At 46.0% G+C, this 288358-nt stretch overlaps 1 protein-coding gene across 4 annotated transcripts; it reads right to left on the reverse strand.

The window, feature by feature from the left end:
• Positions 1 to 19470: 19470 nt before the first annotated feature.
• HELZ2 (helicase with zinc finger 2) lies at positions 19471 to 220008 on the reverse strand. 4 transcript variants are annotated; one of them, XM_063959139.1, is made up of 21 exons: positions 219738 to 220008; positions 196335 to 197289; positions 183616 to 183796; positions 183053 to 183160; positions 172439 to 172971; positions 170653 to 171285; positions 168591 to 169368; positions 154543 to 154618; positions 120696 to 124095; positions 97054 to 97139; positions 95767 to 95895; positions 95525 to 95680; positions 77651 to 77792; positions 70491 to 70607; positions 60855 to 60986; positions 54931 to 55123; positions 42030 to 42164; positions 37321 to 37539; positions 23324 to 23477; positions 23060 to 23227; positions 19471 to 20781 (listed from the first exon to the last, which is right to left on the reverse strand). In XM_063959139.1, the coding sequence occupies exons 2-21, from the start codon at positions 197279 to 197281 to the stop codon at positions 20663 to 20665; spliced, it is 8406 nt and encodes a 2801-aa protein (XP_063815209.1). In that variant the 5' UTR covers positions 197282 to 197289; positions 219738 to 220008; the 3' UTR covers positions 19471 to 20662. The 4 variants fall into 4 exon arrangements, with proteins under 4 accessions (XP_063815209.1, XP_063815212.1, XP_063815211.1 ...); XM_063959140.1 differs by having other exon boundaries at positions 20706 to 20781; positions 23031 to 23227; XM_063959142.1 differs by lacking the exon at positions 196335 to 197289 and having other exon boundaries at positions 219738 to 220007.
• Between the last annotated feature and the right edge of the window lie 68350 nt (positions 220009 to 288358).

Consider the following 288358-nt stretch of genomic DNA (forward strand, 5'->3'; position numbering starts at 1 on the left):
AAGGGTATACCGCCAATAATTTTCTATCGGGGGAAACCCACGCATCATCACACACTTCATTTAATTTATCTGATTCAGGAAAAACTACAGGTAGTTTTTTCACACCCCACATAATACCCTTCTTGTGGTACTTGTAGTATCAGAAATATGTAACACCTCCTTCATTGCCCTTAACATGTAACGTGTGGCCCTAAAGGAAAATACGTTTGTTTCTTCACCGTCGACACTGGAGTCAGTGTCCGTGTCTGTGTCTGTGTCGACCGACTGAGGTAAATGAGCGTTTTACAGCCCCTGACGGTGTTTGAGACGCCTGGACAGGTACTAATTTGTTTGCCGGCCGTCTCATGTCGTCAACCGACCTTGCAGCGTGTTGACATTATCACGTAATTCCTTAAATAAGCCATCCATTCCGGTGTCGACTCCCTAGAGAGTGACATCACCATTTCAGGCAATTGCTCCGCCTCCTCACCAACATCGTCCTCATACATGTCGACACACGCGTACCGACACACAGCACACACACAGGGAATGCTCTGATAGAGGACAGGACCCCACTAGCCCTTTGGGGAGACAGAGGGAGAGTTTGCCAGCACACACCAAAAACGCTATAATTATACAGGGACAACCTTTATATAAGTGTTTTTCCCTTATAGCATTTTAATATATATATACATATCGCCAAATAAGTGCCCCCCCTCTCTGTTTTAACCCTGTTTCTGTAGTGCAGTGCAGGGGAGAGCCTGGGAGCCTTCCCACCAGCATTTCTGTGAGGGAAAATGGTGCTGTGTGCTGAGGAGAATAGGCCCCGCCCCCTTTTCGGCGGGCTTCTTCTCCCGTTTTTCTGAGACCTGGCAGGGGTTAAATACATCCATATAGCCCCCAGGGGCTATATGTGATGTATTTTTAGCCAGAATAAGGTACTATCATTGCTGCCCAGGGCGCCCCCCCCCCAGCGCCCTGCACCCTCAGTGACCGCTGCTATGAAGTGTGCTGACAACAATGGCGCACAGCTGCAGTGCTGTGCGCTACCTTATGAAGACTGAAGAGTCTTCTGCCGCCGTTTCTGGACCTTCACTTTTCGGCATCTGCAAGGGGGGTCGGCGGCGCGGCTCCGGGACGAACCCCAGGGTGAGACCTGTGTTCCGACTCCCTCTGGAGCTAATGGTGTCCAGTAGCCTAAGAAGCCAATCCATCCTGCATGCAGGTGAGTTCACTTCTCTCCCCTAAGTCCCTCGTAGCAGTGAGCCTGTTGCCAGCAGGACTCACTGAAAATAAAAAACCTAACAAACTTTTACTCTAAGCAGCTCTTTAGGAGAGCCACCTAGATTGCACCCTTCTCGGCCGGGCACAAAAATCTAACTGAGGCTTGGAGGAGGGTCATAGGGGGAGGAGCCAGTGCACACCACCTGATCCTAAAGCTTTTACTTTTGTGCCCTGTCTCCTGCGGAGCCGCTAATCCCCCTATGGTCCTGACGGAGTCCCCAGCATCCACTTAGGACGTCAGAGAAACAATGTTTAGGGAATGATAGGAATGTATACCATGAAAATTTTATATGTCACTTTCACGATTTGTTTGTGTTTTCTCCCTCTACCCAGCAGAACCTCAATCGAATCCGAACATCAGTGTACAAAGACGTAGGTACATGTATGTGTGAAATGTTCGTCCAAATCAGACATTATAGGCCAAAGCACTGTCCCAGCATACTCTATAAGTTGAATGTTGTCCCACACCCAACCAGTGGTCCCATGACCGTCGAGTGCATATAGAGGATGTCTCCTCCTCCTCCCTGTCTTCCCCAAATATAGTCAAATGTCTGATTTGCGAAATGAATACATACGTGTGTCTAGGTCACCGATTATTGTTTGAAATATTCTTCTTATGGTAATAATTTATGGCAGTTATTGTTTACTGCCAAAGGGCGGACTGTCGAAGTCAAAAATATTACATAGAGAGAACATACAGACTCCACACATTATGAGTCGCTATACTTGCGAATACGCACAGCGTGCACCGCAATATATGGTAACATACGCATTTACACAGACATGCCAAAGATATATTCAACACATATTTCATACAGCACATAAATTGAACATACCAAGCACCAGACATCATAAGGTTTTAAATTATATAATGGAGTAACGTCATGTATGTGTATTATTGGAACGGAGCAAGATGGACATGTCGTGCTTGGTATCAAAGTAACCAGATGTATCAATTTGTGTGTGTATCAATTTGATGCCTGTTATTAAGTTGTAGCTCAATTGCAACAAGTAGATATGATTAAATGTAGGAATATGAAGCCACTTTTACTAGAACAAAAGATATGTTCAAAAGAGCATGTGATGGACAGGAAACCAGTGACTAGCAACCTTGAACAAAAGCCCTCACACTGACCAATGACTCATCATGAATGAGAAAGTTCCCTCCCCTAGACCAATAGCAAGAGATCTGTATACCCCCAACGGTCTCAGAGATATAGCTGATGCCACATAGAAGAGCTTCCTGTTTGTCCCAGATGATGATGGAGATGCTGTCTGTCCAGTGGCTGCATGATTTTACTGAGAGAGTGATATGGAGTGTAGTGAGCATTTGAGCAAAAATAAGAATTTACTTACCGATAATTCTATTTCTCGTAGTCCGTAGTGGATGCTGGGGACTCCGTCAGGACCATGGGGAATAGCGGCTCCGCAGGAGACAGGGCACAAAAGTAAAAGCTTTAGGATCAGGTGGTGTGCACTGGCTCCTCCCCCTATGACCCTCCTCCAAGCCTCAGTTAGGATACTGTGCCCGGACGAGCGTACACAATAAGGAAGGATTTTGAATCCCGGGTAAGACTCATACCAGCCACACCAATCACACTGTACAACCTGTGATCTGAACCCAGTTAACAGCATGATAACAGCGGAGCATCTGAAAAGATGGCTCACAACAATAATAACCCGATTTTTGTAACAATAACTATGTACAAGTATTGCAGACAATCCGCACTTGGGATGGGCGCCCAGCATCCACTACGGACTACGAGAAATAGAATTATCGGTAAGTAAATTCTTATTTTCTCTGACGTCCTAAGTGGATGCTGGGGACTCCGTCAGGACCATGGGGATTATACCAAAGCTCCCAAACGGGCGGGAGAGTGCGGATGACTCTGCAGCACCGAATGAGAGAACTCCAGGTCCTCCTCAGCCAGGGTATCAAATTTGTAGAATTTTTCAACGTGTTTGCCCCTGACCAAGTAGCAGCTCGGCAAAGTTGTAAAGCCGAGACCCCTCGGGCAGCCGCCCAAGATGAGCCCACCTTCCTTGTGGAATGGGCATTTACATATTTTGGCTGTGGCAGGCCTGCCACAGAATGTGCAAGCTGAATTGTACTACACATCCAACTAGCAATCGTCTGCTTAGAAGCAAGAGCACCCAGTTTGTTGGGTGCATACAGGATAACAGCAAGTCAGTTTTCCTGACTCCAGCCGTCCTGGAAACCTATATTTTCAGGGCCCTGACAACATCTAGCAACTTGGAGTCCTCCAAGTCCCTAGTAGCCGCAGGTACCACAATAAGCTGGTTCAGGTGAAACGCTGACACCACCTTAGGGAGAAACTGGGGACGAGTCCGCAGCTCTGCCCTGTCCAAATGGACAATCAGATATGGGCTTTTGTGAGACAAAGGCGCCAATTCTGACACTCGCCTGGCCAAGGCCAGGGCCAACAGCATGGTCACTTTCCATGTGAGATCACCTCCTTCCTGGCTTTGACCAGGGTAGGAATGACCTCTTCCGGAATGCCTTTTTCCCTTAGGATCCGGCGTTCCACCGCCATGTCGTCAAACGCAGCCGCGGTAAGTCTTGGAAACAGACATGGTACTTGCTGAAGCAAGTCCCTTCTTAGCGGCAGAGGCCATGAGTCCTCTGTGAACATTTCTTGAAGTTCCGGGTACCAAGTCCTTCTTGGCCAATCCGGAGCCACGAGTATAGTTCTTACTCCTCTACGTCTTATAATTCTCAGTACCTTGGGTATGAGAAGCAGAGGAGGGAACACATACACCGACTGGTACACCCACGGTGTTACCAGAACGTCCACAGCTATTGCCTGAGGGTCTCTTGACCTGGCGCAATACCTGTCCAGTTTTTTGTTCAGGCGGGACGCCATCATGTCCACCTTTGGTCTTTCCCAACGGTTCACAATCATGTGGAAGACTTCCCGATGAAGTCCCCACTTTCCCGGGTGGAGGTCGTGCCTGCTGAGGAAGTTTGCTTCCCAGTTGTCCACTCCCGGAATGAACACTGCTGACAGTGCTATCACATGATTTTCCGCCCAGCGAAGAATCCTTGCAGTTTCTGCCATTGCCCTCCTGCTTCTTGTGCCGCCCTGTCTGTTTACGTGGGCGACTGCCGTGATGTTGTCCCACTGGATCAATACCGGCTGACCTTGAAGCAGAGGTCTTGCTAAGCTTAGAGCATTGTAAATTGTCCTTAGCTCCAGTATATTTATGTAGAGAGAAGTCTCCAGACTTGATCACACTCCCTGGAAATTTTTTCCCTGTGTGACCGCTCCCCAGCCTCTCAGGCTGGCATCCGTGGTTACCAGGACCCAGTCCTGAATGCCGAATCTGCGGCCCTTTAGTAGATGAGCACTCTGCAGCCACCGCAGAAGAAACACCCTTGTCCTTGGAGACAGGGTTATCCGCTGATGCATCTGAAGATGCGATCCGGACCATTTTTCCAGCAGATCCCACTGAAAAGTTCTTGCGTGAAATCTGCCGAATGGAATCGCTTCGTAAGAAGCCACCATTTTTCCCAGGACCCTTGTGCAATGATGCACTGACACTTTTCCTGGTTTTAGGAGGTTCCTGACTAGCTCGGATAACTCCCTGGCTTTCTTCTCCGGGAGAAACACCCTTTTCTGGACTGTGTCCAGAATCATCCCTAGGAACAGTAGACGTGTCGTCGGAAACAGCTGCGATTTTGGAATATTTAGAATCCACCCGTGCTGTCGTAGAACTACTTGAGATAGTGCTACTCCGACCTCCAACTGTTCTCTGGACCTTGCCCTTATCAGGCGATCGTCCATTTTCTTTGAAGAAGAATCATCATTTCGGCCATTACCTTGGTAAAGACCCGGGGTGCCGTGGACAATCCAAACGGCAGCGTCTGAAACTGATAGTGACAGTTCTGTACCACGAACCTGAGGTACCCTTGGTGAGAAGGGCAAATTGGGACATGGAGGTAAGCATCCCTGATGTCCAGGGACACCATATAGTCCCCTTCTTCCTGGTTCGCTATCACTGCTCTGAGTGACTCCATCTTGATTTGAACCTTTGTATGTAAGTGTTCAAATATTTCAGATTTAGAATAGGTCTCACCGAGCCATCTGGCTTCAGTACCACAATATAGTGTGGAATAATACCCCTTTCCTTGTTGTAGGAGGGGTACTTTGATTATCACCTGCTGGGAATACAGCTTGTGAATTGTTTCCAATACTGCCTCCCTGTCGGAGGGAGACGTTGGTAAAGCAAACTTCAGGAACCTGCGAGGGAGAGACGTCTCGAATTTCCAATCTGTACCCCTGGGATACTACTTGTAGGATCCAGGGGTCCACTTGCGAGTGAGCCCACTGCTTGCTGAAACTCTTGAGACGACCCCCCACCGCACCTGTTTGTACGGCCCCAGCGTCATGCTGAGGACTTGGCAGAAGCGGTGTAGGGCTTCTGTTCCTGGGAATGGGCTGCCTGCTGCAGTCTTCTTCCCTTTCCTCTATCCCTGGGCAGATATGACTGGCCTTCAGATATGGACATCGCACTTACTCTTGATGCCAGAGTGCAAATATCCCTCTGTGCATCTCGCATATATAGAAATGCATCCTTTAAATGCTCTATAGTCAATAAAATACTGTCCCTGTCAAGGGTATCAATATTTTCAGTCAGGGAATCCGACCAAGCCACCCCAGCGCTGCCCATCCAGGCTGAGGTGATCGCTGGTCGCAGTATAACACCAGTATGTGTGTATATACTGTTTAGGATATTTTCCAGCCTCCTAACAGTTGGCTCTTTGAGGGCGGCCGTATCTGGAGACGGTAACGCCACTTGTTTTGATAAGCGTGTGAGCGCCTTATCCACTCTAAGGGATGTTTCCCAACGCGCCATAACTTCTGGCGGGAAAGGGCATACCGCCAATAATTTTCTATCGGGGGAAACCCACGCATCATCACACACTTCATTTAATTTATCTGATTCAGGAAAAACTACAGGTAGTTTTTTTTCACACCCCACATAATACCCTTTTTTGTGGTACTTGTAGTATCAGAAATATGTAACACCTCCTTCATTGCCCTTAACATGTAACGTGTGGCCCTAAAGGAAAATACGTTTGTTTCTTCACCGTCGACACTGGAGTCAGTGTCCCTGTCTGTGTCTGTGTCGACCGACTGAGGACAGTGTTTGAGACGCCTGGACAGGTACTAATTTGTTTGCCGGCCGTCTCATGTCGTCAACCGACCTTGCAGCGTGTTGACATTATCACGTAATTCCCTAAATACGCCATCCATTCCGGTGTCGACTCCCTAGAGAGTGACATCACCATTACAGGCAATTGCTCCGCCTCCTCACCAACATCGTCCTCATACATGTCGACACACACGTACCGACACCCAGCACACACACAGGGAATGCTCTGATAGAGGACAGGACCCCACTAGCCCTTTGGGGAGACAGAGGGAGAGTTTGCCAGCACACACCAAAACGCTATAATTATACAGGGACAACCTTTATATAAGTGTTTTCCCCTTATAGCATCTTAATATATAATCATATCGCCAAATAAGTGCCCCCCCCTCTCTGTTTTAACCCTGTTTCTGTAGTGCAGTGCAGGGGAGAGCCTGGGAGCCTTCCCACCAGCAGTTCTGTGAGGGAAAATGGCGCTGTGTGCTGAGGAGAATAGGCCCCGCCCCCTTTTCGGCGGGCTTCTTCTCCCGTTTTTCTGACAACCTGGCAGGGGTTAAATACGTCCATATAGCCCCAGAGGCTATATGTGATGTATTTTTAGCCAGTATAGGTATTTTCATTGCTGCCCAGGGCGCCCCCCCCAGCGCCCTGCACCCTCAGTGACCGTTGGTGTGAAGTGCGCTGAGAGCAATGGCGCACAGCTGCAGTGCTGTGCGCTACCTCATGAAGACTGAGAAGTCTTCAGCCGCCGATTTCTGGACCTCTTCTTTCTTCAGCATCTGCTAGGGGGTCGGCGGCGCGGCTCCGGTGACCCATCCAGGCTGTACCTGTGATCGTCCCTCTGGAGCTAGTGTCCAGTAGCCTAAGAAGCCAATCCATCCTGCACGCAGGTGAGTTCACTTCTTCTCCCCTAAGTCCCTCGTTGCAGTGAGCCTGTTGCCAGCAGGACTCACTGAAAATAAAAAACCTAATAAAACTTTTACTCTAAGCAGCTCTTTAGGAGAGCCACCTAGATTGCACCCTTCTCGGCCGGGCACAAAAACCTAACTGAGGCTTGGAGGAGGGTCATAGGGGGAGGAGCCAGTGCACACCACCTGATCCTAAAGCTTTTACTTTTGTGCCCTGTCTCCTGCGGAGCCGCTATTCCCCATGGTCCTGACGGAGTCCCCAGCATCCACTTAGGACGTCAGAGAAATATGGTGATGTATTACTGGCCGTGTCTGTATTTGAATTAGTTTGTAATAACTGCTTACTGTATAAATTGTAACCATGTAACTATATATATACTGTACATTGTGATATATTGAATAGATATCCTTTTAATAAACAATTATATACATCAATGAGCTTTGGAACTCAGATGTGTGGGTGTATTATTTACTCTTATGGGATGTAGTGTTTTTGCGATGTATAGCGCACATTCATAGCACATGGTAATAAGATGCACAGGCATCCACAGTATATATTAGAGCTGGCATTTTAAATATTTGTTAGCAAGTAATTTGACTTTTACAGGGCAAATCCATGTGCACTGCAGGGGGGAGCAGACATAACGTGTAAAGAGAGTTAGATTTGGGTGGGGTGTGTTCAAACTGAAATCTAAATTGCAGTGTAAAAATAAAGCAGCCAGTATTTACCCTGCACAGAAAATAAGATTTTACTCACCGGTAAATCTATTTCTCGTAGTCCGTAGTGGATGCTGGGAACTCCGTAAGGACCATGGGGAATAGACGGGCTCCGCAGGAGACTGGGCACTCTAAAAGAAAGATTAGGTACTATCTGGTGTGCACTGGCTCCTCTCACTATGACCCTCCTCCAGACCTCAGTTAGGATACTGTGCCCGGAAGAGCTGAAACAATAAGGAAGGATTTTGAATCCCGGGTAAGACTCATACCAGCCACACCAATCACACCGTATAACTCGTGATACTACACCCAGTTAACAGTATGAAATATAACTGAGCCTCTCAACAGATGGCTCAACAATAACCCTTAGTTAGGCAATAACTACATACAAGTATTGCAGACAATCCGCACTTGGGATGGGCGCCCAGCATCCACTACGGACTACGAGAAATAGATTTACCGGTGAGTAAAATCTTATTTTCTCTGACGTCCTAGTGGATGCTGGGAACTCCGTAAGGACCATGGGGATTATACCAAAGCTCCCAAACGGGCGGGAGAGTGCGGATGACTCTGCAGCACCGAATGAGAGAACTCAAGGTCCTCCTCAGCCAGGGTATCAATTTTGTAGAATTTAGCAAACGTGTTTGCCCCTGACCAAGTTGCAGCTCGGCAAAATTGTAAAGCCGAGACCCCTTGGGCAGCCGCCCAAGATGAGCCCACTTTCCTCGTGGAATGGGCTTTTACTGATTTAGGATGCGGCAATCCAGCCACAGAATGCTCCAGCTGAATTGTGCTACAAATTCAGCGAGCAATAGTCTGCTTAGAAGCAGGAGCACCTATTTTGTTGGGTGCCTACAGGATAAAAAGCGAGTCAGTTTTCCTGACTCCAGCCGTCCTGGAAATATAAATTTTTAAGGCCCTGACTACGTCCAGTAACTTGGAATCTTCCAAGTCCCTAGTAGCCGCAGGCACTACAATAGGTTGGTTCAAGTGAAAAGCTGATACCACCTTAGGGAGAAACTGGGGACGAGTCCTCAATTCTGCCCTATCCATATGGAAAATCAGATAAGGGCTTTTACATGACAAAGCCGCCAATTCTGACACACGCCTGGCCGAAGCCAAGGCCAATAACATGACCACTTTCCACGTGAGATATTTCAAATCCACAGTTTTAAGTGGCTCAAACCAATGTGATTTTAAGAAACTCAACACCACGTTGAGATCCCAAGGTGCCACAGGAGGCACAAAAGGGGGCTGAATATGTAGCACTCCCTTTACAAATGTCTGAACTCCAGGCAGTGAAGCCAGTTCTTTCTGGAAGAAAATCGACAGAGCCGAAATCTGGACCTTAATGGAACCCAATTTTAGGCCCATAGTCACCCCTGACTGTAGGAAGTGCAGAAAACGACCCAGCTGAAATTCCTCTGTTGGGGCCTTCCTGGCCTCACACCACGCAACATATTTTCGCCAAATACGGTGATAATGGTTTGCGGTTACTTCTTTCCTGGCTTTTATCAGCGTAGGAATGACTTCTTCCGGAATGCCCTTTTCCTTTAGGATCCGGAATTCAACCGCCATGCCGTCAAACGCAGCCACGGTAAGTCTTGGAACAGACAGGGCCCCTGCTGTAGCAGATCCTGTCTGAGCGGTAGAGGCCATGGGTCCTCTGATATCATTTCTTGAAGTTCTGGGTACCAAGCTCTTCTTGTCCCATCCGGAACCACGAGTATCGTTCTTACTCCTCGTTTTCTTATTATTCTCAGTACCATTGGTATGAGAGGCAGAGGAGGGAATACATAAACCGACTGGTACACCCACGGTGTCACTAGAGAGTCCACAGCTATTGCCTGAGGGTCCCTTGAACTGGCGCAATATCTAGTTTTTTTTTTAGGCGGGACGCCATCATGTCCACCTGTGGCCTTTCCCAACGGTTTACCAACAGTTGGAAGACTTCTGGATGAAGTCCCCACTCTCCCGGGTGTAGGTCGTGTCTGCTGAGGAAGTCTGCTTCCCAGTTGTCCACTCCCGGAATGAATACTGCTGACAGTGCTAAGACGCGATTTTCCGCCCATCGGAGAATCCTTGTGGCTTCTGCCATCGCCATCCTGCTTCTTGTGCCGCCCTGTCGTTTTACATGGGCGACTGCCGTGATGTTGTCTGATTGGATCAGTACCGGCTGGTTTTGAAGCAGAGGCCTTGCCAGACTTAGGGCATTGTAAATGGCCCTCAGTTCCAGAAAATTTATGTGTAGGGACGACTCCTGACTTGACCAAAGTCCTTGGAAATTTCTTCCCTGTGTGACTGCCCCCCAGCCTCGAAGGCTGGCATCCGTGGTTACCAGGACCCAGTCCTGTATGCCGAATCTGCGGCCCTCTTCAAGATGAGCACTCTGCAGCCACCACAGTAGAGATACCCTGGTCCTTGGAGACAGGGTTATCAGCCGATGCATCTGAAGATGCGATCCCGACCACTTGTCCAAGAGGTCCCACTGAAAGGTTCTTGCATGGAACCTGCCGAATGGAATTTTGGTTCGTAAGAAGCTACCATTTTTCCCAGGACTCGTGTGCAGTGATGCACCGATACCTGTTTTGGTTTCAGGAGGTCTCTGACTAGAGATGACAGCTCCTTGGCTTTCTCCTCCGGGAGAAACACTTTTTTCTGTTCTGTGTCCAGAACCATCCCCAGGAACAGTAGGCGTGTGGTAGGAACCAGCTGTGACTTTGGAATGTATAGAATCCATCCGTGCTGTTGTAGCACTTCCCGAGATAGTGCTACTCCGACCAACAACTGCTCCTTGGACCTCGCCTTTATAAGGAGATCGTCCAAGTACGGGATAATTAAAACTCCCTTTTTTCGAAGGAGTATCATCATTTCTGCCATTACCTTGGTAAAGACCCTCGGTGCCGTGGACAGTCCAAACGGCAGTGTTTGGAATTGGTAATGGCAATCCTGTACCACAAATCTGAGGTACTCCTGGTGAGGATGGTAAATGGGGACATGTAGGTAAGCATCCTTGATGTCCAGGGATACCATGTAATCCCCCTCCTCCAGGCTTGCAATAACCGCCCTGAGCGATTCCATCTTGAATTTGAATTTTTTTATGTATGTGTTCAAGGATTTCAAATTTAAAATGGGTCTCACCGAACCGTCCGGTTTCGGTACCACAAACAGTGTGGAATAGTAACCCCGTCCTTGTTGAAGTAGGGGCACCTTGACTATCACCTGCTGGGAATACAGCTTGTGAATTGCCTCTAGCACAGCCTCCCTGCCTGAGGGAGTTGTCGGCAAGACAGATTTGAGGAAACGGCGGGGGGGGAGACGCCTCGAATTCCAGCTTGTACCCCTGAGATACTACTTGAAGGATCCAGGGATCCACCTGTGAGCGAGCCCACTGATCGCTGAAATTTTTGAGGCGTCCCCCCACCGTACCTGGCTACGCCTGTGGAGCCCCCGCGTCATGCGGTGGACTCAGAGGAAGCGGGGGAAGAATTTTGATTCTGGGAACTGGCTGACTGGTGCAGCTTTTTCCCTCTTCCCTCGTCTCTGTGCAGAAAGGAAGCGCCTTTGACCCGCTTGCTTTTCTGAAGCCGAAAGGACTGTACCTGATAATACAGTGCTTTCTTAGGCCGTGAGGAAACCTGAGGTAAAAAAATTTCTTCCCAGCTGTTGCTGTGGATACGAGGTCCCAGAGACCATCCCCAAACAATTCCTCACCCTTATAAGGCTCTATGTGCCTTTTAAAGTCAGCATCACCTGTCCAGTGTCGGGTCTCTAATACCCTCCTGACAGAATGGACATTGCATTAATTCTGGATGCCAGCCAGCAAAATATCCCTCTGTGCATCCCTCATATATAAGACGACGTCTTATGTTCGCAAAATAGTATCCCTGTTTGACAGGGTTACAGACCACGCTGCAGCAGCACTATCTGCAGGTCTCAGTCTAGTACCTGAGTGTGTAAATACAGACTTCAGGATAGCCTCCTGCTTTTTATCAGCAGGTACCTTCAAAGTGGCCGTATCCTAAGACGGCAGTGCCACCTTTTTTGACAAACGTGTGAGCGCCTTATCCACCCTAGAGGATATCTCCCAGCGTAACTTATCCTCTGGCGGGAAAGGGTACGCCATCAGTAACTTTTTAGAAATTACCAGTTTCTTATCGGGGGAACCCACGCTTTTTCACACTTCATTCACTCATTTGATGGGGGAACAAAACACTGCCTGCTTTTTCTCCCCAAACATAAAACCCTTTTTTAGTGGTGCTTGGGTTAATGTCAGAAATGGGTAACACATTTTTTATTGCCGGGATCATGTAACGGATGTTCCTAGTGGATTGTGTATATGTCTCAACCTCGTTGATACTGGAGTCAGACTCCGTGTCGACATCTGTGTCTGCCATCTGAGGGAGCGGGCGTTTTTGAGCCCCTGATGGCCTTTGAGACGCCTGGGCAGGCGCGGGCTGAGAAGCCGGCTGTCCCATAGCTGTTACGTCATCCAGCCTTTTATGTAAGGAGTTGACACTGTCGGTTTATACCTTCCACCTATCCATCCACTCTGGTGTCGGCCCCACAGGTGGCGACATCACATTTATCGGCATCTGCTCTGCCATCACATAAGCCTCCTCATCAAACGTGTCGACACAGCCGTACCGACACACCGCACACACACACAGGGAATGCTCTGACTGAGGACAGGACCCCACACAGCCCTTTGGGGAGACAGAGAGAGAGTATGCCAGCACACACCAGAGCGCTATATAATTTTGGGATTAACACTATATTGAGTGAATTTTTCCCAATAGCTGCTTGTATATACAATATTGCGCCTAAATTTTGTGCCCCCCCTCTCTTTTTAACCCTTTGAGCCTGAAAACTACAGGGGAGAGCCTGGGGAGCTGTCTTCCAGCTGCACTGTGAAGAGAAAATGGCGCCAGTGTGCTGAGGGAGAAGCCCCGCCCCTTTTTCAACTGACTTTCTCCCGCTTTTTCTGGAATACTGGCAGGGGTAATTTTACATCTATATAGCCTCTAGGACTATATATGATGTAGATTTGCCAGCCAAGGTGTCATATATTGCCCTCAGGGCGCCCCCCCCCCCGCGCCCTGCACCCTCAGTGACCGGAGTGTGAAGTGTGCATGAGGAGCAATGGCGCACAGCTGCAGTGCTGTGCGCTACCTTGGTGAAGACCGAAGTCTTCTGCCGCCGATTTTCCGGACCTCTTCTTGCTTCTGGCTCTGTAAGGGGGACGGCGGCGCGGCTCCGGGAACGAACACCAAGGCCAGTTCCATGCGGTCGATCCCTCTGGAGCTAATGGTGTCCAGTAGCCTAAGAAGCCCAAGCTAGCTGCACGCAGGTAGGTTCGCTTCTTCTCCCCTTAGTCCCTCGATGCAGTGAGCCTGTTGCCAGCAGGTCTCACTGTAAAATAAGAATTTACTTACCGATAATTCTATTTCTCGGAGTCCGTAGTGGATGCTGGGGTTCCTGAAAGGACCATGGGGAATAGAGGCTCCGCAGGAGACAGGGCACAAAAGTAAAGCTTTCCGATCAGGTGGTGTGCACTGGCTCCTCCCCCTATGACCCTCCTCCAAGCCAGTTAGGTACTGTGCCCGGACGAGCGTACACAATAAGGGAGGAATTTTGAATCCCGGGTAAGACTCATACCAGCCACACCAATCACACCGTACAACTTGTGATCTAAACCCAGTTAACAGTATGATAACAGCGGAGCCTCTGAAAAGATGGCTCACAACAATAATAACCCGATTTTTGTAACTATGTACAAGTATTGCAGATAATCCGCACTTGGGATGGGCGCCCAGCATCCACTACGGACTCCGAGAAATAGAATTATCGGTAAGTAAATTCTTATTTTCTCTATCGTCCTAGTGGATGCTGGGGTTCCTGAAAGGACCATGGGGATTATACCAAAGCTCCCAAACGGGCGGGAGAGTGCGGATGACTCTGCAGCACCGAATGAGAGAACTCCAGGTCCTCCTTAGCCAGGGTATCAAATTTGTAGAATTTAGCAAACGTGTTTGCCCCTGACCAAGTAGCTGCTCGGCAAAGTTGTAAAGCCGAGACCCCTCGGGCAGCCGCCCAAGATGAGCCCACCTTCCTTGTGGAATGGGCATTTACATATTTTGGCTGTGGCAGGCCTGCCACAGAATGTGCAAGCTGAATTGTATTACACATCCAACTAGCAATAGTCTGCTTAGAAGCAAGAGCACCCAGTTTGTTGGGTGCATACAGGATAACAGCAAGTCAGTTTTCCTGACTCCAGCCGTCCTGGAACATATTTTCAGGGCCCTGACAACATCTAGCAACTTGGAGTCCTCCAAGTCCCTAGTAGGTGCAAGGCACCACAATAAGCTGGTTCAGGTGAAACACTGACACCACCTTAGGGAGAGAACTGGGGACGAGTCCGCAGCTCTGCCCTGTCCGAATGGACAAACAGATATGGGCTTTTTTGAGAAAAAACCACCAATTTGACACTCGCCTGGTCCAGGCCAGGGCCAAGAGCATGGTCACTTTTCATGTGAGATGCTTCAAATCCACAGATTTGACTGGTTTTAAACCAATGTGATTTGAGGAATCCCAGAACTACGTTGAGATCCCACAGTGCCACTGGAGGCACAAAAGGGGGTTGTATATGCAATACTCCCTTGACAAACTTCTGGACTTCAGGAACTGAAGCCAATTCTTTCTGGAAGAAAATCGACAGGGCCGAAATTTGAACCTTAATGGACCCCAATTTGAGGCCCATAGACACTCCTGTTTGCAGGAAATGCAGGAAACGACCGAGTTGAAATTTCTTTGTGGGGCCTTCCTGGCCTCACACCACGCAACATATTTTCGCCACATGTGGTGATAATGTTGTGCGGTCACCTCCTTTCTGGCTTTGACCAGGGTAGGAATGACCTCTTCCGGAATGCCTTTTTCCCTTAGGATCCGGCTTTCCACCGCCATGCCGACAAACGCAGCTGCGGTAAGTCTTGGAACAGACATGGTACTTGCTGAAGCAAGTCCCTTCTTAGCGGCAGAGGCCATAAGACCTCTGTAAGTATCTCTTGAAGTTCCGGGTACCAAGTCCTTCTTGGCCAATCCGGAGCCATGAGTATAGTTCTTACTCCTCTACGTCTTATAATTCTCAGCACCTTGGGTATGAGAAGCAGAGGAGGGAACACATACACCGACTGGTACACCCACGGTGTTACCAGAACGTCCACAGCTATTGCCTGAGGGTCTCTTGACCTGGCGCAATACCTGTCCCGTTTTTTGTTCAGACGGGACGCCATCATGTCCACCTTTGGTATTTCCCAACGGTTTACAATCATGTGGAAAAAACTTCCCGATGAAGTTTCCACTCTCCCGGGTGGAGGTCGTGCCTGCTGAGGAAGTCTGCTTCCCAGTTTCCATTCCCGGGATGAAACACTGCTGACAGTGCTATCACATGATTTTCCGCCCAGCGAAAAGTCCTTGCAGTTTTTGCCATTGCCCTCCTGCTTCTTGTGTCGCCCTGTCTGTTTACGTGGGCGACTGCCGTGATGTTTTTCCCACTGGATCAATACCGGCTGACCTTGAAGCAGAGGTCTTGCTAAGCTTAGAGCATTATAAATTTACCCTTAGCTCCAGTATATTTATGTGGAGAAAAGTCTCCAGACTTGATCACACTCCCTGGAAATTTTTTCCTTGTGTGACTGCTCCCCAGCCTCTCGGGCTGGGCTCCGTGGTCACCAGCATCCAATCCTGAATGCCGAATCTGCGGCCCTCTAGAAGATGAGCACTCTATAACCACCACAGGAGAGACACCCTTGTCCTTGGATATAGGGTTATCCGCTGATGCATCTGAAGATGCGATCCGGACCATTTGTCCAGCAGATCCCACTGAAAAGTTCTTGCGTGAAATCTGCCGAATGGAATTGCTTCGTAGGAAGCCACCATTTTTATCAGGACCCTTGTGCAATGATGCACTGTTTTTAGGAGGTTCCTGACTAGCTCGGATAACTCCCTGGCTTTCTCTTCCGGGAGAAACACCTTTTTCTGGACTGTGTCCAGAATCATCCCTAGGCACAGCAGACGTGTCGTCGGGATCAGCTGCGATTTTGGAATATTTAGAATCCACCCGTGCTGTTGTAGCAGTATCCGAGATAGTGCTACTCCGACCTCCAACTGTTCCCTGGACTATGCCCTTATCAGGAGATCGTCCAAGTAAGGGATAATTAAGACGCCTTTTCTTCGAAGAAGAATCATCATTTCGGCCATTACCTTGGTAAAGACCCGGGGTGCCGTGGACAATCCAAACGGCAGCGTCTGAAACTGATAGTGACAGTTCTGCACCACGAACCTGAGGTACCCTTAGTGAGAAGGGCAAATTTGGGACATAGAGGTAAGCATCCCTGATGTCCCGGGACACTATATAGTCCCCTTCTTCCTGGTTCGTTATCACTGCTCTGAGTGACTCCATCTTGATTTGAACCTTTGTAAGTGTTCAAAAAATTTTTTAGAATAAGTCTCACCTAGCCTTCTGGCTTCAGTACCACAATATAGTGTGGAATAATACCCCTTTTCTTGTAGTAGGAGGGGTAATTTAATTATCACCTGCTGGGAATACAGCTTGTGAATTTTTTCCCATACTGCCTCCTTGTCGGAGGGAGACCTTGGTAAAGCAGACTTCAGGAGCCTGCGAAGGGGAAACGTCTCGACATTCCAATCTGTACCCCTGGGATACTACTTGTAGGATCCAGGGGTCCTGTACGGTCTCAGCGCCATGCTGAGAACTTGTCAGAAGCGGTGGAACGCTTCTGTTCCTGGGAATGGGCTGCCTGCTGCAGTCTTCTTCCCTTTCCTCTATCCCTGGGCAGATATGATCTTATAGGGACGAAAGGACTGAGGCTGAAAAGACGGTGTCTTTTTCTGCAGAGATGTGACTTAGGGTAAAAACGGCGGATTTTCCAGCAGTTGCCGTGGCCACCAGGTCCGATGGACCGACCCCAAATAACTCCTCTTCCTTTATACGGCAATACACCTTTGTGCCGTTTGGAATCTGCATCACCTGACCACTGTCGTGTCCATAACATCTTCTGGCAGATATGGACATCGCATTTACTCTTGATGCCAGAGTGCAAATATCCCTCTGTGCATCTCGCATATATAGAAATGCATCCTTTAATGCTCTATAGTCAATAAAATACTGTCCCTGTCAAGGGTATCAATATTTTTAGTCAGGGAATCCGACCAAGCCACCCCAGCTCTGCACATCCAGGCTGAGGCGATCGCTGGTCGCAGTATAACACCAGTATGTGTGTATATACTTTTTATGATATTTTCCAGCCTCCTGTCAGCTGGTCCTTGAGGACGGCCCTATCTAAAGACGGTACCGCCACTTGTTTTGATAAGCGTGTGAGCGCCTTATCCACCCTAAGGGGTGTTTCCCAACGCGCCCTAACTTCTGGCGGGAAAGGGTATACCGCCCATAATTTTCTATCGGGGGGAACCCACGCATCATCACACACTTTATTTAATTTATCTGATTCAGGAAAAACTACGGTAGTTTTTTCACATCCCACATAATACCCTCTTTTGTGGTACTTGTAGTATCAGAAATATGTAACACCTCCTTCATTGCCTTTAACGTGTGGCCCTAATAAGGAATACGTTTGTTTATTCACCGTCGACACTGGGTTCAGTGTCCCTGTCTGTGTCTGTGTCGACCGACTAAAGTAAACGGGCGTTTTAAAACCCCTGACGGTGTTTTTGAGACGTCTGGACCGGTACTAATTGTTTGTCGGCCGTCTCATGTCGTCAACCGACCTTGCAGCGTGTTGACATTATCACGTAATTCCCTAAATAAGCCATCCATTCCGGTGTCGACTCCCTAGAGAGTGACATCACCATTACAGGCAATTGCTCCGCCTCCTCACCAACATCGTCCTCATACATGTCGACACACACGTACCGACACACAGCACACACACAGGGAATGCTCTGATAGAGGACAGGACCCACTAGCCCTTTGGAGAGACAGAGGGAGAGTTTACCAGCACACACCAAAAACGCTATAATTATATAGGGACAACCTTATATAAGTGTTTTCCCTTATAGCATCTTTTTTATATATTTCTAACGCCAAATTAGTGCCCCCCCTCTCTGTTTTAACCCTGTTTCTGTAGTGCAGTGCAGGGGAGAGCCTGGGAGCCTTCCCTCCAGCCTTTCTGTGAGGGAAAATGGCGCTGTGTGCTGAGGAGATAGGCCCCGCCCCTTTTTCGGCGGCCTCGTCTCCCGCTCTTAACGGATTCTGGCAGGGGTTAAATATCTCCATATAGCCTCCGGAGGCTATATGTGAGGTATTTTTAGCCAAAATAGGTATTCATTTGCCTCCCAGGGCGCCCCCCTCCCAGCGCCCTGCACCCTCAGTGACTGCCGTGTGAAGTGTGCTGAGAGGAAAATGGCGCACAGCTGCAGTGCTGTGCGCTACCTTTAGAAGACTGAGGAGTCTTCTGCCGCCGATTCTGGACCTCTTCTTACTTCAGCATCTGCAAGGGGGCCGGCGGCAAGGCTCCGGTGACCATCCAGGCTGTACCTGTGATCGTCCCTCTGGAGCTGATGTCCAGTAGCCAAGAAGCCAATCCATCCTGCACGCAGGTGAGTTCACTTCTTCTCCCCTAAGTCCCTCGTTGCAGTGATCCTGTTGCCAGCAGGACTCACTGTAAAATAAAAAACCTAAGCTAAACTTTTCTAAGCAGCTCTTTAGGAGAGCCACCTAGATTGCACCCTTCTCGGCCGGGCACAAAAATCTAACTGGCTTGGAGGAGGGTCATAGGGGGAGGAGCCAGTGCACACCACCTGATCGGAAAGCTTTACTTTTGTGCCCTGTCTCCTGCGGAGCCTCTATTCCCCATGGTCCTTTCAGGAACCCCAGCATCCACTAGGACGATAGAGAAAATAAAAAACCTAAAATAAACTTTCTTTCTAGGAGCTCAGGAGAGCCCCTAGTGTGCATCCAGCTCGGCCGGGCACAGAAATCTAACTGAGGTCTGGAGGAGGGTCATAGTGGGAGGAGCCAGTGCACACCAGATAGTACCTAATCTTTCTTTTAGAGTGCCCAGTCTCCTGCGGAGCCCGTCTATTCCCCATGGTCCTTACGGAGTTCCCAGCATCCACTAGGATGTCAGAGAAACAATATAACTCACCCAAATCCTACTCTCTCTGTACATGTTATATCTGCCCCAACTGCAGTGCACATGGTTTTGCCCATTAGGGGAAAATTTTATTTTGCAATCAACCTTGAATTAGGCCCTTCATGGTGTACATTTACTTCTGTTTTCTGCCCTTCCATATGTACAGTACGTTTCTAACTAAAATTTAGATAAGTTTTCTTAACAATATGATAAACATTGACCCATACAACAGATTCACCATATGGGGAAATTTATTTCAAATGCAAGACACTAAAAATCTACAGTAGATTAGATAGAAATTGAATGTTTACAAAATAGATACTGGTCCATCTTACAGCAGTATGAAATACATATAAAATGTTTACAGAATTTCCCTGATTGTGTCCCTGTAAGGAATAAAAACATTAAAATGCAACCTGAGACTTACTAAAGTTTGCCACACACAGGGCAATGGCATCATGTAATCAGGTCTAAGCTCTCTGAGGGTTGTGGTTCCACTGGCCACCAACCATAGCTGGTGCACAGGCATCTGCTGACTGCACTATTGCAGCCACATGGGATCCAGCATTTTGTCCAGCGGCAGAATACCAGAATCAGTCCAATTTGGTCACTCACATGTATAAACAAATCTGGAAACACATGCAGGCATTGTGCGAACCAGCTGGGAATTGTTTAGCGTTGAACATTGGACATGGACATTAAAATCTTTTTTTAACCAAGACAGAATCTAAATTATCTGCCATGCATTAATAATAATAAAAAAATAAAAAAAAATAATTACAACACTAATGTTATTTATATAGAGCGCTTTTCCCTTAACAGGACCCTTAAAGCACAACATACAAAACAGGCTTAACAAGGGACATAGGTGAAATGCTTGGTGAACAGGGAAGTCTTGAGCATGTTTTTGAAGTATTCTACAGTGGAGGCTTCTCGAACTGTGCTGGGGAGAGGGTTCCATAGAGTCGGAGCCACAAAGCTAAAGGCTCAACCCTCAGATGATATCAGAGAGATTCTTGGCACTGCTAATAGTCCTTCATCTACAGATACAGTAATCAAGTGTGACAGTAATACAGCGTTAAAGATGGCTTTACAAGGAAGTTTATATTGGTAAATGGTCGACACTCTTTACTTGATAGAAGAAACCCAGTAAAATATTGCTCTAATGTGACATACATAATATGATGGTACCCTGATTCGTATATCTACAGAGGTATAGAATAATGGAATGTTCAATTACACAGCTACAGTGACAGCTGTATATTGTGGAAACTGGCGAGCAGCAAAATACATGAGGTGCTGCAACCTGCAGCAAATAAATCAGGAGATAACTGTCAGGTGCTGGTAAAATCTGCAACCACTCATTAAATGATACTTAGTGCGGAAAAACATGGATGGTTAAATCCTTTGTCCTTCATAATGCTCTTAGCGGCGACGTGGTGCTGATACCCCAATCAGAGTAGAATGGACAATGGCCCCCTTCTGGCTATAGTGCTGTAGAAGTCGTTTCCAGAGAGAACAGCACTTTAGCAGGTTAGCGTTTCCTGTAATAAATAATAAGTATGAATATGTTATGACCAGACGTCACTGCTGCATTGGGAGCCGATTCCTAGGATGGTGTCAGCTGCAACATGTGATACTGTATCATTACAATGTGCCTGGTGTCTTCCATAAGGCTCGTTTTACTATTATGCTAGGGGTGGAAGATACATGGTGTACATTAACGCTGTGGACAGGACAAGCTTGACGCAGTAGTTATGCTATTTACAGCATGCTAATCGTGTTGGCATTTTAACTTTAAACATGATGCTTTAACAGGTGTGGTATGGCTGACCGATGGTCTCCTAACCGCCGGTCAGCACACCGATGCCGGGATCCCGATGGGGAGGGGCGAGTGCAGCAAGCTGACCGCCGGTCACATGAATACCACCCGCTTTAACATGCTAACAGTTAACATGCTGTAAACATTTCTACAGCATCAAGATTGTCTCATCAACGTTAGGCTGTTGACATCTGCTTTAATGTTAACAAAACTGCAATCTATTATAGTCATTCCAATTTCTGAGGATACTTTACCATTAAGAGACTTTTTTAAATTCAGTAATATTCAGCAGACGAGTATTAAAACAGCAGCTGAATAAGACTGTATTTAACAACATAAAAGTGCCACTGTGATTTCAGTTTTAGGAAAATTTTATGTGTGTATGCACTAGTTAATCTTATGATAAATAAGGCTTTTATAATAAAATACCAAACCACTAGTAACACAGTGATATCAGGCTAGTAGACAGAATTGAGTACTGGTTGTAGAATCTGTTACTGTGTTTCTCCGATCCCTGCCTAGCACCCACAGACATTCCCTGATACTCACTCAGCACAACCATACCTCTCCAAATCTTACCTATCATATACAGACACTCTTTGTTCCTCCCCTAGCACACACAGACCCTCCCCAATATTCACCAGACATACGCAGACCTCCCCCATACTCACATAGGCCCTCATTCCGAGTTGATCACTCGCTAGCTGCTTTTAGCAGCAGTGCAAACGCTAGGCCGCCGCCCTCTGGGAGTGTATCTTAGCTTAGCAGAAGTGCGAACGAAAGGTTAGCAGAACTGCTCGTAAAAATTTTCATGCAGTTTCTGAGCAGCTCCAAACCTACTCCTACCTTGCGATCACTTCAGTCAGTTTAGTTCCTACTTTGACATCACAAACATGACCTGCGTTCGGCCAGCCACTCCCCCGTTTCCCCAGGCACGCCTTCGTTTTTTAGCACACTCCCGGAAAACGCTGAGTTACCACCCAGAAACACCCACTTCCTGTCAATCACTCACCGATCAACAGAGCGACAGAAAAGCGTCGCTCACCCTTGTGTAAAACTGCATAGTTTTCTGTGAAAGTACTTCGCGCGTGTGTACTGCGGCCCGTAAGCATGCGCAGAAATGCCGATTTTTAGCCTGATCGCTGTGCTGCTAACAACGGCAGCTAGCGATCAATTCGGAATAAGGGCCTAGTACACTTAGTACACTTAGGGGTATATTCAATACCTGTCGGATCCTTTCCAACGGAAAGGATCCGACAGGTCAGTATTCAGTGCCGCGGCTAAACCCCACAGGTTTGGCCCGTTCCCGATACTGCCAATCCGACTTTTTTTAAAGTCGGATTGACATTGTCGGAAACGGGGCTAAAACCTGTCAGGTTTGGCCTCACTTACTACAATACACGCGGCTCAGCGGCTGAAGCCGCCGATCCGCGTGTATTCCGACAGGCTTCTCACAAGTCAGATTGTCTGCCTTGTCGGAAAAAACGGGGCCCTAATGAATAGGTCGGAACCCCTTCCAACCTAAATCTGTCGGAAGCTGCCGTCTTTTCAACAAGGCGGCAGCTTCCGACACTTATTGAATACACCCCATAAACCTTCTTTATTTCTCCTATAGCACACACAGAACCTCTACAGTCCTCATCTAGCACTAACACAACCGTTGGGTAAAATGTAATAGTCTGCGAGGTGCAGGTTGTGTGGGAATTCAAGAAAGTTTGCTCGTATTTTTAAAGCAATCATTTACATGGCAAAACCAACCTGGTTGTGCCATGTAAATTTTTGACGCTTTAAAAATCCAGGCAGACTCGCATGAAGTCCCACACAACCTGCACCTCGCATGCCATTACATTTTACCCTTAATGTCTTACCTAGCATACATCTAGCACACAGATCTTCCTCTATCCTCTCACATCACTCATAAACGCTCTTTGTTTTTTCATTTGGTTCAAAAAGACATGTGTTGTTCCTTGCCTGTTACACACAGCCACCTCCTTCCTCACCTAGCACACACAGACCCTCCTTCGCCCTAGTAAGTGCAACATTAATCTGATTTGGGTCTCCAAGAAACCCAAGGCGCAGCCGTAGCCAACTGTACGTAGGATGACTGTCCAGTTCCTGCAAAGAAGCCGTGCGCACTGTGGAAAAGATGACATACTGCCACTCGCTTCCTACAGAGGGAGACAAAGAAAACATATTTTGTCGGTTATTCTGCCAGGTGAAAGAAAGGCTGGCATTGGATCATACTGGTGGAATAACATTGTGACCTTGGCTCTTCATTATTGTGCAGACGGTAACATCGCTTAGCCTCTCAGCATGAAGTATTTTAGTAACCTCTGCTACCTGTGCATTGTAGGGGGTCAGGATAGCAATTTTGTTTGGTGAAATAGAATTACGAACAAGAAGTTTTGCCAGACGCACCTGGAAAAGGAAGAAAAATTATTTGGCATGTAATGGATCCAGTACAAATAAAGAACAGGCTGATCAAGTATATACAAGTTAGCTGTGATTAGTATATATGAAATCTGAAATAAAATAAAAGAGAAAGTGCTGTATCCTAGAACACAATGGGGCTGATATATTAACGTTCCATAAAATACGCATTTTGAGCTGTTATTGGCCCTCATTCCGAGTTGTTCGCTCGCAAGCTGCTTTTAGCAGCTTTGCACACGCTAAGCCGCCGCCTACTGGGAGTGAATCTTAGCTTATCAAAATTGCGAACGAAAGATTAGCAAAATTGCGAATAGACACTTCTTAGCAGTTTCTGAGTAGCTCCACACTTACTCGGCAACTGCGATCAGTTCAGTCAGTTTCGTTCCTGGTTTGACGTCACAAACACTCCCAGGGTTCGGCCAGACACTCCTCCGTTTCTCCAGCCACTCCCGCGTTTTTCCCAGAAACGGTAGCGTTTTTTCGCACACACCCATAAAACGGCCAGTTTCCGCCCAGAAACACCCACTTCCTGTCAATCACATTACGATCACCAGAACGAAGAAAAAACCTCGTAATGCCGTGAGTAAAATACCTAACTGCATAGCAAATTTACTTGGCGCAGTCGCACTGCGGACATTGCGCATGCGCATTAGCGACTAATCGCTCCGTTGCGAGAAAAATATAACGAGCGAACAACTTGGAATGACCCCCATTGTACATTGTGGACCTTATCAGAGAATTGGATGTAATTTGCATCTAAGCGCAAACGTAAACGTGGCCATGTAAAGAAATCACATTAGATACCTATGCCATGTTGGCCGAAAACTCTGTATTGACTGCAAATGCGCCTCCATGCCCCAGCGTGGTACTCAATTCATACATATTACAGTCAGTGACCCGGAAAGTGTAAATAATAAGTACACAAATCGTATGAAGCCTGTTAAGAGCAAATCGAGCCTGAAAATTTCTACTTCTACTAATAAATATGGCAGCAGCTTTCCCACTGGGATCCTGCGTTTAAGGGATCCCTATCTATGTCTGCAAAACCTTTTAATAACTAACAAACGTATAAGGATGGTTCCTCTATCTAGAAACCAGGATTATAGACGGAGGAATATTTGTGTACTATTCCAGTGGATGCGGTCTGTATACACTGATATCACCTATTTACCTGCTAGCTGCTGGAGCAGGCTTCACCTGAACCTGTGGCACCACCCACATTATCATTTTGCTTGGATGGACTTTCTCATTGTCTCGGGTTGAGTGCTGAATTCCAAAAGCTGAGCACTGTGCACTCACCTGTATTATATCTGCAAACACTGGCATAGTGGTTGCCATCCACACAGGGATATCCTGAGTGACTGTTACAAACTGACGGGACTTAATAAGGTCCGGTAAGTTTAGTGCTTAGTACATACTGTATGGAGTTATTGAACACTAGTTATAACAAACTACATTCATCCTAAAAAACGAGTTTTATGGTAAGAACTTACCCTTGTTAAAACTCTTTCTGCGAGGTACACTGGGCTCCACAAGTCTGGACAATGGGGTGTAGAGTAGGATCTTGATCCGAGGCACCAACAGGCTCAAAGCTTTGACTGTTCCCAGAATGCACAGCGCCGCCTCCTCTATAACCCCGCCTCCCAGCACAGGAGCTCAGTTTAGTTAACCAGCCCAATGCAGTAGCAGGAAAAGATACAACGGTTAGTAGCCACATACACCACACTCTCACGACAAGAGAAGTGTCAGCGGCTAATGCCATATCAACCCAAAAAAGCTAAGTGCGTCAGGGTGGGCGCCTTGTGGAGCCCAGTGTACCTCGCAGAAAGAGTTTTAACAAGGGTAAGTTCTTACCATAAAACTCGTTTTCTGCTGCGGGGTACACTGGGCTCCACAAGTCTGGACAATGGGAATGTCCTAAAGCAGTTCCTTATGGGAGGGGACGCACTGTAGCGGGCACAAGAACCCGGCGTCCAAAGGAAGCATCCTGGGAAGCGGCAGTATCGAAGGCATAGAACCTTATGAACGTGTTCCCGGAGGACCACGTAGCCGCCTTGCACAATTGGTCAAGGGTCGCATTACGTTGGGCCGCCCAAGAAGGTCCAACAAACCGAGTAGAATGGGCCGTAATGTAAACAGGAGCAGACAGACCAGCCTTCACATAAGCATGCGCAATCACCATTCTAATCCACCTGGCCAGAGTCTGCTTGTGAGTAGGCCAGCCACGTTTGTGAAATCCAAACAAAACAAAGAGAGAATCAGACTTTCGAATAGAAGCAGTTCTCTTCACATAGATACGGAGAGCCCATACCACATCCAAAGACCGCTCTTTGGGAGACAAATCAGGAGAAACAAAAGCTGGAACCACAATCTCCTGATTAAGGTGGAATGAAGAAACCACCTTAGGTAAATATCCGGGACGAGTCCTAAGAACCGCCCGGTCACGGTGGAAAATCAGATATGGGGAACTACAAGACAAGGCACCCAAATCCGACACTCTTCTAGCAGAGGCAATAGCCAGCAAGAACACCACCTTAAGGGAAAGCCACTTAAGGTCAGCTTGAACCAAGAGGTTCAAATGGAGGCTCCTGCAACGCCTCCAAAACCACCGACAAGTCCCAAGGAGCCACAGGTGGGACATAGGGAGGTTGGATACGCAACACACCCCGAGTGAAAGTATGAACATCAGGTAAAGTCGCAATTTTTCTCTGAAACCACACCGACAAGGCAGAAATAGGAACCTTGAGGGAGGCCAGACGCAGGCCTAAATCTAGGCCCTGCTGTAGAAAAGCCAAAAGTTTGGCTGCACTAAACTTGGAAGCATCATAATGGTTAGATGCGCACCAAACAAAGTAGGAATGCCAGACCCGGTGGTAAATCCGAGCAGAGGCCGGTTCCGGGCCCGCAACATAGTTTTAATGACCTCTTCAGAAAAACCCTTAGTTCTTAAGACGGAAGCTTCAAGAGCCACGCCGTCAAAGACAGCCAGGCTAGGTCCTCGTAGACACAGGGGCCCTGAACGAGGAGGTCTGGGCGTTGTGGAAGTAGAAGTGGACGCTCTGACGATAGGCCTTGCAGGTCTGAGAACCAGTGCCGTCTGGGCCACGCCGGAGCTATGAGAAGCAGATTTCCTTTTTCTTGCTTGAACTTCCGAATTACCCTGGGCAGGAGTGACACCGGAGGGAACACATACGGCAGCCGAAACCTCCATGGCACTGCCAGCGCATCCACGAATGCTGCTTGAGGATCCCTTGTCCTTGCTCCGAAGACCGGAACCTTGTGATTGTGTCTAGACTTCATTAGATCCACATCTGGAAGACCCCACCTTTCCACGAGGAGTTGAAACACTTCTGGATGGAGGCCTCACTCGCCGGCATGCACGTCCTGACGACTGAGAAAGTCCGCTTCCCAATTCAGGACTCCCGGAATGAATATTGCAGATATTGCTGGTAGATGGCGTTCTGCCCAACGTAGAATCCGTGAGGCTTCCTTCATTGTCAAATGGCTTTGAGTGCCGCCTTGATGATTTATGTAAGCCACTGTGGTGGCGTTGTCTGACTGTACTTGAACAGGACGGTTCTGAATCAAATGCTGGGCTAGGTTCAACGCATTGAAGACCGCCCGCAATTCCAGAATGTTGATCGAGAGGAGAGATTCCTCCTTGGTCCACCGACCCTGCAAGGAGTGCTGCTCCAGCACCGCGCCCCAACCTCTTAGACTGGCATCTGTCGTCAACAGGACCCAGTTGGATATCCAGAAGGGACGGCCTCTGCACAATTGTCGGTCCAGGAGCCACCAGAGCAGTGACAGACTGACCTCCGGAGTCAAAGAGATCATGTGAGACCTGATCCGGTGAGGCAGGCCGTCCCACTTGGCTAGAATCAGCTTCTGGAGGGGGTGAGTATGGAATTGAGCATACTCCACCATGTCGAATGCTGACACCATGAGGCCCAGCACCTGCATTGCCGAATGTATCGACACTTGCGGACGAGAAAGGAAGCAACGATTCCTGTCCTGAAGTTTCAGGACTTTCTCCTGAGACAAGAACAACCTCTGGCTGTGAGTGTCCAACAGCGCTCCCAGATGCACCATGCTCTGAGCAGGGACCAGGGAGGATTTCTTCCAGTTGATGAGCCACCCGTGGGCTTGTATAAACCGGACCGTCATATCCAGATGACGCAGGAGAAGATCTGGGTAATTTGCCAGGATTAACAAGTCGTCCAGATACGGCAGTATCCTGACCCCTTGACGGCGGAGTACCACCGTCATCACCGCCAAAACTTTGGTGAAGACTCGCGGAGCCGTTGTTAAACCAAAAGGTAACGACCGAAACTGGTAATGGAGGTTGCCAATAGTGAACCTCAGGTATTGTTGATGTGACACTGCTATAGGAATATGCAGGTAAGCATCCTGTATGTCCAGGGAGACCATGTAGTCCCCAGGTTCCAAGGCCAGAACTATAGAGCGTAGGGTTTCCATACAGAACTTGGAAACCTTCACAAATTTGTTCAGTGCATTGAGGTTGAGAATGGGCCGGGAGGACCCATTCGGTTTCGGGACTAGAAACAGCTGAGAATAGTACCCCCTGCCCCTCTGAGCAAGAGGCACCTGTACTACGACTCCTGTATCCAGGAGCGTCTGTACTACCGAATGCAGAGTGTTTGCCTTTGTCTGGTCCGACGGGACGTCTGTCTGGCAAAATCGATGAGGGGGTCGGTTTTTGAAGGCTATGGCGTAATCTCGAGTGACGACTTCCCGTACCCAGGCATCTGAAGTGGTCTTCAACCATTCCTGGGTATACCCTAGAAGCCGGCCCCCCACCCTGGGATCCCCCTGGGGGAGGCCCGCCCCGTCATGCGGCAGGCTTATCGGTCTTGGCTGCTGGCTGACGGGCAGCCCAGGCTCTTTTGGGCTTCGGCTTACCAGGTTTGGAAGTGCGGGCCTGCTTATGGTACGCCTGACCTTTTGCTTTACCTGAAAGACGAAAGGGGCAAAAGGACGTGCCTTTGGCCTTCGACACAGAAGGAGCTGTATTAGGCAGACAGGCAGTTTTGGCAGTAGCCAAGTCAGCCACTATCTTATTTAAGTCCTCCCCAAACAGAATATCTCCCTTGAAAGGGAGTACCTCCAGGGTTTTTCTAGAGTCCAGATCCACAGACCAGGATCTCAGCCACAATATCCTGCGAGCCAGGACTGACGTAGTAGAGGCCTTGGCTGCTAGGATACCGGCATCAGAAGCCGCCTCTTTAATATAGCGAGAAGCTGTGACAATATATGACAAGCATTGTCTAGTATGGTCAGAGGAGATTTCAGCCTCTAACTCCAAGGCCCATGCTTCAATAGCCTCTGCCGCCCATGTAGCTGCAATAGTGGGCCTTTGTGCAGCACCCGTGAGGGTGTAAATCGCTTTTAGACAACCCTCGACACATTTATCCGTAGGCTCTTTTAGAGACGTGACGGTAGTGACAGGTAGAGCTGAGGAAACCACCATCCTAGTCACATGTGAGTCTACTGGAGGAGGCGTTTCCCAATTCTTAGACAGCTCTGACGCGAGGGGATAGTGAGCCAGCATCTTCTTTTGAGGCACAAACTTGGTACCCGGGCTTCCCAGGGTTCCTGACGTATATCCACTAGGTGGTCAGAGGGAGGTAAAACCTGTTTAATCACCTTCTGACGCTTGAACCTATCTGGTTTCTTAGGAGGAACGGATGGCTCGGGATCATCCGTAATCTGTAGAATTAACTTAATAGCCTCAAAAGATCAGGAACATCCACATGTGAACTACCTTCCCCATCAGCCGTATCTGAGTCAGAACCTGTGGGGTCAGTGTATGTGCTGTTTTCATCTGACGAGGTGTCAGTGACAGCAGTGGATTGTGAGGAGACGAGCGCTCGCTTAGAGGACCTCTTGGACTTAGGCGAGCATTGGTCAGACTTTTTAGTAGTCAGGGACTGGTTCAACTTCTTTAATTGAGCAGATAAATCGTCCGCCCACGGCGGGTTAGCTGCAGGGACCACATACGGTTGTACAGGTATTGGGGGTCCCATAGAGGGTGTTAGTTTATGAACTAGCGTATGCAGAAGCGTGGAAAAAGCGGCCCACAGAGGGTCAGTATGTGCCTCCGTTGCCACAGTCCCACTGGGGGGAAAGGAGCCCCCAGAACCAGAGCCCACAGCTGCTATATTCTCCCCATATATGCCTGTGGCTTCAGCAACACCAGCAGTGTGTTCCGCCCCAGAACCGTTACCCTCAGAAGCAGACATGATATAACTTGCAGTATGAGGTAACACAGTACAATTATTAGCAGCACTATGTCCCTAAACCCAAACCCCTGCGCAGTGTAGTCAGCACCAGCAGAGATAAAGGAGAGATATGGTGACTAAATCACAGAGAAAAAATAAGAATTTACTCACCGGTAATTCTATTTCTCGTAGTCCGTAGTGGATGCTGGGTACTCCATAAGGACCATGGGGTATAGACGGGCTCCGCAGGAGACTGGGCACTCTTAAAAGAAAGATTAGGTACTATATCTGGTGTGCACTGGCTCCTCCCTCTATGCCCCTCCTCCAGACCTCAGTTAGGGAAACTGTGCCCGGAAGAGCTGACATTACTAGGAAAGGATTTAAAATCCAGGGTAAGACTCATACCAGCCACACCAATCACACCGTACAACTCGTGATAACTATACCCAGTTAACAGTATGAACAATAACTGAGCCTCTCTCAACAGATGGCTCATACAATAACCCTTTAGTTAAGCAATAACTATATACATGTATTGCAGAGAGTCCGCACTTGGGACGGGCTCCCAGCATCCACTACGGACTACTAGAAATAGAATTACCGGTGAGTAAATTCTTATTTTCTCTGACGTCCTAGTGGATGCTGGGTACTCCGTAAGGACCATGGGGATTATACCAAAGCTCCCAAACGGGCTGGAGAGTGCGGATGACTCTGCAGCACCGAATGAGCAACTCAAGGTCCTCCTCAGCAAGGGTATCAAACTTGTAGAATTTTGCAAAAGTGTTTGAACCCGACCAAGTAGCAGCTCGGCAAAGTTGTAAAGCCGAGACCCCTCGGGCAGCCGCCCAAGAAGAGCCCACCTTCCTCGTGGAATGGGCTTTTACTGATTTAGGATGCGGCAGTCCAGCCGCAGAATGTGCAAGCTGAATCGTGCTACAGATCCAGCGAGCAATAGTCTGCTTTGAAGCAGGAGCACCCAGCTTGTTGGGTGCATGCAGGATAAATAGCGAGTCAGTTTTTTTGACTCTAGCCGTCCTGGAAACATAAAGTTTCAGGGCCCGGACTACGTCCAGCAACTTAGAATCCTCCAAGTCCCTAGTAGCCGCAGGCACCACAATAGGTTGGTTCAAATGAAACGATGATACCACCTTAGGGAGAAATTGGGGACGAGTCCTCCATTCTGCCCTTTCCATATGGAAGATCAGATATGGGCTTTTACATGACAAAGCCGCCAATTCTGACACACGCCTAGTCCAAGCCAAGGCCAAAAGCATGACCACTTTCCACGTGAGATATTTTAGCTCCACGGTCTTAAGTGGCTCAAACCAGTGGGATTTTAGGAATCCAACACACGTTAAGATCCCAAGGTGCCACTGGAGGCACAAAAGGGGCTAAATATGCAGCACCCCTGTAACAACGTCCGAACTTCAGGCAGTGAAACCAGTTCTTTTTGAGAGAAAAAGGGATAGGGCCGAAATCTTGGCCTTTATGGATCCTAATTTTAGGCCCATAGTCACTCCTGACTGTAGGAAGTGCAGGAATCGACCCGCCTGGAATTCCTCTGTAGGGCCTTCCCGGCCACACACCAAGCAACCTATTTTCGCCATATACAGTGAAAAAGTCTTGCTGTCACGGCTTTCCTAGCCTTTATCAGCGTAGGAATAACTGCATCCAGAATGCCCTTTTCCGCTAGGATCCGGCGTTCAACCGCCATGCCGTCCAACGCAGCCGCGGTAAGTCTTGGATCAGACAGGGTCCATGTTGCAACATGTCCTGACTGAGAGGCAGAGGCCATGGGTCCTCTGAGAGCATTTCTTGCAGTTCCGGGTACCGAGTCCTTCTTGGCCAATCCGGAGCAAAGAATATTGTTCACACTCCTCCGTTTATTACAATTCTCAGCCCTTGGGTCTGAGAGGAAGAGGAGGGAATATATAGACCGACTGGAACACCCACGGTGTTACTAGTGCGACCACAGCTATCGCCTGAGAGTCCCTTGACCCAGCGTAAAACCTTTTTTATCTTTTTATTGAGGTGGGACGCCATGTAGTCCACCTGAGGCAGTTTCCATCAATTTGCAAAACTGCGTGAAGACTTCCTGATGAAGTCACCACTTTCCCGGGTGGAGGTCGTGTCCACTCCCGGAATGAACACTGCTGACAGTGCGCTTACTTGATTCTCCGCCCAGCGAAGAATTCTGGTGGCTTCTACCCTCGCCACCCTGCTCCTTGTGCCGCCCTGGCGGTTTACATGAGCCCAAGCGGTCTGACTGGATCAGAACCGGTTGGTCGCGAAGCAGGAACTCCGCTTGACTTAGGGCGTTGTATATGGCCCTTAGTTCCAGGATATTGATGTGAAGGCAAGTCTGTTGGCTTGACCACAAACCTTGGAATTTTCTTCCCTGTGTAACTGCCCCCCACCCTCGGAGGCTTGCATCCGTGGTCACCAGGACCCAGTCCTGAATGCCGAATCTGCGGCCCTCGAGAAGGTGAGCACTCCGCAGCCACCACAGGAGAGACACCCTGGCCCTGGGGGGATATGGTGATTAACCGATGCATCTGAAGATGTGATCCGGACCACTTGTCCAGTAAGTTCCATTGTCCTTGCATGGAACCAGCCGAAGGGGATGGCCTCGTATGATGCCATCATCCTTCCCAGGACTCGAGTGCAGTGATGCACTGACACCTGTTTTGGTTTTCAATAGATTCCTGACCAGTGTCATGAGCTCCTGAGCTCTCTCTATCGGGAGATAAACCCTCTTCTGGTCTGTGTCTAGGATCATGCCTAGGCGAGGGAGATGAGCTGTAGGAACCAACTGCGACTTCGGAATATATAGAATCCAGTCGTGTTGCCGTTTCACTTCCAGAGAAGGTGATACGCTGTCCAGCAACTGCTCTCTTGATCTCGCTTTTATGAGGGGATCATCCAAGTATGTGATAATAGTGACACCTTGCTTCCGCAGGAGCACCATCATATCCGCCATTACCTTGGTGAAATTGGTAATGACAATCCCGTACCGCAATTCGGAGGTACGCCTGATGAGGTGGATAAATGGGGACACGAAGGTATGCATCCCTTATGTCCCGATTCATTTCAGGCTTGCAATGACCGCTCTTAGCGATTCCATCTTGAACCTGAACCTTTTCAGGTATATGTTCAGGGATTTTAATTCAATATGGGTCTAACCGAACAGTCTGGTTTCGGGATTATAACATGGTCGAATAATAACACCCTCTTGTTGAAGGAGGGGACCCTTGACCACCACCTGTTAAAGATACAATTTACGAATTGCAGTTAACACTGGCTCCCTCTCTTGGGGGGAAGCCCGCCGGGTCCTCGGTGAAGGGGCATCTTCTCACAGTCCAGCCTGTATCCCTGCGATACAATTTCTATTGCCCAGGGATCTAACAGGGAGTGAACCCACTTGTGGCTGAACTTACGAAGGCGTGTCCCCACCGGGCCTAGCTCCGCCTGTGGAGCCCCAGCGACATGCGGTGGATTTTTGTAGAGGCCGGGGAGGACTTCTGTTCCTGGGGACTAGGTGTGTTGTACAGCTTCTTTCCTCTGCCCCCGGCTCTGACAAGAAAGGACGCACCTCAGACTTTCTTGTTTCTTTATTTGAAAAGCTGCATTTAATAATGTCGTGCTTTCCTAGGCTGTGCAGGAATATAAGGCAAAATATCAGAATTACCAGCTATAGCTGTGGAGACCAGGCCCGAGAACCTTTCTCCACACAATCCTCAGCCTTCCATATGCCTCTTAAGTCGGCATCATCTGTCCAATGTATATTCTACAGGACACGTCAAGCAGAAATCGACATAGCTTTTGTCTCTAGGACCCAGTATACTCATGTCCCTTTGGGCATGCTTTATAATTATATATCTATCACTTAAGACAGCATCTTAAAATATTTATATGCATACTAGGGTCTCAATCTCTGCTGATAAGGTACCTGTCCACGCTGCCACAGCGCTATAAACCCATGCCGACACAATCGCCGGTCTGGGTAGTATACTAGAATGTGCACACTATCTGCAGGATCCCTGAGAATAGCTAGTGCAAACAGGACACCCAAGGGGAAAATTCTCAACACATCCTGGCCCTAGTGGGGAAAGGATACAGCCTGAGAATTCTCTTGTGGGAAGCTGCCGTCTCTTGTCTGGAGATTCCCGCTCTTTTTCCTCATGAGAGGAGGGAAATTTACCTCAGCATTCTTCCCCTTAACATGTGTACTCTCGTGTCAGGGACAGATGAGTCATCAGTGATATGCAAATCATCTTTTATTCCAATAATCATATATTGAATATCTTTTAGCCCTCTTGGCTGTAACTTTGCATTATCGTAGTCGACAGTGGAGTTGTACTCCGTGTCGATACTTTGTTATTTTGGATAGTGAGCATAGAGAGACTCTGAAGGACTCTGTGACATAGGGATAGACCAGGGTAGATTTCCTTTCTGTTCCCTAACCTTTTGTGCAATAATTTTACCTCAGCACTTACACATATCCAAACAGGTGTCGGCGTTGTTGACGGAGACACCCTCCCACACACTTATCCGCTCTATCACCTCCTTAGAGGAGCCTTTTTCCTCAGACATGTCGACACACGCGTACCGACACACCACACACACAGGGGATGCTCTATTTGAAGACAGTTCCCCCACCAGGCCCTTTGGAGAGACAGAGAGAGAGTATGCCAGCACACACCACAGCTCTATATAATACAGGGATGTACACTATACTGAGTGATTTTTCCCCTATAGCAGCTTATATACACAATTTTGCGCCTAAATTTATGTGCCCCCCCCTCTCTTTTTTACCCTTTGTGTACCAGGATACTGCAGGGGAGAGCCTGGGGAGCTTCCTTCCATCTGAGCTGTGAAGAGAAAATGGCGCCGGTGTGCTGAGGAAGAAGGCCCGGCCCCCTCAGCGGCGGGCTTCTGTCCTTTTATGTACTTTAATGGCGGGGGTTAATGCACATATATAGTTTATCAGACTGTATTATGTGCTTTTCGCCAAGTAAGGTAATCTAATTGCTGCCCAGGGCGCCCCCCCCCCCCCCCCCCCCAGCGCCCTGCAGCCATCAGTGACCGGAGTGTGTGGTGTGCTAAGGGAGCAATGGCGCACAGCTGCAGTGCTGTGTGCTACCTTAATGAAGACCGGAGTCTTCAGCCGCCGATTTTCAACTTCTCTTCGTTCTTCTGGCTCTGCAAGGGGGACGGCGGCGCGGCTCCGGGACCGGACGACCGAGGACTGGGCCTGTGATCGATCCCTCTGGAGCTAATGGTGTCCAGTAGCCTTAGAAGCCCAAGCTAGCTGCAAGCAGGTAGGTTCGCTTCTCTCCCCTCAGTCCCACGTAGCAGTGAGTCTGTTGCCAGCAGATCTCACTGAAAATAAAAAACCTAACAAATACTTTCTTTTCTAGGAAGCTCAGGAGAGCCCCTAGGGTGCATCCAGCTCTGGCCGGGCACAGATACTAACTGAAGTCTGGAGGAGGGGCATAGAGGTAGGAGCCAGTGCACACCAGATATAGTACCTAATCTTTCTTTTAAGAGTGCCCAGTCTCCTGCGGAGCCCGTCTATACCCCATGGTCCTTACGGAGTACCCAGCATCCACTAGGACGTCAGAGAAATACGTAATACAGTATATCTTTGTGAAAATCCTATATTAAATAACACCTGACACACCAAGCCCCCTCAGGTTATAGAATATAGGGATAGCAAGTTGTCACAGTTTGTACAATGCAGAGGTTATTACAGACAATAATACTGCACTGGACTAGCTTACACAGCTATATAGTCAATAGATATAACACTACACAGTAAGAAACTGGATGTATATCACAGGGTAATTGTACTATAAACCCCTGACTAAATGCACTCTTTCTTACTAACACTGACTAAAAAGGCAGGTAGAATACTTAAGTGTCATGTAAAGTCACAGCACTTGACAACCAGGCGGCTTTACATAGGAGGATTTGCCCAAGCAGTCCCAGGAACAGTGAGCTGAGGAGTAATGGCGCCGCAGACACTGACAGGGAGTGAGGAAAGACAGAGATGCAGCTCCAGGACGGGAACACTTGCTGGAAATGGTGCCCTGGGGCTGGGGTTTCAGGTCTAAGCCTTATCCCCCTTGCTGGCAAAACCACCGGGTACTGTGGGCGATATTAAAATCGGTTTTAAGAGAAAACCTGACCTGCGCCCATGCCCTGGTGATCTAGTGGGATCGCCTGTATCCACAGTGTCCACCGCCAGCGCGCGCAGCCCGCCTCCCACTGACGGCGCCGGATCGCGATAAAGACCAGATCCCGCGAGTGGGACCCACTTACCACCTCCCAAGCGCGGTCACGCGATCCTGGAGAGCCCCAGCCGTGTGTGCCTAACGTGAAGTAAACCGGAGCCTCCACTGTAGGTACCCGGCAACCAGGGCTCGGGAGTGTACAGCACCGCTGGGGAGAGCTGGAGCTGCAGCAGTGAATGCTACCCTTGAAGTCTTCACTTTTTACCTCATAAAAAGCTTTTCTTAGGGCTGCCTGGAGCAGCCCCTCTGTTAAGTGCCTGCTTACTGCAGCACCAACTGACAAACTGAGCTCCTGTGCTGGGAGGCGGGGTTATAGAGGCGGTGCTGTTCATTCTGGGACCAGTCAAAGCTTTGAGCCTGTTGGTGCCTCGGATCAAGATCCTACTCTACACCCCATTGTCCAGACTTGTGGAGCCCAGTGTACCCAGCAGCAGAAAGTTTATTTATTAAAAGGCTTTGCGATTATAAATTAGTAGTGAACGTGCATCAACCTGGGATTTCTGCATGTGTAAATGGACACAACCTGGGACTTAGTCTCAGGTCCACGACCCTGCTCCCGACCGGGAATTTGGCGGCTGCTAGACCCGCCAAATTCCCGGGTTACATTTCTGAAAGGGGCTTTAGAAAGAGTATATTAAGAGTGTTTTATTAACAATACATTAAATGCATTCTAAATATTCTATGCTGAATGCTATACTAATACATGTCTACATTTTATACAGCATTTGCTTGTTATGTGTTGTATAATTTGTTCTTTAAAAAGTGACAAAAGTGCAAGTTATCGTTGTTTTTCTACCTTTATCTTTACAGAAAGCTTGGTTCTCTAATATCTTGCGCTCGTTTTTGCTCTGCATTAGATATTTTTGGGGTTTTAATGTTATAATTTTATTTGTGGAATACACAGGGCTCTACTCAAAAGTGATATGATCACCTGGGAAGCTGTTTTTTCTTTTCAGCCCTGTTATCTGTAGTGAAATAGCCTGGTATTCTATATGGTAACATGGCATGCAGAATAGGTAACTGGTGCAGAAGATTTAATTTCTGCTGTCAAATTAAATTTTTACACATCACCACTCCCCCATTTCAGAAACATTAGTTGCTGAGGACTGCCTACATAATCTGTCAGCATTCTATGTTAAATTATCACGTTGAAGAGGTGTGATATCGTAAACAGAGATTTAGTAAAGTATTGTGCAAAATGCCAGAGCATCACAGTATGTGGGGCATATATATATATATATATTTATTTAAGGCATATACTGTGTTGGTTATTTAGGACCTGTATAGACTCACTGCCTGTTTGGCCTCTTCTTTGTTTGCCTTTGAGTTAAAGTTTCCTTCTTCACTGGTCACAACCAGGCTCTCCTCTACCCCATCTACCTCTCCAAACAACAGGGGGCAGCAGTTTCTACGTTGGTGGTTAAATAGGCTTGGTTGGAGGTTGAGCTGTGGACTGGTGTGCAAGCGTCCATCGTAAAACTCAGCAGAAGGAAACTCACAGATATCAGAATGCTGGAGACAGAGAGGAAACAGAGCATGTTAGTCTCTATTCATTACTAGAACAATTTATAGTATGTGAACAAGTACATGTGGGTAGTAATGGAAAGCTCTGAAAGTGGACACTGTGCTCCTCCCTCAGTGCCTGTGCTGTCTGTGAATGGATTCGCTGGTGAAGGTGGCAGCATCTGTCAGAATGTTAAGCCATAGAATATTTGAACAGACTTTAAGGACTACTTCTATAAAAAAAATTCTATCACAGGTTGGTAATAATAGATCTTGAAAGGAATATAGAAAAAGCAAACATAGAGCAGGCTGTTTTTATATGTAAAATATCTACCGCAGTGAATGATGATTTTGTGGAGGTGTTTAAGAAGCCCTTTGATAAACTTAACAAAATCACCAGGGTCATCCTCTCAGTTGTATGTTTACTTTGCTTTTTCAGGCATATAGCATAACTACTCCGAATGATAAATACTGTTTCTTTAAACTGGAATCATATTGCATATGGAACAGAGTTTGAAAATATACATGTATAAAGTGTAACTCCATTTTTAATCAACACATAAACGCTCACAATAAAAATGTATATTTCATCACATAAAAACACATCTTTTATATGCAAACAACCCTCCTACCTTCCTATATTGTGTCATAATGTAATTCAAAATCATGTTACATGCATCTAAAAAACATATCCAAAAATACGACCATACCCATACACAAAACACTGCTAAAACTGTAATCCATGCTCTCATTATCTCCCGCATTGATTATTGCAATAGTCTCCTAACTGGTCTTCCCAAAACGAGACTCTCACCATTACAATCCATTCTGAATGCAGCTGCGAGGCTAATCTTTCTCGCTAGACGTTCATCGTCTGCAGATCCGCTCTGTCAGTCCCTCCATTGGTTACCTGTATTCTACCGTATTCAATATAAAATACTTTTACTCACACACAAGCTCATTAACCAAACTACGCTTATCTCAAAATATCTCCCATCCCAACCACTTCGCTCTTCACAAGATCTGCGTCTCTCATCCACACTCATTACTCGCTCCCACTCATGATTGCAGGACTTTCAACGGGCTGCACCCACTCTGTGGAATGCCCAACCACGTACAATAAGACTCTCCTCTAGTCTCCAAACCTTCAAGTGTTCCGTGAAAACTCACCTCTTCAGGCAAGCGTATCAAATTCCAGAACCACCCACATAACTTTCACAAACTGTCCTATCAAATTGCATCCACTCTGCACAGTCCACACATATCCTCACATGTCTTCTCATCCTTCCTCTCGACCCCGGTTCATCATTGCTGTATGACCATATCATACAGCCCACCAAGAACCTTTGCAATCTGGTGGACAACTATGCAATAGATAGCACCTATCCTTGTGTATCCATGCCTATTTCCCTATAGATTGTAAGCTTGCGAGCAGGGCCTTCCTGCCTCTATGACTGTTTGTTATTACCAAGTTTTGTAATATCATTGTTATTTCCAATTGTAAAGCGCAACGGAATTTGCTGCGCTCTATAAGAAACTGTCAATAAATAATAATAATAGTCCTGTGCACAGAGGAGATATGCTTTTACAGGTATAAAGGAGTTGCATAGGAGGAAAGGAGGAAGGGGAGTTGGCAGAGGAAGGTGCTGTCGCAACTCACAGATAGATGAGGAATCCAGACCCGTACTTTAAGTTTGCTGAGACCAACAACAGAGGGGTGTAGTCTAACATGCCAGTGGTTTACACCAGGGACCCCCTGCAAGGAGGTTTGGGCTTCGCTCTGCCCGACACATAGGTTGCAGCCCTCTGTCTTGGTTCCTAAGCACAGGGCTGGTATGCACTGGAGCAGGAACTGATCATTTACTGTGAGCAGTATAGACACGTAGTCATCAGACTAGGTCGGGACTGGATAGCAAACCCGGATTCAGGACCAGGCAGGGATCGGAACACAGGAGAACTAGGAATCAGGTAACATAAATCACCCAGCGAAAGCAGCAGGAAGTACAAGGCTAGACGCTGGAGCAAGGTATTAGAGCCTGTGGGGTACATTTACGAAAGGACAATTTTGATCGATTCTGATTGATTTCAGATCAATTAAAATCGATCTTAATTGATGTTGGGCTTCCAGGTCTAAAACATACATTTACTAGCATTTAAAAATGAATATAAAAAAATCATCTGTTAGTAAATGTGTGTTTCAGACCTGGAAGCCCAACATCTATAAACATCGATTTTAATCAATCTGAAATCAATCCCCAAAAAATTATTAAAATCGACCTTTAGTAAATATACTCCTATGGTTTACTTTGGTGCATTTAAAATTGACACCAAATGTGACGCCACATTTGGAGTGCATTCACCTTTAAAGCAAAGAAAGAGCGTGCGCGCGTCACAATGCGAGCCACGGACGGCTGTAAATTGCCAGGGATTGCACTGCCGCAGTTAGCTGGCCAGAAGATCTCACTGCAGCGGGTGATGACGACCGCCCACCCACGGCAGCCGGTCTCCTGCGAACTGTGACATGGGTGCGTCTTAATGTAACATGGGGATGCAGGGAATAATGTCTGCCTAGAAAAGGATTGGAATTTGAGGTGTCATGAGCTCAGGGTAATAAAAGTCCAGGGGCATTGTTTAAGACACACACACACATGACAATAAGAAAACCTGACAGCCATGACTAATTTAAGCCCTAAATTAGGCAGAACTGATCAGTATCTGACAAAAGGCGTTTAATTTTGGGGACTGTTCTAAACAGCAGGATGTAGGACAGTATGTAGGTTTTTGTTGAGGAGAGACCTTTGTACGGATTATAAAGATTTGAGTGCTTGCATGTTATGCCTTTCTGTAAATGACTTTTAATATGTATATAAATGTGTCAAATAAGAGACAGGGCAGCATATCCTCAGACGGGATCACACTGGCATTCCATCCATCATAATCCCGACAGTCCCTCAGTAAGCCCCCTAACCCTCTCTTTCCCTACCCTAATCATCCCTTGTGGGTGTCTAACCCTAACCCTCCCTGCTTGTTGCCTAACCCTACCCTTCCCAACCCCACTGCCTAAACCTAACCCTCCCCGCTTGATACCTAACCCTAACCTCCCCTTCTATGTGCCTAACCCTCCCTCCTCTGTCCCTAACCCTAACCTTCCCCTGCGCTTCTCCATAACCCCCCTTCTTCTGCCTAAACCTTCTATGTGCCTAACCATCCCTCCTCGGTCCCTAACCCTAACCTTCCCCTGCGCTTCTCCATAACCCCCCTTCTTCTGGCTAAACCCCCCCCCCCCCCAGCACAGGACACCAGCACGTCTCACTGTCAGGATGTTCAGGATGCCGGCTGTCAGTATTGTGACCCCAGCATCCCGTTCTGCATCGGTATGTTGACGCCGGGATAATGTCCTTAAACAGGAATAGTATATATTTATTTGACAAACATTTATTTGACAAACATTTTCATAAAAACCGTACATTTGGTTGGTACAATAAACAGTAAAAAGTAAAACAAAGTACAAAAGACTACAATGTTCATATGATCAAATCTCCTCCTTCTGTTTCTTAATTAGGAAGTTCTAGGAGTCACAATTCACAATTAAAAACCAACGCGTTTCGTCTCTCGACGAGACTTCATTAGGGATAGCTCTTATAAGAGATTATGATCAAAGCCTCAATTGAACCGATGTCACTAGTGAACATTCATTGGACCGGTTAAGGTAATAAATTAATCCATTTTAACATAACCTGGCTCTTCAATAGATATAATATGGAATAATCAGATAATTGGTCAATCGGGCTCAGTAGACAACTCCAAACAGTGAATTCTGCCCACACCAGCAATGCTGCTAACCTACTAGCTGTGTCCAACAATGTATAAAAAATATATATATATACCCAGGCTCGAGCTTGTCTGGGGAGCTAAGCAAGGGGCCACTGAGAAGGAGTATTTTAATTTTTAACGAGCAGACATGGTCATGCCCCACTAGCAATCCCCTGGACTGCTATATGTTCATCAGCCCAGACTATAGGTATTTAAATTATTCTCTTTAAATCCATATGGTAGAAGCCAAGATGACAAAGAGTTTCTCTATTGTAGCATGACTGCCAAGATGGAGATTGAAGGGTGGTCTTCAGTATGCCGACTGCCGGGATCCCGGCACACAGTATACCGGTGCCGGAATCCCGACAGCCAGCATACCGACACTTTTTCTCCCTCGTGGGGGTCCACGAACCCCCTGGAGGGAGAATAAAATGGCGCCGTGCCCGCAGCGTGGCGAGCGCAGCAAGCCCGCAAGGGGCTCATTTGCGCTCGCCACGCTGTCGGTATGCCGGCGGTTGGCTTCCTGGCGCCGGTGTGCTGGTCGCCAGGTGCCCGGCCGCCGGCATACCATACTACACCCAGACTGAAGACTGTTTTCATGGCAATAAGTTTAGTAAGAATACTCTCAGAAAGAAACCCTTTAGCATCTCTTCCTTTTCTTATAAAAAGAAGGATAGACCTCTTACCATACGATATTGTGTATCCAGCAGCAATGCTCTCTCTTCGTACCTCTCAAATAATGAACGATCCATTTTAAGTATGCGGCATAAATCATTTTTTATTACTGGGCGCAACTGACGGTGGTCCCCAAGCAAAACAATCTGTGAAATAAAAGGATCTTGAGTATACTCACAACATTCCCAAGAAAATAAAGACATTTTGTAGTCAGGAAAACGCCATCCGTAGCCTTTGTACAGATAATGCAGCAGTGTCCACCAAAAGATTTTGGAAATGTATTACATGTAAATGGGTAAAAAGTGGATTTTGGTACTTACCAGATAAATCCTTTTCTTTGAATCCATAGGGGCCACTGCAGTACTCTTGGGATATGGCACATTTAAATATTTAAATGAGTAACCCTCTCCCCCCTCCATACTCCCAAGATGCTTCAGTGTTTTTTACTGAGCCGAACAGGAGCGAAAGAGAGGATGAACAATGGAGAATTACAATTAACATTTATAAGATAACGAACAACTAAAAAGTTGAAACAACAATAGATAACAATCACCTTAACATTCAAACAAGCCAGCAATAATGTGTTACCATAAGATATACTGAACTTACCACAAGACAGGTGAAACTGCTCTGGGCGGGCGTCCAGTGACCCCTATGGATTCAAAGAAAAGTATTCAACTGGTAAGCATTAAAATACACTTTTCTTCTTCATCCACTAGGGGTCACTGGAGTACTCTTGGGACGTACCAAAGTTTCCTCCTTGGGCGGGAGAGCTGGTTGGCACCTGTAACACTAGACCTTCATCCACTAGGGGTCACTGGAGTACTCTTGGGACGTACCAAAGTTTCCTCCTTGGGCGGGAGAGCTGGTTGGCACCTGTAACACTAGACGGCCAAAGCTAGATGCTGATGTCACAAAAGTATCAAACTTGTAAAAGCGCACAAATGTGTGCATTGATGACCAAGTAGCTGCACGGCAAAGTTGCGTCGTGGAAGCCCCACGACCTGCTGCCCATGAACTTCCCACAGAACGCGTGGAATGTGCTGAAATAGATGCAGGTGGTTGTAGACTAGAATGAAAATAAGCCTGATGAATGGTCAGCTTAATCCATCCAGCCAAGGTCTGTTTGGAAGCTGGCCAACGTACATTGACTGCATCATAGAGAACAAACAATGTATCTGTTTTACGTACTGTTGATGTTCGAGCTACATGAATGTGAAGTGCGCGAACCACATCCAAAGATGTTGGAGTTCCTGTCCCTTCTGAAAACACAGGAACTACGATTGGTTAATGTAGATGAAAAAAAGATACCATCTTTGGTAGAAAAGCGGGATTCGTCCGAAGTTCCGCTCTGTCATCATGAAACACCCGATACGGTGCTTGCATGACAACACACCTTTTTCAGAAACACGCCTTTCCAAAGCTAAGGCTAGAAGAAAAACTGTTTCCCAAGTGAGAAACTTAACATCCACTTGTTGTAAGGGTTCAGAAATTGAGGACTGCAAAAAGTTTAAAACTAGATTCAAGTCCCATGGAGCTGTAGGTGGTACAAACGGAGGTTGAACTCTAAAGACACCTTGCAGAAACGTATGCACTTTTGGCAAAAAAGCCAAACAGCGTTGAAAGAAAATTGACAAAGCAGAAACCTGCACCTTTAGTGTCGCTAAACGTTGTCCTCCATCTAACCCCGTCTGGAACACTTCTGGATGTAAGACAATCTGCTCCCAGTTGTCCACTCCCGGAATGAACACTGCTGATAATATCACTTGGTGATGCTCTGCCCAATTCAGGATTAGAGCAACTTCTCGCATGGCCAAGCGACTTCGAGTCCTTCCTTGTTTGCTGATGTATGCGACTGCTGTCGCGTTGTCTGACTGCACCTGAACAGTCTGAGACAGGAGAATGTGAACTGCCTGTTGCAGAGCATTGTAAATTGCCCTTAGTTCCAGGACATTTATTGACAGTAATCTTTCTTGGTATGACCATAGACCCTGAAGTTGACAATGTAGGACCACTGGTTCTCAACCTCTGAGACTTGCATCCGTCGGCAGAATTATCCAATTCCAGACACAGAACCTTTTTTCCCTTGTGAGATTTTTGTTTTGGAGCCACCAGAGTAGTGAAACTCTGGCCCTTGGCGACAAACGCACCAGTTAATGAATTTGTAGATGAAATCCTGAACACTGCGAGAAGCTCTAGCTGAAAAAGACATGAGTGAAATCTTCCGAACTGGAGTGCTTTGAAAGATGCCACCATCTTTCCTAACAGTTGAATGCACAAGTGCATCGAGACTGTCCGTGGATTGAGCACTAACTGTACCAGATGACGAATACTTTGTGCTTTCTCTTCTGTCATGTAAATTCGTTGATCTACCGTATCTAGAAACATTCCTAGAAATTAAAAAACTGTTGAGACGGGACCAGGCTTGATTCTTTGAAGTTGACAATCCAACTGTACCGAATTAAGACATTTTGAAGGAGTGTTGGTTGAGACGAAGCCTTGATGAGAAGGTCGTCTAAGTACGGAACTATTTTTACTTCTAAGATGAGCGATCCGCACAGACATCACTTTTGTGAATACCCGAGGCGCTGCTGAGAGGACAAACGGTAGTGCCTGAAATTGATAATGGGTTTGTTGTACTGCAAACCTTAAGTGCGCCTGATGCAGTGGCCAAATTGGAATGTGTAAGTACGCATACTTTGGATCCAGCAAAATCATAAATTACAGTAGTTCTAAACCTGCAATCAGTGACCGCAGGGATTCCATCTTGAATTAGTAGTAAGTGATGTACTGATTGAACTCCTTTAGGTTCAATATCGGTGTGACCGAGCCGTCTGGCTTTGGTACTACAAAAAGATTGGAATAATAACCGTGACCCTGTTGGTGAACTGGTACCTGAATCAAACTACTGAATCAACTAGAAACGGAATAGCGGTCTGCAGAACTGCCTTCATGTTTCCTGACACAGGCAAGCCTGTCTTGAAAAACCGCATTGGTGGTAGACAATCAAACTTTATTCTCCTTGCACACTAAAATGCTGATCCACCCATCTGTGGACGTCTTAAACCACGCCTAGTGAAATGCTTGAAGGCGTGCTCCCACAACTGAAGATCGGAGATGGGCTGGAAGGCCGTCATGCCACTGGTTTGTCAGCTGGCTTTATTTGTTGACAGCAGTTGAGGGTTTGTTGAAAACCACGTCCTCTACCACGTCTACTGTGTACGGTTGTTTCTCAAGCATGGCCTCGAAAACACTGAGGTCTAAAAGATCTGAACGCTGGTCGAGAGTACTTCCTTTTAGATACTTGTGTGGGCAATGGGAGGAACACAGATTTTCCTCCAGTAGTCTCCACTTGTCCAATTCAGGGACAAATAACATATCGCCAGTAGAAGGCAACGCCTCTATTCCTCGTTTCGACTAAGCTTCAGCCTGCCAAGATCGCAACCAAAGTGTCCGATGGGCTACAGTATTATAGGCTGAAATCCGAGAACTGACTTGTCCAACATCCATAGTTGCCATAGCCAAATACTCAGCCGATTCGCAAATGTGATCGGTTAGAATTAGAAGCTGGTTGGAGGACTACCTTGAGTTGTTTCGCCCAAGCAACTACAGCCTTGTTAACCCAAACACCAACTAAAGCAGGTTTAAGCAACACTCCTGCAGCTGTATAAATGGCTTAAGCATGGCCTCCATCTTACACTCCGATGGTTATTTAAGCGTTGTTGCAGCTGGGACTGTTATCGCCTTTGGGAAAGTGTAGTTAGACAGAAATCGCTTTTGGCACAGAAAGTCGTTTATCTGGATTTGCCATGCTTCCGTCAACTGCTTATAAAGAGAATCAGAAAAAGGAAAACACACAATCACCCTTTGTTTGACAGAGGCTCCTCTGTCTCAGTGAAATCTAGCACCTGGCATATCGCAAAGATGAGATCAGCAATGCCCAGGCCATCAGTGACCTCACTATCTGACCCTGTTCTTTCTTCCTGAGACATTAGTATGGCATTGAATTGTCAGAATGTAACAAAGAGGAAACCGGTAAATTATAAAACAAAGATGACTACTTTAGGATCAGAACCATGCAAAGTTCTAGAAATATCCAGAGCCCACTCTGACTGCTCAGACAGCATTAACCTTGAATAAGACTTAGCCGCCAGACGTTCTGACTTCAAATCAGCCATCACACCTCGTCGTTCACATAACACACTATCACAGTTATCGCCGACAAGCTGCTTTTTTGATTTTGAGTCTGCATCCAGTCATCATGCACACAGACAGACAGCAATACAGTTTTACAAGCGTCCTTACGACTCAGCAAAAAATAACTGAAGTGTGTATAAGCCCTAGTGCACCGCACCCTGGTACACTTCTTTTAAGTGTGTGCTGCATTGACAAAACCTACTAACAACCCTGCCCCCTCCAGAGGCAGGGGTGTTAGTAGGTTTGTTGTGTGTTGTAGGACCAACACCAAATTCCTGCAGGAAGAAGCAGGAAGTCATTACAAAATGGTGTCCACCATGAGCTTTTTTTTTTTTAAACAGCACTTTTTTCATATACATTGAGCATAGCCTTACATTGAGCATAAGCTTATATACATATACATTAAGCATAGGCTTGTATACATATACATTGTGAATAGTCTGTTTTCTGTAATACAACAGGTCTACATTAACCACATTGTCCCCTTATGTGAGGCTCTGGACTGGGGCCTCCATTATACCTCCTCCTGCCTCTCATAGCACTGGCTGTGGGTGCCGCGGCTGTCCTACTAAGCGCAGGACACCCTGGCTAGTTGCATTAGGAAGGAAGCCAGTGATTAGGGGGCGACTACCACACCAAGCGGCGGCGACAGCGGGTTCCACAGCAGGAAGCTCCACTAGTGAACCAGGAAAAAATAAGAATTTACTTACCGATAATTCTATTTCTCGGAGTCCGTAGTGGATGCTGGGGTTCCTGAAAGGACCATGGGGAATAGCGGCTCCGCAGGAGACAGGGCACAAAAAGTAAAGCTTTAGGATCAGGTGGTGTGCACTGGCTCCTCCCCCTATGACCCTCCTCCAAGCCTCAGTTAGGTACTGTGCCCGGACGAGCGTACACAATAAGGAAGGATTTATGAATCCCGGGTAAGACTCATACCAGCCACACCAATCACACTGTACAACCTGTGATCTGAACCCAGTTAACAGTATGATAACAGCGGAGCCTCTGAAAAGATGGCTCACAACAATAATAACCCGATTTTTGTAACTATGTACAAGTAATGCAGATAATCCGCACTTGGGATGGGCGCCCAGCATCCACTACGGACTCCGAGAAATAGAATTATCGGTAAGTAAATTCTTATTTTCTCTATCGTCCTAGTGGATGCTGGGGTTCCTGAAAGGACCATGGGGATTATACCAAAGCTCCCAAACGGGCGGGAGAGTGCGGATGACTCTGCAGCACCGAATGAGAGAACTCCAGGTCCTCCTTAGCCAGGGTATCAAATTTGTAGGATTTTACAAACGTGTTTGCCCCTGACTAAATAGCCGCTCGGCAAAGTTGTAAAGCCGAGACCCCTCGGGCAGCCGCCCAAGATGAGCCCACCTTCCTTGTGGAATGGGCATTTACATATTTTGGCTGTGGCAGGCCTGCCACAGAATGTGCAAGCTGAATTGTATTACACATCCAACTAGCAAAAGTCTGCTTAAAAGCAAGAGCACCCAGTTTGTTGGGTGCATACAGGATAACAGCAAGTCAGTTTTCCTGACTCCAGCCGTCCTGGAACCTATATTTTCAGGGCCCTGACCACATCTAGCAACTTGGAGTCCTCCAAGTCCCTAGTAGGCGCAAGACACCACAATAAGCTGGTTCAGGTGAAACACTGACACCACCTTAGGGAGAGAACTGGGGACGAGTCCGCAGCTCTGCCCTGTCCGAATGGACAAACAGATATGGGCTTTTTTGAGAAAAAAACCACCAATTTGACACTCGCCTGGTCCAGGCCAGGTCCAAGAGCATGTTCACTTTTCATGTGAGATGCTTCAAATCCACAGATTTGACTGGTTTTAAACCAATGTGTTTTGAGGAATCCCAAAACTACGTTGAGATCCCACAGTGCCACTGGAGGCACAAAAGGGGGTTGTATATGCAATACTCCCTTGACAAACTTCTGGACTTCAGGAACTGAAGCCAATTCTTTCTGGAAGAAAAATCGACAGGGCCGAAATTTGAACCTTAATGGACCCCAATTTGAGGCCCATAGACACTCCTGTTTGCAAGAAATGCAGGAATCGACCGAGTTGAAATTTCTTCGTGGGGCCTTCCTGGCCTCACACCACGCAACATATTTTCGCCACATGTGGTGATAATGTTGTGCGGTCACCTCCTTTCTGGCTTTGACCAGGGTAGGAATGACCTCTTCCTGAATGCCTTTTCCCTTAGGATCCGGCGTTCCACCGCCATGCCGTCAAACGCAGCTGCGGTAAGTCTTGGAACAGACATGGTACTTGCTGAAACAAGTCCCTTCTTAGCGGCAGAGGCCATAAGTCCTCTGTGAGCATCTCTTGAAGTTCCGGGTACCAAGTCCTTCTTGGCCAATCCGGAGCCATGAGTATAGTTCTTACTCCTCTACGTCTTATAATTCTCAGTACCTTAGGTATGAAAAGCAGAGGATGGAACACATACACCGACTGGTACACCCACGGTGTTACCAGAACGTCCACAGCTATTGCCTGAGGGTCTCTTAACCTGGCGCAATACCTGTCCCGTTTTTTGTTCAGACGGGACGCCATCATGTCCACCTTTGGTAATTCCCAACGGTTTACAATTATGTGGAAAACTTCCCCATGAAGTTCCCACTCTGCCGGGTGGAGGTCGTGCCTACTGAGGAAGTCTGCTTCCCAGTTTCCATTCCCGGAATGAAACACTGCTGACAGTGCTATCACATGATTTTCCGCCCAGCGAAAAGTCCTTGCAGTTTTTGCCACTGTCCTCCTGCTTCTTGTGCCGCCCTGTCTATTTACGTGGGCGACTGCCGTGATGTTGTATCCCACTGGATCAATACCGGCTGACCTTGAAGCAGAGGTCTTGCTAAGGTTAGAGCATTATAAATTTACCCTTAGCTATATTTATGTGGAGAAAAATCTCCAGACTTGATCACACTCCCTGGAAATTTTTTCCTTGTGTGACTGCTCCCCAGCCTCTCGGGCTGGCCTCCGTGGTCACCAACATCCAAAACTGAATGCCGAATCTGCGGCCCTCTAGAAGATGAGCACTCTGTAACCACCACAGGAGAGACACCCTTGTCCTTGGATATAGGGTTATCCGCTGATGCATCTGAAGATGCGATCCGGACCATTTGTCCAGCAGATCCCACTGAAAAGTTCTTGCATGAAATCTGCCGACTGGAATTGCTTCGAAGGAAGTCACCATTTTTTTACCATGGCCCTTGTGCAATGATGCACTGATTTTAGGAGGTTCCTGACTAGCTCGGATAACTCCCTGGCTTTCTCTTCCGGGAGAAACACCTTTTTCTGGACTGTGTCCAGAATCATCCCTAAGCACAGGAGACTTGTTGTCGGGATCAGCTGCGATTTTGGAATATTTAGAATCCACCCCTGCTGTTGTAACAGTATCCGAGATAGTGCTACTCCGACCTCCAACTGTTCCCTGGACTTTGCCCTTATCAGGAGATCGTCCAAGTAAGGGATAATTAAGACGCCTTTTCTTCGAAGAAGAACCATCATTTCGGCCATTACCTTGGTAAAGACCCGGGGTGCCGTAGACAATCCAAACGGCAGCGTCTGAAACTGATAGTGACAGTTCTGTACCACGAACCTGAGGTACCCTTAGTGATAAGGGCAAATTTGGGACATGGAGGTAAGCATCCCTGATGTCTCGGGACACCAGATAGTCCCCTTCTTCCCGGTTCGTTATCACTGCTCTGAGTGACTCCATCTTGATTTGAACCTTTGTAAGTGTTCAAATTTTTTTAGATTTAGAATAGGTCTCACCTAGCCTTCTGGCTTCAGTACCACAATATAGTGTGGAATAATACCCCCTTTTCTTGTTGTAGGAGGGGTAATTTAATTATCACCTGCTGGGAATACAGCTCGTGAATTTTTTCCCATACTGCCTCCTTGTCGGAGGGAGACCTTGGTAAAGCAGACTTCAGGAGCCTGCGCAGGGGAAACGTCTCGACATTCCAAACTGTACCCCTGGGATACTACTTGTAGGATCCAGGGGTCCTGTACGGTCTCAGCGTCATGCTGAGAGCTTGTCAGAAGCGGTGGAACGCTTCTGTTCCTGGGAATGGGCTGCCTGCTGCAGTCTTCTTCCCTTTCCTCTATCCCTGGGCAGATATGACTCTTATAGGGACGAAAGGACTGAAGCTGAAAAGACGGTGTCTTTTTCTGCAGAGATGTGACTTAGGGTAAAAACGGTAGATTTTCCAGCAGTTGCCGTGGCCACCAGGTTCGATGGACCGACCCCAAATAACTCCTCTTCCTTTATACGGCAATACACCTTTGTGCCGTTTGGAATCTGCATCACCTGACCACTGTCGTGTCCATAAACATCTTCTGGCAGATATGGACATCGCACTTACTCTTGATGCCAGAGTGCAAATATCCCTCTGTGCATCTCGCATATATAGAAATACATCCTTTAAATGCTCTATAGTCAATAAAATACTGTCCCTGTCAAGGGTATCAATATTTTTAGTCAGGGAATCCGACCAAGCCACCCCAGCTCTGCACATCCAGGCTGAGGCGATCGCTGGTCGCAGTATAACACCAGTATGTGTGTATATACTTTTTATGATATTTTTCCAGCCTCCTGTCAGCTGGCTCCTTGAGGACGGCCCTATCTATAGACGGTACCGCCACTTGTTCTGATAAGCGTGTGAGCGCCTTATCCACCCTAAGGGGTGTTTCCCAACGCGCCCTAACTTCTGGCGGGAAAGGGTATACCGCCCATATTTTCTATCGGGGGGAACCCACGCATCATCACACACTTCATTTAATTTATCTGATTCAGGAAAAACTACGGTAGTTTTTTCACATCCCACATAATACCCTCTTTTGTGGTACTTGTAGTATCAGAAATATGTAACACCTCCTTCATTGCCCTTAACGTGTGGCCCTAATAAGGAATACGTTTGTTTATTCACCGTCGACACTGGATTCAGTGTCCCTGTCTGTGTCTGTGTCGACCGACTAAAGTAAACGGGCGTTTTAAAACCCCTGACGGTGTTTTTGAGACGTCTGGACCGGTACTAATTGTTTGTCGGCCGTCTCATGTCGTCAACCGACCTTGGCGCGTGTTGACATTATCACGTAATTCCCTAAATAAGCCATCCATTCCGGTGTCGACTCCCTAGAGAGTGACATCACCATTACAGGCAATTGCTCCGCCTCCTCACCAACATCGTCCTCATACATGTCGACACACACGTACCGACACACAGCACACACACAGGGAATGCTCTGATAGAGGACAGGACCTACTAGCCCTTTGGAGAGACAGAGGGAGAGTTTGCCAGCACACACCAAAAACGCTATAATTATATAGGGACAACCTTATATAAGTGTTTTCCCTTATAGCATCTTTTTTATATATTTCTAACGCCAAATTAGTGCCCCCCCTCTCTGTTTTAACCCTGTTTCTGTAGTGCAGTGCAGGGGAGAGCCTGGGAGCCTTCCCTCCAGCCTTTCTGTGAGGGAAAATGGCGCTGTGTGCTGAGGAGATAGGCCCCGCCCCTTTTTCGGCGGCCTCGTCTCCCGCTCTTAACGGATTCTGGCAGGGGTTAAATATCTCCATATAGCCCCCGGAGGCTATATGTGAGGTATTTTTAGCCAAAAAAGGTTTTCATTTGCCTCCCAGGGCGCCCCCCTCCCAGCGCCCTGCACCCTCAGTGACTGCCGTGTGAAGTGTGCTGAGAGGAAAATGGCGCACAGCTGCAGTGCTGTGCGCTACCTTAAGAAGACTGAGGAGTCTTCTGCCGCCGATTCTGGACCTCTTCTCGTTTCAGCATCTGCAAGGGGGCCGGCGGCGAGGCTCCGGTGACCATCCAGGCTGTACCTGTGATCGTCCCTCTGGAGCTAATGTCCAGTAGCCAAGAAGCCAATCCATCCTGCACGCAGGTGAGTTCACTTCTTCTCCCCTAAGTCCCTCGTTGCAGTGATCCTGTTGCCAGCAGGACTCACTGTAAAATAAAAAACCTAAGCTAAACTTTTCTAAGCAGCTCTTTAGGAGAGCCACCTAGATTGCACCCTTCTCGGCCGGGCACAAAAATCTAACTGAGGCTTGGAGGAGGGTCATAGGGGGAGGAGCCAGTGCACACCACCTGATCCTAAAGCTTTACTTTTTGTGCCCTGTCTCCTGCGGAGCCGCTATTCCCCATGGTCCTTTCAGGAACCCCAGCATCCACTAGGACGATAGAGAAAGAAAGGTGGGCGAGCGCTGGCCGATGGTTTAAGCAGTAGGCGTGTCCTACATAGCTGGGGAGAAGGAAGCCAGTGCTGGTCAGGGTACTGATCCGCGGCTAGTGGTGTCAGGCAGCCCAGCATGAACTCCTCCCCCCTCGCAGTTACATACAACCCATAGACAGAGCGGTGGCAGCGGGAGCTGTCCGCTGCAACAGATACTGCAGCGTCTGGGGAAAGTGAGATGGGTGCAGCCCCTGTCACCTCCCACATGCACACGGAACAGCGGCAGCAGGGGCTGACTGCCGTGTACATATACAGTTCTGGGGATAGACCGCTGGTACACATAGTAATAGTAAAAAATGGTACACACGGAGTGGCTGCAGCGTAAGCGGTCCTGCACCACACTGCCGGGGTCTGGAAGCACTGACGGAGCTTCTTCCCAAACTCTGTCCTGCTCCCTGCAGCCAAGGCTGAGTCAGCTAACACTGATGAAAGTCTATTGCAGGGCTTCTCTGTTTAAGCGCAGACGAGCTCTCTGCTGCTGTAACAGCACACACAGTCCCTGGACCCAAGCTTCTTAGGAAGCTGGGAAGGCGTGTGATGAAAAAAATGAAACATTTTTGAAAAATAAAAGTAAAGTCTGGAGATCGCTCCAAATGTGCCTTCCCCTTGTGAGGCACAAAAAACACTGAAGCCTCTTGGGAGTATGGAGGGGGAGGAGGGTTACTAACTTAAATATTTAAATGTGCCTATCCCTGCTGATGTCCCGTCCATATCCAAAGAGTACTCCAGTGACCCCTAGTAAATGAAGAAAAAAATAATAATTTTGCTGCAGCTGTATTGCTAAAAGAGCAGTTTTCAATTAACAAGGCCTGTGAGATGAATAGGATACCAAAATATGGCAGCAAAATGTGAGCAACTTATACATGATTTCTGAATTAACATTACTGTTCTGATATTCAAAGAAAGAAAAAACAGTACAAGTCACTGAATTTATTTACTGCAATATAGTAGCCTTTTTACTATCTAGCCATTGCTTTAGGTATCATTTTCCAGGAGTACAATATGCTTTACCTGACCAACTGTTTTTAATGCATTGAGCCAATAATGTCTTAATACATCTCTTAAGATCTATTGTAAAAGGGATGGGAAGGTCTGCGCACTGAGTTATGTTGCTAATATGAATGGGGTGTGCTGTCCACTCCCCTTTTCAAATGATTAGAATAAGGTAGGTTTGGTAACCTAACTGCACTAGCACCCCTCAATGTCTAATACCTGTAGTCTGGCTTGTTAAAACATTTGTTGTGTAGTGATTGTTATCTAACAATGAAATGTAACAACCTTATACGGTTCTGATACCTTTACTTATAATAAATTCGTATGGAGTATGCATATACATAAACAGGGCATTCATGCATGAATGGATATTGCATAAATCAGATCTGTAAAATACTAGGTGCAAAAATTACTCCAATTCAATTGAAAGTTCTGTGTGCTCAGCATAAAAGGCAAAGATGATATGAGCTGTCCAATAATCAATAATGGGATATTTAAAAATCACTATCAGTGGTAGAGACCGGCGTCCCATATCTCAACAGTGGCTAAAAGTCTGTATGGTCTTGAGCGCTACCATTGCAGCCGTTCATCTTAGATGGTGGGACTTGGGCAGCGTTCATGATAAACAGAGGGGCTCCGGGCTGACTCCGCTCTGGGTGCTTGCTTCCTTGGTTGGTCTTGTTCCAGACTTCCCCGGGCGCTTGCGACCTGCACCTGGCTCGTTGTTGCCTGGGGTGGGAATGTGAAGGCTCTGGCTCTGCAGAATCTTTTACCGGCACACCCACTCACTTGCAGAGACTCACCTTTTGTCCTCTTTAGTGTGCCACCCGTCCATTCTTTCCGCTTGCGATGTTTCTTGCTGTGCTGGTTATGTCTTTCTTTGTAGACCCGACGCCGGGGCTTCTACTCGTTTAGGCTCACTGTCCTTCCTCTGGGAGTCTGTGTGATTTCAAAATCACACAGACTCCCAGAGGAAGGCCAGCGAGCCAAAACACGTTGGAGACACAGACACAGAGCTACCCAGGAGAACGGACACTAAGGACATTGATATTTCTAAGAAGCCCCGTGCAGAGAGATTTAGATTTGGGTGGGTTATATTGTGTCTGTGCAGGGTAAATACTGGCTGCTTTATTTTTACATTGCAATTTAGATTTCAGTTTCGACACACCCCACCCACATCTAACTCTCTCTGTTACATCTTCCCAACCTGCAGTGCACATGGTTCTGCCCATTATAGGAAGATTTTGCTTTTGCGATCATCCTTGAATTAGGCACTATGAATGTTATCAAATGGATAATGAATTTTAATAGTCTAAGAATACGAATGTCTAAAGTGAGTGGTACCATGATGGCCAAGCAATGGAAGACACTAGCATCACATAGATGTCATCTCAGTTGACAACTGAAGATCAAACAGAACATAGTGGGTGTTGTACGCAATTTCACTCACCGATTGCGCGCTTTTGTGGCAGATAATTGGGACAAGAGTTTCTGACTCTGTGCACATTGCACACTCGTCAATGATGATCTGTGACACTTGCAATTTACTCAGAAACGCACTGGAAGAGCAAATACAGGTACACAGAATGATGTCATGGCGGTCAAGTTCAAATTTTCGAGCGTCATTTCGGAGCTTCTTATATCTAAACCAGAATAAATGAGAAATATGGAAAGGTGAGTACATCAATTATGACATACATAGACAGGTGAGAACAGAGATGAGATGATATTTACAGAGGGGAGAGCACAGAGGAAAAGATAAATACAACAGATACTGTATGAAGACAGGAAAGAACAGAGGAGACAAGGGGGGGTCATTTCGAGTTGTTCGCTAGCAGATTTCAGTCGCTGCGCAGAGATCAGGCAAAAAATCAGCACTTTTGCGCATGCGTATGCGGCGCAATGCGCACATGTGTCGTACTATTACAACGAACGATGTAGTTTCACACAAGGACTAGCGAAGCTTTTCAGTCGCACTGCTGGCCGCAGAGTGATTGACAGGAAGAGGGTGTTTCTGGGTGTCAACTGACCGTTTTAAGGGAGTGTTCTAAAAAACGTAGGCATGCCAGGAAAAACGCAGGCGTGGCTGGGCAAACGCATGGCGTGTTTGTGAAGTCAAAACAGGAACTGAATAGTCTGAAGTGATCGCAAACGCTGAGTAGATCTGGAGCTACTCTGAAACTGCACAAAAAATTTTTGTAGCTGCTCTGCGATCCTTTCGTTCGCACTTCTGCTAAGCTAAAATACACTCCCAGTGGGAGGCAGCATAGCGTTTGCACGGCTGCTAAAAACTCCTAGCGAGCGAACAACTCGGAATGATCCCCAAGATACGTAGGCAGGAGGAAACAGAGATGAGATACGCAGACTGCAGAGAACAGAGGAGATGAAATATGTAAACAGGAGGGCACAGAAGTGATGACATACGCAGATAGGAGAGCACAGTGGAGACGAGATACTGTGTACAGGCAGTAGAGAACGGAGTTGAGATATGCAGACAGGAGAGCACAGAGGAGATGAGATACTGTATACAGGCGGTAGAGAACAGAGGAGATGAGATACGCAGAGGGTAGAGAAAATAGGAATTTATGCCCTTCCTACCATACTCAGTCTAGGAAAACTGTGCCTGAGGAGACGGACATAATATGAGAGAAGAAACAATACAACAGCGGTGAGGCAACAAACCAACACACAACCATAAACAAAAGGAGGGAGGCGATAACCAGAACAGAGGATAACAACACCAACCTAACCAGGATAGCACAGCTATCCCAACAACATAATGAGACCGCAACGCTGGTTCAATCAAATACTTACACAGGTAAGCAGGAACGAAGCACTGAGGCGGGCGCCCAGTATCCACTACGAACTAGGAGAAAAGGAATTACCGGTAGGTATTAAATTCCTATTTTCTCTTACGTCCTAGTGGATACTGGGGTCTTGTACTTTAGTACCGTGTGGAAGTCCCAAAGCTCCCAAATGGTTGGGAGAGTGTAGAGATCCCTGTAAAACCACCTGACCAAACTGAAGGTCATCCTTGGCCAAGGTATCGAACATATAGAATTTAACAAACATGTTCGACCAGACCAAGTAGCAGCTCGGCACAACTGTAGGGCCGATACTCTCCGGGCAGCCGCCCAGGAAGATCCCACCGACCTCGTCGAGTGGGCCTGAATAGACGTCGGCAAGCACAGAGCCGCCGAAGTATATGCCTGTTTAATGGTCAACCTGAGCTGGCGAGCAATAGATTGCTTAGAAGCCAGGCAACCAATCTTGGAGGCATCATAAAGGACAAACAGCAAATCAGATTTCCGATGACGGGCCATCCTTTTGATATAAATCTGCAAGACCCTGACCACATCCAAGGACTCAGGACCAATGGAAGCGTCAGAAAACACTGGAACCACAATAGGTTGATTCACATGAAAGGATGACACCACTTTAGGCAAAAACTGAGGACGGGTCCTAAGTTCCACTCTGTCATCATGAAAATTCAAATAAGGGCTCTTACAGGATAAGGCCCCCAATTCATACACACGTCTGGCAGACGCCAATGCTAATAACATCACCGTCTTCCAGGTGAGAATTTTTAACTCCACGCTATATAAGGGTTCAAACCAGTCCCATTGGAGAAAGGACAGAACCACATTGAAGTTCCACGGAGCCGTGGGAGGTACAAAAGGTGGTTGCAAATAAAGAACTCCCTTCAGGAAACTTTGTACTTCAGGCAACATGGCAAGTTGTTTCTGGAAGAAAACAGAGAGCGCAGAAATCTGAACTTTGATGGAGCCTAACCTTAGGCCCATATCCACTCCCGCTTGCAGGAAAAGTAGAAAACAACCAATTCTAAATTCCACGGGAGAAACCTTTCTACCATCACACCAGGAAACATGCTTTTTCCAGATACGATGGTAATGTTTCAACGTAACCATCTTCCTGGCCTGGACCATGGTGGAAATTACCCTGAAGGGAAGACCCTTCCTAGCTAGAATTTCCCTCTCATCTTCCAAGCCGTCAAACGTAGCCACTGTAAGTCTGGATAGACGAATGGACCTTGTTGAAGAAGATCTTGGAGTGGTAGAGGCCAGGGATCCTGCAGAGCCACGGTTAGGAGGTCCAAGTGCCACGCCCGTCTAGGCCAATCCGGGGCAATTAGAATTGCCTGGGCGCTTTCCCTTTTTAGCCTTTTGAGATCCCTTGGGTTTAGCGGTAGAGGAGGGAACAGGTATACAAACTGGTAAATCCACGGTGTCGTCAGAGCGTCCCCTGCAACAGCCTGCGGATCCCTCGTTCTGGAACAGTAACGGCATAGCTTCTTGTTGAGTCGAGAAGCCATCAGATCTAGCTGCGGACAGCCCCACCGGTGAATTAACCGTTGAAACACCTGGGGATGTAGGCCGTGTTCCCCCGGATGGAGGTCTGCTTCCCCCGAATGGAGGTGCCTGCTGAGGAAGTCTGCTTCCCAGTTGTCCACTCCTGGAATGAATATGGCTGAGATGACCCTCACATTTGGCCTCCGCCCAGAGGAGGATTTTTGACACCTCTCGCATAGTCGCTCTACTTCTTGTTCCCCCTTGTCGGTTTATGTACGCCACTGCCATGGCGTTGTCCGACTGAACCTGGATCGCCTGATCCTTCAGGAGATGAGAAGCCTGCAGAAGAGCATTGTAAATTGCCCTGAGTTCCAGGATGTTTATCGGCAGAGCAGATTCCTGTCTCGACCATATCCCGTGGAACTGGGCCCCTCTGGCCACAACACCCCAACCCCGGAGGCTGGCATCCGTTGTCAGTAGAATCTACGAGTGGATATTGAAATACCTGCCCTCTACCAGGTGAGGAACCTGTAGCCACCATAATAGAGAAATCCACACTTTCGGAGATAAGGTCACTTCCTGATGCATGTGAAGGTGAGACCCCGACCATTTGTCCAGCAGATCCAGCTGAAATAGACGGGCATGAAATCTGCCGTATTGGATTGCCTCATAAGTAGCCACCATCTTGCCCAGTAATCGGATGCAAAGATGTATGGATACCTTTGCGAGGACTCAGCACCAAGCAAACCATAGCCTGGATAGTCAAGGCCTTGTCCATCGAGAGAAACACCCTTTGAGAAACTGTATCCAGAAGCATTCCCAGGAATTGAAGATGTTGGGTCGGTTCCAGGTAAGATTTCTGAAAATTCAGGATCCACCCATGATCCGCAAGCAGCCGAGTCGTCAGATCGATGCTGTGCAACAGACGCTCCCTGGACACAACCTTTATTAGGAGATTGTCCAAGTAGGGGACTATGTTTACTCCCATCATGCGCAGTTGACGCATCATCTCCGCCATGACTTTGGTGAAGACCCTCGGAGCTGTGGATAATCCAAAGCCTGAAACTGGAAATGGTTGTCCAATATGGCGAACCTGAGGTAAGCCTGATGAGGGGGCCACATGGGAACGTGTAGGTAAGCATCCTTGACATCCAATGACACCAGGAACTCCCCCTCCTCCAGGTCGGACACCCTGCCCGCAGGGATTCCATCTTGAATTTGAACACCCGCAGATACAGGTTTAGAGACATCAGGTTCAAGATGGGGCGCACCGAACCGTCTGGTTTGGGAACGACAAAAAGACTGGAGTAAAAACCCCTGTTGTGTAGCGGAGGAGGTACTGGAACCACCACCCCTGTCTGCAAAAGTTTTTGAATAGCCTCTTGCAAGGTAACTTTTGCTGTGGGTAAAGCTGATAAGCCCGACTTGAATAATCTGTGAGGAGGGAGTGCTTGAAATTCCAGCCGGTGTCCTTGGGAAATGAGGTCCCTCACCCAAGGATCCCAGCAGAATTCCGCCCACATGTGGGCAAAGTGCTGAAGGCGAGCACCTACCTGAAAGTCGCCTTGCTGCTGGGGCCAACTGTCAAGCGGAAGGCTTAGCGGCAGAGGATCTGGTGGTCTGGTCCAGGGAGACAGCAGCTGCAGGTTTACGGGATTTACCACGAGATCCTCTGGGAGTGGTGGAGAACCCTCGTCCCCTTCCTCTGAACCTTACCACACGAAAGGACTGCAAGCAGGGTCTGGTGTAAGAACGTCTAGCAGGTGGCGTAGCCGACCGCAGATAGGTAGACTTACCCACCATTGCTTGGGAGATCCATTTATTTAATTTATCTCCAAACAAAGCATCACCTGTAAAGGGAAGATTTTCTACACCCTTTTTGGAATCGGCATCTGACGACCGCTGACGTATCCACAGAGCTCTGTGCGCCAAAACAGCCATAGCAGTGGTGCGGCCATTTATCTTACAACTCTTTTATAGCCTCGCTCATAAAAATTTGCAGCATCCTGTATATGTTGGAGCAGAGTAATGACCTCATCCCGGGGCAGAGAGTCTAAATCATCAAGAACATAATCAGACCACTTGACTAACGCCCTGGAAATCCACCGACAAACTATTGTGGGACGTTGTGCTGCACCTGCTGCCGTATAATTTGAGAGTAGTCTCAATTTTACGGACAGCTGGCTTTTTCAGGAAAATAGCCCCTGGCATTGGCAGTACCAATTTCTTAGACAGTCTGGATACCGACATATCAACTGACAGGGGGTTTCCCATACCTTCCTGTCCTCAGCTGGGAGGGGAAAAGTACTTAATAACCTCTGAGGAATTTTACATTTTTTATGAGGGTTTAACCAAGCCTCCCTGGCCAGGAAGTTCAATTCCTTAAGACACAGGAAAAGTTGCTGAGAACTTGGGTCTAACATTAAAGTATAACTCCTCATCTGGTTCTGCCTCCTGATTCGGTATGTGAAGGACCTCTCTTACAGCAAAAAGGAGAGCCTCCACCCCACGGGGAAGAGAGCTGCCCTCATCCATATCATCATCATCCACATCAGGCAGATCAGAATCAGAATCAGACTGGAGAACCTGTGGCAGTGAGCGTTTATGTGAAACCACTAGAGGGGGCTGAGAAGCCTTCTTGGTATCTGTTGCTTTAGCCACACAATCAATAGCGTGTTTTAACACTGGTCTCTCTCTTTTAGCTGCAGCTAATTCTGAATTTACATTCTGAATCATGCTTTTAAAGCTATCTAGCCAGTCAGGTGTCTGTGAGCTGGGTCCCTGTGGAGATAAGGAGCTCACACATGAGTTACCCCTCTGAAGACGGGGTAGAGTTACAAGTAGCACACATAACCATGTCAAAAGACATCTTACACAATAGTAATACAGTGCAGCCCACTAACCAACACCTCCACACAGACCCTAGAGAGCCCCTGGAGTGACACTGAGAAGAGGACACCAGCACACAGAACACAGCAGCACAATGTGTTGACCTGATATTAGTGCAGTGGCGCTACCACTGGCGTGCTCCCCCCTTTCTATGACCCCCTGGTACCAGTTTTACAGTTTGTAGCAGCGTGGGTCCTGGAGGAGCAGCGTGCATGCAGCCTTGAAGATCCACAGCAGCAGGAAATGGCGCCTTCCTGCCGCTGGTCTCGGTCTGGGAAGCCCCGCCCCTTGTAGTGGCACGCAGCCCCTATAGGAGGAGGAGAGCAAAGAGGAGATGAGATATCAAACAGGAGAGCACGGAGCAGGTGAGATATTCAGGAGAGCACAGAGGAGATGAGATACGCAGGCAGGAGAGCACAGAGGAGGTGAGATACGCAGACAGGAGAGCACAGAGGAGATGAAATATACAAACACGAGAGAACAGAGGAGATGAGATATACAGACAGGAGAGCACAGAGGTGGTGAGATATGCAGAAAGGAGAGCACAGAGGAGGTGAGATACGCAGACAGCAGAGTACGGAGTAGGTGAGATACTCAGACAGGAGAGCACAGAGAAGGTGAGATACATAGACAGGTGAGCACAGGGGAGGTGAGATACGCAGACAGGAGAGTACAGAGGAGGTGAGATACGCAGACAGGAGAGCACAGAGGAGATGAAATATACAAACACGAGAGAACAGAGGAGATGAGATATACAGACAGGAGAGCACAGAGGTGGTGAGATATGCAGAAAGGAGAGCACAGAGGAGGTGAGATACGCAGACAGGAGAGTACAGAGGAGGTGAGAAATGCAGACAGGAGAGCACAGAGTAGGTGAGATACACAGACATAAGAGAACAGAGGAGATGAGATATGCATATAGGAGAGCACAGTGGAGGTGAGATACGCAGACAGGAGAGCACAGAGGAGATGAGATACGCAGACTGGAGGGCACAGAGGAGGTGAGATATGCAGACAGGAGAGCACAGAGGAGATGAGATACGCAGACAGGAGAGCACAGAGGAGATGTTAAACACAGACACAAGAGAACAGAGGAGATGAGATATAGACAGGAGAGCACAGAGGAGGTGAGTATTGCACACAGGAGAGCTCAGAGGTGGTGAGAAATGCAGAAAGGAGAGCACAGCGGAGATCAGATATCAGACAGGAGAGCACAGAGGAGGGGAGATACGCAGAAAGGAGTGCACAGAGGAGGTGAGATATGCAGACAGGAGAGCACAGAGCAGGTGAGATATTCAGACAGAAGAGCACAGAGAAGGTGAGCTACGTGGACAGGAGAGCACAGAGGAGGAGATATATGCAGACAGGAGAGCACAGAGGAGGTGAGATATGCAGACAGAAGAGCACAGAGGAGGTGAGATACATAGACAGGAGAGCACAGAGGAGGTGAGATACACAGACAGGAGAGCACAGAGGAGGTGAGATACACAGACAGGAGAGCACAGAGGAGGTGAGATACACAGACAGGAGAGCACAGAGGAGGTGACATACGCAGACAGGAGAACACAGCAGATGAGATGAGATATACAGACAGGAGAGCACAGAGGAGGTGAGATATGCAGACAGGAGATCACAGAGGAGGTGAGATACGCAGACAGGAGAGCACAGAGGAGGTGAGATACACAGACAGGAGACCAGAGGAGATGAGATATACAGACAGGAGAGCAGAGGAGGTGAGATATGCAGGCAGGAGATCACAGAGGAGGTGAGATATGCAGGCAGGAGATCACAGAGGAGGTGAGATACGCAGACAGGAGAGCACAGAGGAGGTGAGATACGCAGACAGGAGAGCACAGAGGAGGCGAGATACGTAGACAGGCGAGCACAGGGGAGGTGAGATACGCAGACAGGAGAACACAGAGAAGATGTTAAACACAGACACAAGAGAACAGAGGAGATGAGATATAGACAGGAGAGCACAGAGGAGGTGAGATACGCAGACAGGAGAGCACAGAGGAGGCGAGATATGTAGACAGGCGAGCACAGGGGAGGTGAGATACGCAGACAGGAGAACACAGAGGAGATGTTAAACACAGACACAAGAGAACAGAGGAGATAAGATATAGACAGGAGAGCACAGGGTAGGTGAGATCCGCAGACAGGAGAACACAGAGGAGGTGAGATACGCAGACAGGAGAGCACAGAGGAGGTGAGATACGCAGACAGGAGAGCACAGAGGAGATGAGATATGCAGACACAAAATAACAGAGGAGATGAGATGATATATACAGAGCGACAGGAGAGCACAGAGGTGAGATATGCAGATAGGACAGTACAGAGGAGGTGAGATATGCTGATATAAGAGAACAGAGTAGATGAGATGACATACGCATACAGGAGAGCACAGTGGAGGTGAGATACGCAGACAGGAGAGCACAGAGGAGGTGAGACAAGCAGACAGGAGAGCACAGAGGAGGTGAGATACGCAGACAGGAGAGCACAGAGGAGATGAGATATGCAGACACAAAATAACAGAGGAGATGAGATGATATATACAGAGCGACAGGAGAGCACAGAGGTGAGATATGCAGATAGGACAGTACAGAGGAGGTGAGATATGCAGACATAAGAGAACAGAGTAGATGAGATGACATACGCATACAGGAGAGCACAGTGGAGGTGAGATACGCAGACAGGAGAGCACAGAGGAGGTGAGACAAGCAGACAGGAGAGCACAGAGGAGGTGAGATACGCAGACAGGAGAGCACAGAGGAGGTGAGACAAGCAGACAGGAGAGCACAGAGGAGGTGAGATACGCAGACAGGAGAGCACAGAGGAGGTGAGATAAGCAGACAGGAGAGCACAGAGGAGGTGAGATACGCAGACAGGAGAGCACAAAGGAGGTGAGATACGCAGACATTAAGAGAACAGAGGCGATGAGATGAGTTATGCAGACCGGAGAGCATAGAGATGATATACACAGACAAGAAAACACAGAGGGCTCAAACCAATTAGGTGCAGGTGTGCAAATACGAGCTTGTTTCATGAAACAAATGTGGAGACCTTTTTTGGACCCCCAAAAAAGTAACAATTTCATTAGCAGAATCATATTGAAGGCTGTTAGTGGGCATAAGGAAAGTACTGAATGCTTTTCTATGCATTGTGTGTGTGTTTTCTGTCCATCATTTAATATTCTTCTTGGTATTTTACTTTTTGCTATAGTCCTGCCACCCTTGTATCCCTATTTCCACTCATCCGCTTTACCTGTGTGCTCTACCTTATTTGATTTACAGTATGTATAGTGTTTATTGTTGTATTCATTCTACCTATGAAAAATGACTCACCTGTGTTGCTCCCTATACTGGATTTGTTATTCTGTCTATTTCTGCGAGTTCATTACATAAAGGTGTCAAATGACTGATTTGTACATTTCTTTTCAAAAGTAAATTTTTTTTTTTTTTAAACTTACAAATGTAATTTAATTACAAAGGAATTAAATGAAAAATGCAAGAAAAAGTAGAAAATGTGCTTTTGGGGTCATTTGAGGTGAATAAATGTAAAAATTTCTTATCAAAAGCAATTATTTTTTGTTGAAATAAATAATTTCAATTTGGGGTGCACAATCTAACAATCTAAGTCCATTTATTTTTTATAACCCCAAAAATGACATATAATTATTGGCCCAGTTGAGCTAACTTCAAAATGCCTAATTAGTTATTAGGGCACGGAGTTCTGAAGCAAATCCCAACATTTTTACCTTAAAATATTTTCTCTACCTTTTCATACTCTCAGCAGGTGAGCACAAAAAAAGGAGAGTTATGGTAGACTTACCATGGTTAACTCTCTTTCTGCGAGATACACTGGGTTCCACAGGGAAAACATCAGGGTGTAGAGCGGGATCTTGATACAGAGGCACCATCAGGTAAAGCTTTGACTGTCCCAGGATGTATTGGGGACTCCTCTATAACCCCGCCTCCAGACACTGAGAGCTCAGTTTCGTTAACCAGTCTAATGCAGAAGCAGGTAAGAGCAGAGGCGTAACTAGGGTTTTCGGAGCCCAGGGCAAGATGGAAAATGGCGCCCCCCCAAAAAAAAAACCTATAAATGGGCGTGGCCACACTCCAGAAGGGGTGTTGCCACTGAAAATGGCCCACAGTGCCAGTTACATTGCCCCACAGTGCTGGATACTATGCCCCACAGTGCCAGATACATGCCCCACAGTGCCAGATACATGCCCCACAGTGCCAGATACATGCCCCACAGTGCCAGAAACATGCCCCACAGTGCCAGATACACGCCCCACAGTGCCAGATACACTCCCCACTGTGCCAGATACACACCCCACTGTGCCAGTTACACGCCCCACTGTGCCAGTTACACGCCCCACTGTGCCAGTTACACGCCCCACTGTGCCAGATACATGCCCCACTATGCCAGTTACATGCCCCACTGTGCTCCCCCCCCCCGGTCACTCACCGCTTGTGGCTCTGGCTCGCCTCTGATATGTGAGGGGAGGAGAGCGCAGCGCAGCGCCTCTCCTTCCCCTCACCGCTCCAGGTCTCCGGCGGCTGTGTGGCGCCAGTTCGCTAGCCAATCAGAGCTCGCGGACCGGCAGCCAATAAGGAGCCGGTCCGCAAGCTCTGATTGGCTAACGCCGCCAGGGACCGGACACAGCAGCGCTGCTGGCAGCGGCGGTGAGGGGAGGGAGAGATGCTGCGCTCTCCTCCCCTCACATTTCGGCGTGACGGGGGCGAGTGGGCCTGCCAGGGCGCCCAGGGCACGTGCCCCACTCGCCCTACCCTAGTTACGCCTCTGGGTAAGAGAGAAGGCAGATGTTAGTCACACAGAACCACAATCTTACGACAGGAGAGGGTACCAGCGGTTAATGCCATACAACCCAAAGAAGTTAAGTGCGTCAGGGTGGGCGCCCTGTGGAACCCAGTGTACCTAGCAGAAAGAGAGTTAACCATGGTAAGTCTACCATAACTCTTCTTTTCTGCAGTGGGGTACACTGTATTCCACAGGGAAAACATCGGGGATGTCCTAAAGCAGTTCCTCAAGGGAGGGGACACGCCTTAGCGGATGTTAGAATCCGGTGTCCAAAGGAAGCATCCTGAGAGGCGATGGTATCAAAGGCATAGAACCTAAGAAACATGTTCACTGAGGACCACGTAGCCACCTTGCACAATTGTTCTGGGGAAGCGCCACAGCGGGCCGCCCAAGAAGGTCCAACACACCGAGTAGAATGGGCTTTAACTTCAGCAGGAGCTGGGAGTCCAGCCTGTGCATAAGCCTGTGCAATCACCATTCTAATCCATCTGGCCAAGGTTTGCTTATTCGCAGGCCAGCCACGTTTGTGAAAACCAAACAGTACAAAAAGGGAATCTGACCTACTGATGGAGGCAGTCCTCTCCACATAGACCCGGAGAGCCCTAACCACATCCGAGACAAATCCGAAGAGACAAAGGCCAGAACCACAATCTCTTGGTTAAGGTGAAAAGATGACACCACCTTAGGAAAATTACCAGGGTGAGTTCGTAGAACCGCTTGGACCCGATGTAATATGAGATAGGGTGGACAACAGGACAAAGCGCCTAAGTCCAACACCCGTCTTACAGAGGCAATGGCCAGCAAGAACAGGACCTTGGATGTGAGCCATTTAAGGTCCACCGATTCAAGAGGTTCAAATGGAGACTCTTGCAGAGCTTTCAGTACAACATACAAATCCCACGGAGCCATAGGAGGGACATAGGGAGGCTGAAGCCGAATAGCGCCCTGAATGAATGTCAGAACATCAGGTATAGAGACAATTTTTCTCTGAAACCAAACCGACAAGGCAGATATATGAACCTTGAGGGAGGCCAGATGAAGACCTAAGTCCAGGCCTCTTTGAATGAAAGCCAGTATTCTGGAAGTTTTAAATTCATGGACATCATAATTCTTCTCAGCACACCAGATGAAGTAAGAATTCCAAACCCTGTAATAAATCCGGGCAGAGGCCGGTTTGCGGGCTTTCAACATCGTTTGAATAACCGCCTCCGAAAATCCTTTGGCTCTCAAGGAGTGATGCTTTAAGAGCCACGCCGTCAAAGCCAGTCTGGCCAGGTCTGTGTAGAGACAAGGGCCCTGTATGAGGAGGTCTGATCATTGAGGAAGTAGAAGGGGACGCCCCGTCGACAGACCCTGCAGGTCTGAGAACCAATGCCTTCTGGACCACGCTGGAGTGACCTGAAGCAGCATTCCTCCTTCCTGTTTGAACTTCCGTAGAACTCTGGACAGGAGTGACACTGGAGGGAACACGTAAGGCAGCCGAAAGTTTCATGGAATCACCAGTGCGTCCACGAATGCTGCTTGAGGATCCCTTGTCCTTGATCCGAAGACCTTGTGATTGTGTCGAGACTTCTGGATGAAGACTCCACTCTCCGGTGTGTATGTCCTGGCGACTGAGGTAGTCTGCTTCTCAGTTCAGGACACTGGGAATGAACACTGCCGATATACTTGGCAGATGGTGTTCTGCCCAACAAAGGATTTTTGACACTTCCTTCATAGCCATGCGGCTTCGAGTACCATCTCGATAGTTTATGTATGCCACTGTTGTGGCATTGTCTGACCGTACTTGAACAGGCCTGTTCTGTACCAGAGGCAGGGCAAGTGATCAGGCATTGAACACTGCCCTCAGCTCTTGGACGTTCATTGGAAGGAGTTTCTTCCTTGGTCCACCAACCCTGAAAAGAGTGTTGCTCCAACACCACACCCCATCCCCTCAGACTGGCATCCGTAGTAGATCCAGAAGGGACAGCCCCTGCTCAATTGCTGTTCCTGGAGTCACCAGGTCAGCGACAAATGAACCTCCGGAGTCAACAAGATCATTTGGGATCTGATCCGATGAGGCATGCCGTCCCACTTGGCAAGAATTAATCGTTGCAGAGGGCAGGAATGAAACTGAGCGTACTCCACCATGGTGAACGTCGACACCATCAGGCCAAGTACTTGCATCGCTGAGTGAATCGACACTCTGGGGTGACGGATTTAGTGTCTTATCCTGTCCTGGATTTTCAGGACCTTGCCTGGAGACAGTGACAGTCTCTGACCGTGTGTGTCCAGAAGCGCCCTTAGGTGCACCATGCTCTGAACTGGGACCAGCGAGGACTTCTTCCAATTGATCAGCCATCTGTGGGCTTGTAAGCAACTCAAAGTCAACTGTAGAGGACATCGTGGGAACTTGCCAGAATCAGCAGGTCATCCAAGTACGGCAGGATACTGACTCCCTGGTGATGGAGGTGCGCCGTCAACATGGCCATAACCTTGGTGAAGATCCGAGGAGCCGTGGCCAGTCCAAACGGCAGAGCTTGGAATTGGTAGTGACTGTCGCCAATAGCAAACCACAGGAACTGCTGATGCGACATGGCAATAGGAAAATGCAGATAAGCATCCTGTATATCCAGGGATACCATGTAAGCATCCTGTATATCCAGGGTTCCATCGCCAGCACAATAGAGCGCAACGTTTCCATACGAAACTTGGCTACCCTCACATATTTGTTCAGTGACTTGAGGTTGAGTATAGGCTGAAAAGAGCCATTGGGTTTCTGCACCAGAAACAGGGTCGAATAATAGCCTCTGCCACGCTGGGACTGAGGTACCGGCACAACCACTCCTGTACTCAGGGGGAAACCTACCACCATTTGTAAAGCCTGCGCCTTCAACGGGTCCGAAGGGAGTACCGTAGTGCAGAACTGTTGAGGGGGACGTCTCTTGAAGGAGACAGCGTACCCGTGAGAGACAACTTCCAGTACCCAAGCATCTGAAGTAGTATTTAACCAGACTGTAGAAGTCGGCCTCCCACCCTGGGGTCCCCCAGGCCCGCCCGGTCATGCAGCAGGCTTGTCTTGTTTTGAAGCAGGCTGACGGGCTGCCCAGGACTGTTTCGTCTTGGGCTTGGTGGTCTTGGGCGCACGAGATTGTCTGGGGTAAGACTGACCCTTGGCTTTCCCTTGAAGTTGAAAGGAACAAAAAGTGGTAGACTTCGCCTTCTGAGTAGAAGGATTAGTAGGAGGAAGAAAATCAGTCTTAGCAGCTGCTAAGTCAGACACTATTTTATTCAGGTCTTCTCCAAACAAAATGTCCCCAGTAAAGGGGAGTACCTTCAAGCTCTTCTTGGAGTCTAATCCACTTTCCATGATCTTAAACACAGTATGCTGCGAGCCAGGACAGACGTGAATGACGCTTTGGCTGCCAGTACCCCTGCCTCAGAGGACGGCTCCTGAATGTAATAGGCGGCGGAGCATATGTGAGAAAGGTATTGTCTGGCTTTGTCAGAAATATTCTCAGGCAGATCATCCTCTAACGCCTGAACCCACACCTCAATACATTTTGCGGCCCAAAAGGCAGCTATGGTGGGCCTATGAATAGCCCCTGCGAGGGAATATATAGATTTCAGGCATCCCTCCACACGCTTATCTGTCAGTTCCTTCAGGGAGGTGACCGTGGTTACAGGCAGAGTAGACAACACCACGAGACAGGTGACGTGAGAATCCACCGGCAGCGGATTTTCCCACTTGCTACATAACTCTGCAGGGAGAGGATAGCGACAAAAAGCCCATTTAGGGAGCGGGAATTTCTTACCTGGGGTAGACCAGGGTTCCTTCCTGATGTCCACAAGATGATCAGAATTGGGTAATACAGTTTTAAACACCTTCTGTTGTTTAACATATCAGTTTTCTTGGCCACTGTAGTGGAATCCTCATCTTCAGTGATTTGTAGGATCTGCTTAATAGCATCCACCAGGGCAGGGACATCAACCTATAAGGTAGAATCCTCATCAGTAACACATGATTCAGAGTCTGACAGGACCATATGCTCTCCCTACTCATCAGATGAAACATCAGAGAGGTTAGTGGATTGTGAGGAGGAAGCAGCCTGCTTAGAGGACCCAGGGACACGGGAGTGACCTGGAGTAGATTTCTGTCTAACTAAAGACTGATTCAACTGCTGCAGCTGAGTAGACAAATTTTCCGCCCAAGGCGGATTCACTATAGGGACAACTTGTGGCGACAGTGACACCGGAGGTCCCATAGGAGGGGCTAAATGATCCACCAGAGTCCCCAGGAGGGTAGTGAACATAGCCCAGGGTGGCTCCATTGTAGTTACAGGAGCTGCAGGCTGACTGGGAGGTGTTTGACATTTAGAACATTTAGAACACAGACCATCACACAATACTTCCCCCCCAGGTAAACCTATGGAGCATACCTTGCATGTTTTCCCTGTGGAACACAGTGTACCCCGCTACAGAAAACTTGAATTTCCTCTGAAAAAGCAACATAAGGTTTGGAGTTGGATTGCAAATGCGAATGTAATGTGAATACGGCTCACACAAGCCACATAGCACATAACTGGATTCATTCCAGAGAATAATACATACACAGACATATGGGTAGAGATGAGATTGAGTTACATAGACTGGAGTACATGGAGGAAATGAAATGCACATACATGTAAGTAGTATAGAGGACATACACAGTAAGGTGATCACAGAAGAGATGAGACACATGAGACAGGAAAGCACAGTTACGATAACATGAAGGGTAAGCACAGAGCAGATGGGATACATCAACATGAGCTCACAGAATAGATACACAGATAGATGAAGTATAAAATATACAGACAGATGAGCACAGTGGAGATGATATACACAAACAGGTGAATAAAGAAGTAGAAAACATACATCAGCAGGGAAGCACAAAAAACATGTGAAACAGAGACAGTCAAGTAAAGTGAAGAGAAGATATACTGGTTATAGAAAAGCTCCTTACAATTCCACATCTTCAAGTGAAATTTCCTCTCCACTCTGGATTCGTCTGTCCATCTCTCGAATTTTGTTGGAATACGGGTTGCTAGGCTCCCGGATTAAATAATGCAAAGTGATAGATCTGTGGGCAACAAACCAACCATTACTATGGGCAAAATCTTAGCACTTCCCCTACTGAATACACACAAAACACACTGCCTTCTAAAATCCTGTATCTTCTAACTTCCTGCAGAAAACTTGCCTAATTACCGTTAATAAAGTATATACCAGGGACGTGCAGCCAGGGGAGGCAGTGCCTCCCCTGTCATTAATGATTAAAATAATACAAAGAAGATACTTATGACACATATTCTGTTTCATAAGTATTTCCTTTATATTATTTTAATAATTTTTGCAGGAAATTTGGGATTGGGAGGCACCGATAGTGGTGCCTCCCGTTGTCAAAGGGAAAGGGGCCAAAACAGTGGGCGGGGCCATGCCGCGGGGTGTAAAAGCCCATTGAAAATATACTGGAAAGCGGCACTTCTAGAAGTGCACTGGGTGGGTAGCGGGCGTCAGCGACGGGAATGCGGCGGAGGTGCGGGTGTCAGCGGCCGTGGGACTCGGTAGAGGTGCGGATGTCAGATGCAGCATGATGCAGCGGAGGTGCTGGCGTCAGCAGCAGATAGGGATCCGTAATCCCTGCCTGTCAGACTGCAGAGTTTGGTAGCAGTACCAATTTAAAAAATGGCGCCTCAGTGTTATTTTTTATATTCAAGATGGCCACTGTGAGCCAATCACGGCTCACCGGGTCATCGCCCCGCCACCTCTGGCTAACTTATATGAGACAGTGCAAAGGAGCAGTTGTCCGATGGTGGAGGAGGAGCAACGAAGAGCTCCTGAACAGAGAAGACGCTGTGGATGTCCTGAATTCCTGAAAAGAGAAGACGCCGTGGAAGTCCTGAATGGGCGGCGGCCATGAATAAGAGCTTAAAGGCCGCCGCCCACCAGGTGAAGACACTGGGAGCCCTGGGGAGGTGGCAGCCATGAAAAAAAGCTTAAAGGCCGCTGTGTTTTGTATTTATTTTAATATTTTCTTTACAAGGGGGAATTATACACATCCTAATAGATATGAACCTCTAGCAGAATATGAGGATAGGACATTCCAGTCACCCTCTAATTATTCAAGTAAAAGGGACAGACACCTATTTACTAGAGAGAAAAGATCTAACTATAATGATGCATTTGATCATCATGAAAAGAGGGGGGATTTTTTAGGGGCACGCCCCAAGACCTCTCAGTGGCGATCAGATTTCAGGAATCCAAGAGAAACACCCAAAAGAAGAAGAGATTCCAGTTTAGAGGAGTTAGAGGAGGCAGAAACCGAAAGAAAAAATCCCAGAAGACAATAGATTCTGTTAATAAGAAAATTTCACCAAGCAATAGAAAATCAAGTGTATTCAACCTTTCTAGCAAAACTCTCACCAGTTCGTAGTTATCACTATTGGAGAAAGGTCTAAAATTCTCCCCTACTAACGACCCCAATCTTTTTGAGCTATATGTTGACCTCAATAGATTTGTACGCACTTTATGTCGTAAGAGGTATTTTGCCAGAAAAAGTTTAAGTGCTAAAAACGATGAGTCTATACCCATTGTTCTTAACAGTACAGATGATATTATGTTATCAATGCTAGAACAGTTATGGGAAGAAAATAACACCTCACATGGAACACCTCCTACGACAGAAAAAATCTTTGACATTAAGAGGGAATCCAACTCACTTAAATGTAGATCTGAGTTCTTTCCCATATCAGCTAAGAGCAGTAGCATAGAGGCATTTTATAGGATCACGTTAGACGACTTTAAAGAAATGGTAGAACGCAATCAGAATAAGTATAAAACACCTTCCAATCTAACCAAACAAGAACACAGGGCACTTCGTAGATTAACACAAGATAATTCCTTAATATTTAAAGAAGCAGACAAGGGCGGAGGTCTTGTTATTATGGATCGTACCTACTATGTTAAGGAGGCTATCAGTCAATTAGGAGATAAAAATTTCTACAAAACTCTTGATGCCAACCCTACATCCACCTTTCTAATGGAATTAAAACACCTCCTTGATTCTGCGTTAGAATCAGGAGTCTTATCCAAGGAGGAACACCGTTTCCTACTATCACACCACCCCATCACTCCCACTTTTTATTTCTTACCCAAAATTCACAGATCCCTCACTTCACCCCCCCAGTCGACCTATTGTTTCGGGTATTGATTCCCTCACATCTAATTTGTCCTATTATGTTGACACATTTCTTCAACCACGAGTTTCCACACTGAGATCACACCTCAAGGACACAACCGATTTCCTTACCAAAATACAACATATAAAATGGCAGGATTCTTTTGCTTTCCTGACTCTTGATGTTAAATCACTATATACCCATATTCCTCACATAATGGGTTGTGAGGCTATCTCCAAACGTTTGGATCTGGATGGTGATCTCAGTGTGGACCATAGATTGTTTCTTTTACAGTGTATCACTTTTATTTTCACTCATAATTATTTCACGTTTTTAGATCATTATTATTTACAGGTGATGGGAACGGCCATGGGGACCAGGTTCGCCCCCAGTTATGCAAATTTATATATGGGCGAATTTGAGGAACAACTTGTTTGGAATGGCCCATGGGGGACGAGCCTGGTCTTCTATGGCCGTTATATCGACGATTTATTTATTATTTGGGATGGGGACGAGTTATCTGCTAATCACTTTGTTTCCACTCTTAACACTAATTCATTTAATTTATCCTTCACCTCCACGTATAGTAGGATCCGTGTGGACTTCCTTGATTTGGTACTAGAAATAATTAATAACAAGATTGTTACATCCAATTATACGAAACCTGTAAAGACCCATTCATATTTACATTATACCAGTTCACATTATAGACCCTGGAAAAATAACATTCCTAAAGGTCAATTTATGAGGCTACGTCGTAATTGTTCTAATATTGAGACATTTGCCCTACAAGCTAAGGAACTAATAGATTCTTTAGGACTAGAGACTATCCCGCGATACTGTTACAACAGGCCTACCTAGAGGTTTATAATATGGATAGACAACAACTTCTTCATCAGAAAACATCCATATATAAAGCAGAAAAACAGGCAAATAGGGACTTCTCCTTTGTCTGCAAATATAACCGATGTGCCCGAGAAATCAAGTCTATAGTGTCACGAAATTACAAAATATTAAAACAAGACCACATACTCAGCTCCATTCTGCCTATCCAACCACAAATTACTTATAGGAAAAACAGGTCGTTAAAAACCATCTTGGCCCCTAGTCATCTAAAGAATATAAAAGAACCCAGTACTCAGAGAGGTGTAGAATGGCTCAGCACAAAACCACTGGGTTTTCACAAGTGTGGCATGACAAGATGTACGATGTGTTCACACATACAACGCAAAACCAATTCAATCAATATTACATATTTTAATGAGACCTATGAGTTAAAAACCTTTATGAATTGTGAGTCTACCTTTGTAATATTTTTGCTAACTTGCAGCTGTGGACTTAATTATATAGGACGTACAACGAGAAAATTACGGATCCGTTTTATGGAACATAGAAGGAACATCATTAACAAATGTTTAACTCATACTAGGGTATTCAATTATCCGCAAATTCGCGGCAATTTTTCGCCCGAAATTTTTTCGCGGCAATCGGCCGAAAATTGCAGCGAAAACGCTCCGTTTTTCAATTTTTCGCAAATTCGCGGCATTTTTTCGCCCGAAAATTTTTCGCGCCAATCGGCCGAAAATTGCCGCGAAAACGCTCCATTTTTCGACCTATTCAATTCCGACCGGGTTTCACGTGAAAATTCTTGCAGTGAAAAGTGCAGGTGAAAATGGGGAAATCAGCCTGTACCCCAAAAAATGCTAAACTAACATAGGAAAACAGAAGAGAAGTGTGTTAGAGATCACATTAGAGAGTTTTTGGGGACTTAAATTGTGTGAAATGGCGGTTATATGCATTTTTTTTTAAATGCAAAAAAATGATAGAAAGCAAGTTTTTTTGAGCAAAATAAATGCTCTCATTAAATTTGGGGTACATGAAAATGGGTATAAGTATATATTTGGGTCATTTTAGGGTACTTTAAAAAAAAAGTGGAAACAGACCGATTACTCCCATCTGCAAGCCTAAAAAACACCTGTCCCACTCATAAAGCACCCCAATATACCTGTCCCATACCTTGAACCCCAATTTCCATCACTTTTTACTTTTTCACCCCAAAAATGACATGTCATTATTGGCCAATTAAAAATAATTAAAAACTTCAACGTGCCTAATTAGTCATAAAGGGGGGTGTCCCAGGAGTTCTGTACCATATCCAAACATTTTTACCTTAAAATAGTGACTTTTCCCAACTTTTCACCTGCTTCAGAGAAGGTGAAGTGAAATTAGTGAAAACATGATCACCGATAAATTTTCCAGGATTATTGAATAGGCTGTAATTGCATTTCACGTGAAAAGTCCGGTTTTTCACCCGAAAACCGGACTTTTCACGTGAAAAGTCCGTTATCACTGCTAATTGAATATGGCCCATAGTGTCTCATGACACTATTCTGTAAAACATATGTCTAATCCATCCTGTTTATCAGTTATATGTCTTGAACAGATCGCCCCAACTCCCAGGGGGGGCGATAGATTCAAGAGACTCTGTAGCCGTGAGGTCTATTGGATGCTGAAGTTTAATTCTCTGTACCCTGTCGGTCTAAATGAAACTATGGAATTAAATTCTGTCATTTAGCTAAATGTTTCAGTTTGTTTTGAATTTTCGCTACATAATTTAAGGAACTCTATATTAATAAATCTGATTTCTCTCTATCATTATTCACTTCTTCCCTTTTAGGATGAATTACTTTTAGATCAGTATACTAATCTTTGTATCAAATATCATATGGTCTTATGAAAATGTCATGATGAGTTATCATTCATTCCTTGTTGTCTCTATTCCTCCTGTTATGAATATTCATATCTGTTTCGCTAAAACTCCTCGACTGGCTAACGGGTTGCTATGGGAACTAGAATATCCAATCAGGGCATTCCCCATGTAAACATCTTCTCGGTCTTCCTCGGTCATGTGATCCATACAGGAGGCCGGGTATGTCATGTGGTTAGGCGTCATTTGCGGCGCCGAGATTGCCAGATACGTCAAACATGGGGACGTATGTCCGGTCACGTGACATCGTATGTCACGAACCGGACATAGTCCCATACAGATCCGTCACCTAGCAACCCATTTCTGTTTAGGTTATGTCTCCTCACATGACATAGATTATATCTCTCCATTGGATGGGGCGCCGATCACGTGACCGTAACAGTCACGTGACCGGGACTCTAAGTATTCATGTATCATTTTGAAAGTATGTATCTCCTCGTTATAAAATCGTTTTGATTATCTGATACAGTTTTTGGTGTGTGCGACCAATAAGTATTTTAAGAGATCTAATATTATATGAATTTCCAAAAGGCTTATATGTTTTAATGTTATGTAATCCACTCATGTGTAATTAATTATTGCCACTTATATCAGGTATAAAAGGGCTTTACCCCAGCCACTATTTCACTTGCTCCTGAGGAAGCTGGATCATCCAAACCAGCGAAATAAATAACCGATTAATGATGGACATCTCCAGTGACTCTGGTCCCTTTGAGTGTTACTAATTGCCAATGTGGACATACAAATAATTCAGGCATTTTGTGGCATTATTATTTTATTCATTTATTATTTATTAACCTTCACGGTTTTATACATGTGCAATAAATGTGGTATTTTTTATATTAAGCATTTTGGATTATAGACTGTATTTTTACACATGATCAGCCAGCGCTGGTAGTTGTTTCTTTTTTACTTCTAGAAGTGCACTGGGTGGGTAGCGGGCGTCAGCGACGGAAACGCGGCGGAGGTGCGGGTGTCAGCGGCCGTGGGACGCGGTAGAGGTGCGGGTGTCAGAGGCACCATGATGCAGCGAAGGTGCTGGCGTCAGCAGCAGACAGGGATCCGTAATCCCTGCCTGTAAGACTGCAAAGTTTGGAAGCAGTACCAATTTAAAAAATGGCGCCTCAGTGTTATTTTTTATATTCAAGATGGCCGCTGTGAGCCAATCACGGCTCACCGCGTCATCGCCCCGCCACCTCTGGCTAACTTATATGAGACAGTGCAAAGGAGCAGTTGTCCGATGGTGGAGGAGGAGCAACGAAGAGCTCCTGAACAGGGAAGACGCTGTGGATATCCTGAATTCCTGAACAGAGAAGACGCCGTGGAAGTCCTGAATGGGCGGCGGCCATGAAAAAGAGCTTAAAGGCCGCCGCCCACCAGGTGAAGATGCTGGGGAGGTGGCAGCCATGAAAAAAAGCTTAAAGGCCGCCGTTCGCCAAGTGAAGACGGCAGAAGCCCTGGAGAGGCGGCGGCCATGAAAAAGAGCTTAAAGGCCGCTGTGTTTTGTATTTATTTTAATATTTTCTTTACAAGAGGACTACAGGTGCCAGCGGGCCCGTAATGTCCGGGCATGCTGGCACTTGTGTTTCTTCAAGTGGCGGCATGGTGGGGCAGGCTTGCTGGGACCTGTAGGCTGCCTGTAAAGAACAATATTATCATACCATGAACCCTGCACCCACCTCCACCAGGGGTGCAGGCGTAGCACTGGGCTTTCAGCCCATTGCCGGTTGTTGCTCGGGAGGGGGGACCCCATTTTTTATTTTTTTAGTGGTCCCCACTCTCTGAGGAATTCCAGTCCTGGGCTGACTGGTTTGGGGGGTGTTTAATGTGATGGCAGGGGTCCCACGCTGAGTGTCTTCCCTGCTATGACATTATACCCCTGGCTGATTCAGCTTGGTGAGGGTTTTAGTGCTATAAGGGGGACTATATGGGTTTTATTTTCGGTGTGCGGGGGCGGGGTTTAGCAGCCAGTGCCTCCCCAGCCACTGGTCTCACTGCATATCACTGGTATACACTAAACTGATTCCTCAATTACACAGTAGCTCACAGACTATACTAATTTTCAGATATATAAGACACTTTTACTATTTACAATTAGTGTTAATTTTATAATTTATTTCTAGAAAACCGACATAAAACACTGTACAATCAAGGAATCTGTACCTCTAGACATTTTACCTGAGTCCTGGGTGGGATTTTCCTTCCCTGAGGTATCCGGAAACCTTGAGGTTGCTCCCAGGATATGGAAACTCGGAAAGCTCAATCTGTTCACTGTATACACGCAATAGGGGGAGCTTCCTTTTGAGTGAAAGTAGCATTACTGCAGAGGAGGAATGGTAACATTATTACTAATAAATAAAAAAAATAAATGAAAACATAAAATAATCAATAATATTCTCTCTAGTAAATGTGGGTTAGCTCAAAGAGCAACAAAAATATTGCAATTTGTTAAATTTGTATTAACAGGAAGAGCCACTTTCTACTTGGGTCAATGAGGAAATGGAGAGATGACCAGGGCAAGTAGTGGACAGTTTGAAACTGTCTCTGAACAGATTTGCTATCTCTGGTGGAGAATATCTGTGAGGGCCATCACCATCTATGTGGGGCTCACTGGGACTAGACTTTCAGCCTCAGCATTCTCAACTCACTATGTCCTTTAGTTTAGGATTAGGGAAGCAGATGTAGAATCAAATTGCTTTAGAGTCTCTGGGGATGTCCATGACCATGAAGGAAAGTTTTCTTCCTGTTAATGCCTACAGAATGAAGGGCACCAGCTTTTACTCTTTTCAGGAAAGAGGGAAGTCAGGTATTCTGTGGACATTTTTCTGCTCCTCGTGGAGGTCAGCAGAGAGGAAAACAGGCTTGGCTGGTTTCCAAGCATGCAAACAACCAGTTAGCATGGTGAGCAGGCCTCAAGCCTGGTATCTCCTGTAATGGGGACCATCTGCTTCTCTTTCGGGACTTCATCACCTTCTTCCTGGGGACAAAACAAAATATTTTGCCCTAACATAAACCATTCAGTCCTTGATTTCTTCAGGGGTTGTTATACCAATCCTGGAGGATTATAAATGATTCAGTTTATACAGTAGCCTGTTTTTGGTACAAATTCATTCCAGTCCATTCAACTGATGATGGACAAATTTATGAGTCCTTGAGGCCAGATATCAAAAGTGTGGAGTACGTGTATCTGCATGATCCAATCTGAAAGGAACACCAATGCCTCCTCAGATTTGCCATTCAGTCCCATTAACTACAGTGTGGGCTCTACTGTTTGGCCTGTTCCTGAGCTTCTTACGATGCATTCAACACTTTTGCAGCCGTAGGAGTAGATTTACTAAAGCTTCTGAAAATGAAAGGAGTGGTGTTGCCCATTAGCAACCAATCAGATTTTACCTATCATTTCTCTTTTGCATCCTAGAAAATGATAGAATATGATTGATTGTTATGGGTAAAATCACCACTTTTAAGTTTTAGAAATTTTAGTAAATCTGCCCCAAAGAGTTAGTTTTGAATACCTGAATGCTCCATCCTGCAGGACAGCTACGGGGCTTCCCCTCTACTCCAGTGTCCTCCATGGAGGAATACTTACATTAAATACATTTTTAGTCACTGCCACGTTATCAGTATACAGAGCGGCAGTACTAGGTGTTTGCTGATTCACAGGCTAATTTAATTATCTGAATTTTCTAGTCTGATCCACATAAGTGCTTAGTGTACCAGCCAGTTGTATTCCCCCTTATAAGTTTTCTTGTTTTGCTCATGTGTTTATGTACTTTGTTAGGCGATACTGAACTCTTGTAGCAACTATATGAATAAAGGATAATGATAATAAGTGGATTATTTGAATTTATATTTTATATTATACTAGCGGAATACCCGTGCTTCGCTACGGAATTTAAAGAATAATGCCAATCTCTGTCAGGCTTCCCCAGATTGATGCTGTCAAAATGCTGGTGCTGAGGAGAATAATCTGCCTCCTTCTCTGCCGCCTCTGATGCTGCCCTGCTCAGTGCTGTAAATGCTGGGACCACAGGCCAAGCTCCGCCCGCTGTATGTCAGGTTTGCAGGCTGACTCTATGTCAAAGGTCCTTTATGCCTCTGCCCACACCTGTGTGTGCCTCTGCCCCTACTCGTGTGTGCATCTGCCCTTACCCGTAGGTGTCTCTGCTCCTACCCGTATGCCTATGCCCCTACCTGTGTGTGCCTCTGCCCCTACCCGTGTGTGCCTCTATCCTTACCTTTGGGTGCCTCTATCCTTACCTGTGCATGCCTCTGCCCCTACCTGTTTGTGCCTCTATCCTTGCCTGTGGGTGCCTCTGCCCCTACCTATGTGTGCCGCTGCCTCTACCCGTGGGTGCTTCTGTCCTTACATGTGGGTGCCTCTGCCCCTACCCATGTGTGCCTCTGTGTAAACTGCTTTAGGCATTCCAGAGTTATGCCGAAAACTATGGATTTTTACATGTCACCCCCTTCCCACCCCCACTCCTAAGGGTGCTAGGGGTGTCTTACCCCCACAGTATTTTTTCCCAGATTGTAAGTCATATTATGTGTACCAAGCTTGGTGGAAATTGCTCCAGGATTTCCAGAGTTATGTCAAAAACTATGGATTTTTACATGTCACCCCCTTCCCACCCCCAACCCTAGGGGTGTCTTACCCCCACAGTTTTTTTCCCCAGTTTGTAAGTCATATTATGTGTACCAAGCCTGGTGGAAATTGCTCCAGGCATTCCAGAGTTATGCTTGAACATACATACATGCACACACCTAGATCCATTTATATACATGTATATATATAATTTTATATTACAGTTGTACACAGAGGGCTAGATGTATTATACCCGCACAATCGCTTCCTGCTTTACCTCTTTACCAAGGCGAAGCTGGAAGCAGTAGTGACAAAATGTATAAACATCTTTGATGCTGGAGCGAGGGAGTGAAAACTCCCCTTCTGGAGATCGCTGCCAGACCCCCAAACAGCATATTAGGTGACGCGCTGTGTCTCTCATCTCAGACAGCTCACTGGGCTGCGAGATCTCACGTGCAGCCTGGAGCCGTCAGCCGCTGCAGGAATAAGCCACCTATTACTATAACAAGCATCCAGTTCTGGTACTTTTTTAATGATCCACTTAAATCATCAACAGTTTGTTGTAGTGATTTGATTTAAAAATAATCTGTATATTATTTTTTTGAGTTACTAGATCAGTGATATTCAACCTTTTTTTACTCCCGGCACACCGAACAATATTTTAAAATTCCCAAGGCACACCATCAGTTCCCCACATAAAAAAACAAAAAGCACACATTGGCCCTCACAGTAAAAAAAAAATCCACACATACATTGGCCTACACAGAAAACACAATCACATTGCTCCCTACATAAATCATGTTGCGTCTACATAAATCAATCACATTGCTCCCCACATTATTTATTCACATTGTTCCTACCATAAGTCCATATAAGTCCTTATTCTCTCCACATAAATCCTATTGAAATCCTATTGTTCCCCACAGGAGAAATAAAATAACAAATATTATTATCAGCTGTCCTCCTCCCTGTCCCTCAGTGGCGGGGGCTGTTTATAGTGGAGTACTGCGAATACTGAACAGCGGGCGGTAGGGCAGGTGTGGATGTGGGTGGGCAAGGAAAGCTGTGTATGCAGGCAGGAACTGGAAGATGTGTATGCAGGCGGGTGGGCTGGCTGGGTGGTGAGACGCAGCGGCCGTGACTTATGATATCACATCGGCGCGTCTTCAAGGCATAGGTCACGGCCGGAGCTGCTCTGGCTCCGCGGCACACCTTGTAACTGGTCACGGCACACTAGTGTGCCACGGCACACTGGTTGAAAAAGCCTGCACTAGATGAAGTAACTTTTCCCCAAATAGGAATTATATTAGTTGTACACTATAGAACAATACACATTATTAATTAAGCAAAAGGTGGGTATCCAAACGTCTGATCAAATTATCAATGGATATTTATTTTATATTCCTTATTTCCTTGCTGCTGCAAACATGGGGGATACTCAGCCCCAAAAACTCGTGGAAAAAGTGAAAAACTGTTACAGCGCACAAGAAATTAAGTTAAAAACACAATTATAGCTATTATTCACAGATCAGCATTAATTTTAGTTGGTCCACACAGGTGTGTTGGATAATGAAGCCGGGATGTGGATAAAAAGCCAAGCACTGCCGTACACGTCACTGACTGATGAAGCTGCCGATGTGCTGAATTGCTTTAAGGCAGGGAAACGCGTCTCATATCGACTGTGACCCGAGACCCGTACTGGTATTGTCTTTCTGCACCGCGTGAATCCTCTTCTGTTTCTGGGACCGTCCGCAACTCCGGATAAGGCTTGTTACAAGGTCGTGGAGCACCAGAGCCGGGAGTGGATAGGAGCCCGTTTACCAGAGGGAGGACGCGGTAAAACTATTTGCTATATAACAGCATGGCCATGCCTAACAGCGATTACTAATTCTAACCCTGCAATACAGCCTAATTATGCATGCATATTAATTTCACCTGCTTGGCAAACTAACAACTAGCCATTGGAACATTTGCTACATTATCTGGAGACAATCTCTTTAATTTGTAACCATTTGTGTTACAGGAACTAATACTGCAACAGTTATCCATTTAAGGACTATTCATCTACTTTGTTGCCAATTGGTATTTCTAAACATCTTGTTGTATAGAGTATATTAACACCTGCTGCATATATTGGTAAACATTTTTTTCTGTTAAAAATTGCATTGAATAGTGTTGTGAGTGGTGGTAATTATTGCCTGCTAATAGTAAAATATGACAGGGATTTATTAGGATTCACTGTTCGGTCTTTTTTCAATGTAGCCAGTAAAAGTGGTTTAGGGACAGTCTTTTTATGTATTATATATCTATATTTTAATAAAATTAATTGAATTTTAGTTATTGTTCAGTCTGTCAGCGCTTTTCTAGCTTTTCCTTTTTGTATTGTCTTTTAAAGGGCCTAAACTCTCCTTCTTTAATCTCTTTAATCTCTTGCTACTCTCCTTCTTTAATCTCTTGCTATATATATTGTCGAAATCGAAAAATATTGCAGTACACACATCACGTACAAACTACACACAGATGGCCTCCGTGCGCGTACTTGCTCTGCCGTGCGTGCACATATTTGCAATTTGCGTATGGTCGCTCCTGCGGTCCTGCGTATTAGCGCGTGGTATGGGTAATTACGGTAGTGTTTGTAATCGCATGGAAAAGCCATAAAAACACATTACATATTTAATCCAAATAGTGCACAATGGGGGTCATTCCGAGTTGTTCGCTTGTTGCCGATTTTCGCAACAGAGCGATTAAGGCAAAAATGCGCATGCGCATGGTTCGCAGTGCGCATGTGGTTAGTATTTTAACACAAAACTTAGTAGATTTACTCATGCCCGAACGAAGATTTTTCCTTGTTGAAGTTATCGTAGTGTGATTGACAGGAAGTGGGTTTTTCTGGGCGGAAACTGGACGTTTTCTGGGAGTGTGCGGAAAAACGCAGGCGTGCCAGGGAAAAACGCGGGAGTGTCTGGAGAAACGGGGGAGTGGCTGGCCGGACGCTGGGCGTGTGTGTGACGTCAAACCAGGAACGAAACTGACTGAACTGATCGCTATTTGTGAGTAAGTCTCGAGCTACCCAGAAACTGCTAAGAAATTTATTTTCGCTAATCTGTGAATCTTTCGTTCGCAATTCTGCTAAGCTAAGATACATTCCCATAGGGCGGCGACTTAGCGTGTGCAATGCTGCTAAAAGCAGCTAGCGAGCGAACAACTCAGAATCACCCCCAATGTACACATAGTCTCCCTGCACCACATCAGCAAATTACACTAGTTGAAATGGTATAAGAACAAAAGGATTCACCTTTACAGGACAGGAGGGGACAGAACTAGGTTATAAGGTGGTGTTTGGTATCCAGCTGCAGTTTATATTAAGGGCAATATTCCGGTGTTGGTTTGCAGAAGATCGCACGCTCCTGCGAATAGTTATATGCAGGAGCAGAATATAAATATTAACTGTATTTACTGTACACTTGGTATGCAGCGGGAACCCAGAGGAGACCATCTGCAAGTGCACCTGGAACAGACATCGCCCACCTATTCAAACTGACCTATGACCTCTCCTGTACTGTAAATGACCATCCCTGTGTCCAATGGACAAAGAGATTACAGTTTCCATTGTGTTAGGTTTTGGACTATTGTATAAAAAGCCAGCTGCATGCCCGGTCACACACAGTCTCTGAAGGTCATCTCCCTTGATGACTGAGGACTGGCCGGGAAGTGCAGGCGAAACCAAAAACGTATGTACCATTGACTGTAGCCATTTTTCTATGGTATTGTATTATATTGTTATTGTAACCCCCTTTCAGTAATTATATGTTGGTGTGTCGGAACCCGGCATTTTAAATACAATGTGGTGTCGTGTCTCTTTTCCTTGCTAAGGTTATAAGTGTATTTCAGTCACACGTGAGGTTGCTAAGTGCTCACGGAGTGTCTTTGGGTGTATACGCACTGCATGTACTTTGTACGGACCAGCGCAGCGTTTGTATGCAAAGTACGTACACGGTACGGGGCTTTGTACGCTAACTGTGTAAAAAGTACGTAGGCCAAGGATTGATTACAGCAGCCGCAGCGGCTCCATCTAAAGTGTATTGAATGTCTTTTTAAAGTGTTGCTTTTAGTCCTGTATGTAAATCGACGTTTACACTAGTAATTCTGTTTTTGATCAGGACAATTTGTTTTGGTGAGGGTCCCAGAGAGGTCGAGCGGGGATCTGGAATGGGTACTGATGGCGAGTACGAATTTGTAGGATCTCAGGAGCAGCACATCACTCGAGCAAAGGCTGGTATCAGTAAGCGCTCTGGTAGTCATGGAGCTCGGAGGCAACGTGAAGGGTTATTGTCTGATGAATATTGTATCTGTAGGAATTGTGAGAACATAGTTGAAGGTGGGTGCATCCAGAGATGTCAGTCCAACATTAATATCGACATGGACCGACATCCGTTGAGTGATTACCACTCACTAGTGGGTAAGGTCTTAAACCAGACAGAATGTTGGGTGTGCTCACAGGTACCTCAAGGACAGAGTAAGTCAGGATTAGTACCATACCCTTTAGCAATAGATGAGGTACTTGAATTATGGGGTGGGAGACCGGTGGACAAGAAATTCAATATCTCTAGGCTCCCAAGCTTGAAGCTCCAGCAGTACAACGTAGATAGGTCCCTGTTGTGTTTCAATATTTCCAATTACCGAAAACCCGGAAATTGGGAAGTGACTTGGAATAACCATACAATGACTTTTTCACACAGAGCTGATAGGATTCCTATTGACTTTGAACTTGTACGCCAGATAGCCAACACTGGGAGGTATTTTCGGTATAGGTATACTCGTGGAAGCAAGACCATGTGGGTTGGAAAAGTATCGTCAGGGTATTGTGCCCATATCATCCAGCCCGATACTTGTACTGAGAAAATGAGAGAACTAGGGATTGGTTTCTGTACATGGAAAGTTTGCAACATGGTGATGTTACATTTTGTCCCCTATGTTCTCCCAGATGATGCCTATTTCATATGTGGGAGGAAAGCGTACAAGTGGCTTGCTCCGAGCTCTGAGGGATTGTGTTACATTGGAAGGGTACTACTGGAGGTCATGACCATAACCCACGATAAAATGAAAGACGTTCACCGCAGTGCTCAGAATCCTTATACTCATACCCACTATGAACACATCATAAAGAGACACCTCATAGATAGGGCAGAGCACGCAGCCTCTGATTTGATCCATGAATCCACCGGGATTCAGTTCCTTCTCGCATTAAATATCACCCGTACTGCCAGAGGAACTATAAATTATAGGTACATCCATGCGCTAGCGAACTTGATAGACAATATCACCGAGATGTATGATGACACCTTCAGGTATACAGGAAGGGAGTTACAAGCCTACAAGAAGGAACTGATCCAGCACAGGATGGTCCTTAATTATGTTACAGCCGTGACAGGTGGGTACTGTGTTACTCTGGCAACTCAATATGGTGTGAAGTGCTGTACATATATTACGAACAGCACTGACGACCCCACAGAGATCATCGATCAGAAGATGGACGAGATCTTACAGTTGAAGTGGGAGTTCAGGAGGAAGCACAACCTTACCTTAGCGAATGTGGGTAATGAACTGACCAGCTGGGTCTCATGGTTGAACCCACGCAAATGGTTCTCAGGGTTAGGAGAGTGGGCACAGAATGTCATTATGAGTGTGGGGAAGTTTCTCCTTTGTATCCTGGGAGTCATCATAATTATTGGTCTGATATTCAGGTGTGTTCAAATTCTAACGCGGCGCAAGCGCAGCACAAATTTGATGAGTCTAAGGAGCGAGGGCGCTGTTACAGCAGCAGATTTAATTTATGACCCCTCAATAGAAACTGTGATATGATAAGGATTGTAAAAATTAATTTCATGGCCTGTTTCTTTCACCTGTTTTTCTCTGTCTCCCCCTCTGCCCAGATACATCCAACCGGAAAATACATCAACCCTACCCAAAATGTTTATGTGAATGTATTTTTTATATATGTGTCTTCTATTCATCTCTGCAACCTCCAGTTAATGGCACACATAGTCGACAGGTGTTATACACATATAGTAGCATTCACATATGTTCCCCCTCCATGTATCATCAACTAAATGTGCTCCCCATTTGTTGGAATAAGAAGCCGAAAAGAGCTCGGTAGTGTTTGTTTGCCCATTTATAGACCCTTGAGAGGGATTTAATGTATACTTCGCAATACCTTGAAGCTTATTTAGAACATATACGGCACGATGATACATGCCCCTCAGACATTGAGTCATACATACATGCTTTTACTATCCCACTAGGTCATACATTTCCCACCTACAACTCTCCCCCGATCATCTTCTGTATATATTGTATAGGTAATATTTTTCTGTTTATTGATTAGTCAGTGGCAGTTATTGATGACTGCCAAAGGGTGGACTGTCGAAGTCGAAAAATATTGCAGTACACACACCATGTACAAACTACACACATATGGCCTCCATGTGCGTGCTTGTTCTGCCGTGCGTGTGCATATTCGCAATTTGCGTATGGTCGCTCCCGCGGTCCTGCGTATCAGCGCGTGGTATGAGTAATTACGGTAGTGTTTGTAATCGCATGGAAAAGCCATAAAAACACATTACATATTTAATCCAAATAGTGCACAATGTACACATAGTCTCCCTGCACCACACCAGTGAGTTACACATGTTTAAATGGTATAAGAACAAAGGGATTCACCTTTACACGACAGGAGGGGACAGAAATAGGTTATAAGGAGGTGTTTGGTATCCAGCTGTAGGGTATTTTAAGAGCAATATTCCGGTGTTGGTTTGCAGAAGATTGCACGCTCCTGTGAATAGTTATGCGCAGGAGCAGAATATAAATATTAACTGTAATTACTGTACACTTGATATGCGGCGGGAACCCAGAGGAGACCATCTGCAAGTGCACCTGGAACAGACATCGCCCACCTATTAAAACTGACCTATGACCTCTCCTGTACTGTAAATGACCATCCCTGTGTCCAATAAATAAAGAGATTACAGTTCCCATTGTGTTAGGTTTTGGACAAATGTATAAATAGCCAGCTGCAGGCCAGGTCACTCTCTCAATCTCTGAAGATCATCAACCTTGATGATTGAGGACCGGACCGGGAAGCGCAGGCGAAACCAAAACGTATGTACCATTGACTGTAGCCATTTTTCTTATTGTATTGTATTGTTGTTATTGTAACCCCCTGCAAGTAAAGAACCGTTGGTGGGTCAGATCCCAACATAGTCTTTGAAATACAAATTGGTGTCGTGTCTCTTTCCCTGCTAGTGTTATATAAGTGTAATATAGTCACACGTGTAGCTGCAAAGTGCTCACGGCGTGTCTTTGTGTGTGTACGTACTGCGTGTACTTTGTACGACCATTGGGGCGTTTGTACGCAAAGTGCGTACACGGTACGGGGCTTTGTACGCAAACTGGGTAAAAAGTATGTAAGATAAGGATTAATTACAGCGGCCGCAGCGGCTCCATTTAAAGTGTATTGAATGTCTTTTTAAAGTGTTGCTTTTAGTCCTGTAAGTAAATCAACATTTACAATATATATAGACCATAATTAAAATAAAGTAAACTTTTATTAAGCACTTACAGGTGCCACCAGGAAGACAGCAGGCTGCAGAGGACGCCAGACAGCCATTAATAAGATTCATCTCTGGAGTCTTGGATAGTGGAGGGACGGAGGTGGAGATCAGGGGGAACCACAGCTAGTAGACAAATAGCAGCCAGGAAGAATCTGCTGCACAACCCGCGATCCGTGGGTCTTTAAAGGGACGGGGACTAATGGCAGGAGGGGAGGGGCTTAAATTGTGGTCCGTAAAAAGCAACAAAAAAATATTTTTTTTGTCAGGGGGGGGTTCTGGGTGCTCAGAAACCCACCCTGCGTGCACCACTGGATTAGATCGCACATTTGTCCTCAGCTTGGTAACTAATTAGAGCATATTAAAATGAGATTTATGGTAAGAACTTACCTTTGTTAAATTTCCTTCTGCGAGGTACACTGGTCTCCACAAGGATTGGACCATGGGGTGTAGAGTAGGATCTTGATCCGAGGCACCACCAGGCTCAACGCTTTGACTGTTCCCAGAATGCACAGCGCCGCCTCCTCTATAACCCCGCCTCCCTGCACAGGAGCTCAATTTTTAGTTAACCAGCCCAATGCAGTAGCAGGAAAAGAGACGACAACAGTTAGTAGCCACACACACCAGACTCGCACGACAGGAGAAGTGTCAGCGGCTAATGCCATTCCAACCCAAAGAAGCTAAGTGCGTCAGGGTGGGCACCTTGTGGAGCCCAGTGTACCTCGCAGAAAGAGATTTAACAAAGGTAAGTTCTTACCATAAATCTTGTTTTCTGCTGCGGGGTACACTGGGCTCCACAAGGATTGGACCATGGGGATGTCCTAAAGCAGTTCCCTATGGGACGGGACGCACTGTAGCGGGCACAAGAACCCGGCGTCCAAAGGAAGCATCCGGGAAGTGGCAGTATCGAAGGCATAGAACCTTATGAACGTGTTCCCCGAGGACCATGTAGCCGCCTTGCACAATTGTTCAAGGGTCGCATCACGTTGGGCCGCCCAAGAAGGTCCAACAGACCGAGTAGAATGGGCCGTGATGTGAGCAGGAGCTGACAGACCAGCCCTCACATAAGCATGTGCAGTCACCATTCTAATCCATCTGGCCAGGGACTGCTTGTGAGCAGGCCAGCCACGTTTGTGAAATCCAAACAAAACAAAGAGAATCAGATTTTCGAATAGAAGCATTTCTCTTCACATAGATACGGAGAGCCCGTACCACATCCAAAGACCGCTCTTTGGAAGACAAATCAGGAGAGACAAAGCCCGGAACCACAATCTCCTGATTAAGGTGGAACGAAGAAACCACCTTAGGCAAATATCCGGGATGAGTCCTAAGAACCGCCCAGTCACAGTGAAAAATCAGATAAGGGGAAACTACAAGTCAAGGCACCCAGATCCGACGCTCTTCTAGCAGAGGCAATAGCTAGCAAGAACACCACCTTAAGGGAAAGCCACTTAAGGTCAGCTGAACCCAGGGGTTCAAACGGAGGCTCCTGCAACGCCTCCAAAACCACCGACAAGTCCCAAGGGGCCACAGGCGGGATATAGGGAGGTTGGATACGCAACACACCATGAGTGAAAGTATGAACATCAGATAAAGTCGCAATTTTTCTCTGAAACCACACCGACAAGGCCGAAATATGAACCTTGAGGGATGCCAGACGCAGGCCTAAATCTAGGCCCTGCTGCAGAAAAGCCAAAAGTTTGGCTGTACTAAACTTGGAAGCGTCATAATTATTAGATGCGCACCAAAGAAAGTAGGAATGCCAGACCCTATAGTAAATCCGCGCAGAAGCCGGTTTCCGGGCCCGCAACATAGTTTTAATGACCTCTTCAGAAAAACCCTTAGCCCTCAAGACGGAAGCTTCAAGAGCCACGCCGTCAAAGACAGCCGGGCTAGGTCCTGGTAGACACAGGGGCCCTGATCGAGGAGGTCTGGGCGTTGCGGAAGTAGAAGTGGACGCTCTGACGATAGGCCTTGCAGCTCTGATAGGCATTGCAGGTCTGAGAACCAGTGCCATCTGGGCCACGCCGGAGCTATGAGAAGCAGATTTCCTTTTTCTTGCTTGAACTTCCGAATTACCCTGGGCAGGAGTGACACAGGAGGGAACACGTACGGCAGCCGAAACCTCCTCGGCACCGCCAGCGCATCCACGAATGCTGCTTGAGGATCCCTTGTCCTTGCTCCGAAGATCGGAACCTTGTGATTGTGTCGAGACGCCATCAGATCTACATCTGGAAGACCCCACTTTTCCACTAGGAGTTGAAACACCTCTGGATGGAGGCCCCACTCACCGGCATGCATGTCCTGACGACTGACATTTCCCAATTTGCTTCCCAGTCCGCTTCCCCAGTCCGCTTCCCAATTCAGGACTCCCGGAATGAATATTGGCCATATGGCCAGTAGATGGCGTTCCGCCTAACGTAGAATCCGTGAAACTTCCTTCATTGCCAAACGGCTTCGAGTGCCGCCTTGATGATTTCTGTAAGCCACTGTGGTGGCGTTGTCCGACTGTACTTGAACAGGATGGTTCTGAATTAAATGTTGTGCCAGGTTCAATGCATTGAAGACTGCCCGCAATTCCAGAATGTTGATCGAGAGGAGAGATTCCTCCTTGGTCCACCGACCCTGAAGGGAGCGCCCCAACCTCTTAGACTGGCATCTGTCGTCAACAGGACCCAGTTGGATATCTAGAAGGGACGGCCCCTGCACAATTGTTGGTCCCGGAGCCACCAAAGCAGCAACAGACGGACCTCCGGAGTCAATGAGATCATGTGAGACCTGATCCGGTGAGGCAGGCCGTCCCACTTGGCTAGAATCAGCCTCTGGAGGGGGCGAGAATGAAATTAAGCATACTCCACCATGTCAAATGCTGAGACCATGAGACCCAGCACCTGCATTGCCGAATGTATCGACACTTGCGGACGAGAAAGGAAGCAACGAATCCTGTCCTGAAGCTTCAGGACTTTCTCCTGAGACAAGAACAACCGCTGGTTGTGAGAGTTCAATAGCGCTCCCAGGTGCACCATGCTCTGAGCAGGGACCAGGGAAGATTTCTTCCAGTTGATGAGCCACCCGTGGGCTTGTAGAAACCGGACCATCATATCCAGATGACGTAGGAGAAGTTCTGGGGAATTTGCCAGGATTAACAAGTCGTCCAGGTACGGCAGTATCCTGATCCCTTGACGGCGGAGTACCACCGTCATCACCGCCATGACTTTGGTGAAGACTCGCGGAGCCGTTGTTAAACCAAAAGGTAATGCCCAAAACTGGTAATGGAGGTTGCCAATAGCGAACCTCAGATATTGCTGATGTGACGCTGCTATAGGAATATGCAGGTAAGCATCCTGTATGTCCAGGGAGACCATGTAGTCCCCAGGCTCCAAGGCCAGAACTATAGAGCGAAGGATTTCCATACGGAACTTGAAAACCTTCACAAACCTGTTCAATGCCTTGAGGTTGAGAATGGACCGGGAGGACCCATTCGGTTTCGGGATTAGAAATAGCGGAGAATAGTACCCCTTGGCCCCTCTGAACAAGAGGCACCTGTACTACAACTCCTGTATCCAGGAGGGTCTGTACCACCGAATGCAGAGTGTTTGCCTTTGTCTGGTCCAACGGGACATCTGTCTGGCAAAATTGAGGGGGTCGGTTTTTGAAGGCTATGGCGTAACCTCGAGTGACGACTTCCTGTACCCAGGCATCTGAAGTGGTCTTCAACCATTCCTGGGTATACCCTAGAAGCCGGCCCCCCACCCTGGGATTTCCCAGGGGGAGGCCCGCCCCATCATGCGGCAGGCTTATCGGTCTTGGAAGCTGGCTGACGGGCAGCCCAGGCTCTTTTGGGCTTCGGCTTACCAGGTTTGGAAGTGCGGGCCTGCTTGTGGTATGCCTGACCTTTTGCTTTACCTGAAGGGCGAAAGGGGCGAAAGGACGTACCTTTAGCCTTCGACACAGAAGGAGCGGTATTTGGCAGACAGGCAGTTTTGGCAGTAGCCAAGTCAGCCACTATCTTATTTAAGTCCTCCCCAAACAGAATATCTCCCTTGAAAAGGAGTACCTCCAGGGTTTTTCTAGAGTCCAGATCCACAGACCAGGATCTCAGCCACAATATCCGGCGAGCCAGGACTGACGTAGTAGAGGCCTTGGCTGTTAGGATACCGGCATCAGAAGCCGCCTCTTTAATATATCGAGAAGCTGTGACAATATATGACAAGCACTGTCTAGCATGGTCAGAGGAGATTTCAGCTTCTAACTCCAAGGCCCATGCTTCAATAGCCTCGGCAGCCCATGTAGCTGCAATAGTGGGCCTTTGCGCAGCACCCGTGAGGGTGTAAATCGCTTTTAGACAACCCTCGACACGTTTATCCGTAGGCTCTTTTAGAGACGTGACGGTAGTGACAGGTAAGGCTGAGAAAACCACCATCCTAGCCACAAGTGAGTCCACTGGAGGAGGCGTTTCCCAATTCTTAGACAGCTCTGGTGCGAGGGGGTAGTGAGCCAGCATCTTCTTTTGAGGCACAAAGTTCGTACCCGGGTTTTCCCAGGGTTCCTGACGTATATCCACTAGGTGGTCAGAGTGAGGTAAAACTTGTTTAACCACCTTCTGACGCTTGAACCTATCTGGTTTCTTAGGAGGGACGGATGGCTCGGGATCATCCGTAATCTGTAGAATTAACTTAATAGCCTCCAAAAGATCAGGAACATCCACATGTGAACTACCCTCCCCATCAGCCGTATCTGAGTCAGAACCTGTGGGGTCAGTGTACGTGCCGTCTTCATCAGACGAGGTGTCAGTGGCAGCAGTGGATTGTGAGGAGATAAGAGCTCGCTTAGAGGACCCCTTGGACTTAGGTGAGCGTTTGTCAGACTTTTTAGTAGTCAAGGACTGGTTCAACTTCTTCAATTGAGCAGATAAATCGTCCACCCACGGCGGGTTAGCTGCAGGGACCACATACGGGTGTACCGGCATTGGGGGTCCCATAGGGGGTGTTAGTTTATGAACTAGCGTATGCAAAAGCGTGGAAAAGGTCGCCCACGGTGGGTCAGTATGTGCCTCTATTGCCACAGTCCCACTGGGGGGCAAAGAGCCCCCAGAACCAGAGCCCACAGCTGCTATATTCTCCCCATAAGGGTCCGTGGCTTCAGCAACACCTGTAGTGTGTTCAGCCCCAGAACCGTTACCCTCAGAAGCAGACATGATATAACTTGCAGTATGAGGTAACACAGTACAATTATCAGCAGCACTATACCTCTAAACCCAAACCCCTGCGCAGTGTAGTCAGCACTAGCAGAGATAAAGGAGAGATATGGTGACTAAATCACAGAGAAAAATACGTAATACAGTATATCTTTGTGAAAATCCTATATTAGATAAAACCTGACGCACCAAGCCCCCTCAGGTTATAGAATATAGGGATAGCAAGTTGAGTGAAAGACACGAAATGGACAACACTCAGCTATCAAATGCACACACAGAAAGTCACAGTTTGTACAATGCAGAGGTTATTACTGACAATAATAGTGCACTGGACCAGCTTACACAGCTATAAAACAAGAGATATAACAGTACACAGTAAGAACTGGATGTATATCACAGGGTAATTGTACTATAAAACCCTGACTAAATGCACTCTTTCTTAACTATCACTGTCTAAAAAGGCAGGTAGAATACTTAAGTGTCATGTAAAGACACAGCGCTGACAACCAGGTAGCTTTACATAGGAGGATTTGCCCAAGCAGTCCCAGGAACAGTGAGCTGAGGGATAATGGCGCCGCAGACACTGACAGGGAGTGAGGAAAAGACAGAGATGCAGCTCCAGGGCGGGAACACTTGCTAGAAACGGCGCCCTGGGGCTGAGGGGGGGCTTCAGGTCTAAGCCTTATCCCCCTGCTGGCAAAACCACCGGGTACTGTGGGCGATATAAAAATCGGTTTACAGAGAAAACCTGACCTGCGCCCATGCCCTGGTGATCTAGTGGGATCGCCTGTACTGCCACAGTGTCCACCGCCAGCGCGCGCGGCCCGCCTCCCACTGACCGCGCCGGATCGCGATAAAGACCGGGTCCCGCAAGCGGGACCCACTTACCACCTCCCGAAGCGCGGCCACGCGATCCTGGAGAGCCCCAGCCGTGTGTGTCTAATGTGAAGAAGACCGGAGCCTCCGCTGTAGGTACCCGGCAACCAGGGCTTGGGAGTGTACAGCGCCGCTGGGGAGAGCTGGAGCTGCAGCAGTGAATGTCTCCTGATAGTTACCACCGCTGCTGCCCTTGAAGTCTTCACTTTTTTCTCACAAAAAAGCTCTTTTTAGAGCTACCTGGAGCATCCCCCCTGTTAAGTGCCTGCTTACTGCAGCACCAACTTACAAAACTGAGCTCCTGTGCAGGGAGGCGGGGTTATAGAGGAGACGGCGCTGTGCATTCTGGGAACAGTCAAAGCTTTGAGCCTGTTGGTGCCTCGGATCAAGATCCTACTCTACACCCCATGGTCCAATCCTTGTGGAGCCCAGTGTACCCCGCAGCAGAAAATAACCATTTGTTCCTGTGTTTCTGTATATATTATTCTGTCCTCCACAGCTGCAAGAGTCTATTGCAAATTCAGTGATGTAAATACACCTGATTTAGTAAAGCAGAAAAAGTAATATAAATTGTGCGTGGAAACTTTTAAGCTGCTTGTTAGTAATAATGCAAATAAAGGCCCTCATTCCGAGTTGTTCGCTCGGTATTTTTCATCGCATCGCAGTGAAAATCCGCTTAGTACGCATGCGCAATGTTCGCACTGCGACTGCGCCAAGTAACTTTACTATGATGAAAGTATTTTTACTCACGGCTTTTTCTTCGCTCCGGCGATCGTAATGTGATTGACAGGAAATGGGTGTTACTGGGCGGAAACACGGCGTTTCAGGGGCGTGTGGCTGAAAACGCTACCGTTTCCGGAAAAAACGCAGGAGTGGCCGGAGAAACGGTGGGAGTGCCTGGGCGAACGCTGGGTGTGTTTGTGACGTCAACCAGGAACGACAAGCACTGAAATGATCGCACAGGCAGAGTAAGTCTGGAGCTACTCTGAAACTGCTAAGTAGTTAGTAATCGCAATATTGCGAATACATCGTTCGCAATTTTAAGAAGCTAAGATTCACTCCCAGTAGGCGGCGGCTTAGCGTGTGTAACTCTGCTAAATTCGCCTTGCGACCGATCAACTCGGAATGAGGGCCAAAGTCACTTCAACATGTCTGGCCAGACCGTGATTAGGATTTTGTATGTTTAGAATTAGGGTGTGCAGTTTTAAGGTGTTCCCACTTCCCCATAGAATATAATTAGATTCATTTTTACTCATAGTTAATAAAGATTATGGTGTTTTAACGTGACTGTTTTGAGTGTTAAATGCACTGCACATTTTTGATCTCACTTGGGTCTTGCCTCCCTAGGATATATTGTTTAAGAGTTCAGCAGTGGCACCCCTGATAGCTAATTACAGCATATTAGGATGGGAACTTGTGTTTTGGCGAGCAATACTTAACGGTTTGGTGCTGGATTTTTTGAGGATTTTGATATCCACGATATATCACTCGTGACTAGTACATATATGCCTGCATTGTTTAAAATTTTGCACATACCGATCCCAGTGATATTTCACACTTTATGAGAGTGGTGCAGTAAAAAATAAGTGTATAATGTTTTTTTCCTAAATGTTTTATATATGAAAAGTTCATTTTTTAGGTTTTGTTGTCTATTAAAATTTGTCAACCTTAAATAAAAATAGTACACATATCGCGTTTCAACAAATTAATACCTGTTCAGAATTTCATATCAGAATGCCCAATAGTGCTTGCCCAATCACGCACAAGGTTTGTTTATTTTAACTTACCAGCTACAACATCCACAGACTTGTTTGAAGGCCCACAATACATAAGCATTCGCCTACCAGGCTCTTCCTCTTCATTACCCGTTGGGGTCTCCTGATGCTGGTTCACCTGATTGAACCAATAAACCAGGTGAGCACCAACAACAGTTTTTCCTGTGCCTGATGGGAGAAAAGGATTCTCAGGTTAGTAGTATATATGTATGGATCGAACAATGGCTATTGGTTTATGGTAGAATAACACTTACCAGGTGGCCCTTGTATGAGGGTGAAGGGCTGTGTTAGAGCTTTGCGCACAGCTTCTGTCTGACTGTTGTTTAGAGGTGAAAAGTCTGGGAGAGTAAAAGACCTCTGGGACTTAAACTTAGTGTTCAAATCTGAAAGACAGAAGAGGAGAGATGTAAGTATGCAGCAGACAATGTACTGCCAATGTTTTATTTCTGCACAGCATTGGTTGCTCTGCCTATGCCGATCATGATAAACAGCTGCTAACTGCTCTTCCATATTGCCATACCTTTACAGATGCACACTACTAAACACAGGTACACCTCCCATATTGTCAGGATCCATATATACACCTACATTTTATCATGATTAGTCATTTAAATACCTACATTTTTTCTTGATCAGCCCGTCATAAATTTTGCTGTTACATACACCTCTATTTTGCCATGATCATTTATTTATAAATCTCCATTTTGTCCTCATCCTTCATACACCTCCATTTTGTTCTATTCAGTCACTGGCATATCTATAATGGGTGCAATGTGTCTGGTAACACAAGCCCCTGGGTCCAGGAGGGTCCACACCACACAACCTGCACCAATTTATTGAATAATAACACCCTCAGAGTCCCATGTTAGCAGCAGTGCTACACAGATCACCGGGAAGATGGCGTGGTGGCCATTTTTCCACACACGCAGTAGGAAAAATGCTGGGAAAATGGCCACCGCACTATTTTCCAGGGAGAGCTGCGCATGTGCACTGGACTCTGGTACATTGTATGGTCTCTACTTACCCTTGTGCTTAAGAGTTCCACTGCACTGCCAGTGAAATGAGGAGGCCTGTGTGCAGTCTCCGTCTGGGCCTTCTGCTCTCTTGCTGGCAGTGCAGTGGAACTCTGAGCACTAGGGTCACTAGAGACCCTAGTGCTGTAACAGAGTACTAGAGACACCCCTCTATTCAGCCATACATATATCTCCATTTTGGCATGATTCGTCATACACTTGTCATCAGACATTCATATATAATTTTTTCATGACAATTAATTTATATATTTTTGCTTTGTCATGATCAGCCATTCATACACCTTCATTATGTCATGATCAGTAATATAGCCACCTCCATTTTGTTCTAAACAATCAGAACCTTATTTTTAAAATTTAGATTCTGTTCTCTCATACACATATCCATCTCCATTGTATTCTACACTCTCTTCTATTCCGGTATTGATCTTACATCCACCTGCATCTTATTCTATGAATCCCTGCTGCATCATCTCTATGCTATGCTACATAGTCTCCCTGGGTCCGTACCTCGATCAGGAATCTGTTTTCCAAGCACAATATTCTTTGCGAGTTCGGAGGCACCAGCTAGTTCACCCAGAGCCATCTCCTTCCGTCTGAGGGGGCAAGGACAAAGCATTCCCTATTATAATCAATCTAGGATAAATCAAACGAGTTGGGCTTCAGAGGGCACTAAAAGGGATAGATTCATTCTAACAGATTAAAAATAGGTTAAGCTTTCCAAAATGTAAACATATGGTTTCATTTTCTCTAGACTGATGTTTTGAAGACCATGGAGATTTGGGTATTTGTGGGGAAGCCACAGATGCCTTGTGTGTGTGTGTGTGTGTGTGTGTGTGTGTGTGTGTGTGTGTGTGTGTGTGTGTGTGTGTATGTATATATATATATATATATATATATACACGCATATGTGTGTGTGTATATACATAAAGAGCATCCGGCGGAAAGTATTCACAGCGCTTCACTCTTTCCACATTTTGTTATGTTCCAGCCTTATTCCAAAATGGAAATAATCAATTTTTACCTCAAAATTCAACACACAATACCCCATAATAACAACATGAAAAAAATGTTTTTGACATTTTTGCAAATTTTTTAAGAATAAAAAACTAAGAAGTCACATGTACATAAGTATTCACAGCCTTTGCCATGAAGCTCAAAATTGAGCTCAGGTGCATCCTATTTCCACTGATCATTCCCGAGATGTTCCTACAGTTTAATTGGTGTCCACCTGTGGTAAATTCAGTTGTTAGGACTTGATTTGGAAAGGCACACACCTGTCTATATAAGGTCCCACACTTGACAGTGCATGTCTGAGCACAAACCAAGCATGAAGTGAAAGGAATTGTCTGTAGGCACAAATCCGAGGAATGGTACAGAAAAATATCTGCTGCTTTGAAGGTCCCAATGAGCACAGTGGCCTCCATCATCCGTAAATGGAAGAAGTTTGGAACCACCAGGACTCTTTCTAGAGCTGAACAGCGTCAAAACTAATCGATCGGGGAGAAGGGCCCTAGTCAGGGAGGTGACCAACAACCCGATGGTCACTCCGTCAGAGCTACAGCATTCCTCTGTGGAGAGAGGAGAACCTTCCAGAAGGGTAACATTTCTGCAGCAATCCACCAATCAGGTCTGTATGGTAGAGTGGCCAGATGGAAGCCACTCCTTAGTAAAATGCACATGGCAGCCCACCAGGAGTTTGCAAAATGCACCTGAAGGACTCTCAGACCATGAGAAACAAAAGTCTCTGGTCTGACCAGGCACCACTCAGTACCAGGCCAATACCATCCATGGTGGTGGCAACATCATGCTGTGGGGATGTTTTTCAGCGGCAGGAACTGGGAAACTAGTCAGGATAGAGGTAAAGATGAATGCAGTAATGTACAGAGACATCCTGGATGAAAACCTGCTCTAGAGTGCTCTTGACTTCAGACTGGGGCGACGGTTCATCTTTCAGCAGGACAACGACCCTAAGCACACAGCCAAGACATCAAAGGAGTGGCTTCAGGACAACTCTGTGAATGTCCTTGAGTGGACCAGCCAGAGTCCTGACTTGAATCCGATTGAACATCTCTGAAGAGATCTGAAAATGGCTTGGCACCCATGCTTCCCATCCAACCTGATGGAGTCTGAGAGATGCTGCAAAGAGGAATGGGTGAAACTGCCCACAGATAGGTGTGCCAAGCTTGTGGCATCCTATTCAAAAAGACTTGATGCTGTAATTGCTGCCAAAAGGTGCATCAACAAAGTATTGAGCAAAGGCTGTAAATACTTATGTACATGTGATTTCTTAGTTTTTTATTTTTAATAAATTAGCAAAAATCTAAAAAAAAAAAATTTTTTTCATGTTATCATTATAGGGTATTGTGTGTAGAATTGTGAAGGAAAAAAAATAGGATTTTGGTACCTACCGGTAAATCCTTTCCTCGTAGTCCATAGAGGATGCTGGGGTCCACATTAGTACCATGGGGTATAGACAGGTCCACCAGGAGCCATTGGCACTTTAAAAGTGTGGGCTGGCTCCTCCCTCTATGCCCCTCTTACCAGACTCAGTCTAAAAACTGCACGAGGAGACAACATACTTCGAGAGAAGGACTTAACACAGATAGTGGTGAGATTCATACCAGTTCACACATACCAGGCACGTCAAGACAACTAGCTTGAACTATATAGCAACGGCTGAAACATTACTTACCAAGTAACAATGCAGTACACAACTAAACAAAGTGGTACTGAACCAAATAACAACAGCAGGAAAACGAAGCGCTGGGCGGGCACCCAGCATCCTCTACGGACTACGAGGAAAGGATTTACCGGTAGGTACCAAAATCCTATTTTCTATTACCTCCTAGAGGATGCTAGGATCCACATTAGTACCATGGGGATGTACCAAAGCTCCCAGAACGGGAGGGAGAGCACAGAGGCTACTGCAGAACTGATTGACCGAACTTCAGATCATCGGAGGCCAAAGTATCGAACCTGTAGAACTTTGCAAATGTGTTCGACCCAGACCAAGTTGCCGCTAGGCAAAGTTGTACTGCTGAGACACACCGGGCAGCCGCCCAGGAAGACCCCACCTTATGAGTAGAGTGGGCCTTAGCAGATTTTGGACACGGCAGTCCTGCCGTAGAATAGGCATGCTGGATAGTGAACCTAATCCAGCGAGAAATCGACTGCTTAATAGCAGGATACCCAATTTTCTTGGGATCGTATAGGATAAACAGAGATACCGACTTCCTGTGATGAGAGGTTCTCTTAACGTAAATCTTCAGACCCCTCACGACATCCAAGGACTTTGAAGTAATTGAGTAGTAGCCACTGGCACCACAATAGGTTGGTTGATATGAAATGCCGACACAACCTTTGGAAGGAACTGCTGGCGAGTACGGAGCACCGCTCTATCCTCATGGAAGACCAAGTAAGGGCTTTTACAGGATAAAGCCCCCAGCTCAGAGACACGCCTAGCAGAAGCTAAGGCCAACAAAGTGACCACCTTCCATGTAAGAAATTTGAGCCCAACCTCCTGTAGAGGCTAAAACCAATCCGACTGGAGAAACTGCAACACCTCGTTAAGGTCCCATGGCGCCGTAGGTGGTACAAAGGGAGGTTGGATATGCAGAACCCCCTTCAAAAAGGTCTGAACCCCAGGGAGGGCAGCCAATTGCAGGGCTGAAATCTGGACCTTTACAGATCCCAATCTCAGCCCCATATCCACTCCTGCCTGCAGGAAGAGGAGGAAACATCCCACTTGAAATTCCACCACAGGAAACTTCTTGGACTCACACCAAGAGACATATTTCTTCCAAATACGATGGTAATGTTTAGACGTTACCCCTTTCCCATCCTGTATGAGGGTAGGAATCACTTCTTTCGGAATACCCTTCCGAGCAAGAATCAGGCGCTCAACTTCTATGCCGTCAAACGTAGCCGCGGTAAGTCTTGAAAGGCGAACGGCCCCTGCTGCAACAGGTCCTCTCGAAGAGGAAGAGGCCTTGGCTCATCTTGCAGTAGATTCAGAAGGTCCGTGTACCAAGCCCTTCTTGGCCAGTCTGGGGCAATGAGAATCGCGTGAACCCTTGTTCTCCTTATGAGTTTTAGGATTCTTTGGATCAGTGGGAGAGGTGGAAACATGTACACTAACTGGAACAGCCACGGAGACACCAGGGTGTCCACTACCACTGCCTGTGGGTCCCTCGACCTGGAACAATAACGCTGAAGCTTCTTGTTGAGACGAGAGGCCATCATGTCTATTTGGGGTAGGCCCCAAAGATCTGTTACCTCCTTGAACACCTCCGGATGGAGACCCCACTCTCCCGTGTGGAGATCGTGTCTGCTGAGGAAGTCTGCTTCCCAGTTGTCTACTCCCGGAATGAAGATGGCTGACAGTGCCAGTGCGTGCTTTTCCGTCCAGAGGAGTATTCTTGTGACCTCTGACATTGCCGCTCTGCTCTTCATTCCGCCCTGTCGGTTTATGTAAGCCACTGTTACGTTGTCCGACTGCACTTGAATGGCCCGGTTTATTAGAAGAGGGGCCGTCTGAAGAAGCCCGCTGTAGATGGCTCTTAGTTCCAGAATGTTGATGGGCAGGCCGGCTTCCAGGCTTGACCACCGTCCTTGGAAGGTCACCCCTTGAGTGACTGCTCCCCAGCCCCGGAGGCTCGCATCCGTTGTTAGCAGGACCCAGTCCTGAATCCCGAACCTGCGGCCTTCCAGGAGGTGAGGCAATTGGAGCCACCAGAGGAGTGAAATCCTTGCCCTTGGTGACAGACGAATTCTCTGATGCATGTGGAGGTGAGATCCCGACCACTTGTCCAGGATGTCCAGATGGAAGGTCCGAGCATGAAACCTCCCGTACTGGAGAGCCTCGTAAGAGGCCACCATCTTTCCCAATAGGCGAATGCATTGATGTACCGACACCCGGGCTGGCTACAAGACATCCCGGACATGGATTGGATCACCAACGCCTTGTCCCGCGGAAGAAACACACACTGCACTTCCATATCCAGGATCATTCCCAGAAATGACAATCTCTGGGTTGGTTCCAAATGTGACTTTCGAAAATTCAGAATCCACCCGTGACTCTGAAGCAGCCGCGTTGTGAGAACAATGGACTGCAGCAGCTTCTCCCTGGACGATGCCTTTATCAGGAGATTGTCCTGATAAGGAATGATGTTCACACCCTGCTTGCGTAGTAGCATCATCATTTCCGCCATCACCTTGGTAAACACCCTCTGTGCTGTTGAGAGGCCGAATGGCAGGGCTTGGAACTGAAAATGACAGTCCAGCAATGCGAAGCGGAGATAAGTCTGATGCGGCAGCCAGATCGGAATGTGAAGGTACGCATCCTTGATATCCAGTGATACCAGGAATTCCCCCTCTTCCAGACCTGATATCACCGCCCTGAGAGACTCCATCTTGAACTTGAACTCCTTTAGAAAGGGGTTCAATGATTTTAGGTTCAGAACGGGCCTGACCGAACCAGGTTTTGGTACCACGAAAAGGTTCGAGTAATAATCCTTTGTCAGCATGTGCGGTGGTACCAGCACAATGACTTGTGCCTCCAACAGCTTTTGGACAGCGTCTTGAAGCACTGTGCTGTCCTCCAACAGAGTTGGTAAGCCCGACTAGAAAAAACGATGAGGAGGGAGACTTTGAAATTCCAGCCTGTATCCCTGAGATACAATATCTACCACCCAGGGATCCAGGCCGGACAATACCCAGTCATGACTGAACTGTCTGAGTCTCGCTCCCACTGTCCCCACCTCCATGCCTTCCCGTCCACCGTCATGCAGAGAACTTTGGGGTACCTGAAGCCGGCTTTTGTTCTTGGGAACCTGCGGTGGCAGGCTTCTTGGATTCAACCTTACCTCCCCTGAAGAAGGTATTGGATGATTTGGCCTTTCTGGACTTGTTGGGCCGAAAGGACTGCTACGTAGCTGAGGAGAAGGATCTCTTCGGAGCAGATGCTGCTGAGGGAAGATACGGAGACTTACCCGCTGTAGCGGTAGATATCCACGCGTCTAGGACTTCCCCAAAGAGAGTCTGGCCTGTATAGGGCAGCGACTCCACGCTTTTTCTGGATTCCGCGTCGGCCGACCACTGGCGGAGCCACAGTCCCCGACGAGCTGAAACAGACATGGAAGAAATACCCGCAGCCATGGAACCCAGCTCTTTCATGGATTCTACCATAAAACCTGCAGAATCATGAATGTTGCGTAAATACAGTGCAACGTCATCCCTATCCATCGTATCCAAATCCTCCATTAAGGCAGCCGACCACTTCACTATTGCCCTTGCAATCCATGCACTAGCAATAGTGGGACGCAATATGGCCCCTGAAGCAGTGTATATTGATTTCAGAGTATTATCAATTTTCCTATCTGCCGGCTCCTTTAAGGCGGTAGCTCCCGGTACCGGTAAAACCACCTTCTTTGAGAGTCTGGATACAGATGCGTCAACAATCGGCGGGTTTTCCCACTTTTTCCTATCCTCCTCCGGGAAAGGAAAAGCTACCAGAATCCTCTTAGGGATCTGAAACTTCGTTTCAGGATTCACCCAGGCCTTTTCAAATATAGCATTCAGCTCCTTTGACGCAGGGAAGGTTAGCAAGGCTTTCTTGTTTTCAGTGAAGAAAGCCTCCTCAACCTGCTCAGGTGTGGTATCATTAACATTTAACACATCCCTGATAGCCTCTATCAACAATTGCACCCCCCTTGCAAGAGATGCGGACCACCGCAATTCATCCCCATCACCATCTGTAGTGTCAGAATCGGTATCCATGTAATTTTGTGTTACCTGCACAAGCGCACGTTTGTGGGGGTATATAGAGGGGTGACCTGAGGTACCTGACAAATAGGGAGGCCAATCCCGGGGCATTTTTCAATCCCGGGATTCGGGATTGAAAAATGCTCAATCCCGGGATCCCGGGATTGCAGTAGGGATCAGTGTAGGGAGCAGGGAAAGTATATGTGGAGGGCAGCAAGGCAGGGTGGATGTAGGGAGCAAGGGAGGGTGGGTGTAGGGAGCATGTAAGGAACAAGAAGGGAGGGTGGGTGTAGGGAGCAGCGGGAGAGTGGGTGTAGGGAGCAGCGGGAGGGTGGGTGTAGGGAGCAGCGGGAGAGTGGGTGTAGGGAGCAGTGGGAGGGTGGGTGTGTAGTGAGCATGTAAGGTACAGGAAGGGAAGGTGCCGGTGGGTGTAGCGAGCAGAGGGAGGATGTCTGGAGCAGTGAGGGAGAGTGGGTGTAGGTAGCGATAAGATAAACACTTACTACTTAGGCGGGCCGCGGGCACCAGCCATGGACACACACACACACTGACCGCGCTGGCAGCATTTCAAACGAAGCGCAGGCCGCCAGCCAGTCAGAACTGGCAGTCCGGCAGCCAATCAGGGGCTGCGGCTGCTGCCGCTTCCCTGATTGGCTGTCAGTCTGCCAGCTCTGATTGGCTGGCGGCCGGCGCTACGTTTGAAATGCCGCCAGCGCGGTCAGTGTGTGTGTGTCCATAGCTGATGTAACTACATCGCTGACAGCCGGGCAGCGCTGTGCTATAGTGCTCAGCGCTGTCCAGCAAAACTGTGCATGCGCACTCTAATCCCGTGAATCCCGGGATTGGAGGCTCCAATCCCGGGATTCAAATCCCGGCATTTTGATTGGCCTCCCTACTAACAAAGGCCACACAGCCATAGAGGACTGCAATACCTGGGTTGCAGATTCATTACTGGCAACCCTGTCAGAAATCTGAGAAATCCAAGTCTTGATAGGGGAAAACCACTTCGGTTCCCTTGCTGGAATCTGTGCTAAACCAGTGGCTAACCTGATTACATGGAATGGGATCATCCTGGGAGGATAAATCCTCTGCAGCATATGACACTGTATCCCTAGACATTGCTGCAGGTGACGACCAAATACACCACACACACACAGGTTGGGGTAAGACAGAGTTCCCCCCCCCCCCCAAGAATGGCAAGAGAGAGACAGAGATTGGAGCTAACCCACACCAGCGCTTTTTTTTACAAGGATAAACCCCTTATCTGCGCTGACTTGTGCTTCTTAATAGGACACACAGTCAATACATCAGCCTCCCCTCCCTTCTACAACCCCCTGGTACCGTAATACAGTAATCTGGAGCTGCTGTGGAGGGACCAGAATCTTCCTTCAGCTACTGCATGCAGGAAAATGGCGCTGGAACGCTGCAGGGTCCGCTCTGAGGAGAAGCTCCGCCCCCTTCATGGCGCTGTCTTCACGCTCTTCAGAAGTTCAGACTGGCCTGAGGAGTTGTGCTGGCTGGGATCCCTGGACCCCGACAGGCTTGCCGACCAGTGTGAGGGGTAGGCGCTGGCCCAGGGTGCCCCTCACAGCGCCGCACCGTGTGCCTCTGGTACTGTCCAGGAGCGCGGCATCCAATGTTGCCGCCATCTTCACACCGGCCCCCCGCTTGCTAGGGGGGTCGGTGACTAACTCACCACATGCTTCAGCTCTGTAAGGGGTCGGCGGCATGCTGCTGGGGTGAGCAGTTCCGCTGCGGCGGAGACCGATCAGCCCCTCTGGAGCTCAGTGTCCAGTCAGCGGAGTCAGTGGCTCAGACCCCGCCGGGCGGACACTGCTCCCCCCCTTAGTCCCATGCTGCAGGGAGGCTGTTGCCAGCAGCCTCCGTGTAAAATAAAAACTCTAAACTAAACTTCTTTAGGAAAGCTCAGGAGAGCTCCCCTAGCTGTGACCGGCTCCTCCAGGTACATTTTCTAAACGGAGTATGGTAGGAGGGGCATAGAGGGAGGAGCCAGCCTACACTCTTAAACTCTTAAAGTGCCAATGGCTCCTGGTGGACCCGTCTATGGGGGTAATTCCAAGTTGATCGCAGCAGGAAATTTTTTAGCAGTTGGGCAAAACCATGTGCATTGCAGGTGTGGCAGATATAACATTTGCAGAGAGAGTTAGATTTGGGAGGGTTATTTTATTTCTGTGCAGGGTAAATACTGGCTGCTTTATTTTTACACTGCAAATTAGATTGCAGATTGAACACACCACACCCAAATCTAACTCTCTCTGCACATGTTATATCTGCCTCCCCTGCAGTGCACATGGTTTTGCCCAATTGCTAACAGAATTCCTGCTGCGATTAACTTGGAATTACCCCCTATACCCCATGGTACTAATGTGGACCCCAGCATCCTCTAGGACGTAAGAGAAATAAATCTCTCTCTCTCTCTATCTATCTATATATCTATATTTTTATATATATATATATATATATATATATATATATATATACAGTTCTGGCGTGGACCGGCACTCCCACTGTTGAAGAACAATGTGCCCCAGTGCCCTCAGGTACAAATAAGTAAAACGAAAAGCAATGAAGCAGTCAGCGGCACTCAGGGTCTTGTAGCTAATGATTTTCTAGTCAAAATGTCCAGAGTTACACTTCGGACAGATAGGGGTAGACATTCCCAGTACGGGAAATTTCTGGTCTTGGAGGAGTTTCTTCTACGCCTCCTGGATCATCCCGTTCATTTCTGCAGGAACAAATTCCACGGCATCAATTCGTTTAGGCCTTTAGGACTAATGGTGTCGAGCTTGAAGATCCATTTGGCCTCAATACGCAGCAGTTTCTTCTCCCTGTCGCCACCTCTTATGGATTTGGTCACATGATCGATCAGAATATGTTTGAAGTCGTTGATGGAGTGTCTTTTTTCAGCGAAATGCCTCGCTACTGGTTGGTCTGAGGGCTTGCCAGCTAATGCCTGTTTTATAGCTGACCGGTGAAGGGCCATCCTTTCTCAGGCTGTCCGAATTGATTTGCCGACGTAGTACAGATTGCATGGCATATTATCAGGTATATAATGTATGAAGAAGTGCATCTTAAAACGTGTTGAATCTTCAATGAAGAATCGTTGTGTGGATGTTTAAATGTGGTGCCCGTCAAGATGTGGCCACATGTAGTGCATTTAGGGCACTTAAAACAGCCGGTAGGTCTAGTTAGAAACCCTTTGGGTCGTTCTGAATGTAATCTGAAACCTGAGACGTCTGTATGTACTACTATGTCTTTGATGTTGCGGCCCCTAGTAAAACAGGGCATGGGGCGCCGGTCTCTAAATGTGGACAAGGACTTGTCGGTTGCAACAATGGGCCATAACGCTCTTGAGGCCCGGGGAATGACCGAGCTTGCGGTGTTGTATCTGGTTACAAACGGAATGATTTCTTCCTGGGGCTTAGCTTTAGTCATCATTAGACTATCCCTAGGCATCTGGAGTACTTCCTTCTTGTGTTGTTGTAACAAGTTCCGGTCGTAGCCCCGTTGTAAGAATTTGTTTATTAATTTGTCCAGCTCGTCTTCCAGGGTTGATCTATCGCTAATTATCCTGGAAATTCTGATCATTTGAGACCGGGGAAGCCCCATAATGAGACCCTTGGGATGGCTGTTGGCCCTTAAAATGGTATTCTGATCTGTCGGTTTAACATACAGTCCTGTTTGTAGTTGAGTACCAATGATGGACACACAGACGTCCAAGTAGTTAATCCTCTCCTTGCTGATTTGATAGGTGTATTTAATCGGTGAGTCCCGTGCGTTGGCCAAGGTCATCAAGTGTTCAAAGACTTCTTGTGGTCCTGTCCATAATAGGAACAAATCGTCTATATACCGGGTATAGAGAAGAATGTGGCTGGCTATTGCTGGATCCTGGAAGAATACTGTATGTTCTTCCTTAAACATGTAGACATTAGCGAAGGAAGGGGAGACACTGCTCCCCATCGCACACCCGGTTCTCTGTCTAAAGAAGCGCCCGTCGAATAGGAAGAAGTTTCTGGTAAGTATCAGTTCCAGTAACTGAAGAAATAGAGTATGATCCAAGGCATCCATTTTCTCGGTTTTCAAGAACTCTTCCATAGCTAACAGGCCCTCTTTATGGGGAATACTGGTATAAAGACTGTTTACGTCAATCACACACAATAGTGTGTCTTCAGGTATTGCTTGAATGGATGTCAACAGCTGCAGAAAGCAAGTAGTGTCTTTGATGAAATATTTTTGTCTCACTACCATAGGTTGTAGGATTTTGTCCAAAAACACTGAGATTGGCTGATAGATAGAATCTCTGGCCGAGATTATTGGGCGCCCAGGTGGGTGCTCCAAGTTTTTATGTATTTTTGGTACAGTGAAAAACAGCGGGACTACCGGAGAGTCCTTGGTGAGTGCCTTCAGTAAATTGGAGGATATCAGTCCGTCTGTACACGCCTCCTTCAGGATGGAATCTAGATCTCGTTTGTAGGTGTCTGTGGGGTCGTGCAGCAGTTCCTCATAGACTTGAGTGTCCGAGAGCTGTCGCTGTGCTTCCAGTAAGTAGTCAGTAAGGTTTACGACTACGATGCCACCCCCCTTATCGGCGGGGCGGATGATGACATCCTTATACGACCCCAGGTCCTTCAGAGCTTTGCGTTCCGCTCTGGACAAATTATAGTTGATGTTGGTGCTAGCTTTTTCAAATTTAGAGACAGACTCCTCCATTAGCCGGATGTATGTTTTTATCGATGAATTGGTAGAAGGAGGGTCAAAGGAAGACGTGGTTTGAGACCTGATGAATTCTTGATGGGCTGCCGGCTGGTTCGAAGGTGGAAAGGTAGTAGATTCCATTTGGAAAAATGCCTGAAGTCTGAGTTTTCTGGCAAATCGATGAGTGTCAATCTGCCATGTGAACTCATCAAATTTGGTAGTTGGAACAAACGACAGGCCTTTCTCCAATACTGACACCTCATGCATTGTGAGGACCCTATCCGACAGATTGTAAATTACCGATTTCTTCTTGTTGAGGACCCTCTGGTTCCTCGTGCATTGCCATCCCCTGAGGGCCTGTTAGCTATGGAAGAGTTCTTGAAAACCGAGAAAATGGATGCCTTGGATCATACTCTATTTCTTCAGTTACTGGAACTGATACTTACCAGAAACTTCTTCCTATTCGACGGGCGCTTCTTTAGACAGAGGACTGGGTGTGCGATGGGGAGCAGTGTCTCCCCTTCCTTCGCTAATGTCTACATGTTTAAGGAAGAACATACGGTATTCCTCCAGGATCCAGCAATAGCCAGCCACATTCTTCTCTATACCCGGTATATAGACGATTTGGTCCTATTATGGACAGGACCACAAGAAGTCTTTGAACACTTGATGACCTTGGCCAACGCACGGGACTCACCGATTAAATACACCTATCAAATCAGCAAGGAGAGGATTAACTACTTGGACGTCTGTGTGTCCATCATTGGTACTCAACTACAAACAGGACTGTATGTTAAACCGACAGATCAGAATACCATTTTAAGGGCCAACAGCCATCATCCCAAGGGTCTCATTATGGGGCTTCCCCGGTCTCAAATGATCAGAATTTCCAGGATAATTAGCGATAGATCAACCCTGGAAGACGAGCTGGACAAATTAATAAACAAATTCTTACAACGGGGCTACGACCGGAACTTGTTACAACAACACAAGAAGGAAGTACTCCAGATGCCTAGGGATAGTCTAATGATGACTAAAGCTAAGCCCCAGGAAGAAATCATTCCGTTTGTAACCAGATACAACACCGCAAGCTCGGTCATTCCCCGGGCCTCAAGAGCGTTATGGCCCATTGTTGCAACCGACAAGTCCTTGTCCACATTTAGAGACCGGCGCCCCATGCCCTGTTTTACTAGGGGCCGCAACATCAAAGACATAGTAGTACATACAGACGTCTCAGGTTTCAGATTACATTCAGAACGACCCAAAGGGTTTCTAACTAGACCTACCGGCTGTTTTAAGTGCCCTAAATGCACTACATGTGGCCACATGCTGACGGGCACCACATTTAAACATCCACACAACGATTCTTCATTGAAGATTCAACACGTTTTAAGATGCACTTCTTCATACATTATATACCTGATAATATGCCCATGCAATCTGTACTGCGTCGGCAAATCAATTCAGCCAGAGAAAGGATGGCCCTTCACCGGTCAGCTATAAAACAGGCATTAGCTGGCAAGCCCTCAGACCAACCAGTAGCGAGGCATTTCGCTGAAAAAAGACACTCCATCAACGACTTCAAACATATTCTGATCGATCATGTGACCAAATCCATAAGAGGTGGCGACAGGGAGAAGAAACTGCTGCGTATTGAGGCCAAATGGATCTTCAAGCTCGACACCATTAGTCCTAAAGGCCTAAACGAATTGATGCCGTGGAATTTGTTCCTGCAGAAATGAACGGGATGATCCAGGAGGCGTAGAAGAAACCCCTCCAAGACCAGAAATTTCCCGTACTGGGAATCTCTACCCCTATCTATCCGAAGTGTAACTCTGGACATTTTGACTAGAAAATCATTAGCTACAACTCTTAGTCAGTGATGTGCTGTTTTTTCTATTAGTCTCTGCCCTCTAGTCTCTTTCTTTTCGGTACCCGGGATATCTTTTAGCACTCTTTTTAATCTATGTGCACCCCTATCACTTTTATTAGTGCGTAATATTTCATTCAATTTTGTTATTTACTGGCCATGCAGACGGACCATATAAACAGGCTACGGTCCTCCTACACGTTATGATTCTCATTTATTTTCTCTACTGACTTTCACAGCACTCACACTCATGTTCTTTTTATTACCACTGACCATTGCGGTTCTATTTAGGACCTATCACAGCAGGGCTACTCATCTGCCCCGCATGCATTTATTTATCCTTGCCCTCAGACATATACACATCACCTACAATGTACAAATGTCTACTTCTGCCCCAGAGCACTAAGTGTACACCCTTTATAATATGATGTAGACACTCGTTTGGTCCGACCTGCATGGCCACAACAACTTTTTGGTAAGGAGCACAATCAATCACAGCATCTGTGCGCCTGTTCTCTGCTTTCTCCGTCTGTTTACTATAGCACGTCACGCGGAGCGCCGGCGTTGTCCGGTCTCCATGGCACCGGCGGACGCCGCTGGATGACGTAAGCGGAAGACGCCGGGTCCAGCCGGGGAGCAGCGGGCGACGCCGGACGCACGAGCACCTGAGGGGCCTCCACTTCTTGGTATAAAGGTATGTTCTTTTCCACTTTCCACTTGTAATTCACCTTGACAAAGGGACGTGTTTGTCCCGAAACGTTGGGATTCATGTAGTGATTTTTTCAATACACCTGATTGCTACAACAAGACCCTGAGTGCCGCTGACTGCTTCATTGCCTTTCGTTTATATATATATATATATATATATATATATATATATATATATATATATACAATCGTCACAGGTGGCCGGCACTCGGAGAGCCTCCGTGGGCTTTCTGGCTCAGGTGCCCTCCTCTGAGGTTTCCACCTCCATGAATATACCCAGTCAGGAAGGAGGCACTCAGAGACTTTCGGTAGCAAAAAAACGTTTTAGTGAACACACTGCAAAATTATGACATTATCAACGTTTCGGGGCCCGTAGCCCCTTCGTCAGGATACCACACAGTGAAAGCAAACCAACATTTATAGGTGCACTCACCCCTCCAGGACGTCCCCCACAGGTTGCCGACGCCGCCGTGTCCAGGGCCCGGCGTCCGTCTCCACGAGCGGGATACTTCCGCCGGAAGTGATGTTCCGGGTCCCGCCCACGTTGCCCCGGCAACCCTGTATACAAAACAACAAAACACCATCATAGTAAGGGAGCCGGTCCGTGCAGCGTCACACCTAGCATATTGAAAGTGCGCTGTGCTTATGTGTAGACATGGTGACAAGATGCAGAAAGTGCTAGTGCCTGCCTCGCTCATCCTGCGACTAAAACAACACCCTTAGGGTTATAAAAAGACGCCAGTGACAATACAATAGCGTCCCCCTATAGGGCACTTCAGTGATCTGCCGTGTATTTATATGCCTCATGAAAAACAATCTCCTCTGCATCTACAATATTACTGCAGCGGCCTGTAGATAAAAACAGTGCACAAAAAAGTTAGAAAAACTCAAAAACTGAAAAACCCCCATCAAAATATTAAAACACACCCAGTGTGAGGCCTACCCCTCTAAAAAATCATAGCACCATTCCAATAGTACCAGACGTGCCACCTCTCACGGATCGCTCCCTCCCCATATATATATCCAGCAACATTATACACATGTAGTTAAAATCACAATCCATTAATTAAGCTAAACATACAACATAAATACAATATACATACAATGTAACCAAACAGAGTACATGTAAACTCCACACAGTTGTTAGCAGCAATAGAACAAGGAAGAGTGACCACCTCCCCAGGCCTCCAAGGGCTCTATACCTTTGGTATTCCCATGACAGTAGACAGCCGTCCAAAACTACTAAATTGACTCCCCCTCTATAGTTCAAGGCTCCCCACTAATCCTATCCATAAAGTGCAGTCGTGAGACCATAGTGCCGACACAGCTGTTTTTATAAACAATTACTCAGACCCAATGATTCATTTAGGCCCCTGGGCCTAATGGTGTCAAGTCTGAAGATCCAACGGGATTCCAACTGAAGCAGTTTTAATGCCCTGTTGCCACCCCTGATGGACTCAGGCACCTGATCGATAATCCGATATTTCAAAGTGGCCATCCCATGCCTGAGGTTGGCGAAATGCCGTGCTACCGGCTGCTCACTATTCCCTGACGTCAGAGCCGCCCTAATGGCCTGTCTATGTTGGGCCATTCTGATTTTAAAAAGACATTCTGTCTTCCCCACGTAATACAAGCCGCACGGGCACATGATGACATAAATAACAAACTTAGAATTACATGACAATGGCCAATTGATGGTATACTTTTTGGCGGAATGTGGGTGTAGAATACTGGACCCTACGGACATATAGCTGCAAGTAGTGCAGCCAATGCACCTATAGCAACCATTGGGTCTACTAAGGAAATGTTGCGGCACAGGTTTTTTAAATTTGCTAAGATCGGTTTTAACCAGCATGTCCTTAATATTCCTTCCCCTTTTGTAACTTGGCATGATTTGCGTATTTTTTAATATCTTGAGTTCAGGGTCTGTGGTGATGATGGGCCACAGAGCCTTCGCCCGTTTGTTAGTATATCGGCTGTTAGTATCATAGGTATTGACCCACGGTAGTTTATTTTGTTTCTTATTAGCCGTGGTTTTGGTCAACAAATCCACTCTATTTTGTGCACATGCTTTACTTCTAGCTTGTTTTAATAGGGAAGTGGGGTACCCCCTTTCCACAAACTTGTTTTCCATTATATCAAGTTGTTTCTCAAGGTCTGCTGCAGTATTTGTAATCCTGCAGACCCGCAGGAATTGGGAGTAGGGCAAACCCTGTATGGTGGGGGTGGGATGGAAGCTGTTATATTTCAATAACATATTCCTATCAGTGGGTTTAGAGAATAAATCAGTGACGATTCTCCCCTCACTGATCCGGATAGAAATATCCAGGAAATCCACATGGGAATGGCTCGACTTCATGGTAAGTTTGATGGTACTATCTGAGCTGTTGTGTTTCGCTATGATATCACATAGGGACTGCTCATCCCCTGTCCAGAAGATGAGCAAGTCATCTATGTACCGATAATACAAAAAAATTTGCTTGGAAACATCCGAGTTTTCATAAAACAGCCCCTTCTCAGTCTCCCACATAAAGGTGTTTGCGAAAGCCGGAGCCACTGCCGATCCCATCGCACAACCAGTTATCTGTCTGAAGAACTTGTCCTCAAACAGAAAATAGTTGTGCGTCAGGGTGAACTCCAGCAGTTCAATGAACACATCCACATCAGGGCCCTTATATGCCGGATTACCTGTGATGAGCCTTCTCACGGCCTGTAAACCCCCTGCATGTGGGATGCATGTGTAAAGGCTGGTAACATCTATGGTGGCCATTACCAAATTGGGGGGTACCTGCTCTATGTGTAGGAATCTCTCCAACAACATATTAGAATCTTTGAGGTGTGTGAAGGTTTGCTGGATACACGGCTGTAAATAAGCATCAAGAAAGATGGCCAATGGTTCACACAGAGATCCCCTGGCCGACACAATCGGTCTCCCAGGGGGTCTCTGTGCGTGCTTGTGTATCTTAGGGAGTGTATAAAAAACCGGTACCAGCGGACAAGGGTTCAGTAAGGGTTCAGATTGCTGTAAACAAAGGGACCAGGGCCCGTGCCAGCTGGAGGCAGCTGGCACGGGCCCTGGTCCCTTTGTTTACAGCAATCTGTCTAAAGATGAAAACATAGCCTTAAAGGCGCTAAGTAAGAGGCAGGACATCATTATAAGAGGGGCCGATAAAGGGGGATCCATAGTCATCCTTGACACCAAGGACTATGTGGCCGAATGTCATCGTTTACTTAATGACTCGGACACGTATTGTCCTTTAGAAAGGGACCCGACAGGGGTGTATGTGAAGGAATTATCCGGCATTTTGAATAGAGCATGTGAGCAGGGAATGGTATCCAAAGTGATGGTGCAGAAATTACTGAACCCTTGTCCGCTGGTACCGGTTTTTTATACACTCCCTAAGATACACAAGCACGCACAGAGACCCCCTGGGAGACCGATTGTGTCGGCCAGGGGATCTCTGTGTGAACCATTGGCCATCTTTCTTGATGCTTATTTACAGCCGTGTATCCAGCAAACCTTCACACACCTCAAAGATTCTAATATGTTGTTGGAGAGATTCCTACACATAGAGCAGGTACCCCCCAATTTGGTAATGGCCACCATAGATGTTACCAGCCTTTACACATGCATCCCACATGCAGGGGGTTTACAGGCCGTGAGAAGGCTTATCACAGGTAATCCGGCATATAAGGGCCCTGATGTGGATGTGTTCATTGAACTGCTGGAGTTCACCCTGACGCACAACTATTTTCTGTTTGAGGACGAGTTCTTCAGACAGATAACTGGTTGTGCGATGGGATCGGCAGTGGCTCCGGCTTTCGCAAACACCTTTATGTGGGAGACTGAGAAGGGGCTGTTTTATGAAAACTCGGATGTTTCCAAGCAAATTTTTTTGTATTATCGGTACATAGATGACTTGCTCATCTTCTGGACAGGGGATGAGCAGTCCCTATGTGATATCATAGCGAAACACAACAGCTCAGATAGTACCATCAAACTTACCATGAAGTCGAGCCATTCCCATGTGGATTTCCTGGATATTTCTATCCGGATCAGTGAGGGGAGAATCGTCACTGATTTATTCTCTAAACCCACTGATAGGAATATGTTATTGAAATATAACAGCTTCCATCCCACCCCCACCATACAGGGTTTGCCCTACTCCCAATTCCTGCGGGTCTGCAGGATTACAAATACTGCAGCAGACCTTGAGAAACAACTTGATATAATGGAAAACAAGTTTGTGGAAAGGGGGTACCCCACTTCCCTATTAAAACAAGCTAGAAGTAAAGCATGTGCACAAAATAGAGTGGATTTGTTGACCAAAACCACGGCTAATAAGAAACAAAATAAACTACCGTGGGTCAATACCTATGATACTAACAGCCGATATACTAACAAACGGGCGAAGGCTCTGTGGCCCATCATCACCACAGACCCTGAAATCAAGATATTAAAAAATACGCAAATCATGCCAAGTTACAAAAGGGGAAGGAATATTAAGGACATGCTGGTTAAAACCGATCTTAGCAAATTTAAAAAACCTGTGCCGCAACATTTCCTTAGTAGACCCAATGGTTGCTATAGGTGCATTGGCTGCACTACTTGCAGCTATATGTCCGTAGGGTCCAGTATTCTACACCCACATTCCGCCAAAAAGTATACCATCAATTGGCCATTGTCATGTAATTCTAAGTTTGTTATTTATGTCATCATGTGCCCGTGCGGCTTGTATTACGTGGGGAAGACAGAATGTCTTTTTAAAATCAGAATGGCCCAACATAGACAGGCCATTAGGGCGGCTCTGACGTCAGGGAATAGTGAGCAGCCGGTAGCACGGCATTTCGCCAACCTCAGGCATGGGATGGCCACTTTGAAATATCGGATTATCGATCAGGTGCCTGAGTCCATCAGGGGTGGCAACAGGGCATTAAAACTGCTTCAGTTGGAATCCCGTTGGATCTTCAGACTTGACACCATTAGGCCCAGGGGCCTAAATGAATCATTGGGTCTGAGTAATTGTTTATAAAAACAGCTGTGTCGGCACTATGGTCTCACGACTGCACTTTATGGATAGGATTAGTGGGGAGCCTTGAACTATAGAGGGGGAGTCAATTTAGTAGTTTTGGACGGCTGTCTACTGTCATGGGAATACCAAAGGTATAGAGCCCTTGGAGGCCTGGGGAGGTGGTCACTCTTCCTTGTTCTATTGCTGCTAACAACTGTGTGGAGTTTACATGTACTCTGTTTGGTTACATTGTATGTATATTGTATTTATGTTGTATGTTTAGCTTAATTAATGGATTGTGATTTTAACTACATGTGTATAATGTTGCTGGATATATATATGGGGAGGGAGCGATCCGTGAGAGGTGGCACGTCTGGTACTATTGGAATGGTGCTATGATTTTTTAGAGGGGTAGGCCTCACACTGGGTGTGTTTTAATATTTTGATGGGGGTTTTTCAGTTTTTGAGTTTTTCTAACTTTTTTGTGCACTGTTTTTATCTACAGGCCGCTGCAGTAATATTGTAGATGCAGAGGAGATTGTTTTTCATGAGGCATATAAATACACGGCAGATCACTGAAGTGCCCTATAGGGGGACGCTATTGTATTGTCACTGGCGTCTTTTTATAACCCTAAGGGTGTTGTTTTAGTCGCAGGATGAGCGAGGCAGGCACTAGCACTTTCTGCATCTTGTCACCATGTCTACACATAAGCACAGCGCACTTTCAATATGCTAGGTGTGACGCTGCACGGACCGGCTCCCTTACTATGATGGTGTTTTGTTGTTTTGTATACAGGGTTGCCGGGGCAACGTGGGCGGGACCCGGAACGTCACTTCCGGCGGAAGTATCCCGCTCGTGGAGACGGACGCCGGGCCCTGGACACGGCGGCGTCGGCAACCTGTGGGGGACGTCCTGGAGGGGTGAGTGCACCTATAAATGTTGGTTTGCTTTCACTGTGTGGTATCCTGACGAAGGGGCTACGGGCCCCGAAACGTTGATAATGTCATAATTTTGCAGTGTGTTCACTAAAACGTTTTTTTGCTACCGAAAGTCTCTGAGTGCCTCCTTCCTGACTGGGTATATATATATATATATATATATATATATATATATATAGTGCATCCGGAAAGTATTCACAGCGCTTCACACTTTTTCCACATTTATCTAAATATACAAGATTAAGGGCAACATTTATTCATTTAAGATTATTTATCTATTAAGGATAGGGGGAAAAAGGAGATTTATGGTAGACTTACCATGGTTAAATCTCTTTCTGTGAGGTACACTGGGTTCCATAGGGAATACATAGTGGTGCAAAGATGGATCTTGATCCAGAGACACCAACAGGCTAAAACTGTCCCAGGGTGCTTTGCGGGGACTCCTCTATATAACCCCGCCTCCAGACACTGTGAGCTCAGTTTTAGAGTTGGTGCCTGCATAAGCAGGTCACTTAACAGGGGGGGCTGCGTAGGCTGGCCCAGGATGCATTGCGGGGTCTCCTCTATATAACCCCGCCTCCAGGCACTGTGAGCTCACAGGTTTAGTTAACCAGTCAAATGCTGAAGCAGGAAACATAGAAGGCAGATGTTAGTCACATAGAACCACGTTCTCACAACAGGAGAAGGGACCAGCGGCTAATGTCATACACCCCAAAGAAGCTAAGTGCGTCAGGGTGGGCGCCCTGTGGAACCCAGTGTACCTCACAGAAAGAGATTTAACCATGGAAAGTCTACCATAAATCTCCTTTTCTGCAGCGGGGTACACTGTATTCCACAGGGAATACATCGGGGATGTCCTAAAGCAGTTCCTCAAGGGAGGGAAGTATCAAAGGCATAGAACCTAATGAACGTGTTCACTGAGAACTACGTAGCCACCTTGCACAACTGTGCTGTGGACGCGCCACTGCGGGCCACCCATGAAGGTCCAACAGACTGAATAGAATGGGCCTTAATAGCAGCAGGAGCTGGGAGCCCAGCCTGTGCATAAGCTTGCACAATCACCATTCTAATCCATCTGGTCAAGGTTTGCTTATTCGTAGGCCAGCCACGTTTGCTTTCCCTTGAGGTCGAAAGTAACAAAAAGTGGTACTCTTTGCCTTCTGTGCAGAAGGATTAGTATTTGGGAGAAACGCAGTCTTAGCAGCCGCTAAGTTAGTTACAATCTTATTCAGATCTTCCCCAAACAGGATGTCTCCCTTAAAAGGGAGTACCTCCAAGGTCTTTTTGGAGTCCAGGTCTGCCTTCCATGACCTCAACCACAGAATTCGGCGAGCCAGGATGGACGTAGTCGACACCTTGGCCGCCATTACACCTGCTTCAGAGGACGCCTCCTGAATGCAGTGGGAGGCGGTGGCATTATGAGAGAGATATTGTCTGGCAGTGTCAGATATATCCTGAGGCGGGATCAGTACTAAATCCTGCTGGACGGGATCTCGGCGGTCGAAATACCGATGCCGGAATCCCGACCACACAATCCCGACAGGGCTGGCAAGCGGAACGCAGCCCCTTGCGGGCTCGCTTCGCTTGCCACGCTGCAGGCACGGTGCCTCGCTACACTTGGCACACTATTATATTCTCCCTCTATGGGTGTCGTGGACACCCACGGAGGGAGAATATGTCGGGACTGTGCCGGTCGGGATTCCGGCGTCGGTATTTCGACCGCCAGGATTCCGTCTGGTGGGATCTTGACCGCATCCCCCTGAGGCAGCTCTTCCTCTATTGCCTGAATCCATGCTTCAATTCCTTTTGCGGCCCAGGAGGCTGCTATAGTGGATCTATGTACAGCACCTGTAAGGAAGTAAATAGACTTTAGGCATCCTTCGACACGATTATCTGTAGATTTGTAGAATCAGCTTAATAGCCTCCGCTAGGTCAGGGACATCAACTTGCGTTGTAGTTTCCTCGTCAGCAGCGACTGTATCAGTGTCTGATGGATCAGTATACTCCCCACCCTCATCAGAAGTATCATCTGAGATATTAGTGGATCCACTTAGATGACCCCTTGACCGCAGAGGGACGTGAGGTAGGATTTTGTCTAACCATTTATTGATTCAATTGTTCTATCTGGGTAGACAGAGTATCCGCCCAGGGCGGATTAACCATAGGGACAATATGTGGCTGCAATGGCACAGGAGGCACCATAGGGGGCGTAAAGTGTTTCACAAGCGTATTAAGCATATTTGAGAACACCGCCCAAGGTGGCTCCTGACTGGCTACAGGAGCAGAGGACTGACTGGCAGATGTATGGCACATATTACACAGACCATCATTCAAAGCTTCCCCCTCAGGCAAATCCCTAGCGCATGCTCTGCATGATACAGGAGTGTCCGCGGATTTCCCGCCCTTTGTATTAGAAATTTCAGTGAATGTAACCGCAGAGCGTATGAGTGCGATACAGCCAGACAGAGTACAATACCTGCAAATAAATCCCCTAGTATGTGACAGCGTACACAGTACACAACACCACCGTCTAAATCCGGTAATATGTGACTGCATACACAGTACACAACACCAGCGAATAAATCCGGTATGATGTGACTGAGTCCACAGTAGAATACACTTAACGGTAAATACTGTGCACCACTATATATGAGACCCTGACGCACCTAGTCCTAGGGTACAGAATGCAGTGATAGATACAGCTGGGATACACTGAAAGTGAAATCCACACGGCAGATACATGCACACACAGTTACAGTGACAATGCAGATAATTATTTTAGTCAGACAATAAAACTGCACTGGACAAGATATATACATATGCGCGGTCTGAGACAGGATGTATATATCAGAATACTCGTACAATATATTCTGGTAGAGGTACACTTGTTCTTAACTAACGCTGTCTTAAAATGACATGTAGAATACTTAAGTTTCTGTAGAATCACAGCGCTGATAAAATCAGGCTGATTTACAGAGGAGACCTTACCCTGCAGTCCCGGAGACCAGTCGCAGCTACTGTGAAAGAGTCAGGGAGTGAGGGAGAGTATGAGGCAGCTCCAGGGTGGGAAGTAGATGGCGCCCGGAGCTGGGGGAGGGGCTACAGGTCAAGCGCCTTATCCCCTTTGCTGGTCCTCACCACCTGGTACTATGGAGCCTTATAAAACATGGATAATGTATTATCCGACCTGTGCTCCCCTGCCCTGGTGGATATAGTGGGGTCCCTGTACGGCCACAGTCCCTGTACGATCCTCTTACCTCCTCCCTTAGTAGCAGCCACACGATCCCGGAGAGCATCTGCAGTGGTGTGTCTAGGAACCGGAGCGTCTCCGCCGCAAGTACCCGGGAACAGAGGCAGCGGGAGTATGCGACGCCACTGGGAAGGTGATGGAGCCGCAGCACAGCATGTCACATTGATATATGAAGTGCTGCAGCCCTTGAAGTCTTCTAAACAGCTTTTTCAGGGCTGCCTACGCAGCCCCCCCTGTTAAGTTACCTGCTTATGCAGGCACCAACTCTAAAACTGAGCTCAGTGTCTGGAGGAGGGGTTATATAGAGGAGTCCCAGCAATGCATCCTGGGAAAGTCTAAAGCTTTAGTTTGTTGGTGTCTCTGGATCAAGATCCATCTCTACACTCCAATGTATTCCCTGTGGAACAAAGTGTACCCCACTGCAGAAAAAAAAATATTTTTTTATTTCTATGGCGGCAACAATTGTAGAGCACAACTGTGGCACTACAAGTGCAAGTATTCCCTGCCACCCATGTGCATGCTGGTAGTCAGAAAAGTATCGGCATTCAAGAACACATATGGGATCCTCTGAATACATACTGGCCCTTGCAATGCCACTAGAATCACAGGTTCTCAAACTCGGTCTTCAGGACCCCACACGGTTCATGTTTTGCAGGTCACCTGTAGATTTTTAAAATGTGACAGTTGGTGATACACAGTGCACCTGCTGGGTGACATGGAAAACGTGAACCGTGTGGGGTCCTGAGGACCGAGTTTGAGAACCATTGCACTAGAGCTTGCACTATATTTTGACATTATTACCCAGGTACCGAATGACCAGGACTACCAGTGCTACCTCTGGGTGCAGGGAGCCAATCATTTTTTCCCTACAAGAGCAAGCTTTTATCCTTACATGTCTGGCAATAGCTTGGGTATGATTTCCAAAGTGAATGTGGCTTTAGGCTTAAGAACTACCCCAGGAACTTGCTTCATGGTAGCTTGGTGTAATCGGAATTCAACATCGCCACCTTCCTCTTTAGAAACCTGATTGCTGTATTTAGTCACGCCGTGTGCCACCCAAGTATAACTGGGTGCATCAGTCAGGTCAGTTACATTACATGACTGTATTCCATCCATCCGAACACACAGGTAGCAGTTGCGGAAATCCATATCAAGGTCGCAGTCTTGGATGAGATCAGAAGATAAAGTGAAAGCACCTTGCATACCCACTGCTTGTTTGGCATCCTTTCTTTTTTCCCACCGTACAGGTACATCTCTCAGAAGAATTCCTGCACCCTCACCTACAGCTGATTCTACCGCTTCCATAGCACAAAGAGGAAACCATACCAACTGATATTCTCGAACGTTTCGATAGTGTTTAAGAGGAGGTCGGTTTGCCAGAGAGGAGAAGCAGTCAACAGGTCGAGATGTATGCTCCAAGCAGAGCTGGATTCCTGGGGCTGGAGTGCAGAGCTGGGGTTTTGGGGTAGGTAATCCACGGTCAACAACAGTACATAGTTGGACAGGAAGAGAATCCCCAGGGTGCAGATGGAGTGTTAGGTTCATGTAGTGACCACAAGGGCTGTGTCCCACAAAACTCATGGGGTTAAATATTTCCACACCTTCTTTTAAGGAAAGTATTGCTTGCTTTGGCTCACCCCGAATTATTGACTTAACTGCCTCATGCCATGCTTGAGAACTAAAAGCGGTTAAATCTTTCCGTGTTACATTTCTGAGAGGTTGTTCCCGGTAATCAGTGTAGGAATACACCCTGCGTTTCCAGGAGAGAGAGGTGCCACTTTCAGTAGGTGTTGGTTGCCCCACTGGCTGAAGTGCACTGTATTCAAGCACCATGAGACTGGACAAAGAGTCTCCATTCAGTGGGAATGCTACATTTAAACCCCTGCTCTTTGAATCAGCTGTGACTACCACAGCCAGCTTTTGCTTTACTTCCTTATGTAGTGACAAAGCCAACTTAAGAGCATATCCTGTCTTCTCATAGGTTGATTCCTTTTTTACTCTTATATCAAAGTTGCAACAGAGTAGGTCTATGTCCTTAGCAGAAATTGTTGGAACATTTTCAGAGACACTTGTGAGGGTTTTGTGGAGCAATCTCTGCACCACAATGTCTATGTATCGACGAAGGGGTGATGATGCCCAAGTATAGGCACACACCTGAAGGGAGTAATGGCAACCAGCATTCTGTGTACCAGAGCGGCTGAAATACGAACGACCAAGTTGACGCCTAAATTCCCTGACAGCATAAAACAGCTCGGGATGCAGGTCATCTGTGGACAGAAGGTCGGTGATTCTAGAATGGTTATGGTTTTGTGCAGCATCCTGCAAGTTTTCCCATACTGAGGTTAACATGGTTACTTTTTGTCCTAAAGAGGGACTTGGTAGTTTGGGACGTTCAAGCAGATGATGTGACAAATATGCAGAAAAAGGTAAAAGTTTTCTAAATTTTGTACTCAGCTCCTCAATCTTGTTAATACTTGGAGGATTCTGGCATCGTACTGGTAGAAGATGCATTATTTTTTCCTTGCTGGTAAGATACTCAGCCACCCAACTGTTGTACATAATCATCAGCTCTTCTATCATCCGCTGAGCGTCTTGAGATCCCAATAGACTATCTTCATCTGGCTGTTTGTAATTGGCAGCTGCCTCCAGACGGAAAGTTCGATGGATTTTTGAGAAGTGCTCAGCTATACATAAACACCCTTCCACAGTGTTAAATGTCTGGGGCTTCCCACTTTCAGCTTTCAGAATGGAATTGGCTTCTTCGTATGATAGCTGACGGTCAGAGCAGATAATAGTGCGGCAAAAGTAACCATCCATCATTTGGTCAGCATCCTTGTGTACTATTACAAAAAGGGATATGGTCAGTCGGTCACACGATGGTTTCAGGCTACACAGATTAGAACATAACTTCTGTGGCAGCATATGGACTGCATCATGCTCAGGGGGGTAGAAAGTGACTCCTCGTTCTTTGGCTTCATTGTCCAGGTCACCTCCTTGGGGAATCACAGCAGCCAGGTCAGTGATATGAACGCCGATCTCATAGTTATCACCTTTGTCCTCTACAGAGATAGCATCATCCAAATCTTTGGCAGACACAGGATCTACAGTGAAGGTAATAATGTTCCTGCAATCCTTTCTGTCTTTTTCTAAGGAGTGGTTAATAACCAATTTATTGGCTTCTTTTGATGCTTTTTTTGGGTACGTATTGCCACTTTCAATTCCATATGCATGGTTAAGGATCTCAAGACCCTCTTCTAAGGTAAGCACTGGAGGCAGAATACGAGTTACAATCCCAAGAGGATAGTAGAAACCTTGACGCCAGCAGACTACCTGCACCAAAAACAGTCGGCCCCGTCTCATTTCCTGTGTCAGTTTCTCAAATCTTAGAGTTTTGATACGATCCCCTTCAAATTCACGAATTGGGATGCAGTCCTGTCTCTCTTTAAAACGTAGACAAAAAATCTTAGTCACCGATCGATCAATGGGAATCATAATGTTACGATCATGTGGGTCCATGGTGCAGACGATGCAATGATTTTTCTTGTCTGTCTCCAGGACTCCCACTACTGTCCCTGCTTGAGGCTGGGTATCTGGTAACAACTGAATAACGACTTTGTCTCCACTAAATGCTAGACCACAATTCTTACGCCCATTAACAGATATATGACAGGGTGGAGAGTCATCAAGGGTTAAAGCATAGCCTCGATCAAAATCTTCCTTGATCAGTTGGCATCTCTTGTAAACATTGGGCTGCATTTCCAGGTACTGCTCTAGAATGTGTCTAGGGAAGTGTGTATATATGTCTTTTTTTTTTCCAAAACTGGACGTTGCTGAAACTGTCAGCATACCTTCCTCAGACACAGACACACAGGCATCCTTTTTACTGTCTAGCAACTCCTGAAGAATGGCATCCTCTGAATTGATGTCCAAATCGGATACCCAAGAATCACTGTCCTCCTCTGCATCTTCTTCCCCTGGCTGTTGCCTCCAGGCTTGTCGGTTACATACTACCTGCTTTATCTCTTCCACGCTAAGCTCAGGTGGTATGGCACTGCCGGCGTCCACACATTCCCGCAGGTAGTTTCTCCAGATACGGCTGCACCCACCAAAAGAACACAGGGCCACCACATCTCCGACTACAATGACCTGGGAACGTGCACGTGTCAGAATGGTGTTCACAATTCGTGGATCACAGAAGAAGTCCAAGCTGAAAGTGGATGAGGCAGGAGGATGAACAGGGAGACTATCCACAGAACGAACAGTGCTCAGAATAATGACGAGGTACTCACAACCTGCCAAAGAAAATTAATATGAGCTACTTAAGTATAAACAGCTTAATAGACAACAGTGGCTGAGATCTAGACTTAAAAACATTCACTCTCTGTTTTTGTTGAATAAGCAATTTTATAAATGGGACTACCTTTAGTTTTAAGAAGGCTCCTACTGTATTAATAACAGGAGAGGGCTCCCCAACATTTATATATACATTGCTCTAATGAAACTAATCGACTCCAATACACCAGTCTACCAATTGGATATATTGCTTAATCTCTGTGCATCTGTTGTGTGTTAACAAATGCCATGTTTCATAGATGGTCAATATGAGCATGTAAAGAGTGATTTAGTGGGGTATATTTACTAAAAGTCGATTTTGGTCCGTGTTTGATCGATGTTTGGTCGATTTTGTTTTTAAGGGTCTAAATCCCACATTTACTAACAGATGATTTTTGACATCATTTAAAAAAAAAGTAACCAAACATCAACTCAGATCGATTTTTAGGAAATATACCAATAAATCCCACATTTACTAACAGATGCTTTTTGACATATTTTTTTTTAAACAATGTCAAAAATCATCTGTTAGTAAATGTGGGATTTAGACCCTGAAGCACAAAATCGATCAAAAATCACCCCAACATGGACGAAAGATCGATCAAAATCATCCCAAATCGACTTTTAGTAAATATACCCCTATGTCTCCACATTCAAATCTTACAATAAGAATTACATTTCTAGGTTGGTAGCTGCTATTAAGGATTTTTTTCCCTTCACATACAGTACAATGTCTTTGGTAAATATATCACTTTATGTTTCTTTCTATCCATCTGTGTTTTTTCCATTTATTCATATCAAACAATTATTTTATTGCCCAAGCATAGGTCACAGTTGTGCTCAGAAAGCTCGATTATGAGGTGGGAGTAAAGAGCAAGTAACTGTGCCCCTGGACAAACCATGCTGCAACAAATAATACGCAGCTTTATTTTTACACTGCAACTTAGATCTGAGTTTGGACACACCCCTCTCAAATCCAAATCTATCTGCACATTTTCAATCTGCCCCACCTGCAACGTGACATGGTTTTGCCCAGGTTACCTGCTCTATCCCACCTCAGAATCAGACCTATAGGGGCAGATGTATTAAGCCTGGAGAAGTGATAAAGCAGTGATAAGTGCAAGGTGATAACTCACCAAGAAAAGAAGAAATACAGACAGCGCTTACAGACTTCTTATTATAATAATAAATGTATTAATTTGCTTTATCTTAATAATAATTATCCAATAGTACCATTATAGTACCAAAATATAGAATAATAAAAAATCCTTCCCTTGCCTCTACAACAAATTTGCATGCAAAAAATAAATAAAAAACTAAAACCACATTGACATAAATTAATAATTCATGATACATCTAATAAAATCGTTCAATGCTCTGCTCCATACATTAGTTAAACTTACCCTCTTAGTGCACAGAAGATACAACAGTTGCAATAGGTCACAGTGTTTCACTTAATTGCTACAAAGCTGCAACAGCTGAGTCCGTTGTTCAGTCCCTTATTTTCACTCAGTTTAATGCTGTATCCTTTCCTTAGTGATTTAATCATAAGGTAGATGTTGTAGGGGCACTGAATCAGACGGAATATATGTAATAAAACTTGCTTTCAATAGCACATAGTACGTATAACATTCAGCAGCTTTTTAGCTCCCTTTGAATTGACGCTGATCTGTTTATAGCAGCAATAGATTAGTCATGTAAAATACTTGGAGCAGTAGAATTAATGAATATCATCACGGATTTTATAGAACATGGCCATGTTATAATTTAATTACCACTACGCCTTCAGGGTTCCGTTTTTGTAGTCCTCCCGGCTCTGGTGCCAATTAACCTTTTAAGACGAGCCTTATCCGGAGATACGTCCAAATTTCCTCCTGATGCTAGACGCAAGTGGTAAGTCAAGTTGTCGCTGGCAGGTAAGATACAGAGACGCGTTTCACTGCCTACTGGCATCGGCAGCTTCCTCAGTCTGACTGCTTTGTAGCAATTAAGTTAAACACTGTGACCTGTTGCAACTGTTGTATCTTCTGTGCACTAAGAGGGTTAGTTTAACTAATGTATGGAGCAGAGCACTGAACGATTTTATTAGATGTATCATGAATTATTAATTTATGTCAATGTGGTTTTAGTTTTTTATTTATTTTTTGCATGCAAATTTGTTGTAGAGGCAAGGAAAGGATTTTTTATTATTCTATATTTTGGTACTATAATGGTACTATTGGAGAATTATTATTAAGATAAAGCAAATTAATAAATGTATTATTATAATAAGAAGTCTGTAAGCGCTGTCTGTATTTCTTCTTTTCTTAGTTTCTTTATATTACGTGTAGGGGGTTGGGAAGTCCCCCTGCTTATAGTGAGCTGCATGCAGACTTGGGACATATACATTTAAACGTTTTTAAACCGATTAAATTTAATTGTATTGGCGCCAGGGGGGCTACTTTATTGTAGGTGTTTCTGTTTTGTTGATAACTCACCAGCCCATCAGCTCCAATATGTAAATTGACAGGAGCTGACTGGCTGGTGCGTTATCACCTTGCAGTTATCACTGCTTTATCACTTTTCCAGGATTAATACATCTGCCCCATAGTGTGATCTTATCTCAGGGCAAGAAAAAACAAACTGGGGTGGGATGTAATGATGTCACAGTTCAGCGGCATTGCGGAATGCTGGATGAACGCTGACCTTTCTTTAAAGGGGCAATCACTTACAAGGCAAAGCCATGCCTTATAAGTGATTGCCCCTTTAAAAAATAGTTTGAGTTCGGCTGGCAGCCCGCACGGCCGCTGAACTCGGGCGTCATTACATCCCGTCCATGGCTCTAGATAAACTTGGCTGATAACACAAAAGAAGCCAGAAATAAAAACCATGTATATAGTAAAATTTGCATGTGATCATGTACAAGCCAATAAATTAATGAAATGGAGAGAGCCTCTTTAGAACACAGACCCCAGAACTATGGGCATTAGCATGCAGTTGGTGTCCTCTTTTTGCTGTAATAGCCTCTACCCTTCTGAGTATTGGAACATGGCTTCTGGATTGGCATGCATTCTGCCACAACAGCCTTATTGATGTTAGCCGTTAGTGTTGGATGAGAAGGCTTGGCTCACAGTTGGGGTTACAATTCATCCCTAATGTCTTCTATGGATGAGGTTAGTGGGTTTATTCATCAAAAGTCAGGAGGTAATACCCATCACTTCGGGTCATGTTTCAGTCCGATATTTAAAAAGGCACTGCTTTTACTAGCAAGACATGGCTATTAGAAACATTGCCCTTTTAAATATCAGGCAGAAACACAACTCAAAGTTACGGGTTTTATAACTTGACTCTTGATAAAAGGTGATTTTTGTCTTACCTGATACATTTTTTTTCTGAAGCCATGGTTGATACTGGGGACAGTGGCATACCTCCCAATTATCCCGAAAGAATCAAAATATTGGGAGGTATGCAGTGGTTATAGCTAGGCGCTCAGTCCGGGCACCAAGGAGTTAAACTGTTTGAGTGCAGTCTGGGAGGCCCCTCCTCCCCTATACCCAGCCTACATTGGGCCAGTCGGTTATTTCATATACAAGCCAGGAACAGGAAAGGAAAGGCAGAAAACAACACAAAACCTCATCCATACTGTCACGAAACATGCAGGAGAACATGTCGGAGAAAAAAGCTTGCGACGAGGGGAAGGGTGGCCGTCCAGTGTCAACCATGGCTTCAGAAAAAGGAGTGTTATGGTAGATTTACCATTGTTAACTCTCTTTCTGCGCGGAACTTTGGGTTTCACAGGGAAACATTGGGGTGTAGACTGGATCTTGATCCAGAGGCACCAACAGGCTAAAGCTTTAGCTGTCCCAGGATGCATTGTGGCCTCCTCTATAACCCCGCCTCCAGGCACTGAGAGCTCAGTTTCGTTAACCAGTCCAATGCAGTAGCAGGCAAGAGAGAAGAAAGATGTTAGTCACATAGAACCACATTCTCACGACAGGAGATGGTGCCAGCGGCTAATGCCATACAACAAAAAGAAGCTAGGTGCGTCAGGGTGGGCGCCCTGTGGAACCCAATGTACCTCGCAGAGTTAACAATTGTAAGTCTACCATAACGCTCCTTTTCTGCAGCAGGTTACATTGGTTTTCCCAGGGAAACATCGGGATGTACTAAAGCAGTTCCTCAAGGGAGGGGACGCACCTTAGCAGATGTGAGAATCCGGCGTCCAAAGGAAGCATCCTGGGAGGAGAAGGTATCAAAGGCATAGAACCTAAGAAACGTGTTCACAGAGGACCACATAGCCGCCTTGCACAACTGTTCTGCGGACGCGCCACGGCGGGCGCCCAAGAAGGTTCAACAGACCAGGTAGAATGGGCTTTAATAGCAGCAGGAGCTGGGAGTCCAGCCAGCGCATAAGCTTGTGCAATTACCATTCTAATCCATCTGGCCAAGGTTTGTTTATTCGCAGGCCAGCAATGTTTGTGGAAACCAAACAGGACAAAAAGGGCATCTGACCTCCTGATAGAGGCAATCCTCTCCACATACAATGCATTCAGAAAGTATTCACAGCGCTTCACTTTTTCCACATTTTGTTGTTACAGCCTTATTCCAAAATGGAATAAATTAATTTTTTCACTAAAAACTGTACAACGACCATAAGCACACAGACAAGATATCAAAGGAGTGGCTTCAGGTCAACTCTGTGAATGTCCTTGAGTGGCCCTGCAAGATCCCAGCAATGAATCCGATTGAACATCTCTGGAGAGATCTGAAAATGGCTGTGCACCGACGCTTCCCATTCAACCTAATGGAGCTTGAGAGATGCTGCAAAGAGGAATGGGCGAAACTGCCCAAAGATAGTTGTGCCAAGCTTGTGGCATCATATTCAGAAAGACTTGAGGCTGTAATTGCTGCCAAAGGTGTATCAACAAAGTATTGAGCAAAGGCTGCGAATACTTATGCACATGTGATTTCTTAGATTTTTATTTTAAATAAATTTGCAAAAATCTCCACAAAAACTTTTTTCACGTTGTCAATATGGGGTATTGTGTGTAGAAATGTGAGGGGAAAAATTAATTTATTCCATTTTGGAATAAGGCTATAACATAACAAAATGTGGAAAAAGTGAAGCGCTTTGAATATTTTCCGAATGCACTGTAGATACGGAGAGCCCTAACCACATTCAAAAAAAGTTCTTTGGAAGACAAATCCGAAGAGATAAAGGCCAGAACCACAATCTCTTGGTTAAGGTGAAAAGATGACACCACCTTAAATACATAACCAGGTCGAGTTCGGAGAATCGCCCAATTACAGTGAAATATCAAAAAGGGTGGATGACAGGACAAGGTGCCCGTCTTGCAGAGGCAATAGCCAGTAAGAACAAGACTTTGGCTGTGAGCCATTTAAGGTCCACCGATTCAAGAGGTTCAAATGGATGCTCTTGCAGGGCATGCAGTACAACAGTCAGATCCCAAGGAGCCACAGGAGCAACAAAGGGAGGCTGAATCCATAGGATACCCTGTGTGAAAGTATTAACATCAGGTATAGACGCAGTTTTTCTCTGACACTATACCAACAAGGTAGATATGTGAACCTTGAAGGAGGCTAGACAAAGGCCTACGTCCAGGCCTCTTTGCAGAAAAGCAAGAATTCTGGAAGTTCTGAATCTATAGGCATCATAATTCTTATCAGCACACTAAGTGAAGTAAGAATTCCAGACCATGTAATAAAGCCGGTTTGCGGGCCTTCAATATAGTTTGAATAACTGCCTCTGAAAATCCTTTGTCCCCGAGGAGTGATGCTTCAAGAGCCACGCCATCAAAGCCAGTATGGCCAGGTCTGGGTAGAGACAAGGGCCCTGTACGGAGAGGTCTGGTTGCTAAGGAAGTAGTAAGGTTCAGGACAGACCCTGCATGTCTGAGAACCAGTGTCGACAGACCCTGTCGACAGACCCTGCATGTCTGAGAACCAGTGTCGTCTGGGCCATGCTGGGGCGACTAGTAGTAGTATTCCTCCTTCTTGTTTGAACTTCCGTAGGACCCTGGGCAGGAGTGACACTGGAGGGTACACGTAGGGCAGCCGAAAGTTCCATGGAACCGCCAGTGCGTCCACGAACACTGCTTGATGATCCCTGGTCAGAGATCTGAAGACCGAAACCTTCTGATTATGTAGAGACGCCATGAGGTCTATGTCCGGTAGGCCCCACCTGTCCACTAGGAGTTGAAATACTTCCGGATGAAGACTACACTCTCTGGCGTGCACATCCTGGCGACTGAGGAAGTACGCCCAACGAAGGATCTTTGAAACTTCCAACATTGCCATGCGGCTTCGAGTGCCACCTTGATGGTTTATGTATGCCACCGTGGTGGAGTTGTCTGACCGTACTTGAACAGGCCTGTTCTGTACCAGAGGCAGGGCACTGAACACTGACCACAGCTCCAGAATATTTATGGGGAGGAGTGATTCCTCCATGGTCCAACGACCTTGAAAAGAGTGTTGCTCCAACACCGCTCCCCATTCCCTTAGACTGGCATCCATAGTCAGCAGGACCCAGTCGGGATCCAGAAGGAATGGCCCCTACTCAATTGCTGGTCCTGGAGCCACCAGGTCAGCAACAGATGAACCTCCAGAGTCAAAGAAATCACTTGAGATCTGATCCGATGAGGTAGGTCGTCCCACTTGGAAAGGATTAACCATTGTAGTGGGCGGGAATGAAATTGAGCATACTCTACCATGTTGAAGGTCGACACCATCAGGTCAAGTACTTGCATCGCCGAGTGTATTGACACTCTGGAGCGACAAATGAAGTGTCTTATCCTGTCCTGAAGCTTTAGGACTTTGTCTGGAGACAAAAACAGTCTTTGACTGTGCGTGTCCAGGAGCGCCCCAAGGTGCACCATGCTTTGAGCTGGGACCAGCAAGGACTTCTTCCAACTGATAAGCCACCCATGGGCTTGCAGGAAGGTCACTGTCAATTGCAGATTATTGAGGAGGACTTTGTAGATATTTGCCAGAATCAGCAGGTTGTCCAAGTACGGTAGGATTCTGACTCCCTGGCGACGGAGGTAGGCCGTCATCATGACCATGACCTTGGTGAAGATCCGAGGAGCCATAGCCAATCCAAATGGCAGAGCCAGGAATTGGTAGTGAAGATCGCCAATAGTAAACCGCAGTAACTGCTGATGCGACATGGCAATAGGAATATGCAGATATGCATCCTGTATATCCAGGAATAACATATATTCTCCGAGTTCCATAGGCAGTACAATAGAGCGCAGCATTTCCATACGAAACCTGGGCACTTTCACAAACTTGTTCAGGGCCTTGAGATTTAGTATAGGCCGGAAGGACCCATTGAGTTTCGGGACCAGAAACAGGGTCAAGTAGCAACCTCTGCCTCTCTGGGACTGAGGTACCGGCACAACCACTCCTGTACTCAGGAGGGAACTCACCACAGTTTGTAGAGATTGCACTTTTAACGGATCCGAAGGGAGGGCCGTAGTGCAGAACTGGCGAGGGGGACATCTCTTGAACGAGACAGTGTACCCGTGAGAGACAACTTCCAGTACCCATGCGTCAGAAGTGGTCTTTAACAAGACCTGAGCGAACTGTAGAAATTGGTCTCCCACCCTGGGATCCCCTAGCAAGCTTGTCATGTTTTGAAGCAGGCTGACGGGCTGCCCAGGATTGTTTTGCCTTGGGCCTTGTGGTTTTGAGCGTACGAGATTGTCTCGGGATTGCCTGACCTTTTGCTTTCCCATGAGGCTAAAAGGAACGAAAAGTGGTACCTTTTGCCTTCTGTGCAGAAGGATTAGTAGTGGGAAGAAAGGCCATCTTAGCGGCTGCTAATTCAGACACTATTTTATTTAGTTCTTCCCCAAGCAAAATGTCCCCAGTGAAGGGGAGTACCACCAAGGTCTTTTTTGAATGCAGGTCCACTTTCCATGACCTCAACCACAGTATGCGGTGAGCCAGGACAGACATGGTCGATGCCTTGGCTGTCAATAAAACCCGTCTCAGAGGACGGCTCCTGAACGTAATAGGTGGCGGTGGTAATGTGAGACAGGTATTGTCTGGCATTGTCACATATATCCTCGGGCAGCTCTTCCTCTAATGCCTGAACCCATGCCTCAATACCTTTTGCAGCACAGGAGGCAGCTATAGTGGGTCTATGAATTGCTCCTGTAAGGGAGTATACAGACTTCAGGCATCCCTCCACACGCTTATCTGTCAGTTCCTTCAGCAGAGTGGACGACACCACGAGGTGGGTGACCTGAGAATCCACCGGCGGTGGAGTCTCCCATTTGTTTCATGACTATGAAGGGAGAGAATAGCGAGCCAAGGCCCGTTTAGGCAGAGGGAATTTCTTCCCTGGATTAGACCAGGGTTTGCGTCTGATGTCCACAAGATGATCAGTATGGGGTAATATAGTTTTAACCACCTTCTGTTGTTTAAACTTAGCAGTTTTCTTTGCCACAGTAGTGGAATCCTCGTCATCAGTGATCTGAAGGATATGCTTAATAGCAACCACTAAGGCAGGGACCTCAATATGCAAGGGAGAATCCTCATCAGTAACACAGTATTCAGTGTCTGACAGGACCGTATGCTCCCCCTCCTCTCCAGATGAGACATCAGAGAGGTTTGTGGATTGCGAGGAGGACCCAGAGACACGGGAGTGACCTGGTGTAGATTTCTGTCTAACCAGAGACTGATTCAATTGCAGCAGTTGGTTAGACAAAGTTTCCGCCCAAGGTGGATTAACCATAGGGACAATATGTGGTGGCAGTGGCACCGGTGGTCCCATAGAGGGCGCTAGACGTTCCACCAGAGTACCCAGTAGGTTGGTGAACGCAGCCCAGGGTGGCTCCTGTTTGTTTATTTATTTATTTATTTATTAACAGTTTCTTACATAGCGCAGCAAATTTCATTGCACTTTACAACTGGACACAATTAGAAGACAAAACCGGGTAAAAACAAACAGTCATAGAGGTAGGAGGGCCCTGCTCGCAAACTTAAAATCTATGGGGAAATAGGCATTGATACACGAGGATAGGTGCTATCTATTGCATACAGTAGTTGTCCACCAGATTGCAAAGGCTCTTGGTGGGCTGCATGATATCACATCACAGCAGTGATGAACAAGGGTCAGGAGGATGGGAGCGTGAAGAAAGAAAATATGTGGGGGATATGTGTGTACTGTACTGTGGGGATATCATTGGATAGGAAAGCTATGAAGGTAATGTGATCGGTTCTGGAATTTGATAAGCTTGTCTGAATAGGTGAGTTTTCATGGAACATTTGAAGACTAGAGGAGAGTCTTATTGTACGTGGCAGGGCAATCCACAGAGAGGGTGCAGCCCGCAGAAAGTCCTGTAATCGTGCATAGGAGCAAGTAATGAGTATGGATGAGAGATATAGATCTTGTGAAGAGCGAAGGGGCCAGGTTGGGAGATATTTTGAGATAAGCAAAGAGATGTATGTTGGCGTAGTATGGTTAATAGCCTTGTATGTAAGTAAAAGTATTTTATATTGAATACAGTAGAATACCGGTAGCCAATGGAGGGACTGACAAAGTGGGTCTGCAGACGATGAACATCTAGCAAGGAATATTAGCCTCGCAGCTGCATTCAGAATGGATTGTAATGGTGAGAGTCTCTTCTTAGTAAGACCAGTAAGAAGACTATTGCAATAATCAATGCCGAAGATAATGAGAGCATAGATTACAGTTTTAGAAGTGTCTTGTGTAAGGTATGATCGTATTTTGGATGTTTCTTAGATGCATGTAACATGAATATGAGACAGATTGAATGTGGGGAGCAAAGGACAGTTCTGAGTCAAGTATGACACCTAGGCAGCGAGCTTGTGGCGTAGGGTTGATTGTAGAGTTCTCAACAGTTATAGAAATATCAGGTTGGTAACTGCTATTGGCCGGTGGAAATATAATTAACTCTGTATTGGAAATATTAAGTTTGAGGTGGCGATGCAGTGTAGATGCAGGAGCTGCGGACTGACTGGGAGGTGCATGGCAATTAGTACACAGACCATCATATCCCCCTCTGGTAAATCCTTGGAGCATGCTCTGCATGATGCAGAAGTTTCCACTGATTTACTGCCCTTTCTGTTAGACATTATGTGAGAATGCAACTGTCAGGAATCGACTCACCAAGCTGACATCTGTCCGCCGCTGCGGACTCCGTCCTGGGTCCCTGCGTTCATCTGTCATCCGCGTCTCTGCCATCAGACGCCATCCTGGGCCTGGGAGCGCTCCTGTGATAGCGGGCGTGTAGCACGCCGCGTTCCCGCTAGGCCGCGGCATGGGCGCCGCCATGACAGTCTCCAGCAGTCAGCATACGGCGGCCAATCCGGTGCTTGGCCGCACCCACTTTTCCTCACTCCACCAATGCCTGTTCAACAAGGGGTATATATGAAGCTGCAGGATCAGTCTGCAGGCATCCTGAACTTTGTGTCACTCCTGCGACTCATGTGTAAGGATCTGGTTCCTGTTTCCTCCGTGTACCTGGATACCTACCTGCTGTTCCGTGTTCCTGGCTTTCTACCTGAGACTTTGTACTCCTGGTTACTTTTCACAGCTCCGTGGAACTTCAAGCCCCAGCAATACCTGCTTCCATCTACAGGCTTCACACTCATCACCATCTCTGTGTGCTTCAGCCTAGCAGTAGAGACTGACTCCAGGTGTGTTCCATCTCTCCACCTGTGATACAGCTTGCTTGCTGCCAGTGCCTCATCACCTGCACTGTGAGTCAGACTCCTGCCTCTGCTACCAGGTTTGCTATACAACACCATCTCTGCTGGTTCCATGTTTTAATCTGCTCTGGTTCCCATACCAGAATATTCTCTGCCACATTATCACTCATCTGTTATCATCACTACCGGTTATTATTTCATCAGTCACCATTCATTCTGTTACCATAGACTCTCAGCTATTACGCTGTACAATTGACATTTGCATTTCTACTGTTATTTTCTGCTGCCGTTTGTGAATCATCTGTATAATAAATATCATTGCGCTCATGCGCAGAAACATAATCCAGCCTCCTCGTTTTCTCCCATCCACCTCCACTGACCCACTAGCGCCCCCTCCGGGGACACAGACAAAACCAAGTCTGACAGTAAGTTCAGGATCGATGGACTCGGATGGTGGACGGAGTGTGGGGTCAGAGGCCTTGCAAAATCTGGTCTCCCGTCTGGATGGTCAAGAGGCTGCGCAGCAGCAGATGTTCCAGTTCCTGCAAGGGATGTCCTCCCGGATAGATACACTACAGCAATCCCTGCCTAGTGTACACACTTCTACAGTTCCTGTTACTCCAGCACCTGCCAGTACTGTGAGTTCTTCTATGCCGGCTGCATCAGCTCCAGTGTCACGTCTGCACCTGCCCGTGCCAAGCAAGTATGATGGCAGCCCAAAGTTATGTCGCGGGTTTCTCAACCAATGTGAAATCCAGTTTGAATTGTTGTCACATAATTTCCCCACGTCAAGATCCAAGGTTGCCTACATCATCTCTCTACTTTCTGGATCTGCTTTGAGTTGGGTGTCTCCTCTGTGGGAACGTGCCGACCCTCTGATTAACAACTATACAGAATTCGTGTCAACCTTCAGACGGATCTTTGACGAGCCTGGTCGTGCAACATCAGCTTCTGCAGACCTAATCCAACTTCGTCAAGGTACCCGTAGTATGGGACAATATGTCATCCAGTTCCAGACGTTGGCCGCAGAGATTCAGTGGAACAATCAAGCCCTGGTAGCAGCTTTCTGGCATGGACTCTCTGATCGGATCAAGGACGAACTGGCAACCCGCGATCTTCCTGTACAATTGTCTGATTTAATTTCCCTGTGCATCAAGTTGGACTCTCGCATCCGCGAACGCAACAATGAACGTGCTCGGAGTGAGCCACGCAGAGCAAGGATGATACCTTCCGTACAGTTCCAGTCTCCACCTTCTGATGAGCCTATGCAAATAAATAGGTCCCGCCTAACTCCTGAGGAGCGGTCAAGAAGACTTCGTGAGAGACTTTGTCTTTATTGTGCGGCTGCAGGTCACCAGATTAATTCCTGCACAGTGCGTTCGGGAAACGCCAGATCCTGACTTGTAAAGGAGGAGTCAAGTTGGGATCTTCTAGACAAGCTCCTTCTAATCAAGACCTTATCCTTCCTGTGACTTTAGAGACTTCAGTTGGGCTTCAGTCTGCATCAGCATTAGTGGACTGTGGAGCCGCAGGAAATTTCATCACCCAAGCTGCGGTAAATAAATTTTGCTTGCCTGTATGTGAACTTTCTTACCCAGTCTACATTACCGCCGTGGATGGTAGCCGAATCTCCAAGGGGAATATTTCTCACCAAACTGCACCAGTGGTTTTGGGAGTTGGGTTCCTACACTCAGAATTAATAAAGTTCTTAGTCATTCCTCAAGCCACCCAGGAGATCGTTTTGGGCATGCCCTGGCTCCAGCTACACAATCCACAGTTTGACTGGTCAACGTTACAACTTACTTCATGGGGTTCACATTGCCATCAGTCCTGTTTAGCCCAAGTTTGTCCAATCAAGTCTACTGAAGTAAAAACCCAGTCAAGTCTTCCTGCGGCTTATCAAGATTTCTCTGATGTCTTCAGTGAAAAGGCCGCGGATGTCCTGCCGCCCCATAGAGAATGGGATTGTCCCATCGATCTCCTTCCTGGCAAGAAGCCACCTAGGGGGCGTACCTACCCGTTATCTGTTCCTGAAACTGAAGCGATGAGCGACTACATCCGGGAAAATTTACAGAAGGGATTCATCCGTCCTTCATCATCACCCGCTGGTGCAGGCTTCTTCTTTGTTAAAAAGAAGGATGGAGGACTGCGTCCATGCATTGACTACCGGGGTCTCAATGACATTACCATTAAAAATAGTTATCCATTACCACTCATTACCGAATTATTTGACAGAGTTAAAGGAGCCCGCATCTTCACCAAGCTAGATCTCCGCGGTGCCTACAACCTCATCAGAATCCGGAGTGGTGACGAATGGAAAACAGCTTTTAACACTCGAGATGGTCATTACGAGTACCTGGTAATGCCATTCGGGTTGAGTAATGCCCCAGCAGTGTTCCAACACTTTGTGAACGAAATCTTCCGTGACGTTCTGTATAAATACCTCGTTGTTTATCTGGATGATATCCTCATCTTCTCCCAAGATCTTCCCTCTCATCGTCTACAGGTCCGTGAAGTCCTCCGACGTCTTCGTGAGAACCGGCTCTACGGTAAACTATCCAAGTGTACCTTTGAAGTTTCCTCTATACCCTTCCTGGGTTATATAATTTCCGGATCGGATATCCAGATGGACCCGACAAAGTTGGAAGCCATTGCCAATTGGTCCATTCCAAATTCTCTCAAGTCTATTCAGCGGTTCCTGGGATTTGCCAACTACTATAGGAAATTTATTCGGGGATTCTCCACTCTCATCGCTCCTATTACCAACTTGACTCGGAAAGGGGCAGACCATTCCAACTGGTCAGAAGAGGCTTTAGCGGCCTTCCAGAAGATCAAGCTGGCCTTTATGTCTGCTCCAGTTCTGTCCCAGCCAGATGTAAACAGGCCGTTCGAGTTGGAGGTGGATGCCTCTACAGTTGGAGTTGGAGCTGTTCTCTCCCAGAAGGGAACCGATGGGAAAATCCACCCCTGTGGATTTTATTCTCGTAAATTCCTCCCTGCAGAAGCTAACTACTCCGTTGGAGATCAAGAACTACTGGCGATTAAGCTGGCCCTCGAGGAATGGAGGTATCTCCTGGAAGGGGCCAAACATCCGTTCAACATCTACACGGATCATAAAAATCTGCTATATTTAAAGGCAGCCCAGTGCCTTAATCCTCGCCAGTCCAGGTGGGCTATGTTTTTCTCACGTTTTAACTTTAAGCTTCATTTCCGCCCAGGTTCGCAGAATGTTAAAGCTGATGCCTTATCCCGATCTATGGAATCCGAAGAGGAAACGCCTGACTCAGTTCCACATTCCATCCTGAGTCCAGTGGTATTTGCTGCATCTCAAGTCTCCCCAGCTCCTCCTCCTGGTAAGACTTTTGTTTCCCCAGAACTCCGTCCCAAGTTGCTGTCTTGGGCCCATCAATCCAAGTTCACTGGTCATCCCGGTGTCCTGAAAACCTTCAAGTTCATCTCTGAGACATACTGGTGGCCAAAGATGAAAGCTGACATCAAGGATTTCGTAGCATCCTGTCCTAAGTGTGTGCAGCACAAGACTCCTCGTCAGTCTCCAGCAGGTCAGTTACAACCATTGTCTATTCCTAGTCGCCCTTGGTCACACCTGTCCATGGACTTTATCTCCGACCTTCCTCCTTCTCAAGGATACAATACCATCTGGGTTGTAGTGGACAGATTTACCAAGATGGCCCATTTTGTTCCTCTCCAGGGTCTCCCTTCTGCCCCAAAACTCGCCCAAATCTTCCTACGGGAGATTTTCCGCTTACATGGTCTACCCTCAGAAATAATATCCGACCGAGGTGTACAGTTTGTAGCGAGGTTTTGGAGGGCTCTCTGTTCTGCCATGCAGGTTAAACTGAAGTTCTCGTCATCTTACCACCCTCAGACGAATGGGCAGACAGAGAGGGTAAATCAAGAACTAGAGACATTTTTAAGATTGTATGTTTCATCTTCTCAGGATGACTGGTTTGATCTGCTCCCATGGGCCGAGTTTGCCCACAACTTCCGCTACCACACTGCTACTGAGACAACTCCATTCTTTGCAGTATATGGGCAACATCCTCGTGTTCCAGACTTCCAAGAACTTCCTCACATGGATGTTCCTGCTGCCACTACTGCCCTGAGTCAGTTTTCTTCGATCTGGAGGAAGATTCACATTTCTCTCAAAAAGGCCTCCAGCCGGTATAAATACTTTGCTGATCGCAAAAGACGCGCAGTTCCTAGCCTGAAACCTGGGGACAAGGTTTGGCTGTCTATCCGGAACCTCCGTCTTAGGGTCCCGTCTATGAAATTTGCACCACGTTTCATTGGCCCCTTTTCTGTCGAAAGAGTCATCAACCCTGTGGCCTACAAGCTGAAGTTACCACCTTCTCTGCGAATACCTAATGCTTTTCATGTTTCTCTCCTCAGACCTTTAGTCCTGAATCATTTCCAAAGAGCTCTTCCAGTTGGCCCCAAAGTTCGAACTCAGCGGGGCGTGGAGTTCGAGATTGGCAAGATTCTGGATTCCCGTTGCCGGTATGGACGTCTTCAATACCTTGTCGATTGGTCCGGTTATGGCCCAGAGGAGAGAAGTTGGGTGAATTCGTTGGATGTCCATGCTCCAAGGTTGGTCCGTGTCTTCCATAACACTCATCCTTCCAAGCCACGTGGGTGTTCGGTGCCCACCCTTAAAGGGGGGGGTACTGTCAGGAATCGACTCACCAAGCTGACATCTGTCCGCCGCTGCGGACTCCGTCCTGGGTCCCTGCGTTCATCTGTCATCCGCGTCTCTGCCATCAGACGCCATCCTGGGCCTGGGAGCGCTCCTGTGATAGCGGGCGTGTAGCACGCCGCGTTCCCGCTAGGCCGCGGCATGGGCGCCGCCATGACAGTCTCCAGCAGTCAGCATACGGCGGCCAATCCGGTGCTTGGCCGCACCCACTTTTCCTCACTCCACCAATGCCTGTTCAACAAGGGGTATATATGAAGCTGCAGGATCAGTCTGCAGGCATCCTGAACTTTGTGTCACTCCTGCGACTCATGTGTAAGGATCTGGTTCCTGTTTCCTCCGTGTACCTGGATACCTACCTGCTGTTCCGTGTTCCTGGCTTTCTACCTGAGACTTTGTACTCCTGGTTACTTTTCACAGCTCCGTGGAACTTCAAGCCCCAGCAATACCTGCTTCCATCTACAGGCTTCACACTCATCACCATCTCTGTGTGCTTCAGCCTAGCAGTAGAGACTGACTCCAGGTGTGTTCCATCTCTCCACCTGTGATACAGCTTGCTTGCTGCCAGTGCCTCATCACCTGCACTGTGAGTCAGACTCCTGCCTCTGCTACCAGGTTTGCTATACAACACCATCTCTGCTGGTTCCATGTTTTAATCTGCTCTGGTTCCCATACCAGAATATTCTCTGCCACATTATCACTCATCTGTTATCATCACTACCGGTTATTATTTCATCAGTCACCATTCATTCTGTTACCATAGACTCTCAGCTATTACGCTGTACAATTGACATTTGCATTTCTACTGTTATTTTCTGCTGCCGTTTGTGAATCATCTGTATAATAAATATCATTGCGCTCATGCGCAGAAACATAATCCAGCCTCCTCGTTTTCTCCCATCCACCTCCACTGACCCACTAGCGCCCCCTCCGGGGACACAGACAAAACCAAGTCTGACAGCAACAACAGAGCGACTTAGGGGGTAATTAAGACTTGATCGCCAGGCTGCATTTTCTCACAGCCTGCGATCAGGTCTGAACTGCGTATACATATGCACCGCAATGCGCAGGCACGACGGACCGCAGTAACGGGCATTGGTGCATAGCGATGGGATGGTGCGAAAAAAGCGATCGCACAGGCGATCGCAAGGTGACTGACAGGAAGAGGGCGTTTGTGGGTGGCAACTGACCGTTTTCAGGGAGTGTCTGGAAAAACGCAGGCGTATCCAAGCATTGGAAGGGAGGGTGTCGGACGTCAATTCCGGTCCCGGACAGGCTGAAGTGATTGCAGCGGCTAAGTAAGTCCTGGGCCTGTGCAGCTCTGCTACACATGCGTTCACACACTTGCACAGCTAAAATACACTCCCCCATTAGGTGGCAAGTAGCCGATCGCAAGGCTGTAAAAATCGCTGCCCAGCGATCAGGTCTTTAGTACGATAAAGCCAGACAAATTACAATACCCGCAAATAATAAGAATTTACTTACCGATAATTCTATTTCTCGTAGTCCGTAGTGGATGCTGGGGACTCCGTCAGGACCATGGGGAACAGCGGCTCCGCAGGAGACAGGGCACAAAAACAAAGCTTTAGGATTAGGTGGTGTGCACTGGCTCCTCCCCCCACGACCCCCCTCCAAGCCTCAGCCAGGATACTGTGCCCGGACGAGCGTACACAATAAGGAAGGATATTGAATCCCGGGTAAGACTCATACCAGCCACACCAATCACACCGTATAACTTGTGATCTGAACCCAGTTAACAGTATGACAAACGTAGGAGCCTCTGAACAGACGGCTCACAACAATAACAACCCGAATTTGTTTGTAACAATAACTATGTACAAGTATTGCAGACAATCCGCACTTGGGATGGGCGCCCAGCATCCACTACGGACTACGAGAAATAGAATTATCGGTAAGTAAATTCTTATTTTCTCTAACGTCCTAAGTGGATGCTGGGGACTCCGTCAGGACCATGGGGATTATACCAAAGCTCCCAAACGGGCGGGAGAGTGCGGATGACTCTGCAGCACCGAATGAGAGAACTCAAGGTCCTCCTCAGCCAGGGTATCAAATTTGTAGAATTTTGCAAACGTGTTTGCCCCTGACCAAGTAGCAGCTCGGCAGAGTTGTAATGCCGAGACCCCCCGGGCAGCCGCCCAGGATGAGCCCACTTTCCTTGTGGAATGGGCCTTGACAGATTTAGGTTGTGGCAAGCCTGCCACAGAATGTGCAAGTTGAATTGTGCTACAAATCCAACGAGCAATCGTCTGCTTAGAAGCAGGAGCACCCATCTTGTTGGGTGCATACAATATAAACAGTGAGTCAGACTTTCTGACTCCCGCCGTTCTTGAAATATATATTTTCAATGCCCGGACCACGTCCAACAACTTGGAATCCTCCAAATCGTTAGTAGCCGCAGGCACCACAATAGGCTGGTTCAGGTGAAACGCTGACACCACCTTAGGCAGAAAATGAGGACGCGTCCGCAGTTCTGCCCTGTCCGTATGGAAAATCAGATATGGGCTCTTATATGATAAAGCCGCCAATTCTGATACTCTCCTGGCTGAAGCCAGGGCCAGTAGCATGGTTACTTTCCATGTAAGATACTTCAACTCCACTGATTTGAGCGGCTCAAACCAATGGGATTTGAGAAAATCCAAGACTACATTAAGATCCCACGGTGCCACTGGGGGCACAACCGGGGGCTGTATATGTAGTACTCCTTTTACAAAAGTCTGGACTTCAGGAACTGAAGCCAATTCTTTCTGGAACAAAATCGACAGGGCCGAAATTTGAACCTTAATGGACCCCAATTTGAGGCCCATAGACAATCCTGTTTGCAGGAAATGTAGGAATCGACCCAGTTGAAATTCCTCCGTGGGGGCCTTCCTGGCCTCACACCACGCAACATATTTCCTCCAAATGCGGTGATAATGTTGTGCAGTCACCTCCTTCCTGGCTTTTACCAGTGTAGGAATGACCTCTTCCGGAATGCCTTTTTCCCTTAGAATTCGGCGTTCAACCGCCATGCCGTCAAACGCAGCCGCGGTAAGTCTTGGAATAGACACGGTCCCTGCTGAAGCAGGTCCCGTCTTAGAGGTAGAGGCCACGGATCCTCCGTGAGCATCTCTTGAAGTTCCGGGTACCAAGTTCTTCTTGGCCAATCCGGAGCCACTAGTATCGTTCTTACTCCCTTTTGCCGTATAATTCTCAGTACTTTTGGTATGAGAGGCAGAGGAGGGAACACATACACTGACTGGAACACCCACGGTGTTACCAGAGCTTCCACAGCTATTGCCTGAGGGTCTCTTGACCTGGCGCAATACCTGTCCAGTTTTTTGTTGAGGCGGGACGCCATCATATCCACCATTGGTTTTTCCCAACGGTTCACAATCATGTGGAAGACTTCTGGATGAAGTCCCCACTCTCCCGGGTGTAGATCGTGTCTGCTGAGGAAGTCTGCTTCCCAGTTGTCCACTCCCGGAATGAATACTGCTGACAGTGCTATCACATGATCTTCCGCCCAGCGAAGAATCCTTGCAGCTTCTGCCATTGCTGTCCTGCTTCTTGTGCCGCCCTGTTTACGTGGGCGACTGCCGTGATGTTGTCCGACTGGATCAACACCGGCTGACCCTGAAGCAGGGGTTTTGCCAGACTTAGAGCATTGTAAATCGCTCTTAGCTCCAGTATATTTATGTGAAGAGACATCTCCAGGCTTGACCATACTCCCTGGAAGTTTCTTCCCTGTGTGACCGCTCCCCAGCCTCTCAGACTGGCATCCGTGGTCACCAGGACCCAGTCCTGTATGCCGAATCTGCGGCCCTCTAACAGATGAGCACTCTGCAACCACCACAGAAGAGACACCCTTGTCCGTGGCGATAAGGTTATCCGCTGATGCATCTGCAGATGTGATCCGGACCATTTGTCCAGCAGATCCCACTGAAAAGTTCGTGCGTGGAATCTGCCGAATGGAATCGCTTCGTAAGAAGCCACCATCTTTCCCAGGACTCTTGTGCATTGATGCACAGACACTTTCCCTGGTTTTAGGAGGTTCCTGACAAGTTCGGATAACTCCCTGGCTTTCTCCTCCGGAAGAAACACCTTTTTCTGAACCGTGTCCAGAATCATTCCCAGGAACAGCAGACGTGTCGTCGGGGTCAACTGAGATTTTGGAAAATTCAGAATCCACCCGTGTTGTTGCAGCACTAGTCGGGTTAGTGCTACTCCATCCTCCAGCTGTTCTCTGGACCTTGCCCTTATCAGGAGATCGTCCAAGTAAGGGATAATTAATACGCCTCTTCTTCGCAGAAGAATCATCATTTCGGCCATTACCTTGGTAAAGACCCGAGGTGCCGTGGACCATCCAAACGGCAGCGTCTGAAACTGATAATGACAGTTTTGCACCACGAACCTGAGGTACCCTTGATGTGAAGGGCAAATTGGGACATGCAGGTAAGCATCCTTTATGTCCAGGGACACCATAAAGTCCCCTTCTTCCAGATTCGCTATCACTGCTCTGAGTGACTCCATCTTGAACTTGAATTTTTGTATGTACAGGTTCAAAGATTTCAGATTTAGAATAGGTCTTACCGAGCCGTCCGGCTTCGGTACCACAAATAGCGTGGAGTAATACCCCTTTCCCTGTTGTAGGAGGGGTACCTTGACTATCACCTGCTGAGAAAACAGCTTGTGAATGGCATCCAATACCGTCGCCCTGTCTGAGGGAGACGTTGGCAAAGCAGACTTTAGGAACCTGCGAGGGGGAGACTTCTCGAATTCCAACCTGTAACCCTGAGATACTACCTGCAGGATCCAGGGGTCCACCTGTGAGCAAGCCCACTGTGCGCTGAAATTCTTGAGTCGACCCCCCACCGCTCCTGAGTCCGCTTGTAAGGCCCCAGCGTCATGCTGAGGGCTTTGCAGAACCCTGAGAGGGCTTCTGTTCCTGGGCAGGGGCTGCTTGCTGCCCTCTCTTACCCCTTCCTCTGCCCCGAGGCAGATATGACTGTCCTTTTGTCCGCTTGTTCTTATAGGACCGAAAGGACTGCGGCTGAAAAGACGGTGTCTTTTTCTGTTGGGAGGGGGTCTGAGGTAAAAAGGTAGATTTTCCGGCAGTTGCCGTGGCCACCAGATCCGATAGACCGACGCCAAATAATTCCTCCCCTTTATACGGCAATACTTCCATATGTCGTTTGGAATCCGCATCACCTGACCACTGTCGCGTCCATAAACTCCTTCTGGCAGATATGGACATCGCATTTACTCTCGATGCCAGAGTGCAAATATCTCTCTGAGCATCTCGCATATAAAGGAAAGCATCCTTTAATTGCTCTATAGTCAATAAAATACTGTCCCTATCCAGGGTATCAATATTTTCAGTCAGGGAATCCAACCAGACGACCCCAGCACTGCACATCCAGGCTGAGGCGATGGCTGGTCGCAGTATAACACCAGTATGTGTGTATATACTTTTTAGGGTAGTTTCCAGTCTCCTATCAGCTGGATCCCTGAGGGCGGCCGTATCAGGAGACGGTAACGCCACTTGTTTTGATAAGCGTGTGAGCGCCTTATCCACCCTAGGGGGTGTTTCCCAGCGCGCCCTAACCTCTGGCGGGAAAGGGTATAATGCTAATAACTTTTTTGAAATTAGCACTTTTCTATCTGGGTTAACCCACGCTTCATCACATACATCATTTAATTCCTCTGATTCAGGAAAAACTACAGGTAGTTTTTTCACCCCCCACATAATACCCCTTTTTGTGGTACTTGCAGTATCAGAGATATGCAAAGCCTCCTTCATTGCCGTGATCATATAACGTGTGGCCCTACTTGAAAATACGTTTGTTTCATCACCGTCGACACTAGATTCAGTGTCTGTGTCTGGGTCTGTGTCGACCGACTGAGGTAAAGGGCGCTTTACAGCCCCTGACGGTGTCTGAGACGCCTGGGCAGGTACTAACTGGTTTGCCGGCCGTCTCATGTCGTCAACTGATTTTTGTAATGTGCTGACATTATCACGTAATTCCATAAACAAAGCCATCCATTCCGGTGTCGACTCCCTGGGGGGTGACATCACCATTATCGGCAATTGCTCTGCCTCCACACCAACATCGTCCTCATACATGTCGACACACACGTACCGACACACAGCAGACACACAGGGAATGCTCTTATCGAAGACAGGACCCCACTAGCCCTTTGGGGAGACAGAGGGAGAGTTTGCCAGCACACACCCAAGCGCTATAATATATATGGGAACAACCTTATATAAGTGTTGTTCCTTATAGCAGCTTAAATATATCAAAATATCGCCAAAAAATGCCCCCCCTCTCTGTTTTACCCTGTTTCTGTAGTGCAGTGCAGGGGAGAGTCCTGGGAGCCTTCCTCACAGCGGAGCTGAGCAGGAAAATGGTGCTGTGTGCTGAGGAGAATAAGCCCCGCCCCCTATTTCGGCGGGCTTTTCTCCCGGAGTTTTAGATATCTGGCATGGGTTAAATACATACATATAGCCTCAATGGCTATATGTGATGTATTCTTTTGCCATAAAGGTATTAAATATTGCTGCCCAGGGCGCCCCCAGCAGCGCCCTGCACCCTCCGTGACCGCTAGGTGTGAAGTGTGTGACAACAATGGCGCACAGCTGCAGTGCTGTGCGCTACCTTCATGAAGACTGAAGAGCCTTCTGCCGCCTGTTTCCGGACCTTCAATCTTCAGCATCTGTAAGGGGGGTCGGCGGCGCGGCTCCGGGACGAACCCCAGGGTGAGACCTGTGTTCCGACTCCCTCTGGAGCTAATGGTGTCCAGTAGCCTAAGAATCCAATCCATCCTGCACGCAAGTGAGTTGAAATTCTCTCCCCTAAGTCCCTCGATGCAGTGAGCCTGTTGCCAGCAGGACTCACTGAAAATAAAAAACCTAAAAACTTTTTCTAAGCAGCTCTTTAGGAGAGCCACCTAGATTGCACCCTGCTCGGACGGGCACAAAAACCTAACTGAGGCTTGGAGGGGGGTCGTGGGGGGAGGAGCCAGTGCACACCACCTAATCCTAAAGCTTTGTTTTTGTGCCCTGTCTCCTGCGCCCCAGCATCCACTTAGGACGTTAGAGAAAAAGCCGGTATTATGTGACTGAAACACAGTAGAATATACATATCACATAAATACTGTGTAGCACTATATTATGAGACCCAGAAGCACCTAGCACTTAGGGTACAGAATATAGTGACAGTTATACCTGGGAAACACTGAGATTGAAACCACACTGCAGATACAGGCACACAGTCACAGGCAATGCAGAAATTATCATCACAATAAAGATGCACTAGACTAGTGTATACAGGGTGATTCAAAAGTCGCTGTACACCCTTTTTTCAAAAACGGTGCAGGAAATGGGAAAACTAAATACTCCAGTAAGATATGGGTGAGGTGGGCTATCTTTTAGGGTATGTACCGAACATGGGCGCCATCTTGAAATTGACCATTTTGAATCTAAGTCAGTTTTTTCAAATGGAAAGGGGTCATGTAACATGTCAACATCAGAATTTGCTGAAAAATGTATTGCTGCAAACAGATTTGAAATAGTAGAATTGGTTCAAAAGTTACAACACTTTTTTTGTTGCAGGTAACTGAAGATGCCAGTGACAAAAGAGGAGAGAATTGAGGTAATTTTCATGTTTCCATGTCATAGCTGCATATTTTAACAACTGGCACCTAGAAAGACCTCTAATTTCACATAACAGTGTCAGGTGCCTAATTTCCAAATTCCAAGAAACTGGGATTGTGGCTGACAAGTCACGGAGTGGTCGTCCAAAAAATGCTACTGACGAGACTACCTTACTGGAGTATTCAGTTTTCCCATTTCCTGCACAATTTTTGAAACAAAAGGGTGTATTGCGACTTTTGAATCTCTCTCTCTCTCTCTCTCTCTCTCTCTCTCTCTCTCTCTCTCTCTCTCTCTCTCTCTCTCTCTCTCTCTCTATCTCTCTCTCTATATATATATAGATATATATATATATCTATCACAGCGTGTTCAGTGACCGCGCTGTGATATGTGTACACCATATTGTGTACAACATATTCTGTAACAGGTACACTCTTTCTCAACTAACGCTGTCTGTGACAAAGCATGTAGGATACTCAAGTGTTTATAAAGTCTCAGCACTGTGTACAGGCGGCTTTACAAAGGAGACCTTGCCCTGTAATCCCGGAGACCAGCAGCAGCTATGCTCAGAAGATGGCACCCAGCGTCTCAGTCAGGGAGTGAGGGAGAGTGTGAGGCAGCTCCAGGTCAGGAAATCTGCAAGGAGATGGTGCCCTGGGCCGGGAGAGAGGATACAGGTCAAGCGCCACCTCCCCTATGCTGGACTTCCACCCGGGTACTGTAAGCCTTATTAAATGGGGTGTTAGTACACCCAACCTGTACTCAGACGCCCCGGTGGTCTGGTGGAGTCCTGCCCAGTGACAGTGTTCACGCCAGCGCCGTGCCCTATCTCCCTAGGTTATGAACAGAATGCGATTTAATGGTGGGTCCCACCTGTTGGACCCTTTCACCTCCTCCCCATAGCAGCCATGCGATCCAGGAGAGCGGTCTGCGACTGTGTGCCTAAGTCGGGACTTCTCCGCCGCAAGTACCCGGGACCCAGGCTGCGGGAGTATGCGACGCCGCTTGGGAGGTGATGGATCTGCAGCACTGAATGTCACTGACATAGAGCGCTGACAGCCCAGAGAACAAATCTTCTTTCAAAAAAGCTTTTTCAGGGCTGCCCAGTGCAGCCCTCCTGTTAGGTGATCTGCTGCTGCTGGCACCAACTCGAAACTGAGCTCTCAGTGCCTGGAGGTGGGGTTATAGAGGAGGCCCCAATGCATCCTGGGACAGTTAAAGCTTTAGCCTGTTTGTGCCTCTGGATCAAGATCCACTCTACACCACGATGTTTCCCTGTGGAAACCAATGTAACCTGCTGTAGAAAAAGGATTTAACAGGTAAGACAAAAATCTCCTTTTTACTATCAGCCAATGGTGTGACACTGGGGACAGTGGGACATCCCAAAGCTGTCCCTTTATGGGCGGGAATGCTACTGAGCTGCACTGAGGACCCGACGCCCAAATGCTGCATCAGCTGAGGCAAAGGTGTCAAACCTATAGAAACGATGGAAGGTATGGGCCGAAGACAATGTCCCTGCGGGCCGCCCACGAAGTTCCAACCGACCTTGTGGAATGGGCCTAACTGATGTCGGAACTGGCTTCCCGGCTAACAGGTAGCCTTGAAGAACCATAACTTGCAACCATCTAGCAATAGCTTGCTTGGAGGCGGGCCAGCCTATCTTATGTTCATCATAGAGAACAAACAAAGAATCCGTTTTACGAAAGGAACTAGTGTGCTGTACATAGATATGCAAAGCCCTGACCACATCAAGAGTGGCCATGGTGACATTGTCATCCATGGAATCTGACAGAGAGTAGGATGGAACAACTATCTCTTGATTAATATGAAAACTAGAGACCACCTTAGGAAGATAGTCTAGATGAGTACGCAGAACTGCTCGATCCAGGTTGAAAATCAAAAAGGGAGACCTGTGAGACAGAGCTCCCAAGTCCGAGACACTGTGTGCCAAGGCGATGGCCAGCAGGAACACCATTTCCCAAGTGAGCCAGTGAAGATCAACTTCCTCCAAGGGCTTAAATGAGGCCATTTGTAGAGTTGAAAGACCAAGGACAAATCCCATGGGTTAACCGGTGGCACATAAGGTGATTGGATATGGAGAACCCCCTGCATAAAGGTCTGAATAGCTGAATATCGGGCCACCCGTCTATGGAAAAACACTGAAAAAGCCGATACCTAAACCTTGAGACAGGCCAAACGGAGTCAGAATCCAGTCCAGAATGCAGGAAAGCCAAGAGTCTGGATAGGCGATACTGAAGCGGGTCCAAGTGTAAAAACATTACACCACTTAAAATAAGTGCTCCATATGCGATAGTATATCCGAGCAGTGGAAGGTTTTCTGGCTGATATCATGGTGTCGATAACCTTAGTAGATGTCATGAGCCACTGCTGTGGCTCATTCCTGTTTATGTTTTTATGTTGTGAGTCTGTTGTATTTCTGTTAGGATTCCAGGTTTTCTTATGTACTTGTTTGGGGTACTGTTGCGGGTCGCCTTTGGTGAATCTGTGTAACTGCAGCCTGTATGTGTGGCCTGTCCAGTCTCACCTGTCAGATAGTTAGGCCATTACCTTGTGTCTGGCTTCCAGCCATCGTGATTGGGGGCTTGCTTCCTTTATTGCCCAGCCTACCCCTCACCTGAGGCCGGTTATAGCTTGAAGCTTCTTGTTACTGATAGTACCTGTGTCTGGTCCCTGTTCCTTGGTGGAATCTAGAATCGGTACAGTCGTGCTATTATATCTGGTGATACCAGTCCTGTTTGTATCCTGTGTATCCTGTCCAGCCAGAATCCTGAGTACTTGACCTGTGTCACCTGAGTTTCCGGTCTAAGTGAGAACCTGTCAGCCTGAGAAACACCCGTGATTCTGAGACCCTGTCTGACTGATTTCCTGATCGGATCCAGCTAGCCTTGTGTTCAGGTTTTGTGTGGAACTCTACACAGATTCTTTGCCTTTGTATTTTTTTATTATTCATACCATCATGTGCTTTGTTGCATTTTTATACAGTCCTGTTGCTAATAACACCCTGTGCACTGTTACATGTATATATGGTCCTGTTGCTAATAACATCCTGTGCATTATAGCATGTACATATTGACTGTGTTAAGATTATATTCGAACCTGTGCACTGTTGCATTCACATGCATTCAGTTAGTTTGCTCTGCCTGTATGTAGTGCAGCGGTACCTAGGTGGTGTTCAGTGAACGTCTCACCATCTGCAATTTACTTTTGCCCAGCCTCCAATAGTCACCTTGTCCATACATAAAACCTGGGGGCATCTCAGTACGGGGTGGACCTAATTAACCCTGGAAAGGCGGCTACTATAGGAGAAGCCTAGCATTGCAGGAGGCAAGAAGACTGCTGGGCAAGGGTAATTGCATGAGCGTCACCAAGAACCACCAGGTAGCCCATAGCACACTATAGTCCATGTAACAGTAGAGAATCCCTTTGCTCTCAGCACCAACCTTTCAACAGCCAACCCATCAAAGCCAGATGTTGAAGGTCCGGATGCAGACATGGTCCCTAAGACAGCAAGTCTGGTCGCAGTGGGAGGTACCATGGAGGAGCGACAGACAGAGCCCAGAGATCCGCATACCATGCCCTGTTCGGCCAGTGGGGAGTGATAAAAATAGCTGTTACCACTTCTGAAATGAGTTTGCGAAGGACCCCTGAGAGAAGTGCCACTGGTGGAAAGATATATACCATCTGAAACGGCCAAGGCACCGCTAATGCATCGATTAGGCACATGCACGGGTCCCTTGTTCGCGCCCCATTTGTGGGGAAGCTTGTGGTTGTGTCAGGATGCAAACAGATCGATTTGTGTCAGACCCAAGCGGTTGACCAATATATTGAAGACAGTGGCGTGGAGTGACCATTTGCCCAATTGGAAATCCTGTCTGCTGAGGAAGTCCGCCTCCAAATTTAACACTCCTGGAATGTAGACTGCGGATAGGGCTGCCAGAAACTTCTCCGCCCACCACAAGATGTGGCTGACTTCCTTCATGGCTGCTGGACTGCGAGTGCCGCCTTGGTGGTTTATGTAGGCGACAGCTGTCACATTGTCTGACTGATTCTTTATTGGACGTGATACAGTAAGGATCCCGCCTGAGACAGCACACTGAAGACCGCTTGCAATTCCAGCACATTGATGGAGAGCTTGCTCATCTGAGGAGTCCACCGACCTTTAAAGAAGCGATCATCCACTACAGCACCCCACCCTCGAAGACTGGCATCTGTCGTGAGGATGACCCAATCGAGGATGCAGAAGGGATGACCCTTGTTCAAGTGTGACGTGTGTAGCCACCAAAGAAGCGACAGATGCGTTTCCCTGGAAAGAATGAGACGATACGACTTGAGATGCAGTGGCGAGTGATCCCAATTTTGTAGGAGCTACAGTTGCAATGGTCTGGAATGGGACTGTGCATACTCCACCATCTCGAAACAAGAGACCATTTTCCCCAGAAGTCGCATGCAGAAATGAATGGACACCGTCTTCTGAGCCAGGAATGTTCGAATCATCTCCTGTATGGCCCTCCGTTTGTCATACAGAAAAAAGATTATCTGTACTTGAGAATCTAATAGAGCTCCCAAGTGTATCATGCGTTGAAATGGAGTGAGGCTGGATTTCCGCCAATTGATCAGCCATCCGTGTGTCTGCAAAAATGTCAGAGTGATGTGGATGTGCTCCTGAAGACTAGCCTGAGACTGTGCCGTAAGAAGGAAATTGTCCTGGTATGGGACAATGCAGACTCCCAGCAACCTCAAATATGCCGTCATTACCGACATCTCTTTGCTGCATACTCGCGGTGCCGTGGAGAGTCCGAATGGTAATGCCTTGAACTGGTAATGGTTCCTTTGAATTGTGAAATCGAGAAACTTCTGGTGGCTGTCCCGAATGGGGATGTGCAGGTACGCATTATGGATGTCTAAAGAGGCCATATAGTCTCCCTGTTCCAAGGCCTGCATGATAGATCGAAGGAATTCTATGCGAAATTTTGGAACTTGGAGAAACCGGTTTAAGGTCTGTAGATTTAGTATAGGATGGAATGAGCCGTCTGGCTTTGGGACTAGGAAGAAATTTGAATAAAATCCCGTTCTCTGTTGTTGAACAGGCACCAGGGCAATTACTTCCCATAATAGCAGAGAATGGACTGCGTTCTGGAGTGGGGTAGCCTTGCCGAGGTGTGTAGGTAGACCCATGGAAAAGAATTACCTGGGGGGTCTGTCTCAGAAAGTGAGGGCATAACCCCTGGATATGTTGTGCCCATAACCCAGGCGTCCAACGTAGTCTGCTCCCAGACCTCGGCGAAGAGGTGGAGTCCAGACAGTCATGCTGTAGCCTTTTCAGCCTGTTTGGGAGACTGGCGTTTTCCTGACAAAGGCTGGCGTCCCTTGGACTTTGAAGGCTTGGTAGAAGGAGCCTGGAATTGGGAGAAAGGCTGTCACCGGACCTTTCTCTGCTGGCGAAAGGAATGAAAAGTTGGAGACTGAGGTTTTGGCGCAGCTGAGGGCAGAAAGGCAGTTTTGGAAGCTGCCACTGTGGCCACAATCTTGTTCAGCTCCTCGCCAAAATGCACCTCCCCTGTAAAAGGCAGAGACTCCAGCGCTTTCTTAGAATTTTCATCTGTATGCCAACAGCGCAACCAGAGGCCGCATCTAGCCGCCACCATTGAAAGAAAGACCTTGTAAGAAAATGTGCCCACATCCAAAACTGCTTCTCCCAAGAAGGTGTTAGCCTCCCTAATGTTCGCAACATATTTGATGAAGTCAGAATGTCGCATGTTCGACCTGAGGCCCTCTGTTAACACATCCAACCAGCTGTCTATTTCCAAGGAGACCTAGGCAGAGGCAATAACAGGTCTGAGAGCCGCTCCTGCATTGGAGTATATGGACTTCAGGAACTGTTCCAATTTTCCGTCGGTAGGTTCTTTTAGAGAAGTTATGTTCGGGATGGGAGGGTGGAAGACTTAACCAGGCGGGTAACATGCACGTCTACTGACGGAGGACACTCCCACTTTTTCCGGTCTGCTTCTGCCATGGGGTAAAAGGAAGAATTACATTTGATTACCAAAAAATGTTGATATGGATGAGACCAAGCCTCCTTTAAAAGATCCTCAAACTGTGTGGAAGGGGGGAATGCAGTCGGATCCTTCTTTTTCTTCTTAAAAAGTGGCATCTGTGCATCGGGTGGAGAGTCAGTATTCTTAATCTATAGGACCAACCTAACCACTTTCACTAAGGCTTCCACTCTAGCTAAGCTCATCTAACCATCCGGAGTTTGAGGCTCTTCAGTCTCTAAATCCTGAGGCTCTTCCAGTTCTTCTGAGAATTCCTACTCCTTAAAACATGCCCTTTCCTGTGAGCACCAAGGAAAAAACTGACTGGCCTGATGCAGGCTGGGTATAGGGGAGGAGAGGCCTCCCAGGTTGCACTCAGTTTAACTCCTTGGTGCCTGGACTGAACGCCTAGCCATACCCACTGTCCCCAGTGTCACACCATAGGCTGACAGAAAAATATACCCCTAGGGCTCATTGCAGCACAGTCAAGTTCTGTCACACTAAACATGGTAAACCTTTTTTTGTGACAGATTTCACTTGCATGCCTATGGGCACTGTCATGCCGAAACAGGAAAGGGCTTTACCAAAACGGTTGCTTCAAAATGGGAAGCACACAATTCTGTAGAATATCACTTTCTGTGAGTTTGTGTTGCTTATCGCTCAACAGATGAGCCACTGTTACTCCTCCACTATAACTGCTCTAGCAGGGTAGAAATTTAACAAACTGACTTGTTGGTAAGCTGATGCCCTTTGCCAGTGCCACATAAAAATGTCACATACCAATTATACTTGCTAATGTGTAATTATGGCGATTGCACAGCTGTATGCTTGATTTAATGCACCTGTAAGAAAAGGACCAGATAACCTAAATAGAAAGGGCGTGCACATAGGGCCTAATTCAGAGTTGATCGCAGCAGCAAATTTGTTAGCAGTTGGGCAAAACCATGTGCACTGCAGGGGGGAGGGGGCGGGGGGCAGATATAACATGTGCAGAAAGAGTTAGATTGGGGTGGGGTGTGTGTTCAAACTGAAATCTAAATTGCAGTGTAAAAAAAAGAGCACCCAGTATTTACCCTGCACAGAAACAAAATAACCCACCCACATCTAACGCTATCTGCACATGTTATATCTGCCCCCCCCCCTGCATTACACATGGTTTTGCCCAACTGCTAACAAACTTGCTGCTGCTATCAACTCTGAATTACCCCCATAGTTTTGACCATGCAGTGTAAGCATAAGTAAAATATGTGTCAGAATGGAGAAATACTCGTATACAATGACAACGTTGTAAGACATGCAGAAGACTTACCAAGAATGTTTTCGAAGCTTGTCACAGTGATATCAGACAGTCTTATGTTGCGCAGCTCTTGACGAATCAGTTTCACCTTTAATGTGCAAAAGAGACAAGACATGGACAAAGTTGCTTAGTACAAAATAAAAGTCTTTATTTTCCATGTAAGCCAACTTGTTCCAGTACTGTTCATATGGCAGCATGCTTAGAAATTCTATTATGTCCATTTAGTTACCCTTTTTCCTTTTCTTTTTTTCTAGGTGGCATTACACTTTCAGTTTGCAAACACACATTTACAGTTAAAGGCAGTGGCACCAAGAGGAAGGAATGGGGGGGATACTCTTTACCCGGGCCTGTTGGAGGGGACCCACTGCCCCATTCCCCCCCGCCTCACACAGCGCCGGCACTTGGGTGCGAGGGGAGAGAGCAGTGACTGCTGCAGTGGTAGTCTCCTTTCCCAGCCCAGCACACGCTGCTATGTGCTGCGCTGGGGAGAGAAGCAGCTGCAGAAGCAATCACTGCTCTTTCTCCCTGCGTGATATGCGGAGGAGGTACGTGATTGAACTCCTCATGCCCACAGAACGCGGCCGCAAAATAACCAATATTTTTAAATATTTCCTAAGGAGGGGGGCTGGCCACACACCCTGCATTGGTCACGCCCTCGCTTCCAGTACCTGGGCCCAGCATAGCTGTCGGCGCACCTGGTTACAGGATAAGTTATTTAGAGATAGCTCAATTTACAGGAAAGTGCATTTATAGGCTTCCCAATTTAACGTAACATTAATGTTAAAACTTGTGACATAAGGTAAAGACAGATCCAAATTCTCTCGTAGTTTAATGTAAAATTTGTAATTAATATATGTTCTCACCTCGGATCTCAATCACCCAAATGGTCACCACAACATTTGTATGGAGGCAAAAAATATAGACGTTGTAATTGGCAATTCCACATTGCTTTTAAATTAAATAATCAATATAAATAAATGACTCCATCATTATCCTGATAAAATAGAAAAGTTTGTAGGTCCTGTGTCGCCTTGCACCTAGGCAGTATTTATCGAGTGGTTTAAACCAGCCAACACTGTTATGCTACTATCTATTAAACGCCCAATGATTGTGCAGTGTTAGACAGTAGGACCATTCCACATCAAATCACCCCCCCAAAAAAATAATGAAATGTCCACCACTCATCTCAGATTTTACGAATTTTTTTTTGTTAAGAGAGGATGTCAAAACAACTAATTCTGCCAAATATCTCGACTGTCTGACAATTTGTTTATTAAATATTGATTTTTCAATTTATTAAATTATTTACTAATTGCGGCTTTTTTAGCCAGTTTATTTGAAGTATCACAGGTGTTTATTAAGGAATCACCATGAAATTTGGACCCCCTAAGGTAACTCTTCCACTTGAATCCAAAAATCCAAACCAATTTACTGTATCTGCTTTACTTTTCGAGTTACGAAAATGCACGTTTTTCAAAAAGACTTAAAAACGCTAGGTTCAATCAACATTAGATATCCCAATTTTATTTAGGTGCCTAACATAGGTATACATAACTACCACACAAAAAATCAGCATGGTACTCAGTTACATAGTGGAGAAAAAAAATCATGAAGTTGACGTTCAATTACTGTTGTCCCACATACATAATTAACAGAAGAAATCATGTAATTCAAAAACTTAAACATTTACTTGACTCCCTAACTTATTTAATGTCACAGAATACATGGTAAAACAATCAAGAAAACTTAAAGAAACCCATGGCATACTGGCAGAACCTGAAAAATATAGAGGGAAACTGTCAGGAACCACTGTTCACGCACTGCTCGCACACGCCACTTACCGGCACGCTGGTGTATTCTGTGCCGCATATCAGCCGCTGGTGCTTTCTGTGGTTACTAGCATGATTTCCACTGACTCTGGCAGAGTCACATGATCCAGAGTCACATAATCCAGGTATCCAGGTAATTACTTCCTGGTTCTGTGCATGCTGCCAGCAGCAACTAATCAGCATCCTTCTGGGGGAATAGAAGCAGGCTTCCCAGAGTCCTCATTGCCTTGAACAACTTGTCAGTTCTCCTGCAAGTTCTCCAGTGTCCCTCTTAAGGCTCCAGGCTTGCTCCAGAGATCCGTTTACCGTGTCCTGCTGTACCTGCCTTTCCTGGTTACTTACCTGCCGCCATAGACTTCCAATATCTCCATCTCAGTGTGTTACCAGTCTGCGGTGCTCAGTCCAGGATACCCCTCACAGGCTCTGAATATTCTCGGCTCCCAGGCTACACCATCGGTTCCTAGACCGACCCTGCACTCGGCTCACAGGCCGCATCATCAGTTCCCTGACCAGCTCTGTTATCGGCCATTTGGCTGCACCATCGAAACTCAGACTGTCCTCATGCTATCGGCTGCAATACAGATTTAGTCATCTTCAGCTACCCAAGTACTACCAAGTTCACCATCTCCGATATACTTACCTTTTCACGTCACCATTGGACTCACTATTGATGGTTAAGCACTTCAGTATAATCCGGTATTAAGCATCCCTGTATACCCAAGTGTCTCACAGCCTCCACAGAGGAACCTAAGCAGAGGGCCGCGACCTGCCCATCAGGGGCAGCGAAGACTATATCCCCTGGTGGGGGACACTGGCGAAAACCCCTGGCGAGTTAGACTCCGTGCCTCTGCTTCATGTCTCGCCAATTCTCTGTGCTCACTGTGTAATCTTCTACAGTGCTCCAGCATATGACTTGTCCATATCTCAAGCCACCTAACTTCTGCCTCCCTGCGCCCTCCACTGGCTCACCCAGGTCATTACCGGGAACACAATCAGACCAGCCCGTGACAGAAAGACCTTCCTGTATAAATCGTTGATCAGGTACAGCAGTTTTACGAAGATGATGAATATTCTCGGATGTGCTCTTGAAAGAAAGTCTGTTTCTGTAAAAGTTCCAGGAGGAAAAAGAATTCACAAACAGAAAAGGCTACTCCTAGTAAACTTGAAAGAACTTTCTTTCAAATACCGTTTTCCAGACATTCAAGGTGGATTGTCTAAGGTTTGTTCCTTTCGACCTACATGGTGTATTAGTTAGCGTTGCTGCAAGAGGTATGCATTCTGTGTGTGTTTGCTAAACTCACCAATACGCAAACAATTATTGGTTGCTGCTCTACCACTAAAAATGGACTACAAAGACCTAACTGAAATCCTTGTTTGTTCTTCAGTCTCAAAAACTTGTATGCTTCGTGATATAAATGCCCAGGTCTGGAAGCACTTCAGAAAATAGTTGAAAAACTTTTTCATGATAGTGACATGGATGGTGAGGAAACAGTTGTTTATAAGCAGCGGGTCCACACTGACCAAAGTAAATTGGTTACAATCACTAGTAATGTGGAATAATTTCGTGAAGTTATTTGTAGGGCTGTTGATGATGCAACAGCCCACCTGTATACAGCAAAGTCACAGGCTGAATACCTATGCCAGTTGAAGGAAACCATTCGGCCAGAAACAGAAGCTATGTGTTACTAGATTTTGCAGAAATGTTTTAATTTGTGTGTCAGGACGCAATTCAAGAATTCCACTGGGAAACTTCACAAGCAACACTTCACCCCTTTGCTGTACACAGATAAGAGCCATGCTCATCTATGCTGCAATGCATGCGCACGGCATACGCATCGCGGCATAGTGCAAATGCGCTGTGCCGTGACTGATCACAGCCGGCGTTTACTCCATAGGCCTCCACTGTTGTGCATTTGCGTGCATTTGCAGGCACACTTGCCGCGAGGCAACGATTAGCATGGCTACATGCAAGATGATTATGTGACACTTTAAACTGTGAGTCTGTGTGTTATAAGTGATACCTGTGATCATGTAGCCATAACTCTGCATGCCTTCATTACGGTAGTTATGAAACACTTAGCAGAACTATTACTAAAATTGGAGTATGTTCACTAGTGATGGTGCTAGTAAACGTCTAGCCACCCGCACCAGTCTGCAAGCAGTGGAAACTCATCACATCTTGACACCTTTGGACCTGTATACCTGGGCTGAAAAGATACATGGCATAAAGGTTATCCATGTTTCACAAAATGAAATACAAGACTGTAAAACCAAGCTGCATAGCCGTCTAGAAACAGCAAAGACTGTGGTAGGAACACTTGCTCATCATCAGTTTCGGCCTATTAGTTATAATGAACTATACATATATTTTGATTGTCATCAGATGACATGAAGACAGCAGGAACCACAGTTTGGGGGTTATCCAATTATAGGTGAAAATACATCGGATGATTTTTCCAGATGTTTCACCCATATTTTTTTACAGGCTATCTAATGTGGTCGCCTGTAAAAAAAATACATTATCTCCCAAAACACACTGGTTCAGGTGAAACAAAATCCCTGATAAGCCGGCGCGAGCCGCGGCTTTACAGGGCTAATTGGATAGCCCCCAGCGGGACAATTAACCGCGTTAATTTACCATGGCTAAATGCATAACCCTTTTAGTGTCACTATGACCACAGTCACAAAAAATGTAGACAAAAGTGATCTGCAACCTGGAACATACATAGCAGTAGTGTACAATAACATCTGGTACATTGGGTATATTATTCAATGTAATGAGGAGGAACAAGATGTGCTGGTACACTTCATGAAACGAAACCAATCAACAAATGTGTTGCCCTGGCCTTCAGTGTTTTGTTCCTTTTATTCATGTCCCCTGTGTAACGGAAGTGCCCACTATCCAAGGAAGTACTGGAAGGCACTGTCTGCTGACAGTTTAGGGAAAATTACAGACCATTACAACAGGTTCCAAACTAGGGATAGATAATGTGAATGTTGGCTCAACTTAAGTTATGGACTCAAGTTATGTTTAAATTTCATGGTTTCTTGTGTTAATTATGTATGCTTACAACAGTAATTGAACGTCAAGTACCATGCTGATTTTTTGTGTAATAGTAATGTATACCTTTAAGCACCTAAAAAATTTGGGATATCTAATGGTGATTGAACCTAGTGTTTTTAAATATTTTCGAAAAACGTGTGTTTTTGACGTAACTCAAAACAGAAGGCAGATAAAGTGATTTGGTTTGCATTTTTGGATTCAGGAGGAAGAGTTACCATAGGGGTGCAAATTTTTTGATGATTCATTAATAAACACCCAAGATAATTCAAATAAACTAGATTAAGAAGCTGCGATTAGTAAATAATTTAATACATTGAAAAATAAATATTTAATAAATGAATTGTCAGACAGTCGAGATATTTGGCAGAAATTATTGTTTTGACATCCTCTCTTAACTAAAAAAATTTCAGAAAAATCTGAGATGGGTGGTGGACACGCCTGGTTGAACTGACATGGAATGACCCAGTACAGAGTTTGACTCTAAAGTATATCTACGATACCAATATGACTTTGCAGAGCCACTAGCGGAATGTGACTATAGTCAGGGGTGGATTGGGAATTGAAAGTCGCACTGGAAAAATTTGTAGAAGTGGCCTCACATGGGCAGCACCAGAGGTATACCGTGTAACCATGGAAGCAGCACCACCCCTCGAATGTCAACAAACAAAATATGCCCCACGTGCACATCAGCTTACCGGGAATCTTCCCTGTGATCCCTGTGGACAATCTGCCCCTGACCGTAGCAGTTTTGGGTACACAGTTAGTGAAGACCTTCTGCTACCTCATTGCGGAAATTGTTTAGCAGACTAGAATAGTATAAGGAAATGTATGACATTTAGGAGTAAATGTATAGGCTACGAGTTTAGCAAAGTTGTGTTTCAAGTTGCCGTATGTAATAGAATGCAACTACACCCAAACTCGCCAGAAAATCCACACAATTCTTGCTTCAAACTAACATACCCTTCAGATGTTTCAACATACAAATGGCCAGATGCAATAGCCTGTGAGTTGAGAAGTCGCTAGAAACTTGCAAGAATAACTCGCCTAAGAATAGACTGGCCTCAGGCCAGCCAGATGTACAGTGGGAAATCATAGCCATCAGAAGCCACATTGATGTGCCCTATTTTGACACATTAAAAGCCTGCAAATGCCAGTACACACTGTAGATACAATTTTTCCAATTTATTAAACATATTTAGACAAACATTCTTCCTAAGTAGCCAACAGACCTTAATCAGTACATTATTTTTGCAGGTTATAGCTGCAGCCAACACAGTAGAAGTCGTCAATGAGTTACATAGCCACCCTGCAACTGTTGTGGCATGTGCAGTGGCGTAACTACTGCCCCCGCAGCCCTTGCGGTGGCTTGGGGCCGAGGGGCTGCGGGGGCGCCGCCACTGATTTAGAGCAGATTGACATGCGGACGAGCGTCCGCATGTCAATCTGCTGTCTCCTCTCCCTCCCTGCTGTAAGGAGGGACACGGAGGGCACAGCGCGCCGCGCGCGCCTCTCCCGTGTCCATCCTGCGTCTCCGTCTGGTCTAATAATGGAAGTGCCGTTCGTGAGCTCTGATTGGCTCACGAACCGGCACTTAATTTATTAGACCAGACGGAGATACAGGAGGGACATGAAAGAGGCGCGCGCTGTGCCCTCCTTGTCCCTCCTTCACAGCAGCGGGGGAGCGCGGGGGGGACACTGAGGGGGCATATATGGCACTGGGGGGGCACTGAGGGGGCATGTATGGCACGGAGGGGGCACTGAGGGGGCATTTATGGCACTGGGGGGGCACTGAGGGGGCATGTATGGCAAGGAGGGGGCACTGAGGGGCATTTATGGCACTGGGGGGGGCACTGAGGGGGTATATATGGCATTGGGGGGGCACTGGGGGGGCATATATGGCACTGGGGGGGTACTGAGGGGGCATATATGGCACTGCATGTGTACCTGGCACATGGGGGGGGCTATATTTGGCACTGGGGGCACGTGAGCACCTGGCACTGTGGGGGAATATCTGGCACTGGGGGCATATGTGGCACTGGGGGGGGGGGCTATATTTGGCACTGGGGGCACGTGAGTACCTGGCACCGTGGGGGAATATTTGGCACTGGGGACATATGTGGCACTGGGAGCACAGCCCTAGCAACAAGCACTACCCCCTAGCAACGAGCATGACACTCAGTGCATGAAACCCCTGGCAACGAGCATGACACCCAGTGCATGAAACACCTGGCAACGAGCATGACACCCTGAGCATGAAAACCCCTGGCACAGTGCATGGAACCAAGAGCATGAAACCCCTGGCAACGAGCAGGTAATTTAAAAGTAATTAGAAGCCTTACTGTAGGACTTAATGTGTAATGGGCATTACGGTGTGTGGCATAATGTATCACGGACATTGCGGTGTGTGGCATAATGTATCACGGACATTGCGGTGTGTGTCATAATGTGTCACAGGCATTACGGTGTGTGGCATACTATATCACGGGCATTGTGGTATGTGGTATAATGTCTCAGGGGCATTGCAAAACTGGGGTTGCAAAAAAAAAGGTTGCAAAACTGGGGTATAAGGAAGTCTTTTCCTGCAATGCCACGCCCCTTTATGCAAAGCCACGCCCATTCCAACGAAGCCATACCCCCTTTTTGGCGGCGCGCGCATGTTTGTCCCTTTCATAGTGCCAATTATGGGGGATTGGGGGGGGGGGCGAAGAATTTTTTGGCTTGGGGGAGAAAAACTTCTAGTTACGCCACTGGGCATGTGGAATGCCCCTCTACACCCTATCCCCTCATCTCCCATTTTCGTTCTCTCTGCCTAGTCCTGTTATGTTCTCACTATTAAATATTCCAATTTATGCCATTCTAGAATTCTGTTGTTCTCTCATTATGCCTAAGCTTATTGCATTGTTATAGTTGTTATCATACCTGCAGTTGAAATTCTTATAACATTCTATTTTTATACAAGATCATTGTTAAATTTGATTATTGTATTGGAATACACTTCTCACTGAATAAAAACAATTGTACTGGAATAAATGCATTTGCCTCCACAGTGGGGAACAGAGGGTCTTTATAAGAAGATGAATAGTGGAAAATATGTAGTTATGGTAGACTTACCGTCGCTAACTCTATTTCTCCTCAGTCCACAGTATTCACAGGATAAACATTGGGATATAAGGTAGCGTCAGCAGAGTGGAACCAACGATCAAAGCTTTCGGCCTCCCAGAATGCAACGGGCCAGTCCCCTATATCCCTGCCAGGCTCAGGCAATTCAGTTGTTTTCGAAAACTCAAGGCAGGAGCATCATAGAGAGCCATAATCAGGCGAGAAGAACACACATGCACCCCCTTCTGTACAAGAAGGAAGAGGTTAGTAGGTGAAAGGATCCTCAAACCTTGTGCATCAGGGTAGGATCCCTGTGGATACTGTGGACTTAGGAGAAATAGAGTATTCGACGGTAGGTCTACCATAACTACATATTTCTACTGCAGGATCCACAGGTTATCCACAGGATAAACATTGGGATGTCCCAAAGCAAATTTAATGGTGGGGACGCTCCTGATTGGACAGGAGAATCCTTCGCCTGAATTCAGTGTCCTGAGAGGCAAAGGTATCAAAGGCATAATGTCTAATGAATGTGTTAACGAAAGACCATGTGGCTGCCTTACATATCTGTTCAGCTGAAGATCCACGTTGTGCTGCCCATGACTGACCTACCTTACGAGTAGAGTGAGCCGAGACAATAGCCGGAATAGGGAGATCAGCTTGAGAATATGCTTCTGAAATCGTCATTCGAAGCCACCTCACCAGTGTCTGCTTGTCAGCAGGCCATCCTCTCTTGTGAAATCAGTAGAGAACGAAGAGAGTGTCTTTCTTTCTGATGGCACTGGTACGATCCACATAGATCCTTAAGGCATGAACTACGTACAATGATGCATCTCCCGCAGAAAGGTCCGGCCCTTGGAAGGCCGGGACTACAATTTCTTTGTTGAGGTGGATAACCAGATTTGGTTCTGAGAACCACTGGATGAAAAATTAGAAAAGGAGGACGGCATAACAATGCCCCTAAATCTGAAACTCTTCTAGCTGAAGCAATAGCCAGTAGAAAGAGAGCTTTAGCTGTAAACCATTTAAGATCCACTTGCTTTAGTTGTTCAAATGGGGCAACATGAAGAGCCTTTAGGACTAAACCTAAATCCCAAGGCACTGCAGGAGGAACAAAAGGAGGTTGAATGCGCAGCATCCCTGTAAAAAACTGCGCACATCCTGTAGGTTAGCAAATTTTTTTTGGAACCATACAGTCAATGCTGACATCTGCACTCTCAAGGAAGCCACCTGAAAACCTTTGTTCATTCCTGCCTGAAAAACTCTGGAAACTCTGACAGACTTTAGAGTCAAATTTCCGGTCACTGCACCACTGAATATAGGCTTGCCATATTCTGTGACAAATGCGAGCTGAGGATGGTTTCCTTGCTCTGAGCATTGTTTGAATTACCTGTTGTGAGAATCCTCTTGCTTTCAGGATGGAAGTCTCAAGAGCCACGCCATCAAAGACAGTCGATCCAGGTGCATGTAATAGCAAGGACCCTGCATCAGTAGATCTGGACATTGAGAGAGTAGGAATGTAGCATTCATTGACAGCCTCTGCAGATCTGTGTACCAATGTCTTCTGGGCCAAGCCGGAGCTATAAGTATCACGGCGCCCTTTCCTTGTTTTACCTTTCGCATTACCCTGGGCAACAGGGTGATGGGTGGAAACACATAGGCCAGACGAAAGTCCTATCTTACTGACAGGGCATCCACAAAGGTCGCTCTGGGATCCTTTGCTCTTGATCCGTATGCGGGGACTTTGTTGTTCTGAGAGGATGCCATGAAATCTATCTCCGGTAACCCCCACTTGTCTACCAGAGTCTGAAAGACCTCGGGGTGTAAAGCCCATTCGTTTGCATGAATGGCGTGTCGACTGAGAAAATCTGCTTCCCAGTTTAAGACTCCCGGAATGAACACTGCGGACAAGGCTGGATGATGAAGTTCTGCCCACCTTAACGTGGGTATTACCTCCTTCATTGCTTTTTGGCTGCGAGTTCCTCCCTGATAATTGAGGTACGCTGCTGCTGTTGCATTGTTTGAGCGAATTTGAACTGGTTTCCCCTGAAGAATGTCCTTTGCTTGAATTAGTGCCATATATATGGCCCGGAGTTCCAATATATTTCTTGGCAGGCAACTTTCTTCCTTGGTCCACTGCCCTTGGAAGCAACTTCTTCCTGACACTGCTCCATAGCCGTGAAGACTGGCATCCGTTGTCAGAACTTCCCAATCTGATATCCAAAAGGGTCTCCCTTTGTCCAGATGGGATGTCTGTAGCCACCAGGCTAATGACCTCCTTACTTCCAAAGGAAGGACCATAGTCAGCGTTTTTATTGTCTGATGTAACCCATTCCATTTGGAAAGGATCAGACGTTGTAGAGGCCTCGAATGGAATTGAGCATACTCCACTATTTTGAATGTTGACACCATAGATCCCACCACACACACTGCTGCGTGAATGGATACCCTTTGATTATGTAGCAGCTCCTGGACCCCCAACTGAATTTTTTATATTTTGTTCAGAGGTAAAATTACTCTCTGAAGACTCAAGTCCAGCACATCCCCCAAATGAGTCATCCATTGTGATGGAACCAGGAACGACTTTGCCCAATTTATGAGCCAACTGTGCTCTGCACTGTGTCTCTGCTGACGGAGATAAGCATCCATTACCACCATAATTTTGGTGAACACTCTGGGAGCTGCGGCCAGTCCAAATGGTAGGGCCTGAAACTGAAAATGTTGCTGGAGGATAGCAACCCTGAGATAGTGCTATAGGAAAATGTAGGTAAGCATCCTGGATATCCAGGTATACCATAAAATCCTCCGGCTCCATGGCCAATATAATGGAATGTAAAGTCTCCATATGAAAATGAGGCACCCAAGTGTACTTGTTCAGCACTTTGAGATTCAGTATTGGCCTGAACGACCCATTTGGCTTCTGGACTAGAAACAGGTTGGAATAAAAACCTTGTCCTCGTTGTGCAAGAGGAACTGGAATTATCACTCCTAACTAAAGCAACTGCTGAACTGCCTCTTGCAAAGCACAGGCCTTGGTTTCCACTGAAGACGGGCTGGTACAAAAAAACCTTTGAGGAGGGTGTTTCTTGAAGGCAAACGCATAACCGTGAGATATCGCTTCCTGCACCCAGGCATCTGTGGTGGACTGCTCCCAGATCTGTGCAAAATGAAGTCAGCCTCCCACCCTGGGATTCCCCAGGTGGAGGCCCGCATCATCAGGCTGATGGCTTATCTTCTGGCTTGGAAGCCGGCCCTCTGGTAGCCCAATGCTTTTTAGTGTTACCAGACTTGTCAGAATGAGACTGTTTGCCTTAACCCTTTCCTTTTGCTTTTCCTTGAATCCGAAAGGGCTGAAAAGCTGGAAATCTAGGCTTGGATTTGTGTGTGGAAGGATACCTTCACTTTCTTGGAGTCTGTTTCTGCCTCCAATATACTGTTTAATTCTTTACAAAAAAGAATATCTCCAGTAAAATGCAAAGACTCCAGAACATTCTTGGATTCTGAGTCAGCTTTCCATGTACATAGCCAAACAGCTCTGCGAGTGGCTACTGCTGAAGCTGATGCTTGAGAAGCAACAGTACCCATATCCAAGGCTGCTTCTTCCATAAAAATAGCCACCTGTTTAAATATGTGCAATATAGGATTTTTGCTCTCTAGATGCCAATGAAAGATCCTCCTCCAATGCATCTGCCCAGGCTGCCATTGCCTTTGCCATCCAGGCTGGAGCCATGGATGGTCTTACGATTTCTCCAGACAACCATCTATTTTCCTATCCGTGACATCATTTACTAATGTTGAAGTCAGAGGTAATGTAGATTTTCGCACCAATCGAATGACATATGTATCTACTTTAGGAGCCACCTCCCTTTTTAAACAATCCCAAGCTGGAAGAGGATAATGGGAATTCCATTTCTTTGGAATTCTGAACTTCTTACTGGGTGTTACCCAAGCCTCTTGCATAATTTCCGTCAGCTGTTCTGACCCAGAAAATCCAGTCCTGACTGTTTTGGGACGTTTCAACACAGGTGCCTTCGATTTTAACAAAGGCTCTGCTGCCTCCTCTAAGGATAGAATGGCATTCATAGCACAAATTAGCTCAGGTATGTCCACTGAGCTGATACCTTCATTCTCGTCTCTGTATGCAGACCCGGAATGTGATGAGTTCTCATCCTCCGACGAGTCCCCATCTGAAACATGTGTAGACTATGAAGATTTTGTTTCATGTCTATGTGATTTACTTTCCACAGGCCTTTACATCTGTTAATGTTGAAAGGCTGTAGTTTCCTGGACTGGATGTGATAAACCCCAGGGGGAATGTTGCATGTAAGGGTTAATAGGTTAACCTATCCTTGGTATAGGAGCTGGCATTATCCACTCAGCTATACTGGATAATGTCTGTGCAAAAGTAGCCCATGGGGGTTCAACTAGAACAGGCATGTCCAAACTGCGGCCCTCCAGCTGTTGAGAAACTACACATCCCAGCATGCCCTGACACAGCTTTAGCATTCTCTGACAGCAAAACTGTGTCAGGGCATGCTGGGATATGTAGTTTCACAACAGCTGGAGGGCCGCAGTTTGGACATGCCTGAACTAGAACCTGTGCCTGCCTTGGATTATTCAGGAGGCTTTGGTGAAAGCTAAAACAGTTTGCTCATAATCCATTTTGAACCAGATCCTGAGAGGTTAACCCAGCTTTGTAAGACAAACATGAAATGAGTGTTGGTGCTGCTATGGAGAGTGTATCCTCTTCACCCTTGCCTCTCATGATAAACAAATTACACACCTGTACAGTGTTAACTACACAATTTGTGACTGAAATCACTTTAAAATGTTAAAGTGACATACAATCCGATCCCTCCATGCTTTGCACCAGCATTGAGGTTTTGAATACACAGAAACTGACAGAAATCGTAAAGTCAGCAATTACACTAGCAGTCACAGGTTATATATTAGGATAATAAGCAATATGAGCACATATTCAACTAAAGATAAATTTCAAGTATATAGGAGAAACATAATATGGCATTACCTTATATAGGACTTTAAACGTATTCAGTCACACAGCGAAAGAAACAGCAGCACTAGTTTACAGACTCATATGCATCAGGCACTTATCCTAGCCTATGATGCAACTGGGTCCTTTCAGATACACAGCGTCTCAGACGGAAGCGGGAAATCAGTTCATGGCGGGAAACTCAGAGGAAACTGGTCATGAACCGGGGGAGGGGCAACCAGGGGAGCGTCTTACTCCCCACTGCTGACATCAACCCCAGGGATTGCGGCCTCACACTAATCCCTGGAGCCTATGATCCCTGGGGCCTAGCGCTGGTGCACCTGAGGTGGCAGCCACATCAGCTACTGTTCGGTAGTCTCCTTCCCGAAAACAGTGTGGCTGTGTCTTGCGTCTCCCGCTAAGCGGAACCGATGCCTTATCTTCTCACCGTGCTCCGGCCACAGCCTGGTAATGTCCACTGGACTTGCTATTACATCCGACACAGACACCCACTGAAACAGCACTGTACACGTGGGTAAGTGTTGTTGCGACCCGGCGGAGAGTTGTTGGAGCGACTCTTTCTAAGGTGCATGTAAGAAAAAAATTTAAGATTATAAAAATAGATTAAATAACAAGCTTAGGGCTGCCAAAATCGGCAGTCCAAAGATAGTGGTCCGGATCCTGCCGCACCAACAAAAAAAACTGAATTGCCTGAGCCAGGAGGCAGGGATATGGAGACTGGCCTGTTACATTCTGGGAGGCCGAAAGCTTTGATCATTGGTGCCAATCCACTGATGCTACCCCATATCCCAATGTTTATCCTGTGGATAACCTGTGGACCCTGTAGGAGAAAGTAGGGAGATTTGAGGACTTGAAGTGTTGGAAAGAAAGAAGATGAGATAAAAAAAAAAAAAAAAAAAACAATTAAACCAATTGATAATACCACATTGAGAATAGCTCACATAAGCTGGTGTATGAGACTTTTAACGGAAGGCTAATATATTAGGAGAGACAGAAAAGGGAAGACGATTAAGGTGAAACCAATTTATGAATTAAAAACTCTAATTAATGGTACCTGACTTCCTTGGGACACCACACAGATTTTGTTTCTTCTCAATTTTCCCCAGTTGTCAGGCCACCGCTGGAGAACCTCTTTGACAACCTCAATCACTTGTAATACTTCTGATTGGTTCACCCATGAATTTCCCTCAGCAGAACATAGACCATGCACATGTATCAACCCCAGTGCATGGCATCCATGAGGTGGATCCATTGTTTCAACTGCACAAGCCTCAATAGCATCATCACGTCCAAAGTAGAAACATCGTGAAACAAAGGAGATGATAGCGGGTACAGAGCGGTAGTTTTGGTGGAAGATTATGCGCCCGTTTTTTGCAGCTGGGACATCTTTACCCTGGTAATATGAGAACAAGCGGGTAAGTAAGGTATGCTCCTCACAAGCAGTCCTGTTGAAAACCCGTGGGGTTTCTTGCATGTGGTCTCCAGCCACAACCACACGTGTCCAGTGGTTGGCAAATGACAATGGAATCAGAGCTTCACTTTCCATCATCTGTGCTGACTCATCTAGCAATATGTGGCTGAAAAAGCCTCGCGGTACATCCAGTTCACGTGCCATGACAGCAGTTGTCACAACAATGCGGTACTGCTCAAGAAGAGCCTGGCTGGGGATAACGAAGGAAGATTTGTCTGAGTTGAGAAGGCAGTATTGCTGTGTGATGGGGTCCGTCCTATTTACAGGACTGAGCGTGTATTTCACTCTGAGAATGGTAGCTTCTGGGTGGCCAGACTCCACATATGAATGGAAATGTTCCTGAATATACAGGTCAGCAGCACTACAAGGAATAAGAAAATGTTATGAAGTGTCTTACATTATTACAGGTTGCCATGCCAATTTCATATTTATTGTTCCTCAAGAAACAGGCACATGAGCAGTATCCAACTATCCATCACTGGTTTTTCCACTAATTTATATGTTTTAAACCAACTATCTTTGCCACATAATACTTTATGTGAGATTCTCCCACCTGATAGAATACCCAGTGCTTGCTCTTTGATACTTACAAATCACTGGGACTACTGCTGACAAGTACCAGTAAAATTAAATGGTCTAGATAGACCAAACTCTATCATTAAACTTTACAGATCATTAATGCCTTTAAGGTTTCCTTTTACACTAACACTAAGGGGTAAATTTACTAAAATGGGAGTTCTATTTAAGATGGGATGTTGCCCATAGCAACCAATCAGATTCCAGGTATTATTTTCCAGAAGGTGCTAGATAAATGAGAAATGGAATCTGATTGGTTGCTATGGGCAACATACCATCTTAAATAGAACTCCCATCTTAGTAAATTTACCCCTAAGTATCATCTCGAGAACTCCAATTTAGTTAGCACTAAAACTGATATTATTCTGTAAACCCTTTATGACTAATACAAGGGCAAAAAAGTCAAACATGAAGCTGCATGCACTCATGTTACCAGATACACGTAAGCATTCGGAGTGCATCCTATAGTGCCACAATATTGGATAGAGCACTCACCAGCCAATGTAGAAAATCAAGAAACATTTACTACCACCCAGTCAGAGCATCTCTCATCACAAGCAGTGGAGCATATCTTCACACTGTACAAGTCAAATATATAATGCCGTGACATTTTGGTCCCCATGCAGACCACTGTAAAGACCATCATTATAGATTTATGCTGCTCTTAAGACAAGCATTGAATCCTTGTCTGGAGAGCAGCAGATATATTTAATGTTGGTGTGAAGAGCTCTGCTGCTTATACACACAGTGATGTACAGTAAGTGCTGAAAAATACTGTGTGTGTGTATACAAAATTAGTATTTCCCTTCTCTCTCATCTCTAAGCCTCCCCCATCACCCCTGTACCATCTTCTTTCAATCCCTCCAACATCAACATCCTTCATCACCACTTAGCCTCATCGCTGCTCCTTCACTAACCCAGTCTCCTATCACAGCCGCATGTATGCAGAGAGCTGCGGAGTGGCAGTCTGACATCCTATCCGTTCCCTGAGCAGAATGTGTAGATAACGTAGAACACTCAGATGTGACTGACAATCAGCAATAACCTATTAATTTACTAAAAACAATACCTGTTGTTATGGGTGCAGATCAGCACCCTAGTGCCAGCTTGTCTGATGACTTGTAAAGCAGCTTTGGCCACAGTGGATGTTTTACCGGTGCCAAAGGGGCCATATATGAGAAGAGGAGCAACTGGCCCTTTGGCTGACACTAATCCAGCGATGTAAGAGATTGCTGTCTGCTGCTTTGTGTTGCCCCATGGCACCTTTTCCGGAGAGTCAGGCAGGCAGCACTTGGACAGGTCCGGCAAAAGTAATTTTACATCCAGCAGGCGGTCTACTGCTTCACGGTATATGCAGAACTGCAACCGATCCAGCTGGAATTGAATCTCCAACTGGACACATGCCCCTTCTTTAAGAGACAGCTCTTGGCAGCATCTCTCTGGTATCTGGAGTAAAATACTGTTCTCTAACTCAAAACATCTGTCAACATGAACTTCATAGACTTTGTCACTTTTCAAAAGGCAAGGCGATACTAAGGCAGTGTTCACAGACCGCAGCAGTAAGTATCCTTCTTCTGTGTCTTGCGTTATGCCAGTAGGAAGAGTAACCTCAGCAAACAGCTCTCCGTTGGGAGCCACTTTCATTCCCTGCACTGCAGACATTACCATTTTGGAAAAGGTCACAAAGACTTTTAAGTTTAACCTGGAGAGAGTAAAGTCCACAGTTAATTAAATTACCAATTATCTAACAATTCACTGAGAACGTGGGCCTGATTCATTTTTCTAAGTAAAGCAAAAGTAACTTTGTGTCTGGAACAAACCATGTTGTCATGCAAGAGGAGCAAATACATTTTTTTTTTCTGTGCAGGGTAAATACTGGCGGCTTTTGCATGTAGCCATGGGTTTGGCCAGTTTCTTGCTTTTTGCTTTACTTACAAACATGAGCTGGGCCCTTGGTGAGATCACCTAGGAATGAGGCATGTTAGAAAAATGTTGAACTGTTACACATATCACTCAAACTGAGAAACCTTCAAGTAATAACTATTGTTTTCATTTTCATGAGCAGATCATTGAAATGTAGTCACATAAATGGGGATTAGGAAAATGGTGGACAGACACTTCTCTGATAGGCACAGTGCAGGAAAGAGTGAAAGGATTGGGGGCGGGGAACTGGTAGATAAAGGCCTTGCTGGACAGATTAGTCTTTCCACGCTGTGATATAGCTCCCGGTTCTGGTAATAGGGATGGGCAAATACTGCATTATCACTTTAACATATATAAGCCTGCATATTATTTCACCACCAAGATTACATGTTTCATTAGTATCACAACTTCTCATAATAATTACAAAGCTGAAATTACATATAAACCGTCATGTCAACTCTTAGGGGGATATTCAATTGTTTGAAAAGTCATTTGGGTGTCTTTTTTTTCCTATCTAATAGACAGGAAAAAACAGACACCCAACCGTCTTTTCAAACATTTGAATTCCCCCCTTAATGTCTGCATTAAGGTTTGGATTTGGTTCTGTATTCCTCTGAATTAAAAGGGTATTACTGTTAGTATAAAACTTTTAATACAGTATGGATTTTTTCCTCCCTATCATCATCACCTCCTTCCAGTTGTATGTAGATTCAGCATTAATACTACTTCACCAAATATGAACACTATGGGGGAATTCACATTTTTGAAAAGTCGGTTAGGTGTCTGTTTATTCCTGTCTATTAGATAGGAAAAAAACAGACACCCAACTGACTTTTCAAACATTTGAATTCCCCCCTATAAGTCACAATGTGGGGCATCTGTTCACTTAGTTAGCAGCATATCATCTTTCCAACAATATTCAATTTACTCACCTGGAAATCACCTCTTCTCTAGCAGCTTCCTCCTGCACAATCCTGAAATGCATAATTTGCTTGTAGTTCTCAACTGTAAATGGTTTCTCCTCCATTGTTTTGGGGAATTCACATGCACTTATTGTAGGTGGTTTGTACTTTTCCAATAGGCACTTTTCATCTTGTGTCCTGTTCTTGCATGGTATACATAAGTGCTTGTCTGGGTACCAGCGCTCAGAAGATGGCAACAGGCCACCATCTTGATCTGAACCTTCATCCTGTGGCCTTGATGGTTCTTCCTGGCCTCCAACCTGCACAACAATCTTCTGCAGGAAAACTGGCCGAATTCCAAAATCCAGAGTCAACCACTGCTCAAACACTCCAAAAACTGAACAGTGAGCACGTAGCCCCAGATGATAGTTTTGTTTCTTTGACCCTTTAATTAGGAAATTGTCCCCTGCAGCATAAGGGCAGAATTTTGGTAGACCTTCTGCAACCAATGAGAAGACAGCTCCAGGATAGGTCTTGAGCAAAGCAACATGTAGGAGTGGAAACTACAGGAAAAGAAGTATTATCTTAAATTAATGGAATACACCAATGCAGCCTCTCCGGTCACATGATCACATCCCCATAGCTACTCTCGCCTGTAGACCATACACTAGTTATAGTGAGTTAAAGTAAAAATGTAACCGATGCCCAGTCATTGATTTCTAGTGAATTGATAAACTGCATTCTCAGTACTGATTCATCCCATACAGTAGCTTCCTCTTTTGCATACCTCAATTGTGTTGCTGTACCAGTCAAAATGCTGCATTCTCATTAGTATTAGTTTGACCCAAAAAATGTCTGCCTTCGGTGAGGTTACTGTTTCCAGTGAATTCATTGGTTGCATTCTCATAACAATTGCCAAAACAGAGATTACCAAACACTGCATTTACAGTCTTGATTTAAGGATATCCATGCTTGACCACAGGTGACTTAATTAGTACCTTGGTCAATTTGATTTAACCATCTGAGCTAAAGCATGGATATCCTTTAAACCTGGACTGTAATTACGTAGTTTGGGTACCTCTGGCCTAAGACCAAAAACAGCTACCTATAATAAGCCCAGTACAGTAATGTAACAAATTCCTAGTAAATCCACAGAATGCATTCTCAAAAACATTTAGATCAGCAATGTGGTAATGTTAAATATGGACTGATATTTTATCATTTCAGATGTGCATATTACTGACTTAGTTAGAAAGAATGGTTTAGAGTTTAGACCACAGGTTCTCAAACTCAGTCCTTAGGACCACAAACAGTTAATGTTTTCCAGGGCTCCTCACCGAATTCAAGCAAAATAATCAGCTCCACCTGTGGATCTTTTAAAATGTATCAATGAGTAATGCACCTGTGCACAGTGGCGTAACTATAGAGGATGCAGTGGATACAGCTGCTATGGGGCCTGGCGGCTTGGGGGGTGGGACCCAAAAGGCACTGCACCCTCTAAAAAACATTTTTCTTCAGAATTTTTTCATTTTTAATTACTGTTTCCGCGCCGGGTTCAAGGCCTGGAAGTGTACTTACTTGTAGGGAGGCGGAAGGCGGAGCTGCTTGATCTGCAGAATCTACAGATATAGCCTTGCACCGTCACCACTACTGCAGGCGCAGCCATGCTTCCAGATTCTCTAGAACAAGCAACTTCGCCTCCCTACCAGCAAGTACACTGCCGGACCCCAAATCTGGCGCAGCGCAGTAACTAAAAATAAAAAAATGAAGAAAGAAACGGATATTAAATAATAAGAATTTACTTACCGATAATTCTATTTCTCATAGTCCGTAGTGGATGCTGGGAACTCCGTAAGGACCATGGGGAATAGCGGCTCCGCAGGAGACTGGGCACAAAAAGTAAAAGCTTTAGACTAGCTGGTGTGCACTGGCTCCTCCCCCTATGACCCTCCTCCAAGCCTCAGTTAAGATACTGTGCCCGGACGAGCGTACATAATAAGGAAGGATCTTGAATCCCAGGTAAGACTCATACCAGCCACACCAATCACACCGTACAACTCGTGATCTGAACCCAGTTAACAGTATGATAACCGTAGGAGCCTCTGAAAAGATGGCTTCCAACAATAAACAACCCGATTTGTTTGTAACAATAACTATATACAAGTATTGCAGACAATCCGCACTTGGGATGGGCGCCCAGCATCCACTACGGACTATGAGAAATAGAATTATCGGTAAGTAAATTCTTATTTTCTCTGACGTCCTAGTGGATGCTGGGAACTCCGTAAGGACCATGGGGATTATACCAAAGCTCCCAAACGGGCGGGAGAGTGCGGATGACTCTGCAGCACCGAATGAGAGAACTCCAGGTCCTCCTCAGCCAGGGTATCAAATTTGTAGAATTTAGCAAACGTGTTTGCCCCTGACCAAGTAGCTGCTCGGCAAAGTTGTAAAGCCGAGACCCCTCGGGCAGCCGCCCAAGATGAGCCCACCTTCCTTGTGGAATGGGCTTTTACAGATTTTGGCTGTGGCAGGCCTGCCACAGAATGTGCAAGTTGAATTGTACTACAAATCCAACGAGCAATCGTCTGCTTAGAAGCAGGAGCACCCAGCTTGTTGGGTGCATACAGTATAAACAGCGAGTCAGATTTTCTGACTCCAGCCGTCCTGGAAACATATATTTTCAGGGCCCTGACTACGTCCAGCAACTTGGAGTCCTCCAAGTCCCTAGTAGCCACAGGTACCACAATAGGTTGATTCATGTGAAACGCTGAAACCACCTTAGGGAGAAATTGAGGACGAGTCCTCAATTCCGCCCTATCCGAATGAAATATCAGGTAAGGGCTTTTATAGGATAAAGCCGCCAATTCTGATACGCGCCTGGCTGAAGCCAGGGCCAACAGCATTACCACTTTCCATGTGAGATATTTCAAATCCACTGTGGCAAGTGGTTCAAACCAATGTGATTTTAGGAACCCTAAAACTACATTGAGATCCCAAGGTGCCACTGGAGGCACAAAAGGAGGCTGTATATGCAGTACCCCTTTGACAAACGTCTGAACTTCAGGCACTGAAGCCAGTTCTTTCTGGAAGAAGATCGACAGGGCCGAAATTTGAACCTTAATGGATCCTAATTTTAGGCCCATAGACAATCCTGCTTGCAGGAAATGTAGGAAACGACCCAGTTGAAATTCCTCCGTAGGGGCCTTCTTGGCCTCACACCACGCAACATATTTTCGCCAAATGCGATGATAATGTTTTGCAGTTACATCCTTCCTGGCCTTGATCAGGGTAGGGATGACTTCATCTGGAATGCCTTTTTCCTTCAGGATCCGGCGTTCAACCGCCATGCCGTCAAACGCAGCCGCGGTAAGTCTTGGAACAGACAAGGTCCCTGCTGGAGCAGGTCCTTCCTTAGAGGTAGAGGCCACGGGTCCTCCGTGAGCATCTCTTGCAGCTCCGGGTACCAAGTTCTTCTTGGCCAATCCGGAGCCACGAGTATCGTTCTTACTCCTCTCCTTCTTATGATTCTCAGTACTTTTGGTATGAGAGGAAGAGGAGGGAACACATATACCGACTGGAACACCCACGGAGTTACCAGAGCGTCCACCGCTATTGCCTGAGGGTCCCTTGACCTGGCGCAATATCTGTCCAGTTTCTTGTTGAGACGGGACGCCATCATGTCCACCTTTGGTTTTTCCCAACGGTTTACAATCACTTGGAAGACTTCTGGATGAAGTCCCCACTCCCCCGGGTGGAGGTCGTGTCTGCTGAGGAAGTCTGCTTCCCAGTTGTCCACTCCCGGAATGAACACTGCTGACAGTGCTATCACATGATTTTCCGCCCAGCGGAGAATCCTTGCAGCTTCTGCCATTGCCCTCCTGCTTCTTGTGCCGCCCTGTCTGTTTACGTGGGCGACAGCCGTGATGTTGTCCGACTGGATCAATACCGGTTGACCCTGAAGCAGAGGCCTTGCTTGACTTAGGGCATTGTAAATGGCCCTTAGCTCTAGGATATTTATGTGAAGAGACGTTTCCATGCTTGACCACAAGCCCTGGAAATTTCTTCCCTGTGTGACTGCTCCCCAGCCTCTCAGGCTGGCATCCGTGGTTACCAGCATCCAATCCTGAATGCCGAATCTGCGGCCCTCTAGAAGATGAGCCTTCTGTAACCACCACAGGAGAGATACCCTTGTCCTTGGAGATAGGGTTATCCGCTGATGCATCTGAAGATGCGATCCGGACCATTTGTCCAGCAGATCCCACTGAAAAGTTCTTGCATGGAATCTTCCGAATGGAATCGCTTCGTAAGAAGCCACCATTTTTCCCAGGACTCTCGTGCACTGATGTACTGACACTTGTCCTGGTTTTAGGAGGTTCCTGACTAGCTCGGATAACTCCCTGGCCTTCTCCTCCGGGAGAAACACCTTTTTCTGGACTGTGTCCAGAATCATCCCTAGGAACAGTAGACGTGTTGTTGGAATCAGCTGTGATTTTGGGATATTTAGAATCCACCCGTGCTGACGTAGCACTACCTGAGATAGTGCTACTCCGACCTCTAACTGTTCTCTGGACCTTGCCCTTATCAGGAGATCGTCCAAGTAAGGGATAATTAATACGCCTTTTCTTCGAAGAAGAATCATCATTTCGGCCATTACCTTGGTAAAGACCCGTGGTGCCGTGGACAATCCAAACGGCAGCATCTGAAACTGATAATGACAGTTTTGTATCACAAACCTGAGGTACCCTTGGTGAGAAGGGTAGATTGGGACATGGAGATAAGCATCCTTGATGTCTAGAGATACCATATAGTCCCCTTCTTCCAGGTTCGCTATCACTGCTCTGAGTGACTCCATCTTGAATTTGAACCTTTTTATGTAAGTGTTCAAAGATTTTAGATTTAAAATTGGTCTCACCGAGCTGTCCGGCTTCGGTACCACAAACAGCGTGGAATAATACCCCTTTCCCTGTTGTAGGAGGGGTACCTTGATTATCACCTGCTGGGAATACAGCTTGTGAATAGCTTCCAATACTGCCTCCCTGTCGGAGGGAGACGTTGGTAGAGCAGACTTCAGGAACCGGCGAGGGGGAGACGTCTCGAATTCCAATTTGTACCCCTGTGATACTACCTGCAGGATCCAGGGGTCCACTTGCGAGTGAGCCCACTGCGCGCTGAAATTCTTGAGACGGCCCCCCACCGTGCCCGAGTCTGCTTGCAGAGCCCCAGCGTCATGCTGAGGACTTGGCAGAAGCGGGGGAGGGCTTCTGCTCCTGGGAAGAGGCTGCATGGTGCAGTCTTTTTCCCCTTCCTCTGCCCCGGGGCAGGAACGAGCGGCCTTTTTCCCTCTTGCCCTTATAGGGACGAAAGGACTGGGTTTGAAAAGACGGTGTCTTTTTCTGCTGAGAGGTGACCTGGGGTAAAAAGGTGGATTTTCCAGCCGTTGCTGTGGCCATCAGGTCCGATAGACCGACCCCAAATAACTCCTCCCCTTTATACGGCAATACTTCCATATGTCGTTTGGAATCCGCATCACCTGACCACTGTCGCGTCCATAACGTTCTTCTGGCAGAAATGGACATCGCACTTACTCTAGATGCCAGGGTGCAAATATCCCTCTGTGCATCTCGCATATATAGTAATGCATCCTTTAAATGCTCTATAGTTAATAATATACTGTCCCTATCCAGGGTATCAATATTTTCAGTCAGGGAATCCGACCAAGCCACTCCAGCGCTGCACATCCAGGCTGAGGCGATCGCTGGTCGCAGTATAACACCGGTATGTGTGTATATACCTTTTAAGATATTTTCCAGCCTTCTATCAGCTGGTTCCTTGAGAGCGGCCGTATCAGGAGACGGTAACGCCACTTGTTTTGATAAGCGTGCGAGCGCCTTATCTACCCTAGGGGGTGTTTCCCAACGTGCCCTAACCTCTGGCGGGAAAGGGTATAGTGCCAATAATTTATTAGAAATCAGCAGTTTTTTATCGGGGGAAACCCACTCTTTATCACACACCTCATTTAATTCATCTGACTCAGGAAAAACCACTGGTAGTTTTTTCACACCCCACATAATACCCTTTTTTGTGGTACTTGTAGTGTCAGAAATGTTTAATGCCTCCTTCATTGCCGTGATCATGTAACGTGTGGCCCTACTGGACATTACGTTTGTCTCGTCACCGTCGACACTGGATTCAGTATCCGTGTCAGGGTCTGTGTCGACCATCTGAGGTATCACGTAATTCTTTAATTACTACCATCCAGTCAGGTGTCGACTCCCTAGGGGGTGACATCACTAACACAGGCAATTGCTCTGCTTCCACATCATTTTCCTCCTCATACATGTCGACACAATCGTACCGACACCCAGCACACACACAGGGAATGCTCTGATAGAGGACAGGACCCCACTAGCCCTTTGGGGAGACAGAGGGAGAGTTTGCCAGCACACACCAGAGCGCTATATATATACAGGGATAACCTTATATAAGTGTTACTCCCTGTTATAGCTGCTGTATTTATATATTAGCTGCCAATAGTGCCCCCCTCTCTGTTTTACCCTGTTTCTGTAGTGCAGGACTGCAGGGGAGAGTCAGGGAGCCGTCCTTCCAGCGGAGCTGTGAAAGAAAATGGCGCTTGTGTGCAGAGGAGAAAGGCTCCGCCCCCTTCACGGCGGCCTTTTCTCCCGCTTTTTTCAGGAAACTGGCAGGGGATAAATGCATCCATATAGCCCAGGAGCTATATGTGATGCATTTTTTTTAGCCATATAAGGTTTTTATATCGTTTTTATTGCGTCTCAGGGCGCTCCCCCCCAGCGCCCTGCACCCTCAGTGACCGGAGTGTGAAGTGTGCTGAGAGCAATGGCGCACAGCTGCAGTGCTGTGCGCTACCTTATTTGAAGACAGGAACGTCTTCTGCCGCCGCTTTCTCCGGACCTCTTCGCTCTTCTGGCTCTGTAAGGGGGCCGGCGGCGCGGCTCCGGGACCCATCCAGGCTGAACCTGTGATCGTCCCTCTGGAGCTAATGTCCAGTAGCCAAGAAGCCCAATCCACTCTGCAGTCAGGTGAGTTCGCTTCTTCTCCCCTTAGTCCCACGATGCAGTGAGCCTGTTGCCAGCAGGACTCACTGAAAATAAAAAACCTATTTAAACTTTTACTTCTAAGCAGCTCAGGAGAGCCACCTAGCTTGCACCCTTCTCGTTCGGGCACAAAAATCTAACTGAGGCTTGGAGGAGGGTCATAGGGGGAGGAGCCAGTGCACACCAGCTAGTCTAAAGCTTTTACTTTTTGTGCCCAGTCTCCTGCGGAGCTGCTATTCTCCATGGTCCTTACGGAGTTCCCAGCATCCACTAGGACGTCAGAGAAAATAATAAATTTTAGAGGGTGCAGTGGGATTGCCTCCCTCCCGCCCTCCCCCCCCCCCCCAAAAAAAAAAAACAGCAGAACGAACTGGTCCCTGATGTGCATGCACCGGCGCCGTAGTACATAAGGCCGTAGCAGGACAGCGATTGACAGGCAGAGGCGATCGATGGGCGGGAGGGGGCAAAGCGGCGTTTGGCCACCATTTTGTAGGCGTGGCCAGACCGAACAGGGGGTGGGCCGCAGCGGCTGCGTGACGTCATACGCAGCCACTGCGGGCCGGGGAGCGAGGAGTAGCTCCCGACCAGCACGCTAAAGCTGCGCTGGTCGGGAGCTACTCCTGAATGCCTTTGCACTTCTGCGGGGAGGCCGGCACTGACATGCGGGAGCGGGCTAGCCCTGTGCTGGGCGTCCCCTCGCATGTCAGGGAAGATGATCATAGCTGTGCTAAATTTAGTACAGCTACGATCAACTCGGAATGACCCCCTATATCATTTGTACAGGAGTTCAAAGGAAATCGTTGACGACATTGCATCGTTTGCTGGTTGTCTAATGTGTAACCAGCTTAACACTTCAATACAGATTACTTGGTCACACCAACTGTTTGTGCATTGTGCATTTTCCCTGGACTACATGCAAATTATTACAACAGATAGTTGTACCATAAGTTAGATAGTTAAATGAGTTCATTTAATGAGATCCATATAACATGCTCTATCTGAGGACAAGTTTCAGATCAACTGCTTAATATTTTAACATATTAAACATACATTTTTTACATGTATGTTATATCTGGTAGCAGCATACACTGCAGTTTTATTTAGGGAGCATACCCTGATAGTGAACTGTACATGCCATCTTGATGTTATACTGCTCATGGGTGGTCATTCCGAGTTGATCGCAGCAGCAATTTTGTTAGCAGTTGGGCAAAACCATGTGCACTGCAGTAGGGGCAGATATAACACGTGCAGAGAGAGTTAGATTTGGGTGGGGTGTGTTCAAACTGGAATCTAGATTGCAATGTAAGAATAAAGCAGTCAGTATTTACCCTGTACAGAAACAAAATAATCCACCCAAATCTAACTCTCTCTGCAAATCTTATATCTGCCCCCCCCTGCAGTGCACATGGTTTTGCCCAATTGCTAACAAACTTGCTGCTGCGATCAACTCAGAATTACCCCCATTATACTGTTCAACTCTGGGGGAAGGAGGAGTTAAACATCACATAGAAATATGTCCTCATACATCTATGCTGATTCATTTGATATGTGACACCTGTGTGCGACTGAGTCTCTGAATCTATACAAAGTGATACAACGCAGCAGCCATGGCTTTCTTCTATAACAAGTTTTGTTGTGCTTCATATACAGACTCAGGCACACCCAGATATACAAGTGCCGCATATCAAATTAATCAACACAGTCTTCTGGTGCGTCCTAGCCACATTGCAAAAATAAAAAGACTCCAGATGCTAGCGGAGTCTCCTGCTGAGTGGCATATTGAGTCTAGATGTATAAGGACACATCTGCCTGGGCGCACCTAGTCACTGTGAGCATCTCTGTCTGGATGGGCGCACGCGCCTGAACAGATGCGCTCCCCATTCACTTGAATGGAGAGCGTCTCCGTTCGGGCGGGTGCGCGCGCCCAGACAGAGATGCTTACAATGGGAAGCAGCTCTGTGCACTCCCGGCATGACTAGGTGGACGGATCGCCTAGTCGCGCCGGAACTGCACGCCAGCACCTCAGCCAGCAAAGATAACGAAGGCTCCATCTGTATCAATCAATGCAATAGCATGCAAACATCAACAACTTTCTCTGTGAAGTGCTGTGCAATATATGTTTGTGCTATATAAATAGCAGAGTCTTAGGTGTAAGTAAAAAAAAGGTGGGTACATATTGCAGCCGTCTAGCTTTCAGCATAAGTCTTTTGTTTAATGCCTGGTCCAGTTCTGAGAGGAGCATAATCATACAGTCAAACTGGACTTTTATTGATCAAGGCTGTTATATGTTTATTCCATTGTACTTCTACTTCCCAACCAGAAGCAGACAGATAATTATCCAGCACACACACCAACTGCTCACTGGGAGAAGGCTACTGATTATATAATAAACAGCTTCTATTACTGTAAACCTTGGCAGCTCTCCTTTATTATTAGCATAGAAAAGGAAAATACCCTGAGGACAGTGCTACTGGGACAGATTAAATACCGTAAGGGACATGAAAACTTTATTTATAATATAATATACTATACTAAGCTGTACTATCACGGTGTCCATGTACTGTGTTTATTGTGATATATCTTTTGCTGCAGAACTACAGGTACCAGTGGGCCCTTTAATGCCCCGCATGCTGGTACATGTGCTTCTCCAAGTACCAGCATGCACGGTAGGTTTGCTGGGTCCTATAGTTCCACAGCAACAGATAATATTTAATCTCCATTTTACACTTAATCAGCCCAGAACCCACCATCCACGGGTCCTGAGGACAGCCTCAGACTTCCGCCATGGCCCTTGGGTGCCTGCAGGCGGGACCACTTTATTGGGGGGGGGGGGGGCTATTGGGTGCCCAAGGAACACCTGCCAGGGCTGACTAGTTGGGGGTGGCTGGGTGGGGGGTAATATCACAGTGGCAGGGACCAGTATAAATGTGTCCCCCAGCTGTGGCATTATCTTCTTGACTAGTAGACCTCGGTGCTGGTTTTAAAAAAATGGGGGACCCCTACTCCAAGAGCATGGCACTGGTTCCTAAAATACCGGGGACCCCTACGCAGTTTTTCCCCAGTATTTCAAGCACCAGGACCAACTCAAAGAGCCCGGGGCTGGTTATATTCAGGAGGGGGACCCCATCAATTTTTTTCTGATTTTTAACTCTTTACTACATTTTTAAACAGAGAAGCATGCACAGATTTCTCAGTTCCATGCATAATTCTCCAAACACGCCAGCCAAAAGCAGGTCTACTTGAAAGTTCTTTTGCTGTACGAATTCCATCCTTTTCTGGCAGTGTTTTCTACTCTGAGTAGTGATTGAGAATACAAAGCCTTAGTAAATTCCGGTGTTGTATGAGGTGTATGTAAAAAAACAACCGTGTTTGACCAATGGTGTAGTGATTCATATTTGTGTGGTCGGCTGTGAAAGCCAAAATTAACTGCCCCAACACTGCCATGATTTGTGTTTAGTAAATTACCGATATGCATTTTCGGCTGAAAGTGCCATCTCGAATAAAAACAGGAGCTTAGTAAATTTCCACCATTGTCTTGTTACTTGCTCCAACTTCCTTCAGTATGTACCTTTGAATGCACAGTAAAATTCCATATTCTCTCCAAAGGCTTCTCCTTGGAATGAATTGTCAGCGGATGACTGCATGTGATTTTAACACCATCAACTTCTTTAGAAAGCTGCAGCGATGAAAATAGACATTTATAGCATTAGACTACTCACAGAGATAGATCAATCTGTGACCAATCATAAAACAGGGGCATTCACAAGGAACCATCAGCAAGTTTAGCTGCACCCTTTTTAAAATACTTATGATTCATTTGTGGGTTTGTTAGTTACTATATCAGCAATTCCATTGAAATTGCAATTTATTTGCTAGGGAAATTAAAATAAGCATTTTGATGCAATGGATCATGAAATGCATTAAGTATAAAAAATAATAATAATGTAACGTATAATTTGTCATCCCGAGAGACAAGGAACGTCCATATAAAATAATTCTCACATTTGATTGAATATACTGCTCAGTGCAACTTGTTAATAACGGTAACAGGACATCATGGTAAGAATTCAATATGGCCAAATTGCACTCAGCACTGCATATATAATATGAGGAGCATGTAACGCTACTCACCACTGTTGTGTCTCCACTCCTCTGATACTCCTGTACAAGGCGGTCCTGATAAGACTGGAGACCCTCTTCCTCCATCACATGCTTGTTTCTCCTGCAGACTTTAACCCGAAGAATCCATTCCTGCAGCTCATCTTGGCTGTGAGCTTTCTGGCAGCCGTTACCATATATACACTGATAAGGGCTTGATACACAAAACAAAGGCAGGACAATGTAAACAGGTAATTAAGTTAAGGAGATAACTCAGTGTAGTGCTGATAGAAGCTGCACATATCTTCTACTGCTACTACCATAGGGCATTAAATCCATCTTGATAAAGAAAGAGAGCTTTCACCGAGTCCCTTTCAGAACACAGCTGTTTCATGTGCTATGCACCCTTTGTACGTGCATTATGGTAAAGTGCATTTTGATCAATGTTAATGAATAATAATGAGGAGTGCCAGCTATTCTTTTTTGTGGACCTTAAATGGGTGCACCCAGGATATACTGTCTGCACTATGGGGGTAATTCTGACCCGTTCGCTCGCTGCAAAATGGGTCTCTGCTGCGCATGCGCCGTAGTGAGCTGGTGCCTGCCAGACAGCCGAAGGCCGTAGCAGGGATGCGATCAGGCAGAGGTGATCGTTGGGTGGGAGGAGGCGGAACGGCGGCGTTTGGTCGCCGTTTCATGGGTTTTGTCCGGCCAACGCAGGCGTGGCCGGACCGAACGGGGGGTGGGCCGCAGCGGCTGCGTGACATCACACGCAGCTGCTGCGGGCCGGGGAGCAATGAGTAGCTCCCGGCCACCACGCAAAAGCTGCGCTGGCCAGGAGCTACTCTTGAAGTGCAAAGGCATCGCCGCTGTGCGATGCCTTTGCACTTCTACGAGGGGGGGCCGGACTGACATGCGGGACGGGCTAGCCCTGTGCTGGGCGTCCCCCCGCATGTCAGTGTGAATGATCGTAGCGGTGCTAAATTTAGCACCGCTACGATCAACTCGGAATGACCCCCTATGTATAGCTAGCTAATTTCTCACCCTCCCACAATATGAGGATTCTCCTGTGATTTTAAACATGACATCCAGTTCTTTACCATAAAGTAAAGTTGACATTTACTTAAAGTCAAAGCTTTTCTTATAAAAATTACCAATTGTTAATAATAGGATCTGCATACACCAATACAGGAAATTTCTACTTAAATAACCCATGTATCAAATTCCCTTAATTTCTAAGGACCCATACACACTAGATGAGAAAGTAAAAGATATCGCTCAGAAGGGCCAATCTGAGCGAGATCTTTTACAATCTTGTCTAGTGTGTACACTCAATGTCGTTAGCGATGCGCATGACCCCCTCCCTCGTCTGAACATGTACAGACGAGGGAGGTCCTCGTTAACAACAGCCATGCTGCATCTTGTCGTTCCCCCCGCCATCGCTCCCTTCCACGCTGGGATTGGCAAAAGTGTATGCACTCGTATAGTGTGTATAGGCCTTAATAATGGACTCTGGAGGGGTTTCCTCCACTGGAACCTGCTTAATAGACCAAATGGTTTGGTCCCAACAGAAAGATGCCCACAAAATTATAATTACTGGAGGGAATTTAGTAGAAAGCTTATATAGAAAGGGAAATTCCTATGACTGCTTTTGTATCATACTGAAACATATTGAAACATTTTAAACTAAACAATGTGAATTAGCTGAAATCTCCAACACACAAGTAAAAAGGTTAGGCAGCAAAATTTGTGACAACACTAATTTATTATCAACAGGTGAAAGTGTAGGAAGCGCCCACAGTCTGGTTGGTCAGAACAGTCACACAGGCAGACCAGTCAGCAATATTGCCACGCATAGAGACCAGTCAGCAATATAGCCACACATGGAGACCAGTCAGAAATATAGCCACGCATGGAGACCAGTCAGCAATATAGCCACACATGGAGACCAGTCAGCAATATAGCCACACATGGAGACCAGTCAGCAATATAGCCACACATGCAGGCGAGTAAGCAATATAGTCACACAGGCAGACCAGCCAGCAATATAGCCACGCATGCAGACCAGTCAGCAATATAGCCACACATGGAGACCAGTCAGCAATATAGCCACGCAGGCAGACCAGACAGCAATATAGCCACGCAGGCAGACCAGTCAGCAATATAGTCAAGCATGCAGACCAGTCAGCAATATAGCCACGCATGCAGACCAGTTAGCAATATAGCCATGCATGCAGACCAGTCAGCAATATAGCCACGCAGGCAGACCAGTCAGCAATATAGTCAAGCATGCAGACCAGTCAGCAATATAGCCACGCATGCAGACCAGTCAGCAATATAGCCATGCATGCAGACCAGTCAGCAATATAGCCATGCATGCAGACCAGTCAGCAATATAGCCACACAGGCAGACCAGTCAGCAATATAGTCAAGCATGCAGACCAATTAGCAATATAGCCACACATGCAGGCCAGTCAGCAATATAGCCACGCATGGAGACCAGTCAGCAATATAGCCACGCATGGAGACCAGTCAGCAATATAGCCACGCATGCAGGCCAATTAGCAATATAGCCACGCATGCAGGCCAGTAAGCAATATAGTCACACAGGCAGACCAGTCCGCAATATAGCCACGGCACATGTGCAGAATGTTGAAATCTTAGAGATGTGTCCTTATCTGTGGATAAGTCCAACTAAAGGCCCATACTCACAGAGAGATTTCTGCAAGAGATGTGTTCTGAGCAATTTATCACGGGAGATGTCCCTTGAACATCCCGGTGTCTAGATCTCCCATACACACGTGAGATCTGTGTTGAGCAATCTGTGCTGAGCAATCTGTGCTGAGCAATCTGTGCTAAACAAAAAAAAAAACTATTTAAATAGTGGGTTGGTATTATAGTGAGGGGGGTGGGGAGAGTGTGTCTTTTTCTAAACAAAAAAAAGACCTTTTTAAATAGTGGGTTGGTATTATAGGGGAGGGGCAGGGGCGGAACTGTGGGAGGCAGTGGAGTCGGCTGCCGCCGGGCTCCTGGCCACAAGGGGGCGCATCTCCTCCACTGTCTCCCGCAGCCTGAGGACTGCGCTGCTATTGCAGATGGAGGAGCTGTGTCAATGACACGGAAGCTGCCTCCTGTAGAGAGAGATGGCACTGGCTGCAGCTAGGGGGAGATCCAGAGCACAGCTCCTCCCGGGCCCTTAGTAAGCCACCCGAGGGAAGCTCAGAACTCTCTGCTCCTCCATGCTCTGGATGATAGCCAAAGGTAGGCACTGTGTGGGGGGTGGGGGAGAGGTGTATTTGGGGGGAAGTACTGTGTTTTGTGTGTGCTTGTTTTTAAGTGAGGTGTGTGTGTTTTTAAGGAAAGTTGTACATTCAAGTAAAAGAGGCATGTGTGTGTGTGATGTGTGTGAGTGGCATGTGTGTGAGAGAGGCATGTGTATGTAAGTGGGAGGCATGTGTATGTAAGTGAGAGGCATGTGTGTGTGTGTGAGAGGCATGTGTATGTAAGGGGCCCTACACACTCGGCGATGCGCCGCCGAGGTGGCCGACGAGCGACCCAGCGGCGGGGGGGCAGTGACGGGGGGAGTGAAGTTTCTTCACTCCCCCCGTCACCCGGCTCCGTAGACTTGTAGGCAAATATGGACGATCTCGTCCATATTGGCCGGCATGCACAGCCGACATGGCCCCAGCGATGAACGAGCGCGGGGTCGCGCATCGTTCATCGCTGGGGACTCCACACTGCACGATATGAACGATATCTCGTTCATTAATGAACAAGATCGTTCATATCGTGCAGTGAAATCGCTATGTGTGTAGGGCCTATAAGTGAGAGGCATGTGTATGTAAGTGAGAGGCATGTGTATGTGAGAGGCATGTGTATGTGAGAGGCATGTGTATGTGAGAGGTGTGTGTAAGTGAGAGGCACGTGTGTGAGAGGTGTGTGTGAGAGGTGTATGTAAGTGAGAGGCGTGTGTGTTTAAGTGAGACGTGTGTTTAAGTGAATGAGGCGTTTGTCTTTTTTTTAATATATATCTAGTGTTCACGCTAGGTGTCTGCCCCTTTTTTAGACAGCTGAATCCCGCCCTGCCCATTTTTGTGCGCCCTGCCGCCCCGCCGTTTGCTGCCTGCCGGACCCCGCCACGTCGCCGGATCCAGCCGTGCGCCGCCGGACCCGGTACGTACATGAGAGTCCCCCTGGGCTAAATTAACCTTGTAAGTATTTTGCAGCTGTAAACATTAATCTCAGTGCTTTCTACCTGGTGCAGTGTGCCTCAGTGCTCTCTACCTGGTGCAGTGTGCCTCAGTGCTCTACCTGGTGCAGTGTGCCTCAGTGCTCCCTACCTGGTGCAGTGTGCCATTAGTGCTCCCTACCTGGTGCAGTGTGCCATTAGTGCTCCCTACCTGGTGCAGTGTGCCTGAGTGCTCCCTACCTGGTGCAGTGTGCCTGAGTGCTCCCTACCTGGTGCAGTGTGCCTGAGTGCTCTCTACCTGGTGCAGTGTGCCTCAGTGCTCTCTACCTGGTGCAGTGTGCCTCAGTGCTCTCTACCTGGTGCAGTGTGCCTCAGTGCTCTCTACCTGGTGCAGTGTGCCTCAGTGCTCTCTACCTGGTGCAGTGTGCCTCAGTGCTCTCTACCTGGTGCAGTGTGCCTCAGTGCTCTCTACCTGGTGCAGTGTGCCTCAGTGCTCTCTACCTGGTGCAGTGTGCCTCAGTGCTCTCTACCTGGTGCAATGTGCCTCAGTGCTCCCTACCTGACGCAATGTGTATAATGTGCTTTATCTGGCGCAATGTGTATAATGTGCTCTATCTGGCGCAATGTGTATAATGTGCTCTATCTGGCGCAATATGTATAACGTGCTCTAGCCTCTACCTGGCGCAGTGTGTATAGGAGGTTCTAACTGGTGCAATGTGTATTAGGGGCACTACCGTGTGGTGTAATGTGAATTGACACTATTATGTGGCCACGCCCCTTCCCCACGAAACAACGCCCCTAGATTTTTGCTGCGCACCTTCGGTGCGCACTGTCCATGTTTTGCCCATAGGAATGGGAGCACCAAGCATTATAGTATGTACCTAAGTTTGCCCATTTAACTTAAAAATTTACCCTCACGAATGAAAAATGTGCCCTCCCCGTGATCAGCACCCTGCCCTAAAAAAAAAATACTACAGTGAACACTAATTATATTGGCACACCGCTGCGCCAAAGCATCTCCATGGAGACCTGGTGGGTGAGGGAGCACTGTAGGTGTACTATAATGGTATGCTGGTGTCTGTTTTATTGTAATGACTGACTTGGAATGCGTCCACTTTCTATGTGTATCTATATTACTATTGGGAAAGGTACCTGAGCACCCTTCTACTGTTCACCATGGGTGCGGGATAGCTACATATGGTATGTGTGTGTATGTGTAGGGGGGCACCAAAATGTATCATGCCTCCGGGCGACTGGGACGAACTTACGCCACTGGGGAGGGGAGGGTGTGTCTTTTTCTGTTGTGTCCGCATCTCTCCTCCTACAAAAAGTGGATCTCTATATTATAACTATAAAGGTTATTTTAGCATAGTCTTGATGGCTATAGTTAATGCCAACTATGAGTTCATATTTGTGGATGTGGGGAAAAATGGAAGAGCATCCGATGGCGGATCAATCAAAGATACTGTGTTTTATGAGAGGCTGCTTTGCAACCAATTAGACCTACCGAAAGCTGAGGACTGCATGCATGGCTTGAATTATGTGTTTGTGGCAGATGAAGCCTTTGCTCTGCACGAGCACATCATGAAACCCTACCCACAAAGGAACTTATCCAAGGAGAAACGCATTTTTAATTATCGGCTCTCAAGGGCCCGCCGCATAGTTGAAAACGCATTTGGGATCTTGAGTAGTAGGTTCAGAATTTTCCACTCTGCTATTGGCCTAAGGGTGGATAAAATAGACTGGGTTGTGTTGGCCTGCTGTGTTCTACACAATTATCTAAGGCGTAAGACTGGCCCAAAATGCCCCCCATCTACTACTCCGGCTAACAACCCTGATGTGGACTCTGCCAGGCTGCCTGCTCAGGCCGACAACTCTGATGTGGACTTTGCCAGGTTGCCTGCTCAGGCCGACAACTCTGATGTGGACTCTGCCAGGTTGCCTGCTCAGGCCGACAACTCTGATGTGGACTCTGCTAGGTTGCCTGGACTTGAAAGGCCACAGTCCACACCTAATCCCACTTTAAAGGCTAGAAAGGTCAGGGACGACTACCTGACCTTTTTTAATGGAGTAGGTGCAGTGGATTGGCAAGACTCCTACATTTAACTGCTTTTATGTTTGATAGACATTACATATGCTTGATTGGTTTTATATTTTATTGTATTTTTTTTATTTATTTCCAAAATAAAAATGTATCTTGTTTTAAACTTCTGTTGTCAGAGTATGTACCTGTGTGTGTTTTGCATGTATATTAAAAAACAACGTAGCCATGAGGAACTCTGGGGTCAGGTATACCCAGGACACTTCACGACTGCGTCGTTTTTTGTGGGGGATAAGTGAGGACTAATGGGATCCAACAGTGTGAACCAAGTCAGGCATACCTGTGTGTGCCATCACCCCTGTGTTCCGTCCCAGTCACTGTATCACCTCTGTGTCTGAGGGGGCGCAAATTTACAGTTTGCAGGAGGGCGCCGGACACCATAGCACTGGCCCTGGGAATCAGTATGATATCCCGGCAGCAGGCATCCCGACAGTCATAATCCCAACGTCGGGATGGCGGCCACCGGAATGCCGGCAGCGGCTCGAGCGCAAAGAAGCCCCTTGTGGCTCGCTTTGCTTGCCAAATTTTTAGTCTCCCTCTATGGGTGTCATGGACACCCACAGGGGGAGAATATGTCAGGATTGTGGCTATTGGGAACCCGACGCAGAGATCTTAACCGCATCCCTCTGTAATAAATGTCCCCTTTAACAGTACCTTGAAGGTAGGATTGTCCTCACTTATCTCCCCTTAAAAAAAAATTTTTTTAAGGGGGGATAAGTGAGGACAAATTTGGTACAACAGCATTCCTATCATAACTCCCCCAAAAATTAAAAATATAATGATAAACCATAAAAAATACACAACACTTCTTTTTTGTTTTGAAAATAATTTACTTATAAAAATATATTAATTTTTAACACTTATGCAACTGGATTCATCGATAAGAATGACCAATATCCCAACGTTCAAAAGTCCAGGACAAAAAACCGACACTATGGTAACTATGAACAACATAAAAGAGTCGAGGAAACATGGAACAATTTGTCCAACGGAAACTAAAAAACTAATAAAAAAAATTATAATTTAATAATTGAAAAAAGTAGCCTCGTCCTCTGGGGGGAGCTGTGTACTCAGCATTGCTGAGTACAATCCAGTGGACAAAGTGCTGGTGGGAGGAGTGGGCAGAGTGGGTGTAGGTGGGGGTCCCGGCGAAAAAAAAGGGCGCTGTGGCGGAGGATTACCCGGCGGATAATAGTATGGTTGGGGATAAGGATACTGGGACTGTGGGGCATTTCGTGCGCGCCGCACAGGATTTGACATTAGATCCAGGTCATCGGATAGGTCATTATCCTCGGCCCTTCTCAATACATCAAATACTATGCGCCTGAAAGTTCTAAAAACAGTTTCGGGCATTACACGTATCTGAGATTCTATCGTGTTTGAAAATTGACGATAGAAGTCTGGTGGCCTATTAAGCATTTCCTCTGCCCGTTGGATAAATTGAACCGTGCTGGAGGATGCAGAATCGGAACTCAATGATGAATTCTTTTGTCTCCGCCTTGGTGGTGCTGTCGACCGAGATGGTGCTGACTCCTCACCACTGAGCTCCAGTTCTGTTGCCTCTGTTGCGGAAGTGTTCATTACCTCCGGGGTAGATTCCTGTAAAAAAAAAAGAAAATAAAACATTAGGGCGTTGATTAAACAATGATAAAGTTGAACATTTTAAAGTGTTTTAACTTACCGGATTAAGGGTCCCCTCTTCCTCTGGCGTCTTAGGAGACTCTTTATCCAGGCTACCCTGTCCATGTAATTTCGCCTCTCTCTCCAAAAGGAACTTCATCTGTTCATAATACCATAGCGTCGGCTGGTAAACATCATCAGTTCCGGCTCCTGAACGTTGAGACTCGATCACGCGTGTGTGTTCCTTCTTGAACACCGTCCGCAAGTTTGCTATCTTCTTCTTCGCCCAAAGTAGATCAGCATCACTGTTATGGGCTTTGCTGTACTCCACCAATTGTCTGTAGGCCTGATCCTTCTTCTGTCTGTTTGAAAAATCCTTGCTACGGACCTTCCACAGACATTCGCTGGCCCGATACACATCAATGAATCCAGTTGTGAACTCCCGGTCCATGTAAGAAGCCATTGCTGTGAGAAAAATAAAACAACACTATTTAAATAACAAGCAAGGAAAAACTTTAATAAAATATGTTGACCCTCGCATTAAAAAAACCATGCCGCTTATACACGTGTTGCACCAGGAAATGGTGCTTATACACACGCTGCGCCAGGTAAAGCCGCTTATACACACATTGCAACCAGGTAAAGCCACTTAAGCACCACAAACATATAGTAACACCCCCTATCCCCCCCCCCCGCCTGCTAATACAGCTTCAAAGCACATTAAGCAGCCTGTCTAATCATACGGATACATCCATCTTCTCCTAGACCGCTATCACCAGCCGCATCACACTCCCCCATATATGTATCGCTCGATACACAGGACAGCCTCATAAAAACATAATTAATAACAACCCCCCCCCCCCCCCCCACCCGGCTGTTAATACAGCCCACACTCCAGTGGCGTGTGGCGAGGTCAGTGGCTGGTGAGGCACTACAGCCATAATGTTCGCCGAATCCTGCCGATGACCCCCTACTGCCGCCGAGCCAATGCCCGCTACTGCCCCTGTGCCGATGCCCGCTGCCACCGCCAATGGCTTACAAACTCGCCCACCATCAACTTACCCAGCCCTCCACCCAGGGCCGGTGCTAGGGTGTTCGGCGCCCCCCCTGCAAACTATAAATTTGCGCCCTCCCATATTCCTTTGGCGCGCACCGGGAAAAGGGGTGTGGTCTCACAAGTAAGGGGCATAGCCACACAATAGTACCCCCATTCAAAATTACGCCACAATGTAGCACAATCTTATTCATCATATACGTAATGCCCCACAAGTAGTAGTAGCATCCTTATACATAGTGCACCCCCAGTAGTAGTAGCGTCCTTATACGTAAGGCCCCCCAAGTAGTAGTATTATTGTTATATCTAATGCCCCCCAAGTAATAGTAGCATCCTATACATAATGCTCCCCCCAAGTAGTAGTATCTTCCTTATACGTAATGACCCCCCTAGTAGTAGCATTGTTACACGTAATGGCCCCCCCATTAGTAGCGTTGTTACACGTAATGGCCCCCCCATTAGTGGACATTACTTAGTGGACATTCCCCATTAATGGAGAAGGGTCTGAATGGGTTAAAAAATAAAAAAAATGCGTGAGGTCCCCCCTCCTAAGTATAACCAGCCTCGGGCTCTTTGAGCCGGGCCTGGTTGTTTAAATACTGGGGGAAAAATTGGACAGGGGTTCCCCGTATTTAGACAACCAGCACCGGGCTCTTAGTCCGGTCCTGGTTCCAAAAATACGGGGGACAAAAGATGTAGGGGTCCCCCGTATTTTTAAAACCAGCACCGGGCTCCACTAGCCAGGGACATAATGCCACAGCCGGGGGACACATTTATGTAGGTCCCTGCGGCCGTGGCATTACCCCCCCAACTAGTCACACCTGGCCGGGGTTCCCTGGAGGAGTGGGGACCCCTTAAATCAAGGGGTCCCCCCCTTCAGGCACCCAAGGGCCAGGGGTGAAGCCCGAGGCTGTCCCCAGCACCCCTGGGCGGTGGGTGCCGGGCTGATAGCCATGAGTATGTAAAAAAAAAGAATATTGTTTTTTGTTGTGGAACTACAAGGCCCAGCAAGCCTCCCCCGCTTGCTGGTACTTGGAGAACCTCAAGTACCAGCATGCGGGGAAATAACGGGCCCGCTGGTACCTGTAGTTCTACAACAAAAAAAATACCCAAATAAAAACACAACACACACACCGTGAAAGTAAAAATTTATTAAATACACACTTACACACTCACACATACTTACCTACATCCCACGCCGGTCACGTCCACTTGTCCAGTAGAATCCAATAGGGGTACCTGTAACAATGAGAGACAGATTACTTACCTACATCCCACGCCGGTCACGTCCACTTGTCCAGTAGAATCCAATAGGGGCACCTGTAAAAATTAAAATTACACTGACAAACGAAGTAATCCACAGGAGGAGAGAGATAGAGAGAGAGAAATAGAGAGAAATTAATGAATATTATGCAATCACTGATGTGGGAGGACGTTAGCACAGACAGGGGGGAGTGCTGCTACTGGCTGGGAGGACGGAGCCGGGGGAGGAACGAGGGGGAAGGGGAAATTCCTACCCAGCCACCGCACACATGCGCCGCGCCGGAAGAGGCAGTTATTATTAATGTACTGCCGGGGTGGGGGGGGGGGGGGCTGGGTGTGACACTGTTATTATTAATATACTACCAGCGGGGGAGGGGGGAGGGGCGGGGGCACCGTTATTGATGTTAACTGGGCTGTATGTATTTACAGCCGGGGGGTGGGGTGACACCATTATTATTAATGTACTACTAGCCGGTGGGGGGGGGGGGGGGAGAGACCATTATTATTGATGTTAACTGGGCACTTGTGTGGGTTGTATTAACAGCCGTGTGGGGGGGGTTCACTACGATCTGCCGGCGACCAGCATACCGGCGCCGGGAGCCCGACAGCCGGCATACCGACACTTATTCGACCCCCCTGGAGGGAGAATAAAATAGTGTGGTGCGCCACCGTGCCCGTAGCGTGGTGAGCGCAGCGAGCCCGCAAGGGGCTCATTTGCGCTCGCCACACTGTCGGTAAGCCGGCGGCCGGCCTCCCGGCGCCGGTATGCTGGTCGCCGGCAGATCGTAGTGAACCCCCCCCACACGGCTGTTAATACAACCCACACAAGTGCCCAGTTAACATCAATAATAATGGTCTCCCCCCCCCCCCCCCACCGGCTAGTAGTACATTAATAATAATGGTGTCACCCCACCCCCCGGCTGTAAATACATACAGCCCAGTTAACATCAATAACGGTGCCCCGCCCCTCCCCCCCTCCCCCGCTGGTAGTATATTAATAATAACAGTGTCACACCCAGCCCCCCCCCCCCCCCCCCCCCCCCCCCCCCACCACGGCAGTACATTAATAATAACAGTGTCACACACCCCCCCCCCCCCCCCCCGGCAGTATATTAATAATAACAGTGTCACACACACACACTCCCCCCTATAAATACATGCATGAAAATGGTGTGTGTGTGTGTGTGTGTGTCCCCTCACGGCTGTTAATACAGCCCGGTCGATAACAAGGGGCTCAGCGCACCGCACGCAAACACCCCCCCCCCCCCCCCCCGGCACCCATCAATGCCGTTTATGCTGCCCACAGCGCACCCGTTGGCACTTACCGTTTTGCTGCTGCTGCTGCTGACGTGCGTTGCGCTGGCTGGCTGTAGCTGGTGTGACTCTAGTCTGTGGTGGTGAAGCAGGAGACGGAGACGGAGACGGAGGCGGGACCAGCAGAGGAAGAAGACGAAGGCGGGACCAGGAGAGGCAGGAGGCGGAGGTTGGACCCGGCAGAGGACGGAGTGGCAGAGGAGAGTGACGTACATCGCTGTAGCACGTCGCTCATTCTGTACACACGAGCGATGTGCTAAGCGACTGTACTAGATTTTGCCTGCATGCAGGCCAATCTACAATCAGCGATAGCGATGCGCGGGGCTGCGCATCGCTATCGCTTTATGGCATACACACTGAGATATGTATGCTTAATTTCTAAGCAATCTAGTCAGATTGCTTAGATTTTAAGCACAGATCTCTCCGTGTGTACCCCCCTTTAGAATCAAACCCCCGATATCAACTTTGGGATAGCTGTGCATGGGGTATCCAGGATGGAAATGTTTGGTCTCGACCATTTACATTTACATCCCCTGTGGGCACATCTGTTTATCTGTCAATTCTCATATTATCTTTCTTATCATAAATCCACCTACATTCAGATTTTAGTGTTAAAATACTCTGAAGTGATGTTACTTCAAGCAATGGCAGCACATATGTATAAATACAGATTTATGTAAAAGGCATATGTGACATATTATTAGTCTCAGTCAGGAACTCATGCTGCTCACATAGTGTAAATTTACTTCTGCCTCTCAATTCAGTCTCCAATGTAACCCCTGGAAAGAAGACACAGTAGTGACAGATCATAGTAAGTGTGTTTAGGGCAGTAAGTTCCCATATCCCAAGTCAGTAAGGGAACTAGAACCTTCCCTAATCAAATTCAGCACTTTGCCTATGTTACGAGAATGGTAAGGTGGTCTCCAAGTGAGGCATTTACTAAATATTCCATGTAAATTTAGGAGGAGCTCTGCCGTTTGAGTACCAAGGAATGCTGGGTATACATAGAGGGGCATGTTGTGTTTTATATTGATCATGTAAGCTCAAAAGTGACTAAATTAAATATTTTAAAAATTAGTCTTTTGATGGGATTTAAGGCATGAAAATGGTGCTCAAGCACCAACAAATGCCAATATGGTTTCAATCTGCCACTGAAGATGTCTGATCTCTACCAAAAATCTCACATCTAACGTTAAGAAAGGAAAACTTACTTTTCACAGAGTAAAAAGCGATTCATGCCAAGTGGTGGGGCACGGTGATTCCACACTGACAGTGAATCCGCTGCCATCATTCGTCCATGTTCAAGAGAAGAACAGTGAACCTCAAAACTTTCTTGAGTACTGGCGCTAACCAGGCAAAGACGACAGTAAAAACCCATGTTCAGTCCTCTGCTCTCCTGAATCTTACTGCGACTTAATCCAAATTTTTGCTCTGCCTTCCACACTGCAAGCTCCACCTCACTATGTGCGTTTGGGCAGTGCCCACTTTCTGCACGACAGAGAAACCCTTGAGAAAGTTGGCTGCATAAGTGGATGTGATGTAAGGAAGGCAATGGCTGGATAGCATGACATTGTTTCCTTGTGTCATCAACAACAATGTGAGCAAGAAGGGGCACTGCGCGAGGATGAGATTGGCATAAATCTTTATCCGTGACCACTGGAGGGCTCTGATAAAAACATTGTTCGCAAATGTCCTGAAACTTCCCTCCAAATTCACTCAAAATATCTTCCCAGCTAATGAGCTTCTTGCAATTAGTACTTGGGGTTGAGGAGGGCAGTAGTAAGGACCGGAGATGATTCCTCTCAAGCTTATGCGTCTTCTCAAAGGACCAGACATGAATTTCTTCAGTACACCAAGCAAAACTGCAATTCTGGTAATGCCTGATGCAACCTTTTTTGGGTTGGTAATGCCAGCAAACTATATAACGGGCAGGCACAGGGTAAGCTGGGCGCCGTCTCACTTCATACCACTCATTACCATTGTTAACACCCACACATTTAGCAAGGAGCAACTGGGCAGTGCAGCTGTGGTTTGAGGGGTGGTATGTATAAGTGATGCCATATTTCTTTGTGCAGCAGGTTGAACATGCCAGGTGTAACTCCACATTTTCTAGAAGTGGGGCCAGATCTGGAGAAACCAGTCCTGTGAGCTTTCCCATCGCAGTCCCTTTAACAAAATCAGAGATTAGACATTTCGGACATATCTTCCATACAGTAATATAAACTGGGCATCCTGTAGCCCCCTCCAGCTGCTGTGAAACTGCAAGTCTTTCGAGCCAGAGGCATAATGAAACTCGTAGTGTTACAACAGCTGGATAGTCATAGGTTACATAATAGATCTACATAAATTCCTGCTAAAAACTAGAGATGAGCGGGTTCGGTTTTACTCGGATTTACCCGAATCTCCTTAATGGCTCACGAACGTCACGTGTTTTGATTAACCAATAAGGAAAATCCAGAAAAAAATAAGATTTTACTTACCGGTAAATCTATTTCTCGTAGTCCGTAGTGGATGCTGGGGACTCCGTAAGGACCATGGGGAATAGACGGGCTCCGCAGGAGACAGGGCACTTTAAGAAAGAATTAGGATACTGGTGTGCACTGGCTCCTCCCTCTATGTCCCTCCTCCAGACCTCAGTTAAGGAAACTGTGCCCGGAAGAGCTGACAGTGCAAGGAAAGGATTTTGGAATCCAGGGTAAGACTCATACCAGCCACACCAATCACACAGTATAACTCGTGATAAACTTACCCAGTTAACAGTATGAACAACAACAGAGCATCAGATCAACCCTGATGCAACTATAACATAACCCTTATTTAAGCAATAACTATATACAAGTATTGCAGAAGAAGTCCGCACTTGGGATGGGCGCCCAGCATCCACTACGGACTACGAGAAATAGATTTACCGGTAAGTAAAATCTTATTTCTCTGACGTCCTAAGTGGATGCTGGGACTCCGTAAGGACCATGGGGAATAGCGGCTCCGCAGTAGACTGGGCACAACTAAAGAAAGCTTTAGGACTACCTGGTGTGCACTGGCTCCTCCCACTATGACCCTCCTCCAGACCTCAGTTAGATTCTTGTGCCCGGCTGAGCTGGATGCACACTAGGGGCTCTCCTGAGCTCCTAGAAAGAAAGTATATTTTAGGTTTTTTATTTTACAGTGAGATCTGCTGGCAACAGACTCACTGCAGCGAGGGACTAAGGGGAGAAGAAGCGAACCTACCTAACTGGTGGTAGCTTGGGCTTCTTAGGCTACTGGACACCATTAGCTCCAGAGGGATCGACCGCATGGAACCGGCCATTGATGTTCGGTCCCGGAGCCGCGCCGCCGGCCCCCTTACAGAGCCAGAAGCAAGAAGAGTCCGGAAAATCGGCGGCAGAAGACATCAGTCTTCACCAAGGTAGCGCACAGCACTGCAGCTGTGCGCCATTGCTCCTCATACACACTTCACACTCCGGTCACTGAGGGTGCAGGGCGCTGGGGGGGGGGGGCGCCCTGAGCAGCAATAAAAACACCTTGGCTAGCAAATATATCACAATATATAGCCCCAGAGGCTATATATGTGATAAATACCCCTGCCAGAATCCATTAAAAAGCGGGAGAAAAGTCTGCGAAAAAGGGGCGGAGCTATCTCCCTCAGCACACTGGCGCCATTTTCTCTTCACAGTGCAGCTGGAAGACAGCTCCCCAGGCTCTCCCCTGTAGTTTTCAGGCTCAAAGGGTTAAAAAGAGAGGGGGGGGGCACTAAATTTAGGCGCAATATTGTTTATACAAGCAGCTATTGGGGGGAAAATCACTCAGTTATAGTGTTAATCCCTGCATTATATAGCGCTCTGGTGTGTGCTGGCATACTCTCTCTCTGTCTCCCCAAAGGACTTTGTGGGGTCCTGTCCTCAGTCAGAGCATTCCCTGTGTGTGTGCTGTGTGTCGGTACGGCTGTGTCGACATGTGGGATGAGGTACGAGGAGGTGGAGCAGAGGCCGATAAATGGGATGTCACCCCCTGTGGGGCCGACACCAGAGTGGATGGATAGGTGGAAGGTATTAACCGACAATGTCAACTCCTTCCATAGAAGGCTGGATGACGTAAAACAGCTGTGGGACAGCCGGCTTCTCAGCCCGCGCCTGCCCAGGCGTCTCAAAGGCCATCAGGGGCTCAAAAAAAGCGCCCGTTACCTCAGATGGCAGACACAGATGTCGACACGGAGTCTGACTCCAGTGTCGACGAGGTTGAGACATATACACAATCCACTAGGAACATCCGTTACATGATCTCGGCAATGAAAAATGTGTTACGCATTTCTGACATGAACCCAAGTACCACATAAAAGGAGTTTTATTTTTGGGGAGAAAAAGCAGCCAGTGTTTTGTTCCCCCATCAGATGAATGAATGAAGTGTGTAAAGTAGCGTGGGTTCCCCCAATAAGAAACTGGTAATTTCTAAAAAGTTACTGATGGCGTACCCTTTCCCGCCAGAGGATAGGTCACGTTGGGAGATATCCCTTAGGGTGGATAAGGCGCTCACACGTTTGTCAAAAAAGGTGGCACTGCCGTCTTTGGATACGGCCACCTTAAAGGAGCCTGTTGATAAAAAGCAGGAGGCTATCCTGAAGTCTGTATATACACACTCAGGTTATATACTGAGACCTGCAATTGCCTCAGCATAAATAGTGCTGCTGCAGCGTGGTCAGATACCCTGTCAGATAATATTAATACTCTAAGACAGAGATAATATTTTGCTAACATAGAGCATATTAAAGACGTTGTCTTAGATATAAAGGATGCACAGAGGGATATTTGCCGGCTGGCATCCAGAATTAATGCAATGTCCATTCTGCCAGGAGGGTATTAGAAACCCGGCAGTGGACAGGTGATGCTGCCTATAAAAGGCACTTGGAGATTCTGCCTTATAAGGGTGAGGAATTGTTTGGGGATGGTCTCTGGGACCTCGTATCCACAGCAACAGCTGGGAAGAATTTTTTTTACCTCAGGACGTTGGGGCTCCACAGGTGGAGACAGGTGTGGTAGGGGCGCGTCTTGGGAACTTCAGGGACCAGTGGGCTTGCCCACAGGTGGATCCCTAGGTTCTGCAAATAGTATCACAGGGATACAGGCTGGAGTTCGAGGCGACTCCCCCTCGCCGTTACCTCACATCAGCCTTGCCTGCTGCCCTCGGAGAAAGGTAGTACAGGCGGCAATTCACAAGCTGTACTTCCAGCAGGTGAAATCAAGGTACCCCTCCTTCAACAAGGCCGGGGTTACTATTCCAAAATGTTGTGGTACCGAAACCAGACGGTTCGGTGAGACTCATTCTAAAATTGAAAGCCTTGAACACTTATATACGAAGGTTCAAGTTCAAAATGGAATCGCTCAGGGCGATTATTGCAAGCCTGGAGAATTTCATGGTATCACTGGACATCAAGGATGCTTACCTGCATGTCCCTATTTACCCTCTTCACCAGGAGTACCTCAAAATTGTGGTACAGGATTGTCATTACCACTTCCAGATGTTGCCGTTGGTCTGTCCCCGGCACCGAGGTATTTACCAAGGTAATGGCCGAAATAATTATCCCGTACTTGGACGATCTCCTTATAAAGGCGAGGTCCAGGGAGCAGTGTTCGGCGGAGTAGCACTATCTCGGGAAGTGCTACAACAGCACGGCTGGATTCTGAATATTCCAAAGACGCAGCTGGTTCCTACGACGCGTCTACTGTTCCTGGGTATGGTTCTGGACACAGAACAGGATAAAAAGGGTTTCTCCCGGAGGAGAAGTCCAAGGAGCTGTCGTCTCTAGACAGAGACCTCCTAATACGTATACAGGTGTCGGTGCATCAATGCACGCAAGCCCTGGGAAGGATGGTAGCTTCTTACGAAGAAATTCCATTCGCCAGGTCCCATGCAAGGATTTTCCAGTGGGATCTGTTGGACAAGTGGTCCGGGTCGCATCTTCAGATGCATCGGCAGATAACCCTGTCTCCAAGGGCCAGGGTGTCGCTGTTGTGGTGGCTGCAGAGTGCTCATCTTCTAGGGGGCCGCAGATTCGGCATACAGGACTGGGTCCTGGTGACCACGGATGCCAGCCTTCGAGGCTGGGGGGCAGTCACACAGGGAAGAAACTTCCAAGGCTATGGAAAAGTCAGGAGACTTCCCTACACATAAATATTCTGGAACTAAGGGCCATTTACAATGCCCTAAGTCAGGCTAGACCCCTGCTTCAACACCGGCCGGTGCTGATCCAGTCAGACAACATCACGGCGGTCGCTCATGTAAACCGACAGGGCGGCACAAGAAGCAGGATGGCGATGGCAGAAGCCACAAGGATTCTCCGATGGGCGGAAAACCATGTGTTAGCACTGTCAGCAGTGTTCATTCCCGGAGTGGACAACTGAGAAGCAGACTTTCTCAGAAGACACGACCTCCACCCGGGAGAGTGGGGACTTCATCCAGAAGTTTTCCAAATGATTGTACACCTTTGGGAAAGGCCACAGGTGGACATGATGGCGTCCCGCCTCAACAAAAAGCTACAAAGATATTGCGCCAGGTCAAGGGACCCTCAGGCGATAGCTGTGGACTCTCTGGTAACACCGTGGGTGTACCAGTCGGTGTATGTGTTCCCTTCTCTGCCTCTCTTACCCAGGGTAATGAGAATAATAAGAAGGAGAGGAGTAAGAACTACACTCATTGTTCCGGGTTGGCCAAGAAGAGCTTGGTAACCAGAACTCCAAGAAATGATCTCAGAGGACCCATGGCCTCTGCCGCTCAGACAGGACCTGCTGCAGCAGGGGGCCTGTCTGTTCCAAGACGTACCGCGGCTGCGTTTGACGGCATGGCGGATGAACACCGGATCCTGAAGGAAAAGGGCATTCCGGAGGAAGTTATCCCTACGCTATTTAAAGCTAGGAAAGAAGTGAACGCAAACCATTATCACCGCATATGGTGGAAATATGTTGCGTGCTGTGAGGCCAGGAAGGCCCCAAAGGAGAAATTTCAGCTAGGTCGATTTCTGCACTTCCTACAGTCAGAGGTGACTATGGGCCTAAAATTGGGTTCCATGAAGGTCCAGATTTCGGCTCTATCGATTTTCTTCCAAAATAGAACTGGCTTCACTGCCTGAAGTTCGGACTTTTGTTAAGGGAGTGCTGCATAGTCAGCCCCCGTTTGTGCCTCAAGTGGCACCGTGGGATCTCAACGTGGTGTTGGATTTCCTGAAGTCGCATTGGGTTGAGCCACTTAAATCCGTGGAGCTACAATACCTCACGTGGAAAGTGGTCATGCTGTGGGCCGTGGCGTCGGCCAGGCGTGTATCAGAATTGGCGGCTTTGTCATACAAAAGCCCTTATCTGTATTTTATATGGATAAGGCGGAATTGAGGACTCGTTCCTAATTCCTTCCTAAGGTGGTATCAGTTTTTCATGTGAACCAACCTATTGTGGTGCCTGCGGCTACTTGGGACTTGGAGGATTCCAAGTTACTGGACGTAGTCAGGGCCCTGAAAAGTATATGTTTCCAGGATGGCCGGAGTCAGGAAAACTGACTCGCTATTTATCCTGTATGCACCCAACAAGCTGGGTGCTCCTGCTTCTAAGCAGACTATTGCTCGCTGGATCTGTAGCACGATTCAACTTGCACATGCTGCGGCTGGACTGCCGCACCCTAAATCTGTAAAAGCTCATTCCACGAGGAAAGTGGGCTCTTCTTGGGCGGCTGCCCGAGGGGTCTCGGCTTTACAACTTTGTCGAGCTGTTACTTGGTCGGGTTCAAACATTTTTGCAACAGTCTACAAGTTTGATACCCTGGCTGAGGAGGACCTAGAGTTTGCTCATTCGGTGCTGCAGAGTCATCCGCACTCTCCCGCCCGTTTGGGAGCTTTGGTATAATCCCCATGGTTCTTACGGAGTCCCAGCATCCACTTAGGACGTCAGAGAAAATAAGATTTTACTCACCGGTAAATCTATTTCTCGTAGTCCGTAGTGGATGCTGGGCGCCCATCCCAAGTGCGGATTGTCTGCAATACTTGTTTATAGTTATTGCCTAACTAAAGGGTTATTGTTGAGCCATCTGTTGAGAGGCTCAGTTATATTTCATACTGTTAACTGGGTGTTGTATCACGAGTTATACGGTGTGATTGGTGTGGCTGGTATGAGTCTTACCCGGGATTCAAAATCCTTCCTTATTGTGTCAACTCTTCCGGGCACAGTATCCTAACTGAGGTCTGGAGGAGGGTCATAGTGGGAGGAGCCAGTGCACACCAGGTAGTCCTAAAGCTTTCTTTAGTTGTGCCCAGTCTCCTGCGGAGCTGCTATTCCCCATGGTCCTTACGGAGTCCCAGCATCCACTACGGACTACGAGAAATAGATTTACTGGTGAGTAAAATCTTATTTTTCTCTAACGTCCTAGTGGATGCTGGGGACTCCGTAAGGACCATAGGGATTATACCAAAGCTCCCAAACGGGCGGGAGAGTGCGGATGACTCTGCAGCACCGAATGGGCAAACACAAGGTCCTCCTCAGCCAGGGTATCAAACTTGTAGAACTTTGCAAAAGTGTTTGAACCCGACCAAGTTGCTGCTCGGCAAAGCTGTAATGCCGAGACCCCTCTGGCAGCCGCCCAAGAAGAGCCCACCTTCCTTGTGGAATGGGCTTTCACTGATTTTGGTAGCGGCAATCCAGCCGTCGAATGAGCCTGCTGAATCGTGTTACAGATCCAGCGAGCAATAGTTTGCTTTGAAGCAGGAGCCCCCAGCTTGTTGGGTGCATACAGGATAAACAGTGACTCAGTTTTCCTGACTCTCGCCGTTCTGGCTACATAAACCTTCAAAGCCCTGACCACATCTAGCAACTCGGAATCCTCCAAGTCACAAGTAGCCACAGGCACCACAATAGTTTGGTTCATAGGAAAAGATGACACCACTTTTGGCAGAAATTGCGGACGGGTCCGCAATTCCGCCCTGTCCATATGGAAAACTAGATAGGGGCTTTTATGTGACAAAGCCGCCAATTCTGACACACGCCTAGCTGAAGCCAAGGCTAACAGCATGACCACCTTCCACGTGAGAAATTTTAACTCCACGGTTTTAAGTGGCTCAAACCAGTGTGATTTCAGGAAACTCAACACCATGTTAAGATCCCAAGGTGCCACTGGAGGCACACCCTTTACAAACGTCTGAACTTCAGGAAGAGAAGCCAGTTCTTTTTGAAAGAAAATGGATAGGGCCGAAATCTGGACCTTAATGGAACCCAATTTTAGGCCCAAAGTCACTCCCGACTGTAGGAAGTGAAGGAAACGGCCCAGCTGGAATTCCTCTGTAGGGGCATTCCTGGCCTCACACCAAGCAACATATTTTCGCCATATACGGTGATAATGCGTAGCCGTCACGTCCTTCCTAGCCTTTATCAGCATAAGAATAACCTCATCCGGAATGCCTTTTTCTGCTAGGATCCGGCGTTCAACCGCCATGCCGTCAAACGCAGCCGCGGTAAGTCTTGGAACAGACAGGGCCCCTGTTGCAACAGATCCTGTCTTAGAGGTAGAGGCCATGGGTCCTCTGTGAGCATTTCTTGCAGCTCCGGATACCAAGTCCTTCTTGGCCAATCCGGAACAATAAGTATTGTTCTCACTCCTCTTTTTCTTATGATTCTCAGCACCTTGGGTATGAGAGGAAGAGGAGGAAACACATAAACCGACTGGAACACCCACGGTGTCACTAGTGCGTCTACAGCTATCGCCTGAGGGTCTCTTGACCTGGCGTAACACTCTGCTTGACTTAGGGCGTTGTATATGGCCCTTAGTTCCAGGATGTTGATGTGAAGGCAAGTCTCCTGACTTGACCACAGACCCTGGAAATTTCTTCCCTGTGTGACTGCCCCCCAACCTCGGAGGCTTGCATCCGTGGTCACCAGGATCCAGTCCTGAATGCCGAATCTGCGGCCCTCGAGAAGGTGAGCACTCTGCAGCCACCACAGAAGAGACACCCTGGCCCTGGGGGAAAGGGTGATCAGCTGATGCATCTGTAGATGCGATCCGGACCACTTGTCCAACAGATCCCATTGAAAGGTCCTCGCATGGAACCTGCCAAAGGGAATGGCCTCGTATGACGCCACCATCTTTCCCAGGACTCGCGTGCAGTGATGCACCGACACCTGTTTTGGTTTTAAGAGGTCTCTGACCAGTGTCATGAGTTCCTGAGCCTTCTCCGTCGGGAGAAAATCCTTCTTCTGGTCTATGTCCAGAATCATGCCCAGGAAGGGCAGACGTGTCGTAGGAATCAGCTGCGACTTTGGAATATTCAGAATCCAGCCGTGCTGTTGTAACACCTCCCGAGAGCGTGCTACGCTGACCAGCAACTGCTCTCTGGACCTCGCCTTTATGAGGAGATCGTCCAAGTATGGGATAATTGTGACTCCTTGCTTTCGCAGGAGCACCATCATTTCTGCCATTACCTTGGTAAATATTCTCGGTGCGTGGAGAGACCAAACGGCAACATCTGGAATTGGTAATGACAATCCTGTACCACAAATCTGAGGTACTCCTGATGAGGCGGATAAATGGGTACATGAAGGTAAGCATCCTTTATGTCCAGAGACACCATAAAATCCCCCTCCTCCAGGCTTGCGATGACCACCCTGAGCGATTCCATCTTGAACTTGAACCTTTTCAGGTATATGATCAGGGATTTTAAATTCAATATGGGTCTGACCAAACCGTCCGGTTTCGGTACCACAAACATTGTCGAATAGTAACCCCTTCCCTGTTGAAGGAGGGGAACCTTTACCACCACCTGCTGGAGATACAATTTGTGAATTGCAGCTAACACTATTTCCCTCTTTATGGGGGAAGCTGGCAGGGCCGATTTGAGGTAACGGTGAGGGGGCATCACTTCGAATTCCAGCTTGTATCCCTGAGACACAATCTCTATAGCCCAGGGATCCACCTGTGAGTGAACCCACTTGTGGCTGAAATTTCGGAGACGCGCCCCCACCGGGCCTGGCTCCGCCTGTGGAGCCCCAGCGTCATGCGGTGGATTTAGTGGAAGCCAGGGAGGACTTCTGTTCCTGAGAACTAGCTGTATTGTGCAGCTTCTTTCCTCTACCCCTGCCTCTGGCAAGAAAGGACGCACCTCGGACTTTCTTGCCTTTTTGTGATCGAAAGGACTGCATTTGGTAATACGGTGCTTTCTTAGGTTGTGAGGGAACATATGGCAAAAAATTTGACTTTCCCGCCGTAGCTGTGGAGACCAGGTCCGAGAGACCGTCCCCAAACAATTCCTCACCCTTGTAAGGTAAATCCTCCATGTGCCTTTTTGAGTCGGCATCACCTGTCCATTGCCGAGTCCACAGGACCCTTCTGGCAGAAATCGACATTGCATTTATTCTAGAGCCCAGTAGGCTAATGTCTCTTTGAGCATCTCTCATATATAGGACAGCGTCTTTTATATGCCCCAGGGTTAGTAATATAGTATCCTTGTCCAAGGTATCAAGTTCCTCAGATAAGGTATCTGTCCATGCTGCTGCAGCACTACACATCCAGGCCTAAGCAATCGCCGGCCGTAGTAAGGTACCTGAATGTGTATAAATGGACTTCAGGATACCCTCCTGCTTTCTATCCGCAGCATCTTTAAGGGTGGCCGTATCCTGTGACGGCAGGGCTACCCTCTTGGAGAAGCGTGTTAAAGCTTTGTCTACCCTAGGGGAGGATTCCCAGCGTAACCTGTCCGTTGGCGGGAACGGATACGCCATAAGCATCCGTTTGGAAATCTGCAGTTTTCTATCTGGAGACTCCCAAGCTTTTTTAACTCATGTGAAGGGGGAAAGGTCACCTCTTGCCTTTTCTCCCCATACATATAAACCCTCTTGTCAGGGACTGGGGTTTTGTCTGTTATGTGCAACACATCTTTTATTGCTATAATCATGTAGCGGATGGCTTTAGCCATTTTAGGCTGCAACTTTGCATCATCACCATCGACACTGGAGTCAGAATCCGTGTCGATATCTGTGTCAACAATTTGGGATAGTGGGCGCTTCTGAGACCCTGACGGCCTCTGCGATGTAGGATCAGGTATGGGTTGAGACCCTGACTGTCCCAAGGCTTCAGCTTTATCCAACCTTTTATGCAAGGAATTAACATTATCATTTAAAACCTTCCACATATCCATCCAATCGGGTGTCGGCGCCGTCGGCGGCGACCCCACATTCATTTGTACCCGCTCTGTTTCCACATAGCCTTCCTCGTCAAACATGCCGACACAAGCGTACCGACACACCACACACACAGGGGATGCTCTATTTGGAGACAGTTCCCCCACAAGGCCTTTTGGAGAGACAGAGAGAGAGTATGCCAGCACACACCCCAGCGCTATATGACCCAGGAATCACACAGTACCTTAGTGTTAACCCAGTAGCTGCTGTATAAACTGTTTTTGCGCCAAATTTATGTGCCCCCCCTCTCTTTTTACCCTCTTTCTACCGTGATTCTGCAGGGGAGAGCCAGGGGAGCTTCCTCTCAGCGAGAGAAAATGGCGCTGTGAGTGCTGAGGAAGAAGCCCCGCCCCCTCAGCGGGGGGCTTCTGTTCCGCGTTTTGGGTGTAAAATAATGGCGGGGGCTCATGCATATGTACAGTGCCCAACTGTATATATGCTGCTTTTGTGCCAAGAGGTTCTTAATTGCTGCCCAGGGCGCCCCCCCCTGCGCCCTGCACCCTACAGTGACCGGAGTGTGTGGGTTTAGTGTGGGAGCAATGGCGCACAGCTGCAGTGCTGTGCGCTACCTCATATGAAGACTGAAGTCTTCTGCCGCCGATTTCGAAGTCTTCTTGCTTCTCACGCCGGCTTCTGTCTTCTGGCTCTGCGAGGGGGGCGGCGGCGCGGCTCCGGGATCGGACGACCAAGGGTGCGCTCCTGTGTACGATCCCTCTGGAGCTAATGGTGTCCAGTAGCCTAAGAAGCAGGACCTATCTTCAGTGAGTAGGGCTGCTTCTCTCCCCTCTGTCCCACGTAGCAGATAGTCTGTTGCCAGCAGATCTCTCTGAAAATAAAAAATCCTAATAAAATACTTTCTTTTTAGCAAGCTCAGGAGAGCTCACTAAGTTGCACCCAGCTCGTCCGGGCACAGATTCAAACTGAGGTCTGGAGGAGGGACATAGAGGGAGGAGCCAGAGCACACCAGTATCCTAATTCTTTCTTAAAGTGCCCTGTCTCCTGCGGAGCCCGTCTATTCCCCATGGTCCTTACGGAGTCCCCAGCATCCACTAGGACGTTAGAGAAAAGAACTTGCGATAGTTCTGGCGTTAAGAACCGAGTAAATCCGAACCCGCTCATCTCTACTAAAAACATATACAATACATTTTAACATACTATAAAATAATCTATTGGTTCATTTGTACATAAAATATATATTTTTTACACAATCAGTGTTTATTGAAACAAAACAGCAAAACATACATACAGTCACAGGTGGGTAAGGCGGGACATAATAGCAGAGAACAGTGATCTTGAAAATAAAATATTATTTTAATTGCATTAAATATTATCATTGAACAGCACATTGAAAATATGTGGCCTATACTCTGAATTTATTATTAAGCAAAATTTGCTTTTGGATGGGTAGAGCATACCTACCAACCATACTGCTGTGACGGGATCAGGATGCTCATCCCAATTTGCAGGGAAACGGGAGAGGTTGTACTGCAGTAGACTGTGAGGACAGGAATACATACAGAAGCCCAGCAGACGGGATGCCGGCTGTCACTATACCAACAGCGGCTTCCCGTCAGCCGGAATCCCGGCAGTGAGTCTGCTCACGGGCTTGCTGAGCTTCAGGCCCTCCACAGGTTAGAGCTTCAGGCATGCCACAGGTTATATTCCTACTAGGGTGGTGGCGTGGACCCACCATCCAAGTGGTAATATCGGCCTGTGGTCAGGAGTCCGACAGCCGGCATTCCCCTGGCTGCCAAGATTCTAGTGTCAATAATCCTGAATGCCGGTATCCTGACAGGCAGTATATTAACCGCATCCCGTCTTCATGGCATGTGGCATAAAAAAGTTGCATTTTTCATGAAGAATTGAAAAATGCCCAAAGGGGGTGCCATGCTTAAGATGTAATGAAACAACAACCCTGGAATACAGGTGTGCACTGAGGGATATATTTACTAATGTGCAGGTTTTTTAGAAGCAGAGATTTTGCCTATAGCATCCAATCAGATTCTAGCTTTTATCTTCTTGAAGCAGCTAGATAAATGTTAAGTAGACTATTGTTGCTATGGGCAACATATCCTGCACTTTAGTAAATATATCCCTGAATCTCTAGCATTGCTTTCTATCTAAAAACAACAAATTGTCTCTAGGATAAATGGAATCTAGACCATTGGTCTGGGGAACCACAGCAGTGTGATAGTGGGGGCCCTATATGACCAATAACATTTTGTTACTATATGATGATATGTAGGAATTAAATATTATTGGTCATATAGGACCCCCAGTCCCCCACTATCACACTGCTATGGTTCCCCAGGGAATGAAAGAAGAAAAAACAGGGAGCATAGATATGGGAAGGGAAAGAAAAGGGACAGAGAGCTGATGGATGAAGGAGAGAACACATAAGACAAAGGAAAGAAGAGAGGAGAAAAATAGGTGCTTAGGAGTAGTAAGCAATTTGGTCGGGTGAGAAAAATGAGAAGATTTTACACAGAAGCATACAGTGCGAGCAGACCTACAGAGCCTAGAACACCAGTCTTCAGGTAAGTGTGTGTTTATGTCACTGTGTGCAGCACTATAATAGATTCTATTATGCAAATATTGTGGAAAACAGCACTATTGCCAGTACAGATCTGGGGAATGTAGCCTGACTGCACCAACTAGAGGTAGTATGAAAAAAAAACACTGTATCCCATCTACTACAGTGGGGGGTATGCAATTAGCTCAGTTTTTTTGCTATTTTAAGGGCGAATGGGGATTTGCCCTATGCAATAGCAGGGCCGGATTTTCGCATGGGGGAAAAATGCGGCAGGGGGTGGAAACCGTGGATCGGCGAAACCATGTGTTTTCTGTCAAAAACGCAGACCATTTTAGACGATTTTGAGGCATTTTTCGCCAATGCCTTTTCACTGAAAAAAAGAGGTGAAAAGGCATTGGCAAAAATGCCTGCAAAACGGATGAAAACGGCCGGCAATTGAATACTCAGTGGCGCGAATTCATTTGCTTCGAAATGATCGGCGCTAACTGCATACCCCCCAGTTTCTGGAATAGTTTGTGAATGCTGCCAAAAGGTGTGTACACACAGTGAGATTTTGACTATGTAATTTCCCTTGAACTCCCCCAGAGCCAGAAGCACCGTTTTGACTATAGGGCTAATTCAGGTCAGATCGTAAATCGCGATCTGGACGGAATTTTTGCGGGGTGTCGCGGGCGCATGCGCAGCGGGCCCTACTGTGCATGCATCTGTATTTCATGCGGGGGGGGGGGGCGCAGAAAATGCGGTCACCTCTGCCTGTCAATCAGGCAGAGGCGGTCGCAGGGCGGGAGGGGGTCAGCAACGCTCCGTTTTCAGGAAGGAAACGGAGTGTTGCGGGGGCGGGGCAACCTGAACGGTGGGCTGTGCGGCGTGAATGGGGGCATGTCGGGGCGCGGAAGCGGCGGTTGCGTGATGTTACACACAGCCGCCGCGACAGGTAAGATGGCGCTGGGACTCCTGCGGCTGCAGGTAGGCTGCGCCAGCAGGAGTCAACATTAGTTTCTGCTGATAAGCAGAAATTGCGAGGCGATCGCAATTTCTGCTTGTAGCAGGGGGGAGGCGCCGGTCAGCATGCTGGGCAGCCTTGCCCAGTGCTGGGCGGCCCCCAGCATGTGTGCAAAAGGATAGCAAATTCTGCTGATTAGCAGAATTTGCTATCCTTACTGAATTGGCCCCTATGTACGATTTTGACTAAGTGCCAATTTTGACTATACTTTGTACTAGATAGTACACTGGATAGTCAATACTGACTTGCCTGTACAGTTTATCTAGCCTTGCCATACCGATTCCGCGAGAGTGCGCATCCAGATCGAATCGGGATCTCAAGGTGGCTAACACCTTGCCATTTGCACTAAATTTCCTTGCGATTTTGACTATATAGTCAAAATCGAAAGCAAAGATCTCACAGTGTGTACACACCTTAAAGGTGCATACACACTGGGCGTTTTTGCCCAACGTGTATGCTGAGAGATGAAGTGAAAATCGCTGGCCGGAAAATCGCAGCATGCATATACACTGAGTGATTTTCCCCCAGCCCAGCGATTTCACAGGGGCGAACCACTTTCCATAGTAGACTGTGGAAAGTGGTTCACTCAGCCGGTAAAACAGGCCAATGGACGGCTGTGGCCAGCGATAATGCGGGAGCGCGCATCAGTGCTCACCGCCGGGCCATACACACTAGGCGAGTATGAGCTCAAAGTCGCTCAAAACGCCAAAAATTAGCTACTTTGAAAATCGCCCAGTGTGTATGCACCTTTAGTATGCAACTTTAATTGGTGTCGACCTGGAGCCGGATACCACTGGAACGCAACCAAGAACTCTGTGTCCTTTATATCATCACACAATTCCCTGTCACAAATAATAAGATTTTACTTACCGATAAATCTATTTCTCATAGTCCGTAGTGGATGCTGGGGACTCCGTCAGGACCATGGGGAATAGCGGCTCCGCAGGAGACAGGGCACAAAAGCAAGCTTTTAGGATCACATGGTGTGTACTGGCTCCTCCCCCTATGACCCTCCTCCAAGCCTCAGTTAGGTACTGTGCCCGGACGAGCGTACACAATAAGGAAGGATCTTGAATCCCGGGTAAGACTCATACCAGCCACACCAATCACACCGTACAACTTGTGATTTGAACCCAGTTAACAGTATGATAACAATGAAGTAGCCTCTAAAAAAGATGGCTCACAACAATAATAACCCGATTTTTTTGTAACAATAACTATGTACAAGTAATGCAGACAATCCGCACTTGGGATGGGCGCCCAGCATCCACTACGGACTATGAGAAATAGATTTATCGGTAAGTAAAATCTTATTTTCTCTAACGTCCTAGTGGATGCTGGGGACTCCGTCAGGACCATGGGGATTATACCAAAGCTCCCAAACGGGCGGGAGAGTGCGGATGACTCTGCAGCACCGAATGAGAGAACTCCAGGTCCTCCTCAGCCAGGGTATCAAATTTGTAGAATTTAGCAAACGTGTTTGCCCCTGACCAAGTTGCAGCTCGGCAAAGTTGTAAAGCCGAGACCCCTCGGGCAGCCGCCCAAGATGAGCCCACCTTCCTTGTGGAATGGGCATTTATAGATTTTGGCTGTGGCAGGCCTGCCACAGAATGTGCAAGCTGAATTGTACTACAAATCCAACGAGCAATAGTCTGCTTAGAAGCAGGAGCACCCAGCTTTTTGGGTGCCTACAATATAAACAGCAAGTCAGACTTTCTGACTCCAGCCGTCCTGGAATTATATATATATATATATATTTTCAGGGCCCTGACAACGTCTAGCAACTTGGAGTCCTCCAAGTCCCTAGTAGCCGCAGGCACCACAATAGGTTGTTTCAGGTGAAACGCTGACACCACCTTAGGAAGAAACGGGACGAGTCCGCAGTTCTGCCCTGTCCCGAATGGAAAATCAAATATGGGCTTTTGTAAGACAAAGCCGCCAATTTTGACAATCGCCTGGCCGAGGCCAGGGCCAACAGCATGGTCACTTTCCATGTGAGATATTTCAAATCCACAGATTTGAGTGGTTCAAACCAATATGATTTGAGGAATCCCAACACTACGTTGAGATCCCACGGTGCCACTGGAGGCACACAAGGGCTGTATATGCAATACTCCCTTGACAAACGTCTGGACTTCAGGAACTGAAGCCAATTCTTTCTGGAAGAAAATCTATAGGGCCGAAACTTGAACCTTAATGGACCCCAATTTAAGGCTCATAGACACTCCTGTTTGCAGGAAGTGCAGAAATCGACCTAGTTGAAATTTTTTTCGTGGGGCCTTCCTGGCCTCACCCACGCAACATATTTTTACCACATGTGGTGATAACGTTGTGCGGTCACCTCCTTCCTGGCTTTGACCAGGGTAGGTATGACCTCTTCCGGAATGCCTTTTCCCTTAGGATCCGGCGTTCAAACCGCCATGCCGTCAAACGCAGTCGCGGTAAGTCTTGGAACAGACAAGGTCCCTGCTGGAGCAGGTCCTTTCTTAAAGGCCGATGCCACGGTTCCTCTTGGAACAGACATGGTACTTGCTGAAAGCAAATCCCTTCTTAGCTCCCGAGGCCATTAGTCCTCTGTGAGCATCTCTTGAAGTTCCGGTTACCAAGTCCCTCTTGGCCAATCCGGAGCCACGACTATAGTTCTTACTCCTCTATGTCTTATAATTCTCAATACCTTGGTTATGAGAAGCAGAGGAGGGAACACATACACCGACTGTTACACCCACGGTGTTACCAGGACGTCCACAGCTATCGCCTGAAGGTCTCGTGACCTGGCGCAATACCTGTCCCATTTTTTGTTCGGGCGGGACGCCATCATGTCCACCTTTGGTCTTTCCCAACGGTTCACAATCATGCGGAAAACTTCCCGATGAAGTTCCCACTCTCCCGGGTGGAGGTCGTGCCTGCTGAGGAAGTCTGCTTCCCAGTCGTCCACTCCCGGAATGAACACTGCTGACAGTGCTATCACATGATTTTCCGCCTAGCGAAAAATCCTTGCAGTTTTGCCACAGCCCTCCTGCTTCTTGTGCCGCCCTTTCTGTTTACGTGGGCGACTGCCGTGATGTTATCCCACTGGATCAATACCGGCTGACCTTGAAGCAGAGGTCTTGCTAAGCTTAGAGCATTATAAATTTGCTCTTAGCTCCAGTATATTTATGTGGAGAGAATTCTCCAGACTTGATCACACTCCTTGTGTGACTGCTCCCCAGCCTCTCAGGCTGGCCTCCGTGGTCACGAGCATCCAATCCTGAATGCCGAATCTGCGGCCCTCTAGAAGATGAGCACTCTGTAATCACCACAGGAGAGACACCCTTGTCCTTGGATATAGGGTTATCCGCTGATGCATCTGAAGATGCGATCCGGACCATTTGTCCAGCAGATCCCACTGAAGAGTTCTTGCGTGAAATCTGCCGAATGGAAGCGCTTCGTAATAAGCCACCATTTTTACCAGGACTCTTGTGCAATGATGCACTGACACTTTTCCTGGTTTTAGGAGGATCCCGATTAGCTCGGATAACTCCCTGGCTTTCTCCTCTGGGAGAAACACCTTTTCCTGGACTGTGTCCAGAATCATCCCTAGGACCAGCAGACGTGTCGTCGGAACAACTGCGGTTTTGGAATATTTAGAATCCACCCGTGCTGTCGTAGAACTACTTGAGATAGTGCTACTCCGACCTCCAACTGTTCTCTGGACCTTGTTCTTATCAGGAGGTCGTCCATTTTCTTTGAAGACGAATCCTCCTTTCGGTCATTACCTTGGTAAGGACCCGGGGTGCCTTGGACAATCCAACGGCATCGTCTTGAAACTGATAGTGACAGTTCTGTACCACGAACCTGAGGTACCCTTGGTGAGAAAAGGCAAATTTTGGGACATGGAGGTAAGCATCCCTGATGTCCCGGGACACCATATAGTCCCCTTGTTCTTTGCTATCACTGCTCTGAGTGACTCCATCTGGATTTGAACCCTTGTAAGTGTTCAAATTTTTCAGATTTAGAATAGGTCTCACCTAGCCTTCAGTACCACCATATAGTGTGGAGTAATACCCCTTTCCTTGTTGTCGGAGGGGTAATTTTATTATCACCTGCTGGGAATACAGCTTGTGAATTGTTTTCAATACTGCCTCCCTGTCGGAGGGAGACATTGGTACAGCAGACTACAGGAACCTGCGAGGGGGGAAACCTCTCGACATTCCAATCTGTACCCCTTGGATACTACTTGTAGGATCCAGGGGTCCTGTACGGTCCCAGCGTCATGCTGAGAACTTGGTAGAAGCGGTGGAGGGCTTCTGTTCCTGGGAATGGGCTGCCTGCTGCAGTCTTCTTCCCTTTCCTCTATCCCTGGGCAGATATGACTCTTATAGGGACGAAAGGACTGAGGCTGAAAAGACGGTGTCTTTTTCTGCAGATATGTGACTTAGGGTAAAAAACGGTGGATTTTCCAGCAGTTGCCCTGGCCACCAGGTCCCATGAACCGACCCCAAATAACTCCTCCCCTTTATACGGCAATACATCTTTGTGCCGTTTGGAATCTGCATCACCTGACCACTGTCGTGTCCATAAACATCTTCTTGCAGATATGGACATCGCATTTACTCTTGATGCCAGAGTGCAAATATCCCTCTGCGCATCTCGCATATATAGAAATGCATCCTTTAAATGCTCTATAGTCAATAAAATACTGTCCCTGTCAAAGGTATCAATATTTTTAGTCAGGGAATCCGACCAAGCCACCTCAGCTCTGCACATCCAGGCTGAGGCGATCGCTGGTCGCAGTATAACACCAGCATGTGTGTGTATACTTTTTAGGATATTTTTCAGCCTCCTATCAGCTGGCTCCTTAAGTACGGCCCTATCCGTAGATGGTACCGCCACTTGTTCTGATAAGCGTGTGAGCGCCTTATCCACCCTAAGGGGTGTTTCCCACCGCGCCTTAACTTCTGGCGGGAAAAGGTATACCGCCAATAATTTTCTATCGGGGGAAACCCACGCATCATCACACACTTCATTTAATTTATCTGATTTAGGAAAAACTACAGGTAGTTTTTTCACCTCACATATAATACCCTTTTTTGTGGTACTTGGAGTATCAGAAATATGTAACACCTCCTTCATTGCCCTTAACGTGTGGCCCTAAAAGAAAATACGTTTGTTTCTTCACCGTCGACACTGAAATCAGTGTCCGTGTCTGGGTCTGTGTCGACCGACTGAGGTAAATGGGCATTTTACAGCCCCTGACGGTGTTTGAGACGCCTGGACAGATACTAATTTGTTCGCCGGCCCTCTCATGTCGTCAACCGGCTTGCAGCGTGTTGACATTGTCACGTAATTTCCATAAATAAGCCATCCATTCCGGTGTCGACTCCCTAGAGAGTGACATCACCATTACAGGCAATTTGCTCCGCCTCCTCACCAATATTTTCCTCATACATGTCGACACACACGTACCGACATACAGCACACACATAGGGAATGCTCTGATAGAGGACAGGACCCACTAGCCCTTTGGGGAGACAGAGGGAGAGTTTGCCAGCACACACCAAAACGCTATAATTATCCAGGGACAACCTTTATATAAGTGTTCCTCTCTTATAGCATTTTAATATATATACATATCGCCAAATCAGTGCCCCCCCTCTCTGTTTTAACCCTGTTTCTGTAGTGCAGTGCAGGGGAGAGCATGGGAGCCTTCCCACCAGCCTTTCTGTGAGGGAAAATGGCGCTGTGTGCTGAGGAGAATAGGCCCCGCCCCCTTTTCGGCGGGCTTCTTCTCCGGAGTTTTAGATATCTGGCAGGGGTTAAATACATCCATATAGCCTCAAGGGCTATATGTGATGTATTTTTCGCCATACAGGTATTATACATTGCTGCCCAGGGCGCCCCCCCCCAGCGCCCTGCACCCTCCGTGACCGCTGTGTGAAGTGTGCTGACAACAATGGCGCACAGCTGCAGTGCTGTGCGCTACCTGATGAAGACTGAGAGTCTTCTGCCGCCTGGTTCCGGACCTCTTCATCTTCAGCGTCTGCAAGGGGGGTCGGCGGCGCGGCTCCGGGACGAACCCCAGGGCGAGCCCTGTGTTCCGACTCCCTCTGGAGCTATGTCCAGTAGCCTAAGAATCCAATCCATCCTGCACGCAGGTGAGTTGAAAATCTCTCCCCTAAGTCCCTCGATGCAGTGAGCCTGTTGCCAGCAGGACTCACTGAAAATAAAGAACCTAAAAACTTTTTCTAAGTAACTCTTTAAGAGAGCCACCTAGATTGCACCCTTCTCGGCCGGGCACAAAAACCTAACTGAGGCTTGGAGGAGGGTCATAGGGGGAGGAGCCAGCACACACCATGTGATCCTAAAAGCCTGCTTTTGTGCCCTGTCTCCTGCGGAGCCGCTATTCCCCATGTTCCTGACGGAGTCCCCAGCATCCACTAGGACGTTAGAGAAAATGTGTGTTAATAACATGTAATATTATATGACTCCCTGTTACAAAGAATGGGGGTCAATACTGTGCAATATTATAAAAGCAATATTAAACAAATGATACATCTATCAATATCTGAGAAAAACAATATTAATGTGAGCTTACATTTGTGTATATTCAAATATGGGGATTAAACAACCTGGCAGTATCTAAATGTAGAAAATATTATTCCAAGTATATTAAAGGAATAACTGCAGGTATTGTTAGAATAACCCCCCATTATTGTGTATTGTCACGTGTGTAATCACCCAAGTATTAAAAATCACTAATACTCTAATAATATAGAGCTGCTAATAACATCTCGGGAAGTGTCACAGAGAAGAAACATATTATTATTATCCTTTATTTATATGGCGCCACAAGGGTTCCGCAGCGCCCAATTACAGAGCACATAAACAAATAATCAAGAAGGAAACAGCAGCTTACAGACGACAGTATAGGACAAGTACAGGGTAAATAAACATAGCTACATCAGCAGATGACATGTTACAGTTGTAACCACAGAAGAGGGAATTAGTAACACCTGTGACCATAATGTTACATTTGTAACCTATACTATACATCACTGCCAAGAAATAATACAGTGAAGGAATAGGACATAATTAGAAACATTATAGGAATACAACTGATAATGGAATAAAGACAGCGCATTAGCATTTTGGTTTTTAAATCGCTTCATTATTTACACAGAATAATTTTTCTTTATATTTTTCCATACACGTTACTCTTTTCTATATTTTATATATTTTGCCTATTGTGACCCCAATACAAAACGAGGACTAGAATATAATACCTCATATGTGACAATATCAAAGCAACATATATCACGTAGGGGTATTGGAATTTTTTAATTTACATATTGATATTTAATAAAGTATACCATTTTAACACAGAAAAATAATACTTAAAAAAAATTGTGGAAAGGGAACGAGTGCTGCTGTTATGAAGCTGATTCCTTTTCTTTTGTTGGTGTGCAAAAAGGAATATATACTGTAGGAATATTTGCTCACTGGAGCTACGCCAATGGATGAAATAATTAGCTAGTCAAGACTTGAATAGGTTCGGTATGATTTACCGCCGCTCAGGATGCCGAATGTCAGTAAAATGACACTGGCATCCCAAGTGGTAGAATGCCAGTGGGGGGTGAGCGTAATGAAGCCCCTCGCAGGCTCGGTGGCGAGCTACGCTCACCACAGGTTCTATTCTCCCTTTGTGTGTGTCATGGACACCCATGGCGGGGGAATCACCTACCTAGCGGGTATACCGGCGGCAGGATGGTGTCCCCGTCAGGATCCCAACGAGCGGTATGCTAACCGCATATCATTTGTCCTGCTATCCCAGTTAATAGCATATACTGATTGCCACCACCTTACTTTGGGGTCTATTCATGCAGCAGTGAAAAGCCCTGTTTTGCGTTAAACAGGGCTTTTCTCTGCCTACTGCAATTCACAGAGCGGGTTTCCGTGGAGAAGTCTCTGACTTCTCCAGCGGTACCCCCAATCTCTGCCTGAATCGCATCACCACACCTTTGTATGGTGAGTGCGATTCATGAAGCTGAGGAAAGCTCAGCTTTCCGCTTCTCCATGGAGTTCAGGTTCGCCATCTCAGGACGGCGTAACCTGAACTGTAGTGCGGAGACATCAGGGAAGCTCTATGCTTCCCTGATCGCTGCTCTGCACCTTGCGCTGGCTCTGCCCCCCGACCTCCCAGCAAGCACTGCGGCCTGCCGGGAGGTCAACACCCTGCGCATGCGCAAAGGGACCCGCCGCTGTACCCCGCGCATCGCTGGGAAGGACCGCTAGAGAAGACCTCACCGCAGGAGCCCTAGACACCGCAGCGCATCGTCGGAAGGGTAAGTATACATAAATTGCTACTTATCACAGCTATACATCGCATCGAAGCAATGCGATGTATAGTGATAAGTAACAATTCTGTTTTCGTTTTCTGTATGAATAGACCCATTTATATCCACACGTCTGTATAAGAAAGTGGACATAACAACCCTACCACTCCAAAAGAAGCGTCAGGGCAATAGCAAAGGTGAGCACAGCATGTAGGTTGTTTTGCAATAAAATAGCGTAAAATAACAGGTATGATGGCTGTGTAAAATAGCGGAGAAGACCCTGTGGAAAGAAAAGTTTAGTTACTGATAAAACCTGCAATTGGTTATATTACAGAGGTGGTGACATATCCCAGCATACAGAGAATGAGGGAAGAATACTGTAGGTCACAGGGGGCACCACTTAATGAATTACAGCCAGGACTTTACCACATTACTCAAAAAAGTTACAGAGGTTGTTGTGGCCTACTCACAGAGGGATGATAATAATAATAATAATAATAATAATAATAACAATAAGAAGAAGAACAAAAAGAAGAATCATCATGTGAGTGTACAGTAGCTCTTACCAGCAGGATGGAGCAGTCAGCCCGGTATTCGCTATCAGTGCTGCTACCTAAGTGCCTGCTGCCTCCTCTCTGGCTGGCTGCTGCCTCCACACACTGGGCATCACACACACCGCCTGTCTCCCCACTCACACCATCCCATTACTTTCGTTTCTCTAGCTTCTCTTCACCATAATAACCCGATTCACAGTCATGTCGTCACGGTGTCCCGCCTCCTCCTCAGTCCTCTCATCTAAGCTGGTGCGTCAGCCATGGTCACGGGTGGGAGGCGCGGCGGTTGCTGCTGTTGCTGCTGCAGCTGGTGGCTGTGTATACATGATGGAGGGTCCCAGTTAGGAGTCAAGAAGAGCGGGGTGGGGTAGCATGGGGAGCGGGTACAACACAGAGGAGGGCACGCGTATAATGGGGGCACCGAAAGCTGGGTCATAGTGCCCAGGGGAAGACGCAGGTGTGGCAGACTGGGGAGAGCATCGCCGGGCATCACGATGCTCAAGTAGTCTCCGGCTATGTATATGTACAGTGCATAGCGACACAGCTGTCATGTTATTATACGACGAGTTTTTCAGTTACTGTCCTATCTATGGCATATATGTTTTTATAACACTTATCAATTTCCAACTTGCTAACATTAATAAAAGGGTGATACCCCGATCTGCTGGCCTGCAGCGTGCTGTCTACAATTTGTCATGAAAAGAATCCCCTCCCCCCAAATGTATCATATTACAGTGTTTCACCTCCATTAGTGGATAAGTCGCCTTTGTCATTCCCTCCCCACTTAGACTTTCTATTTCCATATTAACCATTTAACTGGCAAATATTTTTTCCAAACGTTTTCCCAAAATTGCAGATTTTTTTTGTTGAAATTATCAAAATATGTAAATAATGTTAAATCTGATTAGGTATAATTTAATGAACAAATATGCAAAATTAGTTACCAGCCTGTCAAAATGACAGAACAAGATAACAGTCATGTCAAAATTGAATTGCTCAGTCAGGCGCCATCTAGTGGCCTCTGTTATGCAAAACACTTGACCTCCCCCCCCATAGAGGTGAGGAGCATATCTATATCTACACAATATTGTGCAATAGTTTTAGGCAGGTGTGGAAAAAATGCTGCAAAGTAAGAATGCTTTAAAAAATAAGTGTTAATAGTTTAATTTTAGCAATTAACAAAATGCAAAGGGAACGAACAAAAGAGAAATCTAAATCAAATCTATATTTGGAGTGACCATCCTTTGCCTTCAAAACAGTATCAATTCTTCTAGGTACACTTTTGCCTTGTAAGTGATTGCCCCTTAAAAAAAACCATCCGAGATCATCCGGCATCCCGCACATCCGGCAATCTCGGACGCCATTACATACCTCCGAAAGTATGGATTCGGCTTTGTAGGAGTGCGGGGAGAGGATCCGTGTGAGTGAGTGTGTGTTTGATGTGGATCCAGCTTTTTTAATACAGTTTGCATAGATTTGTGGAACCAGCTTATTCTCTTCTATATACAAGCACAGTAAAGTGCTGAATGATAAAAGACATCAAAAAAATAAGATGGAAAGAGGGCAAAATTCTTACAATGTCAATTTCTGCAGCGGGCTACACTGGGGTTCCACAGGGATAACATCGGGGTGTAGAGTTGGATCTTGATCCGAGGCACCAACAGGCTAAAAGCTTTGACTGTTCCCAAGATGCACAGTGCCGCCTCCTCTATAACCCCGTCTCCGTGCACAGGAGCTCAGTTTGTAAGTTGGTGCCTGCAGTGCAGGCTAACAACAGGGAGGGCTGCGCTGGGCAGCCATGAAATGGACTTTCAAGTGAAGAAAGAAGACTTCAGAGCCGCAGCATAGGCACTTAAAAGTGCTATGTGTCATTCTGACATATCATGCTGTGGCTCTTTCACCTCCCAGCGGTGCTGTACACTCCCGCGCCAAGGTAGGTAGCTCTTAGCTTAGACATATTGTAGTAAGGAGCCATTATCATGTGGCTCCTTGCTGGTTAATCTTAGACCCAGATTGGGGTAATGGAGGTGTGAGGTGTGGTGCCTTTGTACTGGCTGAGCTGGATGGCCTTAGTGTGGCATACCTTTACATTCTATTAACACTTTTCACTTATTAATTTCTTAACACTATTTCTCCATTTTAATTGCATTTCATTTTTGTTTCACTTTCTCTATAGCTTCGGCTTCCTAAATACTAATTTATTAACACTATAGTTTTTTCACTGGTATGCTACGCTGCAGGGCCGTAACTACGTGTGTGCCAAGTGGGCTTGGCACACAGCGCAGTTGCCCTGGGGGCGCACGGGCAGCGGCATGTAATGAGTCAAATTGACTCATTACATGCCGCCTCTGCTCTGCGCCGTGCGCCGCGCTGTGGAGGGAGAAGATACCAGCGCCGGGCAGCGTAGAAGGAGGAGGAGGGAGGGGGAGCAGGGAGCCGCAGCAGTGCTATTTCATTGGTAGTAAGCGCCGCTGCAGCATCCCCCTCTCCTTCTGTATTGGCTGCCCAGCGCTGCTGTGGATGCTGGGATGCGGTTCCTGCATCCCCGGATCCACAGCAGCGCCGGGCAGCCAATACGGAAGGAGAGGGGGATGCTGCAGCGGCGCTTACTACCAATGACATAGCGCTGCTGCGGCTCCCTGCTCCCCCTCCCTCCTCCTCCTTCTCACCTCACTGCCTGCACCGAGGAAGCTGCACGAGGAGCCTGACTGCCAGCAGGGAGATGGTAAGTATATCTCTCTTTCTCTCTCTCTCTCTCTCTCAGGGGGACACTGTCTGCCGCAATGTGTAAAAAGGGGGACTGGCTGCCGCTGCCGCAATGTGCAAAAAGGGGGACTGGCTGCCGCAATGTGTAAAAAGGGGGACTGGCTGCCGCTGCCGCAATGTGTAAAAAGGGGGACTGGCTGCCGCAATGTGTAGAAAGGGGGACTGGCTGCCGCAATGTGTAAAAAGGGGGACTGGCTGCCGCAATGTGTAAAGAGGGGGCCTGGCTGCCGCAATGTGTAAAAAGGGGGACTGGCTGCCGCAATGTGTAAAAAGGGGGACTGGCTGCCGCAATGTGTAAAGAGGGGTCTGGCCGCCGCAATGTGTAAAAAGGGGGACTGACTGCCGCAATGTGTAAAAAGGGGGACTGTCTGCTGTAATGTGTAAAAAGGGGGACGCTGTCTGCTGTACTGTATAAAAGGGGCTCTACCTGGTGTAGTGGCGCTACTGTGCAGCGTAATTTGAATAATGTAGACTACTGTGCACCGTAGTATGAATTGCTATTATTTTGTGGCCACGCCCCTTCCCCGTGAAGCCACGCCCCTATAAATTTTTCACACGCCTACGGCGCGCACTGCCCCTATCTTTCATGGGGGGGCGCCACTGTCGTTTCTTGCACACAGCGCTAAAATGCCTAGTTACGGCACTGCTATGCTGGGCTTTCTGGCTTATGCTGGTGTTTTGGGGTGCCACACCCTGCACCTAGATATAGCGCTAGGGACCCCAAATATACAGAGACGCCTTGATGCGGCTTTGGGGCTTATTCACACATTTGCGCAAATATGTGTAACGAAGATCTCTGAATTCTATTATTATGTGGAATTTATATCTGGTGTCGGTTATCATTCAGGGTGCTGGGGGAAACAAATGCCTTTTTTTCTTGCTTAGAAATACCCCTCCCTTTCGAGCACCTGAATGATATCACTAAGCTAATTGAGCATCTACCAATATATATGTTTGTTGTGAGAGGCAGAGAGGTTCCTGCATTAGGAGGTGCAGGCCCTGACATGCCACATGGAGCATTATGGGGTTGCTCCAAGGTAGGTAGCTCTTAGCTTAGACATATTGTAGTAAGGAGCCATTATCATGTGGCTCCTTGCTGGTTAATCTTAGACCCAGATTGGGGTAATGGAGGTGTGAGGTGTGGTGCCTCTGGACTGGCTGAGCTGGATGGCCTTAGTGTGGCATACCTTTACATTCTATTAACACTTTTCACTTATTAATTTCTTAACACTATTTCTCCATTTTAATTGCATTTCATTTTTGTTTCACTTTCTCTATAGCTTCGGCTTCCTAAATACTAATTTATTAACACTATAGTTTTTTCACTGGTATGCTACGCTGGGCTTTCTGGCTTATGCTGGTGTTTTGGGGTGCCACACCCTGCACCTAGATATAGCGCTAGGGACCCCAAATATACAGAGATGCCTTGATGCAGCTTTGGGCTTATTCACACATTTGCGCAAATATGTGTAACGAAGATCTCTGAATTCTATTATTATGTGGAATTTATATCTGGTTACGGTAATCATTCAGGATGCTGGGGGAAACAAATGCCTTTTCTCTAACGTCCTAGTGGATGCTGGGGACTCCGTCAGGACCATGGGGAATAGCGGCTCCGCAGGAGACAGGGCACAAAAGTAAAAGCTTTAGGATCAGGTGGTGTGCACTGGCTCCTCCCCCTATGACCCTCCTCCAAGCCTCAGTTAGATTTTTGTGCCCGGCCGAGAAGGGTGCAATCTAGGTGGCTCTCCTAAAGAGCTGCTTAGAGTAAAAGTTTGTTAGGTTTTTTATTTTCAGTGAGTCCTGCTGGCAACAGGCTCACTGCTACGAGGGACTTAGGGGAGAGAAGTGAACTCACCTGCGTGCAGGATGGATTGGCTTCTTAGGCTACTGGACACCATTAGCTCCAGAGGGAGTCGGAACACAGGTCTCACCCTGGGGTTCGTCCCGGAGCCGCGCCGCCGACCCCCCTTGCAGATGCCGAAAAGTGAAGGTCCAGAAACGGCGGCAGAAGACTCTTCAGTCTTCATAAGGTAGCGCACAGCACTGCAGCTGTGCGCCATTGTTGTCAGCACACTTCATAGCAGCGGTCACTGAGGGTGCAGGGTGCTGGGGGGGGGCGCCCTGGGCAGCAATGATAGTACCTTATTCTGGCTAAAAATACATCACATATAGCCCCTGGGGGCTATATGGATGTATTTAACCCCTGCCAGGTCTCAGAAAAACGGGAGAAGAAGCCCGCCGAAAAGGGGGCGGGGCCTATTCTCCTCAGCACACAGCGCCATTTTCCCTCACAGAAATGCTGGTGGGAAGGCTCCCAGGCTCTCCCCTGCACTGCACTACAGAAACAGGGTTAAAACAGAGAGGGGGGGCACTGATTTGGCGATATGACTACATATATTAAAATGCTATAAGGGAAAAGCACTTATATAAAGGTTGTCCCTGTATAATTATAGCGTTTTTGGTGTGTGCTGGCAAACTCTCCCTCTGTCTCCCCAAAGGGCTAGTGGGTCCTGTCCTCTATCAGAGCATTCCCTGTGTGTGTGCTGTGTGTCGGTATGTGTGTGTCGACATGTATGAGGACGATGTTGGGAGGCGGAGCAAATTGCCTGTAATGGTGATGTCACTCTCTAGGGAGTCGACACCGGAATAGATGGCTTATTTAAGGAATTACGTGATAATGTCAACACGCTGCAAGTCGGTTGACGACATGAGACGGCCGGCAAACATATTAGTATCTGTCCAGGCGTCTAAAACACCGTCAGGGACGTTATAATGCCCATTTTACCTCAGTCGGTCGACACAGACACGGACACTGACTCCAGTGTCGACGGTGAAGAAACAAACGTATTTTCCTTTAGGGCCACACGTTACTTGTTAAGGGCAATGAAGGAGGTGTTACATATTTCTGATACTACAAGTACCACAAAAAAGGGTATTATGTGGGGTGTGGAAAAACTACCTATAGTTTTTCCTGAATCAGATAAATTAAATGAAGTGTGTGATGAGGCGCGGGGTTCCCCCGATAGAAAATTATTGGCGGTATACCCTTTCCCGCCAGAAGTTAGGGCGCGTTGGGAAACACCCCTTAGGGTGGATAAGGCGCTCACACGCTTATCAAAACAAGTGGCGGTACCGTCTCCAGATACGGCCGCCCTCAAGGAGCCAGCTGATAGGAGGCTGGAAAATATCCTAAAAAGTATATACACACGTACTGGTGTTATACTGCGACCAGCGATCGCCTCAGCCTGGATGTGCAGCGCGGGGGTGGCTTGGTCGGATTCCCTGACTGAAAATATTGATACCCTTGACAGGGACAGTATTTTATTTACTATAGAGCATTTAAAGAATGCATTTCTATATATGCGAGATGCACAGAGGGATATTTGCACTCTGGCATCAAGAGTAAGTGCGATGTCCATATCTGCCAAAAGATGTTTATGGACACGACAGTGGTCAGGTGATGCAGATTCCAAACGGCACAAAGATGTATTGCCGTATAAAGGGGAGGAGTTATTTGGGGTAGGTCCATCGGACCTGGTGGCCACGGCAACTGCTGGGAAATCCACCGTTTTTACCCTAAGTCACATCTATGCAGAAAAAGACACCGTCTTTTCAGCCTCAGTCCTTTCGTCCCCATAAGCATATCTGCCCAGGGATAGAGGAAAGGGAAGAAGACTGCAGCAGGCAGCCCATTCCCAGGAACAGAAGCCTTCCACCGCTTCTGCCAAGTTCTCAGCATGACGCTGGAGCCGTACAGGACCCCTGGATCCTACAAGTAGTATCCCAGGGGTACAGATTGGAAAGTCGAGACGTTTCCCCTCGCAGGTTCCTGAAGTCTGCTTTACCAACGTCTCCCTCCGACAGGGAGGCAGTATTGGAAACAATTCACAAGCTGTATTCCCAGCAGGTGATAATCAAAGTACCCCTCCTACAACAAGGAAAGGGGTATTATTCCACACTATATTGTGGTACTGAAACCAGAAGGCTCGGTGAGACCTATTCTAAATCTGAAATATTTGAACACTTAAAAAGGTTCAAATCAAGATGGAGTCACTCAGAGCAGTGATAGCGAACCAGGTAGAAGGGGACTATATGGTGTCCCGGGACATCAGGGATGCTTACCTCCATGTCCCAATTTGCCCTTCTCACCAAGGGTATCTCAGGTTCGTGGTACAGAACTGTCACTATCAGTTTCAGACGCTGCCGTTTGGATTGTCCACGGCACTCCGGGTCTTTACCAAGGTAATGCCCGAAATGATGATTCTTCTTCGAAGAAAATGGACGACCTCCTGATAAGAGCAAGGTCCAGAGAACAGTTGGAGGTCGGAGTAGCACTATCTCAAGTAGTTCTACGACAGCACGGGTGGATTCTAAATATTCCAAAACCGCAGTTGTTTCCGACGACACGTCTGCTGTTCCTAGGGATGATTCTGGACACAGTCCAGAAAAAGGTGTTTCTCCCGGAGGAGAAAGCCAGGGAGTTATCCGAGCTAGTCAGGAACCTCCTAAAACCAGGAAAAGTGTCAGTGCATCATTGCACAAGAGTCCTGGGAAAAATGGTGGCTTATTACGAAGCGATTCCATTCGGCAGATTCCACGCAAGAACTTTTCAGTGGGATCTGCTGGACAAATGGTCCGGATCGCATCTTCAGATGCATCAGCGGAAAACCCTATCTCCAAGGACAAGGGTGTCTCTCCTGTGGTGGTTACAGAGTGCTCATCTTCTAGAGGGCCGCAGATTCGGCATTCAGGATTGGATGCTGGTGACCACGGAGGCCAGCCTGAGAGGCTGGGGAGCAGTCACACAGGGAAAAAATTTCCAGGGAATGTGATCAAGTCTGGAGACTTTTCTCCACATAAATATACTGGAGCTAAGGGCAATTTATAATGCTCTAAGCTTAGCAAGACCTCTGCTTCAAGGTCAGCCGGTATTGATCCAGTGGGACAACATCACGGCAGTCGCCCACGTAAACAGACAGGGCGGCACAAGAAGCAGGAGGGCAATGGCAAAAACTGCAAGGATTTTTCGCTGGGCGGAAAATCATGTGATAGCACTGTCAGCAGTGTTCATTCCGGGAGTGGACAACTGGGAAGCAGACTTCCTCAGCAGGCACGACCTCCACCTGGGAGAGTGGGGACTTCATCGGGAAGTTTTCCACATGATTGTGAACCGTTGGGAAAGACCAAAGGTGTACATGATGGCGTCCCGCCTGAACAAAAAACTGGACAGGTATTGCGCCAGGTCAAGAGACTTTCAGGCAATAGCTGTTGAACGCCGGATCCTAAGGGAAAAAGGCATTCCGGAAGAGGTCATTCCTACCCTGGTCAAAGCCAGGAAGGACGTGACCGCACAACATTATCACCACATGTGGCGAAAATATGTTGCGTGGTGTGAGGCCAGGAAAGCTCCACGAAGAAATTTCAACTTGGTCGATTCCTGCATTTCCTGCAAACAGGAGTGTCTATGGGCCTCAGATTGGGGTCCATTAAGGTTCAAATTTCGGCCCTGTCGATTTTCTTCCAGAAAGAATTGGCTTCAGTTCCTGAAGTCCAGAAATTTGTCAAGGGAGTACTGCATATACAACCCCCTTTTGTGCCTCCAGTGGCACTGTGGGATCTCAACGTAGTGCTGGGATTCCTCAAATCACATTGGTTTAAACCGCTCAAATCTGTGGATTTGAAATATCTCACATGGAAAGTGACCATGATGTTGGCCCTGGCCTCGGCCAGGCGAGTGTCAGCATTGGCGGCTTTGTCTCACAAAAGCCCATATCTGATTGTCCATTCGGACAGGGCAGAGCTGCGGACTCGTCCCCAGTTTCTCCCTAAGGTGGGGTCAGCGTTTCACCTGAACCAGCTTATTGTGGTACCTGCGGCTACTAGGGACTTGGAGGACTCCAAGTTGCTAGATGTTGTCAGGGCCCTGAAAATATCGGTTTCCAGGACGGCTGGAGTCAGGAAAACTGACTTGCTGTTATCCTGTAGGCACCCAAAAAACTGGGTGCTCTTGCTTCTAAGCAGACGATTGCTAGTTGGATGTGTAGTACAATTCAGCTTGCACATTCTGTGGCAGGCCTGCCACAGCCAAAATATGTAAATGCCCATTCCACAAGGAAGGTGGGCTCATCCTGGGCGGCTGCCCGAGGGGTCTCGGCATTACAACTCTGCCGAGCAGCTACGTGGTCGGGGGGAGAACACGTTTGTAAAATTCTACAAATTTGATACCCTGGCTAAAGAGGACCTGGAGTTCTCTCATTCGGTGCTGCAGAGTCATCCGCACTCTCCCGCCCGTTTGGGAGCTTTGATATAATCCCCATGGTCCTGACGGAGTCCCCAGCATCCACTAGGACGTTAGAGAAAATAAGATTTTACTTACCGATAAATCTATTTCTCGTAGTCCGTAGTGGATGCTGGGCGCCCATCCCAAGTGCGGATTGTCTGCAATACTTGTACATAGTTATTGGTACAAAAAATCGGGTTATTATTGTTGTGAGCCATCTTTTCAGAGGCTCCGCTGTTATCATGCTGTTAACTGGGTTCAGATCACAGGTTGTACAGTGTGATTGGTGTGGCTGGTATGAGTCTTACCCGGGATTCAAAATCCTTCCTTATTGTGTACGCTCGTCCGGGCACAGTATCCTAACTGAGGCTTGGAGGAGGGTCATAGGGGGAGGAGCCAGTGCACACCACCTGATCCTAAAGCTTTTACTTTTGTGCCCTGTCTCCTGCGGAGCCGCTATTCCCCATGGTCCTGACGGAGTCCCCAGCATCCACTACGGACTACGAGAAATAGATTTATCGGTAAGTAAAATCTTATTTTTTTCTTGCTTAGAAATACCTCTCCCTTTCGAGCACCTGAATGATATCACTAAGCTAATTGAGCATTTACCAATATATATGTTTGTTGTGAGAGGCAGAGAGGTTCCTGCATTAGGAGGAGGTGCAGGCCCTGACATGCCACATGGAGCATTATGGGGTTGTTCCAAGGTAGGTAGCTCTTAGCTTAGACATATTGTAGTAAGGAGCCATTATCATATGGCTCCTTGCTGGTTAATCTTAGACCCAGATTGGGGTAATGGAGGTGTGAGGTGTGGTGCCTCTGGACTGGCTGAGCTGGATGGCCTTAGTGTGGCATACCTTTACATTCTATTAACACTTTTCACTTATTAATTTCTTAACACTATTTCTCCATTTTAATTGCATTTCATTTTTGTTTCACTTTCTCTATAGCTTCGGCTTCCTAAATACTAATTTATTAACACTATAGTTTTTTCACTGGTATGCTATGCTGGGCTTTCTGGCTTATGCTGGTGTTTTGGGGTGCCACACCCTGCACCTAGATATAGCGCTAGGGACCCCAAATATACAGAGACGCCTTGATGCGGCTTTGGGGCTTATTCACACATTTGCGCAAATATGTGTAACGAAGATCTCTGAATTCTATTATTATGTGGAATTTATATCTGGTTACGGTTATCATTCAGGGTGCTGGGGGAAACAAATGCCTTTTTTTCTTGCTCAGAAATACCCCTCCCTTTCGAGCACCTGAATGATATCACTAAGCTAATTGAGCATCTACCAATATATATGTTTGTTGTAAAAGGCAGAGAGGTTCCTGCATTAGGAGGAGGTGCAGGCCCTGACATGCCACATGGAGCATTATGGGGTTGTTCCAAGGTAGGTAGCTCTTAGCTTAGACATATTGTAGTAAGGAGCCATTATCATGTGGCTCCTTGCTGGTTAATCTTAGACCCAGATTGGGGTAATGGAGGTGTGAGGTGTGGTGCCTCTGGACTGGCTGAGCTGGATGGCGTTAGTGTGGCATACCTTTACATTCTATTAACACTTTTCACTTATTAATTTCTTAACACTATTTCTCCATTTTAATTGCATTTCATTTTTGTTTCACTTTCTCTATAGCTTCGGCTTCCTAAATACTAATTTATTAACACTATAGTTTTTTCACTGGTATGCTACGCTGGGCTTTCTGGCTTATGCTGGTGTTTTGGGGTGCCACACCCTGCACCTAGATATAGCGCTAGGGACCCCAAATATACAGAGACGCCTTGATGCAGCTTTGGGGCTTATTCACACATTTGCGCAAATATGTGTAACGAAGATCTCCGAATTCTATTATTATGTGGAATTTATATCTGGTTACTGTTATCATTCAGGGTGCTGGGGGAAACAAATGCCTTTTTTTCTTGCTTAGAAATACGCCTCCCTTTCGAGCACCTGAATGATATCACTAAGCTAATTGAGCATCTACCAATATATATGTTTGTGTGTAAGAGACCACAGGTGTTTTCCTTAAATACTTTACAAGAAAGAATGCGAAACCAGAGGACAGAGAAAGATAGAAATAGTATATCCTCAGCAATCGCCTAATACGTTGACAAGACAGACTCCCGGAATAGTTTGGAAATGTGTCTTTTTGTATACTCCCTTTTATGTCACTGAAACTTGTACTTTGTATCATCACCTAATTTTATACTTCAGTGTGATTGGAGGGCATGTAATGAGCCCACTTCTCTTTTGGTATAAATTAAAGGCTCTCCCTGTCACAGAGAGGACAGTGAGACTAAAAAATATAAAGTGATTATAGAGTGCGCAATAAGACCCAGAGGTCAGCCCAGTGACAGTATAAATTAAGTTTCACCTACTTCACAGAATTTTCATAGTAATGTATAGATAATATACTCCACTTAGGCGCTCCCTGGATTTAACATGAAAATGGACCAAACCTATATAATATATGTCCTTATTGGCAATTGCCGTTAAGGTACATAACAAGAAACAAAACAAGAAAGACACAATAGTGTAGAATGGTTTTGTCAGATGGCACTGGATTCTATTTTCAATACATCTTACTCACAAGACTCCAAATGGTTTCAGGCACATCTTAGTATCATTAGAATTATCCAGTTCCACAGAATTAGTATTCAAACTTCTTCTAACAGCTCAATAGCCGGCCACTTCCAATGCACATATAACGAGAAGAGGAAGGAAAAAAATAGTGCAGTACGCCCTTGGACAAACGGATATTTATTTTTACACAGGTGCACTCACATGGTAGACAAATAAAACAGGCATATCTCAAAACGGTATCCCTTCTTTCCCAAATGGCACCCCACTGGATTGCTGAGATGGTTTTTACAGCAGGTATAGTCAGAGTCCCGGCTTTCCTTCCAGGAGGTAGATGAGGAATGTAGAGGGAATCGTCAGAATACACAGCACAATCCCACTTAACGCGTTTCGGTTGTAACCTTTCTCAAAAGCGGATTGTGCAATACTTAACCTCTCCCCTATATATACCCCTATGATCCTAAAAACAAGTTTCAGGTGTAACAATGTAAATTGCGTTATTCAAAAATGCCGTGCTCCCGCAGTCGTCACTTTTGGTCACGTGACATTAAGTCTTTCATATACTACCGCCCGGCCGTTGTAAGTTTACTTCCTTGCGTCTCAGAGTGCGTTCCAACACTTAAAACGTCATTTCCGGTCATACGGTCCGTGTTGTAAATCAACTTTCTTGAAGCATAATAAAGTTTATTTGCGGGTCACGTGCGTTCCGGAAGTCATCGTAAACATATTATGTAGTTGTAGTAGAGCATCATAAAGTGCATAGATAAAAGATAAAAACATAGAAAGTAAAGATTAATACAAAAGATCTCAATTATATATCCATTAAAAGTCTCCATTAAAACCTTCAATGAAATAATATAAAGTGCATATATTAATTTAAAAACCACTTCAATTCAAATTCCCCATTGAGACCCTGTGGTACCAATGTTTTCAAATTAAAAATCCATTTCATTTCGGTTTTAGCTAACCTAGTTTCAATATTTTTATTTTTCCATGTCCCCTTAACTAATTCTATTCCCCAAAAATTTCTTATTGCACATTCTTTTGAACCATGTTGTTGTTTAAAATGCATAGAGAGGGTATGTGTTTCTAACCCCTTTCTAATGTTATAAATGTGTTCACAGGGTCTTGTTTTTAACATCCTAGTAGTCTTTCCAACATAAATAAGACCGCACTTACATTCAATGGCGTAGACTACGTTCTTGGATGTACAGATTTTATAGCAGTTCCCATTAATATTAATTTCTCTGTATTTAGAGGTATTGGTCTTCACAGTCTTACAAACTAAACAAGATCCGCAGCGATGGAAACCTCGTACACGTTCACTGCTTCGTTTTTGTTCGTTAAGGCTGCTTCTAACCAGTTTGTCCTTCAAAGACTTGGATTTTCTATATATAAAGGAAGGCCTTGTAGGGATTTTCCCCTTTTCTCTGACGTCCTAGTGGATGCTCGGAACTCTGTAAGGACCATGGGGAATAGACGGGCTCCGCAGGAGACTGGGCACTCTGAAAGAAAGATTAGGTACTATCTGGTGTGCACTGGCTCCTCACTCTATGCCCCTCCTCCAGACCTCAGTTAGATTTCTGTGCCCGGCCGAGCTGGATGCACACTAGGGGCTCTCCTGAGCTCCTAGAAAGAAAGTATATTTTAGGTTTATTATTTTACAGTGAGACCTGCTGGCAACAGGCTCACTGCAACGAGGGACTAAGGGGAGAAGAAGCGAACCTACCTGCTTGCAGCTAGCTTGGGCTTCTTAGGCTACTGGACACCATTAGCTCCAGAGGGATCGACCGCAGGACCCGTCCTTGATGTTCGTTCCCGGAGCCGTGCCGCCGTCCCCCTTACAGAGCCGGAAGCTAGAAGAGGTCCGGAAAAATCGGCGGCAGAAGACTTCAGTCTTCACCAAGGTAGCGCACAGCACTGCAGCTGTGCGCCATTGCTCCTCTTGTACACCTCACACTCCGGTCACTGATGGGTGCAGGGCGCTGGGGGGGGGGGCGCCCTGAGCAGCAATAATTAGACCTTGGCTGGCAAAATAATCACAATATATAGCCCCAGAGGCTATATATGTGATAAATACCCCTGCCAGATTCCATAAAAAAGCGAGAGAAAAGTCAGCCGAAAAAGGGGCGGAGCTATCTTCCTCAGCACACTGGCGCCATTTCTCCCTCACAGCTCCGCTGGAAGGAAGCTCCCTGGCTCTCCCCTGTAGTTTTCAGGCTCAAAGGGTTAAAAAGAGAGGGAGGGCACTAAATTTAGGCGCAATATTGTATATACAAGCAGCTATTGGGGAAAATTCACTCAGTTATAGTGTTAATCCCCACATTATATAGCGCTCTGGTGTGTGCTGGCATACTCTCTCTCTGTCTCCCCCAAGGGCTTTGTGGGGTCCTGTCCTCAGTCAGAGCATTCCCTGTGTGTGTGCGGTGTGTCGGTACGGCTGTGTCGACATGTTTGATGAGGAGGCTTATGTGGTGACGGAGCAGATGCCGATAAAGGTGATGTCGCCCCCTGTGGGGCCGACACCAGAGTGGATAGATAGGTGGAAGGTATTAACCGACTGTGTCAACTCCTTACATAAAAGGCTGGATGACGTAACAGCTTGGGACAGCCGGCTTCTCAGCCCGCGCCTGCCCAGGCGTTTTAAAGGCCATCAGGGGCTCAAAAACGCCCGCTCCCTCAGATGGCAGACACAGATGTCGACACGGAGTCTGACTCCAGTGTCGACGAGGTAGAGACATATACAAAATCCACTAGGAACATCCGTGACTTGATCCCGGCAATAAAAAATGTGTTACACATTTCTGACATTAACCCAAGTACCACTAAAAAAGGGTTTTATGTTTGGGGAGAAAAAGCAGGCAGTGTTTTGTTCCCCCATCAGATGAGTGAATGAAGTGTGTGAAAAAGCGTGGGTTCCCCCGATAAGAAACTGGTAATTTCTAAAAAGTTACTGATGGCGTACCCTTTCCCGCCAGAGGATAAGTTACGCTGGGAGATATCCCCTAGGGTGGATAAGGCGCTCACACGTTTGTCAAAAAAGGTGGCACTGCCGTCTTAGGATACGGCCACTTTGAAGGTACCTGTTGATAAAAAGCAGGAGGCTATACTGAAGTCTGTATTTACACACTCAGGTACTAGACTGAGACCTGCAGATATTGCTGCTGCAGCGTGGTCTGTGACCCTGTAAAACAGGGATACTAGTTTGCTAACATAAGAGCATATTAAAGACGTCGTCTTATATATGAAGGATGCACAGAGGGATATTTTACCGGCTGGCATCCAGAATTAATGTAATGTCCATTCTGTCAGGAAGGTATTAGAGACCCGACACTAGACAGGTGATGCTGACTTTAAAAGGCACATAGAGATTCTGCCTTATAAGGGTGAAGAATTGTTTGGGGATGGTCTCTGGGACCTCGTATCCACAGCAACAGCTGGGAAGAAAATTTTTTACCTCAGGTTTCCTCACAGCCTAAGAAAGCACTGTATTATCAGGTACAGTCCTTTCGGCTTCAGAAAAGCAAGCGGGTCAAAGGCGCTTCCTTTCTGCACAGAGACAAGGAAAGAGGGAAAAAGCTGCACCAGTCAGCCAGTTCCCAGAATCAAAATTCTTCCCCCGCTTCCTCTGAGCCCACCACATGACGCGGGGGCTCCACAGGCGTAGCCAAGTACGGTGGGGGGCCGCCTCAAAAATTTCAGCGATCAGTGGGCTCGCTCACAGGTGGATCCCTGGATCCTTCAAGTAGTATCTCAGGGGTACAAGCTGGAATTCGAGGCGCCTCCCCCCTGCCGTTTCCTCAAATCTGCCTTGCCGACAACTCCCTCGGGCAGGGAGGCTGTGCTAGAGGCAATTCACAAGCTGTAGTCCCAGCAGGTGATAGTCAAGGTGCCCCTACTTCAACAAGGACGGGGTTACTATTCCACACTGTTTGTGGTACCGAAACCGGATGGTTCGGTAAGACCCATTTTAAATTTGAAATCCTTGAACACATACATAAAAAAATTCAAGTTCAAGATGGAATCGCTCAGGGCGGTTATTGCAAGCCTGGACGAGGGGGATTACATGGTATCCCTGGACATCAAGGATGCTTACCTGCATGTCCCCATTTACCATCCTCACCAGGAGTACCTCAGATTTGTGGTACAGGATTGCCATTACCAATTCCAGACACTGCCGTTTGGACTGTCCACGGCACCGAGGGTGTTTACCAATGTAATGGCAGAAATGATGATACTCCTTCGAAAAAAGGGAGTTTTAATTATCCCATACTTGGACGATCTCCTTATAAAGGCGAGGTCCAAGGAGCAGTTGTTGGTCGGAGTAGCACTATCTCGGGAGGTGCTACAACAGCACGGATGGATTCTAAACATTCCAAAGTCACAGCTGGTTCCTTCCACACGCCTACTGTTCCTGGGGATGGTTCTGGACACAGAACAGAAAAAAGTGTTTCTCCCGCAGGAGAAAGCCAAGGAGCTGTCATCTCTAGTCAGAGACCTCCTGAAACCAAAACAGGTATCGGTGCATCACTGCACACGAGTCCTCGAAAAAATGGTAGCTTCATACGAAGCAATTCCATTCGGCAGGTTCCATGCAAGAACCTTTCAGTGGGACCTCTTGGACAAGTGGTCGGGATCGCATCTTCAGATGCATCGCCTGATAACCCTGTCTCCAAGGACCAGGGTGTCTCTGCTGTGGTGGCTGCAGAGTGCTCATCTTCTAGAGGGCCGCAGATTCGGCATACAGGACTGGGTCCTGGTGACCACGGATGCCAGCCTTCGAGGCTGGGGGGCAGTCACACAGGGAAGAAATTTCCAAGGACTTTGGTCAAGTCAGGAGTCGTCCCTACACATAAATATTCTGGAACTGAGGGCCATTTACAATGCCCTAAGTCAGGCAAGGCCCCTGCTTCAAAACCAGCCTTACTGATCCAATCAGACAACATCACGGCAGTCGTCCATGTAAACCGACAGGGCGGCACAAGAAGCAGGATGGCGATGGCAGAAGCCACAAGGATTCTCAGATGGGCGGAAAATCACGTCTTAGCACTGTCAGCAGTGTTCATTCCGGGAGTGGACAACAGGGAAGCAGACTTCCTCAGCAGACATGACCTACACCCGGGAGAGTGGGGACTTCATCCAGAAGTCTTCCAACTGTTGGTAAACCGTTGGGAAAGGCCACAGGTGGACATGATGGCGTCCCGCCTCAACAAAAAGCTAAAGAGATATTGCGCCAGGTCAAGGGACCCTCAGGCAATAGCTGTGGACGCTCTAGTGACACCGTGGGTGTACCAGTCGGTTTATGTGTTCCCTCCTCTGCCTCTCATACCAAAGGTACTGAGAATAATAAGAAGGCGAGGAGTAAGAACGATACTCGTGGTTCCGGATTGGCCAAGAAGAGCTTGGTACCCAGAACTTCAAGAAATGATATCAGAGGACCCATGGCCTCTACCGCTCAGACAGGATCTGCTACAGCAGGGGCCCTGTCTGTTCCAAGACTTACCGCGGCTGCGTTTGACGGCATGGCGGTTGAATTCCGGATCCTAAAGGAAAAGGGCATTCCGGAGGAAGTCATTCCTACGCTGATAAAAGCTAGGAAAGAAGTAACCGCAAACCATTATCACCGTATTTGGCGAAAATATGTTGCGTGGTGTGAGGCCAGGAAGGCCCCTACTGAGGAATTTCAGCTGGGTCGTTTTCTGCACTTCCTACAGTCGGGAGTGACTATGGGCCTAAAATTGGGTTCCATTAAGGTCCAGATTTCGGCTCTGTCGATTTTCTTCCAGAAAGAACTGGCTTCACTGCCTGAAGTTCAGATATATGTAAAGTGTGTGCTACATATTCAGCCCCCTTTTGTGCTTCCTGTGGCACCTTGGGATCTCAACGTGGTGTTGAGTTTCCTAAAATCACATTGGTTTGAGCCACTTAAAACTGTGGATCTGAAATATCTCACGTGGAAAGTGGTCATGTTATTGGCCTTGGCTTCGGCCAGGCGTGTGTCAGAATTGGCGGCTTTGTCATGTAAAAGCCCTTATCTGATTTTCCATATGGATAGGGCAGAATTGAGGACTCGTCCCCAGTTTCTCCCTAAGGTGGTATCAGCTTTTCACTTGAACCAACCTATTGTAGTGCCTGCGGCTACTAGGGACTTGGAAGATTCCAAGTTACTGGACGTAGTCAGGGCCTTGAAAATTTATGTTTCCAGGACGGCTGGAGTCAGGAAAACTGACTCGCTTTTTATCCTGTATGCACCCAACAAACTAGGTGCTCCTGCTTCTAAGCAGACTATTGCTCGCTGGATTTGTAGCACAATTCAGCTGGCGCATTCTGTGGCTGGATTGCCGCATCCTAAATCAGTAAAAGCCCATTCCACAAGGAAAGTGGGCTCATCTTGGGCGGCTGCCCGAGGGGTCTCGGCTTTACAACTTTGCCGAGCTGCAACTTGGTCAGGGGCAAACACGTTTGCTAAATTCTACAAATTTGATACCCTGGCTGAGGAGGACCTTGAGTTCTCTCATTCGGTGCTGGCTGAGGAGGACCTTGAGGTGCTGGCTGAGGAGGACCTTGAGTTCTCTCATTTGAGTTCTCTCATTCGGTTCATCCGCATTCTCCCGCCCGTTTGGGAGCTTTGGTATAATCCCCATGGTCCTTACGGAGTTCCCAGCATCCACTAGGACGTCAGAGAAAATAAGATTTTACTCACCGGTAAATCTATTTCTCGTAGTCCGTAGTGGATGCTGGGCGCCCATCCCAAGTGCGGATTGTCTGCAATACTTGTATATAGTTATTGCCTAACTAAAGGGTTATTGTTGAGCCATCTGTTGAGAGGCTCAGTTATATTTCATACTGTTAACTGGGTATAGTATCACGAGTTATACGGTGTGATTGGTGTGGCTGGTATGAGTCTTACCCGGGATTCAAAATCCTTCCTTATTGTGTCAGCTCTTCCGGGCACAGTATCCTAACTGAGGTCTTGAGGAGGGGCATAGAGGGAGGAGCCAGTGCACACCAGATAGTACCTAATCTTTCTTTTAGAGTGCCCAGTCTCCTGCGGAGCCCGTCTATTCCCCATGGTCCTTACGGAGTTCCCAGCATCCACTACGGCATACGAGAAATAGATTTACCGGTGAGTAAAATCTTATTTAAAATGGGGTCCTGTTCTAACAATTTCCAATTATTTTTTATAATTCTCTCGATGTCTTTATGTAAACAACTATATTCAGAGATAAAAGCCCATTCTACATTTTCTTTCGATTCCCTTTTAGATTTCTCTATTAGGAGATCATCTCTTACTAATTGCATTGTTTTGTCCTTAGCAGCTATTAATTTTTCTCTTGGATAACCTTTATCTTGAAACAGGGAGGGGGGAATGTTCCTGCACAACCTTTCAGAAAATGATGATAAATATTGATAAATATTGTAAACCAACAATCTGGAAGATAATTAAGGAGAAAATTTCCAGAAATAAATCATCCTGCTGGTGGTGCACCCCGAGGTAAAGAAACTAAATCTTAGAAAATTGTTTTGTTCCTCGAAAGAGATCAAGAGAACAGGAAGAAAACCTCTTTGTGGGGGCACTCTTTATCAAAATAATTTAATTTATTTAAAACATAACATTTATTGAGTCAAAAAATAAAAATATATGTCATACGTAGCCTTTCTCAAACAAAAAAAAGAGAGATTTTTGACCTCTGAATATAGGTCACCCTCAGGTGAAAATATAGTGTGATATAAGATTATATCAAAAAAAGCTTTTTTTTCTTTTAATTTAATTATAAGATAAAATAAGCAAGGTCAGAGAGTAATGATCCGACCATGACGGCATAATGTATTCTCCTAACTGGACGATCTACCTGTAGTTAGTAGCTACTGTGTCACTTCTATTGAGGGAAATCAAAAGCAGTTTTATCAAATTAGTTTGTAGCTGATCACTATCCCTGCTCAGAACAGAATATACCTGAGCAGGCTTTATAGATCAGAACTTTATTGTATTGAAATCCTGATACATAAACAGTTGGTCATAGACATTCTTTTAAGAGTGAGTGTTTACCTGAATAGGGCAGATAAATCATATACTCCTCAATAATGAGAAGCAATTTGTTTATGGCCACAGTGACAGGTACAGATAGCAGAGAGTTTTATCTGCATTTATATGAGCATGATTTGCACAGAGGAAAAATATATATATGTGTCCCCTATTGTTGTACCATCATTAATGGCAATATATAGTTTAGAAATTGGGTACTCCACTGTGCTTGCAGCAATTACTAAAGAAAAAGACACAATGTAAAATCTCAAAAGAGTGAAGCAGTAACTCCTTATATGGACTCTGATCTCCAATCTACTTGCAACAGTTTTGTTATTTCTTAAGCGATATGTAACATCAGCGATAAGGTAAATTTACAATGAATTGTCAGTCTTCCTATAAATATAATCATAGCCAGAGGAAGAATTAAATTGAGTTAGCTGAATCTGTTTTTTAGAACTGTAGCTATAATAGACATTTGTGGAGAAAAATAGTTTAATTACCACAAAAAGGGGATATTGGTGTAAATTAAAGAATCCCCATCTACAGGCAGAATAGAAGCCCGTCCCATATGCCCAGCCAACTTCTGCTGCCTTCCCATGTGTGTGCAAGTACACAGTGAATGGGAGGTGAGAGAGTCGGCCAGACGGTAACGGACTGAAGAAAGAAAAGAGTGTTTCTTGCTGTCATCCGCTATAGCGCCCGCAGCCCTGTTGATATTAATCAGTGCAGGGCTGGGAGGTACCGCCAAGCGGATGATGAGAGCGCACTGAAAATACCTGACGGGGAGAGAGAGTCCCCGAATGCAGCGGTTGCGGCAGTCGTCTCCGTTAGTGCCGTGGTCCGGGCCCCTGTCACGTGTCTCGGGATTCCGGAAGTGGCGTCATGTGACGCTCAAAGACTAGTACTGCTGAACGTACGTTTCACCCTGTAAACGGGCTTGTTCACCATCTGACAGATGGTGAACAAGCCCGTTTACAGGGTGAAACGTACGTTCAGCAGTACTAGTCTTTGAGCGTCACATGACGCCACTTCCGGAATCCCGAGACACGTGACAGGGGCCCGGACCACGGCACTAACGGAGACGACTGCCGCAACCGCTGCATTCGGGGACTCTCTCTCCCCGTCAGGTATTTTCAGTGCGCTCTCATCATCCGCTTGGCGGTACCTCCCAGCCCTGCACTGATTAATATCAACAGGGCTGCGGGCGCTATAGCGGATGACAGCAAGAAACACTCTTTTCTTTCTTCAGTCCGTTACCGTCTGGCCGACTCTCTCACCTCCCATTCACTGTGTACTTGCACACACATGGGAAGGCAGCAGAAGTTGGCTGGGCATATGGGACGGGCTTCTATTCTGCCTGTAGATGGGGATTCTTTAATTTACACCAATATCCCCTTTTTGTGGTAATTAAACTATTTTTCTCCACAAATGTCTATTATAGCTACAGTTCTAAAAAACAGATTCAGCTAACTCAATTTAATTCTTCCTCTGGCTATGATTATATTTATAGGAAGGCTGACAATTCATTGTAAATTTACCTTATCGCTGATGTTACATATCGCTTAAGAAATAACAAAACTGTTGCAAGTAGATTGGAGATCAGAGTCCATATAAGGAGTTACTGCTTCACTCTTTTGAGATTTTACATTGTGTCTTTTTCTTTAGTAATTGCTGCAAGCACAGTGGAGTACCCAATTTCTAAACTATATATTGCCATTAATGATGGTACAACAATAGGGGACACATATATATATTTTTCCTCTGTGCAAATCATGCTCATATAAATGCAGATAAAACTCTCTGCTATCTGTACCTGTCACTGTGGCCATAAACAAATTGCTTCTCATTATTGAGGAGTATATGATTTATCTGCCCTATTCAGGTAAACACTCACTCTTAAAAGAATGTCTATGACCAACTGTTTATGTATCAGGATTTCAATACAATAAAGTTCTGATCTATAAAGCCTGCTCAGGTATATTCTGTTCTGAGCAGGGATAGTGATCAGCTACAAACTAATTTGATAAAACTGCTTTTGATTTCCCTCAATAGAAGTGACACAGTAGCTACTAACTACAGGTAGATCGTCCAGTTAGGAGAATACATTATGCCGTCATGGTCTGATCATTACTCTCTGACCTTGCTTATTTTATCTTATAATTAAATTAAAAGAAAAAAAAGCTTTTTTTGATATAATCTTATATCACACTATATTTTCACCTGAGGGTGACCTATATTCAGAGGTCAAAAATCTCTCTTTTTTTTTGTTTGAGAAAGGCTACGTATGACATATATTTTTATTTTTTGACTCAATAAATGTTATGTTTTAAATAAATTAAATTATTTTGATAAAGAGTGCCCCCACAAAGAGGTTTTCTTCCTGTTCTCTTGATCTCTTTCGAGGAACAAAACAATTTTCTAAGATAACCTTTATCTTCAAAGCACTTTGACATTTTAACAATTTCTGTGTTGCATATCTGTGGGTCAGAGCTATTTCGTTTTACTCTCACAAACTGGCTATAGAGTATGCCCTCTAGCCAGTTAGTGTGATGCTGACTATTTCTTTCTATAAGAGAATTAGAATCAGTAGGTTTTTTTATACATTTTTGTCTCCAATTTCTGATCTCTTACATAGATGTTGAGGTCTAAAAAGTTGACCTCATATTTATTTATGTTAAATGTTAATTTGATGTTTCTATCGTTCAAGTTCAACTGATCACAAAAACTTCTTAGATTTTCCTCGCTTCCTCTCCATACAAATAAAATGTCATCGATAAAATGGTGCCAGGACACCAGGCCTGCCCCTGCCAACTCGCCATGCCACAATGCCATCTCTTCCCAATGTGACATTAACAAGTTGGCATAACTAGGGGCAAACCTGGTGCCCATAGCTGTGCCCACCTGTTGGAGATAATAGTCTCCATTAGAATAAAAATAGTTATGTAAAATAAACATAATGCTCTCTGAAATAAACTCTTTCATAGGACCCTCCATGTCACTTTTTTCTAAAAAATAGGTTACTGCCTGTATCCCTAAGGTTGGTTGGATGATAGTGTACAGGGTACTGACATCCGCTGTACACAAAAAACACTCAGAATCCCATTTTATTGTTTTTAATTTTCTGAGGGTATCTCCTGTATTTTTCAGATACGATTTGCTTTGAATTACTAAAGGTTGTAGGAAGGAATCCACTAGGGTCTAAAGGTTTGATGTTATCCCATTACAGCCCGAGATAATCGGTCTGCCAGGGGGGTGGAGTGGATCTTTATGAACTTTTGGTAATATATACATGGTAGGTACATTAGGTTCTTTAATATTGATGAAATCATACTCATCTTTAGAAATTAAACCATTTTCTAATGCTCTAGATGTTAAGTCTTTTAGAGCATCAACGATTTTACATGTGGGATCATTTTTAAGGCGTTTATATGTATCACCTTCTGTAAGTTGTTTTTCAATTTCATTAATAAATTCAGATCGATTCATTAGCACCACTCCACCCCCCTTGTCGGCAGGTTTTATAACCAAATCCACATCCTGTTGTAGTGATTTGATTGCCATGGATTCCTTTTTAGACATATTGAATCTTCTATATTTTTTCTTTTTATTGGATTGAATGCACTTTTCTACTTCATCTATAACTACCTTACCAAAGCAATCTATACAGCTGCCTTTAACATTTTCAGGATTAAAGCTTGATTTGTTTTTAAATTTAGACTTAATAGTTACATCTTGGCTAGGTGTTTCAGAAATTGTCTGTTTACTTAAAAATAATTTTTTAATAGTGCGTTTTCTCACAAATTTGTTAATATCAATATATAATTCGAAAGGGCTTGGATCACTTGTAGGTGCAAATTTTAAGCTTTTCTTTAAAACTCTCTCCTCTGTATCCGTTAGTTTCCTATTACTAAGATTAAAGATTTTACTTGTACAGGTTGAGTATCCCTTATCCAAAATGCTTGGGACCAGAGGTATTTTGGATATGGGATTTTTCCGTATTTTGGAATAATTGCATACCATAATGAGATATCATGGCGATGGGACCTAAATCTAAGCACAGAATGCATTTATGTTACATATACATCTTATACAGACAGCCTGAAGGTAATTTTAGACAATATTTTTTATAACTTTGTGCATTAAACAAAGTGTGTCTACATTCACACAATTCATTTATGTTTCATATACAACTTATACACACAGTCTGAAGGTCATTTAATACAATATTTTTAATAACTTTGTGTATTAAACAAAGTTTGTGTACATTGAGCCATCAGAACACAAAGGTTTCACTATCTCACTCTCACTCAAAAAAGTCTGTATTTCGGAATATTCCGTATTTCGGAATATTTGGATATGGGATACTCAACCTGTATTTTCATTGGTTGTATTTGACACAGGATTTACTTTTATTTGTTTAGGCTTTTTACATTTTTTTGTGATTTTGTGATGCCTCCCCTCTTCCCTCTTTTATTTTTTTGGGGGGGCTTAACAACAATTATTCCCTCCCCGGGTTCTTGGGTCCCAATCTAAAAAAGATTGCTGTTGGTCTCTCCTTTTTGGAGGAATATCATATCTATTACTTGTTTCTATGTTATAATCTCTTCTTAGATCGTTCCTCCAGTGTTCTTTCCTAGTGTTTTCTCAACTATATATCTTTCTCTGATTGTTCCTCCATTGATCACTCCTATTATTTCCTCCCCAATCATCCCTCCATTGTTCTCTCGGTTTTACATTATTGTGAGAATTTCCCCAATTATAAGTTTCTCTTCTAGGGTTTCCATAACCTGAGGTGATTATCATTTTGCCATCTATTTCGATAATTAGGCCTATTTGTTCTATTTCTCCTGTGGGCCACAGTCCACTGTTCTTGATCTAAATTTAAATCCTTCTCAATTAAGTTTTTATCTTTCACCACCTGATTAGGGAGGATACTGGTATTTTTATCCCTTACATATTTTTTCTGTATTTTTATCCTCAATTCCTTTGTATTTTTTTCAATTTTAGTCAATATCTGTTTTTCAGCATTTTTGACATCTTGTTGGTCTTTAATGGGGATAATCAAACTTTCTAGAGTTTTGATTTCTTCATTTAGTTTCAAAAGGTCTGATTTTCTCTCCTTTACAATTAGCTCCATTAACGAAGTGGAGCAATGTTTCAAGATCTGTTCCCAATCTTTTGCCCCTAGTTATGCCAACTTGTTCATGTCACATTGGGAAGAGATGGCGTTGTGGCATGGCGAGTTGGCAGGGGCAGGCCTGGTGTCCTGGCACCGTTTTATTGATCACATTTTATTTGTATGGAGAGGAAGCAAGAAAAATCTAAGAAGTTTTTGTGATCAGTTGAACTTGAACGATAGAAACATCAAATTAACATTTAACATAAATAAATATGAGGTCAACTTTTTAGACCTCAACATCTATGTAAGAGATCAGAAATTGGAGACAAAAATGTATAAAAAACCTACTGATTCTAATTCTCTTATAGAAAGAAATAGTCAGCATCACACTAACTGGCTAGAGGGCATACCCTATAGCCAGTTTGTGAGAGTAAAACGAAATTGCTCTGACCCACAGATATGCAACACAGAAATTGTTAAAATGTCAAAGTGCTTTGAAGATAAAGGTTATCCAAGAGAAAAATGAATAGCTGCTAAGGACAAAACAATGCAATTAGTAAGAGATGATCTCCTAATAGAGAAATCTAAAAGGGAATCGAAAGAAAATGTAGAATGGGCTTTTATCTCTGAATATAGTTGTTTACATAAAGACATCGAGAGAATTATAAAAAATAATTGGAAATTGTTAGAACAGGACCCCATTTTAAAGGGGAAAATCCCTACTAGGCTTTCCTTTATATATAGAAAATCCAAGTCTTTGAAGGACAAACTGGTTAGAAGCAGCCTTAACGAACAAAAACGAAGCAGTGAACGTGTACGAGGTTTCCATTGCTGCGGATCTTGTTTAGTTTGTAAAACTATGAAGACCAATACCTCTAAATACAGAGAAATTAAAATTAATGGGAACTGCTATAAAATCAACCAGTTTATTACCTGTACATCCAAGAACGTAGTCTACGCCATTGAATGTAAGTGCGGTCTTATTTATGTTGGAAAGACTACTAGGATGTTAAAAACAAGACTTTGTGAACACATTTATAACATTAGAAAGGGGTTAGAAACACATACCCTCTCTATGCATTTTAAACAACAACATGGTTCAAAAGAATGTGCAATAAGAAATTTTTGGGGAATAGAATTAGTTAAGGGGACAAGGAAACAGAGTCGGCCCTAACCAATATGATGCCCTAGGCAAGATTTTGGCTGGTGCCCCCTAGCACCACCGCTAGTTCCGCCTCTGACCCTACACCGCTTTCCCAGCACCATCACCCCCCCCCCCCCCCCCCCCTTTGCAGTCCTTTTTTTTTTTTTTCCTACCCCCTGTAATCTAAATAAGAACAGTGTGCACATTCGGCGCACAGCCCAAAAAGGTATGTGTTTTTGCTGGCAAGGGTCATGGCCACACAATAGTACCCCCAATTCAAATTATGCCTCAAGTAGTGCAACTTTATTCACAATTTATCATGCGATAGTGTCCCTTATTCACATTACATCACACAGTAGTACCACTTTACCTTACATATGTTACTCCTCATTCACATAACTTCATACTGAATTGCTCCTTATTCACATTACACCAAACCATATTGCTCTTTATTCTCATTACACCACACCATATTGCTCCTTATTCACATTACACCACACCATATTGCTCTTTATTCACATTAAACCACACAGTAGTGCCCTTTCTATACATTATGCCACACAGTAGAGCACCTTATACACATAATACCACACATTGGTAATGCATTTATACACATAATACCACACAGTAATGCCCCTTACACATATGACATACATTATTAATGTCCTTATAAACATAATGCGCCTTACACATTATGCCAACCCTTGTTAATGCCCTTATACACATAATGACACACATAATGTCCCTTACACATATGCCGCACATTATTAGTGTCCTTATACACATAATGACACACATAGTGCCCCTTACACATATGTTACACATTATTAAAGCCCTTATACACATAATGACACATATAGTTCCTGGTGTGAGTCAACTGGCAGCTCTGCTAACGTCAGGTGCCTATTTTTTATGAAAATGCATGTTATTTGCATTGCTATGTGGCTAGGATGCACAAGCAGCTTCTGCTGATTAAAATGATATGCGGCATGCCTATATACTGTGTGCAACTGTGGCTGTATCTGCATATGAAATGCTACACACAGAATATAGGCATGCCGCATATCATTTTAATCAGCAGAAGCTGCTTGTGCCCCTAGGCATACCAGATGCCCTAGGCAATTGCCTAGTTTGCCTATGCCTAGGGCCGGCTCTGCATGGAAAAATAAAAATATTGAAACTAGGTTAGCTAAAACCGAAATGAAATGGATTTTTAATTTGAAAACATTGGTACCACAGGGTCTCAATGGGGAATTTGAATTGAAGTGGTTTTTAAATTAATATATGCACTTTATATTATTTCATTGAAGGTTTTAATGGAGACTTTTAATGGATATATAATTGAGATCTTTTGTATTAATCTTTACTTTCTATGTTTTTATCTTTTATCTATGCACTTTATGATGCTCTACTACTACTACATGTTTACGATGACTTCCGGAACGCACGTGACCCGCAAATAAACTTTATTATGCTTCAAGAAAGTTGATTTACAACACAGACCGTATGACCGGAAATGACGTTTTAAGTGTTGGAACGCACTCTGAGACGCAAGGAAGTAAACCCACAATGGCTGGGCGGAAGTATATGAAAGACTTAATGTCACGTGACCAGAAGTGACGACCGCGGGAGCGCAGCGTTTTTGAATAACGCAATTTACATTGTTACACCTGAAACTTGTTTTTAGGATCATAGGGGTATATATAGGGGAGAGGTTTAGTATTGCACAATCCGCTTTTGAGAAAGGTTACAACCGAAACGCGTTAAGCGGGATTGTGCTGTGTATCCTGACGATTCCCTCAACATTCCTCATCTACCTCCTGGAAGGAAAGCCGTGAGTTACCGGGACTCTGACTATACCTGCTGTAAAAACCATCTCAGCAATCCAGTGGGGTGCCATTTGGGAAAGAAGGGATACCGTTTTGAGATATGCCTGTTTTATTTGTCTACCATGTGAGTGCACCTGTGTAAAAATAAATATCCGTTTGTCCAAGGGCGTACTGCACTATTTTTTTCCTTCCTCTTCTCGTTATATGTGCATTGGAAGTGGCCGGCTATTGAGCTGTTAGAAGAAGTTTGAATACTAATTCTGTGGAACTGGATAATTCTAATGATACTAAGATGTGCCTGAAACCATTTGAAATCTTGTGAGTGAGATGTATTGAAAATAGAATCCAGTGCCATCTGACAAAAGCATTCTACACTATTGTGTCTTTCTTGTTTTGTTTCTTGTTATGTACCTTAACGGCAATTGCCAATAAGGACATATATTATATAGGTTTTGTCCATTTTCATGTTAAATCCAGGGAGCGCCTAAGTGGAGTATATTATCTATACATTACTATGAAAATTCTGTGAAGTAGGTGAAACTTCATTTATACTGTCACTGGGCTGACCTCTGGGTCTTATTGCGCACTCTATAATCACTTTATATTTTTTAGTCTCACTGTATTTGTTTCACTAAAGGTGTGATGAGTGCTGCAAGCATGTTTTCTTATCAAGACAAAAGGACGGATCTGCTAAGAGATACTTTTGAATATAATATTGTAGAAAATGTAGAAGATGCAGATCTATGCAATCTATTAGTCAAATTAGAAACCGTGATTTTGAAAGAAAACCGCACATGGTGGGAGTTAGTAACCATGGAAAAATATTTAGCAGAACATATGGTTCCAAAGGGCCTGATGATCTCCAAAGCACCCAGCTTTAATAGCTCTAATGAAGAGTTTATAAAAGATTGGGAACAGATCTTGAAACATTGCTCCACTTCGTTAATGGAGCTAATTGTAAAGGAGAGAAAATCAGACCTTTTGAAACTAAATGAAGAAATCAAAACTCTAGAAAGTTTGATTATCCCCTTTAAAGACCAACAAGATGTAAAAAATGCTGAAAAACAGATATTGACTAAAATTGAAAAAAATACAAAGGAATTGAGGGTAAAAAAACAGAAAAAATATGTAAGGTATAAAAATACCAGTATCCCCCCTAATCAGGTGGTGAAAGATAAAAACTTAATTGAGAAGGATTTAAATTTAGATCAAGAACAGTGGACTGTGGCCCAGAGGAGAAATAGAACAAATAGGCCTAATTATCGAAATAGATGGCAAAATGATAATCACCTCAGGTTATGGAAACCCTAGAAGAGAAACTTATAATTGGGGAAATTCTCACAATAATGTAAAACCGAGAGAACAATGGAGGGATGATTGGGGAGGAAATAATAGGAGTGATCAATGGAGGAACAATCAGAGAAAGATATATAGTTGAGAAAACACTAGGAAAGAACACTGGAGGAACGATCTAAGAAGAGATTATAACATAGAAACAAGTAATAGATATGATATTCCTCCAAAAAGGAGAGACCAACAGCAATCTTTTTTTAGATTGGGACCCCAGAACCCCGGGGAGGGAATAATTGTTGTTAAGCCCCCCAAAAAAACTAAAAGAGGGAAGAGGGGAGGCATCACAAAAAAATGTAAAAAGCCTAAACAAATAAAAGTAAATCCTGTGTCAAATACACCCAATGAAAATACAAGTAAAATCTTTAATCTTAGTAATAGGAAACTAACGGATACAGAGGAGAGAGTTTTAAAGAAAAGCTTAAAATTTGCACCTACAAGTGATCCAAGCCCTTTCGAATTATATATTGATATTAACAAATTTGTGAGAAAACGCACTATTAAAAAATTATTTTTAAGTAAACAGACAATTCCTGAAACACCTAGCCAAGATGTAACTATTAAGTCTAAATTTAAAGACAAATCAAGCTTTTATCCTGCAAATGTTAAAGGCAGCTGTATAGATTGCTTTGGTAAGGTAGTTATAGATGAAGTAGAAAAGTGCATTCAATCCAATAAAAAGAAAAAATATAGAAGATTCTGTTAGGGTCTCCTGCCCTGTGCTGCCACGTCGTCATGGCAACCGGGAGACAAGTGCTAGCAGAGTAACCTGAGCGCAGCTGATACTCCGGTTCGGGTCTTTTGCTGTGCAGTGGTTACAGGCTCTGTGCACGGTAGGGGATCCGGTGCTGGTTTTTGTGCTCACAGTCTGTGAGGTCTGAGTGGGGCGTGGACAGCACCTGCTTTATAAGGCCTCTTCTTAGGGTAAGCAGATGCTGCTGAATCTTTGTTGGTTAGTCAGTTCCTGAAAGTTAGCCAGTACTGTGTAGCTTTGTATTTGTTTGTTGCTTACTGCAAATAGGCCTGGGGATTTGGTATTACACTCTGCCAATCCAGACCTAGCAGTAAGACTGGAGTCAGTCGTTTAGCTTGCTGGGGTTCTGTTACTACTCTGTGAATTTAGCAAGTTTGCGGCTGTATTCTAAGACTTGCCTGTCTAATCCTGTCTCACTGTGCTAGGTGTCAGGGGTCAGTTTAGTGGCAGTAAGCTGAACCTGTGCACTGCAAGTGAGAATTAGGATTGTGGAGACTCTCCTTGTGTCTATCATTCCATCTCTGACCAAGGAGTTTACTGCCACACCCGTTGGTAACCCTTTAGGGTTTTGCTGTTGCCCTTAGCAACAGCATTTCGGGTTCTCTACGTATTAAAACACAACATCTTGCTTTTCTCATCTGAGCATTACTAATACAAGGGAGACACCCAGTTCCTTAGCCTCTGGGCTTCTCTGTTCACTTTGTGTGTATTTTGTTACCCTATCACCTTCTGTGTACGTTATGTCATATTCCCCAGTCTGTCTGTGAGTCCATTTGTTTTGCATAACAGTTCAAACACCAGTACATTCCTGCAGGCACTGGTGTGCATAACATATTCAGCAGCCTAATACTCCTGTTGAAATTTTGTGGGAATATGGAGCATACCCCTCAAAATACGTTGCAACAGGTGGTCGATCAGGTGCAGGTCCTGACTCGACAATTTAATGATTTGTCCATAAAAAAATGCACACCTCCCAGGCTGCTGGCGGAGCTCCCGCAGCAGCAGCACCTGCAGGGGTTAAGGAGCCGAAAGTAAATCTCCCGGATCGTTTTTCTGGAGATCGCTCGCAGTTCTTTTGTTTCAAGGAGAGCTGCAAGCTATACTTCCGGCTTAGGCCTCAGTCTTCTGGGTCGGAGATTCAGCGGGTGGGCATAGTGATTTCCTTGCTACAAGGAGACCCACAGGTCTGGGCATATGGGTTGCAGCCTGACTGTCCGTCGCTTAAAAGTGTTGATGCTTTTTTTACGGCACTGGGCATGTTGTATGATGACCCTGACAAGACGGCCTCAGCCGAGGCTCAGATTTCGATCCTTAAGCAAGGGCGAAGGCCAGTTGAGGTTTACTGTACGGAGTTTCGGAGGTTGGCCCATGATACCCAGTGGAATGACCCAGCCCTGAGACACCAGTACCGAAGAGGTCTTTCTAACCAGATAAAGGACCAACTGGTACAATATCCCTTGCCTGATAGCTTGGATCAGCTCATGCAGTTATCCATCCGGGTGGATAGACGGCTGAGAGAGTGCAGGCTTGAAAGGGAGACCGAGGTTTCCTTCTTTCCCAAGGGAACCTCAGACTCTGAGGAATTTTCAGAGGAGCCGATGCAGATTGGGGCTACCCGCCTCTCCTCGCGTGAGAAGACGCGGAGGAGACAGCAGGGGTTGTGTTTGTACTGTGGGAATAAAGGTCATGTGGTAGTATCATGCCCAGAAAAGCCGGAAAACTTCAGGGCCTGAGGGTGATGGGAAATATCCTGTCAGGCCAGAAGTCAGAATTTCCCAAGAAGACTTTTATCATTCCGGTGACCTTGAAGATCCTCGGTCAAACTGTCAAGACTGAGGCCTTTGTGGACAGTGGGGCCGACGGGGTTTTTATGGACCGCCAATTCGCCCTGAAACACTCTGTTCCCTTAGTACCCTTGGCATCGGAAATTGAGATTTGTGGGTTAAACGGGGAACCATTATCCCAAGGTAAAATTACCTCTTGCACTAGCCAGATTTCTTTGTTTATTGGAGCCACACACTCTGAAAAATTGTCTTTTTATGTGACTGTCTGTACTTTTGCCCCATTGGTGTTGGGGTTACCCTGGTTAAGGGCCCACAATCCTCAATTTGACTGGGTCTCTGGGGAGATTCTTAGTTGGGGTACTGATTGTTTCAGGAGTTGCTTGAGCCTTCCAGTCAGGCTCTCGCAGCTAAGTTTGCCAGGATTGCCAGGGTGTTATGCAGATTTTGCGGACGTGTTCTCCAAAAAAGTTGCAGAGGTACTACCTCCCCATCGCCCCTATGACTGTGCCATTGATTTGTTGCCAAATGCTAAGCTTCCCAAGAGCAGGTTGTACTCCCTGTCACGTCCTGAGACTCAGGCTATGGCAGAGTACATTCAGGAGAACTTGGCTAAGGGATTTATCAGACCTTCACAGTCTCCAGTTGGGTCGGGGTTCTTCTTCGTGGGTAAAAAGGACGGTTCGTTGCGACCCTGCATCGACTTCAGGGAATTGAACCGTATCACGATTAAAAACTCATACCCACTGCCTCTCATTTCGGTCTTGTTTGACCAGCTTCGTACTGCCACCATTTTTTCTAAGATTGACCTACGCGGTGCGTACAATCTAATCCGAATAAGAGAGGGGGATGAATGGAAGACTGCCTTTAATACCCACTCAGGGCATTATGAATATTTGGTGATGCCTTTTGGGCTCTGTAATGCCCCGGCAGTCTTCCAGGATTTCATGAATGATGTGCTCAGGGAATATTTGGATAGATTCTTAGTTGTATACTTAGATGACATCCTAATCTTCTCCCATTCCCTGGAGGAACATCGGAAGCATGTACGCTTAGTCCTCCAGAAACTCAGAGACCACCGGCTTGGGGCGAAGCTGGAGAAGTGCGAATTTGAAGTTCAGCAAATCGCATTTCTAGGATATATTATCTCCCCAGAAGGTTTCCAAATGGAGGGTTCCAAGGTACAGGCAGTCCTGGATTGGGTGCAGCCCACTAGTTTGAAGGCGCTTCAGCGTTTCCTGGGCTTTGCGAATTTTTATAGACGATTTATAGCTGGATTTTCGTCTATAGTGGCGCCCTTGGTGGCACTCACTAAGAAAGGGGCGGATGTTGCTCACTGGTCTTGTGAGGCTAAAGCGGCTTTTGCCCGTCTCAAAAGGGCATTTGTTTCGGCCAAGGTGCTGCGACACCCAGATCCAGAGCGTCCTTTTGTGGTGGAGGTGGATGCCTCTGAGATGGGTATTGGGGCAGTGCTTTCTCAGATGGGAGTGTCTGATAATCGCCTTCATCCCTGTGCTTACTTTTCCCGTAAATTTTCGCCTGCCGAGATGACTTATGACGTGGGTAACCGGGAATTGTTGGCTATTAAGGATGCACTCGAGGAGTGGAGACACTGGCTTGAGGGGGCTAAGTTTGTGGTCTCAATTCTCACTGACCATAAGAATCTGGCATATTTAGAGTCAGCGAAGCGTCTCAATGCCAGGCAGGCACGATGGGCTTTGTTTTTTGCTCGCTTTAATTTTTTGATAACATATCGCCCTGGGTCAAAAAACATCAAGGCTGATGCGCTCTCGCGGAGTTTTGCTCCAATCCAGGAGACCACCGAGGAGCCGTTGCCCATTGTTTCCCCATCATGTATTAAAGTGGGCATTACCCAGGACCTCTTATCATTAGTCCTTAGAGCACAGGAGCAGGCTCCTCCAGACCTTCCGGTAGGTCTTTTGTTTGTGCCTCCTAGGTTAAGACAGCGAGTGTTCCTGGAATTCCATGCCAAGAAGTCGGCAGGTCACCCGGGTATTGCCAGAACTCGGGAGTTGCTATCTAGGGCGGTGTGGTGGCCCTCGGTGGCTAAGGATGTGGATCAGTGGGTTCGGGCATGTGACATCTGTGCCCGAAATAAGACTCCTAGAGGGGTTCCTGTTGGCCCATTACATCCACTCTCTATCCCATCTAAGCCATGGACCCACATTTCAATGGATTTTGTGGTGGACTTGCCCAAATCCTCGGGGATGACAGCCATCTGGGTTGTCGTTGACAGGTTTTCGAAGATGGCGCACTTCGTTCCACTGGTTGGGCTGCCATCGGCCAGACGCCTGTCTGAATTATTTATGCTGCATGTTGTGCGTCTCCACGGGTTGCCACTTGATGTGGTCTCTGACCGCGGATCCCAGTTTGTGGCCAAATTCTGGAGGGCATTTTGTTCCGATCTCCAGATTTCTGTCAGCTTGTCGTCAGGCTACCATCCGCAGTCTAATGGGCAGACTGAAAGGGTGAACCAGTCCTTGGAGCAGTTCCTCAGGTGTTATGTCTCCAAGTGTCAGACTGACTGGGTTGCTCATCTGTCCATGGCGGAGTTTGCCTATAACAACGCGGCTCACTCTGCTACAGGGATCTCTCCCTTCCTTTGTGTGTATGGGCATTATCCTAAGGCCAATTCTTTTGACCCCCTGGACTCCACGCCTGATGGTTCCTCTGTGGTTTCGGTCCTTAGAGGTATTTGGCGGAAAGTGAAGAAAGCCCTTGTGTCTGTGTCATTAGTGACCAAAAGGGTTTTTGATAAGCGGAAAAGACCCTGCAGCTTCAAATTAGGAGACTTCGTCTGGTTGTCTACCAAGAATTTGAAGTTGAGACAGCCATCTCATAAGTTAGGCCCCCGGTTCATCGGCCCTTATAAGATCACCAGGGTTATCAATCCGGTGGCATTTCAGTTAGATCTGCCCCGTTCTTTGGGTATCAATAAAACATTTCATTGTTCCCTTTTAAAACGGGCGATTAGTAATCCTTCTTCCAGTGGAAGACCTTCCCCTCTTCTGATACGTGGCCAGAGGGAGTTTGTTGTTGAAAGGATTCTTGACTCCAAGGTGGTTCGGGGTCGGCTGTCATTTTTGGTGCACTGGAAGGGGTATGGCCCGGAGGAGCGGTCGTGGGTGCGCAGTTGTGATCTTCATGCCCCCAGACTGATACGCTCTTTCTTCTCGCAGTTCCCCGATAAACCCGGTGGTAGGGGTTCTTTGACCCCTCGTCAGAGGGGGGGTATTGTTAGGGTCTCCTGCCCTGTGCTGCCACGTCGTCATGGCAACCGGGAGACAAGTGCTAGCAGAGTAACCTGAGCGCAGCTGATACTCCGGTTCGGGTCTTTTGCTGTGCAGTGGTTACAGGCTCTGTGCACGGTAGGGGATCCGGTGCTGGTTTTTGTGCTCACAGTCTGTGAGGTCTGAGTGGGGCGTGGACAGTACCTGCTTTATAAGGCCTCTTCTTAGGGTAAGCAGATGCTGCTGAATCTTTGTTGGTTAGTCAGTTCCTGAAAGTTAGCCAGTACTGTGTAGCTTTGTATTTGTTTGTTGCTTACTGCAAATAGGCCTGGGGATTTGGTATTACACTCTGCCAATCCAGACCTAGCAGTAAGACTGGAGTCAGTCGTTTAGCTTGCTGGGGTTCTGTTACTACTCTGTGAACTTAGCAAGTTTGCGGCTGTATTCTAAGACTTGCCTGTCTAATCCTGTCTCACTGTGCTAGGTGTCAGGGGTCAGTTTAGTGGCAGTAAGCTGAACCTGTGCACTGCAAGTGAGAATTAGGATTGTGGAGACTCTCCTTGTGTCTATCATTCCATCTCTGACCAAGGAGTTTACTGCCACACCCGTTGGTAACCCTTTAGGGTTTTGCTGTTGCCCTTAGCAACAGCATTTCGGGTTCTCTACGTATTAAAACACAACATCTTGCTTTTCTCATCTGAGCATTACTAATACAAGGGAGACACCCAGTTCCTTAGCCTCTGGGCTTCTCTGTTCACTTTGTGTGTATTTTGTTACCCTATCACCTTCTGTGTACGTTATGTCATATTCCCCAGTCTGTCTGTGAGTCCATTTGTTTTGCATAACAGTTCAAACACCAGTACATTCCTGCAGGCACTGGTGTGCATAACAGATTCAATATGTCTAAAAAGGAATCCATGGCAATCAAATCACTACAACAGGATGTGGATTTGGTTATAAAACCTGCCGACAAGGGGGGTGGAGTGGTGCTAATGAATTGATCTGAATATATTAATGAAATTGAAAAACAACTTACAGAAGGTGATACATATAAACGCCTTAAAAATGATCCCACATGTAAAATCGTTGATGCTCTAAAAGACTTAACATCTAGAGCATTAGAAAATGGTTTAATTTCTAAAGATGAGTATGATTTCATCAATATTAAAGAACCTAATGTACCTACCATGTATATATTACCAAAAGTTCATAAAGATCCACTCCACCCCCCTGGCAGACCGATTATCTCGGGCTGTAATGGGATAACATCAAACCTTTCGGCCCTAGTGGATTCCTTCCTACAACCTTTAGTAATTCAAAGCAAATCGTATCTGAAAGATACAGGAGATACCCTCAGAAAATTAAAAACAATAAAATGGGATTCTGAGTGTTTTTTGTGTACAGCGGATGTCAGTACCCTGTACACTATCATCCAACCAACCTTAGGGATACAGGCAGTAACCTATTTTTTTAGAAAAAAGTGACATGGAGGGTCCTATGAAAGAGTTTATTTCAGAGAGCATTATGTTTATTTTACATAATAACTATTTTTATTTTAATGGAGACTATTATCTCCAACAGGTGGGCACAACTATGTGCACCAGGTTTGCCCCTAGTTATGCCAACTTGTTCATGTCACATTGGGAAGAGATGGCGTTGTGGCATGGCGAGTTGGCAGGGGCAGGCCTGGTGTCCTGGCACCGTTTTATCGATGACATTTTATTTGTATGGAGAGGAAGCAAGGAAAATCTAAGAAGTTTTTGTGATCAGTTGAACTTGAACGATAGAAACATCAAATTAACATTTATCATAAATAAATATGAGGTCAACTTTTTAGACCTCAACATCTATGTAAGAGATCAGAAATTGGAGACAAAAATGTATAAAAAAACCTACTGATTCTAATTCTCTTCTAGAAAGAAATAGTCAGCATCACACTAACTGGCTAGAGGGCATACCCTATAGCCAGTTTGTGAGAGTAAAACGAAATTGCTCTGACCCACAGATATGCAACACAGAAATTGTTAAAATGTCAAAGTGCTTTGAAGATAAAGGTTATCCAAGAGAAAAATTAATAGCTGCTAAGGACAAAACAATGCAATTAGTAAGAGATGATCTCCTAATAGAGAAATCTAAAAGGGAATCAAAAGAAAATGTAGAATGGGCTTTTATCTCTGAATATAGTTGTTTACATAAACACATCGAGAGAATTATAAAAAATAATTGGAAATTGTTAGAACAGGACCCCATTTTAAAGGGGAAAATCCCTACTAGGCCTTCCTTTATATATAGAAAATCCAAGTCTTTGAAGGACAAACTGGTTAGACGCAGCCTCAACGAACAAAAACGAAGCAGTGAACGTGTACGAGGTTTCCATCGCTGCGGATCTTGTTTAGTTTGTAAAACTGTGAAGACCAATACCTCTAAATACAGAGAAATTAAAATTAATGGGAACTGCTATAAAATCAACCAGTTTATTACCTGTACATCCAAGAACGTAGTCTACGCCATTGAATGTAAGTGCGGTCTTATTTATGTTGGAAATACTACTAGGATGTTAAAAACAAGACTTTGTGAACACATTTATAACATTAGAAAGGGGTTAGAAACACATACCCTCTCTATGCATTTTAAACAACAACATGGTTCAAAAGAATGTGCAATAAGACATTTTTGGGGAATAGAATTAGTTAAGGGGACATGGAAAAATAAAAATATTGAAACTAGGTTAGCTAAAACCGAAATTAAATGGATTTTTAATTTGAAAACATTGGTACCACAGGGTCTCAATGGGGAATTTGAATTGAAGTGGTTTTTAAATTAATATTATATATTTCACTTTATATTATTTCATTGAAGGTTTTAATGGAGACTTTTAATGGATATATAATTGAGATCTTTTGTATTAATCTTTACTTTCTATGTTTTTATCTTTTATCTATGCACTTTATGATGCTCTACTACTACTACATAATATGTTTACGATGACTTCCGGAACGCACGTGACCCGCAAATAAACTTTATTATGCTTAAAGAAAGTTGATTTACAACACGGACCGTATGACCGGAAATGACGTTTTAAGTGTTGGAACGCACTCTGAGACGCAAGGAAGTAAACCCACAACGGCCGGAAGTATATGAAAGACTTAATGTCACGTGACCAGAAGTGACGACCGCGGGAGCGCGGCATTTTTGAATAACGCAATTTACATTGTTACACCTGAAACTTGTTTTTAGGATCATAGGGGTATATATAGGGGAGAGGTTTAGTATTGCACAATCCGCTTTTGAGAAAGGTTACAACCGAAACGCGTTAAGCGGGATTGTGCTGTGTATCCTGACGATTCCCTCTACATTCTTCATCTACCTCCTGGAAGGAAAGCCGTGAGTTACCGGGACTCTGACTATACCTGCTGTAAAAACCATCTCAGCAATCCAGTGGGGTGCCATTTGGGAAAGAAGGGATACTGTTTTGAGATATGCCTGTTTTATTTGTCTACCATGTGAGTGCACCTGTGTAAAAAGAAATATCCGTTTGTCCAAGGACGTACTGCACTATTTTTTTCCTTCCTCTTCTCGTTATATGTGCATTGGAAGTAGCCGGCTATTGAGCTGTTAGAAGAAGTTTGAATACTAATTCTGTGGAACTGGATAATTCTAATGATACTAAGATGTGCCTGAAACCATTTGGAGTCTTGTGAGTGAGATGTATTGAAAATAGAATCCAGTGCCATCTGACAAAAGCATTCTACGCTATTGTGTCTTTCTTGTTTTGTTTCTTGTTATGTACCTTAACGGCAATTGCCAATAAGGACATATATTATATAGGTTTGGTCCATTTTCATGTTAAATCCAGGGAGCGCCTAAGTGGAGTATATTATCTATACATTACAGAGAGGACAGAGCAGTGTTATACTGACAACTGTGTGTAGTGTGATTTCTTGCTCTCCATCCGGCTGTGTCCAGTACTATGAATCTCTAAGACAGAAGGGCTACTAAGGTGTTGGTAATAGGTGTAAGCCTTATTACCCCAACATTTTCTGGGTGCTCAATCGGGATTCCCCTACATTCCTGCCGCCACTGACAAGACCAACCGCTAATGCCCAGGAACCAGCTGAAATAATCTGTACAGTTGGGTAAGCAAAGACAAGTGCATTTGCACCTTCTTACTCTCTTTCAGCTCTTCCTGAGGTATGGTGGGGTTCAGTGGGGGTGGGCTAGCGGGGATCCAAGAATCCAGTAACCTTCTGTCTTAAAGTATAAGTTGTCTCGTTATCAGTGTATGACTGCATGATATGAGTGTGTTGTTTGAGTGGTACATGAGATGAATATAAAAGGCTGGCAAAATTGATCAGAGGACCAAAGACTACCCCTTCCTGAATGCTGCCTAAAGGCTTGTCCTGTCTTTTGGGAACGGTGCCCCTGGGTCCAAAGATCTTTTCTGCATATAGACCTTGGCACTCATAAGAAAGAAGATATGTGGACATTCTTATGTAAGGTGTCCGGATACGTACCCGCGATTCCAGGTCAGGGTCCTTCACGTTTGGAGGGTGTCTTGTATGACATTTGTGTTATATGTCTAGATTGCCAGACTTATGTTAGAACTGCATTTGTTTTTTTTGCTTAAAAGTTCAGTCTTTACAGCAACAACAATTGTAGAAATTGCAGATAGGTCTGTTGGTTGTATTTGGGTGGAAAACAGGGAGGTGGGGGAAACAGTGGTCATTGTAGGAACACATCTCAGTAGAAAATATCTGTCACAAGCTGTAGGATAAGATTGGTGTAAGGTGATCACATACTATCCAGTAAGTTTTATTTCTGTATAGAGATATAGTATGTGTCCTATAGTCCAGCCCTATATACCTGTTACATCAGACAGATATATAGGAAACATGATTTTTTAAGAGGATACCCTGAAGATCAGAGTATCAGAAATAGTAGACGCACAGACTCTTTGAATATGAATGACTTGTGTATGAATTCAGTAGAGAACTTATAAGGCTGCACTATTGAAAAGATTTCTCACTATATTAATGAGGGAAGCTGTCAAATACCTTATAATAAAACCATCAGACATATTATGAGATCTACTGGGGTACTACATACTGAAGTTATGGGAGTTTATTACAATTCATAAACAGCTTAGTGACTATATTGTAATATAGCTGTAGAGTGAATACACTCAGCTATCTCTTCCAACAGTCACATTCATATCCATAGGTTATGAGTATAACCACTACTGAATGGATGACATATTAAGGAGCAAACAAAGGTTCAACCACCAGTGACAATTTCATTTTCTTTTGCATTATATAACAGTTTGGATTATGAATAAAAAACTCAATTCATAAGTAACTTAGCGAGCTTATGAAAATTTAACTGGAGAAAGTACTCAGTGATTCTGATAAATAGTCATATTTGTATCAATCTGTAACAACTTCAGCTATTACTGAACAGATGGCATAATTACTCTTGTATTAATTTGTGACAACTGTAAACACTATTGAATAGACGGTACTTTATGGAGTCTATAAAGATATAACTATATATATATATAGCTACTGTATATATATATATAACTATATATATATATATATATATATATAGCAGACTCTCACTTAGAGATTACATGAATGTGATCTATATAGTATGAACAATATATATATATATATATATATACGTATATATATATATATATATATATACCTGTATGTATATATATATATATATATATATATATACAAATACAATACTCAGAGGGCGCTCAGTAACATAATTGTTCAAATAAAATCCAAAACCAGCTTGACCTAAATTACACAATTTAATTTAATAAAAATATAATGTCTAAAATATTGTGTAATAATACATCAATATAGTAATTTATACAGTGAATTCATAAAACAATATTTTATGGGGTTTTATGAAATATTGTTTTATGAATTCACTGTATAAATTACTATATTGATGTATTATTACACAATATTTTAGACATTATATTTTTATTAAATTAAATTGTGTAATTTAGGTCAAGCTGGTTTCGGATTTTATTTGAACAATTATGTTACTGAGCGCCCTCTGAGTATTGTATTTGTATCACTATTTTTGTCACCGTCTAGCAAGGTGACTACTATTGAGGTGCAGCTGTGTTGTACAGCGCGAATTAAGGGTATATTCTTTATATATATATATATATATATATATATATATGTGTGTGTATGAGCTCAGTATAGTGGAGGTAAATAGTCACCAGCCAGACTACAATATATATTGACACATTATATGTGGAACATTGAATAATTATTCTTGGGGTAATTATGGAACATTTAGTTGATGGTTGTTAATACCCTCTTTCTCCACACATAACGGTTCAGAGATTGATATTTGGACTCTGATCTACAGTAATACATTCAAACTATTTGATCAATAAATACATGATACAGGTAGCAAGCCTTAATTTTAAAATTTCACTTTATTAAGAACTTTATTCACTTACAAGTATATATGACAAATATATTCTTGTTATATTGTCTTTATTGGACATTTTTAATGAATTTATTAAAAGTAAATTTTTAATTATTATATGTGCACCAACAAAAAGACATTCTTTTCTCTTCTACTGTTCAACTCATTTTGTCTCTGGTAGCACCCCCGAATATCCAGTAGGAGATTAATAACTTATTGATGGATATTAGTCAGGGTCTTTTCGTAGATATGACAAAAGGAATTGTTAGCTGGTGCAGAGTGTTTCCTATTTCCCCATTCTTTTTATGAGTCTAGATTGATGAGGGCACAGAAATTGGGATAATTACTTTAGTGTGTCTCTTAAGCACTGTTAGTCATATTATACTGTCTTTGGGAACTTAGGCAGGGGGTACAAGGTGTTAGGAAAATACTGAATGGTTGAATAAGGGTCTAGTGATCTTAGTTGTGCACATTGGGGGTCATTCTGAGTTGTTCGATCGCTAGCAGATTTTAGCAGCATTGCACACGCTAGGCCGCTGCCCTCAGGGTTTGTATCTTAGCAGAATTGCGAACAAAAGATTAGCAGAAAAGAAAAAATTGGCTGCGCTTACAGTGTTGTTAGTATGCCATATTTGTGGAGAGCTGACAAACAAGATATATGAAATATATTTATTAAAATAATAACACACCAATAAAAACTGATACAAAATATATAGAAAGATTATAAAATTGTATATACTCTGAAAAAAACGTGAATATATTTAATAAACAGTATCTACAAATTAAAATGATTATATCAATATATAGAATATTAAATCAGTGCAGATATAGATTTGTAATATTGTTTAAGAAATGTATCATTACTATGGCTGCTTACTGAAATTGTATCACTTCAAGAATTTATCTTGGTAACAAATAATCTTACTACAAGTGCAGAGGCAACATGCACTCTGTAGCTAGTGAAACGTAGAAGTCCCAACAGTTATTAGTAGTATATAATTACCTCTCCTGGGGCTATGAACACCGAGCATCCTCGGTAGAGTCCACTATAGCCCACTGATTGATTGAAAAAGGAGAGGAGATGAGCTGAATTGCTCTAACAGAGACTGCTACTGTATAGTTACCGGCGTCTTTATAATAGTTACCAAGACATTCATATGGTCTCCCGAGGGCTGAAGAAAGTCCTTTAAATGCCCACTTGAATGAAGGAGAAAAGTATAAAGTCCGGTATTCCCAGCCGGAGGTGCTGCTGGTGGCCGCTGTTAGCTGAGTGCGCCGTGCAATAGCGCTGGTCAGGGCCGCCGTTAATAACAAGGAGAATCCTCTGATGGCTGTGAGCGCCGTGTCGTAGCGCTGGCCGTAGCCGCCCTTAATTGCAAGGGTAGTCCTCTGTTGGCTAAAGGCGCCGTGCAGTGGCGCTGACCGGAGCCGCCGTTAGTTACAGAAGTTCCACCGAAGTGATGACAGCCCCTGGAAATGAAGAAAAGGCGCTATGCATTAGCGTTTAGCCGGAGCAGCCTCTATTGATAGAGGGAATCTTCTATTGAGTAGCGGGGAGCATCCCCGTGAGTGAGCGATGCCAATAGATTATATTCGGTAATCAGAGTATATGGGAGGAGCCTAACGCGTTTCGTCACGAATCACGTGACTTTATCAAAGGAATACCTCCTCTAAAACCCTTATCCATATTTATAGCATCTGTGTAAATCAAACCAGGTGAGGCTAATAGACAATAAATAAACAATTAAAAAATTTGAAAGGTCAGCTCTCCACAGAGTATCCACAAAGTTAGATCCTTAAACATGTATAAATAAAAAAAACCTTATATATGAAAGAAAAATATGAATTAAAAATAAATCAGATAAATATCTAAACTGCAAACAACTGCGATGCATAGTTGACATGAGGAACATGTATAAATTAAAAATATATATCAGGCAAATATCCAAACTACAGACAGCTGTAGTATATAAGTGACAGAGAGACACACATTTGGCACTAGTGTCCTAATGCTATATAATATAGGGCTTGTAATCTATTATAATCGAATCTTAAAAAATAATAACGATAGACCATAAAGGGGTTATATACACCTTTAGGATTATCTGAATTATTAAATGTAATTAATTAATGCATTTCCCCACTGATAAATTCAATAGACTGGGGAAGATTTTACATTTATCAGGAGAGATAACATGATTTTGCCATAACACTAAGAATGAGTCACGGGCATATATACTAACACTGGGAATAGATCACGGGCATATCTATTAAAAGATGAAAATAAAAATAAATATCCTATAAATTCAATTGAATTTTACTCTAGATTAAATATTACTAAGGAAAGCACAGAGCTAAAAAAATAACTCAACATGTAGATGATAATATTTACGCCTAAATGGAAGAGTCAAACTAAAAAAAAAAAAAAAAATATATATATATATATATATATATATATATATATATAAAAATATATATAGATAGAACCATCGGGCCAGGGATCAGATCCCCAACATTAGAAGTTCCAAAGTTAGGGACCAAATATAGAAGTATTCAATATAGTAATATTGTATGTATATTGATAGAAATAAGAAATGATATAAGGTATAATGCTATGGATGTATTGATAAATAAGGGACAGAAGGTGGCATGGGGAAAAAAAAGGGGGGGGGGGGGAATAAGGACTAAAGACTAGGGACCACCAGCGATCTTCTTTGAAAAAATGGAATAATTATCCTAATATTAGGGATCGAATTCAATGGTTTCATTGAGGCCATCGGGAACGAGGGTCCTCAATTTATGAATCCAAAAGTTTTTTCGTTGACAAAGTTTCCTATATCTATAACCCCCCCCCCTTGGAGTTGATGAGATCGTTTCGATACCTATGAGTTGAATATCTTGTGGATCTTTATGATGAAATTGTGCAAAGTGTCTGGAGACACTATGAAAAAAATGACCCTTGAGAATATTGCACCTGTGCTCCAAAAAACGAATTCTAAGTTTACGTGTTGTGCGTCCCACATAAATAAGTTTGCAACTGCAAACTAGTAAGTATATAACGAAAACACTTGCAATTAATAAAGGAATTAATAGTGAATTGTGTATTGTCTGTAGAAAAAAATGTTTTGGTTTTATTTTGTATAAAGGAACATGTTATACAGTGATTAGAACCACACTTAAAACACCCTTTGGTTTTTGTTAACCACTGTGAAGAATTTAGAGAGGCACATGATTGTCCTGATGTTCTTCTATCTACAAAGAAGCTAGGAGCAAGATGTTGTTGCAAATTTGTAGATCGTTTGAAAATAATTGACGGTTTGTCACCAATTTCTGTTTTAAGAATGTGATCAGTGAGTAAAATAGGAAAATTGGTGGAGATGATGTTCCTAATTTTTGTAGATGAATTGTTATATTGTGAAAAAAGTGCGGTTGATCTTGTTTGAATTTAGAATCAGCCAATTTGTATTGTAAGAGATCCTTCCTATCAATCTGATCAACTCGTATCCGAGCTCCTTGAATCAATTCTAAGGGATAACCTTTATCACATAATGATCAGGATAATTCATCCGCTTGTGCCGTGTAGTTATGATGTTCACTACAATTGCGCCTAATGCGTCGTAGTTGACCGTATGGAATGTTTCTAATACAAGGCTTATGATGTGAACTATCATAATGTAAAAAGTTATATTTATCTACCTCCTTCCTAAAGGTTTTTGTCGATATAATTCCATCTATTATGGTGAGGGAGATATCAAGGAATGAGATGGAAGACTTATCTAACGTGCAAGTGAATTGTAAATTAAACTCATTGTCATTTAAGAAAGAAGTGAAATCAGAAAAAAGGTTTATATCTCTTTTTATGAGTCTAGATGGATGAGGGCACAGAAATTGGGATAATTACTTTAGCACTGTTAGTCATATTATACTGTCTTTGGGAACTTAGGCAGGGGGTACAAGGTGTTAGGAAAATACTGAATGGTTGAATAAGGGTCTAGTGATCTTAGTTGTGTACATTGGGGGTCATTCCGAGTTGTTCGATCGCTAGCAGATTTTAGCAGCATTGCACACGCTAGGCCGCTGCCCTCAGGGATTGTATCTTAGCTTAGCAGAATAGCGAACGAAAGATTAGCAGAATTGCGAATAGAAATTTCTTAGCAGTTCCTGAGTAGCTCGAGACTTACTCCTACACTACGATCAGCTCAGCCCGTTTCGTTCCTGGTTTGACGTCACAAACACGCCCTGCATTCGGTCAGCCACTCCCCCGTTTCTCCAGACACTCCCGCGTTTTTCCCTGACACGCCTGCGTTTTTTAGCCAACGCCGGGAAAACGCTGAGTTGCCGCCCAGAAACACCCCTTTCCTGTCAATCATTTACTAACCACCAGTGCGACTGAAAAGTGCCGCAGACGCTACAGCAAAACAGCTAAGTTTTTAGTAAAATAACTAAGCGCATGCGCTCTGCGTACCATGCGCATGCGCAGTTAGCGACTAATCGCAGTATAGTGAAAATCGGCAATGAGCGAACAACTCGGAATGACCCCCATTGTACAGGAGTTTTAGTATTCCAAACAGAGGGAGATCCCATACCCACATTAATGGGGGATCCTGCTTCTAGGAACAACTCCAGGGGTGTACATTAGAGAACCACATAAAAAAGTCACAACACGCACTGACCATTTTAGTCAGGAAACACAGGCATCAGACCACAATTACCTAAAGAAATTACAAGGTATTATTTAGGTATCACTGGTGTTAAATGTGCCCGTGAATAAAAGAGTTACAGGAGCAAAAGTAGGGCAAATATTCTTGTCTCTACAAAAGGATACAGGCAGTAATAGGAGTTGCAGTATATACAGGTTGAGTATCCCATATCCAAATATTCCGAAATACGGAATACTCCGAAATACAGACTTTTTTGAGTGAGAGTGAAATAGTGAAACCTTTGTTTTTTGATGACTCAATGTACACAAACTTTGTTTAATACACAAAGTTATTAAAAATATTGTATTAAATGACCTTCAGGCTGTGTGCATAAGGTGTATATGAAACATAAATGAATTGTGTGAATGTACACACACTTTGTTTAATGCACAAAGTTATAAAAAATATTGTCTAAAATTACCTTCAGGTTGTGTGTATAAGGTGTATATGAAACATAAATGCATTCTGTGCTTAGATTTAGGTCCCATCACCATGATACCTCATTATGGTATGCAATTATTCCAAAATACGGAAAAATCCGATATCCAAAATACCTCTGGTCCCAAGCATTGTGGATAAGGGATACTCAACCTGTAATATAATTGAACCTAGAGAGAGGGGAAAATAAGGACCTTAAAAGGGTCAGACTATACATAAAGTATCTGTGACCAGTAACCCATATGGGGGCACAGGGGAGCAAGGGTATGGTGGACCAAGCACCTAAGACTCCCATTGAGATAGTCAGACAAAAGGGAGGTCCTGAAGCTATTAAGGGAATACAAAAAGTATTCAAAAGGGCAGGATTTTCCCCTCAGGGAAATCTAGATTTCAAGAGATGGGAAATATTTTTTAGGTAACAGAAAGTTTGGATAGAAAAGAAAGAAAAGAAACATCAAGTAGAAATGTGGAAGAGAGTAGTGTCGAAGTCGAAAAATATTGAAGTACACACATCACGTACAAGCTACACACAGATGGCCTCCGTGCGTGTACTTGTTCTGCCGTGCATGCGCATATTCGCAATTTGCGTATGGTCGCTCCCGCGGTCCTACGCATTAGCGCGTGGTATGAGTATTTACAGTAGAGTTTGTGAACGCATGGAAAAGCTATCAAAACACATTACATATTAAATCCAAATAGTGCACATTGTACACATAGTCTCCCTACACCACATCAGCAAGTTACAACAGTCTAAATGGTATCAGAACAAAGGGATTCACCTTTACAGGATAGGAGGGGACAGAACAAGGTTATAAGGTGGTGTTTGGTATCCAGCTGTAGGGTATTTTAAGGGTAATATTCCGGTGTTGGTTGGCAGAAGATCGCATGTTCCTGCGAATAGTTATGTGCAGAAGCAGAATATAGATATAAACTATTTACTGTACATTAGATATGCGGCAGGAACCCAAAGGAGACCACCCACAAGTGCATCTTGAACAGACATCGCCCACCTATTCAAACCAACCTATGACCTCCTGTACTGTAAATGACCATCCCCGTGTCCAATGGACAAAGAGATTACAGAATCCATTGTGTTAAGTTTTGGAAGATTGTATAAAAGGAGCCAGCTGCAGGCCTGGTCACACAAGACTCTAAAAGTTATCTATCTAGATGACCGAGGACCAGACTGGGTAGCGCGGCGAAAACCAAACAAGTACAGCCAGCGCGGCGTTTGTATGCAAAGTCTGTACACGGTACGGGATTCTGTACGCTAATGGTGTAATAAGTACGTAGGTTGTGGATTAAGTATAGCGGCCGCAGCGGCTTCATTTAAAGTGTATGAAATGTCTTTTTTAAAGTGTTGCTTTTAGTCCTGTATGTAAATCAGCATTTACAATTGGGGGCTCATCCGATTTCTCACAGCCTAACAGGTCATAGCAGACTTAATCTGTCAGCAAAGGGCGGACAGAAAGTATCCTACGTAACCTTTTCTTGGTCGATTGATACACTGAAAACCCTACTTGTGTGCTGATTAGATGACGTCTACTCTGTATGGTTTGCAGAGGTGCTGATAGAACCCGTAAAACACAGGAAAAAAGCTATTTAAAAACTCTGTGACATTTTTTTGGCGCCAAAAAGCGTACACAAAAGACACCCATACTTTGCATACCCTCTCACATTGTTGCCATAAGACTCAGATTGCTAGATTCATTTAGATCTGTGTTAAACCGGATACATTTGTTGCTATATAGTTAAAAATAAAACAGTGTTTAAGGAAGTAAGTGTAAAGACACAAACGCAGTTCTGGCCTGGTTGTAAAGGTTTATACAGAAAAAAAAACGTTGTTGTGTTAAGTGAGCGATTATAGTTAGTATTGCTCACATTTATAGAAGTTGTGGGATTTGATTTACTGCGGACGCACGGTTTTGTACACGTGTCTCGGACAAAGTGCAGGACTGCGCACGCAGCGTAAGAGGCACGCACGGTCATGTGTTTACGCAAAGTACGTAAGAGTGCGGGCGCTAAGTACAAATTACACAATAGTGTCGTTTAGTTCAAAGGTGGGACAGTAGCCATGCTACAATAGCACAAAACGACTCGATTTCTAAAGCAGATTAGTATAAAACTTTTGTTTAAACTGTATTGCCACTGGGGGTAAAGCTGCCTATCTGAATGAATTAAAATTTTCTGTACAGAAAAACCAAATTGTATTTGAGTGAGCGAACGTAGGAGTGAGTGGATTCGAACCCCGGAATGCGGGATCCCGTCGTTCGGTACACCGAGTGAGTGGAGGCTTGGTGGCGAGAGGCGGCTGACTCACGTTAGTATAAGGTTTAATACGTAAGTCGAGAGGAGACTTACACAGGAGCATGGTAGGGAATTGTGAATTGTGACCCATATAGTTTTTTTGATATGCTCCGGCTGAGGTTTCGCAGCTTATGATTCGATTCCAGTGGTCGTACAGCAGATAAGTAACAAGTACCTATACGCTGTGCGATTGGACCGCGCATTTGTGGCTGCGATATATAGTGCAACTTGATATCCCTTTTACGAGCTTTTGCGTAAAATTGCGGTATCATTAGCGCTGTATATAGCATACGCAAGCGTGATTTGTGTATAAAAAAGTGCATAGGGAGTTTTCGCTGGTCTCTCTCAGGAAACTCTCCAACGGCAGATACATTACTGAAAAGGGTAAGTTATTCCTAAAAACTTCCAGTAAAATATAGGTCAATAGGGGCCCTAAGTTGGGTACATTGCCTTCGCTATCAACAGTGTATGGTAGTACTAGCCAGCGTGGGCGAGAGTGGGTGAAAGCGCTCGGAGAACTTTTACCGTCACCTTATATTGAGTATTTTGGTGTTTGTGGGAAAAGTCCCACAATTATGGGAGCCAGTTGCTCAAGTGAGGGACGTTTAGCCAGGGTTCAGGCTGAAGAGCCACGGCCCAAGGGGTCAGCGAGGTTTAAAGGAAAAAGTATTATGTGTGGTCCACACGCTGAAGACTTTTTGTCTGAATGGGTACGTATGACTGACAAAGATAGGGTACCATTCCCTAAGGTGGGCAGCTTTGAACCCGAGGTACTGCAGAATGTAAGCAGTAAAATATGTCTTCTTAAATCCAGAAAACAAAGGATTAGACATAACGATTGTTTAAAATTATGGCAACAAGAGGGGGAGATGCAAAGGGAATAAACTCGTAAAGCAGGTTCCAAACCTAGCAGGAATAGAGACACAAACACACCATTACCGACACAGGTTGAAGGGAAAAAGATGGCTACAATCAATGGTACATCTGTAAATGATAGTAGTATGCAAGAGCAATGTATTAACCCTAACCTTTGCAAGTTGTATCCTGTTTTGAAATCTTTTCAAGGTCATAGGTCACAGGAAGATGAAGGATCCAGCCAAATCACAGCTCTCATTCAGGCAGTCGCTTTGCAGGAAACTCAGGTGGGGCCTGTCCACCCAGTTAGAGCAGTACCAGTGTTCCCCACTGCAAGAACTGGTGAGGTCACAGCTACCGGTAAGTGTGAGACGGGTCATTGCACAGAGACAACAACACCCTACAGTAAACAGATTAGAAACGGAATGGTAGGATTACATCCTGTCTTGGAAATAGTAACTCCCAATGGGGGAACCGATAGTCAGGGAGTAATCCTCACCAGGAATAATGCAATGTATTGCCCATTGATAATGCCAATAATTACCTTTACAGGAATGAAACTATACCTTAAACACACCTTAAATACACTTTAAACCTTTAGCCGCTGTGGTCGCTATACTTAATTCACACTACGCACCTTTTACGCTATTAGCGTAAAAGGGTTCCGTAGTGTACGGACTTTGCGTACACACGCCGCGCTGACGGTACAAAGTACTCGCAGCGCATACACACCCAGAGATACACTTTAAACCTTCTACAGCAATGCTATGCAATAATAGTAATAATACACTTTAAACCTTAGCAGGGCAATGAGCACACGACACCAATTGTGATTAACCGCTGGGTTCCGACACCACAGTGGATTATTTCTGAAAGGGAGTTTACAATACAAATTATACACTACAATACAAGACAATATATATAACAGAATAATGGCTACAGTCAATGTACATACGTGAGAATATTCGCGTGCGCTTCCTGGTCCAGTCCTCCGTAATCAAATAGATAACGTTGTGAGTCTTGTGTCTGGCCGGCCTGCAGCAGGCTTTATTTATACAAGTCTTCCAAAAGCAATACAATGGATACTGTAATTCCTTTGTCCATTGGACACAGGGATGCACTTTTACAGTACAGGAGAGGTCATAGGTTGATTTGAAAAGGTAGGCGATGTCTTTCTCAACTGCTCTTGTGGGTGGTATCCTCTGGATTCCCGCCGCATACATAATATACAGTAAATACAGTTTATATCTATATTCTGCTTCTGCACATAACTATCCGCAGGAACATGCGATCTTCCGCAGACCAATACAAAAGAATAATGGCTACAGTCAATGGTACATACTTGTTTGGTTTTCACCGTGCTACCCAGTCTGGTCCTCGGTCATCTAGATAGATAACTTTTAGAGTCTTGTGTGACCAGGCCTGCAGCTGGCTCCTTTTATACAATCTTCCAAAACTTAACACAATGGATACTGTAATCTCTTTGTCCATTGGACACGGGGATGGTCATTTACAGTACAGGAGAGGTCATAGGTTGGTTTGAATAGGTGGGCGATGTCTGTTCAAGATGCAGTTGTGGGTGGTCTCCTCTGGGTTCCCGCCGCATACCTAATGTACAGTAAATACAGTTTATATCTATATTCTGCTCCTGCACATAACTATTCGCAGGAACATGCGATCTTCTGCCAACCAACACCGGAATGTTACCCTTAAAATACCCTACAGCTGGATACCAAATACCACCTTATAACCTTAGTCTGTCCCCTCTTATCCTGTAAAGGTGAATCCCTTTGTTCTGCAACCATTTAAACAGTTATAACTTTCTGATGTGGTGCAAGGAGACTATGTGTACATTGTGCACTATTTGGATTAAATATGTAATGTGTTCTGATGGCCCTCCATGCGTACACAAACTCTGCTGTAAATACCCATACCACGCGCCGATGCGCAGGACCGCAGAAGCGACCATGCGCAAATTGAGGATATGTGCACTCACGGCAGAACAAGTGCACGCGCAGTGGGCATGTGTGTGCAGTTTATACGTGCTGTGTGTTCGTCAATATTTTTCGACTTTGACACCGTGGTCCAGAGCTGAGCCGCGGTCAATCATTTCAGAATTCCCCGATCCCCGGAAGTATTTAGCCAGATGTCAAAAGTTTATCAGAGATCTGGGTAATGCTTATGAACCAGCTAATAAAGATTGGCGGATACTTTTAAAAGCGTGCCTACCCCCCTAATATTGACACCCAAAAATGTATCACTGATTGTAGGTTAGAGTCGGATAGCCCTATGACTGACGGAAACAAGCAGGAGAATATAGAACGAATTAACAGGCAACTAGAGTTGTGTTTCCCCATTACTGTTAAGTGGAGAAGAATTTTCTCCATAAAACAGAGGGAAAATGAAATGGCATCTGAATATTTTCATCGGGCCCTGCAAATAATGGATAGATACATTGGGGTATCAGATACAGGGAACGATGCGAATTACAGGGAGGTGGCTATCTCTGTGCTAATGGACAGACTCAATAAGGCAGTTAGGGACAGGGTACAAGCATCTTTGCCTAATTGGAGAGGGGCCACAGTAGCTTGTCTTAGAGCGTGCGCAATTGAACATCATAAGAATATTGCTAGGCGTAGAAAACAACAGGAGGAGAAGCTGATGACAATAAGTCTACAGGTTCTTGCAGCAAAGTCTCATCAACCTAAACCCCAAAACCCGGGTAGTAAGAAAAGACCTAGAATATGTTACACTTGTAGGAAGGAAGGGCATTTTGCCAGAGATTGTAGGTATAGTAGAACACATAGTCAATATAGACCCCTAGACAGAGAAAACAAGCCACAGTATTAAACACAGACGGGATCAAGGGACATATAGTAAGGAATCACGAGCCATATAGAAAACACAGATTCGGTTAATGGGAAGAACAGAATAAATGCAACTTTACCCTTTTGACAGAACTTGCTGGGGTTAAGAGGAGGCCTCTAAACTTTTGCTTCTTTCTCTAGCAGAAATGGCCCCTGATTAACATAACAGGAGTTTTGTTAGAAATGGTATACATATTGCGTGCTCCCGCCCAGGAAGCACAAAGTATGTTGGCTACCCACGAAGACTAATAATGCATTTCACTGTTCTAGATGCATGTCCATCACAGGTAGAGGAAATTATCTCACAGATACCGGGTTCCCTATGAGCTTAGGATGGACAGGACACTGGATTAATGGCTGGGAAAGTCCCAGTAGATATATGACACAAATACATTTTTTTTAGGAGGTATAGACAGTAGAGGATCACTTCCCTATAGTGCCCAATCCAGTTGTCAAATTTTATAAAATCTTCTTTGCCTCTATAAACTTACCGGTTACTAACTTCTATGTGATTTTTCTTCAAAGTTTCCTCCTCATCTCTTACGTTCACCGACAGGAGGGTACAACACATGGACCCGATTACAGTTCAAACGCCACATGCCTACTCGGTCTTTCAGAGATCTGCCCAAATCCAGTATATCTCACCAGCATAAGGACATAAGGACACCAGTATTAATGCAGTGTGCCTGGTCATGCACAAAGGGTGGAGAATGAGAATACTGGTGAAGGGAGACTGTGCACAGACACTGATATGCATGATGGTATGACAGCCTGTTGGTGAATGCCAAACCTGACATTTTTCTTTTCTTTAATTACTATTTTCCCCCTCTCTCCTCTCATCCAGATACGGTTTACTTCACACAACTGATAACACACGATAGTAAATTAAAAAGAAAAAAAATTGTGTTCCCTACAGGAAAAGGCAGTCTGGGGGACAAAGGGGTATGACCAGGAATCCTCAGGACTGTGACAGGTGTACACGGTAAGCCAGTAGCCCCCAGAGCATACCTTTCAAGTCTAGCTGAGGTGGCACACGGTCTGACTCATCTAGGCAAAGGGGGTATGTGCAGGCTGATGAGAGCCTACTGGTGTGCGCCAGGATTCTATTTTCATGCAGGTAAGAGAGCAATGACCTGTCTTGCTTGCTTGAGGAAGAATATTGGTAAAACAATACCAACAGAGCCATCCCATATCCCTAATACAGACGGACCTTTTCAGGTAATACAAATCGATTTCATACAGTTACCACCCTGTAGGAATTTTAAATATGTGTTAGTTTGTATTGATGTATTTTCCAACTGGGTAGAAGCGTTCCCTGCTGCCACAAATACTGCTATGTTCACTGCAAAGAAAATTGTGCAGGAATTTGTGTGTAGATATGGTATCCCTAGAATAATTGAAAGTGACAGGGGTACCCATAGACAGGTGAAGTCTTTCAGGTCATGTGCAAACTGATTGGAATTAATAGCAAGCTGCATACTCCGTACCGTCCACAGGCAAGTGCAAAGGTAGAGAGAGTGAACAGCACTATTAAGAACAAGCTGAGCAAATTAATGGGTGAAACTGGATTGTCGTGGCCAGAAGCTTTGCCACTAGTGTTGTACAGCATCAGAACCACTCCCAGGTCTCCCCTTAACTTATCACCCTTTGAAATTCTTTTTGGTCGACAACCTCATGTAATGATAGACCCCCAGGATGATTTGAAATGTAATAATGAAGTGACTGTGAAATATTTGGTTGGGATGAGCCAGCAGCTGTGAAATCAACAAAGAAATTTAAAGCTGGTGATCCCTGACCTACCGAACAGTAATTGTCATGACATTGAGCCTGGGGATTATGTTATGATTCGAAATTTCTTACGCTCAGGTTGCCTCATAGACAGGTGGGAAGGACCATACCAAGTCTTGTTAACCAGCACGACAGCATTGAAGGTCGCCAAAAGAGAGACTTGGATCCACTCGTCCCACTGCAAGAAGGTCGCTGACCCGGAGAGAACTCGTGACAAAGAGCAGAGTGTAGAGAACCTCGTATCACTGGAGTGTTTGTTCCGGGAAAGTTGAGAGGCAGGACTGTTGAAGGGCATCTGAGCACAGAGAGTAACAAGATCTAGAACGGTTGTCGCACCATTTTCTTTTTTCACCTCCCCCTGCATTTTCCTTTCTTTTCTCCTTCTTATTTTCCTCCTTTCCCCTAACGAAATGGATCGATCACAAGAGACTGTGTTGCGGGTTCTGTTAGTAATTCTGGTTTTGATCAGGCCAGTTTGTTTTGGCGAGGGTCCCAGAGAGGTCGAGCAGGGATCTGGAATGGGTTCTGATGGTGAGTATGAATTTGTAGGATCTCAGGAGCAGCACATCACTCTAGTAAAGGCTGGCATCAGTAAGCGCTCTGGTAGTCAGGGAGCTCGGAAGCACTGTGAAGGGTTATTGTCTGATGAATATTGTATTTGTAGGAACTGTGAGAATATAGTAGAGGATGGGTGCATCCAGAGATGTCAGTCTAACCTTAATATCGACATGGACCGCCATCCGTTGAGTGATTACCACTCACTAGTGGGTAAGGTCTTAAACCAGACAGAATGCTGGGTGTGCTCACAAGTACCTCAAGGTCAGAGTAAGTCAGGATTAGTACCATACCCGTTAGCAATAGATGAGGTACTCGAATTGCGGGGTGGGAGACCGGTGGACAAGAAATTCAATATCTCTAGGCCCCCTAGTTTGAAGCTCCACCAGTATCATGTAGACAGGTCCTTGTTGTGTTTTAATATTTCCAATTACTGAAAACCGGGAAATTGGGAAGTGATGTGGAATAACCAGACAATGACCTTTTCACACAGAGCTGATAGGATACCCATAGACTCTGAACTTGTACGCCAAATAGCCAACAGTGGGAGGTATTTTCGGTATAGGTATACTCGTGGAAGCAAGACCATGTGGGTTGGAAAAGTATCGTCAGGGTATTGTGCTCATATCATTCAGCCCGATACTTGTACTGAGCAGATGGGAAAACTAGGGATTGGTTTCTTTACTTGGAAAAATGTGTAATATGGTCATGTTATATTTTGTCCCCATGTTCTCCCAGATGATGCCTATTTCATATGTGGGAGGAAGGCGTACAAGTGGCTTGCCCCGAGGTCAGAGGGATTGTGTTATATTGGGAGAGTACTACTGGAGTTCATGACCATAACCCATGATAAAATGAAAGATGTTCACCGCAGTGCTAAGGCTCCTTATACTCATACTCACTATGAACACATCATCAAGAGACACCTCATAGATAGGGCAGAGCACGCAGCCTCTGATTTGATCCACGAATCCACCGGGATTCAGTTCCTTCTCGCATTAGACATTACCCGTACTGCCAGAGGAACTATAAATTATAGGTATATCCATGCGCTAGCGAACTTGATAGATAATATCACTGAGATGTATGACGACACCTTCAGGTATACGGGAAGGGAGTTACAAGCTTATAAGAAGGAACTGATTCAGCACAGGATGGTCCTTAATTATGTCACAGCCATGACAGGTGGGTACTGTGTTACTCTGGCAACTCAATATGGTGTGAAGTGCTGTACTTATATTACAAACAGCACTGACAACCCAACGGAGATCATCGATCAAAAGATGGACGATATCTTGCAGTTGAAGTGGGAGTTCAGGAGGAAACACAACCTTACCTTGGCGACTGTGAGTAATGAACTGACCGGCTGGGTCTCATGGTTGAACCCACGCAAATGGTTCTCAGGTTTAGGAGAGTGGGCTCAGAATGTCATTATGAGTGTGGGGAAGTTTCTCCTTTGTATCCTGGGAGTCGTCATAATTATTGGTTCGATATTTAGGTGTGTTCAAATTCTAATGCGGCGCAAGCACGGCACAAATTTGATGAGTCTAAGGAGCGAGGGCGCTGTTATAGTAGCAGATATAATTTACGAACCATCCATAGAGACAGTGTTATGATAAAGATTGCAAATGAATTTTATGGCCTGTTTCTTTCACCCGTTTTTATTTTGTCTCCCCCTCTGCCCAGATACATCCATCCTGAAAAGACATCAGCCCTACCCAAAATGTTTATGTGAATGTATTTTTATATATGTGTCTTATCTTCATTTCTGCAACCTCCAGCTAATGGCACACATAGTCGACAGGTGATATCCACATATACTAGCACTCACATATGTTTCCCCCTCCATGTATCATCAACTAAATGTGCACCCCATTTGTTGGAACAAGAAGCCAAAAAGAGCTCGGTAGTGTTTGTTGGCCCATTTACAGACCCTTAATACGGGATGAGAAGGATTTAATGTATACTTCGCAATACCTCGAAGCTTATTTAGAACATATACGGCACGATGATACATGCCCCTCAGACATGGATTCATACATACATGCTTTTACTGTCCCACTAGGTCATACATTTCCCACCTACAACTCTCCCCTGACCATCCAAGCTTCTGTAGATATTGTATAGATATTTTTCTGTTTATTGATTAGGTAGTGGCAGTTTTTGGTGACTGCCAAAGGGTGGACTGTCGAAGTCGAAAAATATTGAAGTACACACATCACGTACAAACTACACACAGATGGCCTCCGTGCGTGTACTTGTTCTGCCGTGCGTGCGCATAGTCGCAATTTGCGTATGGTCGCTCCCGCGGTCCTGCGCATTAGCGCGTGTTATGAGTATTTACAGTAGAGTTTGTGAACGCATGGAAAATAGTCTCCCTACACCACATCAGCAAGTTACAACAGTTTAAATGGTATCAGAACAAAGGGATTCACCTTTACAGGATAGGAGGGGACAGAACAAGGTTATAAGGTGGTGTTTGATATCCAGCTGTAGGGTATTTTAAGGGTAATATTCCGGTGTTGGTTGGCAGAAGATCGCATGTTCCTGCGAATAGTTATGTGCAGGAGCAGAATATAGATATAAACTGTATTTACTGTACAGTAGGTATGCGGCGGGAACCCAGAGGAGACCACCCACAAGTGCATCTTGAACAGACATCGCCCACCTATTCAAACCAACCTATGACCTCTCCTGTACTGTAAATGACCATCCCCATGTCCAATGGACAAAGAGATTACAGTATCCATTGTGTTAAGTTTTGGAAGATTGTATAAAAGGAGCCAGCTGCAGGCCTGGTCACACAAGACTCTAAAAGTTATCTATGTAGATGACCGAGGACCAGACTGGGTAGCGCGGCGAAAACCAAACAAGTATGTACCATTGACTGTAGCCATTATTCTTTTGTATTGTATTGCTTTGTTATTGTAACCCCCTTTCAGTAATAATATGTTGTGGTGTCGGAACACAGCATTTTAAATACAATCTGGTGTTGTGTTTTCCTTTCCCTGCTAAGGTTTAAAGTGTATTACTATCGCATGCATAGCTGTTAAGGGTTCACGGTGTATCTTTGGGTGTGTACGCGCTGCGTGTACTTTGTACAGCCAGCGCAGCGTTTGTACGCAAAGTCCGTACATAGTACGGGACTCTGTACGCTAATGATGTAATAAGTACGTAGGTTGTGGATTAAGTACAGCAGCCGCAGTGGCTTCATTTAAAGTGTATGAAATGTCTTTTTAAAGTGTGCTTTTAGTCCTGTATGTAAATCAGCATTTACAGTAGCAACAGAATATCTGCCCAAAAACTAACCAGAATTTTTAGAGGACATAGCATGGGACATACAGATACCAGTACTAACACCAGTAGTAAACCCACCACCACTACAAGTGACACCATTGATTCAGGTACCACCACCATTTGTACCTAACACAGCACCAACCCTGACTACACCTGCAGCACCCTTACACTCACCAGAACCTAATGTGGTACTGAAGAAAAAAGATGGCAAGTGGTATACAGTTTCCTCAGAACCATACAATCCAATATATCCAGATTTGCAAAAGGAATTGAGACATAGAAACTGTCCACAATGTCACCAATGTATACCTGAAGGATATGAACATTGCCCCTTTTGTAACAGTTGGGTACCCCCCAATGAATACCCTGTGACAATAGCCAGAACACACCCATAATGTCTAAGAACAACCCGTTTCTGGCAAATAGTCCCCAGACTATTGGGACAAGGATAATACATAGAAGAGAACAGTGTAAGAAGATGCAATCAGGGAACCTTAGTACACCATGTTCATGTAATACCTGTGCACCACGTCCAGATGTTTTATCAGACACTGTCATCACCACTGAAGAGACCACCACGGCATACCCAGTATCTGTACAAATCACTAGAGACCCTAATGCTGCGGGACTAGCAGAACATTTTGCTAGACAACAGGATCACCACAGACCATGGGCTGCATCAGACATGAATTACATAATTTCCAAAGCTCCAGACCCACGCAAGCGTCCAATTGCATATTTGAATTATATGATGAGAATAAATCTTGTTTGGACAGGATCTTGGATAGATCTTCAAGAACTAAACCCAGTGTTATTGGGTTCATCAGCTGAAGCTGAAGTAAGATGATATCCAGCAGGAGCAGCTGCAAACATAGTAGCTCCACTAGCAGAAGATGCAGAGAGGACAAAGATAAGTGGGGAACAGTACATGCACAGATTAGAACACTGGTGTAACCAGCAAAGAGACAGAGCACCTGCATTTCCAGGTGTTAAACAGAAGAGTGATCAGACTGTCAGACAGTACCATGACATGGTGCATCAAGGACATATAGATGGAGGATTTGATGTGGCCAATGCCCAACATGACAGGCTCTTGAAAACACATAAATGGTCTCACTGAAGCCCTGAGAGGAGCATTGTTCCAGGTTAGACCAGAAGCCTCTACCTTAACCATGGAATCACTCCTACAAGTCTTAGAGGCCATAGAAGACAAGAAGAGAAGAAAAGAAAACAGAAAGAAAAGAGCTCTGTACCCAGAATAACTGTCCATGTAATGCAAGAAACAGGAACAAGATGCAAGTAACAGATGTCCAGAAACACAGGAAAGAAGCCCCAAAGGAAAGTCTCTTCAGAAGAAGCTAAGAAAAAGGGTTTGTGTTTCTTCAGCAATGAACAAGGACACATGAGGAAGAACTGTTCCAAATACAAGACATGGGCTCAGAACAGGGCGGCCTCTGAGGCCAGCTCATAGTAAACAGGTACTCCAGAACTGTACCTTCTGGTCAAAGTAATTGACTCTACTGGACCCAAAGTAACAACCACACTTACCCTACCGGGAGGGGAACAATTGGACTGTATTATAGATACCAGAGCAAGATGAACTATATTAAGATAACAGGAGGTACCAACAAAACTGCAAGCAAAAGAAACTATATTGGGAACAGGAATAGCAAGTATAACAGTCCCTCTAAAGAAAAGTAAGCCTGCAAAATCAGTGTTGGACAAGAAGTCATTTCAGTACCTGTGCAGTTCCTCATCTCTTAAGACTGTCGAGTCAATTTATTTGGAACCAATGTGTTATCAGCCATTCAAGCCACAGTACAGCATACAAGTGAATAAATAACAATATCCACAAGAACAAGCGACAAGCTTCAACAAGCTGTACTAGCTGCTATAATGTTGATGGAAGAACAGAAGTCACAACGTGATCAATTTCCAGAATGGCTAGACCAGGTACCATCCAAACTCTGGTCCAAAGAAAAGACGGATGTTGGATTATTGACAGTACAACCAGTCCAGATGAAACTTAAAGACAAGACTTCAGACGTTGTGCTTATTCACCCCTTAACAATACAGGAACCGCATGCAGTTACAGAAATTCAGAATTAAGCAAGAACCAAACATCTGTCAGCAGCTAGATTAACCAAATATGAAGTAGCGCTGTTGAGTCCTACGAATGTCACCATTTCAAGTTGTACAGTATTGAATCCTGCTACATTGTTACCAGTAGAGGATTCAAAAAGAGGGGAAAAAGTACACATTATCTGATGAACTACTGTATATGATGATGACAGAAGAAGATACAGCAAACTCTGGAAATATACAACACTAAAAAAATGTTTGCATCATGTTTGTTTTGTACTTATGAAATCAGAGATGTCACCTCTTGATAATGTTATTGAACTGGCATTGGACAATGCAGACCTTACCCTGCTTATGGATGGATCCAGGTATTATCATGAAGGGTCACCATGTACAGATTATGCAGTAACAACAATGGATGAAGTCCTGGTCCAAGAACTCCATCCACACTGTTCTGCGTAAGAAGCTGAAATAAATGCACCCACAACAACATGTAAAATAGTGGAAAACTAAATATCTAAGAAACTAATTGAAAATGTGGTCTGCAGACATGGGGTTCCAGAAACAATTTATCAGACAGAGGAACTCATTTTACAGGAGAAATAATGCAACACATAATACAGGACTTGGGTATCAGTTAGGCATTTCACACACACCCTCCACAGGTCAGAGGCGAGTGGCAGGGTAGAACACCTGAATAGCAGCCCTAAATAAAAAAGATACAGGAAATAATGGCAGAAACAAAGAAAATATGGTTAGAGTGTTTACCTATACTCACTTAGAACCACACCCAATAAGAAACACAAACTGACACCATATGAAGTGTTATTCATGACAGCACCTAAGACAGGATGTTATTTTCCCCAGCAGCTGTGACATAATCATGGAGATATGACTACTTATGTTACCTCGTTAAGCAAACAAATGACTAATGTACACAATACAGTGTTTGCATCTCTTCCAGATCTTGTTGCCATTGTAGGAGGATGTTCATTACAACCAGGAGATTGGGTCTATACTAAGCGGCATGTCAAGAAAGCACTAGAACCATGCTTTGATGGTCCATTCCAGGGTCTGCAAACAACTCCTACAACAGTCAAGCTTGAGCTAAAAGAGACTTGAATACACGCCTCGTAAAGCTGGCTAAGAAGATTGAGTCACCATGAATCTTGTTTACGTGTTAATAACAATACTTAGTTTATAGGTATTACAGAACAACAAGCGACACTAGGGGGGCAAATGATGTTCTCAAAAGAGGTTCAAGGTATAATCAATGCCATTAACAAGACAATAAAACGTGCACTACATCTAGAGAAAGTAAACTATTCAGCTTGTCACGGTCAGATGTAAACAATTATAGAAGCAGAAAAATTAGTAGAAATAGCTGCCAAATTAAAGGGAAACTTATAGCATCATTGGTGGGATATATTTACAGGTAAATCTCCATCATTCACTGAAGCATATAACATTCTGATACATCCAGTGATAGGGATCACAGTAGTATTGATTATGCTTATCCTTTGGAACTGTAGTTTCAGAAAAATGATTACTAGAAGTATGACCCCAGTAAAAGCGCTTGTTGTGAGCACAAAGGAAGAAACATATAGTAAATGCAAAAGACCTAACATGGGAAATAGAAGTACATGTATTATTATTATTATTATTATCCTTTATTTATATGGCGCCACAAGGGTTCCGCAGCGCCCAATTACCGAGTACATATGCACATAATCAAAACAGGAAAACAGTGACTTACAGTTGAAGACAATTTAGGACAAGTACAGGGTAACTAAGCATAACTACACCAGTAAATGACAGAGATAAGTTCCAGGTGGCCAAAAAACTGCGCGATTTGGGCAGTTGAGGATTATTAAAGTAAGAAAAGGATAAGCACATGAGGGAAGAGGGCCCTGCTCGTGAGAGCTTACATTCTAAGGGGAGGGGTAGACAGACAGGGGTGACACAGATGGGGTACATAGAGAGCGTGGATGTATGTATTGCTCACATCCCCTAATGGTTTAAGAAGGGATAGTATTGTCATAGTTTAATCAGAGGATGGGTACCGAATGTTCGGTTGTCATCCATCCATATGTGGTCCTTATGATAACATATTAGGTGATATAAGGTATCAGAAGTGCTCAGGTTATTACTATTACAATATATGTAAGGCAGGATCAGAGTAAGATTTTAATCAAAAGAGGGGTTTGTAAGAGTAATATTGATTAAAATGCTTTTGCTGTATTAATGCTTCAATATATTCTAAATAATACTGTATACTGTATATGACCCTTTACATATATTGTAAGGTCATCGCTGCTTGTATGTGTGTAAGAGACCACAGGTGTTTTCCTTAAATACTTTACAAGAAAGAATGCGAAACCAGAGGACAGAGAAAGACAGAAATAGTATATCCTCAGGAATCACCTAATACGTTGACAAGACAGACTCCCGGAATAGTTTGGAAATGTGTCTTTTTGTATACTCCCTTTTATGTCACTGAAACTTGTACTTTGTATCATTACCTAATGTTATACTTCACTGTGATTGGAGGGCAAGTAATCAGCCCACTTCTCTTTTGGTATAAATTAAAGGCTCTCCCTGTCACAGAGAGGACAGAGCAGTGTTATATTGACAACTGTGTGTAGTGTGACTTCTTGCTCTCCAGCCGGCTGTGTCCAATACTATGAATCTCCAAGACAGAAGGGCTACTAAGGTGTTGGTAATAGGTGTAAACCTTATTACCCCAACAAGTGTTTACTGTGCATTGCTACTTGTGTAGTGCAGTTACTAAAGTATTGCTAGTCCAGTGCAGTTTTATTGTTCTCTGTAATAATGTCTGCATTGTACATGTGACTGTGTGTGTGCCAATAGCTGCTGTGTGATTTCCATTCTGTGTATCTCACATCTACTGCTATCCCTATATTCTGTACACTGAAGGGGGCTATATGCGTCAGGGTTTTCATATAATATAGTGGTTTTCACAGGATATACTTTTTTTGGTCTCTGTGTTTTACAGTCACCATTTACCTCTTAAATCCTCTGTGTGTGCTCTGCCTGTAGTCACACTATCTGGGGGGATTTTTGTTAGGTATTCTGTCTGCTTTTATTCTACTATTCCACCCTATGGTAACGCTTTCATATAATGTCACCTCGTCATGGTGAGGGTTCGGTGGCAGCTGAGGGTTCAGGTGCAGGGGCTGTGTACCCCTTAGTCAGTTTCCTACGTCGGGGGTAACTACTGACCCACCGTGGGCTACATTCTCTAATTTAATGACTACACTGGTAACTAGACTTGTGCCCCCAATGGGACCTCCTGTGCCATTACAGCCACATATTGTCCCTGCTGTAAATCCACCATGGGCAGATGCTCTGTCCTCTTAGTTACAACAATTGAATCAGTCTTTGGTCAAGCAGAATTCCAACCGTCGCCCACCTAAGACCAAAGTGTCCTCTAAGCAGGCCCTTACATCCTCACAGCCCACTCATGTTACAGATACTTCATCGGATGAAGATGGCGCATACACTGATCCCTCAGACACTGACACAGATGCTTCTGATGGGGAATCCCTGACCCAAGTGGATGTTCCTGACCTCTTGGTGGCTATACGGCTGATTCTTCAAATTGATGATGAAGAACCCCCAGCTACCTCTAAGAAACCAGATAAGTTTAAGCGTCAGAAGGTTACTAAATTAGCTTTACCACATTCTGATCATATAGTTGACATACGTCAGGAATCCTGGGAATATCCAGGACAGAAATTCTCTCTGTCTAAGAAAATACTGGCTTGTTATCTCCTCGCTGCAGAGTTAAGCAAAAATTGGGAAACACCGCCGCCGGTGGACTCACAAGTCGCACGGCTGGTGGTGTCATCTGCTCTGCCTGTCACAACCGTCACCTCTCTGAAGGAACCGACAGATAAACGTGTGGAGGGTTGCTTGAAGTCCATACACTCTGGCTGGAGCTGTGCGTAGGCCTACTATTGCGGCCTCTTGGGCTGCTAAAGCTATAGAGGCCTGGGTTCAGGAAGTAGAAGCGGAACTACCATCTAATTTTCCTGATAATGCGAAACAGTGTCTTTCATATATTATTACAGCCTCTCATTATATTCAGGAGGCGGCATCAGATGCAGGTATCCTAGCGGCCAAAGCATCTACCACATCTATTCTGGCTCGCCGGATCCTCTCGTTGCGGTCCTGGTCAGTAGATCTGGACTCAAAAAAGACCTTGGAGGTTATCCCTTTTAAGGGAAACATTCTTTTTGGGGAAGATCTCAATAAGATTGTCGCTGACTTAGCATCTGCTAAGACTGCATGTCTGCTTAGTACTACTCCTTCGTCCCGGAAGGCTGAGTCCTTCATTTTGTTTCTTTCAACCTCCAGGTAAAGCAAAGGGTCAGGCGGACCCAAAACAGGCTTGCACTTCCAAATCCACTAAGCCCAAACCTAAACGTGCCTGGGTTGCCTGTCAGCCTGCTGCCAAAATATACAAACCTGCTGCATGACGGGGCGGGCCTCCCTCTGGGGGATCACAGGGTGGGAGGCCGACTTATACTGTTTGCTCAGGTATGGCTACAGACCACTTCGGATGCCTGGGTAAGGGAAGTCGTCACTCACAGATAAGCCATCTCTTTCAAGAAACAGCCCCCTCACCAGTTTTGCTCAACAAACGTCCCTTCGGATCCAATGAAAGCAAGGACTCTCCATCTGGTGGTGCAACCCCTCCTGGACACAGGAGTGGTAGTGCCAGTGCCTCTGGATCAGAGAGGCAGGGGGTACTATTCAACGCTGTTCCTAGTCCTGAAAGCAAATTTATCTTCTCGGCCCATTCTCAACCTCAAGTCTTTGTGAAAGTCTCCAAATTCCATATGGAAACTCTTTGCTCTATTGTTCTGGCCTTGGAGCCCAAGGACTGCATGGTATCTCTGGTCATACAGGATGCTTACCTGCATATACCTATTGCAGTGTCGCAGCTATTGGCAACCTACATTTTCAATTCCAGGCCTTGCCGTCTGGTCTGAAATCGGCTTCTCGAATTTTCACCAAGGTCATGGCGGTCATGGCGGCCCTACTCCGCCGTCAGGGTATCAGGATCCTGCCATATCTCGATGACTTGTTGATCCTGGTGAATTCTCCAGAGGTTCTCCTTCGTCATCTGCATCTGTCGGTCCAATTCCTGCAAGCCCACGGGTGGCTCATCAACTGGAAGAAATCTTCCCTGGTTCCTGCTTAGAGCATGGTGCACCTGGGAGCACTGTTGGACACCCACAACCAGCGGTTGTTTTTGTCTCCCGAAAAGATCCTGAAACTTCAGGACAAGGTAAGATGCTTCCTCTCTCGCCCACGTGTGTCGATACACTTGGCGATGCAAGTACTAGGCCTCATGGTGTCGGTTTTCTACATGGTGGAGTATGCTCAATTTCATTGCCGCCCTCTACAGAGATTAATTCTCTGCGAGTGGGACGGCCTGCCTCACCGGATAAGGTCTCACATGATATCCTTGACTCCGGAGGTCCGTCTGTCACTGACTTGGTGGCTGCAGGACCAACAACTGAGCAGGGGTCATCCATTCTGGATCTCCAACTGGGTCCTTCTGACAACGGACGCCAGTCTGCGGGGTTGGGGCACGGTGTTAGAGCAACACTCTCTTCAGGGTTGGTGGAATAGGGAGGAATCTCTCCTCCCGATAAACATTCTGGAATTGCGAGCAGTATTCAATGCCTTGACACTGGCCCTGTCTCTGGTACAGAACAGGCCTGTTCAAGTACAGTCGGACAACGCCACCACGGTGGCGTATATAAATCATCAAGGTGGCACCAGAAGCTGCAAAGCCATGATGGAAGTGTCAAATATTCTTCGTTGGGCGGAACGCCATCTGCCAGCCCTATCGGCAGTGTTCATTTTAGGGGTCCTGAACTGGGAAGCGGACTTCCTCATTCGTCAGGACATACATGCTGGAGAGTGGAGCCTTCATCCGGAGGTTTTTCAACTCCTCGTGGAACAGTGGGGTCTACCTAATGTAGACCTGATGGCGTCTCGACACAATCACAAGTTTCCGGTCTTCGGAGCAAAGACATGGGATCCTCAAGCAGCATTCGTGGACGCATTGGCAATTCCATGGAACTTTCAACTGCCGTACGTGTTCCCTCTGGTGTCACTCCTGCCCAGGGTAATTCGGAAGTTCAAGCAAGAAGGAGGAATACTAATTCTAATTGCTTCAGCGTGGCCCAGATGGCATTGGTTCTCAGACCTGCAGGGTCTATCGATAGAGCATCCTCTTCTGCTTCCGCAGCGCCCCTCGTTCAGGGCCCTTGTGTCTACCAGGATTTGGCCTGGCTCGCTGACGGCGTGGCTCTTGAAGCTTCCGTACTGAGGGCCAAAGGGTTTTCTGAGGCGGTCATTCAAACTATGTTGAATGCCCGTAAACCGGCTTCTGCTCAGATTTATCATAGGGTCTGGAATTCATACTTCGCCTGGTGTGCGACTAACAATTATGATGCATGAATTCAGTACTGCCAAGCTTTTGGCTTTCCTGCAATAGGGCCTGGACTTAGGCCTTCGTCCGGCCTCCCTCAAGGTTCATATTTCTGCCTTGTCGATATGTTTTCAGAGAAATATTGCTACTCTGCCTGATTTTCATTCATTCACTCAGGGCCGTTTCTAGACAATTTGGCTCCCAGTGCGAGATTAAAAAATGCGCCCCCCCCCCCCCCATATATCCGCAAAAAGAAAAAGCATGCACGCGCCGAAGGCGCGCGCGCTCCCGACAAGGGTGTGTGGCCTGATTAAAATGGGTGTGGTCTCATTAAAGTGGGCGCAGCCTCGTCTGATATCATCACACCCACCACAGGGGTAAAAAAATAAATAAATAAATAAAAAGTCCCCATTTTATACAGTGCGGCAGGCAACCCCATATGCAGGTGTCCCCATTTTACACAGTGCGGCAGGCAACCCCATAGGCAGGTGTCCCCATTTTATACAGTGCGGCAGGCAACCCCATATGCAGGTGTCCCCATTTTACACAGTGCGGCAGGCAACCCCATATGCAGGTGTCCCCATTTTATACAGTGCAGCAGGCAACCCCATAGGCAGGTGTCCCCATTTTATACAGTGCAGCAGGTATCCCCATAGGCAGGTGTCCCCATTTTATACAGTGCGGCAGGCAACCCCATAGGCAGGTGTCCCCATTTTATACAGTGCAGCAGGCAACCCCATAGGCAGGTGTCCCCATTTTACACAGTGCGGCAGGTATCCCCATAGGCAGGTGTCCCCATTTTATACAGTGCGGCAGGCAACCCCATAGGCAGGTGTCCCCATTTTATACAGTGCAGCAGGCAACCCCATAGGCAGGTGTTCCCATTTTATACAGTGCAGCAGGCAACCCCATATGCAGGTGTCCCCATTTTATACAGTGCGGCAGGCAACCCCATATGCAGGTGTCCCCATTTTACACAGTGCGGCAGGCAACCCCATAGGCAGGTGTCCCCATTTTATACAGTGCGGCAGGCAACCCCATATGCAGGTGTCCCCATTTTACACAGTGCGGCAGGCAACCCCATATGCAGGTGTCCCCATTTTATACAGTGCAGCAGGCAACCCCATAGGCAGGTGTCCCCATTTTATACAGTGCAGCAGGCAAGCAGGTTTCAAGTGGGGGGGAAGGAAGAGGGAGAAAGAGAGAGAGGATACTTACATCTTCCGCTCTTCGGTCCCGCCGCCTCGCGCCGGCCGCCTCCTCCTTCCATGCGTATCTCCTCTCCCCGAGCGCTCCTGCTCGGGGGGCGGAGTTTCGCGGAATGACGTGTTTGCGTCGTGACGTCACGACGCAAACGCGTCATTCCGCAAAACTCCGCCCCCCGAGCAGGAGCGCTCGGGGAGAGGAGATAAGAGTCACAAAGTGCCGCGGCGGGCGCCCCGCTAGAAACGGCACTGCATTCACTCATTCCGAGTTGATAGCTCGCTAGCAGTTGTTAGCAGCCATGTAAACGCTATGCCGCCGCCCACTGGGAGTGTATTTTAGCTTAGCAGAAGTGCAAACATTTTTATCGCAGAGTGCCTGCAAAAAATTTTTGTGTAGTTTCAGAGTAGCTCAAAACCTACTCAGTGCTTGCGATCACTTCAGACTATTCAGTTTCGGATTTGACGTCACACACCCGCCAAGCCACGCCTGCATTTTCCCTGGCATGCCTGTGTTTTTCCGAACACTCCCTGAAAACGGTTAGTTGCCACCCACAAATGCCCACTTCATGTCAATCACTCTGCAGCAACCAGTGCTACTGAAATGCATTGCTAGACCCTGTGCAAATCTGCAATGTTTATTGTGCCATACGTCGCACGTGCACATTGTGCCGCGCAGAACTGACGTTTTTTTAGCCTGATCGCTGCGCTGCGAAC

This window comes from Pseudophryne corroboree, chromosome 3 (assembly GCF_028390025.1).
Source record: "Pseudophryne corroboree isolate aPseCor3 chromosome 3, aPseCor3.hap2, whole genome shotgun sequence".
NCBI classification, from domain to species: domain Eukaryota; kingdom Metazoa; phylum Chordata; class Amphibia; order Anura; family Myobatrachidae; genus Pseudophryne; species Pseudophryne corroboree.

Bases quoted from the DNA above. Each gene is read 5' to 3' on its own strand.
- HELZ2 (XM_063959139.1), bottom strand. From the start codon at position 197,281: ATGGGAAAGCTCACAGGACTGGTTTCTCCAGATCTGGCCCCACTTCTA. The intron at 124,096-154,542 runs GTAAGTCTTCTG...TTTCTTTGGCAG, and splicing joins AAGCTTCGAAAACATTCTTG to GTTGTGAGTACCTCGTCATT. The intron at 42,165-54,930 runs GTGAGTGAAATT...TTTATTTCACAG, and splicing joins GCCACAAAAGCGCGCAATCG to ATTGTTTTGCTTGGGGACCA.